Below are 288,358 nucleotides of genomic sequence, written 5' to 3' on the forward strand. Positions count from 1 at the left end.
TATAATGCAAGAGGACTTCCATCTTGCCATTATAATGCTGTTCCTCCATATTATCCTTCAGGAGCTCTCTTTCTACCATAAACCCCCAGAGTCCATTGCTGAGCTCCAAGAAGTTATCAGAGACCTTTGGCTACAAAGGGACCTACAGGATTTTAACTCCCAGGAAATACAATTTAATACTTTCATCCTTACCCTGCTTCTTGCCAACCTCCTACACTAATCTCAATTTGAAAACCAATCTCCTACTCCTTCTCCCTCTCATCACTCCTGCCCTGTCCTTTAAACATCCATCACCTCTATAATTCAACACATAGTCAACATTACTCATAAAAGCATTTACTGGATATGCCCCAAATCCTCCTCCACTATGGGCATTAAACTCATTGTTTTCCCAGCAACCATATCTGAGTTATTAACACTCCAACCCCAACTATTCTGACTAGGGACAAAAAATCTAACCAACCCCAGTAGTGGGGAAAGCACAGGACAGGCACCCACTCTATGACAAAGCTGGTTTCTGCTTCCAAAACTTCAACAGTACAGGGAGTAAGGCAATCCACTTAGGCGCCTTTAATCACACACAACTACACTTATGTCTTTTGGCACAACAAGGCAATCTTCTCACCACCACCCCCACAAACCCACCAGGGATACGTCTCAATACCACCTACCACAACTCCACTTTCAAAGAACAGTTGCATGCTTTTACCCACAGCACCTGGGGAATAGGGGACAGAACAGGTGTAGTATATACCCAAATAAATGAAACTTCTAAAAATCCCACAAAAAGGAACTCCTCATACACCTCCTCTACTAGACTTATTCTTAATGGAATTTGCCAACACCCACATAACCTCTCAACAGCTCCTCCGTCCAATAGCAACTGTACCAAGAAGAACAGGGGCATCCCCTCTGCTCCCCAGTGTAGCTCCATTATTCCTGATCTCAGAAAATGAAAACATAGATGATATTGGACAACTGCCCTGACACTAAGAGAAACAGGATTTTATTTCATGTATAGAACCAAAGTATATCTAGTCCTCTCTAGGTACTAGTCCAGAACCTGCACCATCCATGGTAAAACTTGTCCCCAATGCAGACATACTCACTCAGCAGGAAATAGCCTCTTCTGAAGGTATCCCCAACCTTGGCTCTTTTAAAAATATTTCTCTCCAGTCACAGCCCAAACCATTAACTAGGCTGAAGAGATCTTTAGCAGATCCTAACTGGAGCTATCATGCACATGATAATCCAGTCCTAGAAAGACTTTGAGGTCACTCCATCGCTCATGGTGTTTTTTGGTTTGAAGGAATACCAGTAGTAGAAAGATCCATCTTAAACATATCCGTTACCCTCCAACAAAACTGGAATGCCACTGTCAACATGATAGAAAGGCAGCAAGAGTCACTCAATAGCTTACCTGACATAGTCCTGAAGAACAGACAGGCCTTAGATATCTTGAAGGCTGAAGTAGGAGGCATCTGTGCTATGCTTAATGAGACCCGCTGCTTCTATATAAATAATATGGGTGTAGTTTAGGAAGACTTAGAGGTACTGAAGAAAAATATTGACATAATACAAAGAGCCTAGGAAGGGGCCTACACTAGTGGAAGCTGGCTCTCAATGCTTTTCTATCTCTCCCAGTCACTGCTGTTGCCCCTAATTACGCCTTTCCTCATTTTATTACTATTTCTCTTAGTAGCACCCTGTTTAATTAAGCTGCTAATCAATTTCATAAGAACAGTTGAAGCCACTATGGCAGAAACCTTGAAGGCCATTCAGCTACTAAGAGGGTATCATCCTCTACACCATAATCCAGCTCAAGAAGAGGAAGTCCCCTTGCCCTGAGTTTATAAGATCTGCGTCCACTCTCAGCAGGAAGCAGCCAGAAGACCTTCAATGCCCCCATTCCACTCACCCCTCTTCTCTTTTTATATAAAGAAAAAGGCAGAAATGACAGTCTGATCTGACCTTGCATAGAGGCTCCCAAGTCAGCAAAACAGGATATTGGAACAAACAGACCAGGGTGGGACAATACCCAAATAAATGATTAGGGAACAATTTCCAAGAACTAGATAGCATGGTTTAGAGACACCCAATAAGAGGACAAGACTGCACTTCCCCATAGTTCATTGTTTTTTCTTTAAAAACCCTACACAGAACCACTCAGGTAGGAACTAGTCTCAGCTCAACTACTTCCCTTCTCTCACTCCTGAGAGACCCCTCTCTCAATCAGAGGGGCCTCTTAGGTTAGACTCCTCTTGCTTTGCTATTAGCTCACTGTCTTCTCAGGGTATCTCGGCAGCTCCAATCTCACAATCAACAATTGAATCTTAGAAAAAAACCTAAGCCAACAAAAAGAACAGAGAGAGAATTATGGGTACAGAGGGCATTTTGATGGTTGCCAGATGGGAGGGTGGGTATGTGAGAATGGATGAGGAGGTTAGGTGATTAAGAAGTACAAATAGGTAGTTATAGAATAGCCACAGGGATGTAAAGTAAATGGAGTAGCCAAAGAACTTATACACATGACCCATGGACATGAACAAAGGTGTGGGGATTGCCTGAGGGAGTGGGGGTTGCTTCCTGGAGAGGAAGCTAAAGGGGGAAATTGGGACAACTGAATAGCATACCAATAAAATGTAATTAAAAATTTAAAAAATAATTAGCAAAATCACAATATACATTCACAAGTAAAATGTATAGTATATAAAGGGCTCTCTAATTGATAATGATCCCTACCCTCACCCTCATATTAAGAACTACTGCTCCAGCTTCAAATGACCAGAAAACATTTTAACAGGTATATTGAAAACATTTTTACAAAATGATTTTTACAATTTCATCACATTATGTCAGAGTTCTCCTCTTCTCTCACTTCTAGTCTGTCACCAGGTACAAGATGCTTTCTTGGGACCACCAGGGGTGCTCTATGTCATTGGTCTGGGGGACTTAGTTCAGACTTTTGGATTTTAAAAAACTCCTCTAGGTCATTTTAATGTGCAGTTAGAATTGGTAACCCCTGGTTTAGAAAGTGCTTCCTAGTCTTGACCACTAAACCACCACTCTCCTATCTGCTTTGGGACCTTTGCACTCCTCTGCCTAGAATACTCTCTCTGCATTCCTGATAGCTTCTCTGACCCCTTATTTGGACACTTAACTCATTTTTAAGGTGTTGCTTTCTCTGGAGAACTCTCCTGACCTTTTACCTAGAGCAAGATGTCTGGTATATACTTTTCAAAACTTAGGTACCCACCAGACTTAGAGCCAGGAAGTGAAGAGTTCCCTTCTCTTTTTTCCTTAGGGTTCCATGTGAAAAGAGAATTCCCTGAAAGATATGGTGTTCTGCCTAGATGGGGTAGAGCCACAGTCTTTCTATGTGGTGTCCTAATTTCCCTTCAAACCCAGCCCAGACTTTTGAAAATTCTGCCCTGTTTCCTTTATGCAAAAAGGAGAAGCAGCAAGAATCACAATGAAAGGCCTCAGATGAAAAGAGAAATTTAGAAGAATACATTCAAGGGCCCTTGATCAGACATACTTCTTAACCAGAGGGTCATCCTTCTTGTATTAAATTATAGAGACTCAGAGTGTGATGTTCTTTAATAATAATGGTATAACACTACTGTGCTGCCCTTAGTGACCATTTACTAGGTAACACTGTGCTATGCATTACCTGCTGTCTCACTAATCCTCACATCAGCTCCAGGAGTGAACCACCATTCCTCTCTGTGGAAGAGACAGAGGCACAGGGAAAAAGTAATTTGCCCAGGATCATACCTGTAATTAGTGACAGAGCTGAGTTGTTTGATGACAGAACTCCCAGGCCTCTTTGATGCTGGAGCCACTTGAAGCTGTGGGGGTGAGGGGAGGTGGGGGACTGGAGCCCTGGGTTTTCTGCAGCTCCTGTAGCCCCAGGCTCTGCTGCTGGTTCTTTTCCCCATCCCATTCCCCCCACCCTGTGTCCTCAACAGCCCAGCTTCTCCAGTCCCAGTGTACCTCAGACTGCAGCCTGGCTGAGTTATGACATAACTCACCTGAAAATTCTTCTGTAAAGGGAAAGGGGCCAATCAAATGTGAGTTATTCTTATTGTAAGCTCCCCAAATCCAGGGACCTTATATGATTGATCTCAGTATAACCCACAGCACTGGGAACAGGGCCTAGCACACAGCACACAATAAATGTTTACAGAGTCAACTATAGTTTTCAGAATTAAGGGGGACAAACACACACACATTGTACACACACACACACACTACAGCTACACAATCTCCATGTATAAACACCTACCTTCTACCCACAGAGATACACTCTGTACACACACACACCTTGACACATACACATTGTCCACACACAAATAGACATACACATTGCAGTTACACATCCTCTATGCACACATACCCACTTTCTCTACCTACACAGATAGTCTTTGCACATCCACTCTACACATATGTGTACATACACACACACACATTTTATTTTTGTAATCTTTGCATCTGTAATCTTTGTCTCCCTGTGACATGTTAGGTGTATAACTTGATCACTTACTTTAATTACATTATTATGGGCTCTATTTGGCCTTTGGCTATTTTTGAGACCAAATCAGGGAATTTAAAAATAGCTACTTTGCTGCCCCCAAGAAATTTATAACAGGAAACTGATAACGGGGTTGAGAATGTGGACACAGGTTGGAGCAGGGAACTAACTTTTCATGGGAATCCCTTTTGTTCTGTTTGGATTTCTTTTTTAACCCATGTGCCTGTATTATCTTTTCAAAGCCTAGAAATACAGACATTTAGGAAAAGAAAAATTAGATAACTTCCTTCAAAAACAACCATTGATTTATCTGCTCTGGACAGTTCACAGGCCTCCAGGAACATGTTGCCACTGCCCCGAGGGTGGAGGCAGCTGGTACAGGACCACAGCCCTCTGGGGCCTGGGCTCAGGCCATTCCCCTGGAGGAGCCAGAGGAAGGTCTTCTCCCAAAGGCTGCCTGCCAGGAGCTCCTCTGCAGAGGCCCCACATGTTCATTTAGCTATTCTCTTTGCTGGGTCAGTAACAGATCTGTAAAGATTAGGCTGTTAAACTCTGAAATCTATTCAGTAAGATGAAAATCTGTCCCTTCATTATCAGGCTAAAGTGGAATGATTAAATTCAAGGATCAGCTCAGGGGGCAGGGGCTGGCTGCAGCCTTTGAATTCAAAGTTCTGTTGCATCCTTTCCTGTGATTTGAAAAACTCTTGGTCTCTGATCCCCAGACTCCATGGCAAGGAGGACTGGGGCCTCCAAGGTGGACAAGGACTTCCAACCAGCTAATGAGAGAACTGTACGTTTCTTCTAAGTCTAACATAATCCTGGAGGGATTAATTTTTATCAAATGACTTCTTAATGAGAGTCCACTTACCTCCAAATTTGGAAACTTTAAACCTAATCAGCAAGCTGGTCTGCTTGGAATGTGAGGAGTTCACACATCAGAAATTCAAAAGAAAAGGGAACAAGTTCAGCTGCAGACAGGTGCTAGCAGAGTAGAAAATATTAGCTTGGAATTCAGCAAATGGCCTTCCTTTGCGTCCCTGCCAAAGGCACCGAGATGCCAGGTGGGGTCTGAAATTGGGGTTGCCGGGGCTGGCTCTGACTTGCAGATGTGTTTTGTTTAGTTCACAAAATAATTTTAAAATTTTGGAAACTTCATATACAAATGTGGCTTGGGGACTCCTTTGTAAAATCTGAAGCTCTAGCAAGAACAGGCCCACACTCCTGTGTTGACAACAATCTCCTTGAGCTGCCTGGTGGCCGTGCCTTTGTGATGGGCTGTGTGCTTATCTGCCATTGCCCCCACATTTTCCTATTACCCTTCCAGCTGTGCTTATCATGTTTTCTGCCTGACCCTGTGGGTGTTTGAGTTTGCGTTTGAGTTTCCTGCTTCAGATAAATCACAAACATGCTTAGAAAAACCCATGGGATAGACCATTTTGCAATTGTGGGACCATTTAATAGACAGATGAGGCCAAGACTACTCCCTTGAGCTTGGTTGGGGGATTTCCTTTATTCTCCCCCACACTGTTGCTATGACTTGGCTGCCCCTGCAACTCAGCTTCAGTGACCTAATGTTTCTCTTCTTGTATCCTGTAGTGGACAGACTCTAAGAGGATTCCAAATTATCCCAGCCTCCTGGTACACATGCCATTGTGTAATCTGCTCTTGACTGTGGGTAGAGCCTGTGACGTACTTCTAACCAACAGAATACAGCAAAAGTAACAGGATGGCACTCCCATGATTACATTACATAAGACTACAGTGTCTGTCTTGGTAGCTTTGGTGAAGCAAGTGGAAATGTTAAGGAGCCCCATATGCAAGGATCTGAAAGTAGCTACTGGCAAACAAACAGCTGGCAACTGAGGGTGACTTCTGGACAACAACCAGCAGGAAACGAAGCCCTCAGTCTGATAGCCCATAAGAATCTCAATTCTGCCAACAACCACATGAATTTGGAAACTTGCTCTGCTCCAAGTTGAGCCTTCAGATAAAACCATGGACCTGGCCAATGTTATATCCACCGGACAGGAGAATAATTTTTGAAGACCTTTCAGGGTTTTGATCTTATTTTATTGGCCAAGCTTAACCTGAGCAGGGGTGAACTCTCAGAGTGTCCTGAGACACGGTGCCCAGAGGGCTGCAGACGAGAGTCCCGCCGAGCGCTTACAGCTAAGTCCTTACATAGGGGCGCACAAGCAAGCCTTGAATAGAAGCAGACATGGCAGTTAGCTGTTTGCTGACAGAGACGGTGTGCGGAAACAGGGTGGGGCTTCAAAATTCAAAGCTAAGCAGATTACAATCAGCCTGTTTTGCTGTGGTCAGGCTATGTTCTCAACTTCCCAGATCTCAACAGCCAACACTTTGATTGCAGTGTTCAAAGACCCAGAGTGGAAGATTCAGCTAAGCCATGCCCAGACTCCTGAGCCACAGAAACTCTGACATAATAAACATGAATTGATTTAAAATGCTAAGTTCCTAGTAACATTGTTTTGTAGCCACTAATACACACTCCTCTTGGGCTTAAAGTTTCAAAAACTACATTTCATCTCAGTTTGATCTTATCTCTATCTCTAGTGATTTTACTCATGGTGTAGAACTACTAAATGCTGCTGTAGATGCTCCCAAATCTGGGTCATTTGCCAGAATCAACTTTTGTTGAGGCAGAGTGGGTAAGAGTGTGGCCACACTCAGTTCACACCTTTTGTATCATTCATCAAATGCATCTCACACTTAAAAAGTGTATTCCTTGATGGTAGGAACTCTGTCTTGTTCATCTTGACATCACTGGTACTAAACATACTGACATGTGTCCAGTAAATAGTTGTTGAACAAATGGGCATAGCTGAATGGCTGAATTATCCATCACAGGCAGTTTTTTTCCTCCACTTCTATTCTTCATGACTAGGTCATCTCCTGTCCTTCAAAAGGCCCATAGTTTAAAGAATTAGACTCCTTTGGCATCATCCCATTTCCTGTTTGTTTTTTTTTGTTAATATAACTAATGCTTCAATTAAGCACTTTAATAGCCAAATATTTGTGCCCATTTTTTATTATTGCTGGGTTAAATTATATGCACGGTATTATAGTTAATACTTACTAGCAATGTATTTATCTGCCTGAAAAGTGTAGTATGGAAATGTTCACTTTCCTGAGCACCTGTCAATACTAGATACTATTTTTCTGGATAATCTTTTCCACTGTAATAGCTGGGAATGATATCTTGTTTTTACTTGTATTTATTTGTTTATGAATGAGGTAGAATATTTTACTAAATGTTTCTATTTCTTTTATAAATGTATATTTCATGTCCATTAACCACTTTTCTATTGGAACAGTTGATCTTTATCTCACTGATTTGTAAGAGCTCTTTATATATTAGATATAAATGATTCACACCAGTTTTCAAAATTTTGTTTTTTACAAAAATGTTTTGGAACACATTAAGAAGTTTTTATTTGGTGAAAAAAATGTTTAAGATTTTATTTACTTACTTTTAGAGTGGAGAAGGGAGGGAGAGAGGGAGAGAAACATCAGTGTCTGGTTGCCTCTTGCACATCCCAACTGGAGACCTAGCCCACAACCCAGGCATGTGCCCTAGACTGGGAATCGAACCAGTAACACTTTAGTTTGTAGGCCAGTGCTCAATCCACTGAGTCACACCAGCCAGGGCAGTTTCACGAAATTTTTTAAATTGAATTTATTGGGGTGACACTAGCAGGTGCACGTCATATGTGCACTGTATTGTGTGTTCCTCACCCCAAGTCATGTCTTCATCCATCATCATTCATCCCCTTCTCTACCTCCCCCTCCCCTTGGCAATCACCACACTATTGTCCCTGAAATCCGCCAGTTCTCATTTTGTAGTTTCTGTCTATTTCATGTAGAAAGTTCTGTTCGACCTTCAACATTATACATTCATTCTCCAACCTTTTCTCTACATAGGACTTTTGATTAAGTTTGGCAGCTGATATATGGACTTTCTCTGTGTTAGTAATGTTTTCTGGTCAAGCATAATTGAAACCTAGTCATGTAGAATCAGACGTGGTCCAGGCTTGGCACACCAGCAGATCCATCCACACTGATAGATTTTTTAATTAAACCTGTCTTCTCTACTGGAGACTCTAGAGACATTTTTCCTCTTCTAATGGTGGAAACCACTTCATATCTCCCACTAAGCCCTGGTAATTGAGAGTTTCCTTGGAAGAAAGACTCAGCTGTGAGTGTGAGTGGGTGCCTCTGGGAGGCACCAGTAGACACATTTCTGTGAGAAGCAGAAATGGGTCCATGGCATCATTAGACATCATTAGATAACAGGTGGCAGACTGTATAAATAATCAACATTGGGAGTCCTACAGAAAACTCAAGTGTCCTTATAGGGGACCAGAAACATAAAATGGGATCAGGCATTGATTGGGTATTGGTCCAGTGCCATGTGCTGTGCTAGAGTCTTAACATCCACTATGTAATTTAATTCTCTTACTAACTCTATGGTATAAATATTATCCACATTTTGAAAATGAGGGAACTAAGACTCAAGATCTTGATTCAGGCTTGTCTGACTTTGAAGCCCTTTCCAGTACCCAACACTGCTGCTTCTTGTTTTTCCACATGAATACAAGTGATATTCAAGGATAAAGTCTGGCAGGACCAGAATGGCTCAGCTGAGGCTAGGTTTTTGGTGAGATGCCATTTGAACATTGGTTGGCTGTCAAGATGGACATATAATAGAGAAATTGGTGAGAACTTCACAAACTTGGCCTATGATAGAGATGGATAGTCAGTTGCCCTGGCCTATAACTACACATAGAGTTTCTTGCTAGAGGTTTCTAACACTGCATTTTCTTGCCTAGGGATGCTATCATCCTATGTTAAGCCATACTTCTTGTGGTGAGTTTGCTTTAAACCCCCTTCTTTTTGTCTGTAGATTTATGTCACTCTCTCATCTCTTAGGGGATGACCCGCAAGAGGACCCAGCATTCTCTTCAGCATCTGGTATTGGAAGTATTCTGCTATATCTGCCATTTTTCTGGCGCTCACAATCCCAAGGTTGCCGATGGATAAGAGCAATTCACCACCTGGATTCACAGAGGGCAAACATCTCTCAAACCACATTTCCACAATATGTATTCCACAGACACTGAGCATTTACTATGTGCCAAGAACCACTTAGATTCTTGGAACGCATTGTTGGGAGAAACCGATAGCTATTTTAAGACACAACACAGTGACTAGAGAGTGATTTGTTTTTGCAGCCCAGTGGCTTGTTTTGGCCTCTCTGGACTACTTATCCTCTACAGGCCAGAGATAACACTCTGCTTCTTCTGCTTCTGTAAACTGCCTCCTGCTTTTGCGCCAGAAGTAATGGTCCGAAGGATGGGCCCTTCCTTGCTCCCCCACTGCCCAGTGCCCAGAATTTGGAAACTGATTCCTCTGGGTCTGCGCGCATAAAATAAACTTCCACTCCCTACACCAGAAAGCTGTTGAGCTGTTTTCTGTAACATTTTGGTTCCCTGACCGGGATTTGCCTCCAGTGAGGGGACATGGGGGGAGTGACCCAGAGGGAGCTTGGCCACCGAAGGGAAGTGCGTGCCCCAGTGACTTCGGTCCCTGACACCCCGGGCTCCGTGGAAGTCATCCTCCTGACCACTCTTCAACCTGGGCAGGCAGGGTTCGGACTGGAACTATCCAAACCTAAGAAGGCACCGAGCAGTAAGTGCCCTGGGGACCAGAACCAGAGACCAGCCCCACCCCTTGCTGTGGAAGGAGAGACTGATCATCTCTCAGGCAGGCAATTAGCCATAAGACCTCTGGAGACCAATTAATTGGCCACCTGGAAGGGGAAATGTATCCCACCTGGGCAGTCCTACTCGGGCAGGACTGTATAAACTCTTGGATGTTTGTCTGTGTGTTTGTAGGAGTGACTGTGTTTGTGGCTCCAAGGATAAAAAATCTAGGGAGCAAGAGTGACCCCCGCCCCCGCGGACAGGAGGCACTGAGGCCACATGGCCCCCTGCACCTGCTCCTGCTAAACAGGTCACCAAGGAGACAAGCAGGGCTACCCCAGCCACGCCCCCTTGATTGAGCCAGGAGCAAGCTGTGAAGGCCTCCTGGGCCTGCGCTGGCAGCCCCAGCAGTGGGTCCTTTGGGAAACCAGATACCTCCTGGGAGCAGGGAGCCACCAGATTGCCTAAGCAGAGAAACCAAGAGTAAAAAAGAATGATAGATAAATCTAGATAAGTAGAAATATGTATAAAGGATGTGAAAGTTTTAAATCTGGAGTAAAGAAACCTCAACTACTTGTTTTCTGGTTTCCTGGGAAAAGAGCAAATTTCTCACATGTGGTTCTGTTTCTGATCAGAAACCTGTATTGTAAGACCTAGGAAAGGTCGCCTGTAGCTGGTTGGGGAGAATGCCTTTGCCACCCGGGACCCAGGAAGGGTTAATTGGGGCAGACAAGTTCTTCAGCCTGAGACAAAGCAGCATGTCTCTGCCATGAGACCAGGCCTGAAGGAGCATGTCTCTGCGAGGCACCAGTGGACACATTGGTGCAAGAGAATGCCTCTACCTGTGTATTATTTTGGAACTCTGTGTTTCAGATTTTGCTCTGTATCTGCTCAGAAAAGGAAAAAGAAAAGGTCCACTGGCAGGCGACAAAGACCAGGGTTACAGGCACCTATAGTCCTCAGCCTAGCTGGCTTAGACCCAGACCAGACTGCCACAGGGCTTCAGAAACTCTCCCACTCCCCTCCGAGAGGCCCTGGCCAGAGGTCTAAAATCATTCACCAAAAAGGAGACTGACCCAGTGTTACTGAGGTGTGTAGATGACCTTCTTTCAGCTGCACCAACCTGAGATGGGTGCTGGGAGGGCCCTTGCCAGCTGTTTGAACTGCTAACAAAGACAGGGTATCGGGTGTCCTTAAAGAAGGGGCACAAATCGAAACAGAGTGGGCAGACTGCATACTAACCCCAGAGCTCGGGAAAAGTAGAGTGCATGAACCAGACTCTCAAGGAAACTCTAGCTAAGTTCCACCAGGAGACTGGACTGCCTTGGTCTGATTTGTTGCCGCTGGCACTACTTAGAGTTAGGAATGCCCCTAACCCTTCAGGCTACATCCCATATGAGGTAGTCTTTGGGAGACCTCCTTCCATCCTCAGAATAGATAAAGGGGGACCCCAGACAGCAGGAACTCCTGTGGTGACACTGCCTTCTGGGGAGGTGAAGCCCACTATGGCTTCCCCTGCCCTCCAAGTGGGAGAAGTCTCCACCACAGATTTGCAGCCTCTGTGAGTGGGCTCTGTTCACCTCCTGCACTCCTGCACCGGGGGCTTCGGGGGCCTCTGGGGCCTCCTTCACTCTGGAGACTGGAGCCAGAGCCTCAGGGCTGCCAACACAGATGGGAAGAACCAGAGTCAGGGTGCTGCCATTTTGGGTAAAAGAGATGAGCCATGTGAATGCCACACCATGGAGGGCATGGAGGACAGAACATTCATGGGCGTCGCCATCTTAGAAGTGGCTAAGATGATGAGCTCATAATTATGAGCTGTATGCTGCTGCTGTGTGGATACTGCAGTAGTCAAGTTCTTTGTGTAACTGGTTCTGATAGGAATAGCTCTAGTTTTGAAGGTCACGAACTGAGATCCAAGGCTGACCATCTGATTTATTGGGTGTTTGCAAGGTCTAAGCTTCAGAAAGGTGCAAAATGTCCCTGCAAATCTAGGGACTTTTAGTAGAAGATGCCTATAGTGCTAGGGACTTTTAGCTGCCAGATATTGAGTTTAAGTACAGTCTTTCCCAGTGTGGGAAAGGAACAGGGATTAAAAATGAATAATGGATAAATCTGGATAGGTAAAAAGGCTATAGAAAGTTTGTGAATATTGCAGAAAGTCTGTGGGAAGTTATAAAAATAAATGGAAATATGAAAGTTTTGGAAAGAAATTATGTGGTGTTAGTAATAGAAGGTATAAGGCATGGAGATGCATCTTGATGGGTATTAGAAGGAGAAGGATTTTCCTTCAAGCTTTGTGGTTTTCTCCCTACCTGATCCCTCCAGAATTTGGCACTCTGATGAAATGAGTGATGACATAAGGTTTCTTTGCATAAAACCAGTAAGACAAGTCATTAATAGTGGTTTTGTTAACCAGGACTTTGACTGGAATGTCACACCTGAAGGAGGCATGTATAGGTTCTGGTCGTTACCAGAAAGCCCTGAGAAACTGGGATTGACCTGTGAAGCTAATGAAAGCCCACAAGAAAAGCCTGGTACTTTGGTTGGTTGTGAGGTTTCAGCCAGCCTTTCCAAGGAAGGAACGAAGGTTGCTTTCCTGAAAGATGGCTAAAAGGAACCTGTAGGCACAATGGAGGCTCAAGGATTTGAGTGAAATGACTAGTACAGGCGAAGCCAGATGGCAGATGTGTGGCTCTTCTTCTGTGCCCCAAGGGGCGGACTGAGAAGTCAATCCGAGGGTTCCGTGTGTGAGTTCCAGCAAGTAGACTTAAGGATCATAAGTGATCCAGGCTGCTCTTAGTGTGTTTATGCAAACGAACAGTCAAAATCAAAAGCGGGACCCAAAGTAGTCTCTGTAATAACAGTAAGGGTGATCTTAAGGAGAAAAATTATAGTTCAAGGAAAATCACTATGCTCAGTATTGGACATCAGAATGGCGCAGCTGTCTTGAAAGTTTATTTTCATTTATGGGTTGAAACCAGGTTTGTGATGTCACCAAAGATGTACAATTTACAGGTGCAAAGGACCTGTCAAATTGCCACTGTTAAATGTCATTGCAGGAAGGACCTTGCAATGGAATGTCATCCCAAAAGACAGTCTCACAGGCACAGTGACTGGTTTGGGGATTATTGCGTGAATTAACCTATGAGTTCTGTTTTCATAGGGTGTATGCCTATGACCTGCCTATGCCTATGAGTGATTAGTTACACTATAGGCCTCACTTAAGGAGCCCATCTTTGTCATTGCCCTCCTCCCCCCACCCGAGACTCAATGGTTTGACTGAACTAAGTAGTTAAGTTGATAAAGGGTTGGGGCAATCTGTGGGATTCACTTTAGAACTGATTTTCCCTTTTCTGTCTTGATAGCTTGGGCAGAAAGGGCTCAAAAATCTAAAAGGAGGGAAATCCTAATGTATTCCCCTCAGCTTGAGTGAAGTATAGTGGGTCACAAGAGTCTGGGATAGGTGTAGCATGCCTTGTACACCTTCCTCCAGATAAGCCATTCTTTACTGAAGTCCCTGCCTTTGTCATTTAATAGTTATGATTTAATTGTGCTTCCAATTTCTTGCCTAATCCGTCACCTCCAGAATACAACCTGACCAGGATGCCAATGGTCCGGTAATGCCAGCCTTTGGATGCCAAGCCTGTGACTTCCTGGTGACAGCCAACTGACCAGGACCCTGTGAGGTCCTTCCCCTTGCAGGAAGGACTCCCTCCGTGCTGCACCCTCCCCCTTTCAGGATACCCCTGACCCAAGGGTAGGTAGGACAATATCCATGTCCAGCTGGAAGCAGTTACAAGAAGATGAGACCTTCGTCCTGTATATCATTCCAGAAGGGAAAGAAACCTCATTAATACTCTGAATCCAGGGAAAGGGGGGACCTGTATGTTCCTAGGAGAGGAATATCGCTACTATGTAAATCAGTCAGGGATCATAGCTAAGAAAGTTAAAGAAATCAGAGAGAATATAAACTGCCACACCAAAGAAACAGAAAGTTAGAATTAGAGAACTGGGGAATAAACCCACAAGCCCAGCTCCAGTTTTTGGTCCCCTTCCTGGGAGCCCTAATAATCATTTTCTTAAGCCTGAGTTTTGGCCCCTGTGTACTATAGACCATAGTCCAGAGTCTAGAGGCCACAGTGACTTGCAGAACAATTGCCAAGGTCCTGTCCCTCCAGAGACATTATTATTAGAAGATACCCCAAGATTTATAGGCTAGCTTTATAGTGATGCTAGACCAGCTAACAGTGCTGTCAAGCATCAAAGGGAGGAATGTTGGGGGAAATTGATAGCTATTTAAGATACAGCACAGTGACTAGAGAGTGATTTGTTTTTGTAGCCCAGTTGTGTTTGCAGCCTGGCAGCTTGTTTTGGCCCAAAGAGGCCAAAAGCCTCTTTTGGTGTCTCTGGACTGCTTATCGTCTACATGCCAGAGATAACGCTCTGCTCCTTCTGCTTCTGTAAACTGCCTTCTGCTTTTGCGCCAGAAGTAATGGTCCAAAGGACAGGCCCTTCCTTGATCTATAAAAGTAACTGCTCCCCCACTGCCCAGTGCCCAGAATTTGGAAACCGACTCCTCTGGGTCTGCGTGCATAAAATAAACTTCCACTCCCTATACCCGAAAGCGGCTGAGTTGTTTTCCGTAACAGCATCTCGTGAATAGATGCTTGTAACACATTAAATGACCCAAGGTGAGAAAGAACTAGCCCCCAGAGAGCGAATACCCCAGCAGGGAGTGGGGGAATAAGGAAGAGGAGATGGGGTCAAAAAAGTATTGGGGGGAAGGGTATGCAGGACCATTTTGTTTTTCCTTTGAATGATAGGAGAGCTACTGTAGGGCTTTGAGCAGAGTAGTGACATGACCTGACACATTTTTATTAGGATCTCATGGCTGCTGTGTTGAGAATAGACCGTACTTATACAAAAATAGAGGTAGTGAAGTCGGTAAGTAAACTAATGGGAAAATTGTGAGATGATGGTGGCTTGAGCCAGGGTGATAGGAATAAAAGTGGCAAGTAGTTGGATTTAGGATATGTTCTGAAAGTAGAGCTAATGGGATCTCCAACATATTGGATGTGGGATGTAAAAGAAAGAGAGCAGTCAAGGTTGACATGAGCTGTCTTTAGCTAAGGTGAAGAAAGCTGTTGGGCATCTGGAGGGGGGAGATGGAGAGGTCAGTTTTGAACATTTGAAGGCTTACTATGCATCTTGTGACATCTCTCAGTTAATCATGGACTGTGGCTTGAGGTATCAGGAGCTGAGATGACTCAAAGAGAACTGGAGAAATGTACAGAGAAAGAGATGGGCTGTACCTACAAGATTCTTCTCTGAGAGTGCTCCAGGAGGAAGTTGTAAAGAATCCCACTTAATGCTGCTAGGTCTCATAAAGTCCACACGGAGTCTGTGTGCTCTCCACAGAGCCCTAGGAACGCTTTGCTACAAAGCTAAGGTATGTGGTCAGGTTGTAACTGGCAGAGAAAGTATAAATTGAATGTGTCTGGGGACTAATGACCAGGGCAGGGTCTCAGGTATAGGAACTAAGACTCAGATTCATGTATAAAAATGGTGGTCTTCTCTTGCAGGGGTGCTTCTAGTGCTCACTCTTATCTGCTCCTTAGCTTCTCCTGAGCACACCAGAGAATAACACAGCCCTCTTCCCATGAGGTTGGTCAGGGCCATGTGATTAGTTCTGAACAATAGGCTGGAAAGTGACATTTCTGGGCCAAAGCATTTAATTGTCATAATGACCCTGTCCCTTTGGCTTCCCCTGTGCTGGTGACTAAGGGGGCCCCATGTTGTAGATGGTGCACCAACAAGGTGTCACAGCCTCTGTCATCCAGGCCCCTACATGACTCCATGGAGTAGAACCCCTACTCACCTAACTGCATATGTACAAGGAGACAGAATTTGTTGTGCAGAGCCACTGAAAGTCCAGAGTTAATGTCACCACAGCAAAAACTAGGCTCTCTTAACTGAAACAGCTCTTAACAACAGAAGCAAATTACATCTAACTCCAGGTCCTCTTTCATCTTTTATCCTTTTAAGAAACATAAGAACTGCTCTGGCCATTGTGGCTCAATTTCCTGGATATCATCCTGCAAAGCAAAATGTCATCAGTTCGATTCCCAGTTAGGGCACATATCTAGGTTGTGGGTTTGGTCCTGGTCAAGGTGCATACCAGAGGCAATCAGCCAATGTTTCTCTTTCACATAGGTGTTTCTCTCCTTTTCTTTCTCCCTCCTTTCCTCTTTAAAAATAGAAAAAGAAACGTAAAAACTGTTAACGCTCTTCCAATGCTCCTGATAATACCTCAGTTTGTCAAAACCCCCAGCCATCCCAAGACTCAGCTCTGTGTGAAGCCTTCCCCACCCACCGTGCCCCAACCGATGATGCTTCAGCATACCTTCCTTATGGAACTTACCACATTGTGTTCAAAGTAATTGTTTCTGTCTGGCTCTCCAACTGGACTGTAAGTATCAGAAGCTTCCTCTTTTTCCCCTCTTAAGAATAGGGGGGAAATACACCAAAGGAAGGATCAATACCTATAAAAGTCAGTCGCACTGAGTCTCTCTTCCACCTTAATTGGCAGTGCTTTTAGTTAACTGCAGGTGATAGAAATCTACTCTTGCTAGTTTAAGTGAAAAAAAGAAATTTGTTGGAGACATATAGTAGTTTTTAGAATGTAAGGGAAAGATAAACAAGAAATTCAAGGAACTTTGGGAACGAGGGTGACCCTGAAGATCTCATTCAGTGATAAGATTTATCCACTGTCCATTTACTGCTCCACACAGCTCCCAAATCCTGGACACTGCATCCATGAGTTACATTATCCAGGAGAGAGAATCCAACTGGCCCAGCTTGGGTTAAATGTCTATCCCTGACCCCAACACGAATGACCAGGAGACGTGCTCCAAAGTAGAACCACAAAGCTGTAGCTTTGCAATGTGAGCCATTCTCAGCGATAAGAGGCTGGAAAATAATCTCACAGATGCTCATATCAAATGACATCTTGTCTAACCTTCAGAAAATGCATCTACTTGTCTCATGCCTCTGTAGACTCTCTCTCAACATGAAAATTCCTGATAAATCCCAACCAATCACATTCCTGGAGCCTGTCTTCAGTGTCCTAACTCACCCAGAACTTCTGCAGAAGTACCTGGATGCACATCTCTTTCTAGATAACGGACATGCCCTGAAGTTTGGATCATCTTATTTGCCCTTAGCTAGCTACTCTGTTTCTGCCAGTAACTTTCCTGCTTAATGATTCACATTGTCTAGGGCACCCAGCTCCTCTCATGGGCTTTATCAGCTCCTGCTCAGGCTGATGGCTCAGCCAAGCCCAACTGTTAGCTGGGGACTGACTATGAATTCCCCCATAATTGGCCCATAGGAAGCACTGGTTGAATGAAACTGAAACAGATGACAAAAACTAGATTGTGTCTACTCTGACCATCCTTTCCTGGAATGGGAAACCAGAAGAAAACTGGGCCTGCAGAGAAGAGGTTGTGCAGCATCAATTTTGGAAACAGTTCACTCCCATGTCCTGACCATCCCCATTTATGCGTTCATTCATTCATTCATTCAAAAACATTTCCAGGTACCTATTATGTCAAGGTTTTTCTAGGTATGGGGATAGTAAAATGAAAAAGATCTTGTCTTGCAATTAACTCAAGTCTTGTAGGGGGTGTGGAGATTTAAACAGATAAATGAAATTCTAGGAAATTAATTAGAAAGTAAAATCTTATTTAAAAAGTGTCGGTCGTGTAGATTGATATGAATCCTGCCTCCATAACTTCCTGGCTGCATGACCTTAGATGAGTTACTTGACCTTTCTGAGTTTTAGTTTCTTATAACAAAGGCAAAAGTAACATCAACTTCACAATGTTGTTGTATTGAATATAATATGTAAAGTATCTAGCAGTTAGTAGGTTGCCAGTAAATGGTAATTATTAATATCATTACAAAATACAGGTTTTTTTTACATACTTACAAGGTTTTTCCCGTGATTTCCAGGGCCTACAACACTAACACATAATAAGCTCTCAATAAATATTTTTTGAATCAATGAATGAACATCATTTTTTGTGCACTCACATTATCTTAGACATTCATATGTATATCTGGAAACAACTTAATTTATAAAAATACAGTACAATATAAGAGTTAAGGCCTTCATCTTCAGTGTTAGAAATATTGGGTTCTAAGCCTTACTATGAATTTGGGCTCTGTCTTAGGTGGGTCCCTAGAAACATAAGCTGAGAAGGGACTTCTGCAAATGATGAGGATGTTCTCCAGAGAGACTTGTAAGAAAGTAAAGGAGACCAGATAAAGCAGACTAAGAAGCTAAATAAAGATGTGGTGGTGTCTCATACCTCAGTCTGGCCTCAGTCTAATTCTGTAGAGAGTGCTGGAGTGTGAATTGCTCCAAAGTCAGTACTGTCTTGATGAAAGGTAATTAGCTTTTATACCCCCCACCTCAGTCAGCTATTGGCTGGGGATGGCCCTGTAAAGGAGCATCTCTCATAATGTCTGAAGAGTCTCCAGCAGGGTGGTTCCCACTGATTTCGAGAAGAATAAAAATGAGGCTCTACCTAGATGCTACAGAGGATCTGGGTGCTATAGAGGGGTCCTGATGGGAAATCAAGAGCATATGCTATAGACTTCTAAGTACTATCATTAAAAATGACAACCCATACAACTTATGGCACATGAGGGAACCAAGAGAGCAAGAGCTTAAATAATTAATCTGAGACTGTCTAGCTCTAAGTAGAAAGTGAATCCTAACAAATATCATGCGTTCATAAAAATAATGACCCATTATCGAGCAATTAAATGACTGTGTGCTAGATAGGGAAAGAAATGCTGTACACACACAATTTTGTTTACTACTCATTACAAACCTGCAGAGTAAGTAATTTATTATCCCCCAATCTAAATGAAGAAACAATGCTAGGAGGGATTATGTAACTCATCCCAAGTCGCATTAGTGGCAGAGGCATGGACAGGATTTAAAATTAGGCACGTCCAATTTCAAAGCCAAAGGATATTAACCACAACTCTAGAAAAGCATTATGAGGTAATAATGTGGTTTTTTGTTCCTCACAAATTTTCCTTCCATGTATTCAATGGGGAGCAGTCTTTCTTTCCTCATGGGACATTTGTAGTGGAGTAGAAGTCAGAGAAGAGTGTGTCCTTTTGGGATTTTGCCTTCAAAGCATAAGCCTTTAGGAAAAGGGCATCTAGGAATACAAAATGTAATTGTTTAAAGAAATGGGAAAATGTATTCCCTTATAATTAGGGTCTGCAGGAATGAGGGAGGGAGGGAAAGAATGAGCCACAGGGGGTAGAGGGCAGGGGGGAGAGAGAGAGAGGGGGAGGGAGAGAGTGAACACAACTTTTGGATCCCTAGGCAGCAGAGAGGAAGCTCATTTCTCAGTCACACAGAGAAGAAAAGCTGTGTGGTGCTTCTAGGTAGAAGAGACCACAACAAGACTCGTTAAAGCCTCTCACCCTCTTAGCACCCAAAGAATCACAGAGATGGAGTGGATAAAAAAAAGCCATTTAGACAGGAAAAATGAATACATCTGTGCAATTTGTATAGACATATGACTGAGATTCAAACACAGCCACTCTTTGGATGTGGCTGACCCTAGGAAGGACTAAAGTTAACTTTTCCTATACATCAAAGGGATAGAAAGCATGCACCATCAAATAATCAAGTTGAGCTGGAAAACAAAAGGAATATTACACACCTGAGTTTGAAGTTTGAAATGTATACCAACGACCAATGTGAAAAAAATTAACCTTAGGAGATACGGAGACAGTGGCCTGTGTTATGACGAGGGGAGAGAACTCTCCTATACTGAAGTTAGCATTGCTGGTCACTAAATAGCACACACTTACCTCTCTATTTGGGTTGCTCCACCCCACTGTCCCTACAAGGAGAGTGGGAGTTGTTGAATATAGAAGTCAAAGTAAACTAAAGCTAGAACTCAAATACAATTATTGCCTTAATGAAAAAGGATTGAAAAACTTGCGCCCATCAGCCCAGGGAAGTAAATTGGGGGATTTGTCATTAACCAAACTTAAAAACTACAAAACTGACTCACCTATAGAAAATAGAAGTACCAAATGTGCACCACATGTTGATATTGAAAATCAAATTACACTAACAGTAAGTGACGGATTTCTAAAGTGATAAATTCACATCAAAAATTTGTTCTAGACTGGTGGACCCCCCAGGGATGTCTGCACACATGAATGCAAAACCATTCTGTAATACCACTGATACAGGGTGCAGACAGGGGGGCCCCCCAAAACAGATTTGGAATGGTGTCCAGAATTCAAAGTGTATAGAAATATTGGAGAGACATATAAGATGTCCTCACCGCCCCCCCCCCAGGGGGAAGGGATAAATGGAGCCAGGCCATTGAGAGCTATTTTGCATAGCAACAGTTTTGGAGCTAACCTCGGGAGGAATGGTTATTTAACATATCTATAGCCTTTAACTGGTTTCATAGATATGTTAAATAGCAGTGGCCAAGTTTGGAGCCAGGAAGAAGGGAGGGGTGACTCGAGATGGAGCTAGAAGGGACTGAGGATGTAACTAGGGAGAGAGACTGGGTCTCAGGAGAAAGAAACTAAGGGCTGCACTCCTGAGAGAGAAGTTTGTGGCAGGGACTGAAGATGGGAACTAGGGGCTGCTCTCCTGAGGGAAAAGGGCTTGGACTCAGAATGTAACTAGGGTCGGCGCTCCTGAAGAAGGGAGAAAGTAGTGGACTGGGACTCAGGAGGATGTAACGAGGGGCTGCACTCCTGAGTGAGAAGGCCTGGGAGAGAGCCACGCGGTTTCAGCAGAGTGAGGACCCCCAGTTGGTGGGGTGAAAGAGGGAGCCACGTGGTTTTGGCGGAGTGTGGACCCCCTCTTTCCCAGGTGAAAGGGAAAAACCACGCAGCTTTGCCAGAATGGGGATCCCTGCAGCCAGGTGAAGAAGAAAGCCACATGCTTTTGGTGGAGTGCGGACTCCTGCAGCTTTGGTAGAAGAGGCCCACGCGGCTTTGGGGTGCCCCCTTTGGCCGCGGGGCCTGAAAAGCAAGAGAGACTTTGACTGGAACTGGGTACAAAGGACTCTTGCCAGTGGACCATGAGAGGGTACCACAGTACTTTGGATTAACTTGAGATCCTGCACAGTGACCCAGCTGACGGTGCCAGCAGCCTGCAATACAGACGTGTGCTCTTTTCCTGATTTACGGTACCCGGAGTTGGGACAGTGGGAGAAGGGAGCGCTGTGTGGGTGTAGGTGTACAGCCTAAAGGACTTTGATATTTTAGTGGTGGCATTAGGCCTGAATAGCATTAAATAAACATTTTGTTTCCTTTTCACAAATCTCTGGCATTAAGAGATGTCTTTCCAATTGGCGGCGGACAGAAGGGCCCAGTAGATTTTAGTATTTTGTTTTTGGGAGGGGCCCCTGTTGTGTAGCAGTTTTGGGCATCCCTAGGTGGGCCAAATATTGTATTGCCCCTCCCTCGGACCTCCTCTTGTTCGGTAACACCACTACTATAGCACTAGGATCCATGGGACTCCCCTGGTTATAAACAGTATCCCCTAGGATTTAGCAACCTTTTAAAAACTATAAAACATATCAAGAAATTGTCAACCATAAGGAAAAGTCAGCAGACACCACACACAGTAAAATTTTCTACTTTAAGAACTTTAGGTAACAGAATGGCAATCTAAAAGATACTGTAAGTCTATTTAAAACTTTTATTAAGATAAAGAAAAATACCAATTATTCTAAAATAACAAGCTAATGATGAGGACACCAGCCCACAGTGTCCAGGTCATTATGGATGAAGTGAGACATTCAAACAGACTACCAAGTCCAAGTCTGGGGGAGGAAAAGGGACAGCATGGCTTTTCACTCAAGGGGAGCAAAAGCTGCAGCCTCCACCATGACAAGTCTTTATTGGTTTTTTTGGCACATTACATGATGGTCCTCATTTACAATACACAGGTTGCTTTAGGCAATTACCTTTTACAGAAAACAAAGGGGCCAGTGATGCTAATCACATCACAGAAGAAGGATATTAGCAAATGAAAAGGCAAAAATTGCTGGACCTGTTACACTCATCCTTGGAAGGTTTAGCATGGATTAAATAGGAAGTTACTTTGCAGTAAGCGTTTGCCACTGGGGGCTGGGCCCATACCACGCAGAATGGTCTCCTACAAAATAATATAAAAATGATAACAAGTATATTTGAAAAAGAATCAAATGGAATGTCTGCCAACAAAAAATGTGGACACATAAGATAGAACCTCAATAAATGTGCTAGCAGACTAGTCACTGCTGTGAAGAGATAGACTAAAGTATAAGATGGAGCTAAGAATATTACCCAAAATAAAGGTCACAGAGAAGTGTCTGTGGACAAGATGAATAAACAATATGGAGGAGAGAATGAGCAGAGAGTTCTAGAAGGAAAGAATAGAGGCAATGGGAAACAGGCAATATTCAATGAGAATTTTCAGAATTTAGGAAGCATAGTGAGCTCTAAACAGGAGACATACGCATATATCTACCTATGGATCCATTAGGTTGAAACAGAAAAATAACAAAAATATTAACAACAATAAAATTATCTGCAAAGGAAAAACATATTGATAGTCCAGAATAATGGAATAGTCCCTTCAAACTCCTGGGGAAAAAATGTCAATCTAGAATTCCATACTCAATACAAATATCAACAGTGAAAGACACCTGTAGACAGAAGATAGAGACCACTTCCTTGATGATATAATAAAATTGGAAAAGGAGGAAAATACAGTCTAAACTTCTTTCCACTCCATTGGGAAACTATTACACTTTTAAGTAATTCATGTGTCAGTGAAGAAATTTGATGACGATTAGAAACTACAGAGTCTGGCAGAAGTAAGGCTTGCTTGAGTGTGGCACATGGTAGGGTACGTGAATGTCTTGCATTAGATGGACAATAATTTGAACATTTCACCTAAAATGTAATATGGTGTGCTTGAGTGTGATATTGTTATGTTACAGAATTACATGGTTATGATTTTGTAATAAAAAGGGACATTATTTGTGCCTCACCCTGTATTTAGACCATAAGCAAAAGTGAAAAAACACTTCCTATTAAAATATGTAGGTGCTAATTCTAAAAACTCATATGTAAGGGTAAAAGGTCAAGTTGAGCAAAGAAATTGGGGAAATGCAAATTGAAGTAGCAGTGAGATTCTTTACACCCAGCAGTATGGCAAAAATTTTCAAGAAATTCTCATAACGAAAAGCATTGGCAAAGGATAGAAATGATGGGACCCTCCCACACTGCTGCTGGAGCAGTTCTGAAAGGTGCTCATCAGCATCCAGATGAACTTGCACACAAATACCCTCCAACTCAAGCAATCTCCAGGCATATACCCCAGAGTGGCACATCCTGCAATCCCCCCTCCCACTGTAATGAGTTGTGAAATCAGAAAAGGTCCTAAACAGCCATAAAAGCGAAAGAAGTGAAGGGAAATATCAGCATGCATTACACATAGCAAGACCTGGTGTTGGCTTTTCTAAAAATTGTATATGTGTTGGTTGCAGTGTAAATGTATTCTGTCCCAGGGTCACAGTAAAAAAAAATAATGTAACAGTCACTGCCCTAAAGCAACTCTCACACTTGTCCAAAAGGAGGCAGAGGTAAGAGTGTTCACTGTGGTGTTCTGTGTAATAGTAAAAATTGAAAACAGCCTAGAGTTTAATGACAGTAAGTCATATTTATCTACAGGGCGAAATACTTGAATGCAGTTAAACTAGCCTAGCTATACATTTCTCAATGCTAATAAAACTCAAAATCATACTGCTGAAGATATGGCAAGCATGGTATCATCTCTCCAAATTGTAAAGCTACATCCAGATGTGGTAAAAATACGGGAACATTTGTGGGGGATACACACCAGCTTCCTAACTGTATTTGCACTTGAGGAGCAAGGTGGGGAGGAGCCTGGGATGGCATGTGCATGTTGGGGAGTGGGTGCTTTTTCTTTCCTTGAGACATTCTCTATGTAAACAAATCTGAAGCAAATATGAGGAAATCTAAACACCTGTACAATTTGGGTGCTGGGTACATAGCTGCCTGATATTTACTGTGTGTCTGACACAGTTCATAAAGAGAAATTTAAAAATTGAAATTATCTCAATACAATAGAGCACTGCTTATCCAGCAGAGGCCCCCAATCACAGGGCCAGCTGAATGGCCAATGTACTTGGCTGTCTGGAAGAAGAGATTGCTGGCATTCAGCTTGGGGGCAGGGAGACAAAATGTAAATTTATATCACACAATCCCACAAAATCAATAGAGGTAATTTCCTGATTCAAACCTGTAGATGTGCACAAAAGCAGCCAGATCTATAGAACACAACACAAAAAACAGAAAGGGAGCTCTGGGGCCTGAATTATTCTGTGTCGGTACCATGTCCCCGTCACTTTGGGCTTCAGATGGGGTACAGAGACAAAGCATGGCTTTGGCTGCTGGATGGGCCTCAGCCTGGCTACTCTCACAGTCACAGACCCATGATGAATGATAATTTTGCTTTCTCTACAACCATGGATGGAAATCTGTTTATAGATTGGGATTACAAATTCTTGAAGCTTTAAATGTTCAATGATTTTTCACTGGTCTTGAAGGGCTCTATACTATTTTAACATGACTCTGCCTAAATTCTGGACATTGTGAAATTAACTTTGGTGATTATGAAACACTTAAAATGTTGGTCATCCCACCCTCAATTTCCTTGTTTTGTTACAGAAAACAACTCAGCCGCTTTCGGGTGTACAGAGTGGAAGTTTATTTTCACACACGTGGACCCAAAGGAGTCAATCTCCAAATTCTGGGCCCCAAACAAAGGATTCTTGGGGTTTATATAGTCTTCAGGGTCTTCCTGTCTAGGTGGTAAAGCGTGATACAGAAGTGGAATATGAAAGTTAGTTCTGGCTACAAGGGGGGTGGGGAGGATAATCTTAGTCCTTGAGAACATCCTGTTGTTTGCTTTCCCAAACAGCCTTATCGCTCTTCCCTGGGTGCTTGGGGTTTGGGTGAACAAAAGGTTTTTCAAAGTTTACTGCATCATTCCCCCCCTTTTATGCTAAACAAGCACTATCTACATCTGAATGTTCACACTTGGAAAAAATCTATCCTTTGGTAATGATGCCTCTGTAAGGAGAGGATATTTGCTGTGGCTCTTCTGGTTACAGTAGCTTCTAGCTGCTGTACTATTGTCCACACTAAGCTTGGCCCTAAGGTTAAGGCTAGGAACAGGATAAAGAGAGGCCCTAGAATTGGGACTAGCATGGAAAATAAGGCAGATTGCCACCAGTTGCGGTCCTCAGTAAGATTATTGGTATTTCCTAATCTCCTATGGATTTCTTTTAATTTGTTAATGTTTTCTTCTACTGTCCCACTTTCATTTATTCTTCTTGTAGGAATAAACAAGTCCCCCCCTTTTGATGTTTGACAGTGCTGTTGACTGCTCTAGCATCACTTTATGGTTATTCTTGTACGTCAGGGGGCTGTTGTAATATCTGATAAGGGTATCACTGGAGGGACAGGATCCCGGCAGTTGCCCTGTGGGTAACTGTTGCTTCTAAGTTCTGGACTATGATCCGCAGGGTACAGGGGCCAAAGCTTAAATCTAAGAAGATAATAATTACGGGTCCTAGAAAGGGAAATAGCTACTGGAGCCAGGCTTGAGGACTTATTCCTCAATATTTCTGATTCTAACTTTCTGTTTCTTTGGTGTGGCAGTTTATATTCTCTCTGATTTCTTTAACTTTCTTAGCTATGATCCCTGACTGATTTACATAGTAGTGATATTCTTCTCCTAGGAACATACAGGTCCCCCCTTTCCCTGGATTCAGAGTATTAATGAGGTTTCTTTCCCTTCTGGAATGATATACAGGACAAAGGTCTCATCTTCTTGTAACTGCTTCCAGCTGGACATGGATGTCGTCCTACCTACCCTTGGGTCAGGGGTATCCTGAAAGGGGGAGGGTGCAGCACGGAGGGAGTCCTTCCTGCAAGGGGAAGGACCTCACAGGGTCCTGGTCAGTTGGCTGTCACCAGGAAGTCACAGGCTTGGCATCCAAAGGCTGGCATTACCGGACCATTGGCATCCTGGTCAGGTTGTATTCTGGAGGTGACGGATTAGGCAAGAAATTGGAAGCACAATTAAATCATAACTATTAAATGACAAAGGCAGGGACTTCAGTAAAGAATGGCTTATCTGGAGGAAGGTGTACAAGGCATGCTACACCTATCCCAGACTCTTCTGACCCACTATACTTCACTCAAGCTGAGGGGAATACATTAGGATTTCCCTCCTTTTAGATTTTTGAGCCCTTTCTGCCCAAGCTATCAAGACAGAAAAGGGAAAATCAGTTCTAAAGTGAATCCCACAGATTGCCCCAACCCTTTATCAACTTAACTACTTAGTTCAGTCAAACCATTGAGTCTCGGGTGGGGGGGGGGGGGGGGGCAATGACAAAGATGGGCTCCTTAAGTGAGGCCTATAGTGTAACTAATCACTCATAGGCATAGGCAGGTCATAGGCATACACCCTATGAAAACAGAAGAACACATAGGTTAATTCACACAATAATCCCCAAACCAGTCACTGTGCCTGTGAGACTGTCTTTTGGGATGACATTCCATTGCAAGGTCCTTCCTGCAATGACATTTAACAGTGGCAATTTGACAGGTCCTTTGCACCTGTAAATTGTACATCTTTGGTGACATCACAAACCTGGTTTCAACCCATAAATGAAAACAAACTTTCAAGACAGCTGCGCCATTCTGATGTCCAATACTGAGCATAGTGATTTTCCTTGAACTATAATTTTTCTCCTTAAGATCACCCTCACTGTTATTACAGAGACTACTTTGGGTCCCACTTTTGATTTTGACTGTTCGTTTGCATAAACACACTAAGAGCAGCCTGGATCACTTATGATCCTTAAGTCTACTTGCTGGAACTCACACACGGAACCCTCGGATTGACTTCTCAGTCCGCCCCTTGGGGCACAGAAGCAGAGCCACACGTGTGCCATCTGGCTTCGCCTGTACTAGTCATTTCACTCAAATCCTTGAGCCTCCATTGTGCCTACAGGTTCCTTTTAGCCATCTTTCAGGAAAGCAACCTTCGTTCCTTCCTTGGAAAGGCTGGCTGAAACCTCACAACCAACCAAAGTACCAGGCTTTTCTTGTGGGCTTTCATTAGCTTCACAGGTCAATCCCAGTTTCTCAGGGCTTTCTGGTAACGACCAGAACCTATACATGTCTCCTTCAGGCGTGACATTCCAGTCAAAGTCCTGGTTAACAAAACCACTATTAATGACTTGTCTTACTGGTTTTATGCAAAGAAACCTTATGTCATCACTCACTTCATCAGAGTGCCAAATTCTGGAGGGATCAGGTAGGGAGAAAATACAAAGTGTGATGGAAAAATCCTTTTCCTTCTGATACCCACTAAGATTGCATCTCCATGCCTTATACCTTCCATTACTAATCCCACATAATTTCTCTCCAAAATTTTCGCAAACTTCTATAACCTTTTACACACCCTCTTCTATCTGCACAGCTTTCCACAGACCTTCAGCAACATCCAAAAAACTTTTACATCCTTTCATATACTCTTTTATTTACAAATCTTATACTTTCTATTGTTCTTTTCTTACAGAGTATGAAGTTTCAAACTTTTCTGGAATCCTCAATTTCCCTTCTCATAGTAGATACAGAGCAAAACCCGAAACACACAGTTCTGAAACAATACACAGGCAGAGGCATTCTCTTGCACCAATGTGTCCACTGGTGCCTTGCAGAGACATGCTCCTTCAGGCCCAGTCTCATGGCAGAGACATGCTGCTTTGCCTCAGGCTGAAGCACTCGTCAGCCCTTAATGACCCTTCCTGGGTCCTGGGTGGCAAAGGCATCCTCTCCAACCAGCTACAGTGACCTTTTCTAGGTCTTCAGGTACACAGGGTTTCTGATCAGAAACAACCAATGGCAGAGAAATTTGCTCTTTTCCCACAAAACCAGAAAACAAGTAGTTGAGGTTTCCTTTACTCTAGGTTTAAGACTTTCATATCCTTTATACATATTTCTACTCGTCTAGATTTAATCATTATTCTCTTTTAATCTTGGTTCCTTTCCCACACTGGGAAGGACTATACTTAAACTCAGTACTTAAACTCAGTATGTGGCAGCTAAAAGTCCCTAGCACTATAGGTACCTTCCACTAAAAGTCCCTATATTTGCAGGGACATGTTGCACCTTTCTGAAGCTTAGACATTGTAAATACCCTATAAATCAGGTGGTCACTCTTGGACCTCAGTTCATGACCTTCAAAACCAGAGCCATTACTATTAGAACCAGTTACACAGAGAACCTGACTGCTGTAGTGCCCACACAGCAGTAGCATGCAACCTATAATCTGAAGAGAAGGCTTATCCAGGTCCAAGATGGCGACGCCCATGCATCCTCTGTCCTCCAGGTGGGGCACTCCTGTGGCTCATCTATTTTACCTACAATGCAGTACCCCAACTCTGGTTCTGCCCGCCTGCGAACGTCCCAGGACTCCAGTTTCAGGAACCCCAGAAGCCCCTGAGGCCCCTTCCACCTGTGGGTGTGGAGGCACCACAAAGCCACCCTCCACCCATTGGAGTGGTTTACTGAGGCTGTGGTCACCAGTGGAGGCGGGACAGAGGTCCCGCCCACCTCTGAAGGTGGGGGCCCTGCAGCTCTGTTTTCAGGAGTCAAGGAAGCCTCTGCCACCCCCTGGTTTGGCGAGTGAGCAGAGCCTACTTGCAGAGGCTGCAAATGTATGGTGGAGACTTCTCCCACTTGCAGGGCAGGAAAGGCCGTAGTGGGTCTCATCTCCCTAGAAGGCAGCATCACCACCGGAGTTCCCACTCTCTGGGGTCCCCCATTGTCTATTCTGAGGATGGGAGGAGGTCTCCCAAAGACTAACTCATACGGGGTGTAGCCTGAAGGGTTAGGGGCATTCCTAACTCTAAGTAGTGCCAGTGGCAGCAAGTCAGTCAAGGCAGTCCAGTCTCCTGGTGGAACTTTGTTAGAGTTTCCTTGAGAGTCTGGTTCATGCACTCTACTTTTCTCGAACTCTGGGGTCAGCACGCAGTGTGCCCACCCTGCCCGAACCTGCGCCCCTTCTTCATGGACATCTGGCACCCTGTCTTTGTTAGCAGTTCAAACAGCTGGCAAGGGCCCTCCCAGCACCAGTCTCAGGTTGATGTGGCTGAAAGGAGGTTATCTACACACTGATAACACTGGGTCAGTCTCTTTCTCAGTAAATGATTTTAGATTTCTGGCCAGGGGCCTCTCCTAGGGAGTGGGGGAGTTTCTGAAGCCCTGTGGCAGTCTGGTCTAGGTCTAAGCCAGCTAACCTGAGGACTGTAGGTGCCTGTAACCATGGTCTTTGTCACCCGCCAGTGGGCTTTTCTTCTTTCCTTTCTGGGCCACTCTCTTTTCTAGTACCCCTTCTCTCTGCAGTAGGCGCACTGGTCTCGTTCTGTGCTCCAGTGTGTCGGTCTATTTCTTTTCTTATGCAATCTGGTGGCTCCCTGCTCCCGGGAGGTATCTGGTTTCCTAAAGGACCCACTGCCAGGGCCACCAGCACAGGCCCAGGAGGTCTTCACAGCTTGCTCCTGGCTCAATCACAGGGTTTGGCTGGGACAGCCCTGCTTGTCTCCCTGGCAACCCCTTTAGCAGGACCAGGTGCAGGGGGCCATGTGGGCCTCAGCCACCTCCTGTCCCTCTAGCAGAGGGGGGGGCACTGCCTGCTGCCTCACTGCTCTGTTATACTGGGGCATATTTTAGAGAGGCCGACCCCTTTGAACAGGGTCTCTACCCTGCCGCCAGAGACCAGCAGGAGCCGGAATCTTGGTTGCAGATGAGGGTCTTTGCTTCCCCGAATCTGGCCAAGAGTTTCCAGTGCACATAGGGGAGGCAGACTGATAGGTGGCTCTTCCTCTGGCTCTCCTTTGAAAATGGGGGGCAGCATGTTCCTCTTGACCGGACGACTAAAACACTGGATTGTGTCACTTTTCGCCTACAGCCAGCCTTTCCCACTGTCTTAGGCTTCTGACCTGCACCCTGACAGCATGTCCTGCACTAATTCCTGCCAGCGGTCTATATAAACATACTGATTGGGGTGTCCTGGCTTGCTTGTTACTATGAGGTGGACTGCCCTAATTATACCTAAGTTCAGTGTTCCTTCAGGGGGCCAGCCTACTCCAAATGTTGGCTACTCAGAGGTGCAAAAGATCTCTAACTGATCGGCATCTATGCTCGGTTCCTGGCCCCGGAATCATTCAGAGTTTTGCAGCATGCAATCTAACACAGTGGAAGGTCCCCCACCTATGGTGATCCTCCCAGAACGACGCAGACAAACAAAGGGAAGGGGTTTCATTTCTCCCGCCTGGCCTCCCCACTCTTGGGGAGCTTGGGTCTGTCTTAGCTAAGGCTGCCCGAGTAGAATCCGGGTTAAACTCCCAGCCTTTATGCCATATGACAGACTGAGGAACCGCAGGCTGGGGCCCACTTTTGCTCCGTAGGTTTTTCACCCATGGAGCCACAAACACAGTCACTCCTACAAACACACAGACGAACATCCGAGAGTTTATACAGTCCCCCCCGAGTAGGACTGCTCAGGTGGGAATACGGTTCCCCTTCCAGATGGCCAGTTGGCCTCCAGAGGACTTACGGCTAATTGCCTGCCTGAGAGGTGATCAGTCTCTCTTTCCACTCCAAGGGGTGGATCTGATCTCCGGCTCTGGTCCCCAGGGCACTTACCAATCAGCGCCTTCTCAGGTTCAGATAGTTCCAGTCCGCACCCCACCTGCCTGGGTTGAAGAGTGGTCCGGAGGATGACTTCTATAGAGCCTGGGGTGTCCGGGACCCAAAATCACCGGGGTGCACGCTTCCCTTCAGCCGCAGGGCTCCCTCTCAGTCACTCCCCGGGGCCTTCACCAGAGGCAAAAAAAAAAACAAAAAAAAAAAAAAAAAAAAAAAACCTGCTCGCGTGAGTGTTTCCAGATCAGGGAACCAAAATGTTACAGAAAACAACTCAGCCACTTTCAGGTGTACAGAGTGGAAGTTTATTTTCACATGTGCGGACCTAGAGGAGTCAGTCTCCAAATTCTGGGCCCCGAACAAAGGGTTCTTGGGGTTTATATAGTCTTCAGGGTCTTCCTGTCTAGGTGGTAAAGCATGATACAGAAGTAGCATGCGAAAGTTAGTTCTGGCTACAAGGGTGGGGGGCTAATCTTAGTCCTTGAGAACATCCTGTTGTTTGCTTTCCCAAACGGCATTATCGCTCTTCCCTGGGTGCTTGGGGTTTGGGTGAACAAAAGGTTTTTCAAACTTTCCCGCCTCAGTTTTATTTTTGAAAAAGGTGGAAAAGGAAAAAGGAAGGCATTTGGGAAGAGACTGTTGTGAATGGTTGCTTTTCTCTCCTAGGCTAATAGGATAGCAGTCATTCCAAATGTTGTAAGTGAAGCCATGATTGGAGGACAGTCCAGAAGGTGACATCTGTTCCTCTCTAAGCCTAGAGAACTGGCCATGAACTTTATTTCTAAATGGATTAAAACATACTGCAGTTGGAAGATGGCTACAAAACCAAAGATTCTGAGTTACTCACACATTACAAAAAAAATGAATTAGCAGTGACATTTTTTGTCCTGAGGCACCCACCCCCCCCCTTTTTTTTTTTTTTGGCTATGGAAATAAGGACAAACTTTGATCTATTCCAGCCAGAACCTGATGAAGACATCAAGGCCAGAATATTGCCACTGATCTTATTTGTTATTTCCAGACTCTATCTCATGGACCCTTGGCTCCTTTAGGCTGGGGCTGTCCTGCTGCTGATACAACAACCCCATGAAAGAAGTTGTGCTGTGTGCTCAAATGGGCCTGTTCTCATGACTTGTGACAGGCAGTGCTGGTCTGGCCAAGGCTCCTCATTCATGCCATGTGCATGATTCTTCCTTGATGCAGACAAACCATAGCTGGTAGAAGTGAAATATAAAACAGGATGGGGAAATGACAGCACAATAAATAGAGAATTATAAAAGACAGAAAAAGCAAAAGCTTTCCTGTTCTTAAATTGAACATTTAATTATTTTTTAGGAGTGTGTCATTAGACACACTCTAAAAATGCCTTTTGTTGCAGACCACTCTGCCTGGTTTTAGGAATTGTATCTGGACTCCTTGTGGCTAAGGGCGAGGGACGACCTTTGGAGTGCCAGCCACAGGAGACAAAGCTTGTCTCTGGTAGCAAATGCTGCCTCAGTTTCCTTTCCCTGCCCCCAAAGCTTGGTTGGAAGTCAATTACGAATAAGACCCCTCACAGCAGGGGCCAACCTAAGCCAGATGCGATCACTTGGGAGGCCTTCATGGAAGGACTGGGGGGGGGGCTGCAACAAAGAGCAATGGACTCTGGCCCTCGCCCCCCCCCCCGCCCCCCGGCTTTGACAAAGCCTGAGTCCCCATGTTCTCTGGGAGAAGTGCTTCCTGGTTCTAATCCCCTTAAGCCTGAATACCTGATGGGGAGAGGTGCAGCTCCTTGCCTTGCTAGAGAGTATCCTGGGGAAAAATTTGGCATCACAAATACTTGCTGATAAACCTGTGAAATCTGCTCTGCTAAGAGTGCTTTCATTTATATGTTGAGGGCTCAAGCAGGAAATCCTAAAACTCTTCCTGACAGACTCTGACTCAGACTAAGCCCTCAGATTTTTTTTGAAATGTTATCTACTGTTTGATCCCTGCCACCCTGTATTTCTGTGTATTACAACCCAATAAAAGCCCTTGGAGGAAGTGGCTCAACGCCTTTTTCCCCTGAGAAACTAGCCATTGCTTAAGGCCTTTTTCCTCTGGGAAACTGGCCACCTCTCCTCTCCAAGCAGATCACATCATGTCTCTGCCATATTTACTCTCATCCGTGGCACACGGGGGGACTTGCAAGGAAAGTCACCCCCACAATTACTGTAGTGATTGAACCTAGGGTGTCAGCCCCTTTCTCCTTTCCCTGCCCTTTTGTTTCTACAGGAGTCTAGATAATGGTCTGTCTGACCTACTTTTCCTGTTTTTCTGTGAATTCTGTCCTTTGTGACTCATTTTAAAATTTAATAATTCTAAAATATATAAAAATGGGATTCCCAAACAACTGAAATTAAAAAGTAATTCAACTTCCTAAGGGGCAGGAACTGAGTCCTATTCATCTTTGTAACCTGGTAAAACAAGCAGACATAAATTTTATGAGAAGAAAATCCAGAAATTAGAAAAAGGCACTAATCACTGTTTCCCAAAAAGGCAATTTTCAAGATGCTAAAGAAGGTTAAATGGCAAAACCCTAAATGACTCCTTATAGTTTTGCTTTGTGAGAACTTGGGAAACTAATGACATGGTCACCAAGAAAGTTGTATCAAGTTAACCAATACACGATTTTGAAGGGATTAGTCTCACAGATATCTATAACATAGAATTTGTATATTTCAAATCTTTTTTTAAAACTACATAATGTATTAAAAGTTTTTTTTGTATTGTGGTAAAATATGTAATACAAAATTTACTATTTTAGCCATTTAAGTGTTAAGTACACTCAAGTTGTTATTCAAGCAACATTACCATCTATCCATCTCTAGAATTGTCCATTGTCTCAGACTGAAGCTATACCCAGTAGGCAGTAACTCCCCCAGGCCCTGGCAAAGTAGAAAGGCCCAGGCCATTCTACTTTCTAAAAATGTGTGTCTGCTACAGGTACCTCATATTAAAGAAAGCATACAATATCTGTCCTTTCGTGACTGGCTGATTTAACTTAATATCCTCAAGGTTCAGCCATGTTGCAGCCAGGATTTCTTTCCTTTTTTAAGCCTGAATAATAATGTATTTTAATTTTCACAAGACCAATTTTATCCCAAAACCTTGTGGATAAAAGGCAGGAATGTGGACTAAGGGAGGGGATACTAAAGCATTACCGAGTCCTTGTCATCTGGGGGAGAAGCTGTCTTGGGAAATCCCCTAATAGTCTTGTCCAGACTGTCCTGACAACATTTCTAACAATGACTTAACTGAAGAAGACACTGGAGGGCTGACAAACTATGTGACTGACATAAATTTTGGCATAACATCTCTTCTGTTATGTCCATAATATTCATTCTACTGTTGAATGATAAATATGGATCCAAAATCTCTAGTATACTAGAATGATATACTGAAACCAAGGAGGTGAAATTTAACAACAGTAAATGTAGTAGGCTAAAATTAGGTTAAAGTGCATATGTGAGTGCACACACACACACACCTGCAGCAATAGAGGATGGAATAAGACCAGTCTAAGAGCAGCATGACCAGGAGTTGTGGGTTTTAATTGACCACAAGCTCAGTTTGAGTCAACATTGGGATGTGGTTGCCAAAAAGCAACTAATGGGATCCAGAGATGCATTAACAGAAGCATGATGCTCAGAGTGAGGCAGGAAATAGCCTCTGTGGGCCTTGCTGTGTAGGCCACACCTGGAATGCTGAGCTCAGCTTGGTGCTACAATTAAGGAGGGAATTGAAAACCTGGAGGGCATTTGGCAAAGGACAAACAATCTGGAAAACATGTCTTGTGAGGAGAAGGAAACAAATCAAGGAACTTTGCAGGCTGAAGAGAAGACTTTGCAGGGGACACAGAAGATGACTTTAAAATTTGGAAGGCTTGCTTTTCCATTAGAAAATAGAATGGTTGGTCATGGATGGAAGTTATGGGAAGGGTACATTCTACTTAGAAAAATGGACAATCTTCTTATCATTGGACCTATCAAACAATAGAATGGGAGGATTCTGGAGTGAGTTCCTCATGATTGGAGTCAATTAGAGTTGTTTCAGAAAAATGATTCTTAAGGGCAACTTTGCCCTCCAGAAGATTCAGTCCTCATTAACTGTCACCATTGGGAAGGGCCAGAACTGCCACTGGCCTCTAGTGGGTGAGACCAAGGATGCTTCTAAACATCCTACAGTGAATGCACTGGACAGCCCCCAGAACAAAGAATTATCCGGCCCCAAATGTTAATCATGCTGAATTTGAGAAACCTGCTTCAGAGGAACTTGCTGTACTAAAATGTTTTGTGCAGAGGCCCAAGCCCACTGGCTGGATCTGGCCTTCAGGGTTTTCTTTTTCTTATATTACTTGCCATCATTCATGAATCCAGAGATTTCACAGGCAGATCTGAAATTCCATCCTTTCTTTCTAAAAACAATAAAGGTAAAAAAATAAAAATCTCTACATTTGACAGCTCATGGACCTACCTTCCTGAATGGCAGTAATTGCCTGGAGTTGAGTAGCTGATGTCCATTTTGGATAAAACCAGAGCTCATCACAGTCCTAGTGTCATTATCTGCTTGGTCACTGCAGACATTTGAATTTATGACTCCATGTGCTCTAAATTCATGGTTTCCCAACTTTGTCTCTGCTTTTAAATCACCTGGGAAGTTTTTAAAAAGCCCTAGTGCTAGGCTGCACCCCAGACCAGTACATCAAAGCCTCAGGGGCAGGGGGACCCAGGCAGCAGTGTTTCTTGCAGTGCCTCAGAGTGGTTCCCAGGTGCAACCAAGGACAAGAACCACAGCTTTGTGAAGGACCAGTAGCCCATGTGAGGAAGTTCTAAGACAAATCATATCCAGTAGATAGAACTTTCAGTCAAAGAATTTGAATAACCAATTAGCTGGCTTCAGAAGTGAGCTCCATATTTCTGAAGGTAACCAATAAGAGGATTTTCAAGAAGAAATCTCTACTTTGGAATACTTGAAAGGGAGGATGAAAATCACCTGAAGAGTATCACCAATCACACAGGTTCAGGTCCCACCCTAGATGATTACAGTCTGGACGAGTCAGGTGAGGGCTGCACAGGTGAAAACTGGAAAAGCTCCATGACAATGCTGGTACACTCTCAGGGAAGAACCACTGAGTCAGATGGATGACCTCTGTCTCCCAACCTCAACCTTAGCAACCACTCAGATCTTTGAAAAAATATCTGTATAAACATTCAAATACATGCTGAAGGAGAAACAAATAACATGACCCCCATGGGTTGAAAGTATTTTAACACCTAAAGATAAGGTTAAATTGATAGTGTAAGATTCTCTCATTGAGCTGAACACAGAGGCCTAAAGGATTCAAGAAAAGAGCTATTCTCTAGGTTCTAGCAATTTCTCTGATATACTTGACATATGATGTCTGCTTAAATAACCTCTCAGAAAGCAGCTCATATGTTTGTGTGGGAGTTCTTAGCTTCAAGCAACAGACACTGACACTGTCTGCTCTAAGCTAAGAAGAATTCCGTTCAACCCGCACCGGGACTGTGTGAGAAGGTTGTGAAGTATACCTACCTGCTTGATAAAGTATGATACATTGATGCAATGACTTGTTATTAGAAGCAGTTATGCAGTTTAAAATGTATTGGCATGTAAAAATGTTCACAATACAGAAGTTTGTGAGAAAATTAGGTTATAGAACAGAATTTAAGATATTATACAACTTATCTTTTAATAGTATATATTTACATTAATACTTATATACAAAATCTAGGGGGAAATATGAACCTCACATCTTATATACAAAATTAACTTAAAAAGGATCATGAAGTTAGTAAAAAATGTAAAATTATAAAACTTTTAGAAAAAACATAAGAGAATACCTTCAGGTTCAAGGGCTAAGGAGTTCCTAAGGACTTCCACCCAAAAGCACAATCTGTAAAAGGAAAGACCAATGAATTTGACTTCATCAAATTCAATATGTTTATTTTGTGAAAGAAGTGTTAAAAGAATGGAAAGGCAAGCTGCAGGTTGGAAAACTAGTCAATAGAATACTTTATTTTGCTGTGTATAAGGCACACCCATGTTTTTGGCCCAAACTTGCAGGAAAAAAAAATCTTTTGTTTAATTTTTTAATTCAATTATTTATTTATTTATATGTAGATACTTGTTTTTTCTATTATAAAAGAATTTTAGCACTTAATTTTGAACATATCATCATACAAGAAATTTTATGTAAAAATAATTATACAACACAAGAACAGGTACAAGTTACAAGAAATTTTAAGAAGAATTAAAAACATTTATATAGATATGGAATTAGTACTACCAATGTATAATGTGCATCCTTATTTTTCCCTCAAAAAGATGGACAAAAAATGCACATTATACAAAGAAAAATATGGTATATAAAAAACTCTCAAGACTCAACAGTAAAAAAAATAAATTCAAATTAGAAAATAAGCAAAAAGACATGAAGAGATTGTCCCCCCAAATAATATGTAGATGGAAAATAAGCACAGGAAAAGATGGTCAACATTGCTGACTACTAGAGAAACATATGTTAAAACCAAAAAAAAGGTAAGCATGCACACCTCTCAGAATGCCTAAAAGAAAAAACAGTGACAACACCAAATGCTGGTGAGGATGCAGAGAAACTGGATCAGTCATCCATTATAACATGGTACAGCTACACTGGAAAAGAGTTTCTCAATTTCTTACAAACTAAACATGCAATTTCATTTGATCCAGTGATTCAGCTCCTGGCCATTTATTCCAGAGAAATGAAACTTATGTCCACATAAAAATCTGTGCATGAATCTTCATAGCAGCTATATTTGTAATAGGCAAAAAATGGAAACAACCCAAATGTTCTTCAAAGGGCAAATGGTTAAAGAAATTGTGGTACATACATTCTATGAAACACTACTTATATAAATAAAAAGGGATGAACTTTTGATACAGCAACAACTTGGATAGATCTCTAGGGAATTATGCTGAGTGACAAAGTCAATTTTATAAGGTTACATACTCTATGATTCTATTTGTATAACATTCGTGAAAAGACACAGTTTTAGAAGTGAAGAGATAAGGGGCTGGGGTGGGTGCACTTATCAAAGGGCATCACGAAGGACCTCTCTAGTGATAGATTTGTTCTCCATGTTGACTGTGCTAGTGGATACATGAACATGTGATAATATTGTGTAGAACTAAACACCTACCCACACATATAAGTACAACTGGGGAAATTGGAACCAGTTCAGTGGATTGTATCAATATCAACATCTTTGTTGTGATGCTGTACTATAATTTTATGAGATGTTACCATTGGGAGAAACTGAGTACTTGATCTCTTATTAGTTCCTACAGCTGCATTTAAACCCACAATTATCTCAAAATTAAACATTTAATTCAAGAAAAAACATGTGTTGGCATGTAAAGATCTCTACAACATAGGGTTTCATGAGAAAATTAGGTTACAAAATAGAATAAAGATATAATTTATTTTGATAAATTTGTGTATTTATATTAATAGACATAATGACTGGAATGTATGTTGAAGTGATGCAAGGTACCATGGGTAACTTTATTTTTATCTTTCTTTTATTTCCGTGTGTGTTCTATTTATTTTTAACTGAATACATGGATCTGTGGGGTGAAAATAAACATTTCAAAAAATGTTTCCTGTTAAAGGTGAGAGAATACAAGGCTGTTGGGTAGTTCACTGAATCATTAAGATGTCTAGAGAGAGAGAAGGTGGAAACAGTCAGGAGTGGTTGAGCAGCAGCAGAGTCTAACCAGGTCTCCTCTGTCTGGGGCACCACTGCTGTTGCCCTGAGCTGCTGTGATAACATAGCTGCCCATCAGTATCACGAGTAATGAACTCTGAGTGTCCCCACTTCCCCTGCTACCACTTGCTTCCAGAACTTCAATGTTGCTGCAATCATTACCACTAGAGAGAGAGAGGGAGGGAGACAGGGAAGGACAGAGAGACTTTCCATGCCCTATGCTCCCAACTCAAAGCCACAGGCACATGCTGTCATTTTCAGGACCTGGAGCAAAGGCACAAATGGATGCCCACATACTATATGCTTAAACATTGAAGTTAAAACCTAGACCTATAATTATTTAAAATATATATGTTCTATTATCCAGTCCTGACATATATCTTCAAGAGCCTCCTGCAAGGCCAAGTTCAAATTTAGAATCAGACTATTCAGAATCCTTCACTTGAAGGTGATGATATGGAGATAGCCAGCCCTGGACTGCAGTCCACCCCTCTATTCTTTCCACTCCTGGCTCAACTTCCACTTTGAGCTGCCTCACAAACAAGCATGTGAACATTCAAGCTCCAGGCAACCCCAGCACCTGCAAAGAGACATTTCTATGCCACCCTTTGAGCCTCAGAGTATGCAACTGGTGGTACAGTCCACTCTCAGAAAGATGGACCTGGGGAAAAGATCTGTGTGATCTCAGAAATGGTTTGAGGCTATTTGGCCAAGTATTCCAGGATCCAGGATACCTGGAATGTGATGTGATATAGGGGTCATATGTGGGCACATATCCTTGGTCCTGTGGACTCCTCACTTCACAGGAAGGAACACAGCCAGAGTCTTGGTCTCCCTGGCTGCAAGAGAATCTAGGAAAGTGAGATCTGACACTTTTAGCTTCTTAGCGGAGAATAGGTTTTGCCTACCACCAACACTCATAGTGTGGGGAGTGCCATAAACATGGGAAAGGTGCTCAGAGCTGGAGAGCCTCAAAGAAAAAAAAGATGTCTACCATGATACTTCAGCTCCTAAATGCTATTCATTGTCAACTCAAAGATGCATAGAAGATGATGATTATTAATGGTAGTAATGATGGCGGTGGTGATGACACAAGCTAACATTTATTGAGTATTCACTTCTGTCAGGCACTGTGCATATATCTTCATCTACATTACCTTATTTAATCCTCACAACTCTAGGTTGTAGCCTTTTTTGTTACTGTCACTTCCAGCAGAGATAAGAAAACTTAAATGCTAAGATAATTTGGTCACAGTCAGTTGGGCAGTGAGTATGAAAGACAGGACTTAAACTCAAGATTCCTGGCTCCAGGGTTTACAAGCTTTACTAGTACCCCGGCATCCTCTACAGAACCAAGGGGCAGAGGTTATTTTGTTTTTTGGCTTTTTAAAATTTATTTAATTGTTGTTCAAGTACAGTTTTCTGTCTTTTACTCTCATCCCAGCCCACCCGCCCCCCGTGCTCCCCAGTGCTTGTTTGTTTTGGTGTTTAGCTTCCTGTTAAAGGTGAAATCCTACAGTATTTGTCTTTCAATGCCTGGCTTATTTCACTCAGCATAATGCTTTCCAGTTCCATCCATGCTGTTGCAAAGGGTAGGAGCTCCTTCTTTCTTTCTGCTGCATAGAATTCCACTGTGTATATGTACCATAGTTTTTTGATCCATTCATTTACTGATGGGCACCTAGGTTGCTTCCAACTCTTGGCTATGTACATTGTGCTGCTATAAACATTGGGGTGCATAGGTTCTTTTGTATTGGCATTTCAGGGTTCTTAGAATATAATTCTAGCAGTGGAATTGCTGGGTCAAAAGGCAGAGATACATTTTTAGTTTGGGGGGAGAATTCCATACTATTTTCCATAGTGGTTATACCAGTCTGCAATCCCACCAACAATGGATTAGGGTCCCCTTTTCTCCACAAACTCTCCAACACTTGTTATTTATTGCTTTGTTTACGATGGCTATTCTGACCAGTGTAAAGTGCTATCTCATTGTGGTTTTCATTTGCATCTCTCTGATAGCTAGTGATATTGAACATCTTTTGATCTGTCTCTGGATCTTCTGTACATCCTCCTTGGAGAAGTATCTGTTCAAGTCCTTTGCCCATTTTTTAATTGGGTTGATTGTCTTCTTAGAGTGGAGTGGTGTAAATTCTTTATGTATTTTGGAAATTAAACCTTTGTCTGAGGTATCATTGGCAAATACATTTTCCCATACAGTTAGTTCTCTTTTTATTTTAATACTGTTTTCTTTAGCCATGCAAAAGCTTTTAATTTTGATAAGATCCCATTTGTTGATTCTTTCCTTTATATCCCTTGCTTTAGTGGACATATCAGTAAAAATGTTGCTGCATGAAATATCTGAGATTTTCCTGCCACTGCTCTCCTCTAGGACTTTAATGGTGTCACAGCTTATATTTAAGTCTTTTATCCACCTTGAATTTATTTTGGTGTATGGTCTAAGTTGGTGCTTGAGTTTCTTTTTTTCTTTCTTTCTTTCTTTCTTTCTTTTTTTTTTTTTGCACATAGCTCTCCAGTTCTCCCAACACCATTTGTTGAAGAGGCTATTTTTAGTCCATTTTATGTTGCTGCCCCCTTGGTCAAATATTAACTGACTGTAGAGACTTAGTTTATCTCTGGGCTCTCTGTTCTGTTCCATTGGTCTCTATGCCTGTTTTTATGCCAGTACCAGGATGCTTTGATTACAGTGGCCTTGTAATACAATTTGGTATCATGTATTGTGATCCCTCTTACTTTGTTCTTCTTTCCAAAATTGCAGCCACTATTCAAGGTTATTTGTGGTTCCATATAAATTTTTGAAGTGTTTGTTCTATGTCTGTGAGGTATATCATTGGTACTTTAGTAGGTATTGCATTGAATCTATAAATTGCTTTGGGTAGTATGGACATTTTGATGATGCTAATTATTCCAATTCATGAACATAGTATATGCTTCCATTTGTTTATGTCTTTCTTAATTTCTTTCTTCAGTGTTGTTTCACTGTTGGTATACAATGTTTTGATTTCTGGATATTGACTTTATAACTAGTTGTTTTGCCAAACTCATCAATTAGTTTGAGGAGTTTTTGGTGAGTCTATAGATTTTCCATGTACACTATCATGTCATCTGCAAACAGTGACAGTTTTGTTTCCTCCTTTCCTATTTGGATGCCTTTATTTCCTTTTCTTGCCTTGATCGCTGTGGCTAAAACTTCCAATACTATATTAAATAGAAGTGGTGAAAGTGGACAACCTTGTCTTGTTCCTGATCTTAGTGGAATCCAGTAGTTTTCTGAATACAGGCTTTTTCACCTCCTTGGTTAGGTTTATTCCTAGGTATTTTATTTTTCTTTTTGCTATATCAAATGGGATTTTTCTTGATTTCTGCTTCTGCTGTTTCATTGTTGGTATACAAAAATGCCTTTGATTTCTGCATATTGACTTTGTATGCCACTGTTTTCCCATATTCATTTATTAAGTCAAGAAGTTTTGGGTAGAGTCTGTAGGATTTTCCATGTACACTAGCATGTCATCTGCAAACAGTGACAGTTTTGTTTCCTCCTTTCCAATTCGGATGCCTTTAATTTCCTTTTCTTATCTGATCACTGTGGCTAAAACTTCCAATACTATGTTGAATAGAAGTGCTGAAAGTGGACAACCTTGTCTTGTTCCTGATCTTAGTGGAATAGATTTTAGTTTTTGCCCATTGAATATTATGTTGGCTATAGGTCTCTCATATATGGCCTTTATTATATTGAGGAATGCTCCCTCTATTCCCACTCTGCTGAGTGTTTTTTATCATAAATAGGTGTTGTACCTTATCAAAAGCTTTTTCCACATCTATTGATATGATCATGTAATTTTTGTCTTTGCTTTTGTTTATGTGATGTATTACATTCACTGATTTGTGAATATTAAGCCATCCTTGCATCCCTGGAATGAATCCCACTTGGTCATGGTGTATGATCTTTTTAATGCATTGCTGGATGCGGTTTACCAATATTTTGTTGAGGATTTTAGCATCTATGTTCATCAGCGATATTGGCCTGAAGTTTTCTTTCTTTGTTGTGTCTTTATCTGGCTCTGGGATTATGATGATGCTGGCTTCATAAAAAGAGTTTGGGAGTCTTCCATCATTTTGAATTTTTGGAATAGCCTGTGAAGAATAGGGGTTAGCTCTTCCTTAAATGCTTTGTAGAATTCTCCTGTGAAACTATCTGGTCCAAGGATTTTATGCTTCGGGAGACTTTTGATTACTGCTTCAATTTCATTTGCTGTTATTGGTCTGTTCAGGCTTTCTGGTTCTTCTTCATTGAGTTTTGGAAGATTATATTTTTCTAGAAATTTGTCCACTTCGCATAAGTTTTCAAATTTCTTGGCATACAGTTCTTCATAGTAATTTCTTACAATCCTTTGTATTTCTGTGGTGTCAGTAGTAATCTCCCCTCTCTGATTTCTCATTGTATTTATTTAGGTCCTATCTCTTCTTTTCTTGAACAGCCTGCTTAAAGGCTTGTCGATTTTATTTATTTTTCCAAGAAACCAGCTCCCGAATTTATTGATCCTTAGAACTGTGCTTTTAGTCTCTATGTCATTTAATTCTGCTCTGATCTTAATTATTTCCTTCCACTTGCTCTGGGCTGTCTTTGTTGTTGTTCCTTGAATTCTTGTAGGTGTAGGGTTAGGTTGTTTGTTTGAAAAGTTTCTATCTTTTTTAGGTAGGCCTGTATTGCTATGAACTTCCCTCTCAGGACTGCCTTTGCTGTGTCCCATAAGTTTGGGGTTCTTTTGAGTTCATTTTCATTTGTTTTCATAAACTTTTTGATTTCTTTCCTAATTTCATTCTTGACCCATTTGTTGTTTAATAGCATGCTATTCAATCTCCATGATTTTGAGTGTTTTCGGTCTTTTTCCTTGCAGTTGGTTTCCAGTTTCAGTCCCTTGTGGTCAGAGAAAATGTTTGGGATGATTTCAATTTTCTTATATTTGTTGAGGCTCTTTCGTGTCCTGTCATGTAGTGTATCTTTGAAAGTGTTCCATGTGCATTTGAAAAGAATGTGTATTGAGCTTCTTTGAGATGAAAGGCTCTATATATAACAGTTAAGTTCATTTCATCTAGGGCATTGTTCAATGCCACAATATCTTTGTTGATATTTTCTTTGGAAGATCTGTCCATTTTTGACAGTGGGGTGTTAAAATTTCCTACTATAATTGTCTTGCTGTCAAAATCTTTCTTGAAGTCCTCTAACATTTTCCTTATATATTTGGGTGCTCCTATATTGGGTGCATATATATTTACAACGTTTATGTCTTCTTGGTGGATTCTTCCCTTGAGTATTATGAAGTGACCTTCTGGGTCTCTTTTTATGGCTTTTTTTTTTGAAGTTTATTTTGTCTGATATGAGTATTGCTTCCCCAGCTTTTTTTTTTCCTTGCCATTTCTCGGAAATTTTTTTTCCAGGTCTTCACTATCAGTCTGTGTAGGTCTTTTGTCCTGATGTGGGTCTCTTGTAGGCAGCAAATGTGAGGGTCATGGTTTCTTATCCATTCAGCTATCCTATGTCCTTTGATTGGAACATTTAGTTCATTTACATTTAAAGATATTATTGATAGGTACTTATTCACTGTCATTTTTATACCTGTGCTTCTCATTGTCCCTCTCTTTTCCTTTCTTTCCTTAAAGCAGTCCTTTTAGTATTTCTTGCAGAGCTGGTTTGGTGGAGGTGTATTCTTTTAAACTTCTTTTGTCCAGGAAGCTCCTTATTTGGCCTTCTATCTTGATTGAGAGCCTTGCTGGGTAAAGTAGCCTTGGCTGCAGGCCTCTGTTTCTCATTACTTGGAATATTTCTTGCCATTCTCTTCTTGCTTGGAGCATTTCCATTGAGAAGTCAGCAGGTGCTCCCTTCTTATTGGGGCTCCCTTATATGTTACTTCCTGTTTCTCCCTTGTTGCCTTTAATATTCTCTCTTTGTCTTGGAATTTTGCCATTTTAATGATGATATGTCTTGAAGTGGGCCTCTTCAGGTTCTTTTTGATTGGTACTCTCTGTAATTCCTGGATTTGTATGACTTTTTCTCTCATAAAATTAGGGAAGTTTTCCATCATTACTTTTTCAAATGAATTTCCTATTTTTTGCTCTTCTTCTTCTCATTCTGGTAACCCTATTATTCAGATATTATTACATTTCATAATGTTTTGCATTTCTCTTAATCTGTCTTCATTCTTTCTTAGCATCTTTTCCTTTTCTTGCTCTTTCTGGGAGTTTTTTTCTACTTTGTCCTCCAACTCGGTGATCCAATCTTCTGCTTCATTGATCCTACTTTTGATTTCTTCCACTGTGTTCTTCAGTTCTGAAATTGTATTCTTCATTTCCTCTTGACCCTTGCTCATATGCTCTATTTCCTTTTGCATGTTGATATAGTTTACAGTGAGTTCATTGTAGTTCCTCTGTAGTTTCTGGTAGCTCATTGTGAGCTCTTTGAACTTCCTGATAACCAGTGCTTTAAATTCAATATCTGATAGCTGACTTGCCTCTATTTCATCTAGCATCCTTTCTGAGGCTTCCTCCTTTCCTTTTGTTGAGGGATTATTCTTTGTCTTCCCACTGTTTGCGATATTCTTCTTGTTAGCTTCAGCTTCTTAAATTGATTTGTTCTCTCTTCCTGGGTTTATGGTGTGAATTTCTGTGGTATGATACCTGTGAGATTCAGTGCTGTAGTCTCCTTGATCTCCCCAGCTCACTGGTCTTGGCCTGTCCTTTATGTTGGCTCTGTGTTTGTCTTTGGGTTTTTGTTGTTTCTGGGTCTTTTTTTTTGTGGGTCCTTCCCACCAGCTGGTGTACTGATGGTCCCTCTGTCCACTACCCATTTTAGTTTGTTGTGCTGGTGAGGTCAGGTTGTGTTGAAGCTATTTCTTCTCTGTGTACAAGGTTTTGAGGATTCTCTTTTGCTGTTGTTCAGTTGTTTGCACTGGGTTGTTTCTCCACTGTTTAGTTTTATTTCAGATAGGTCTTGGATTGAGGTTTGTGTGGTTTCCACTCTCCTTCACCTTCTTCTCTTGTTATCTGTTGGTGGTTCATTTGCTGGGTTTTCTCTTCCAGTGGGTATCCCTGTGTTCACAGCTTCCACCTACTCTTTTTTGTGATAAGTTGAGGGGAAGGCAAAATGGTTTAGCAGGAGAGTAGCAGAAGACAGCAGGAGAGTATTCTATGATATGTACAGTAGCAGCTGGTAGAGAAGAGATAGGAGATCCTTTGGCCATGTATAGTGATAACCATAATCTTCAACTCAACTAGACATTTTTTAGAAAGGATGGAAAGAAGATAAAACTCTTGTTGGGAAGGAAAGGTTTGTGAGTTGGATATAGAAAGCAGTGAGGTTGAGGGAGGCCAGATTCTGAGGTAAGGTGAGAATAAAAAATAGTAAATAAGTGTAGTGTGAGAGAGAATAGAGTTAACCACTAAGTAATATAGATCAGGAAACAATAAAGTGGGCTAAGATCTGGGAGGGGTGTTGTGTAGTATTTACAATAGTATAGAACAGCTATTACTTACAATAATATTAGAGCTACAATCATATGACAGAATCTATGATATACCAAGATTAGGGAGTATTGGACCTTCAACAGTGTGCTAATGGAGCAAGGGGAAGTAAAGGACAGTAAATTAGCAATACAGTATGAATGAGAGGACGGGGAAACCTGTCAAATGATGCAATATAACCAGCCAAGGCAAAGAAGACTATACAGAAAGAGGAGGAATACAAAGATACTATTAATATAAAAGATTTAAGAATAATGAAAAAATAGCTGACTTCTGCCAAGATGGAGGCATAGGTGGAGACGCTATGCTTTCTCACACAACCAAGTTAATAGACAACAAAATATTCGCAAAAGAAAACACAGCCAGAACACAGAAAATTGAACTTTATGGAAGTCTGATAACAACGAATTCTTCAGCCTGACTGATAAGAGGGGCGAAGCCAGCAGCTGGCAGAGCAGGGCTGCACAGGAAAACTCAGTCAGACAGACTCAGGCATGTGGATCCCAGGCATGGGGTTGCAATGGGCAGACCCAGTGAGTGACCCAATGAGCCACCAGCAGATCCAGTGAGGACACAGGGCGGCGGGTTGACTGTGGTTGCACATTCCTGTGCAGATAGACTGGCGAAGGAGTGGGCAGTGAGACGGGACCGAGCAGGCCCCAGCGGCAGGAGGCAGCAGAGGAGGCCTCCATTTTCCCGCTCTGACCCCACCCCCACATACAGCGTCACAACCTAGCGACCTGGGAGGCTTCTCCCTGGTGAACACCTAAGGATCCGCTCCTCATACTTAACGGGCCTGAACAGACCAAAAATGGCTCAGGAAGATCTCAAAGCCCCAGAGCTCATAACTCTAAATGACAAAGAAATAGCAAAACTTTCAGATGCACAGTTCAAAACACTTGTGATCAGGATGCTCACAGAACTGGTTGATTTTAGTCACAAATTAGAGGAACATATGAAGGCTAAACTAATTGAAATGAAGGGAATTGCACAGGAAACCAATAGTGATGAAAAGGAAACTGGGACTCGAATCAAGGGAGTGAACCAGAAGGAAGGAAAAAATGACCAAACAGGAAAATATGAAGAAACAAAAATTCAAAAAACTGAGGAGAGACTTAGGAACCTCCAGGACATCTTTAAATGCTCCAACATTCGAATTATAGGGGTACCAGAAGGGGGAAAGGAATAGCCACCAGTGGACAACTTATTTGAACAAATAATAAAGGAGAATTTCCCCAATATGGCAAAGGCAATAGACTTCCAGGAAATCCAGGAAGCTTAGAGAGTCCCAAAGAAGTTAGACCCAAGAAGAAATACACCAATGCACATCATTACACTAGCCAAGATAAAAATGAAGGAGAGAATCCTAGAAGCAGCAAGAGCTAAGGAGACAGTCACCTACAAAGAAGTTCCCATCAGACTGTCAGCAGATTTCTCAAAAGAGACCTTACAGGACAGAAGGGGCTGGAAAGAAGTATTCGAAGTCATGAAATCCGAAGACCTACAAACAAGATTACTCCATCCAGCAAAACTTTCATTTAGAATGGAAGGACAGATAAAGTGCTTCTCAGATAAGATCAAATTCAAGGAGTTCATCATCACCAAGCCCTTATCATATGAACTGTTAAAGGGACTTATTTAAGAAAAAGAAGATAAAAAATATGAACAGTGAAAGGACAGCAAACTCACAGTTAGTAACAACCACACCTAAAACAAAAACAAACTAAAAGGACAGCTAGATCAGGAGTGGAACCATAGAAATGAAGATCTCATGGAGGGTTAGCAACAGTGGAGTGGGAGGAGGAGAAGGGGGGAGAAGGTAGAGAAAATAAATAGCATAGATAGTAGGTAGAAAATAGGTAGGGGGAGGGCAAGAATAGTATGGGGAAATATAGAATCTAAAGAACTTGAGACATGTGGTCATAAACTAAAGGGGGGAATGGTGGGGGTGGGGAGTGCAGGGTGGAGGGGAATGAAGGGTGGAATAGAACAACTGTAATGGCTTAATCAATAAAATAAAATTTTAAAAAAGAATAATGAAAATATAATAATACAAATATGCAGTAACTTGTAGTTCCTCTGCTATACCAAAGTGCAATTTGTGTCTCTATCCCTACTGTTGGGATGCCCCTCTTTGGGTCCAACTCTGGTCATTTCCAAGTTCCAAGTTTTTTGTCTCACTTGTGGGGAAAAAGAAAAAGCAGAAGAGAGGAAAAAGCAATAGGTCTGGAAAGAAAGGAAGAAGAAATAAAACAAGAAAGGAGGAAAGAGAGGAAAAAGATATTGAAAGATAAAACAATAATAAAGTTAAAAAATAAAAGATTACTTAAAAAAACACCTCTGGTTGGTTTCCAGGTGGTCAAACTGGTTTTTCTGGTCTCAGTGGCTGCAGCAGGCTGAGGCGGCCTTTCTCCCTTTTCGATGTACTCAGCCAGTCTCAGGAGCACTCTCCCAAGATCCAGACCAGCTCCTCTCCCCAGCGCCCCACTGAGGGAATCCAGATTCTCTTTAGAGCACTCTTTACCTGGGAGTCAGGGCCATGGGCTGGGGTGCCCGCACTGGAGCTCAGCCAGGCTTCCCTGGTCTTGCAGGATTGGGCGCAAACATTTCCCAGTGGTACAGGGGAAACATAAGGGTGACTCTCAATTCTCCCAAGCCAGTGACCACAGATTCCACGGGTCATCAAGGCCCCCTTGTTTGCTTCCTTGTGCCCATTTCTGTCTCTGACACTTCAAGCAAACAGGTCTCTCCCAGTGTTTTTCAAACTGTTCCCAGCTGGGTAGAGAAGGAGCTGATGACCCGGCTCTCTCCAAAGGACCCTGCTGCTGGCCCTCGGCTCCCAAACAGTTTGTGGCAGGACTGGCACTGGGCCCCTGGTGCCCAGCATGGTAGAGGCAGCAGCCTGGGCCTGCGGCCTCTGTGCTGGTCCCTTGGACCTTATTGACCTGCAGCCGTCTCCTCACCGTCTGGTCTTTCAGTGTCCACTACAATTTCTGGACTCCTATTCTCCTATATGCTGGGGCACCATTGGCTATTTGCTGTGTTCCTCCACAGATCGGCCAGGTTTTTCTCCTATGCGTGGCGGAAAGCGGAATCCTCTCTGTCCAACTCTGCCGCCATCTTCCCCAGATCCCCAGAGGTTATTTTGAACCTAAAAATTAAAGTGTGTGTTAGCAAGCATTTGTCTTGTTTACAGAAAACCTAAATAATACCCTCTACAAATGTTTGATTCTGAATGAGGATATCCACTAGGATGAATTTACTGTTCGATGTATCCCCTGCAGCAGGCCCTCAAGCAGAGTTGAAGTGCATTTTAACACTGTTGCTTTGACGCCCTTTCTTCTGACCAGTATTCTGTAGGACCAAGGATTACCAGGGGTCAAAGTTCTAGAGACAGGACTAAAGAACACCACAAGAAATAGAGAATAAATGGGAAGTGAAGTATATGTCATCCTGGTGGTGGAGAGCAGGCAGACTTCCTATTGCCTCTCTCCTCTCATCAGTGTCTGCCCCAGGTGTAAGGCTGGGTGTGGAGTGATTTGTGGGGCTACATTTGAAAAAAGGGTTTTTGATTTTGCAGAGTGGTTGTAAGGGATGAGAGGACTCTGCTTAGTAGAAGTGTTCTGGAGAGATTTAGACTGTGGGCTGAGTGGTGGAGTAAGGATGAGATATTCTAGATGCTTTGTGGGTATTAGGAACATCTGTAATTTCAGGAAAGCTGTTGGGAAGAATTTCCCAAACCTGTCTTTCCATTAGTCATCTGAAGCAGTTCTCAGAATTACAGCATTCAGTTGTAACCCAGTCCTATTAAATGGAGTCTCTTGAGCATTTATTGGTCAATAGATAGTTGGCCTGTTTCGAAGGAAAAAAGATCCCAAATCATGCTTTTGGAAAGGAGGCAGATAAAGGGTCTTACTGGAAATTTATTTAAGTTAACACTGGGTTAGAGCAGTGTTTGTCCCAAAGTGAGATATTTAGTAGTGATAGCACCAAGATAATTTCAGGTGTCATACACTCATCAACTCATAGAGAAAGTTATTCTTTTATGAACATCTCCCAATCTTTCTGATTACATCAAGAGGACTTTTCAGACCTGTGCTGAATGTCCTGTATACCTCTGATCCTTATTCAGCTTTTATATCAAGAAAAACTAGGTCTCAAACTCAGCCCCCCGGCAGGCAACAATAGCTGAAGAATGTAATAACAGCTTTTTCTTTATTGTGCATGTTTTTAAGGTTACCTTCAATTTTGGGAAATGATACTGGTTTTTTACTTTTAGTAATGATCAGAATCACCTTAAAATATCAATTTTGAAAATATCCATTTAAGCATACGTGAGATGATGTAAAGATATCTTATAAAAGTAATCATCTTTCCCTGACTGGTGTGGCTCAATTGGTTGGATTATCTCCCCACAAAGTGAAAGGTCACTGGTATGATTCCAGGTCAGGGCACATGCCTGGGTTTTGGGTTCGATCTCCAGTCAGGGAGTGTATGAGAAAAAACTGATCAATGTTTCTCTCTCACATTGATGTATCTCCCCTTTTCTTTCTCCCTTCTTTCCCCCCTCTCTCTAAAAAGAAGGGGAAAAAAGAAATAATCATATTATTGGTACTGAGTGGGCAGAAATCATGCAGGTGCCATGTAAATAACAAAATTTGGGAAATACTACCCTGAAAAATTCTTCTCTTGGGAATCTGAGCATGGTAGAAAGGGTGCAGAAAAATAAGGATTCCAGTAAGCACTGTCTCCATCTTTTCCCCTGCTTTTTTATTCTTTCTTCTTATTCTTAGAAGGGGTATTTCGGGTATTCATACATCACTTCCTTCACTATGTTAATAATGGACCTGAAATGAGCTGTGGTCCTTGCATTGGACAGAGGTTGAGGTGGGTGAGAGGCAGGGACAGGGTTGTGGGAGGGGTTAGAGAAGAAGAAATAGCTGATGAAAATAAAAAAGCATTTCCAGTTCAAGACAAGATAGAGGCATAGGTAGATATGCTTCACTTTCTCACACAACAACAACAAAAAAGGATAACAATAAATTAAAAAACAAAAAAAACAACCAAAACTGCCAGAAAATTGAACTGTATGGAAATCTGACAGCTAAGGAGTTAAAGAAGAAACATTCATCCAGACTAATAGGAGGGGTGGAAACAGGCAGGTGGGGCAGAGAAGATGCATGGCAAAGCTGTGGCTGGCAGTTGGGGTGGGTGAGGTGGCTGCTGGAAGACTGGGTGGTCCCAAATTTGAGTGAGGATAAACCAGAAGGAACAAATGGGGAGTGAGACAGACCACACAACCCAGGGTTCCAGTGCTGGGAAAGAAAGCTTCAAAACTTATTACTATAAAAATCTGTCGGGGATATAGTGACAGGAGAAACTGCTAGTCTCACAGAAGAGTCTGTTGGAGGGAACCATGGGGTCCTAGAATGTATGCAAGCCCACCCACCTGGGAATAAGCACTAGAAGGGTGCAACTCATTTGTGGGTAATGGGGGAAGTGACTAAAAGCCAGCTGAGAGCCAAACAAGTGGCATTATTCCCCCTCTGACCTCTCCCCCACAGACAGCACCACAACACAGCAAAGTGGGTTGCCTCACCCTCGTGAATACCTAAGGCTCCATCCCTTACAACATAACAGGTGCACCAAGACAAAGAAATATGGCCCAAATGAAAGAAAAAGTCAAAACTCCAGAAAAAAGACTTAAGTGGTGAGGAGATAGCCAACCTATCAGACACAGAGTTCAAAACATTGATAATCAGGATGCTTACAAAAATGATTGAATATGACTGCATAATAAAAGGAAGAAGTGAAGGCTATTAAAAGTGAAATAAAGGAAAATGTACAGGGAACCAACAGTGAAGGAAAGGAAAATGAGACTCAAATCAATGATTTGGAGCAGAAGGAAGAAATAAACATCCAACCAGAACAGAATGAAGAAACAAAAATTCAAAAAAATTAGGACAGACTTAGGAACCTCTGGGACAACTTTAAATGTTCCAACATCCAAATCATAGAGGTGCCAGAAGGAGAAGAGGAAGAGCGAGAAATTGAAAACTTATTTGAAAATATAATGAAGGAAAACTTCCCCAATCTGGTGAAGGAAATAGACATGCAAGACCAGGAAGCTCAGAGAATCCCCCACAAAAAAAAATGTACTCAAAGAAGAACATACAAAGACACATCATAATTATATTATCCAAGATTAAAGATAAGGAGAAAATCTTAAAAGCAGCAAGAGAAAAGGGGACAGTTACCTACAAAGGAGTTCCCATAAGACTGTCAGCTGATTTCTCAAAAGAAACCTTACAGGCAAGAAAGGGCTGGAAAGAAGTATTCCAAGTCATGAAAGGCAAGAACCTACATCCAAGATTACCCTATCCAGCAAAGCTATCATTTAGAATGCAAGGGCAGATAAAATGCTTCCCAGAGAAGGTCAAGTTAAAGGAGTTCATCATCACCAAGCCCTTATTACATAAAGTGTTAAAGGGACTTACCTAAGGAAAAGAAGATCAAAACTATGAACAGTAAAATGACAACAAAATCACAAGTATCAACAACTGAACCTAAAACAAAAACCAAAACATACTAAGCAAACAACTACAGTAGGAACCGAATCACAGAAATGGAGATTATATGAAGGGTTATCAGTGGCGGGGGGAGAAGGGGGAAAAATACAGGGAATAAGAAGCATAGTTGGTAGGTACCACATAGACAGAGGGAGGTTAAGAATAGTACAGGAAATGGAGAAGCCAAAGAACTTATATGTACAACCTATGGACATGGACTAATGGGGGGAGAATGCTGGAGGGAGGATGGGTGCAGGGCAAAGGGAGATAAAGGGGAGAAAATAATGGGACAACTATAATAGCATAATGAATAAAATGTACTTTTTAAAAAAGAACCATTTCCAAGTTGTGAGTAAGGAAGTACGAAGGAGTCGTGCAAACTGCAAACTTATTACTGGGGTGGAGGAGAAGGGAGCAGAAGTTGAGAGGTGGAGATAGAATGCATGAACAGGAGGAGGGGCCCACTAGGGAACATTAGCCCTCACTGCAAGGGGGAGTCTGTGGGGGAAGTCTGGCCATCCTAATTTGTACAAGACCAGAGAATGCTGTAGCTCACCTCCGTGTATCTGCTTCCATGTCTCCATCAGCAGATGGGGGTAATCAAGGAGTCTAAAAATGGAAACACAAGTTGGTGTGAAGCTTTGTCATGGCAGTTTGTCACAGAAGAGTCAAGAATCCCTCACCAGTAAATACAACTGTCAAGGTCATCTGTCATCTCCCTAATGTTAAATCTAACAGACACTTGTCTGGGTTGTCTGCAGCCAGACTAGGTAGGCCAGTCCCCTGGGGCATGAGGTTGGCCACTGCCCACTTTCAATCAGCCTGGCTTTAGCAATGGTTTGGTTTCCCTGGGGGTTCCTGGAGGCTGTTAGTTGCAACTTTGGTCAATAACCTATGTAATTAATCAGCTTAAAGGGAGTGCTGGTGAGCAACAGCTCTTGACCCTGGCTGCACACTACAATCACCTAGGGAGCTTTATAAAGATAATACCAGTCCTAGACTTCACTCAGGATCAATGGGTGAGGCCTCAGATATCAAGTTTTTCAAAAGCACCCTGGGGTGGGAACCACTGGGATAAATCATGAAGGGCCCAAGTTTGGACATATGTGGGATGCCAATCTTGCTCTTTCTCCAACCTGTGACCTCCTGTTAGCACACTCTGATTTGGAGTGGGGATTGTCATTGAGAGAGTAAGAGGCTGTAATCTATTTAGGCAAAAACCAATTGGTGCAATTTAAAGATTGTTTTCAATTTTATTTTAAAATGCTATAATGATCCAATCACTTTTTGCACCAAACTTTGTATGTGTCCATAATCTATTTTCTTGGTATAAATTTCTCTATAAAGTTTGTAATACACTTTATTGTCTTTTGCCAAATTGTCTTTTAGAACAATTTTTCCAGTTGATTTATTTAATAGTATTTAATTTTGCACTTTTTTAATGCTCAATTTTTCTATTTGTATCTTAGTTATTTGTATTTCTTCATTTCTGAAATAGATATTCATGTGCTTTCACCATTTTTCCATATTGGAGGTTTTTTCTTACTGATTTTTAAAGACTTTATATATTAAGGATATTAAATATTTTGCCATATATATTGTCAACATTTTTCTTGCTGTCATTTGCTTTTAATTTTGTGTGATGTTTTAGATATATAAGTGTAAGCTGTTTATGTAGCCAAATTTGCCCACTTTATCCTTTATGGTAAATTCCACTGCTTTTATGTTTAAAAATTCTTTCTACCTCAAAATGTTCTTATAATTATCTTCACCTAATTTCTAATATTAAATCCTTTGATTCATCTGGAATTTGTTTTGGCGAACAAATTACTTCAACTCCAATACCAAATGCCAATTCTATCACATACTGAACATGAGGGTGTGTGAGCTTTCTTTTTTGCCCTATTGATCAATGTGTCTATTTTGTCTTGACCTAATACCACACTGTTTCAGTTACTATAACTTTATTGTTTTTTAAGATCCCACAAAAGTACATAATTCTTATTTTTACTTTCAAAAGCATTTATGAATCTTACTTGAATATTTTGGAAAAGTCTTAGAAAATCATTACAAAACTAATGCATGTAAAGACAATATTGTTTGCAAATACTGACAAAGAGAACTATGGAACCAAAGAGAGAGTGCAAAGATGAGAAGCCTAGTATTTTATACCTGTGAGAAAGGAGAGGATTAGACAATGGACAATTTCTTTTTCACTTGGACAATATTAGGGTGCTATCTCAGATTATATACAAAAATAAATTCAGAAAATTTGGCAAAGTCTGTGAATAGTCAATTTACAGAGAAAGGATCCTAAATGGCCAAGAAATACATAAAAAGATTCTTACCCACAGTGATAATCAAGGAAGTACAAATAAAAACAATTAGATAACATTTTTCTGCCATATGATGGGGCAAATTATTTTAAAAATATAATGTCTAGCCCTTGTTAGTGTGGCTCAATGGATTGAGTCCTAGCCTGTGAACCAGTGAGTCGCTGGTTCAACTCCCAGTCAGGGCATATGCCTGGGTTGAGGGCCAGTTTCCCCAGTAGAGGGTGCACAAGAGGCAACCACACATCGATGTTTCTGTCCCTTCCATTCTCCCTTCCTTTCCCTTTCCCTAAAAATAAACAAATAAAATTTTTTTAATTAAAAAATAATAAAATGTAATTTCTTAATATGTAGAGTTGACAAATTTGGGGGCAATTGTTAGGAAGTATGGATTAGCAAAGTCATGTAGGGGAAACTGGAGAGGGTTTATTAAAATTTAAAACACCACATCTTATGACCTGTGAATACACTTAGAGAAACACTAGAACTCTTACACAGTATGGGCAACTCTAAACAGAGCTCTACCCATCACTGAACGACTGATCTACTCCTCTTTTGCTTGGGACATAGCCCCAGTCTCAAATCCTGCAAATGTCCCTCTCCCCACCTGCAAAGGTCACTTTAACCTTTCCCCCCTTAAACCTATACTGTCCTGTGATCCAGCAACTAAAGAGTTAGTGAGTCAATGACTAGCACAGATCACTCTGGGAATCCCCCTCCTCCTTTTTGCTCCATCCCTGGGCCCAAGGTCTGTTCTAGTTGGGTAGAGATATTTGACTGTGATCCCCGTGTTAGAAGATATTCATCAAAGCATTGTTGTGAGAACAACAGACTGGAAACAACTTGAGGCAGAGACTGCTAACTGCCTGCAAAGTATCAGATTTCTCTTTCACACCAACAGAACCTATTAACATTACTGTCCATCAAAAAAGTACATGCCCCAGCTTCCCTTGCACCCAGGTGTGGCTGTGTGATTAAATGCTAACCAATGAAAGCTGAGCAGATATTAGCATAGAGTTCTAGGACATCTTCTTAGGAGGGTCCTCCAAGCAGTCTCCCAGATTGAAGATGTGATTGCGGAAATGGCAGCACCCATCTTCATCCACAGAAAGGTGGGACACATGTAAGTTTTCCCGGAGCTAGAAGGCTGGGTGCCTGATAACTTACTGGAGGTGTCATACAGACCCAGATAGGCTTCTACTGGGCTTCCTTTAAATGAGAAAGGAATTGCTATCCTATTAAAACTGCTGTTGCTTTGGCTTTCTCAGTCTGATGCAGCCAAGTTTGATGACAATGGATGCAAAACTAAATGTCTATTGACAGAGAAATGGCTAATTCAACCACTATATATATATATATATATATATATATATATAATTGAAAACAACTTGAGGTGTTATATATGTGAAGAAAAACTTTGAAGACTGAGTTAAATATATAGGCATTACAAATATGGAAGCAACCTAATCATCAATAGATGATTGCACACTAATCAGACATAAAGAGAATGAAATCTTACTATTACAACAACATTGATGGACCCAGAGGGTATCATGCTAAGTGAATAAGTTAAACAAAGAAAGACAAGTACCATATGATTTCACTCACAGGCTGAATCTAAAGAACAAAATAAATGAACAAACAAAACAGAAATAGACGCATAGATACAGAGAATGGACTGATGGTTGCCAGAGGGGAGGAGGCTAGGGGGCTGGGTGAAAAAGGGGAAGGAACTGAGAAGTAAAGATTGGCAGTTACCAAACAGTTATGGGGATGTAAAGTACAACATAGGAAATATAGTTAACAATATTATAATGACAATGTATAGTGCCAGGAAGGTATTACACTTATTGGTGGGATCATTTCATAAATTATACAAATGTCTAACCACTATGCTGTATGCCTGAAACTAATATAATATTAAATGGCAATTGTAATTGAAAAAGAAAAAAATATGTTCTAGCCAAGATGGAGGCATAGGTAGAAACCCTTCGCTTCCTTGCATAACCAAAAAGAGTAGGATAACAACCAATCTGAAATCAATAGCAACCAGAAGCACCAGAAAATCAAACTGCATGAAGCTCCAACAACCAAGGAATTAAAGAAAAAATCAACCAGAACAACCAGATCACTAAGAACCCACAGCAGACTGTGCAGGCAGGACCAGCTGAAGGCGAAACTGAGACTCAGAGTTGACTGGGGACTATGGCAGGGGTTGCTGTGGTGAGAGAAACTCCCAGTCTCACACAAGAGTTCATGGAAAGTGGGCTAGAGACCAGCAGGTGAGCTGCACTGTTCCCTCTCTGGCCCCTCCCCAACAGGCATTACCTCAGTGCAGCAAAAAGTGTTGCCCCACCCTCGTGTATATCTAAGGCCCCGCCTCCTTAAAACCTATCAGTTGCCCCAAGACAAAGAAGTATGGCCCAAATGAAACTTTGAGCTTGGTCAAAAAATGAAAAAAACAAATGAAAGATACCCAAATGAAATAAAGCAAAATATTCAGGGAACCAACAGTGACAGCAAGGAAACCAGGACTCAGAGAAATGGTTTGCAAAAAAAAAAAAAAAACAAACCAAAAACCCAGAAAAATAAACATCCAACCAGAACGGAATGAAGAAATGAGAATTCACAAAAGTGAAGAGAAACTTACAAACCTCTGGGACAACATAAAACATTCCAATACCCAAATTATAGGGGTGCCAGAAGGACAACAACAGCAAGAAATGGAAAACTTATTTGAACAAATAATGAAGGAAAACTTCCCCAATTTGTCCCCAATTTGATGAAGGAAACAGACTTCTGGGAAGTCCAGGAAGCCCAGAGAATCCCTAAGTAGTTGGACCCAAAGAGGAACACACCAAGGCACATCATCACTAAATTACCCAAGATTAAAGATAAGGAGAGAACCTTAAAATCAGCAAGAGAAAAGGAGACAGTTACCTCTAAAGGAGTTCCCATAAGACCATCAGCTGATTTTTTAAGAGAAAACTTGCAGGCAAGAAGGGGCTAGAAAGAAGTATTAGAAGTCATGAAAGGCAAGGACCTGCATCCAAGATTGCTCTATCCAGCAAAGCTTTCATTTAGTATGGAAGGACAGATAAATAAAGTGCTTCCCACATAAGGTCAAGTTAAAGGAGTCCATCATCACCAAGCCTTTATTATATGAAATGTTAAAGGGACTTAGCTAAGAAAAAGAAGATTAAAAATATGAATGATAAAATGACTACAGGAAGATGGCGACGGAGTAAGATGGAGCTGATACTAGCTCCTGTACTCATGGGTGAAAATCCTGGCAGATCTATAGAGAAACAGCACAATAAACCATCGGTTACCCAGCATTTATGAAATTAAAAGACCAGAGATTGTGACCGACACTGAAACACCAGACGGCGGCAGAGTCAGCTACTGGAGCTGGGTCTCACGCGGCCCCTGTGCTGCCACCAGAGCAATAGGCCTGGGAGCCGGGGAGTCAGGTACAGAAGCCGGACACTCCAAGCCCCTGTGACGGTCCTGGGAGACAGAGGAGTCAGGAACCGGAGCGGGGACACCCTTGTGCCGATGCCATAGCTACCACCCTGGGCAACGGAAGGGTCAGTTGCAGGAGCTGGGACACCAAAGGCCCCTGTGACGCCACCATAGAGACAGGCCTGGACCCTGAGGAGCCAGCTACGGGAGCCCGGACGTTCGCGCACTGCCATAGCAACGCGACTGGACGCCAGGGAGTCAGGTACGGAAGCCTGGACACTCCAAACCCCTGAGACAGCCCTGGGTGGCAGAGGATCCCTCTACGGGAACTGGGACTGTCTCAGCCCCTGTTTTGCTGCCATAGCGACGGGACTGGACACTGGGGAATCAGGTACGGGAGTTGGGACTTTCTAAGCCTCTGTGCCACTGCCATAGAGACAGGACTAGACGCTGGGGAGTCAGGTACGGAAACCGGGACACTCCAAGCCACTGTGACGGCCCTGGGCGGCAGAGAGAGCCAGATACGGGAGCCGGGACATTCCCAGCCTCTGTGCCACTGCTGCAGTAACGGGCCTGGGTGCTTGAGGAGGCGGCTACTAGAGCCGGGACATTCAGCAGTGGTAGGGGACCAACGCAGGGACCAGCACGAGGACCAGCGTGAGTGTACGTGGACACTAAGAACATCAAGAAACTTCAAGGAGTCTGCACCACTGAACTTCACAAGGAACATATCACAGAAGTTTACACCATAAAACCAGTGTTTCAGAACAGATCAATTTTGGAAGCAGAGACTAACAAGAAGAGTCTCAAACAATGGGAAGACAAAGAAACAATCCCCAAATGAAAGAAAAAGCAGAAACTTCAGAAAGAATGTTAGATGAAATACACGCTGATCAACTATCAGACAGTGAATTCAAAGCACTGGTTATTACGAAGTTCAAAGAGCTCACAGTGAACTACCAGAAACTACAGGGGAACTATAATGATCTCTCTGCAAACTACAGCAACATCAAAAAGGAAATGGAAACTATCAGCAAGAGACAAGAGGAAATGAAGAATACAATTTCCGAATTGAAGTACACGGTAGAAAGTTTCCAAAGTAGGATAGATGAAGCGGAGGATAGGATTAGTGAGTTGGAGGACAAGGTAGAAAGCATCTCACAGAAAGAGCAAGAAAATGAAAAGAGGCTCAGAAAGAATGAAGAGGGATTAAGAGAAATGCAAGACAATATGAAACGTAATAATATCCGAATAATAGGAATACCAGAAGGAGAAGAAGAAGAACAAGGGATAGAAAACGTATTTGAACGAGTAATGAGAGAAAATTTTCCTAATTTGATAAGAGAAAAAGTCTCACAAATCCAGGAATCACAGAGAGTCCCAACCAAGAGGAACCCAAGGAGGCCCACTTCAAGACACATCATCATCAAAATGGCAAAATTCCAAGACCAACAGAGAATCTTAAAGGCAGCAAGGGAGAAAAAAGAAATAACATACAAGGGAGCCCCAATAAGGTTAGCTACCGAATTCTCAATGGAAACACTTCAAGCAAGAAGAGAATGGCAAGAAATATTTCAAGTAATGAGAACCAGAGGCCTACAACCAAGGCTACTTTACCCAGCAAGGCTCTCAATCAAGATAGATGGCCAAATAAAGAGCTTCCAAGACAAAAGAAGTCTAAAAGAATATGCCTCCACCAAACCAGCTCTACAAGAAATACTAAAAGGACTGCTTTAAGGGAAAGAAGGATAAGAGGGAGACAGAGAGGAGCACAGGTACAAAAATGGCAATGAATAAGTACCTATCAATAATAACCTTAAACGTAAATGGATTAAATTCTCCAATCAAAAGACACAGAATAGCTCAATGGATAAGAAAGCATGACCCACACATATGCTGCGTACAAGAGACCCACCTCAGGACCAACGACCATCACAGACTAAAAGTGAAAGGCTGGAAACAAGTTTTCCAAGCAAACGGACAAGAAAAAAAAGCTGGGGTAGCAATTCTCATATCAGACAAAATAGACTTCAAAAAAAAGGGCCATAAAGAGAGACCCAGAAGGTCATTTCATTATACTCAAGGGAAGAATCCACCAAGAAGACATTAACATTGTAAACATATATGCACCAAACATAGGGGCACCGAAATATATCAAGAAAATCTTAGAGGACTTCAAGAAAGATATTGACAGCAACACAATCATAGTAGGGGATTTGAACACCCCACTATCAAAAATGGACAGATCTTCCAAACAAATTATCAACAAAGATATTGTGGCATTAAACAGCACCCTAGATGAAATGGACTTAACTGATATATATAGAGCCCTTCATCCCAAAGAAGCTAAATACACATTCTTTTCAAATGCACATGGAACATTCTCAAAGATAGACCACATGATAGGACACAAAACGAGCCTCAAAAAATTCAAGAAAATTGAAATCATACCAAGCATCTTCTCTGACCACAAGGGACTGAAATTAGAAACCAACCCCAAAGAAAAAAACCCAAAGCACCCAAAAACATGGAGACTGAATGGTATATTATTAAACAACAAATGGGTCAAGAATCAAATTAGGGAAGAAATCAAAAAGTTTCTGGAAACAAATGAAAATGATCTCACAACAACCCAAAACTTATGGGACACAGCGAAGGCAGTCCTGAGAGGGAAGTTTATAGCAATACAGGCCTACCTAAAGAAAATAGAAACATTTCAAACAAACAACCTAACCCTACGCCTGCAAGAACTCAAGGAACAACAACAAAGACAGCCCAGAGCAAGCAGAAGGAAGGAAATAACCAAGATTAGAGCAGAATTAAATGACATAGAAACTAAAAGCACAATTTTAAGGATCAATGAATTCAGGAGTTGGTTCTTTGAGAAGATAAACAAAATAGACAAGCCTTTAAGTAGGCTCATCAAGAAAAGAAGAGAGAGGACACAAATAAACACAATCAGAAATGAAAAAGGAGAGATTACAACTTATACCACAGAAATAGAAGGGATAGTAAGAACTTACTATGAAGAACTGTATGCCAAGAAATTTGAGAACCTAGGGGAAATGGACACATTTCTAGAAAAATACAATCTTCCAAAACTCAGTGAAAAAGAAGCAGAAAATCTAAATACACCAATAACAGCAAAAGAAATTGAAGCAGTAATCAAAAAACTCCCATCACACAAAAGCCCTGGACCAGATGGATTCACAGGAGAATTCTATAAAGCATTTAAGGAAAAGCTAACCCCTATTCTCCACAGACTATTTCAAAAAATCCAGAAGGATGGAAACTCCCAAACTCCTTTTATGAAGCCAGCATCATCCTAATTCCAAAACCAGATAGAGACACAACAAAGAAAGAAAACTTCAGGCCAATATCGCTGATGAACATAGATGCTAAAATCCTCAACAAAATATTGGCAAATCGCATCCAACAATATATCAAAAAGATCATACACCATGATCAAGTAGGATTCATCCCAGGGATGCAAGGATGGTTCAATATTCGCAAATCAGTAAATGTAATACATCACATAAACAAAAGCAAAGACAAAAATCACATGATCATATCAATAGATGCGGAAAAGGCTTTCAATAAGGTACAACACCCATTTATGATAAAAACACTCAGCAAAGTGGGAATACAGGGAGCATTTCTCAAAATAATAAAGGCCATATATGAGAGACCTACAGCCAATATCATACTCAATGGGAAAAAACTAAAAGCTTTTCCACTAAGATCAGGAACAAGACAAGGTTGTCCACTTTCACCACTTCTATTCAATATAGTATTGGAAGTTTTAGCCACAGCGATCAGGCAAGAAAAGGAAATAAAAGGCATCCAAATAGGAAAGGAGGAAGCAAAACTGTCACTGTTTGCAGATGACATGATAGTGTACATGGAAAATCCTATAGACTCTACCCCAAAGCTGCTCAAACTAATTAATGAGTTTGGCAAAACAGCTGGTTACAAAGTCAATATCCAGAAATCAAAGGCATTTTTGTATACCAACAGTGAATCAGCAGAATCCGAAATAAAGAGAAAAATCCCATTTGATATAGCAAAAAGAAAAATAAAATATCCGGGAATAAACCTAACTAAGGAGGTAAAAAACCTGTATGCAGAAAACTACACAGCCCTGAAGAATGAAATCAAGGAAGACACAAACAAATGGAAACACATACCTTGTTCATGGATTGGAAGAATTAACATCATCAAAATGTCCATACTACCCAAAGCAATATACAGATTCAATGCAATACCTATTAAAGTACCAAGGGCATATTTCACAGACATAGAACAAACACTTCAAAAATTTATATGGAACCATAAACGAGCCGAATAGCAGCTGCTCTTTTGAGAAAGAAGAACAAAGTAGGGGGGATCACAATACCTGATATCAAACTGTATTACAAGGCCACTGTAATCAAAACAGCCTGGTACTGGCATAAAAACAGGCACATAGACCAATGGAACAGAACAGAGAGCCCAGAAATCAACCCAACCCTCTACAGTCAATTAATATTCGACAAAGGGGGCAGTAACATAAAATGGAGTAAAGATAGCCTCTTCAACAAATGGTGTTGGGAGAACTGGACAGCTACATGCAAAAAAATGAAACTTGAGCACAGACTTACACCATACACCAAAATAAATTCAAGGTGGATAAAAGACTTAAATGTAACTCATAACACCATTAAAGTCCTAGAGGAGAACATTGGCAAGAAAATCTCAGATATCTCACGCAGCAACTTCTTTACTGATATGTCCCCTAGAATAAGAAATGTAAAGGAAAGAATAAACAAATGGGATCTCATCAAAATAAAAAGCTTCTGCATGGCTAAAGAAAACAGTATTAAATTAGCAAGACAACCAACTGTATGGGAAAACATATTTGCCAATGATACCTCAGACAAAGGTTTAATCTCTAAAATATACAAAGAACTTACAGGACTCCACTCTAAGAAGACACCCAATCCAATTAGAAAATGGGAAAAGGACTTGAGCAAACACTTCTCCAAGGAGGACATACAGAACATTCAGAGACACATGAAGAGATGTCAATATCATTAGCTATCAGAGAGATGCAAACTAAAACCACAATGAGATACCACTTTACACCAGTCAGGATGGCTATCATAAACAAAGCAACAAACAACAAATGTTGGAGGGGTTGTGGGGAAAAGGGGTCCTTAGTTCACTGTTGGTGGGAGTGCAGACTGGTACAACCATTATGGAAAACAGTATGGAATTTTCTCAGAAAAATAAAAATCGACCTGCCTTTTGACCCAGCAATTCTACTGCTGGGATTATATCCTAAGAATCCTAAAACATCAATATCAAAGAACCTATGCACCACAATGTTCATAGCAGCACAATTTACAATAGCCAAGAGTTGGAAGCAACCTAGGTGCCCATCAGTAAACAAATGGATCCAAAAATTGTGGTACATATACACAATGGAATTCTATGCTGCAGAGAGAAAGAAGGAGCTACTACCCTTTGCAACAACATGAATGGAACTGGAAAGCATTATGCTGAGTGAAATAAGCCAGGGGTTGAAAGACAAATACCATATGATCTCACCTTTAACAGGAAGCTAAACAACAAAACAAACAAACAAGCAGAAAAACAAACAAACAAACAAAAAACAAAGACACTGAAATAGAGAACAAGGGATAGTGACCAGAGGGGAGAAGGAAGGGAAGTTAAGGGGAAAATGGGGGAGGGATTTGGAGGAACAAATAGGAAGGACACAGGGACGAGAACTAAGGGGGGTAGAAATGGGAGGGAGGTGGGGAGCAAGGGGCAGGGGAGGCTGGGATGGGAAAAATGGACAAAAAACTGTACTTGAAAAATAACTAAATAAAATTTAAAAAATAAAAATTAAAAAAAATGACTACAAACTCACAACTATCAAGAAATGAACCTGAAGGAAAAGAAAAACAATGAAAACAAAAACTAAGCAAACAACTACAAAGGGAACAGAATCAGAGAAATGAGTATCATATGGAGAGATTTCGGTGGAGAGAGGGAAGGGAGGAATGGGTGGGAAAGGTACATGGAAGAAGAGCATAATTAGTAGGAATAAAATATATTGGGAGAGATAAAAATGGTACAGGAAACAGAAAACTCAAAGAGCTTATATGTACAACCCATGGAAATGAACTACAGGGTGGGAATGCTGGAGGGTTGGGGATGCAGGGCAGAGGGGGAGATAAAGGGGGAAAATTTGGGAAAACTGTAATAGCATAATCAATAAAAATATTCAAAAAAGAAAATAACTATATGTATAGGCATTAACATGCTGAGTGAAAAAAACAAGTTGTAAAATACCATATATTTATGTATGTGAACTTCTCCTCAAACCCCCAATAAAAGTTTGCTGATTTTCCCTACATTTCTATACACAAAAGCATAGAAAAACAGACTGTAAGCATGCTATTTAAACTGATAATGTTAGTAACTTTGAGGGATTGAACAATAATTGCTGGGTGCTGACCAAAGGGCAGTTTATCTTTGGCTGCTCTATGCTATGTTTTCATAAAAGGAGTCATTCATGTACAATTTGTATGGTACAAATTATTTAGGCTTCCAATCGACCCACCAGAACACCTTCTTAAACTCTTTACTTGCTCACCGCTCACTGCCTGCAGGGTCTGCATTTGAGAGCTGTCAGGTTGAAGACACAGACTCAGAAGAACAACCTCCCTGGCTCACAGAGATTAGTTTGTGAGCCACCACATGAACGCTTTTTGTCAGAAAAGTTCAAGGTTCTTTCAGAACCTCTCTGTCACAAAGATTGTATTTTTTTATGACACCGCTGTGTCTAGAGCAAGAAAATAATGGTATTAATCTACAAGGATAAAGACAGTGAGAGGATGCAGCAGCAGATGAGAGATGACAATAAAATGTTAGAAGTAGTTCATGGCTCTCAGGGCTTGAGCACGGGCCTGCGAACCAGACAATCGCGGTTCGATTCCCAGTCAGGGCACATGCCTAGGTTGCAGGCCGGTTCCCTGCAGGCCAGTTCCCAGCAGGGGACGCACGAAAGGCAACCATACATTGATGTTTCTCTCCCTCTCTCCTTCCCTTCCCCTCTAAAGATAAATAAATAAAATTAAAAATAAAAAAAAATATTTAAACTCTAAAAAGGGTTTAAATATTAAAAAAAAAAAAATGTTAGAAGTAGTTCATGGCTCTCAGGGCTTAGACAGCAGCACCTAGCACCTGCCATAGGAAATACTGCTCCAAAGAACCTTAGAATGGCTGAATCCTCCATCAGGTGGGAAAAGAGGGAAGAGGTGTAAGGCTTGACCCGTATGTATTCCTTGCCATGCACACAACAAGAAAATTATGCTTCACACTCCAGTCACTCATTTTATACTAAAATGGACTAAGATGTGCTTCAGATAAGGAGGCCCCAAACTGAGCAGTGGGAAGGGAAGGAGTGTTAGTGTGAACCAAGGGAAATTAGGTTAAAGTCATCCTCTAATTCTGGGAGGGGCAAAAGTAGGTTTATAATTGTGAGTACGCAAAACAGAGTTTATTCTTGTACTATTATTTAGTAATTATTGTATTATTTTCCATACAAAGAACTGTAAACCTACTTTTGCCCCACCCTATATAATAAGTATGTATTCATGAGTCCCATTCCACATTCTTCTTGTTATTTCTCATGTTTGAATGAGGCCAGTTCCAAGGCTGCTAATTGCCTGAGGATAGTTTGGGCTCAGGGTAGAGGGGAAGAATTTGGCACCTGGCAGTTTTATTTTGGGTTTATTGTCTCAAAGAATTCTTACCAGGTTGACAGGTCTTTAGCTCCAGGGGTGGATATTCTCACTAGGTGAGATTAGAAGCCACAGAGGGCTTTAAACAAAAGGAGTCTTTTCAGTGTTGAGATGACTTTAGGAAGACCAACTGGGGTCTGTATCAATTAGGGCCTACTCAGGAAAATAGAACCACTCTAGATATTTCAACAAAGAATTTAATAAGGAGATTGGTTACAAAAATTATGGTAAGGTAGGAGAAGGATACAGTTACCTGGCAATTAGTAACTGCAGGAACTGCCCCTAGGCTGTAGGCACAAAAGGGAAGATGACAATGCCAGAACATGACTGTTATATCACTGTGATTACTGAAGCACCTGCTACTGTTACTGCTGGCTTAGGAACCACAGCCACACCAGCTTTTAGGAGGTCACACTCTCACTTACACTGCAGGATCCTATCTGAGAGGTTGGAGGATCTGTCACACCCATGAGTTCTGGGCTGCTGAGGCTATAGGAACACCCACTTCAACCTCCATGCTACATGAAGAAGAAATTAGAAACCTACACTTAACCAATATTGCTGTTGTTGCTAATGCCATGTAAGCTGCTTCTAGGAGCAGAACATGGTTTCTCCCTTCCTCTGTTTGCCAGTGTCCTGCCAGTGCCTTCCATTGGGTAAACCCAATTAAAAACCAGCTAGCCAAGAAACAAAACGAAAAATAGCTGGCCAGGGATGCTAGGAAATGTTATTTTCAGTTCCCTAGTATCTTGCAATACAAAGGGAACATGGAAGAATGAGAATAGAAATGGGGGGGGGGAGACTGAGTGGTACTATAGGAATTTAGGTGAGAAAGGAGGGCTGCCTGGACTGGGATGACAGCAATGGAGATATTGAGAGGCAGTCAAATTAAGTATACATTTTGAGGCGAGAATCCACCGGATTTGCTCACAGATCACACATAGGCTATGATAGACAGAGAGGAGTCAAGGCTAACTCTGTATTATTCTTGGCTTGAGCAAAGAAAAGATTAAAGCTCCTATAAACTAGGAGATGAAGACTATGATAAAAGCAGGTCTTAAAGAAGCAGTAAGTTCAGTTGGGGACATGTATAATTTGAGATGCCTATGAGACATGAGGTAGAGATGTTGAGTGGACAGTTCAGAGGAAAAGAGATACAAATTTGAGATGTAGTCATATATAAGTGGGAGATAAAGCCATGGGACTTATGATGTCACTGGAGTAGATAAAAAAGAGATGATGTCCAAGAACTAATACCCATAATACTCCAAGTAGAGGTCATGAAGGCAATAAAGAAACCATCAAAGGAGGTTTAAAAAGGGAAGCAGAGAACACTAGAAGAACATGTTATCTTGAAACCCCAATGAACAAAACCTTTCAAGAAAAGTGTTAATTGTGTCAAATGCTGCTTATAGGTCAAGTTCAATGAGGACTAAGAATTGACTTGAATTTAGCACTATGGAAGTCATTGGTGACCTTTAGAAGAACAGTTTTAGAGGAAAGGTGGGAACATAAATCTGATTGCAATGGACTCCAAAGTGAGTGGAGGAGAGAATTTGGAGTCAGTGAGTAGAGATCAGTCTTGAAGAGTTGAGCTGTAAAGACAGGAAATAAATAAAGCTCTACTGGGAGGAAGAGGCAAGGTCAACACAGGTAATTTCTCTCTTTTCTTCTTAAGATTAATACCAATTTATTTGTATGTTGATGGGAAGGACCCAGTGGAAAGGGGCAAAACTGGATGCAGGAGAAAAGGGGAAGGGTTACTGAGTCCATCCTTGAGTAGACAAGAGTGGACTGTACCTGGTACCCAAGTGGAAGGGTTAGACTTTTCTAAAAATATGGGCCATAAAGTCATATTAACAGGAGAGAAAATAAAGCATGTGAACATATCAGGTAGGTGGAGATGGTGGCATAAGTACCATTTGCTTCTATTTACCAGTGAAGTAGGAAGCAAGGTCATCAGCTAATGGGGATAGGAGAGGAGGTGTTAGAGGTTTGGGAAGAGGAGAGAAGAAACAAAATACTTATATAGGAAAATGGGAGAATGAATGGGCAGTAGGATGATTGCAAGGAAGTGTTAAGTGGTCCACTTGAGATCAGAAATGATGAATTTTAAATGATACCAGTCATCATGCTTGTGCATTTGCGGTGTTCAGTTTTGTGGGTGGAAGCGTTGGGCATTGAATGGGAAGAAAGCTGATTTTAAGCAGAAAATAAAGCACAGTAAGAGAGTGTTAAGGGAGTTGAAGATAAAAGCAAAAAAAGATAACCTTATTTCTAAATGGAATTTAGTCTGAGCAAAGAGGGAACAGAGGACACGAAGGCAGTGATCAGTAAACAGAGAAGTCAGTCCTATAAGATAAGTTGTACCATGTCCTTGTGACAAAAAAAATTGCTGTCCTCTAGGTGAATGGGGTGTTTGAGGGTCTTACCTATGTATTTATCCAATAAGCACTTGTTGACACTTGTCATGAGCTATGTCCAGAGAGGACATTTGGTTACTTCCCTAGAAACATTGAAAATATCAGGGAGATAAACTGGATCCAAAGCAGGAGGGGTCTTAGGTGATTATAGAGAATGTAATGATTTTATTTTATTGTCAATAAAATTCTCAAGTAAGTTAAAGGATGCAAATATAGTTGAAAAGTATACATCTGTATCAATCAAAATGGCTTAAGTCTAAAAGCAAATTTATTAATGGATGTAAAGGAAAAGTTTGCAGTATAATAACAGCTCATGTTTATTCAGGGCTTATTGTTAGCCAGGCTCTGTTCTAAGTTCATTACATTTATTATCTTGTTTAATCCTAGTGTCAGAGCCAGGATTTGAACTTATGCAGTCTGCTTCCAGACACTGTATTCCTAACCACAATGCTTTACTGTCTCTTGAAGAGATAGTTTCAAGCAAAGCTAAATCCAGAGATTCAAACATTATTCCCAGGACTCAGTGGTTTATTCATACTTTGCTTACTTCTGTGTTAAATCAATTCCATTCATGGTAGCTCAGGCTCACAAGACCTTTACATCAAGCATTTCCGGTAGAAAGTTATTTTCCCCTTCTGAAAGTGCTAGATCTTCATCAGTCTGTTTATAATGATATAAAATAGATTCACAATATTGTTAAGTAAAAAGAACTCACACTTTACAAAACAATAAGTAAGGACTGATCCATAAACAACAACAACAAAATATATATGTATACACACACACACACATATATATATACATACATACATATTTGGAAGTATATAAATAAAACACTAACAATAGTTATTTGTGAGTGTTACAATTTGGGGGATTATTTTTATTTTTCTCAGTATTTTCAGTTGTTTTTTACATTAAGAATATATTATCTGTATGATAAAACTTTTGAAGGTAAACAAAAATACAACAGAAGCAAACAAATAAATCTCTCTGTATTGTTCTCTGTAGCTAAGTGCTTTTCCACTCATCCCACCCTATACCACTAAGATCCATATCTCAGGGAGTGTATAAATGGCAGGTGGCAACACCAGTGGTGACATTCTTATCTGCTTCCATTTGGCTAAAGACAAGAAGAGTGAGGACTCCAGGCCATTTCTACCTATTATTGAATAAATGAACAGGTTTAGTATCTTCCCCAACATGATAAATAATCCACTCTGGGTCTATTTTGAAATGGATTATTAGTTCTTCCTCGGAAGCTCTCACAAGGTAACATTTCATGATCCATCAAGAGGGAGAGAAGAGATAAAAGAACCAGTGGGGTCTCAACATGAATATGCAGCCCAAATTCCAAGTACCAGGCTGATTTTGAAGTAACTGTTCAATCTCTGCCTCCAGGGAGTTTCCATCTTATTAGAAAAGCAAGATGGTAAAACAGGGCGAGTACAAGACACTGTGGGTTAAATAATGCAGGATGGGAGGTGGGGGCTGAAAACAATGCTGGCCCAAAGGAATTATAGGAAAACTGGTCATCAATCTCCCATTCAAGCTTCTAGATACTGTTCCTATTCTCCAGCCCACAACATCTGTGAGAACATGGAAAACTCACCTATTTCACACTGTTTCCTAGTTTATAAAGTAGAGATCATAATAATACTTATCTTACTGTTTTGTTGAGAAGATTAATTTTGGTAATACATCTAAATAATTGGCCACATACTTAGGGCTGAGAAAATGCTCAATAAGTAGAACCTATCATTATTTTTATTATAATTGCCGATAGCAGAAGTAAACTAACACAGAAGGTTTGGAATCTTAAAACAAACTTGAACTCGACCGTGGTTTCTGATTTTGTAGATCTGGTTCCTTGAACCTTTGCCCTCTGATCTTATTCAGGGCACTAAGTGTGCATAAAATCTCATCTTCGCTCCTGAACTCCTTCCTAAATGTAGAATATTTATTCACATTTATTCTTGGCTCAGATGGGAACTTTGAACCTCATACAATCTGAAGACCATGTGACTCCATTTCACAGTCCTTTGCTTCATAAAAACCACCCTTTTTGGTACATTTTCTCACATTTTACAAAACTCAGCTCTTGGCCAAGTTTTTGCAACTTGCATTGAATTAAAACTGAAGAATTGGGCTTTATTGGTCCAAAGACTTTAGGGAAAGAAAATATCCTTGTTTTATAATTTTCAAATTCAAAGTCTTAAATACTGAGTATCAGAGTGAGAAAGGAGATTCATGGTAATACTGATACAAAAGAGGCAGAGAACACTCAGAAAGGGAAGAGAAGAAATGCATTCCATGGTTGCCATTTTGTGATCCGCTCAGTTCCCCAACTTCTTGTTAATTCTGTGAGCTCTCTCAAAGTTCTTTTTTCTGAGTTATTCTGAATTCTGCTTTTTGTTTATATTAGCCAAAATCCATTTCTGTTGCTTACTACTCAATAAACTTACCAATTCATAAATAAAGTGTGGGTGGGTGGGTGGGTGAGGGGAAGGCAGTTATAAATGAGAAGAAAATAAATAAGGAAAAAAGAGCAGTAAAGAAGATAGAGAAAACAGCTGGATCCTATGATTGCTTCAAGTTTTCAGTGATTCCAGGCATAGTCTGTGCATATCCTTCAAAATGAGTTTTTACCCCACCTCCACCATTTTTTATTAAAATGGACTTCCATTATTTGTAACTGAGGTAGCAAGTGTTTTTGCATCGGTCAGCACTCTTTCAATTGCAAGCAGCAGAAGATAACTAATCAGTTGAAACAAAGAAGTCCAGGAGTAATGCTTCCAGCATGGTTAGAATCAGAGGTTCAAAGGATACTATCTGAGTCTCCATCTTTCAGTCCTGCTTTCCCTTGTGTTTGCTCAACCCCTGATTTTCCCCTCCTGATGACAGAGGTGACCACTCAAAGCTTCAGGCTTATTTTGTACTAGTTCATCATCTTAGAAAAAAAAGTTTCTCTTTTCTAATAATTTCAACAAAAGTCTTGTGGTTGATCCTCACTGGAAAGATCTGACTTGCTTTCAGTGAAGTATGATTAGAAAGTTATAGATTTCAGGGCTTGGTCACATGCCTGTCCTTGAACTAGGATCAGCCCACACAAACCACACAGGAAAAGAATAAGGGAACACCTTTCTCCAAGGATAGTAGAGATTACTAGTTGTCCTGTATAACTTTTATTCAGTTCTTTCTGGGTAACAAACGCACAAATATTAGCCAGGCATCTATCAACCCAAGTGAAGACTACAGTTCAAAGGATCTCTTGGAGCTCAAAGTCTCCTGACAACACTCTCACCAACTGAACATAAGTGACAGTAATGAAGGCAACTTCCAGGAAGTGTCATCAAAGGGCATGTCGCTGTCATTTCTTCCTTATCTTTGTCCACAAAGTTAGTCATCTTGGGCCACACAGCCATTTAGGAGTGGAGGAGACTCATGGTGAAGCCTGGGTCCTTAACACTGAGGAGCCATACCAGTCCTGAGTCATTTTCATCTTCTTCCAGCTGATAGAAAAAGGAATATATCTAGTTTAAGTGGGTGCCTTTGACAAACCATATAACCCAACATAATCATCCCTGATTCCCCAAAGGAAAATCATGGTACTACTGTAAAAAGAGGAGCAGGAGGAAATGAGTAGGCATGTCTCCTGTCTCACTCCCTGAAAAATTCTACCTAAGTCATGGGCATAACTCTGCATGGAAATTTGAAGAGACAAATCTGCCTAATTCTGATGTTTCTGAATACCCAAGAATTTCAAATTTTATAAATTCTAAGATAAAAATAAATTTTAAATGGAGCCAAGCAGACACTCAAGAGGAAGAACTATATTCATGTTTTGTCCCACCAATAATACTGTGCTTGTCATAATGGATTAATCTACACTTAACTTTGTAATTTTAACAACGAAGGACAGAAATAGCAGGTTCACGATGTGAAAGTTGTATTAGAATTTCTTTCGGGAGGAGAAACCAGCAAGCCAGCAGTTGCCAAGCATATATGAAAATAAGGGACCAGAAACCTCATCGGTCATGGAGGAACCAGACAGTAGGGAGACAGCAGCGGTACAGTAGTCTCTGGGATGGAGCAAAAAGAAACGGCGGAGATCTCTGCTGGTGCATGGTAGGGGAACCAGTGCCCAGTGGCGAGAGCCCAACGGCGCCTGGGACAGTGTTCAGTGCCCAGACGGCTCCCTCCCTGGGATTTTTCAGCCGGGCAAGCCAAGCGGCCCATGCAAAGAGGTATGGAAGGGATTTCAGCCTGCCCGATTGGCAGAGTATCTGGGTGAGTGCCTGATGGCAACTAGGCCAACATTCAGCGCTCGGAAAGCTCCCTCACTAGGATTTTTGGGCCGGGATCTGCCAAGTGGCCCAACCAGAGGGGAGCAGAGGAGATTTCAGCCTGCACACAGTTCTGGGTCCAGCGCCCTATGTGGTGCTGCTCCATCCCTAGTTTTTTTCAGCAGAGGTTGGCCAGGGGACCCAGACAAACACAGGAGCAGAAGGGAAAGACAGCACGCAGCGTACCATGACATTAGCACAGAGTTTCTAGGTCGGCCCCCAGTCCTCAGATTGGCTCCCAGCTTCCAGTCCACTGCCCTCAGACTATCTGGAAGCCCGCGGGCACTGAGGGGTCCTGGGTAAAGAGCTGAGACCCTCAACCCCCTCCCTTTCTGGCCAAGCAAGGTGGGGGGCCAGGAGAGACTTGTTTGATAGAGTTTGCAGAGAGGGTGCTGAGGACAAAGGGCCCCAACCAAGGACTCTGTGGTTGCCAGTCCAGGAGAACTGAGAGGTACAGAGTGGGGCTCTGCATTCAATAGACACAACAGCCTGGTCTGCTTCACACCCAGCTTGGCAGCGAACCCAAGATTGGGCAGAGGGCCTAGAGCTTCCCAACAGAACGGGGGCAGGTCTATGCTCAAACCCGAGGGAATCAGGCAACGAGACCGAGACCGGTGCAGGTGCCCGCAAACACAGCAAACCAGCCCATGGCAGTAACCCCTGGGAGGGGAGCTCTGTGAGGAAGTCCTAGTTCCCCATTGTAGGGAGCTGGGGAGAGGCACCAAGTGTCTGGATCCTGAGAGGGGCTGGCTGAAAAAAATCACAACAATCCACCCTCAGCCAACTGCAACCAGAAAAACCGGTTCGGCTAGTTTGAAGCCAACAAGTGACATTTCCTTTTTTGATGTTGTTTTGGGGGGATTCTTTTTGTTTGTGTGTTTTTTGTTTCTTGTTTTTTTTAATTTTACTTTATTTTACTTTTATTCTTTCTTTTCTTTTTTTTTACTTCTCTTCCTCCTCCATTTCTTTCCTTTATCTTTTTGCTTTTTTAAAGTAATCTGTTATTTCTTTTAAATTTTATTACTGTTTCATCTTTCCATACTTTTGTCTTCTTTTCCTGGATTTTCTGTTTTATTTCTTCTTATTTTCTTTCTAAACTTATTGCTCTTTCTTCCATTCCCCTATCCTTTTTTTTCTTTCTTCCTTTTATTTCTTTCCTTGTCATTTCTTTCTTTTACCCACAAGAGTCACAATCTACTTGAAAATATGAAAAGACCAGAGCTGGACCCATAGAACAGGCCTCCCAATAGAGTCAGAGAGACAAATTGCACATTGCTGTAGGAGAGAAGGCAAAAGTTGCTGCATATTGGAGTAGGTGGAATCAGAGAATGACAAGATAACCAAAAGAGACTGCACCACTGAAATTCACAGGAATTCCACCACAAAAGTTCACACCATAAACCCAGGGTGTAAAAACAGATTAATCTAAGGAGCTGAGGCTAACAAGAAGAGGCTCACAAACAATGGGAAGACAAAGAAACAATCCCCAAATGAAAGGAAAGGAGGAACCCTCAGAAATAATATTGGATGAAATAGAGGCAAGTCAACTATCAGATACTGAATTCAAAGCACTGGTTATCAGAAAGTTCAAAGAGCTCACAATAAGCTACCAGAAACTACAGGGAAGCTATAATGATCTCACTGCGAACTATATCAACATGAAAAAGGAAATGGAAATTATTAGCAAGGGCCAAGAGGAAATGAAGAATACAATTTCTGAATTAAAAGACACAGTAGAAAGCATTAAAAATAGGATAGATGAAACAGACGATCGGATTAGTGAATTGGAGGACAAAGTAGAAAGCATCTCACAGAAAGAACAGGAAAGGAAAAAGAGGCTCAGAAAGAATGAAGAGGCATTAAGAGAAATGCAAGACAATATGAAACGTAGTAATATCCGAATAATAGAAATACCAGAAGGAGAAGAAGAAGAACAAAAGATAGAAAACGTATTCTAAAGAGTAATGAGAGAAAATTTCCCTAATTTGATGAGAGAAAAAGTCACACAAATCCAGGAATCACACAGAGTCCCATTCAAGAGGAACCCAAGGAGGCCCACTTCAAGACACATCATCATTAAAATGGCAAAATTCCAAGACAAACAGAGAATCTTAAAGGAAGCAAGGGAGAAAAAAGAAGTAACATACAAGGAAGCCCCAATAAGGTTAGCCACTGACTTCTCAATGGAAACACTCCAAGCAAGAAGAGAATGGCAAGAAATATTTCAAGTAATGAGAACCAGAGGCCTACAACCAAGGCTACTTTACCCAGAAAGGCTCTCAATCAAGATAGATGGCCAAATAAAGAGCTTCCAAGACAAAAGAAGTCTAAAAGAATTTGCTGCCACCAAACCAGTCCTATAAGAAATACTAAAAGGACTGCTTTAAGGAAAGGAAGGAAAAGAGACAGACAGAGAGGAACATAGGTACAAAAATGGCAATGAATAAGTACCTATCAATAATAACCTTAAATGTAAATGGATTAAAAGGACACAGAATAGCTGCATGGATAAGAAAGCATGACCCACACATATGCTGCGTACAAGAGACCCACCTCAGGACAAAAGACCATCACAGACTAAAAGTAAAAGGCTGGAAACAAATTTTCCAAGCAAATGGACAAGAAAAAAAAGCTGGGGTAGCAATTCTCATATCAGACAAAATAGACTTCAAAAAAAGAGCCATAAAAAGAGACCCAGAAGGTCACTTCCTAATACTCAAGGGAAGAATCCACCAAGAAGACATTAACATCATAAATATATGTGCACCCAACATAGGAGCACCCAAATATATAAAGAAAATCTTAGAGGAATTCAAGAAAGATATAGACAGCAACACAATTATAGTGGGGGATTTTAACAGCCCACTACCAAAAATGGACACATCTTCCAAACAAAATATCAACAAAGACATTGTGGCATTGAACAACACCCTTTATGAAATGGACCTAACTGATATATACAGAGCTCTTCACCCTAAAGAAGCTAAATACACATTCCTTTCAAATGCACATGGAACATTCTCAAAGATAGACCACATGATAGGACACAAAAAAAGCCTCAACAAATTCAAGAAAATTGAAATCATACCAAGCATTTTCTCTGACCACAAGGGACTGAAACTAGAAACCAACCTCAAAGGAAAAAGTCCAAAACACCCAAAATCATGGAGACTGAATGGTATACTATTAAACAACAAATGGGTCAAGAATCAAATTAGGGAAGAAATCAAAAAGTTTCTGGAAACAAATGAAAATGATCTCACAACAACCCAAAACTTATGGGACACAGCAAAGGCAGTCCTGAGAGGGAAGTTTATAGCAATACAGGCCTACCTAAAGAAGATAGAAACATTTCAAACAAACAACCTTACTCTACGCCTGCAAGAACTTGAGGAACAACAACAAAAACAGCCCAAAGCAAGTAGAAGGAAGGAAATAACTAAGATCAGAGCAGAACTAAATGACATAGAGACTAAAAGCACAATTCTAAGGATCAATGAATCCAGGAGTTGGTTCTTTGAAAAGATAAACAAAATAGACAAGCCTTTAAGTAGGTTCATCAAGAAAAGAAGGGAATGGACACAAATAAACACAATCAGAAATGAAAAAGGATTACAACTGATACCACAGAAATAGAAAGGATTATAAGAAATTACTATGAAGAACTGTATGCCAAGAAATTTGAGAACCTAGGGGAAATGGACACATTTCTAGAAAAATATAATCTCCCAAAACTCAGTAAAAAAAGAAGTAGAACACCTGAATAGACCAATAACAGCAAAAGAAATTGAAGCAATAATCAAAAAACTCCCATTACACAAAAGCCCCGGACCAGATGGGTTCACAGGAGAATTCTACAAAGCATTTAAGGAAGAGCTAACCCCCATTCTTCACAGACTATTCCAAAAAAATCCAGAAGGATGGAAAACTCCCAAACTCCTTTTATGAAGCCAGCATCATCCTAATCCCAAAACCAGACAGAGATACAACAAAGAAAGAAAACTTCAGGCCAATATCACTGATGAACATAGATGCTAAAATCCTCAACAAAATATTGGCAAATCGCATCCAACAATATATCCAAAAGATTATACACCATGACCAAGTGGGATTCATCCCAGGGATGCAAGGATGGTTGGACATTCGCAAATGTAATTGTAATTTACTGTAATCAGTAAATGTAATTCATCACATAAACAAAAGCAAAGACAAAAATCACATGATCATATCAATAGACGCAGAAAAAGCTTTTGATAAGGTACAACACCCATTTATGATAAAAACACTCAGCAAAGTGGGAATAGAGGGAGCATTCCTCAATATAATAAAGGCCATATATGAGAGACCTACAGCCAATATCATACTCAATGGAAAAAAACTAAAAGCTTTTCCACTAAGATCAGGAACAAGACAAGGATGTCCACTTTCACCACTTCTATTCAATATAGTTTTGGAAGTTTTGGCCACAGCCATCAGTCAGGAAAAAGAAATAAAAGGCATCCAAATAGGAAAGGAGGAAACAAAACTGTCACTGTTTGCAGATGACATGATAGTGTACATTGAAAATCCTATAAACTCTACCAAAAAACTGCTCAAACTAATTAATGAATGTGGCAAAACAGCAGGATACAAAGTAAATATCCAGAAATCAAAGGCATTTTTGTATACCAACAATGAATCAGTGGAAGCAGAAATCAAGGAAAAAATCCCATTTGAAATAGCAAAAAGAAAAATTAAATATCTGGGAATAAACCTAACCAAGGAGGTAAAAGACCTGTATGCAGAAAACTACACAGCACTGAAGAAAGAAATAAGGGAAGATACAAACAAATGGAAACATATACCGTGTTCATGGATTGGAAGAATTAACATCATCAAAATGTCCATACTACCCAAAGCAATATGCAGATTCAATGTAATACCTATTAAAGTACCAATGGCATATTTCACAGACATAGAACAAACACTTCAAAAATTTATATGGAACCATAAACGACCCAGAATAGCAGCTGCACTTTTGAGAAAGAAAAACAAAGTAGGAGGGATCACAATACCTGATATCAAACTGTATTACAAAGCCACTGTAATCAAAATAGCCTGGTACTGGCATAAAAACAGGCACATAGACCAATGGAACAGAACAGAGAGCCCAGAAATCAACCCAACTCTCTACAGTCAATTAAATTCCCACAAAGGGGGCAATAACATAAAATGGAGTAAAGAAAGCCTCTTCAACAAATGGTGTTGGGAGAACTGGACAGCTACGTGCAAGAAAATGAAACTTGAGCACCCACTTATACCATACACCAAAATAAATTCAAGGTGAATAAAAGACTTAAGTATAAGCTGTGACAACATTAAAGTCCTAGAGGAGAACATTGGCAAGAAAATCTCGGATATTCCACACAGCAACATTTTTACCAATATGTCCCCTAGAGCAAGGGATATAAAGGAAAGAATAAACAAATGGGATCTCATCAAAATAAAAAGCTTCTGCATGGCTAAAGAAAACAGCATTAAATTAAAAAGACAACCAACTGTATGGGAAAACATATTTGCCAATGATACCTCAGACCAAGGTTTAATCTCCAAAATATACAAAGAACTTACAAGACTCCACTCTAAGAAGACATCTAACCCAATTAAAAAATGGGAAAAGGACTTGAACAGACAATTCTCCAAAGAGGACATACAGAACATCCAGAGACACATGAAGAGATGCTCAATATCGTTAGCTATCAGAGATGCCAATTAAAACCACAATGAGATACCACTTTACACCAGTCAGGATGGCTATCATAAACAAAGCAACAAACAACAAATGTTGGAGAGGTTGTAGGGAAAAGGGGTCCTTAGTTCACTGTTGGTGGGATTGCAGTCTGATACAACCATTATGGAAAACAGTATGGAATTTTCTCAGAAAAATAAAATCGACCTGCCTTTTGACCCAGCAATTCCACTGCTAGGATTATACCCCAAGAATCCTAAAACATCAATTTCAAAGAACATATGCACCACAATGTTCATAGCAGCACAACTTACAATAGCCAAGAGTTGGAAGCAACCTAGGTGCCCGTCAGTAAATGAATGGATCAAAAAATTGTGGAATACGAAAAATTGTACATATACACAATGGAATTCTATGCAGCAGAGAGAAAGAAGGAGCTACTACCCTTTGCAACAACATGGATGGAACTGGAAAGCATTATGCTGAGTGAAATAGGCCAGGCATTGAAAGACAAATACCATATGATCTCACCTTTAACAGGAAGCTAAACAACAAAACAAACAAGCAAACAGAATAAAAACAAAGACACTGAAATAGAGAACAAGTGGGCAGTGACCAGAGGGGAGAGGGAAAAGAATTTAAGGGGGAAAAAGGGGAGGGATTTTGAGGAGCAAGTGTGAAAGACACAGGGATGAGAACTAGGGGGGAGGAAGTGGGAGGGAGATGGGGAGACGCGGCAGGGCGGGGGCTGGGATGGGAGAAATAGACAAAAAACTGTTCTTGAAAAATAACTAAATAAAATTTTTTAAAAAAGAAAGCCAATAAAAACCTGTCAAGGCAAGGGTCACGGTGCACTCCCCTTGAGAGAGTGGCCAGGCCATCCCTTTTCCTCCACTGAAAAAAAAAAAGAATTTCTTTCAACATATTTGTTTTGACATTTCTATTAACAATTTAATTGAGGAATTATTTAAATTATAATCAAATGTGGAGATGACATGATGCCAATAAAGTGGTTCAGACCTTGAATAATACAACCATAGGATTACACAACATCAGAACCCGAAGAGGTTTTTGAAGTTAATCACAACTCCCCAGTTTGGTGAGAAAACTGAGGATCAGGGACATCAATCCACTTCTCCCAGGTACACCTGGAATCAAGGGTAAAGTTGTTGGGGTTCAGTCTTTCTACTTTCTCTTTTTGAATACATATGAGCTACATCACAATTCAAGATTTAAGTAGACATTTTTTTTTTAAGTAGAAGCAGTGAACTGATGAGACCAGAAACAATTCATTCAGGTGAAATGTGTAAGGACCTACATGTTCAGTCCACAAAAGTCCACTATACAAGCACAGTGTGGCGCTGATGTACTTTAATCAGCAGCAAGTTCATGAAGCATTTAGAAATGTGAATTGTCTGCAAACTTGAGGTATCAGCAGTGTGATGAAGCTACAAGAAAAAAAGATAACACAGTCACAGGTGGCATCACTAGAAATAGTTTACAGAAGAGAGATGTGAGTCCTGTGTAACCTTTCCATCTATACCTGCAATTCCCCCTTCAGTTCCAGGTGTCATATTTTAGATGAAGAATCTAAATTAAGTAGTTCAGCTCTAGGATGGAATCACATGAAGAATGGTCAATAGAAGTTAGGGAACTGCAAAGCACTGTAATGAAGAGCTTGAATCTTGTAGTCAGATGGCCTGGGTTTAATCCCAGCTCTGTCAATTCCTGAGGATATGTTCATTAAGCCTTAATTGCACTGTCTGTAAATGAGGAATTACAGCAGTACTTCTCTCTCTTTGGAGATAAATGAGGCGGTGCATGTCACGTGATTTGCACACTACTGGCACAAAACAAATACTCCACAAAGGTTAGCTCCTACTAGGATTAAGGAAGCAAAGTGATCTGGGGATAATGGTAACAACATAATAGGTTGTGGTGAATATGCAATGAGTTAACACATGCTGAGTGCTTGAAACAAACTTGACAGTCATTATTATCTGCAGTAGAGGGAATAGCCTAAGGCAGGGGGTGTTAAATTCACTTTCACCGGGGGCCACATCAGCCTCTCGGTTTCCTTCAAAGGGATGAAATAATTTTAGGACTGTAAAAATGTAACTACTCTTTAATTGTTAAGGAGTTGAAATTACATTTGACACCCCTGGCCTAAGGTTTCCATGAATGGGCGTGGTTTAGGCATGAACTATACCCTGCCTTGGGCTAAGGTCCACAGAGCCTGATCGGTTATTCCTTGGAGGATGCTCAGCTGCGTGTGTGTGCATGTAGAGGGAGGATTGGGGAGTGATGGTGGTCACTCAGACATTCTATGGTGGTACTCACTTGGTGACCACTTGGGCACCGCGACTTGGCCCTATCATGGACTGACAACTTAGCTGCTTTCTGGGCCATGGTCATTTAGGCCTGTTCTGATGACCACTAACTAATGTGATCACTTAGGGAAGTACTGGGTTGGTCAGTCAAGCTTGCTCTGATCATGGTCACAGAGAATTGTCCTGTGGACAGTCACTTAGCAATCATTCGAAGTGGAAATGTTCCTAAGTCCTCTCTGCCCTCCCTTTCCTCTTCATTGTGCTACTGCGTGAAGAAGTCGTGGACCTTAGGGATCATATGGGAGCCTGAATAGCTCCCCAGGGAACAGTCTGACGCTAGGGAGCCGCTGCTAAGAGGGAACCCATTTGCGCTGAGTCCGCTCCTTTGGGGTTGGCTCTCCCTCAGGTCTAGTGAGAGATGGAATGACAGTAGGATGGGGGCGCACGCGTCATGGGTGTGAGACGGAGCAAGCTGCCTGGGTGTGAGTCAGCAAGGGGCGGGGGGAGGGGGCGAGGCTAAGGAGCTCCCTCAATAGTCACGGAATCTCACTCACGCTTGGCTCTTCCGTGCAGCCGCTCTAGAACGTGTGTCCCCCATCTCGCAGCGGTGTCCCCTGTCCCGCGCGTGTATTCGCGCAAGGCACGGGTGACGGATTCCAGGCTCTGTGTCTGTTTGGTGAGATGGGAGCAGAGGCGGCGGGCAGAGGGGAGTGTCCCTGTCCGTGTTTCTATGCCAGGGTTAGGAGATTTCTCCCTCCCCACCTCACGTGGGTGTGGCGGTGTGTCCGGGTCAGGGTACGTATATACCTGTGTTTGTGCTTGCGTATGTCAGTGAGGTGGGACCGTTTATCAGTGAGGAGTGCTTGGGTCTGTGCCCAATCCAATTTCGACCTGGGCTCCCGCCCCTCGGTGTCGGAAGGCCAGCGTGGTGTGGGTGTCCAGCCTCCTGAAGTAGATGCTTCCACGCCCTGTCCCCACCGCACCACAAACTGGCCAGAGCTCCCTGGAGTACGACCTTGTTGGGGAGGGGTAAGAAGATGCGGGGCGGGGCGGGCCGGGACCCGGGTCGGGGCGCGGGCTCCGGGGACCCGCGCGGCTGACGTCAGGCGACTCCTTAAATAGAGCCCGCAGCGCGCTCGCCTCGCATTCCCGGGGAGCCCCAAGCGGCCCTCACCGGCGCCACCTTGCGGCCTGCCGCCGGTCCGCACGCCGGGCTGCAGCCGGGGCTCGGAAATGGGGCTTCGGGCGCTGGGTGCGCTCCGAATCCAGTGCGTCCAAGAGGGGAGAAGCGCCGGGAGCCGCCCCACCGCCTGGAGCCCCGTCGTCTAGGACTGGGCGATGTTGGAGGCGCTGCCGCCAGTCCCCAGAGGAGCCGCCGTCCCCCGGCCCCCAAGGCAAGGTGCACGTCCCTAGCCGGCAGTTCCTGGAAAAGACCGCGCCCCCCACATCGGACCCCTCCTGGCCTGGGCAGAGCTGCTCCAGCCTTTTAGGCGGCCGCAGGGCCCCAGGAGCTCCGCCGCCCGCGCCCCCTCGGAAACCATGCCCCCGGGCGCGGGCCCAGGGAGCCATGGCCTATAGGGTCCTGGGCCGCACGGGGCCACCTCAGCCGCGAAGGGCGCGCAGGCTGCTGTTCGCCTTCACGCTGTCGCTCTCCTGCACTTACCTGTGTTACAACCTCTTGTGCTGCTGCAACGACCTCGGTCGGAGTCGCCGCCTCGGCGCGCCCCGCTGCCTTCGAGGCCCCAGCGCGGACGGCCAGAAACTTCACAAGTCCCGCCCCTGCGATCCTCCGGGGCCGACTCCGAGCGCACCTGCAGCCGCCGTACCCGGCCCGCGCCTCCCGGCTTCCAATCTCTCGGGCTCGCCCAGGCTGGGCACCAAGCGGCTGCCCCAGGCCCTCATTGTGGGCGTGAAGAAGGGAGGCACCAGAGCCGTGCTGGAGTTTATCCGAGTGCACCCGGACGTTCGGGCCTTGGGCACGGAGCCCCACTTCTTCGACAGGAACTACGGACGCGGGCTGGACTGGTACAGGTAAGGAGGGGAGCCCCACGCCGCGCCCGGTTCCCAACCGGCTCTATTCTTAGAGCCACCCTTCCGTTTTCTCTTCCCCTTTATGCGGCTTGTTGTGTGGGTTCAGGCTGACACGTGAGGGGGGGGGGTGTTAGAGGATGAATTTACCCAGAATTTTCTGTTTTTTCCCTCTGGACAAGCTTTTTCTTGACTGGCAAAGGGCCACTATCACCGGAGTCGCCTGGAGGGACGGGAGGGCTGGAGCCCACCTCAAAATGAGCCGAGGGAGATGACTCCGGGTCCAGCCTTTGGAGGAGCAAGGTGCTCAGGGAAGGGTCAGGAAGAACACGCACTATCTACCTACACACAGCTCTCTCCCGACTGTCCTCAGGTCTTTTCTGGCATCTGAAGGACCCTGAGAAGGATGGAAAATTAGAACAGGACGACCCCCTTGCGACAGGGCTTAGTGTTTGGGCGAAGTCGCCGTAGTTCAGGCCGAATGAGAGGGCGTCCACAGAAGTGCCAGAATGAGAAAGTTCTCCTCTACAGGCTCATTTGCAGCTCCAGATGTTTGCTCTGGTAACCGGACTGAGACCCTATCCCTCTGAGCCTGAGTTAGTGGTCTTAGAATAGTGAAAGGAAGCCTGCATGTGAGGTTCTGTCACTTAGCTTGAGCAAATTCCTAAAACTCTTTGAGCCTCGGTTTTTCCATTCATCACATTGGATAGGGAAGCAGTCCCTGCCCTGTTTGCCTCACTAAGCCTTTCTCAAGTGCTTTAAAAGTGCAACGCTGGGTGATGCTTCTAGACCATCCACCAGGGTGGGGAGTTTGGGATACTGGTGGGCACTCTGAAGACTGGCCAGAGTTGTGGGGCAGCCAATCATATGTACACTTCTCCCACTCCTCCCCTGCACTGTTGGGGATGAGAGTCACCGGCTGTGGTGTCTGGGCATAGTCTGAAGCTTCTGGAAGGTGACAGTCTCTGCTGTTCAATGTCCATTTACCTCCCAATGTCTGTAGGGGCTGATCAAGGCATCCCGGGGGCTGGTGTAATATATGGGTTTCCCGTAACACATGGTTCACAGAATTCTTCTGACCATTCCCCTGGCCCTATGAAGACTTTCTAGAAATGTCTGCATAGTAATGGAACTGGGAAAGGGGTAGGTAACATGGTAGCTGCACAGTAGCTGAGCAGCTAAAAAATTAAATTTTTTTAATAAATTAAAAAAAGAAATGATAAAAGTAAACCTTTAGGAAGTGGAAAGTCCTAAGTATATTGGGCAAAGGACAACTTCACTAGAAGGACCCCACTGGGCTCATAATAGAGGGTCCTGGATTTGCAAGAATGGAGGCAACAGGGCTGACTTGTCACCTTTGCCAGTTAGCTTTCACTGGTCATGGTTGTGGGGGCAAGGGGTGGAGCGTGGGCCTCTGTCAGGAGGTAGACAGGCATAGTCTGCCTCCAGTGGAGCCCAGCCAGGGTAGCTGGCTTAAGGGTGGTCGTGGCACCATTATGTTGGCTCAGTGAAATAAGGTGGCCCAGAATGGCAGTTCCTGTGCTTCCAAGCTGGCATCCCATCTGGGCATATGAGGTGATCAAGGACAGAGTGGGACCCAGACCCCGGGATTGGGGAGGCCAGTGGGTCAGACAGCAGAGTCCTGGGCATATCAGCCATGGTCATACTCTAATGAATGGCAGGGTTTCCTTGCGGGGAGTTCTGGAGATCATTATGAAACCCTTAGCCAATGTAAAGTGCTTTTTAAGTATAAAATAACAAAATTATGAGTATCTGGCTGTTAGATATTGTGCCCTCCAATAAACACCTGCACCCTGTGTGGTCTCTGCACTCCCCTCTCCCCATTCCACCATAAGCATCATACCTCAGGCTTCCTGCCCAGAGCTCATGTCACTCAGGGATGGCTGCTTTTTATTTTTAACTATGGCATGTGTGATTCTAAGCCAGCTTAGCTGTGAACCTTAGAGATGGGAGCCATGCTTTTTTTTATAGCACATTTAGATTCTGCTAAAATTCTCAGCTGAGTCTTGGTAGGTTTTATATAATATCAAACACACTGACAACTCTACTTCTCAGGGTCTGACTTATCCTCCCTTTCCCCCTTCATATTTCTAAGAGAACAATTAGCTCAGGGGTCTGGTTGTGAATTGCCAGCTATGCTAAGGTAATACTTCCCCATTTGAATCCTGTCCCCATAATTTCCAGAACATTTCTCTCTGTGTGTTTTATCCTTGATTATCATTCAAATAATATACATTAATTGCAGAAATGGTGAGAATTTCCGAGGTCCTTAAAAACCCATGTTCTCACTCTATTCCTGAGTTCCACAAGTTGAGTGGCAGGTGATATGATGCCTCCTCCCTGCCTGCTGCCCCCACTCTTTAACAGATGTGAACACTGGAGCCCCAAAAGGAGAGAGCATGTGAATTGGGGTCACAAAGCAAGCTGATGAAAGCTAGGACCAGAAGTCCCTGGCACACATGTGTGCATTTCCAGCCAAGTGCTCCAACCCTGCTCTGCACAGCTTGCCACCAGAAAGCCAGTGTCCACTGGGTAGACCTGGCCAAAGAGCCTCTGTACCCATTGTGGTGGACTGTGTTTTCCAAAAGTGGAGTTGCACAGTTGATGGTGGTGCATCTCATGTGACCTGTCCTGCTAAGCCCATAGGGATGACTTCCTGGGCCCAGAGGCCCAGACTGATGGACAGTGGAAAATTAATAGCTTTACCCTCAACCCAAAGGAGATACTTCTTTCTGTGGGTGGACGAAGATGACCCAGGATTTGACAAACAGTGCCCGAAGGCAGGGTGATTCAACCAGAGTTTCACCATTGGCCAGAGAGACCAAGAAACAGAGCCTGCACCCCCCGTGACCCCAACTGGAGCCCCTCTTGGGAACCAGCCCAGGTCAGGCCACCCAAGGAGAGCCTAGCCCTCCGTGGCAGGATCCTCCCTGCATGTATTTACTAAGATCCTTTCACAGAAGCTTGTCTCATCTGTCCGTCTTGCCTGATTACCTTCTCCCAATTTCCTCCCCACAGTAGCAGCTGGGCTTGCTTACAGGATGGGGTCAGCTAGCTGCTTGGCCAGGTAGGCAAAGTGAGACCACACTGACAAAGCAACTGGGATGGGACCTGCTAGAGGCTAGAAATGGTCACATGGATGCTGGGTGATTCGAAGTCGAGTGATCTTTCTGAATCTCGGTTTCCTCGACATAGAAGGGCACCTGCAGTAACTGTCATAGGAGGTTCTTTCGGAGAGTGAATGAAACACTGTATATGAAAGTGCCTGGAACTTTTATGGTACCTAAAGATAAGGCAGTGATGTTACTACTGTTGCCACTGTTACCCCTACTGTTTCACTACCAACACGCCTGTTATTACTATCAGTACTATTAATATTGACATGATTGGTTTCTGGCCCCACTGCTGTCACCCAGTGGGGCTGAGGAGTTAATTAACTGCTGCAAAAGTAGTCCCATGAGACAAGGTTCTTGGCCTTAAATTCTCCTTTCAGCTCTGTTTTGATTTTATCTTCACTTTTGCTCTCTCCCCATTGATAAAAAGTCATTCACGGTTCTGGCTGTAAGTTTGTTCACCTTTAACAAGGGAATGATGCCTGACCTGTTTTACAATCTTGTAAAAATCAATTACGACAGTATATGTGAGAATGCTTCCCCTGATCTAAGATTATATTTAGGGTGCTATCATCCACTAAGGGTTGGGAGTGAGACAATATTCAGGGTCTTCATCTTTTGTAAAGAGATACAAGCTGTGACTTTTCTGATAGTTTTTAGAGTCTTGGGGGAAGCTGAATTTTGTATAAAGTGTTCTCTGTTTTGCTAGTTTTCAGTGATGGGTGGGGGGCATGGGAGCATTGTGAAGAGGAAGTGAATCTTCTTTAAATGCACTGAAATGCCAACAAGAGCAAGTTAATATGTGATAATCGACTCTGCTCTGGTGTCAGCGTTTTGACAGATGAGCACATTCTTTAAATTTTAGGCTCCACTCCACTGCTTATTTATTTGTTCAGTGTGGATGATGTTCTGGGGATGGTATAAGACAAAGAAGACACAGTGTTTGCCTCAGAGACAACCGTCTAAATAAGAACGAATAAAAAAACACAGAATAATGTCTATCACTGTATCCAGCTCATTTCAGTTTAGAAATTAATCTGCAAGGACAAACTTTGGAAAGAAATAACACCAAAAGCAGAGGTGAGGGAAGTAGTTCATGCAGAAGGCTTGAATTGTCTTTAACAAAGTGGTCAATGTGTGACACACCCAGATCCATGCTTGTCGAGTGCACACAGGTCACTGTCCATGTAGATTTGTCTTCATAAGGAGTTTCCTGCCTCAGTCCAGGAGGATGTCACACGTCCTGATTAAGTGGAACCATCTAGTCCATAAATCCCCACTCACCTTGCAGCTTTCTGTCAGCCCCCAGCACTCTGGAAATACACTAGTTCCTGCACATGTGCAGTTCTTGTCAGGCACTGAAGAACACAGAATGGGCCAGCAGAACTGTCTTTTTGAAGAGCTGGCTTTGCTCCCTCTGGAGCTTAGAAAGATGGTGGAAGAGCTTCAGTGAAATTTTTTTTTAAAGAATGGGCTTACCCTTAGGTTAAAAATGTGAAACTATCACTTACCATAGATTCTAAGGAGCATATTTCCCCCCACATTATAGAAATTAGGATGTATCTGATGATGGATGGGGTCTTAGCTTCAATGAGATACAACGCTTCCATATTGGATGAAAATCTCCCCAAGATGACTTCTGTGCTGGGGATCCACTGAACCAGTGGTGAATGCCTGGCTCAGCAGGGGCCCTCACACCCTGCTTTTCTCTGCAACCAGCAGCATCTCTTCTGGTCAAGGAACTATACCCATTTTTGGTGTTTGATTGTCACCTATGCCATCTCTCTCAAAGCATCTGTCCTGAAATGAGGGAACATGTGGGCTGACACTCACCAGCAGATAAGATGCTATGGTAGGCATGTTCTTCAGGGGCTGCTAGACTGCCCAGCTATCTAGAGGCACATCCCAGGTCTCTAACAGGTTCTGGGCGGAGCCACTGTCCAACAGGTGCTGTTTACCTGCATGCTTGCTGATCCTCCATGCACAGGCATGCAGGACTGTAGAATAATTTCCTTGCCTTTGGTTAGACCCCACAAATCATTTCTGAATGGTTGCATGATAGAGTGGGTGGGAAGGGGTGGAAGTACATGTCTCTCTGTTCTTCAGGGTCCACTGGAGGACCTGGAGGGAGGCCGCCTGGACAAGCAAGGGCTCAGCCGTAGGGGCAGTGGGTAGGTAAGCTCTTGGGCTGAGTCCAGCTGGAGGGTCTGAAAGGTCACATAGTCAATCTACCACTGTGGGACTCACTGTCTTCCAGAACTTGCCCCTGGACACATTAATCCGTTTATTTGTCACATGTCTGCCATTGCCAGGCTCAGCGCCCAGCTGCTGTGGGCCAGCTCTGCTATTTCTTTGTTCTCCTAATGGGCTGTGCTGATGGGCTCAAGTGTTTTATAGTCCATGAGCAGCTTCACAAGGTGGGTAAAAGCCACCTGTGAGTGGAAATAACTTAGCATTTCAGAGGCAATTGCTACCTGTCAAGTTACACAGCTGGTCTATTGGTCCAGGGCGGCAGTCCCAGGGACTTTCTCCAAAGGATAATGGCATAGGGAGAGGGGCAAGGGGAAGTTACTGACCATGTTTTTCCAAGGAACATGGACCAGAGGACTGGTTGTGTTAAACAGGGCTTGAGTGTCACATGGATTTCCTGGGCACAAATCCATTCATTGGGAGTCTCCTCCTAAGCTTTGAAATCAGAGATTCCATCTCGGTGCCAACAGCTTCCATGTGTAAGGAAACTAGGGGTGTCTGTTCTGGGTACAGGCCTGAGGACCTCTCCCTGCCATTTTCTGGGGGTTAGCATCACGCTCCCATTCTCTGAGGGTAGGATTTTCCAGGCTTCAGATGTTTTTGTACTGCCTTCCTGATATATGGCCAAACCCAGCATGTCCTCTGCTATTATTCTTTTACTATTTTTGGTTAACACGCTTAAAAATGATAATTTTTTCATAAAGAACTGGGCTTATTTGTATTCCCTTCAGTGTATATTTTAGAATAGATAATATGTTCACATAATGCAAACTTCAAATTGACAAAGGATATTTAATGAAATTATTCTCTTCTTTCCCAGCCTGTGACCCTGCCATACACTTCCCTCCCCAGAGTAATCACAGATGTCTGTTTTCGTGTACCCTTCTAGAGGCACACTGTGCATTTGTAAACCTAACACACATTATGCAGATATAGTTAAAATACATATTTGTAAAAACCAACTTACTTGAAAACCACCCTAAATGGAAAACCAGCATTAGTTGCCATAATTAGAAAGTATCATAAAACTAAATAGATTGACAACATAACAGTGCTGTTGAGTTTTGTTCCCTAAGGTGACTAGAATGTTCCAAGCCTGCCCCATCTTTGTTTAAAAGAGAATAGTTGGGCTTGCTACTAGTAAAAGCAGTTAAAGACATACTAGTATCAATATGAAACTTTTCCCCTGGTGTAATCAGAAGGCTTGAAAGTGAAGTGGAAAAGATAAGGCATTTTCTCCCTGTGAGATTCAGTGATATTTAGTATGTCTATGTCATACCTAAAATTACTGAGATGGGGTACACACCAACACCATGGGGAACACTGCTGGGGTTTACAGAAAACCCAGCTTCAGTAAATCTAGCCATTTTTCTCACTTTCAGTTCCTTTGATGTGTTAATGATAGGAAGAGAAAAGCCAAAGGAAAAATCCAAACAAATATGAGCATTTTAGCCCTGGCTGGTGTAGCTCAGTGGATTGAGCACGGGCCTGCGAACTACACGATTGTGGTTGGATTCCCAGTCAGGGCACATGCCTGGGTTGCAGACCAGTTCCCAGCAGGGGACTAATGAGAGGCAACCATACATTGATATTTCTCTCCTTCTCTCCTTCCCTTCCTCTCTAAAGATAAATAAATAAAATCTTTAAAAAATATGAGCATTTTGACTTGCAGTATTTGCAAGATAGTCTAGCCTTCAGAATAGCAGGGTTCCCCGAATAAAGTGTACTGCAGGTATTTAAAGAATACCCCACAGGTTTCTTCACTACTGTCACTGATAGAAAATCAGTAGTGTCCCCATGATTATATCTACCTGGATCATTATATACCTGCAGGCGTCAGTGTCATAAAAGTAAGACAGCAACTTAGGGGTGAGGGCCACCCCTTGATTTTTAAAAATTATAAGGCTCATAAAAAATAATGAAATATTACCATTTGTGATAACATGCGTGGACCTAGAGGGTATTATGTTCAGTGAAATAAGTCAGACAGAGAAAGACAAAGACCATATGATTTCACTTCTATGTGGAATCTAAAGAATGAAATCAACAAAACAGAAACAGACTCATAGATACAGAGGAAGGTTGCCAGATGAAAGGTGGGTTGAGGTACTGTGTGAAAAAGGGGAAGGGATTAGGAAGTACAGATTGGGACTTCTGGCCAAGATGATGGTGTAGGTAGACACACTGTGCCTCCTCACACAACCAAAAGAAGGACAACAACAAATTTAAAAACAAAAAACAAGCAGAACTGCCAGAAAATCAAACTGTATGGAAGTCCGACCGCCAAGGAGTTAAAGAAGAAACATTCATTCAGACCTGTAGGGGGGCAGAGACAGGCAGCTGGGCAGAGAGGACTCGCATCAAGTAGTAACTATGTGTGGTGTCAGGTGGTACTAGAAATATTGGAGGAACACTTTGTAAAGTATGTGATTGTCTAATCACTATGCTGTACACCTGAAACTAATGCAAAGTACCAGTAATACTGAATGTCAACTGTAACTGAAAGATAAAACTGTTAAATCGAGTATTTAAAGTTACGAAACAACAAATTTATGAGGCTCATGTAGGACAGGGTGTCTTTAAAGTGTCAGGATGCAAAGTTCCTTTTCTTCCACTCTACAATGCATGGCATGAGGCTTAAACATAGTGGCAGGGCAAGGTATCACTTTGCTTTCTCAGACAGTTTCAGGTTGGTACTGTCCAATGGGAAGACAATGTTGTTTCTCTGTACATACATTTTTAGCTGCACAAGCAGGAACTCCACTGTAGAAAATTGTCCCTGGGACTTCCCATATATTGTCAACAGAAGCAACTTAGAGAGTGTCCATGAGAGTGGAGCTTCCTAAGCTTGCCTTTTGTTGAGCTGATAGCCATCAGCACAAATGAGGAAGGGGCTTTGCACTCACTCAGGGTTCCCTTGCCTCAGTGCTTACTGCTGGGTGCAAGAGTCCCAGTCCCACCCTGAGGCTGGTGGGGAGATGCACAGGCTTGGGTGGCACCATGCTCCTCAGGGAGCATTTGTGGAGGGAGGGAGAGCAGCCCAGAGTCAAAGGCATGGATGAGATGGATTCAAATGCATGTAAGGACAGCAAAGTGTCAGGGGAGGCCATCTTAGCAGTGATTCAAAGTTCAGGCTCTTGAACCAGAATGAACAAATTGGAATCTCAGTTCCACCATCTGCCATTTAAGTGTCCACCAGCCAATGGCTTCTCTGTGCCCCAGTTTCACCTGCATACTGGGACAGATCATAATGCCTATTAAGTAGGGCTGCTGTAAGGAGCAAGTGATTAAGAACATGTGAAAGTGCTCAGATTCTTTCTGGAATGTAGAAGGTGTCCAATGAGTGTTAGCTGTCATTATTAGTCATTGTTTTTGTTTTTGTTTTGTTTCATCATGCTTTTACTGAGCTAAGTACTAAGGACCTAGAGTTGAATGGGCTACAGATCCTGCCACTTCATTGTTTGATAGGGTCACTAGATGTTCTTCGATATTTTGCCATAAGTCAGATGGTGACAGGTATCATAATAGAGATACCTATTGGTTTCTCTATAGTAGCAGGAAGAGTAGACATAAGCCAATCAGGGGAATTTGGGGACCCTTCCTGGAGGAGGTGGCAGATTATTTCAGTCTCAATGGGCATATAGAACTTTTGCAAGGGACAGGTGGTCTTATAAGGATGTTTTTTTTTTAAATATATTCATCCCAGGACCTCACCTTTGCTTACAGTCAAATCACAAAGTAAAGTTGGTTCCGATTACTTAAGTTCTGCACGCATTTATTGACCACCTACTCTATGCCAGGCACTGTGCTAAGCCCTGGAAATGAAGATGAGAAAGATCTCTTTGTTAATGGGCTGAAGGGGCAGGCAAGTCCAATAGCAAGACTTACTGAGAAAGAGAACACTCCTAGCATTGTGGGGTCATGGGGCAGGGGCCATCGCCCAGGGTGGGTCAGAGAGGCTGTGTGGGAGTTTAGGCTTAGGCTTTAGCACTCTTGCATTTGCTGTAGCCCATATCTGACTGCTTCTCATCATGCAGGTTCCAGTTCAAATATTACCTCCTTAAAGACAACTTCCTGAGCCACCCAGTCCGAACTAGCTTACCTTTCCCATCACCACCTCGTTTGATTTACTTCATACTTCTTATTGCAGTCTGAAATGATCTTGTTCATTTTTCCTTTCATTGACTGTCTCCCTCTATTGTGCTGAAAAGTCCTTGAGAGCAGAGATCTTCTCTGTCTGTTCATGCCTGTTTCTCCAGAGCCCAGAATGATTGGTGCATGATACACAGTAGGTGCTCAATCAATAGTTGTTGGGTATATACAGTTAAGTGTGAGGGATAGTTAGGAATTGGTGGTTCTGTTCCAAGGCCACAAACTGGCCCCAGCTTTTTATTAGGCTTTCTACATGTGGGTCTCGAGAGACTAGGTGAGAGAATACAGGATACAGATGCTGGTGACTCAGCCATTGCTTCCATAGTTACCATACTTATTGGATACCTACTCTGTGCTGGGCACTGTTACAGTCACTGGGGAGAGAGCAGGGGGAAAAACAGATAAAAATTTCTGTGGTGCTCACTTACTATGAGGTGGGGAGGAGATGATCAATAAATGAATAAGTATATCACATCTATGGCAGGTGGTGAAAAGCAAATGCTGTAGAGAAAGTGTAGGGAGAGAGGTAGGCAGGGAGGGTGCAATTTTAATAGGTGGGTAGGGAAGGACTCACAGAGAAGGTGATGTTGCAGCCAAGACCTTACATTTTAAAAGGATCTCTCAGGCTTTTGCAATGGTAATGGTTGCATGGGGTCAAAGGTGGTGGTGATGAAGACAGCTATCAAAGGCTTGCTGTCTTTCTGGCCCCTTTCGGTGACAGGCTGGGGTTTGAGTCTAACATACTACCCAGTACAGACCCTGACATGACTGGCCAAACATCTATCTGTAGGCGTCTTTGACCTAACCAAAAATGGAGTCATGTTCTACTGTAACTTAAAGGCTTCAGATCCACCCCCAAATAGGTGGTAGATGTTATAGACGCTCTTTCTAGCAGTGTTTGAGGTCTTTTTTAAAGGTGGGGTTCTTAGGTAACTTCTTGAGGTCCTAGGAAGGTTGAATTAACTTTGCTCCTAACTCAACTGAGTATGCCTCACTTAGTGTGTGTGTCCTCTGGTTTCTCATTCTTTTTTTTAAAAAATTAAATTATTTTATTGTTGTTCAATTACAGTTGTCTGTATTTTCTCCCCACCCCTCCCCCCACCCCTCTAAACCCACCTCCTTCCCTTGCTTCCACCCTCCCCCTTGGTTTTGTCCCTGTGTCCTTCATAGTAGTTCCTGAAATCCCTTCTCCCCACTGTCCCCTCCCCTCTGGCTATTGTTAGGTTTCTCATTCTTGTTCCAGCCTCAGCAACATCCATGGCAACGTGGCTGCCTTGATGGTGATGCTAGAATTAGGGGGCTTATGTGTGTGGTTTCCTTCACCGTGATGGCTTTCTGCAAGCTAATCAGGACCCAAATCTCCTGACTTCCCCAAAGCTGCCAGAGTGTGGGGAATGTTCTCTGCTTTGGCAGCCTCTTTGCATTATGTTTCTGCTTTGATGGTTTTAATGAAGATATGAAATCATCTCTGAGCTTTCATTTTGCTGGAGTGAGATGGCTTAAAGTGGAGATAGCATTTCCCAGGATCAATCTCCATTTTCAGAAGTGGTTGGTTAAACTCTCTGCAGTTTATGGCCACTTCCAGCAGAAATAGTGTACAATCTGAATTATTAATTCTGTGAAAAATGAGTTAAGTCATTGCAAAGCTCTGTGGTGGCAAAATTTTAACTTCAAGCCCCCTTTCTTATTTTTTCTCTAGCACTAACATCTCTGTTAACCAGTCACTCTTGGGTAACATGGCCAAATCTCTGCCTGTCAGTCATTTCTCCAGGAGCAAAGGAACCTGACATAATTCAATTGTTCTTTCCTGACAAGAATGAAGAGGAGGAAATAGGCATAAATGACCTTGGGAAGTACTTATGTCAAAGCCACTTTTATAGGTACTACAATCTGGACGTGATTCATATGACAACTGTGCAGGCAAGGTCTTCTGTACCACGTGAACCACTGAGCACCTCTAACCACTCTGGTGGCTGATGCCCAGGGAAGTGTGCAGGAGGATGGACACTCTGATCTGTTCTGAATATGACATTGGGAGCTGATGACAGTAACCCAGCTGCAGAGGGCTCCTATCCTGTGTAGAAACAGTTTGGAGCAGTGATGGCATCACAAACTCAGCATCCTCAGGGACTCTGAGGGCACAGCCATGAATGAATGAAGTTGGCTGTGGGACAATGAGGAGAGGGAGGGAATTGTTCTACTTACACAAGTCCCATTTAGAGAGGATGCTGGTCCAGTTGGAGGGAAATTGTCCCATTTAGAAAAGACGACCACAAGTCAGTTCCAATAGGCATTTTGTGATCCCTGTATTGCCAGATCTTTTAAGTTTTGCTGTTTTGTAAGAAAAAAACTTGAAATGGCATTTTAAATATATGAACTGTCCATTTATAATTGTGTTTTACTGATTTATGATGGTTATAGAACACTTATGGACCAGGAAGGACATGTTTGTGGGCTAGATGTTAGCTGTAAGATGTCCTCCCATGACTTGGAGAGGGTGGGCCTTAGAAACAGGCTTTACCACTTTGTCATCCTGCTTCTGGCACTTATTTGCTGCAGGGTAAGCTGAATCACCTTTCTAATATCTGGTTTCTTCTTTATAGACAAGGATATCGAGCACTCTTACCTCCTAAGTTAAGTTGTTGTAGTGATTCAATGTCATAAGTATGTTGGATCATATTACTATTGTGGGTCCCCCTTCCTGGGTTGTGTCTGGAAGAGGTATGACCATCACTCAGCTGATGGGAGTGCCTGGAAGACAAGAGGCATAACTTGGACCTTTGTCAAGATGAGGAAAGCTGGGGTCTTCTCAGGCCAATGGAGAGGTGCAGAAGCTGGAGCCAGGATGACCCACAGTTGGAGGAACCCATTTGGTTGTAGAACTGACCCTGAGAGTGGAAGTCAGCAATCTCTATGGCTCCTCATCACCTTTCATGTTCACGCCCTTAAGGTCCCTGAGAATGTTGAGTTTGTAATGCCATCTCTGCTCCAAGCTGTTCTCCACAGGATAGAAGCCCTGTGCAGCTGGGTCACTGGCCTCAGCTCCCAGTGCCATATCCTGAACAGCTCAGAGCTGTCCATCCTTCTTCACATTTCTTTTGGCTTCAGTTATTGGATAGGGTAGAGGTGTTCAGAGATGCACATTTTAGAGATGAACCTGCGCAGAAGGCAAACACCTCTTTGATTTGGTGATTTGGCATAAAAAGAAGTCCAGCCTGGAGAGAGGGGTCTTGCTAACAAGGAGAGGTTAAGGGTTGACCACAAGGGTCAGCCTGGGGGAATTTCTGTTCAGCCTTGATCAAAAGTTGGCACCTGCAGAATGACAGAAGAACCTTGGGACAGTGGTGCAGAGGAGTATAAAGGAAGAATATGATGGGGAAAAGAAGGCATTCAGCCCACAGGAGAACAAATTGTGTCAGCGCTGACGGAATTCCTTTTGAAGCCAAGCCAAGCTTTGAGGTGAAGGGAGGCCCACTGGGATTAGTTGCATAATCAGCACCGATAGCCTGGAGGCATGCACCATCATAGAAGAGCTGAGTGACCATCCAGCTTTGTCTTGGCCCTGGGGCAGTCTTTCTAGGCCTCCACAATCACAGCATCATCAAATTCTACCTAAAATCTGACACATGGTTCTCCAACCTTCAGTCATTTGGGTGCCATCTTCATGATTTATTTTTGGATGTATCCATGCATATTGAAATCTTTGTTTACTTTACATGGTATTGAAGCCCATTCATAACTTTTGAGTTAACTTATTTACTTAAACATGAAATTTTCTATCATTATCCTAAAGGAAAACCATCACTTGTTGGAAATAAAAAATATCCATAAAGACCAAATGGTGCAATTAAATTGCCTGTACCATGTTCTGCCTCTTTTTTTTTTTCTGTTAAAGAGAATCAAAACTATTAGAGAGGTGTTAACAACATCTTAGCACTTCAGACTTTCTCCATGATGTAATCAAAAGATTTGATTAGAATGAAAATGGAAAGATAATTATTTTCTTGTGATGTGATTAAGTGGCATTTAAAGTCATGTACATGTGAGATCTAAATGTTTTTTTTAACCACAAGTGGTTTGTACCCCCTAGTTGAGGAAATGCTGACCTGCCCACCTAGGTCCCTCTCTCTTTGATGTCACTGTATTATTTTTATCATACTTGCATGTCTTGGTCCATCAACAGCTTGGGAGGGGGACTGGCTGACGTTACAAAGTCTGGGTGGTTTACCAAGCTGTGATTCTAATTTAAATTGCAAATTGGTGGGGCATCACGGAGAAAGCGAATGCCTTCAGGAAGAACTGGGGGAACTGATCCAGCCATGCAGTAATTTTTAGATCTTCTCCCTGGATCAGTTTTGTATAATTTTATCTGGACTCTGGGTTTGATAAGTTTCAATACGTGCTTTTTAAGATATTATCTGAGGCTTAACCCAAAGTTTCCTCGCAATTCCAACTTAAATGACCCAGGTTAAACTTTTGTTTCTTTAAAAAATGGTGACTTGAATGAATCTCAAAGGTGTTATGCTAAGTGAAAGAAAGGTTATGTATTGTATGATTCAATTTATATGACACCCTCACACAAACAAAACTAAAACTACAGAGAACAATCTATTGCTCCCCAAGTTGGGGCAGGGGGAGGGTGTGACTGTCAAGAGGCTGATGAAGGAGTGTTGGGGCCGTGGAATCATTCTTTACCCTGACTGTGGTGGTCACATGAATCTATACATGTTAGAATTCATAGAGCTGAACACCAATAAAAAGTCTGCCCTACTTTAATATACTTTTAAATATAAAATAAAAAGTAAAACTTTATTTTATAAATATCCATGATTATACAACTCAGCTACTAAAGGGCATCCCCCCCTCAAAAGAGAGTGATTCTGATTATCAGAGAGACCTAGCTCCCAAATTTTTTGAGTTCACAACCCTTCCCAACTTCCATTCTTATTATGAGTCAGAATCCAAGATATGAGTGGTGCTCAAAGCTACCCTGTCTCACAACCATGTTCCTAAATGATGCTATGGTCTGAAGCAAAGGTGGAAAATATTGCATTGTGGTCTGGGGCCCTGGTGGCCAGCATAGCTGTCCTGCCAGGCTATTTACAACCTTCTGACAGCATGTCTGTCCTCCTGACCACTTCTGGTTGTAACCAGCCTCGGGACTGAGCTAGAAGCATCCCCCTGCTGACCCCACCCTTCACCCTGAGCCAACTCAGCCGGGACAAGAAGGTCCTGAAATGTATTCTTTCCAGCCAGAGCTGGGGAAGAATTGCCACCCTGGACTGGAGATGTCCAGAGTCATCCTCCCCAGTCCTTGGTAAAGAACCCATGGTTTGCACAGCCCCCATGCCACAGACTGTACTCTAGCTGCTGCTAAAGATGGGCCACCAGTTGTGTTCTCTCTTTCCGTGGCATCTGAAATTGGACACAGAGACCATGTGGGCAAAAGTAGCCATTGAAGCCTAGCTGTAGTGGTTGCACCTGATACCACAAGGCAACCCTGTGACCTTTCACAAGCCTTGTGTTTTACTGGGTTAGTATGAATGGGTTTATTTTCCTTGGGTGACTAAGACACTACTCGCATGATTGTGCGGAAGCCACGTGGGCTGGAGGCAAAAATGTGTGTGTTGCCAGTCTGTGTGTTATGATTTAATTTATGGAAGTGGCTGTAGTAAGTCAGGAGCCTGTACAGCTAGGGAGCAAGGTCACAAGGTGGGGTGTGACCAGGAAATAATTTAACACAGTGATGGGGACACAGTGATGGGGAGGGATGGAAGGTGGGACTGTTCAAGTCCTAAACCACAGTAGAGCAGAGGGTATGTGCACAGACACGTTTGAGGTGCCCACCCTCCAACACCTCTAACTCTGTGTGAGCTTGTGAGGGAAACATGGTCTGTGTTGCTTAGCATTGCCCTTTTCCTGTAGATTGGTCTATTGGATATTCATGGTAACCCATTTAAAAAATGATGATCATACTGCATATCCAGACGTCTGACATCTGTTATGGTTACTGTTATCCCCAATATATAAATACTTGTACTTTTTCTGAATATAATTCATCTCTAAGTAAATAAATAAGCAAACAAGCAAATAGAGGTATATGCACATGATGCAACACAGTATAGCAGATAAACATACATACTGAAATATATATATGTATATATATAAATATCAGATATATACTGATATATACAGTTCTCAAAATACATTACTTAGTTAAAATAACAAGGCAAAGAATGTATGTTATATTTTGTGGAGAAGGGTGGAACAGAATAAAATATATTCAAATTTTGTAATTTATGCATAACTTAATTCTGAAAGGATACATATGAAATTAATAACAACAGTTTCCTGGAGATGAGATTGGGTGGACAGGGACTGAGTAGCAGGGGAACTCTTTACTACATACCTGTTATACATTTTTTAGCTACATCAGTATATTCTTTGAAAAATTAAAACAGAAATTGTGCATTGTGGAAAAATTAGGAAATTGGTAAAAGAATTAGAAAGTTACACACAATTTTACTTCTGGTTGTAACCACTGTTAGTATTTTGCCTTTTATGACTACAGACAAATCATGTGTAAACTTTTATACCATTTTATACCTAAATACATACATGTGTATGTTACCATGTTTTATATACTATTTTATAATTTGCAATTCATTTAACCAGAAAACATGGATATATTTCCATGACAGTAAGTATGGATCTACAGAATCATTTTAAATGCTTATATAGCATTTAGTTCTATAGCTATACCATTGTCTATTTAACCAAATCTCCTACTGATGGATATTAGGATTGTCCCCACATTTTATTATTTAAAAATAAAAATGACAGCAGCAAGGAATTTTATCTGTTTTCCTACCCAGGATGAATCTCTTGCAGAAGAATTTTTAGGTTTGAAAATAAGCATGCTTAAAAAACAAACATTTTTTGACACAAATTGCCAGTGATCCTCATACCATGACAATATAGCTGAGGCATTTATACTTCACAACCTTGTCAGCACTATTAACGATCTATTTGATCTGTGCAATTTAACACATGAAAATAATCTCCTTTGCATTTGGAATTTTTTGATAGGTATTTTAAAGTGTTTATTGCCCATTTGCACTTCTTTTCTAAAATTTTAGTCACTTGTTTTTCCTGCTGGAGATTTTTCTTTTAAAAAAACAATGCTTAATGACTAAAGATGCTTACCTGGGTTGCCTTTTACTTTCATATCATTTCAGAAATATTTCTAGTGGGTGAATAGCATTGGGTTTTATATTTTCATCTCGTCTGATATAATCATCTCTCAATAAGAGTTTACATTTTAATTTTTCTTTTTTTGTTGAGATCCTTTGCCAATTTTTTTGGTATTTTAAAAATATTTTTATTGATTATGCTATTACAGTTGTCCCATTCCCCCCTTTAGTCCTTTCTGCCCCCTCACACCCGCATTCCCCACCTTGCCCCCAATTCATGTCTATGGGTTGTACAAATAAGTTCTTTGGCTTCTGCATTTCCTATGCTATTCTTAACTTCCCCTGTCTATTTTGTACCTACCAATATGATTTTTATTCCCTGTACCTTTTCCCCCATCTCCTCCCCACTGATAACCCTCCATGTGATCTCCATTTCTGTGATTCTTTTGCAGTTCTATTGTTTGCTTAGTTTGTTTTTTTCCTTTTTCTTTATTTTTTTATTGTTGTTCAAGTATAGTTGTCTGTACTTTCCCCTCACCACTCCCCCCACCCCAGCCATCCCCACCTCCCTCCCCTGATTCCACCCACCTTGGTTTTGTCCATGTGTCCTTTATAGTTATTCCTAAAACCCCTTCCCCTTTTCCCCCATTATCCCCTCCCACCTCCCTTCTGGTTACTGTCAGTTTTTGTTTTTGTTTTTTCTTAAGTTTGGTTGTTGACAGTTGTGATTTTGTTGTCACTTTACTGTTCATATTCTTGATCTTCTTTTTCTTAGATAAGTCCCTTTAACATTTCATATAATAAGGGCTTGGTGATGATGAACTCCTTGACCTTAACCTCCTTGACCTTAACTTGACCTTATCTGGGAAGCACTTTATCTGCCCTTCCATTCTAAGTGATAGCTTTGCTGGATAGGGTAATCTTGGATGTAGGTCCTTGCCTTTCATGATTTGGAATACTTCTTTACAGCTCCTTCTTCCCTATAGAATTTCTTTTGAGAAATCAGCTTATAGTCTTATGGGAACTCCTTTTTAGGTAACTGTCTCTTTTTTTGTGTGTGTGTGGCTTTTAAGATTCTCTCCTTATCTTTAATTTTGGCTAATGTAATTATGACGTGCCTTGGTGTGTGCTCCCTTGGGTCTAACTTCTTTGAGACTCTGTGAGCTTCCTGGACTTCCTGGAAGTCTATTTCCTTTGCCAGATTGAGGAAGTTCTTCTTCATTATGTTTTCAAATAAGTTTTCAATCCTTCCTTTTCTTCTTCTCCTTCTGGCACCTCTATGATTGGTTGTTGGAATGTTTAAAGTTGTCCCAGAGGTTCCTGAGACTTTCCTTGTTTTTCTGAATTCTCATTTCTTCATTCCATCCTGGTTGAATGTTTATTTCTTCCTTCTATTCCAAACTATTGATTTGAGTCCTGGTTTCCTTCCCATCACTGTTGGTTCCCTGTATATTTTCCTTTATTTCACTTTTCATAGCTTTTGCTTTTTCCTCTATTTTGTGACCATACTCAACCAATTCTGTGAGCATCCTGATTACCAGTGTTTTGAACTGTGCATCTGATAGGCTGGCTATCTCTTCGTCACTTAGTTGTATTTTTTCTGAAGCTTTGATCTCTTCTTTCATTTGGGCCTTGTTTTTTTTTTTTTTTTTTTTTGTCTCTGTGGGGCTGTTCCGTACTAAGGGGTGGAGCCTTAGGTGTTCACCAGGGCTGGGCAATTCATGTGACTGTGCTGTGGTACTATCTGTAGAGTAGGGGTCCAAGAGGGAACATGCCACTTGTTCAGCTGTTTGCAGGCTTGTAGTCACTTCTGCTGCCACACACAAACAAATTGAGCCCTTCTAGTGCTGATTCCCAGGTGGGTTGTTTTTGTATGTTCTAAGACCCTGTGGGTCTCTCCAACCAACTTTCCTGTGAGGCTGGGAGTTTCTCACTGCAACCCTGATAGGTTTCTTCAGTCAGAGGTTTTGAGGCTTTATTTCCCCACAGTGGAACCCTGAGTTGTGCAGCCTATCTCACTCCCCACTTGTTCCTCCCAGTTTATCTGCATGCAAATGTGGGACCACTTGCTCTACCAGCTGCCACCTCAACCAGTCCACCTACCACTGCCTTGGATACCTAGGTCCTTCAACTGCCACCTTGCCACAAGTCTTCTCCACCTCAGCTACCTGTCTCTGCCCCTCCTACAGGTCTGGATGAATGTTTTCTCTTTAACTGCTTGGTTGTCAGACTTCCATACAGTTCAGTTTTCTGGCAGTTCTGGTTGTTTTTGTTTTTAAATTTGTTGTTATCCTTCTTTTGGTTGTGGGAGAAAGCACAGTGTATCTTCCTATGCCTCCATCTTGGCTGGAAGTAAAGAGTTTACATTTTTATGTAAACTTTGATGTGTCCTGATTTTCAGCATAGTTGGACATTTTCTTGTCATTTCTTTTCTTCATTTTCATTGTTTATTACCTCCTCCCCTGACTCTCTGTTATTAGACTAGTAAAGAATTCTTTTCTTTTTTCCTTTTCTTCATTGAGGTAACACTGATTGACAACATTATGTAAGGTTCAGGTGTGCAATATAATTTCACATCTGTATATAATACATCCTGCTCATTGCCAAAAGTCTCGTTTCATTGTTACGATACAGTTGACTCCTTTTACTCATTTCCCCCTTTGCTTTCTGCCATACACCAATCTATTGTCAGCCTTTGTGAGTTACTTGGTTTTTCTATTTTTTTAAATATTCCACATATAAGTAAAATCATATAGCATTTGTCCTTTTGCAACTTATTTTACTTAGCATAATACTGTCAAAATTCATTCACATTATCAAAAATGGCAGGATTTTAAAAAATGTATTGTTGTTCACTTAAAGTTGTCCTGCCATTTTCCCCATTGTTCACTCCTACTCCTTCCTGCCCCACTCCCACAGTCAGTACCCCCCAATTGTCCATACCCATGACTCCTCTATTCGTACTGCTTTGTTTTCCACTTCCCCTTCTTTCCACCTTCTCACCTTGGCCCCCTTCTCTGCCCTCTGATCACTGTCAGTTTCTTCTTTATTTCCAAGTCTCTGGTTCTGTTATGCTTGCTTGTTTGTTTGTTGATTAGATTCCACTTATAGGTGAGATCATACAGTATTTGCCTTTCACCACCTGGCTTATTTCACTCAGCATGATGCTCTCCAGTTTCATCCACGCTGTTGTGAAAGATAGGAGCTTCTTTTTCCTTTCTGCTGTGCAGTATTCCATTGTGTAAATGTACCACAGTTTTTTATCCACCCATTTACTAATCAGCACTTGCATTGCTTCCAGCACTTGGCTATTGTAAATTGTGCTGCTTTGAACATTGGAATGCATAGGTTGTTTTGAAATGGTGTTACAGGATTACTAGGAGATAATCCCAGCAGTGGAATTGCTGGGTCAAAAGGCAGTTCCATTTTTAGTTTTCCCAGGAAATTCCAAACTGTTTTCCATAGCAGCTGCACCAGTCTGCTTTCCCACCCATAATGTACTAGGTTCCCTTTTCTCCACAACCTCACCAGCACTTCTTTGTTGACTTGGTTATGATGGCCATTCTGAACAATGTGGAGTAGTGTCTCATTGTGGTTTTAAGTTGCATCTCTCTGATGGCTAGTGATGCTGAGAATCCTTTCATATGTCTCTGGGCCTCTGTATGTCCTCCTTGGAGAAGTGTCCGTTCAGGTCCTTGGTCCATTTTTTCAGTTGGGTTGTTTGATTTCCTGGAGTGGAGTCATGTAAAGTTCTTTATATATTTTGGAGATCACACTCTTGTCTGAGGTATCATTGGTAAATATATTTTTCCATAAGGTTGGTTCCCTTCTCATTTTGCTGGTGTTTTCTTTAGTCATGCAGAAGCTTTTTATTTTGATGAAGTCCCATAGTTTATTCTCTCCTTTATGCCCCTTGCTCTAGGGGACATGTTGGTGAAAATATTGCTGTGTGGAATATCTGAGGTTTTTCTCTGCCTATGTTCTCCTCTAGGGCTTTTTTATGGTATCGTGACTTATATTTAACTCTTTTCCTTATCTACCTTGAATTTATTTTTGTGTATGGTGTAAGTTGATGATCAAGTTTTATTTTTTTTACGTATAGCTGTCCATCTCTCACAACACCATCTGTTGAAGAGACTATTTTTACTTCATTTAATATGCCTGCCCTTTTGTAAAATATTAACTGACTGTACTGACATGGGTTTATTTCTGGGCTCTCTGTTCTGTTCCATTGGTCTATGTGTCTGTCCTTATGCCAGTACCAGGCTGTTTTGATTACAGTGGCCTTATAATGCAGTTTGACATCAGGTATTGTGATCCCTTTAACTTTGTTCTTCTTTCTCAAAACTGCTGAGGCTATTTGGGGTCGTTTATGGTTCCATATAAATTTTTGAAATGTTTGCTCTATATCTGTGAAATATGCCATCGGTATTTTAATAGGTATTGCATTGACTTCATAAATTGCTTTGGGTAGTATGGACATTTTGATGATGTTAATTCTTCCGATCCATGAACACAGTATATGCTTCCATTTATTTGTGTCTTTCTTAATTTCTTTCTTCATTGTTGTGTAGTGTTCTGAGTGAAGGTCTTTTACGTCCTTGGTTAAGTTTATTGCTAAGTATTTTATTTTTCTTGCTGTTACAGTAAATGGGATTTTTTTTCTGATTTCTGTTTCTGATATTTTATTGTTGGTGTACAAAAGTGCCTTCAATTTCTGAGTGTTGATTTTGTATCCTGGTGTTTTGACAAATTCACTTATTAGGTCCAGTAGTTTTTTGGTGGAGTCTATAGGATTTTCTATGTACACAGTCATGTCATCTGCAAACAGCGACAGCTTTACTTCCTTCTTTCCAGTTTGGATGCCTTTTACTTCTTTTTCTTGTCTGATCACTGTGGCTAGAACTTCCAATGCTATGTTGAACAGAAGTGGTGAAAGTGGACATCTTGTCTTGTACCTGATCTTATGGGGAAAGCTTTTAGTTTTTGCCCATTGGATATGTTGTTGGTTGTAGGTCTCTCATATATGACCATTATTATGTTGAGGAATGCTCTCTCTGTTCCCACTTTGCAGAGTGTTTTTGTCATAAATGGGTGCTGTACCTTATCAAATGCTTCTCCGACATCTATTGATATGATCATGTGGTTTTTACCTTCCCTTTTGTTTATGTGATGTATTATGTTTATTGACTTGTGGCTATTGTACCATCCTTGCATCCCTGGGATGAATCACACTTGATCATGGCATATGATATTTTTAATGTATTGCTGGTTGTGGTTTGCCAATATTTGTTGAGGATTTTATCATCTATATTCATCAGTGATATTGGCCTGTAGTTTTCTTTCTTTGTTGTGTCTTTATCTGGTTTGGGTATTAGGATAATACTAGCCTCATAAAAAGAAGTTTTGGAGTCTTCCCTCTTCTTGGATTTTCAGGAATAGTTTGAAAACAGTCAGGGTTAGGTCTGTGTAAATTGTCTGGTAAAGCTGTCCTGTGAATCCAGCCAGCACAAGGCTGTTGTGTGCCAGGAGTTTTTTGATTACTGCTTTGATTTTTCCAGCTATTATTGGTCTATTCAGGCTTTCTGATCCTTCTTGACTCTGTTTTAGAACATTATATGTTTCTGGAAATTTGTCCATTTCACCCAGGTGTTCAAATTTCTTGGCATATAGTTTTCATAGTAATTTCATACAATCCTTTGTATTTCTGTGGCGTCAGTTGTAATTTCACCCCTGTCATTTCTGATTTTATTTATCTGGATCGCCTCTCTTTTTTTCTTAATGAGTCTGCTTAAAGGCTTGTTTATTTTGTTTAACATTTCAAAGAACTAGTTCCTGGATTTATTGATCCTTTGGGTTGTTCTTTTAGTCTCTAAATCATTTAATTCTGCTCTTATTGTCTTCCTTGTACTTTTCTGGGCTTTATTCATTGTTGTTCCTCTAGTTTTTGTAGATGCAGGGTTAGGTTGTATATTTGAAAAGTTTGTATCTTTTTTAGGTAGGCTTGTATTGCTATGAACTTCCCTCTCAGGACTGCCTTCTCTGTGTCATGTAAGTTTTGGACTGTTGTGTGTGCATTTTCATTTGTTTCCAGAAACTTTCTGATTTCTCCCTTGATCTCATTATTAATTCATTCATTGTTTAATAACATGTTATCATTCTCCATGGATTTGAGTATTTTTAGTTTTTTTTCCTGGAGGTTGGTTTTAGTTTCAAGCCATTTTGGTCTGAGAAAATGCTGGATATGATTTCAATTTTCTTGAAGTTGTTGGGGCTTGTTTTATGGTCTGTCTTTGGAAATGTTCCATGTGTTTACTTATAAAGAATGCGTATGTTGGTTCTTTGGGGGTAAAATGTTTTCTATATTTCAGTTAAGACCATTTGACCTAGCATGTTGTTCAAAGCCACAATGTGCTTGTTGATATATTGTTTGGGAGATCTATCCATTTTTGACAGTGGGGTGTTAAAATCCCCTACTGTAAGTGTGTTGCTATGTCTACCTTTCTTGAAGTCCTCAAAATTTTCCTGATATATTTGGGTGCTACTATGTTGGGCGCATATATATTTACAATGTTTATAGCTTCCTGGTGGATTCTTCTCTTTAGAATTATAAAACAACCTTCTTTTTCTCTTTTTATAGACTTTGTTTTAAAGTCTATTTTGTGAGATATAAGTATTGCTACCCCAACTCTTTTTTTCCTATCCATTTTCTTGGAATATTTTTTCCAACCCTTCACTTTCAGTCTGTGTAGGTCTTTTGTTCTGAGGTGGGTCTCTTGTAGGCAGCATATGTGCTGGTCATGTTTTATTATCCATGAGCTAACCTATATCTTTTGTTTGAAGCATTTAATCTCTTAACATTTATGGTTACTATTGATAAGTATGTATTCAGTGCCATTTTTTTCTTTTTGTTCCTGTGTCTTTCACTCTATACTTTCATGTTCTTAAAGCAGTTCCTTTAGCAACTCTTGCAGAGCTGGTTTGGAGGAGGTGTATTCTTTGAGGCTTCTTTCATCTAGGAAACTTTTTATTTCACCTTCCATTTTAATTGAGAGCCTTGTTGGGTAGAGTAATCTTGGTGGCAGGCATTTGATTTTTATTAATTGGAATATTTCTTGCTATTCCCTACTGGCTTAGAGTGTTTCTGTTGGGAAATCATCTGCTAGCCTTATCAGAGTTCCCTTGTATGGTACTTCCTATTTCTCCCTTGCTGCCTTTAAGATTCTTTGTCTTTAAAATTTGGCATTTTAATTATGATATGTCTTGGAGTAGACCTCTTTGGGTTCATCTTGATTGGGACCCTCTGTGCTTCCTGAACTTGTGTGGTTTTTCCCCTCTCCATGTTAGGAAAGTTTTCTGTCATTATTTTTTTTCAAACAGATTTTGTGTCCCTTGCTCCTTTTCTTCTTCTGGTATTTCTATGATGCGACTGCTGTTACATTTTATGTTGTCCTTTAGTTCCCTTAAAGTATCCTCATACTTTTTGAGTATTTTTCATTTTGTTGCTCTATCTTGGTATTTCTTTCTACCTTGTCTTCCAGCTTGCTGATTCAGCCCTCTGCCTCATCCAGCCTGCTTATAATTCCTTGTAGTGTGTTTTTTTTAATTTCAGATATTGTATTCTTAATTTCTTTCTGGTTCTTATTTATAGTTTCTGTTTCCTTTTTCATGCTCTTGTAGTTCCAACTCAGTTCCCTGCAGTTGTCACTGAGTTCCTTGAACATTCTTATAACCATTTTTCTGTATTCCGTGTCTGATAGATTGCTTGCCTCCATTTCATTGAGCTCTTTTACTGGGGAGTCTTCCATCCCTTTTGATTGGGGCTTCTGTCTTTCTCTCCACATTTTAGGTGACTCTTTTTGTTTGTTTTTGTGTCTGAGCCTGCTCTGCTTTGCCTGCCTGTCTTTGTGGGGTGAATTTCTGTGGTAGGAGTTCTGTGGGACTCAGTGGTAGTCTCTTTGATCTCCTTGTCTGGATGCTATAGGGTTGCCCTTTCTTACATTTGTGTGGGCTGTCTAGTTTTACTTGGGTTTTACCTGTTGGTGGCCTCTTTGCTAGTATGTTTTCCCCTCCAGCAGGCTTATTGGTAGTGACAACTCCCACCTTATCATCTATGCTGTTGTATAGGTGTTATTTAACAAAGCAGAATTACTAGACAACCAAATGTATGCCAACAAAAAGAACCCCCCAAACTCATCGGCAGTATCAACTGTAATTCATCAAATATTAATAAAGGTGAAGGGAGATTATGAACATTATAAGATATGTCAAAGGGAATATGAGATGACTGAAAGAGGGGAAAGTGTTGTTGAGTAGTAAGAGGGAGGAGAATTGATGAGAGTTGGGACAGAACTGAGGTGAAGAAAGGGAGAAAACAAAATTTACAAGGTAAGGAAAACACAGAAAGGCATTGGGAACAATGGGGTAAGAAGAGGGAAGAGCATACTATGATATTTGAAGTAAAATTGAAAAGGTACGGGACCAACGGGCACAAAATTGCAGAAATACCACAGCAGACTCTATAGCAACAACAGCTAAATGGAGTTTAATAAAGGTGGAATGGGAATAGGAATTTTGTAGAAAAGTAAAAATGAATATGAATGTTTGAAGTAAAGAAAAAGGATTTTCAGAGGTTGAGGGAAGCAAACTAATAACAGTAAGGAGTAAAGTCCAGGTTGAGAGGCAGGGAATGACATAAAATTCCTCACTCAACTGATCATGGGCAGAAGAACAGTGAAATTGAGTAAGACAAGGGGATAGTATTCTGTGGGATTTAAAGTACAGCAAAAAGTAAACAATTCCATTGGAGAAGTACAGGTATAACTGTGATATTTCACCCAACTAGCCACTGTTTATTAAAGGTGGAAAAGAAGTAAGACTCTTATAAGAGGGGAAAAAGAATGTGAGCTTACTTAAGAAAGGAGAGCACTTATGCAAGTTGGATGGAGGATAAATAGTGAGAGTAAGGGATAGGAACATGGTGTAGTGTGAGAGAAAATATAGTTTACAAGAACAGTAATAAAATTCAGGAAGATGGTGAAATGGATTAAGGGCAGGAAAAGGTGCTGTGTGGGATTTGGAATAACAATACTATTGTTACCGAACAACAAGAGGTCCAAGGGAGGGGCAATACAATATTTGGCCCACCTAGGGATGCCCAAAACTGCTATACAACAGGGGCCCCTCCCAAAAACAAAATACTAAAATCTACTGGGCCCTTCTGTCCGCTGCCAATTGGAAAGACATCTCTTAATGCCAGAGATTTGTGAAAAGGAAACAAAATGTTTATTTAATGCTATTCAGGCCTAATGCCTCCAATAAAATATCAAAGTCCTTTAGGTTGTACACCTACACCCACACAGCGCTCCCTTTTCCCACTGTCCCAACTCCAGGTACCGTAAATCAGGAAAAGAGCACACGTCTGTGTTGCAGGTTGCTGGCACCATCAGCTGTGTCACTGTGCAGAATCTCGAGTTAATCCAAAGTACTGTGGTACCCTCTCATGGTCCACTGGCAAGAGTCCTTTGTACCCAGTTCCAATCAAAGTCTCTCTTGCTTTTCAGGCCCCGCGGCCAAAGGGGGCACCCCAAAGCCCCACGGGCCTCCTCCACCAAAGCTGTAGGAGTCCGCACTCCACCAAAAGCATGTGGCTGTCCTCTTCACCTGGCTGCAGGGATCTCCATTCTGGCAAAGCTGCGTGGTTTTCCCTTTCACCTGGGCAGTTATTCCCTCATGTCCTGGAGCCAGTCTTTTCCAAGCTCCCACCCAGGCCTTCTCACTCAGGAGCGCAGCCCCTAGTTCCCATCTTGAGTCCTCCTAGTTCCATCCTGAGTCCCTGCTCACTACCTTCTCCCTGGCTCCTAACTTGGCCACTGCTATTTAACATATCTATGAAACCAGTTAAAGGTTATAGAAATGTTAAATAATCATTCCAGAGGTTAGCTCCAAAACTGTTGCTATGCAAAATAGCTCTCAATGGCCTTGCTCCATTCGTTTCTTCCCCCTGGGGGGAGGTGTGAGGACATCTTATATGTCTCTCTAATATTCTTATACACTTTGAATTCCGGACACCATTCCAAATCTTTTTTTGGGGGGCCCCCCTGGCTGCACCCTGTATCACTATGATAAGAAATATATAACTCAAATAAAAAGAATAAAATGTAAAAGACCAAGAGTAGTGGGTTATTTGGAACAGGAGTGAAGTGAAAGAAGAAAAATTAAAATGCAATATGAACGGGAGCAGAACCCTCCCCCAAACAAACAAAACCAAACGAACAAACACTAAAAAAAAAGAAAAGAAAAGAAGAAATTTAAAAAAACATGCAAGTTCTGATGATGAACAAGGTGAACTTTGTCTCAGCTGTTGTCATTTACTTTCTGACTTCTTTCTAAATCTAACTGGTTTTCTCTCAGCTCCAGGTCTTACTATCTTACTCTTAGAAAAAATAACAAAGCTCCCTGCTGATTGTTAACCTTGCCAGGCTGGTTTTGCATATCTTCCCCCTCCTGCAAGCAGTTGGAGATTGGGCTCTGTTTTTACTTTCCTGCAGTTCTGAAAGGATGGGGGCTCAGTCTGTGCTACAATAATCACAGATTGCCTTCAGAGCAGTCCACGTGCACTCTCCTCTCTGCACAGTTGCACCAGGCTGATCCTGATAAACCACCTCACTTTGTACCCCTCTGATCAATCCATGAAGTACACTGAGTGGGAGCAAATGATGCCCACAGTCTTCCTTCCTTGTTAGCCAGGCAGCTGGGTACACAAGGTCCATGCCCAATGCATCTCAGTTCCCCTTTTGAGAAAAGTCTCTGTGAGCACTGCTGCTGCTCCAAGCCACTGCTCCAGCTTTCCACACATTCCAATTCTCTGGAAAGTCTGGAGTCTATATCAGTCACAGCCAGATGTGGCCCACCTCTTCTTCCAGCTCCAGGTGCCGCCAAGATATCCCCATTCTCTTGCACTGTCCTGGCCAGTAACTGCTGGCCCAGTTTGGGTGCACTGCCACCTGTTTGCATGTGTGCTGCCTCTTTTCCCCCAGTGACTTTACGTGTTCAAGTCTCTCCTGGCATGGGCCTGAGATTTCCTCACCCTGGGAGGGAAGGGAGCCACTAGGCTGCTATCACTGACTTGGCTCTCCTTCAGTGTTGTCCCCACAGCAGCTGTGGTTTCTGGTATCACGCCTGGGGACTTTCCTCACCCACCTATAAAACCCCCTTACCACCTGTTTTAAGCATTGTTTGTATACCTTGGCTTCCAAACTTCATATCAGCTAAGATTCTGTTGGCTGTTCACTTTGTTTTTTGGGAGATCAGCCAAGTGTCCCAGTTGAGTACATGAGCAAGTGGGCTTACCTCCTACCTACTTGGCTCCCATCTTCCCCTACCAAATGTCAGGATTTTTAAATTATTTCAGCCATTATTCTAATGGTTGAATAATATTTCATGCTATATACATAGCACAGCCTCTTTACACATTCATCATCAGTGGACACTTAGGTTGTTTTATGTCTTGGCCACTGTGATCTTATATTTATTACATCTTGTAAAAAGTCTTGGAATTCCTGGCATGTGTTAAACACATCCCCAGTTCCCAATGCCAGCACAAATTTCTTCTATTTTTGTCATTAACATAAAGATCTGTTAGTGGGGTGGGGAAGTTGAAACCAGCATTATAATCATTCTTTACATACTGGAACTACTGGATTTATTTGCAGTGTTTCTCACTGGAGACTGGATTTAAAATTTATTTTTTCTCTTTCCTCTGTCACATCATTGAAATTTCAGTGCCCTCTCTTCTCCAGAAAGAGTACCCTCATCAAGTAGGACAGGAGTGGTCTCATCTACCCAGAGCTCTGGAGGGTCATCACTTTTTCCCAGCATGACACACACTGGCCCCCTATCAGGATTTCATGGGACATTGATACTCTTGACCTTCTCATGTGTCTGCGTTTGGGTTTTCCTGAAACCAGAGATGGAGACAGGAATGTGAGTGCAAATAGTTTATTTAGGAGGTGATTCCTGAAGGCAGGAATGATGGAGGGGTAGAGAGATAGAGGGGTAGAGGGATAGAGGGAATTGACATTGTGGAGACTGGGACCCAACCCTGCTGGGGAATCTAAGGAATGCTAGGGAATCCTCTAGAATACAAGTGGAAAATACAAGGCCTGTGGGCCTAATTCAGCCCTCTACCTTGTTTTACCCAGCCTGGCACCTTGTTTCTACCCTGCAGCAGCTCCAAGCTCTTTGCCCCTTGTTAAGGAGTAGTTACATTTATACAGTCCTAAAATCACATTCAGCCCTTTGAAGGCAACCACGGGATTGATTTGGCCCCTGGTGAAAATGAGTTTGACACCCCTGCTCTAGAAAATGTCTCAGAGTTGTCCCTCCAAATGAGTCATTGGCTTAGAGTTTTTCCAAAGAATGTTTTCCTGGTGCTCCTGGTCTGCCCTGTGAGAGAAAAGCAGGAACCCACAGCATTGGGTAAAATCCTGGGACAAAGTATTAAAAAGACCAGACAGGTCCTTTAGCAGGGGCGCTGTCCACCACAGCTGCTGCTGAAATCCAAGGTGAGCTAAAGGAACAGAAATGGGGCACATCCAGATGTATCTGACACATAGTATATCAGCACACTCTTACTCACGAGCTCCAAAAGAAGTCAAGCTCTCTGGCTTAAAGGACTCCCAAAGACCAGAAACTAAGCATCCCTCCCAAGGGTCTAATTTGCTGCTCAGTATTGATAACTTAACACTGACCTTTAAGTTCCCAGTTTTCAGGTTGAGCTTCTTCTGGATGGAAGATCAGATTCTCAAACCTATCTTGGTCTCCTGCTTAAAGGTACCCATCAGCCCTTTGTTTGCTCTGACTCTTTCAGACCATGTTTTCTCCCCCAGAATTGGTGCCTCAAGGGGCAGTACCAGAACAGCCAGCCATTTCCAGGGCTCTGCCACCCACCTGGCCACTCAGTGGTGATCTCAGATGGGTGGGAGAGAGGCGAGCCTTCATAGGCCAATGACACTAGCCTGGTTTTCCTAAGGGGATGTAAGTGATGCTCAATGGTCCTGCCCATGAGGGAAGGAAATCTTAGTCCAAAGCAAATTTGCTCTTCATCAGGAAACCCATGTTTTAGTTCCAGTAAGTTCATCAACTTGCCTCTGACTTGGATGAGTGACTTGTATGCTCTTACTATTTCCACTTGTAGAAGCAGAATTAGGCTGAATTTGTGTATTCTGGGTGGATTTTAAAGAAAAATATAAAGTAATAGTTCAAGAATATGACCAGAATGGGGTTGTATGTAAGTGATTGAGTTTGGAGTAAAAGGACTTTAAGATCTGTTATCAACTTCTAGAATCTCTGAGCAAAACTCTGCTGCACTGCCAGAACTCAGGGTGCACTGTTCCACGGCCCCAGGTTATGTTCCCATCAGAACCACTGAACACTGCCTTTCTGATGTAAGGTCTGCAACATAGAATCAGAGTAATTTTTTAAAGTTGGTGGAGGCTTCTATTTTCTTCAGTAGCCGCAGAATGAGTTCTTAAAAATCGTAGAGCACCCAGTGCCTCTTTGGCTGTTTTGACATCCTTGTTTCATTCAATCCAGGTGGTTTGAACAGCTTGGGCCAGAGTCCTGGCTGGGGAGAAAATCGTTAGGAAAAGCTATTGATTAGGTGTCCACAGCTGCTAAAACCCAGCAGCAGAAGCTCCTGGGGCTGCATTTATGAAAAGGCAGGGGTCACAGAAAAGGGCAAGAATGTGAATGAGAGAGGAGGTCATTTGTTTAGATAACAGAGGCATGCAGAGGCAGGTGGCCCCTGAAAATTTGGTTTTTCCTAATGTCGGTTGGTAGGGTGGGTGGGACAGGTGTCTTCGAGGTGCCCAGTACTGTTTGCAACCTGGAAAAGAGTCCAGGGAATGCTGTTTCTTCCTAGGAAGTCCTGCCTTAGTCTCATTACCCTAGACTTGAGAATGGTAATGCTGACCTTGTGTTTGCATCACACAGTTTCTCTACTGCCCAGTGTCACTCTTCACTGCCCAGGCACAAATGCCCCAACCAATACTTCACTGCACACCAGCCAACACTCATCTATGTGCTGCACTCAATGTGATGACCACCGTGCATCCTATGGGCCTTCAGTGACCCTGTAAATTCTCTCCTCATGACACTGAACATCCTTATGCACCTGTGCATCCCTGTGAAATGATGCACAGACCTGTCCCTGGCTATCGCCTCTGTGCCTATGAAAGTACTGGTCCCCAGTGACACCAAAAACTGTTTGTGGAGTGAGCAAACAACTGTATGGCATGGGCAGGGCAGAGGACTCAGCACAGCTCCAGGTACCCACTGAAGATATGAGGCACTGTTGACTCACAGCTGCAAATAAAGGAAGGAGTGGAAACCTTCTCAGGCAACCTGGAAGGAGCTATTGAAAAGAACAAAATTCTAAGTAATGAAGGAGGAGTGTGACCATATTCCTTTTTGCCTATAGCTTTATAATAGTTGCAATTCTGAATGCTCTGTCAATAACATTTGATAAATTAAATCATACCTTAGAGCAGCATTTCTCAACCCTGTATTTTTCTTGGTAGAGCATTGAGAATTGCAACTATTACAAAGCTATACAAAGGTGAATTTCCTTTCTAAGGTAGAAGCCACTCCACATTTTTCTTCAACTCAAGGCAGCATATTCTATGCTTCTTAAAGATGACGCACAGCCCTGGCTGGTGTGGCTCAGTGGATTGAGTGTTGGCCTGTGAACCAAAGGGTTGCCGCTTGGATTCCCAGTCTAGGGCACATACCTGAGTTGTGGGCCAGTCCTCAGAAGGGGGCACAAAAGAGGCAACTACACACCGATGTTTCTCTCCCTCTCTCCCACCCTTCCCCTCTGTCTAAAAATAAGTAAATAAGTAAATAAAATCTTTAAAAATATATAGATGGCACATGGTTTTTCTCCCCTTACCCCAAAGATTCTGATACGCCTCACTCCAGTGATTTAGAACTAATGTTGTTAGATGCTTCTAACTTTACTTTGTTCATAAATTTCTCTGAGAATGTGAAGAAAGCTATGTTTCTATGCACCTCAAACTGACAAATATGTACATGCAACATTTATTCAGAGAATTCATCTTATGATGGCAATTGATTGACTTAAGATCCGTGCAGTGAAAGATCTTTGGAATGCCGTCTTTGGAAAGAGTTACATCTTTTTACCGTAGGTTTTTGATGTAAAGGAAGTGGTCACTTTCTGGGGGAAAAACCCCCTCAAAATTGTGAAAAATAAGACAAAAAGTATCCTTTAACTTTACTCAAAGATCAGTTTCCATGGTAATGTTGCAGGTGCATAGAAGCAGAGGCGATGGTGCAGGCACACATGGTCTTTGACTTCCAAGGATCCCCTGGTAGTTCTGCCGACTGAGGTGGGCCCCTGTCACAGGGCATGGGGTTTCCTCCTCACTTTGAATTCATGTCTCTTCATCTCCTCTACATGCGTGTGAGGGAGCCCAGCCCAGTCCAGCCCTCGCTTATTTCAGAGCTGTCACTTGCTTTTTGCAAATACCTGGAGCTCACAAAACAGGAACTGTTCGATGGTGTCGGGTGCATGTGAGGCAAAAATGGGTTGCTGTCTGCACCAAGAGGTGATACAGTTTCATTTAGTTCCCACTTCCTCTGTGACCTGCCAAACATCAGTGACTTAGAGGATGGCAGTGTTCCGTTGGAGGTGCTGCTGGCAGTCCTTCCTCTGCTCCCAGGTGTAAGCCACTTCAGAAGCCACACTCACTCTCCTTCAACCACTTTGGAAGTTACCTGTTTCACTTATATTCTCTTAGGGGTTATCCTTACAATCGCAACAGTCTGGAATTTATCCACTTTCTTCCCAAAACGTACAAGAACCGTAGCATACTAAGTCCTATCAACAACCTTCACCTACAACGTTTTTGTCTAGGATTTTACTTACAACTTGTTTTTACTGACCATGATCCCATTATCATTATTACTTCCTTTTTATTTTTATCTTTATTTATTTTTTACTTCTTACCCAATGGTATATATTTATTGATTTTAGAGAAACAGAGACAGACAGACAGACAGAAAGATTGAAGTGAGAGAGACTTTGACCATTTACTTTCTGTGGGCATCCTAACCAGAGAATGAACCTGCAACATTTTGGTGTATGGGTTGTAAACATCTATGTAGATTTATATAGTATCTGAATTCCTTTTCTCACTGTGGCTTCACTCACTCATTTCCTCCTCCTGAGTCCCATTGCTGTCCACTAAAGTACATCCTTTAGTACTTTCTTCACTGGTACATTCTGTATCTTTTTCTAAATGTGTCTCTATTTTCCTTTCATTCTTGAGTGTTAATTTTCTCGTTATGGAATTCTAGGTTGTTGACAGTTACTCTCCCTAAGACCCTGGAAAATGTAATTCCAGTGTCTTCTGAACTTTTGTATAGTTGTTGAGGAATCTGAATGTAGCTCTTATTTTTTTATAGACAAATTTGTATTTAATCTCTGCTTTTGACTGTATCTTTGGTGTTCTATAATTTCACTACAATTGATTTAAAGTATGGATTTGCTTTATTTTTATTTTGATCTGAACACATTTTGCTTCCCAAATCTGAGGAGTAATGTTTTTTAATCAATTTTAGAAAATTCTAACTTGTTATTTCTTTGTGTATTTTCTGTTCCTCTCTTCTATTTCGTCCTTCCAGAACCTCCTTTTAGATGTATGTTGCACCTTCTAATGCATTTCTAGCATTTCTTCCATTCTTCCCTGATTCTTTCCTTCAATTTCTTCGTGTTAAACTATATAAAATTTCCAAAAAGCTAGTGTAGCACTACTTACATCAGACAAAATAGACTTCAAAACAAAGGCAATAAAATGAGACACAGAAGGACACTTCATAATACTCAAGGGAAGAATCCATCAGCAAGACATAAACATTATAAACATTTATGCACCCAACATTGGAGCACCCAAATATATAAGGAAAATCTTGGAGGACCTCAAGAAAGATTTAAACAGCAGCACACTTATACTAGGATATTTTAACTTCCCACTGTCAAAAATGGATAGATCTTCCAAACAAAATATCAACAAAGATACTGCAGTACTGAACAATGTCCTAGATCAAATGGACTTAACTGATATATGTAGAGCCTTTCATCCCAAAGAAGCAAAATACAAATTCTTTTCAAATGTAGACCACATGATAGGGCACAAAACAAGCCTCAACAAATTCAAGAAAATTGAAATCATATCTAGCATTTTCTCAGACCACAGGGCCTGAAAATAGAAACCAATCTCAAAATAAAAAAACCTCAAAAACAATGAAATTCACAGAGGCTAAATAGCATGCTATTAAACAGTAAATGGGTTAATAATGAGATTAAGGAAGAAATCAAAAAGTTTCTGAAAACAAATGAAAATGAACTCACATTAGTCCAAAACTTATGGGGCACAGTCCCCATAAGCAAAGACAGTCCTCAAAGGTAAGTTCCTAGTAATACAGGACTAACTAAAACAGGTAGAAACATTTCAAATAAACAACCTAACCCTACATCTATAAGAACTGGAGGAACAACATAAAAAACAAAGCTAAGAGCGAGCAGAAGGAAGGAAATAACCAAGATCAGAGCAGAATTAAACAGCATAGAGACTAAAAGAACAATGCAAAGGATCAATAAATTCAGAAGCTGGTTCTTTGAAATGTTAAACAAAATAAACAAGCCTTTAAGCAGACTCATTAAGAAAAAACAGAGGGGATCCAAATAAATAAAATCAGAAATGACAAGGGTGAAATTACAACTGACACCACAGAAATACAAAGGATTGTATGAAATTACTATGAAAACTATATGCCAAGAAATTTGAACACCTGGGTGAAATGGACAAATTTCCAGAAACATATAATGTTCTAAAACAGAGTCAAGAAGGATCAGAAAGCCTGAATAGACCAATAATAGCTGGAAAAATCAAAGCAGTAATCAAAAAACTCCTGGCACACAACAGCCTTGTGCTGGCTGGATTCACAGGACAGCTTTACCAGACAATTTACACAGACCTAACCCTGACTGTTTTCAAACTATTCCTGAAAATCCAAGAAGAGGGAAGACTCCAAAACTTCTTTTTATGAGGCTAGTATTATCCTAATACCCAAACCAGATAAAGACACAACAAAGAAAGAAAACTACAGGCCAATATCACTGATGAATATAGATGATAAAATCCTCAACAAATATTGGCAAACCACAACCAGCAATACATTAAAAATATCATATGCCATGATCAAGTGTGATTCATCCCAGGGATGCAAGGATGGTACAATAGCCACAAGTCAATAAACATAATACATCACATAAACAAAAGGGAAGGTAAAAACCACATGATCATATCAATAGATGTCAGAGAAGCATTTGATAAGGTACAGCACCCATTTATGACAAAAACACTCTGCAAAGTGGGAACAGAGAGAGCATTCCTCAACATAATAATGGTCATATATGAGAGACCTACAACCAACAACATATCCAATGGGCAAAAACTAAAAGCTTTCCCCATAAGATCAGGTACAAGACAAGATGTCCACTTTCACCACTTCTGTTCAACATAGCATTGGAAGTTCTAGCCACAGTGATCAGACAAGAAAAAGAAGTAAAAGGCATCCAAACTGGAAAGAAGGAAGTAAAGCTGTCGCTGTTTGCAGATGACATGACTGTGTACATAGAAAATCCTATAGACTCCACCAAAAAACTACTGGACCTAATAAGTGAATTTGTCAAAACACCAGGATACAAAATCAACACTCAGAAATTGAAGGCACTTTTGTACACCAACAATAAAATATCAGAAACAGAAATCAGAAAAAAATCCCATTTACTGTAACAGCAAGAAAAATAAAATACTTAGCAATAAACTTAACCAAGGACGTAAAAGACCTTCACTCAGAACACTACACAACAATGAAGAAAGAAATTAAGAAAGACACAAATAAATGGAAGCATATACTGTGTTCATGGATCGGAAGAATTAACATCATCAAAATGTCCATACTACCCAAAGCAATTTATGAAGTCAATGCAATACCTATTAAAATACCGATGGCATATTTCACAGATATAGAGCAAACATTTCAAAAATTTATATGGAACCATAAACGACCCCAAATAGCCTCAGCAGTTTTGAGAAAGAAGAACAAAGTTAAAGGGATCACAATACCTGATGTCAAACTGCATTATAAGGCCACTGTAATCAAAACAGCCTGGTACTGGCATAAGGACAGACACATAGACCAATGGAACAGAACAGAGAGCCCAGAAATAAACCCATGTCAGTACAGTCAGTTAATATTTTACAAAAGGGCAGGCATATTAAATGAAGTAAAAATAGTCTCTTCAACAGATGGTGTTGTGAGAGATGGACAGCTATACGTAAAAAAAATAAAACTTGATCATCAACTTACACCATACACAAAAATAAATTCAAGGTAGATAAGGAAAAGAGTTAAATATAAGTCACGATACCATAAAAAAGCCCTAGAGGAAAACATAGGCAGAGAAAAACCTCAGATATTCCACACAGCAATATTTTCACCAACATGTCCCCTAGAGCAAGGGGCATAAAGGAGAGAATAAACTATGGGACTTCATCAAAATAAAAAGCTTCTGCATGACTAAAGAAAACACCAGCAAAATGAGAAGGGAACCAACCTTATGGAAAAATATATTTACCAATGATACCTCAGACAAGAGTGTGATCTCCAAAATATATAAAGAACTTTACATGACTCCACTCCAGGAAATCAAACAACCCAACTGAAAAAATGGACCAAGGACCTGAACGGACACTTCTCCAAGGAGGACATACAGAGGCCCAGAGACATATGAAAGGATTCTCAGCATCACTAGCCATCAGAGAGATGCAACTTAAAACCACAATGAGACACTACTCCACATTGTTCAGAATGGCCATCATAACCAAGTCAACAAAGAAGTGCTGGTGAGGTTGTGGAGAAAAGGGAACCTAGTACATTATGGGTGGGAAAGCAGACTGGTGCAGCTGCTATGGAAAACAGTTTGGAATTTCCTGGGAAAACTAAAAATGGAACTGCCTTTTGACCCAGCAATTCCACTGCTGGGATTATCTCCTAGTAATCCTGTAACACCATTTCAAAACAACCTATGCATTCCAATGTTCATAGCAGCACAATTTACAATGGTCAAGTGCTGGAAGCAACGCAAGTGCCGATTGGTAAATGGGTGGATAAAAAACTGTGGTACATTTACACAATGGAATACTGCACAGCAGAAAGGAAAAAGAAGCTCCTATCTTTCACAACAGCGTGGATGAAACTGGAGAGTATCATGCTGAGTGAAATAAGCCAGGTGGTGAAAGGCAAATACCATATGATCTCACCTATAAGTGGAACCTAATCAACAAAACAAACAAGTAACCAAATATAATCAGATACACTGAAATAAAGAACACACTCAGAGTAACCTTAGGGAAAGGGGGAGAGAGGTAATGGGGGGAGGGGAAGAGTCATCAAGGAACATATATAAAGGACACATGGACAAGCCAAATGGAATAGGATTGAGGGTGGGGTGGGGGGATGTGATGGGGTGAAAATGGAGATCCGTGTACTTGAACAACCATTTAAAAAATGTTAAAAACAAACTATATAAAATTTTCTTTGTATTTTTTTATTTGTGTAGGAGAATTTGTTTTTAATAAGAAAAAGGCTCAATTTGGAAAGACTAGAACTTTTGCCAAACTTGGATTTCCCATTCCCCCGTAATGTGTTATCCTTTCATTAGTGTTACTATTTTTATAATTTCTGCAATTATGTTAAACATTTATTTTATATTTTTTTAACTTGCTTTATTATGTCATTTTTTTAAATTTTTTAAAAATTTTTATTTAGTTATTTTTCAAGTACATTTTTGTCTATTTCTCTCATCCCAGCCCTGCCCCCCGCCCTGTATCCCCCCTCTCTCCTATTCCCTTCCCCCAGTCCTCATCCCTGTGTCTTTCATACTTGTTCCTCAAAATCCCTCCCCATTTTTCCCCTTAAATTCCCTTCTCTCTCCCCTCTGATCGCTGCCCCCTTGTTCTCTATTTCAGTGTCTTTGTTTTTATTCTGCTTGCTTGTTTGTTTTATTGTTTAGCTTCCTGTCAAAGGTGAGATCATATGGTATTTGTCCTTCAATGCCTGGCCTATTTCACTCAGCATAATGCTTTCCAGTTCCATCCATGTTGTTGCAAAGGGTAGTAGCTCCTTCTTCCTCTCTGCTGCATAGAATTCCATTGTGTATATGTACCACAATTTTTTGATCCATTCGTTTACTGATGGACACCTAGGTTGCTTCCAACTCTTGGCTATTGTAAATTGTGCTGCTATGAACATTGGGATGCATAGGTTCTTTGAAATTGATGTTTTAGGATTCTTGGGATATAATCCTAGCAGTGGAATTGCTGGGTCAAAAGACAGGTCAATTTTTATTTTTCTGAGAAAATTTCATACTGTTTTCCATAATGGTTGTACCAGTCTGCAATCCCACCAACAGTGAACTAAGGTCCCCTTTTCCCCACAACCTCTCCAACATTTGTTGTTTGTTGCTTTCTTTATTATAGCCATCCTGACTGGTGTAAAGTGGTATCTCATTGTGGTTTTAATTTTCATCTCTCTGATAGCTAACCATATTGAGCATCTCTTCATGTGTCTCTGGATATTCTGTATGTCCTCTTTGGAGAAGTGTCTGTTCAAGTCCTTTTCCCATTTTTTAATTGGGTTAAATGTCTTCCTAGAGTGGAGTCGTGTAAGTTCTTTGTATATTTTGGAGATTAAACCTTTGTCTGAGGTATCATTGGCAAATATGTTTTCCCATACAGTTGGTTGTCTTTTTAATTTAATACTGTTTTCTGTAGCCATGCAGAAACTTTTTCTTTTGATGAGATCCCATTTGTTTACTCTTTCCTTTATATTCCTTGCTCTAGGGGACATATCGGTAAAAATGTTGCTGCGTGGAATATCTGAGATTTTCTTGCCAATGTTCTCCTCTAGGACTTTAATGGTTTCAAGGCTTATATTTAAGTCTTTTATCCACCTTGAATTTATTTTGGTGTATGGTGTAAGTTGGTGCTCAAGTTTCATTTTTTTGCACGTAGCTGTCCAGTTCTCCCAACACCATTTGCTGAAGAGGCTATCTTTACTCCATTTTATGTTACTGCCCCCTTTGTCAAATGTTAATTAACTGTAGAGAGTTGGGTTGATTTCTGGGCTCTCTGTTCTGTTCCATTGGTCTATGTGCCTGTTTTTATGCCAGTACCAGGCTGTTTTGATTACAGTGGCTTTGTAATACAGTTTGATATCAGGCATTGTGATCTCTCCTACTTTGTTCTTCTTTCTCAAAAGAGCAGCTGCTATTCAGGCTCATTGATAATTCCATATAAATTTTTGAAGTGTTTGTTCTATGTCTATGAAATATGCCATTGGTACTTTAATGGGTATTGCATTGAATCTGTATATTGCTTTGGGTAGTATGGACATTTTGATGATGTTAATTCTTCCAATCCATGAACAAGCTATATGTTTCCATTTGTTTGTGTCTTCCCTGATTTCTTTCTTCAGTGCCTGTAGTTTTCTGCATACAGGTCTTTTACCTCCTTGGTTAGGTTTATTCCCAGATATTTTATTTTTCTTTTTGCTATATCAAATGGGATTTTTTCCTTGATTTCTGCTTCTGCTGATTTATTGTTTGTATACAAAAATGTCTTTGATTTCTGGATATTGACTTTGTATCCTGCTGTTTTGCCAAATTCATTAATTAGTTTGGGCAGTTTTTGAGTAGAGTCTATTGGATTTTCCATGTACACTATCATGTCATCTTCAAACAGTGACAGTTTTGTTTCCTCCTTTCCTATTTGGATGCCTTTTATTTCCTTTTCCTGCCTGATCGCTGTGGCCAAAACTTCCAATACTATATTGAATAGAAGTGGTGAAAGTGGACATCCTTGTCTTGTTCCTGATCTTAGTGGAAAAGCTTTTAGTTTTTGCCCATTGAGTATGATATTGGCTGTAAGTCTCTCATAAATGGCCTTTATTATATTGAGGAATGCTCCCTCTATTCCCACTTTGCTGAGTGTTTTTATCATAAATGGGTGCTGTACCTTATCAAAAGCTTTTTCCGCATCTATTGATATGATCATGTGATTTTTGTCCTTGCTTTTGTTTATGTGATGAATTACATTTACTGATTTGCGAATGTTGAACATCCTTGCATCCCTGGGATGGATCCCACTTGGTCATGATGTATAGTCTTTTGGATATATTGTTGGATGCGATTTGCCAATATTTTGTTGAGGATTTTAGCATCTATGTTCATCAGTGATATTGGCCTGAAGTTTTCTTTCTTTGTTGTATCTCTATCTGGTTTTGCAGGATGATGCTGGCTTCATAAAAGGAGTTTGGGAGTTTTCCATCCTTTTGGATTTTTTGGAATAGTCTGTGAAGAATGGGGGTTAGCTCTTCCTTAAATGCTTTGTAGAATTCTCCTGTGAACCTATCTGGTCTGGGGCTTTTGTGTGATGGGAGTTTTTTGATTACTGCTTCAATTTCTTTTGCTGTTATTGGTCTATTCAGGTGTTCTACTTCTTTTTCATTGAGTTTTGGGAGATTATATTTTTCTAGAAATGTGTCCATTTCCCCTAGGTTCTCAAATTTCTTGGCATACAGTTCTTCATAGTAATTTCTTACAATCCTTTCTATTTCTGTGGTATCAGTTGTAATCTCTCCTCTTTCATTTCTGATTGTGTTTATTTGTGTCTGTTCCCATCTTTTCTTGATGAGCCTACTTAAAGGCTTGTCTATTTTGTTTATTTTTTCAAAGAACCAACTCCTGGATTCATTGATCCTTACAATTTCACTTTTAGTCTCTATGTCATTTAGTTCTGCTCTGATCTTAGTTATTTCCTTCCTTCTACTTGCTTTGGGCTGTTTTTGTTGTTGTTCCTTGAGTTCTTGCAGGCGTAGAGTAAGGTTGTTTGTTTGAAATGTTTCTATCTTCTTTAGGTAGGCCTGTATTGCTATAAACTTCCCTCTCAGGACTGCCTTCACTGTGTCCGATAAGTTTTGGGTTGTTGTGAGATCATTTTCATTTGGTTCCAGAAACTTTTTTATTTCTTTCCTAATTTCATTCTTGACCCATTCATTGTTTAATAGCATACCATTCAGTCTCCATGATTTTGGGTGTTTTGGGTTTTTTCCTTTGGGGTTGGTTTCCAGTTTCAGTCCCTTGTGGTCAGAGAAAATGCTTGGTATGATTTCAATATTCTTGAATTTGTTGAGGCTTGTTTTGTGTCCTATCATGTCGTCTATCTTTGAGAATGTTCCATGTGCATTTGAAAAGAATGTGTATTTAGCTTGTTTGGGGTGAAGAGCTCTGTATCTATCAGTTAGGTCCATTTCATCAAGGGTGTTGTTTAATGCCACAATGTCTTTGTTGATATTTTGTTTGGAAGATCTGTCCATTTTTGATAGTGGGGTGTTAAAATCCCCCACTATAATTGTGTTGCTGTCTATATCTTTCTTGAATTCCTCTAAGACTTTCTTTATATATTTTGGTGCTCCTATGTTGGGTGCATATATATTTATGATGTTAATGTCTTCTTGGTGGATTCTTCCCTTGAGTATTATGAAGTGACCTTCTGGGTCACTCTTTATGGCTCTTTTTTTGAAGTCTATTTTGTCTGATATGAGAATTGCTACCCCAGCTTTTTTTCTTGTCCATTTGCTTGGAAAATTTGTTTCCAGCCTTTTACTTTTAGTCTGTGATGGTCTTTTGTCCTGAGGTGGGTTTCTTGTAGGCAGCATATGTGCGGGTCATGGTTTCTTATCCATGCAGCTATTCTGTGTCTTTTGATTGGAGCATTTAATCCATTTACATTTAAGGTTATTATTGATAGGTACTTATTCATTGCCATTTTTGTACCTGTGTTTCTCTCTGTCTCTCGCTTTTCCTTCCTTTCCTTAAAGCAGACCTTTTAGTATTTCTTGTAGAGCTGGCTTGGTGGCAGCAAATTCTTTTAGACTTCTTTTGTCTTGGAAGCTCTTTATTTGGCCTTCTATCTTGATTGAGAGCCTTGCTGGGTAAAGTAGCCTTGGTTGTAGGCCTCTGGTTCTCATTACTTGGAATATTTCTTGCCATTCTCTTCTGGCTTGTAGTGTTTCCATTTACAAGTCAGTGGTTAACCTTATTGGGACTCCCTTGTATGTTATTTCTTTTTTCTCCCTTGCTGCCTTTAAGATTCTTTCTTTGTCTTGGAATTTTGCCATTTTAATGATGATGTGTCTTGAAGTGGGCCTCCTTGGGTTCCTCTTGAATGGGACTCTGTGTGATTCCTGGATTTGTGTGACTTTTTCTTTTATCAAATTAGGGAAATTTTCTCTCATTACTTTTTCAAATATGTTTTCTATCCCTTGTTCTTCTTCTTCTCCTTCTGGTATTCCTATTATTCAGATATTATTACGTTTCATATTGTCTTGCATTTCTCTTAATGCCTCTTCATTCTTTCTGAGCCTCTTTTCCCTTTCCTGTTCTTTCTGTGAGATGCTTTCTACTTTGTCCTCTAATTCACTAATCCTATCTTCTGTTTCATCTACCCTATTTTTAATGCTTTCTACTGTGTTTTTCAATTCAGAAATTGTATTCTTCATTTCCTCTTGGCCCTTGCTAATAATTTCCATTTCCTTTTTCCTGTTGATGTAGTTCAAGGTGAGATCATTGTAGCTCCCCTGTAGTTTCTGGTAGCTGATTGTGAGCTCTTCGAACTTCCTGATAACCAGAGCTTTGAATTCAGTATCTGATAGTTGACTTGCCTCTATTTCATCTAACATTCTTTCTGAGGATTCCTCCTTTCCTTTCATTTGGGGATTGTTTCTTTGTCTTCCCATTGCTTGTGAGACTCTTCTTGTTAGCCTCAGCTTCTTAGATTGATCTGTTTTGAATTCCTGGGTTTATGGTGTGAACTTTTGTGGTGGAATGCCAGTGAAATTCAGTGGTGCAGTCTTTTTCGGTTATCCTGTCATTCTCTGCTTTCTCCTACTCAAATATGCAGCAACTTGTGGCTTCTTTCCTGCAGCAAAGTGCAACTTGTCTCTCTGACTCTACTGTTGGGAGGACTTTTCTATGGGTCCAGCTCTGGTCTGTTCATATTTTTAAGTTGATTGTGACTCTTGTGGGTAAAAGAAAGAAATGACAAGGAAAGAAGTAAAAGGAAGAAAGAAGAAAAATGGTAGGGGAATGGAAGAAAGAGCATAAGTTTAGAAAGAAAAGAAAAAGAAATAAAACAGAAAATCCGGGAAAAGAGGACAAAAGTATGGAAAGATGAAACAGTAATAAAATTTAAAAGAAATAACAGATTACTTTAAAAAAGCAAAAAGATAAAGAAAAGGAATGGAGAAGGAAGAAAAGTAAAAAAAAAAGAAAGAATAAAAATAAAATAAAGTAAAGTAAAAAAAAAAACCCAAGAAACAAAAAACAAAAAATGCACAAACAAAAATAATCTCTCAAAAACAACATCAGAACAGGAAATGTCACTTGTTAGCTTCAAACTAGCCGAACCAGTTTTTCTGGTTGCAGTTGGCTGAGAGTCAATTGTTGTGATTTTTTCAGCCAGCCCCTCTCAGGATCCAGACACTTGGCGCCTCTCCCCAGCTCCCTACAATGGGGAACTAGGACTTCCTCACAGTGCTCCCCTCCCAGGGGTTACCGCCATGGGCTGGTTTGCTGTGTTTGCAGGCACCTGCACCGGCCTAGTTGCCTGGTTCCCTCAGGATTGAGCACAGGCCTGCCCCCGTTCAGTTGGGAAGCCCCAGACCCTCTGCCCAATCCTGGGCTTGCTGCCAAGGTGGGTGTGAAGCAGACCAGGCTGCTGTGTCTACTGGATTCAGAGCCCCAGGCTGCACCTCTGAGTTCTCCTGGGCTGGCAACCACAGAGTCCTTGGTTGGGGCTCTTTGTCCTCCGCACCCTCTCTGTAAACTCTATCAAACAAGTCTCTCCTGGCACCCCACCTTGCTTGGCCAGAAAGGGAGGGGGTTGAGGGTCTCAGCTCTTTCCCCAGGACCCCTCAGCGCCCGGGGCTTCCAGATAGTCTGAGGGGGGTGGACTGGGAGCTGGGAGCCGATGTGAGGACTGGGCGCCAACCTAGAAACTCTGTGCCCACGTCGAAGCATGCTGCGTGGTATGTTTTCCTTCTGCTCCTGTGTTTGTCTGGGTCCCCTGGCCAACCTCTGCCAAAAAAAAAACCTAGGGATGGAGCAGCACCACGTTGGGCGCTGGACCCAGAGCTGTGTGCAGGCTGAAATCTCCTCTGCTCCCCTCTGGTTGGGTCCCTTGGCAGGTCCGGGCCCAAAAATCCTAGGGAGGGAGCTTTCTGGGCACTGAACGTTGGCCTAGGCGCCCTCAGGCACTCTCCCAGATACACTGCGTGTGGAGCGACTAGTTCCCCAATTTGCGCGCAGGCTGAAATTTCTTCCACACCTCTTTGCCTGGGCCACTTGGCCTGCCCGGTGGAAAAATCCCAGGGAGGGAGCGGTCTGTGCACTGCACGCAGTCCCAAGTGCCGTTGGGCTCTCGCCACTGGGCGCTGGTTCCCCTACCCTGCACTGGCTGTTTCCCTCTGCTTTGTCCCAGAGACTACTGTATCGCTGCTGTCTCCCTACCATCTGGTTCCTCCGTGACCGATGAGGTTTCTGGTCTCTTATTTTCATACATGCTTGGCAACTGCTGGCTTGCTGGTCTCACCTCCTCCGATCGGACAGGTCTCCCTCTCTTTTGTACTAGGAACTGGTATCTGCTCTCTCCTAGTCCACCGCCATCTTGAACCTCCCTATTATGTCATTATTTTTTAAAATTTTGAAATATTTACCCAAAGATATGTTTTTTATTGATTTAGAGAGAGAAGAATGGGGGGAGAGAAACATAAATGTGAGAGGGAAATATTGAACAGTTGCCTCCTGTACATGCCTCGACCAAGGATCAAACTTACAACCTAGGTCTGTGCTCTGATTGGGGATTGAACCCACAACTGCTTGGTATATGGGACAATGCTCTAATCAACTAAGCTACCATCAAGGGCATATCCCAGCATGTTCATGTTTTATAATTTTTTAAAAAATCTTCACTCAAAGACATTTTTCATTGCTTTTTAGAGAGAGAGCAAGGGTGAGAGAGAAACACTGATGCAAGAGAGAAGCATCGATTGGTTGCCTCCATGTGCCTGGACTGGGGATTGAACCTGCAACCTAGGTACATGCCCTGACCAGGAATTGAACCTGCAACCTTTTGGTGTATGAGACAATGCTTCAACCAACTGAGCCACCAGCCAGGGCATATCCTGGCATGTTCTGTGATTTTTTAAAAATATTGGGCTCATATAAGTGCGATGTGGGAATGTTTCTACTGAGTGGCTTTGCATTTGCTTGTGCTGTGCTGGGACAAATTTTTGTGTAATTTCTTGCTTTGAGATTCCTGCCCCATGCTAGACACAGGCTCACTGTTTCGATTCCTCAAGACATAGTTTTTCCTCCCAGAGCCTTGAGTAAAGACAAAGGTCCTTACAATTCTCCTGGGCCACTGAGAAGAGTTTCTTAGTCTTCTGTCCCAAAGATGGGAACCCTTATAAGATTCCCAGCTCTGTGCAGGGTCTCTCTTCCTGGTATCCACTTCATATGAGCTTAGGCTCACACCTTCAGTCCTTCTGGGGTATAACAACTTTATCAACTAAAGCCTGTATATGAACTGTTATGTCTGTGGGCCACTGTGGCATCATTTGAACATCAGTGCTTTCTTCATTTCTGGCAGTTGGGGATCTCTCTTTCTTGTGAACTCATTTATGTATTCTCTATTGTAATATTTCATCTAGTATTTCTAACTAACAGGAAAATTTATGTTGGCTTAGGCTAGTTTGCTCAGGGCCTCATGATGGCTCTTTAATCGTGGCTACATTTGCTTAGCAATACAATAAACAACTTAGTAGGATACTGAAAATAAGGCTTTCTGTTAAAGCAGATTCAACTTTTGGTAAAGCTCCAGTCTCTCTCTCTTTCTTTCTTTCTTTCTTTCTTTCTTTCTTTCTTTCTTTCTTTCTTTCTTTCTTTCAATATTGTATTTATTTATTTAGTTTTAGAGAAAGAGAAAGGAAAGGGAAAAAGAGAGGGAGAGAAACATTGATGTGTGAGACCAACATCGACTTGTTGTCTCTTGCACTCCCCCAACTGGGGACCAGGCTGGCAACCAAGGCATGTGCCCTGACTAGGAATCACATCAGCAACCAGCAGGCTTTTGGTCCACAGGGTGATGCCCAACCCACTGAGCCACACCAGTCAGGGCTCAAGTCTTTTCAAATTGAGTTTTGTCAATCAGATTTATTGTCTGGTGTTGTTTCAGCAAGGACAGACATGAGTTGGGCCTTCAGATTGGTTAATGCATTGGACCAAGAGGCCCAGTCAACACTTACTAATATATTATGACTGGCTTTGGACAGTCATTTCCCCAGCACATCTCATTGCACATCCTTTCTGTCTTCCCCCTTTCAGTGCTTCCCTGTTATATGCTTTGTCTTATTTTCTACCCTTATGTAAGTGTGCTGAGATCCTGGACCTTGTCCCATTCTTATTTCATATCACCCATGGTGTCAAGCACATAGTAGGCAGTTTTAAAAACTATGTTTTCTAAGAACTCATTTGTATTAACAACTTGAGATACATTTCACACCTATTAGACTAGCAAAATTTAGAAAAATGCCACATGTTGGAGTGGATGAGAGGATATAAGAATTCTTGTGCACTACTGGTGGAAAGATAGATTGATGCATTCTGAAGAGAAATCGGACATTGCTGTCAAATTAAACATATCACACTGTAGAGTTCCACTCCTGGGCAGGTAGCCCAAAGACATTCTCACAGAGACCCAATGAAAGACATGTGCAAAGAGAGGATAGCAACATAGCTATGGTGATGAGGAGTTGAACCCAGTCTTGAGGACCATCCCTGGGAAGATGGATAGGCAAAGGTGGAGACACACAGCATGGGATCCTGTGTACCACACATTGTAGAATCAGCACATTAGATGAACACAGAGCAACATGGATAGACCTTAAACAATAGCACTGGGTAAAAATTTAAGAAAGGAAATGAGCTACTCAGCACAATACCATTTATGTAAAATTTTTAAAGCCCATATATGGAATGATATACATTTTGCAAGAACAGATTCAAGAAAAAATGCACATTAAATATATGAGAATGGATTGCTTGTGAGAGAGAGGGGTATGAGAAGAAAAGTGACACAGTAATTAATAAACAGATAAGAAGGGAGCCATGCACAGACCAACAATGATGATAAACCACAGAGCAAAGTGTGATTGACTATCAACACATGACGATTAAAAAATAATTTTAAAACATTTGTTCATTTGGCAGTCTCATTTCCTCTTTGAAATCTTGCCTGATTAGGCCAGTCTCATGTGGTTTGTAGAACTCTGTAATTCTTACTGTGATATGTGTCCTTTCCTTCCAACTTGTTGGTAATCTCTTTAATTGTAGAAATTCTATCTTATTCCTTGTTACATGGCTGCACCAAGGTGTAGTTGAGAGAGGATGGGTTCCAGGGTCTGGTTGTGTCATCTCTCTGAACTGCAGTCTCCTCATTTGGAAAATGGGTGAAAAGACCTCTGAGGGCTGTTACAAGGACTAACTGAGATGTTTATGGACTGTTGTCCCCAGTCCAGTGCCTATGGTAGCTCTTCAGTAATGCTGGCATCCTCTCCTTGGATGGTAGGTGTTCCATACAGATATTTTTAACAGATATGAACTGATGTTTCCCACAGACTGACTGGACCAAAAGGTAGTAAGTAGCTTTAGGTCTGGCTAAAACAGGACTTCTGGGCAGCATTTTTTTAAAGCATCAGGATTGCTTCTGAGTATACTTGTGAAATGTTACTCTTTTAGTACCTTTAGAGAAGAATTCTCTATATTCACACCTGCCTCTGCCATCCCACTCCCTAGCCCTGTTGGTCTGCATTCAGGACTCCATGACTTCTCACTCTCCTTCCTCCCTGCTGGTCTCAGAGAGAGACCCTCTGTGTATTCACATTGCTTTCCCTCTCCTTTTGTTCTCGCTGTCTGTGAGAGAGACCATAACTTACCATGGGCTGGGTGATTGCCCTGTGCTTGCTGTAAAGAGGAGAAAGCCTGACACTGGCCATGGACCGTGGTGACTTCTCAAGGCCTCGAGGCTGATTGCATTCATCTTCGCAGCAGGTTACACATGCTATAAAATTACCCAGCTGCTTTCCAAAGTCTTGCTTTCAACCTGAGATGTCTTTAAAAGCCTTCACATTTTGAACATTTTCAATCTAGCAGCTTTGAAAAATGCCCTGGCTCACTGTGATTTGGGTAGGTGTTTTTACCCTCTGTGTCTTGTTTTTCTCATCTAGGAAACAGGAATGATGGCATATTTAAACACCCAAAAAAACGTGAAGCATGCCATGTGCCCTGTGTCACATGCAAATGTAACTAGAGTTAGTCCCATTTTATGGAAGTGATCACTCTCAATCCATGTCACTTCAGCAGTGACAGCCAGCAAAGCTCATAACATGCAGTTACTTCTCTAAGATAATCCCTTCTCTGCTTTTAAAATAATCCAGCCACCCAGAGACTAAGAGTATAAATTAAGGGGTTGGGGGACTTTTATTCAAACATTTGCATTATGGCGATGTTCCAGTTCATCTTCTGTGTATAAAAATAGCACCCAGGTGATTGTCTAATTCTCACTCTGATTTGATTCAGAGAGACTGACAAGGCTTTGCTGTGCTGCAGTAACAAACAACCCATACATCAATGGCTCGCACAGCAGAGGTTTATTCCTTGCTTGTGCTACATGTCCTTCAAGTGTGGGATCTGTGCTCAGTGTTGTCTTGCAGGGACCCAACTCATGGAAGCTTCACCTCAACATGGCTTCCAAGGTCACCCCAGAAGTAGAAAGGGAATGTGGTAGATAGTGTGTGCTGGCTCTTAATGTTTCTGCCTGGAAGCAGCTTCAAGAAAAGCTTGATTCAGGCACAAGCAATGCCATTATACTTCATTTTCTTGATCTGCTTCCTCTGGGTTATCTTGCTGTTCAGGCTCTGACAGTTCCAGGCCTCCCATCAGCACAGCACCCAGTTTAGTAAAATAGACGCCTCTGAAATAGTTTCCATACAAATCATGGGCATCCCTTTCTTTCCCCTGGGTATAGGATTATAACCATCCTGAAGTCATTGGATAACCATGGTGAGGGTGATACAGTACAATTACCATCAGCTTAATGGATATTGTACCCACTGCTGGGGCTTGGTATGGGAGTAAGATTGCTCCAATGAAATAAAGTGCAGGATGCCCAGTTAAACTTAAGTGTCAGATAAACAACAGATTTGATTTTTTTTAGTGTAAGTAAGTCCCAAATATTGCAGAGGACATACTTATACTAAAAAATTATTCATTGTTTATCTGAAATTCAAATTTGACTGGACATCCTGTATTTTTATTTGCTAAAACTGGAAACCCCATACGGATGCCCTTTCCCAAACCACATGCAAGGACAGAATGGTTCCTCCAAAGCAAAATCAGATTCTGTGTTATCAGAATAAGAGACAATGTCTACTGAGTGGCATAAACCACAGTTGTTTGCAATAATGACTGTGCTGGGTTGAATGAGTGTGATCTCCCTGAGGTATGTATGTGTGATCTGGTCCTAAAAGAATATCTTCCAAAGGCATGAAACTATGTAACAAACAATCCCAAAATGTAGTCACTTAAACCAGTAGCTTATCATTACATCTCATGGCTCCATGGGTTGATGGGCTCTGCTGGGCAGTTCTTATTGATGCAGTTGCTGTCAAATGTCAGCTGGAGCTGTAATCATTTGAACTGTCTACTAGGACAAATGTCCAAGATGGCTCACTCACATGATTGGCAGTTGATGCTGGCTGTTGACTCTGAGCTCAGCTGGGATTGTCAACCAATGTGATGACAGGTTGTCTCTCCACATGGCTTGGGCTTATTCTGAGAAGAAGCATTGCAAGAGCAAGTGTCCCAGGAGGTCCAAGCAAAAGCCTCAGGACTTTGTGTGACCTAGCCTCAGAAGTCCCAGAACATCACTTCTGCTGTGTTCTAATAGTCGAGCAAGACACTGAGGCCAGTCTGTATTCAAGAGCAGAGGAATTAGATTAATCTCACATGAGAGGAGTAGCAAGTATGTACAGGAAGGAAGGAATGAATGGGGTTGTTTTGCAGATGACCAACCACGTGTATTTTATATGCATTATGTAATTTACCCTCACATCTACTCTGTTGGGTAGAAACTGATGTAGCCCCATTTTAAAAATAGAAAGCCAAAGTCTTAGTGGTCAAGGGACTCACCTTAAGTCAAACAGCCAGGAAGTGGCAAAGCAAGCACTAGAACTCAGGTCTTCTGGTTCCAAATCAACATTATTTTTTTCTCCTTTGCAGCCCCACTTCTCTTGGAGTGTCAGAGCCATTGCGCATGGTTTAAGAATAAAGGTGAAATTCCATCCTCCTGAAGGAGGATGCTCTCCAGTATGATCCATATCGGAGTTTCCACCCCCTACTAGTATCCTGGGTCTCCTCTAGCATAATTTTTGACAAAAGGTGACTTACTAGACTAAGGTAATTTTAAGCCAGTTATGGCAGCAGTGGCTGGGATAATTTGGATCATTGGTCCATGAATATTCACTCCTCTCTCCCCTCCTTACCTCATCAGTGGTGTGATAGGCTTCCTTACCCCATCAGTGTTGGCCTTGACTATATGACATGGTTTGTCCAAGAGGGATATTGCTGGTGTACCATGATCAAAGGTTGGAAATGTGCTGTGTCACTGAGCTTCCTCTGCAATTGCCATGAGAATATGCCCCAGGGAACCAGCTGGCCCAATAAGGATGGAACACACATGGAGCATCCCTGGGCTGAAGCTTAGACCCAGTCCCAGGTGAGCCCAGCCCAAGCTCAGCCTGGACCAGTGGTTTGCAACTGAAAGTGATTTTTTTCCCACCAGGGGACATTTGGCAATGTCTGGAGACATTTTTGGTTGTCACAAGTAGGAGGAGGGTGCTATGGGCATCTAGTGGGTAAAGGTCAGGGGTGCTGCTAAGCATCGTAAAGGCACAAAACAACCCCTGTGACAAAGAACTATCTGGCACCAAATGTCAGCAGTGCTGAGGCTGAGAAACTCTGAGCTAGACTAACAGACTCCCAGCTGACTGTAGACATGAGAACCAGTAAGTGACTGATTTAAAACCTCTGAGTTTGGAGTAGGTTTGCAATGAGGTGTTATTGGTAATGGCAGATATAATGGCAAATGTGAGAACTATGCTTTGTGAGGCAGGCTCATAAATGGTTTCTCCCAGCTAAACTTTGTCATCTCCTTACTGGCTCTGGGTCCCAGTCATGTCCTCTGGCAGAGTGAGTGGCCCTGCTGATCAGCTCAGATCCTGACTATTTCTTAGGCTGCCACCTCCTGCACTCCCATCACAGGGGAAGGAGGGCACCACCTTCAGCCCCAACGAGTCTTTCTTCAAGCTTCAGGTCATCCTCTTTCTTGCTTCTGGAAGCACTTAATGACTGTCTGCCTCCCAAGATCTGCCCCTTCCCTTCTCTGTCACATTCAGTTTGTCTAAATGATTCTCCAGCTGGTTGTGAACATATTTTTTGTTATTATTTTTTCCTTTTGTTTCATTTTGTTTTGTTTCCTGTAAAAAAGCTCAGCCTTTTCTCTTGTCATTCCAGGATAGTCTTTCCAGCCCTAATGCCTACATGCTTGGTGGTGACTCATGTCCCCAAGGAAATGAATTCGTTCTGTACTCATTAAGAAAAGACAGAAACTGTTCCTTTTGGTCCTTTATAAAAATCTCTTAGGATCTTTTTACATAGTCTTGGTTTCCAAACTGAGAAAAGGATTAGGTTCTGACTAATCTGCACAAAAGAAATTACAGAAATGGTTTTCACCAAATCCTTGAACATGTGATCCTATTTCATATTCACTTAGCTTTTCCATTCACTTTGAAGGACTTTTAGAAAATTGAGGTATAATGTGCATACAGCAAAATAGACAAGTCTGAAGGGTCTGATTAATTTTCACTTCTGTGTATACATCTGTAACTACCCCCCAGATCTAGATCTTGAACATCACCTCACCTCAGCAAGTCCCCTTGTGCCTCTTTCCGGGCACTCACCACCCCCACAGGGGTCATCTTCATTCTTTCTTCTGTCACCGAAGATTCATTCTGCCTGTTCTCAAACTTCACATAGGTCGAATCAAACAGTGTATCATACAGTAGTTGCTCATTTTTGTCTGTCTTCTTTCTGTCTACATAATGTTTTTCAAACTCATCTATACTGTTGGGTGTGTATCATTCAGAAGGTTCTTTTTAAAAATTATTTTTAATTTTTGAATTACCATTCACACTTAATATTATATTAGTTTTAGGTATATAGCATAGCAATTAGACATTTATAGAACTTAGGTAGTGAGTGATCCCCCCAATAAGCCTAGTTCCTATTTGGCATCATGAGACATAGTTATGAGAATATTATTAACTATATTTCCTATGCTGTACTTCACATCCCCATGATTATTCTGTAACTACAAATTTGTACTTCTCAATCCCTTCACTTTTTTACCCATTTCTCCAACCCCATTCCCATCTGGTAACCATCAGTTTGTTCTCTGTGTTTATTAGTTTGTTTCTGTTTTGTATGTTTATTTACTGTATTTTTCAGATTTTCCACAGAAGTGAAATCAGATGATATTTGTCTTTCTCTGACTGACTTATTTCATTTAGCATAGTGACCTCAATGTGTATCCATGCTGTTGCAAATGGTAAGATTTCATTCTTTTTATGGCCTAGTAATATTCCATTGTGTATATGCACCACATCTTCTTTATCCCCTTGTCTATCAATAGATGCTTAGGTTGCTTCCATATTTTGGCTAGTGTATCATTTGGAGGATTCTAAATGGCATCTTCCATTGGGAAGAGGAAGGGTTTGGTAAAATTTCTACCACTGACTGCTCTTTCAGGGGTAAAAGAGAATTAAGGACTTCTGGACAAGATGGGCATCTAAGCCTTTTTGCCTCCCCACCATCCCATACCTATGACAATGATTGATACAACAGGAGGAAAATCGACACTGGTTTTAGATAGTAGGAATAGCTTCACCTGTTTAGCAGAAACCGCAAGGAATTTTCTGCTAGACCGGTACAGATGGAGCTGGTCTGCAGGCAAATGAAAGGCAGTCTCACTTCTTCCACCTCCCCACCACTTCCCCAGGGAGGAGTGACATGGGTAGGCAGAGATCCCTAATGTAGAAGAGTGCATGGTGGCTGGGCTTCCTCCAATCCTGGAAGGCTGCCATGAACAGAAAAGCTCCATGGAAGGCACATCCCCAGCGCTGGCAGCCAAAGCAAATACAGACCTATGGAGACTGGGCATCCTCTGAAGCCGGTCGTCTGGCCAAGCAAGAAGCCTAGTGCATTTATTGGCCTAAGCAAGTTGCCTTTTCTGCAGTCAATTTTGATTATCTATCTTTCCTAGAAAAGCACCCATTTCATTCAATTTTTCAGTTTATAATTACACACACACATGATCTCACCATTGTATTTTGAATCAGCTAATAATTGGCTGGAGTATTACTTCAATAGTGTGGAATGTGGGTCTTTAACTTTCTGAGCCTTGAACAGCTGAGAGTACCTTCCTGTTGCTGCACACACAGACAGCAGCTTGGATGTACGTGCTGGCTTCCCAAATCTTCAAAACTAGACATTCTCTTTTATCTTATGCTGTAGAGATAAGGTCTGAGACCAGGCTGAATTTTCCCCTTTATAGGTAAGCTTCTTCCCCAAATATTTGTACAGTTCTTTTATTTACAATTACAACTTTACCAAGAGACATGCCTAAATTTTAGGGTCTTTTTATCTTTTTTTATGATACAATTTTTACTCTTTCAAAACACAGATTTGGTTTGTCAGTAACTTAGGAAACTTTTTATCTCATGTCAAACATTGGTTTTGGCATCTTGTTCATGTATGAACATTTTCTACGTGCTCCATCCCTTTTCCTGTCTTTAGTACCTGCTATCTCTCACCACTTCCCCTCCATCCTTCTCTGAATCCTGGGCAACTTCCCAAGCTTGTCCTCATTATCACTTAGTTGCTTTTCTGTTTTGTTCATTTAGCCATTCTACAGTATCAAATGCACTTTTAAATGCTTAATTTATTTCTGACTGTAAACCATAATCATTTCGACCTTTTCCTTTCATCTCTTCTATGTTTTTGTTCCATGAAGTCTGCATTTTGTTTGATTTTATTGAAATACAAAGCAAATGCTATTGCAATTTACTTCTATTGCCTGAAGAAAATAATTTTCAAAAGCACTCATTTGCCTCTGCCCCATTTAATGACATAGGAAGTTTTCGTAGGCTTCACATTTTTAAATTATTTTTAGTTGATGAGAGCTGTGTCCAGGCTTGGCAGGTCCTCCCAGGCAGAGGGAATAGGGTTCTTCTGGCAGCTCTCCATGTGGATCCCAAGCTGAAAGACTGTACAGGTTCAGGGACTGAGCATCTGGGGGGCAGAGAAGGAAGGAAGGCCACAGATGATCCCAGCGCCGTGACTTCACGTTTGACAAGGGCCACCATGGCAGATTTCAAACACCCCAGGTGTCCAGACCCCTCAAAATCAGGGCTTTTTGTGAGGCTCAGGACTCTTTTGGGTACAGTGACATTAAAAATCTGGCTTAATTCGTGCTCACTTTGGCAGTACATATACTAAAAAAATTTGGCTTAATTAAAAGAGAAACTATTATTTTGCTTAATTGAAAAAGTTCAAGGGTCATTCTGGCTCCTGGTATGACTGGATTCAAGGGCATCAGAAATAATGCATGTCTCTCTCTCTCTCCCCCCACCCTCCTCTTCCTCCCCCTCCACTCCATTTGCTGGCCTCATGCTCAGGCTGTTTATGGCATGATGCCTGTTACAGCTTCAATCCTCAGAGCTTCACAATTCCAAGTTCATCAGAAGGAATGTTTCCTTCCCTCCCAGCATCTCAGGAAGAGTGTAGTTGTAAACATGTTAGTTCTGATTAGATGACATGCTCACCTTTGAGCCTGTTACCACATCCTGGAGTTGGGGTATTCTACTTGGTTTAGACATGGGTCAAATGCCCACTTCTCAAGCTGGGATTAGAATCTGCCCCGTGCAAACTTGAAAAGAACTATCGGGGTACCGTTCCTATAAGATAAATGGTTGGTACTGGCACAAACAATAGATGTCCATTATAGAAGTTTTCGTACTTAACTCTGTAAAAGCACTCCACTTTCTTAAAGTGGTAAGTTGTGAGTGGGCCCAGCAGGGCTGCAGCGCACAGCTGGGCAGGTCCTGCACTACACCGTCATGCCACATGTAGGGGAGCCCCTGTCACATCATGAACCATACACTTGTAGCACTTTTACAGCAGATGGAAGTGTCACATGGGATGTCTTTGCTAAATGCATAGAGGTGCCTCATAGACTGTACCAAGTGGCAGGGATCTTGGGTGTCATTGCCCAGTCATTCCCTCTACGGGCTGCAGCTCCCTTCCCTGAGCTGCCTACCCTGACACAGTTTCTTTGGCATTTTTTTTTGCATGTTTAAGTATATAAATCCTCAATCTTGTATCATTTCCCAGAAATAGAATTTTCACTACTGTGATAGGATTTTTCTTTCCGCTGGCCTCACGCCTGTTCTCAAAACATATACCTTCCCTAAGGAAGCAGGCTTTCCCATCCCTTACTGCCTAGGTGTGGAGCCTTAATGAATGTGAGGAGTAGTGGGAAGTCCATTCTAGGGTAGGTAGATTAGGCTCTGAAAGAGAATAAAAATGTATGCAGAGATGTTATGTAATCTCAGTAACAACCCTTTTTCCCATTAGATGCTAATATCTAAAACAACACATGCCCTAGGTTTTTTATACACACTAGGTCATTAATCCTTACAACAACCCCACAGATGTTTATTACCATCACCTCCCCAAGGTAGAGAAAGTGAGGCTTAGAGCAGCTAAATGACTTGTTTGTTAAACTTGTTTGTTAAAAAAATATATTTTCAATGAGGTCTCAAACCCATAACTACATGTGAGATTACGTGATGCCAAGTATGGTGACAAAAATAATATTAATTTTAATGACATATATTTGTATGGCAAATGTGGATGGAAGGGTGATGTGGGTTCAGACAGGGCTGAGTTTAGATTTGGCCTTGGATGCTTAATACCTTTTTGATCTTGTGCCTTTATATGCTCTTCTGTAAAATGGGTAATAATACTTCCTTTATAAGGCAGATGGTCAGAAGGATGACATGAGTGAATATGACCACTTGGCAATGGTATAAGTGCTCAGCAAATGTTCCTCCTCAATTTGTTGCATTTATTTACTTGTTACCCTTGGCTTTTTCCATAATCAATGTATTTTTAAATGAGAAAATATGGACTCTTTTTCATAAGACATTTGTATCTTTCCACACTTATGTTCTCTAAGGACCAGTGTTCTTCCTATAAGCTTTGCTTGTTGCCTTTAAGAAAGCCCCTCGCTTTTATTTCCAATGTAGCCTCTTGACAGGTATTTGAGATACTTTTTAAGCATAAACACTAGAAGGTGTGTTACTATCATTTCCTTTCTAGCCCCATGTTAAAGTGAAAGGGAAATGTGTTTGAGGAAAAATTCACTTACAACTTTGACCAAATACCCAAACTCTCAAAAAATAAAAAATAAAAAGAGCAAAGTTTAACTCTCTAAATAAAACCCCATCTCCCTGTCTCTGTCCCTGGCTGCATAGCTTAGTTGGTTAGAGCATCATCCTGACACTTCAGGGTTGCAGGTTCAATCCCTCATCAGGGCACATACAATGAATCAATGTTTCTCTCTCTCTAAAATCAATCAATTAAAAAATCTTTTAAAAATTTCATGTCTCTGATGCTGCACCAAGGAAATCTCCTCAGTGGCCCATCTACTAATGAGAGCCAGGACATCAATAATGGAATGTGAGAGACAAGCTTCTAATCAAAAAAAATTTTTTTGCCCAGGTTAGATTAAGCACAAAATATGTCCAAATGCTCCATCTACTTCCTCTAAGATTTCTGGTAGGCTGGAGTCCAATTATGGCCACCTTATCTATTTTTAATAATCTACTTATGATCTCTCAAACACAGGGAGAGTGTGATTATACCCACATCAGCTTCCGTTTTAAAGCTTTCATTTCCATCCATAATTAATAAACTATTCAGTGCTTTGGAGGGGAAAGGAAGGAGAGATGGGAGGGATTCTTTAGCAGGATAGTTTCTTCTGTTGTTCATTCACTCACACTACAAGCCTTTCCTGATGTTTGCAGCAGGGCACCATGCTGAGCACCCATGGCAATAGGAAAGCTCTCGTGTTGGTCCTCACGGGCAGCTCCGAACTCTCCAGGAACAGGCTTAAACACATATGTCAAACCAGAAAATTATTCGGCCAAGACAACCAAAAATGCTTTATGTTCTCAAGTTATAAAGTGTAGGATAATCACATGCTATATTATTACCAAGATAATTCTAGGAAGGCCTTTTGGAACCAATTTTTTCGAGAGGATTTGAGACTAGGGCAGTTGGAGCAGTAAACTCACAGTCAGACAGCCTAGCTTCAAGTACCTACTTGGTATTGTGTGTCGTTAGACAGGTCCCTTCACCTCTCTGAACCTGTTTCTGCATATAACGGGAGGCGCATGCCTCCTTTGCTGGGCTTCTCTGAAATAGTTTGCAATAGTTTGTTGTGTGGACTGCAAAGTGCTACAACAGTATAATAAAGAAAACTCAGTCTTGCCAATCAGACATATGAGAAAACCATCCTGACTTTGTTTTCTGATCCTGTCCCCCTACCCACTTCTGGTCACATGTTACCTGTGCTTTGAAAAGACCCAAGCCCTCACATCAGAGACTAGTATGAAGTAGTTTGTAACACTCATAGTACAAGTTATTGCTCTTACTGGAAAGCAATGCAACTGTCTCTAATAATTCTTAGCACAAAGAGGACTGTGGGGGAAAGTTTGCCCACAAGTCCCCTCATCCGCCATGGATGAAAATAATACTACTAAGACATGATCTGCTTGGGGAGGAAAGGTGGTCAATGTCTCACAGGAGAAAGACCAAGAAACCCTTCCTAAACAGCTTTTATCAGGTTCATAATACACAGGAATACAGGTAAAGCTCATCAATCAATGTCAGGTGTCAGGGATTAAACAGTAGATAACATTTCAAAGAAATCTGAGGACTTAGTCTGAGTCCTTGTCTGTCAGGTAAGAGAGTTGCAAAAACTTTGGGAGACATACTTACTTCTTGCTTGGACCCTTACCATATGAATGATAGTACTCTTAGCAAAGCAGGCTTTACAGGACTTTACAAATTCTTTCTTATGCCCGATCACCCCAGAACCCTCTCTAGCCGGCAAAGGGCTGCACCGCACTCCTCATCATAGGTTTTTAGGCCTAGATAGATTAGAGCCAGGAAACCCTTCTCCCAGATGGTAATGGGGACTCAGGCTATGTCAGAATAGCCAGGGTGAGGGTCCATCACCCCCTCTTTGCTACAGCCCCCTGAGTCCTTCCTTGAGGGCCTCCCAAGTGATTGTGTTTGGCTTAGGTTACCCCTCTCTGAGGGGTCTAACCCATCATTGACTAACCGACCAAGCGTTGGGGGCAGAGCTGGATGAAGCAGAAGCAGCGCTGCTGCCAGAGACAAGCTTTGTCTCCTTAGTGGCTTGCATTCCAAAGGTCGCTCACTCAGCCTTATCCACAGTGGGTGGTTACAACTCCTGAAACCAGGCAGAGTGGTTCCCAACAGAGGATACTGAGGGAAAGATATCAGTAAGTTGCAAATTTGCAAAAGGCTAGATAATGGAATTGAGTACAGTTGTTATCATTTGCTGACAATGTCACTGAATAATAATTTACTGCTCATTCTCACATTCAGTGCTATGGCTACCAGACCTCCTTCCAGCCTTTCTGGGGTGGGCTTCAAGGATCTACATGCTCATCCTGCCTTAAAGCTCCTGGTTGGGCCAGAGTGTTCCTCTCCTGCCAGAGTTGGCTTCTGCCTTCCAAATTCCTACTGCCAGTCTTGATGCAAAATTCCAGCAATCTGGGATCTGTAACCCAGAGCTGAATAAAACCTGAAACATTCATCTCTGGCAAAAGTTGAGTTTAGATTTGCTGCCACCCCCACTACCAGATGGGGGTGGCAGCAACTGAAGCCTGTATTTCTGAAGGAGAGTCACTTCCATCTGGTCTGGTCCCAGAGGGTTTCTTGCAGGAAGTGGTGGCTGACCTGAAATTGATGTAGAGGCAGGATCTGGGCAGGTTCTGATGTGCACCTTAGCTGCACCTGACTCCTCACCTGACGTCCAGCCACCTCACTTGTCCTCGAGCATGTCCAACACACCCTGCCCTAAGTCTCTGTACCTGCTCTTCTCCCTAGAATTTTCTTCCCCCGGGCAGCCACCTGGCTAGTTCCCCTATTTCACTCAAACCTTTGCATAAATGTGAGTGGAACTCTCCCTCTCCCCAATCACCCCAGCACACACCAGAACTTCCCATTCCACTCTGTGCTTCATTTATTTTTCATAGCAGCTCTTGCTTGATACTCTGTAATTGACTTTTGGGGATGGGTCTCTCTCCCCCTCTAAGCAGGACTTTCTGCAGTGCTCTGTACCTAGAACCATTCTGATACATTGTATGTTCCCAGTAAACATCTCTGGGAGGAACAAATGAAACATCCACAGTCCAGTCACAGGCTTTGGTTCTGTACATTGTTTTTCTGGCCTCCAGAGTCCCAGTCCTCTCTGGATCCCTCAGGGACTCTAGGCTGGTGGGCCCCAGCCTCCTACCCTTGTCTCTGATTGTGGCCTGGTGGTGGCCACCCCAGCTACAAGCTCAAGCAGAACAGGACCCAGCTGGCTGTTAGTGAAAACAGGTGCTGATACCATGTGCTTGCTGGGGAGGTGGCTTCTGTTGAAGACAGGCCTGGAAGATCTGTGGGGAGGCAAGGCGACAGGGGAGCTGGAGGAGCTGCGGTCCCCAGGACCAGTCTTTGTTGTCTCTTATAGGAAGGATTCTGTACATTCATCAGAATACTAACAGATTTTTAATCCAGAGTTGGGTGGGAGCCTTCTTCCAGGAGCCATGGGCAATGGAACTTAAAATAATAAAATACAAACCTCTTACCATAGCCTCTGAGATCTGGGCCACTGCCAGCCTCTGCACCTGGTCTCCTCCTCCCTCCTTGCTCACCACACTTCCACCATGGGGCCCATTCTCTGTCTTAAACCTGGGAGCTATCTTCCCACCTCAGAGCCTTTGCACTTGTTTCCTAGGTGTTCTGCTTCCCAGTTCTGGCACCCTTTCTTTGTTTAGACCTGAGCCCAGCATATCCCCCTGGGGAGACGTTCCCTGTTTTAAGTACTCTCCCATCCTGTTTAATTTATTTGTAACATCTTGCTTACTTTTTTAATTTTCACTGCTTGTCTTCCTGCCCCCCAACCTGTCCCCCACCTTGGGAATGTGAGCTTTGTGGGAGTGGGGTTCCATTTACCACTGTGGCCTTAACGCCTAGGACAGTACCCTTCACATCATAGGTACTGAATAAACATTTGTAGAACAAATAAATGAGTGGATGCACCAACAAGCAATTAGGCATACTTGTGTTGGGATGTAAAGGCAACTGGCGTGGTGTGTGTCTCATGCACAAAGCAGAATTGGCAGCAGAGGTTGCTAGCTGGTAGACTGTGAAACAAAACAGAACCTTTGGGTTTGTTGAAATGGTTTGATTGGCCTCCTATAGTAGTTTAAAGGCAAACTAACCAGGCCTTGTTTATTTTTGCAGTGCCAGCTGGTTAGCATCAATCACCTTAGACTCTTTCATCTCACACTTTTCTGTTACCTGCCTGGCTTCTGCAGCATTTGGGCTACCTTCCCTGGACTGTTGGATCATTTGAACTCAGAACATTCAGACACCTTCTGTGGCTTCTACTGTTGTCCCCATGGATTAGAGTATGTTCTCAGGAATCTGGCCCAGAAACCAGTCTTCTCACATATCTGTGATGGTCCCAGGCTCAGGGGTTAGCAAGGTATGCTGATGTTTTTTATATTTGTAGACAGGTTGAGCAAGGTTGACAACCAAGAAGAAAGAGAAATGGATGAAAAGCAAAGATTTGGGATGTCTCCTGTGGGAATACAGGAGACCCGCCTGAGAGCAGCAACCAGATCTGTTTTGTCCAGTGCTAATATTCTCAGCACCCAGCGCAGCTTGGTCTTCTCCTCTGTGTGTGTCAGATCTCTCTGCTTCCCTCTTATAATACACGGAACTGCATTTAGAGTCTACCCTGATAATACAGAAATATTAGGTCTGTCCAGAAATCATCCAGCCATGTAATATGGAAAATAGAGACATTTATTGAAGAAGATACCAGATGCAACAAACACTGTATATAAGACACCCCGGTCCCTTTCAAAGCATGCACTTTGGGACCTCACACAGTTCTCCCAATCACCACCAGCTTCCCTGTCTTATTTTCCTGAATCTCGTTAAGTCTGAAATCCCTTCCCTTTTAAAGGTGATTTCAGTTTTGGGAAAAGTCACAAGTCACAGGGTGCCAAATTTGGGCTGTAGGAGGACTGAATCACCTGGGTAATTTGATGTTTCACATAAAAACTCTGCACGAGACATGATGCATGAACACACATGTTGTCATGATGAAGCTGCCAGTCACCAGTTGCCTGCAGCTGCCACCTTCTGAATCATCTGAATAGTTTCTATGGAGAAATATTCAAGCTTAATGTGAAATTTAATGCAGATCTGTTGCTCTACTTGCTCAGTCATTTTGAATGCAATGGCCACGCAGTACACATGCTCACTCAATGGCTTCTACCACTCCCACTGACTAGTGCAGTGAAGTCATCTTGTTCACACATGTGCATTCCAATTCACTCTTCTTGGCTGTCAGGTTATATCAATGTTGCAAAAACTATTCTCATTTTATTAACAACAATTGGACTTTTTCCAGACAGACCTCCTGTCTTCCCAGCTTAAGTCCTTAACCTCATCACATCTGCGAAGACTGCTTTTCTAAATGCAGTAAGGTTTACTGGCTCCTGGGGTTAGGCCTTGATGTCTTTGGTGCCACTACTCCCTCAATTACACACAAACTTCCCAGTTGTGAAACATGAGAAGTTTCCAAGGGCCTTCTGTAAGATCTTATGGGGTTCCTGGTAGCCCCACTAGTACCTCCAAAAGAACAGTACTCATGGCACATGTTTGAGAATGACATGCCTCCTGAATCCTACCTTTTGCAATATCCCACAAGGACATGTTACCACTGATTTGTGCCCACCTTGGGGCCACAATGGTGTTCTTCTTGCAGATGTCATCATGAAAATGGCCATGACAATTGCTGTTGTCTTTCCGCACTTGTGTCCCCTGACTCTGAAAAGTGTCAGAAATCTCTGATCTCCCAGGCTCAGACCTTTCTGAAGGACCCATCTGTGGGACACCCTTAAAATCATCATCTCCTACCATAGCATCTCATCCAGAAAGCAGCTTTTGCTTGCTGCAAGACTCACACTCAAGGAAGTGCCTGGAAGTTCCATCGATGAGACAGCCATTTTGGCCCCTTTAGTACAATCCATATTCTCTGGACAAGAAGCTCAGTGGCAAATACCTACTCCCTCTCCTCTCATCCTCTTCAGCTCTTAGCACTCATGACAGGGCCCCACTATTCCCTCCTATGTTAAGTTTCCTCCACATTCCACATGAAGCCCCTGTCATGGCGCTCATGTGACCAGGTGTTATGACTTTGTTAATTCAGATTTGTTAAGTGGAGTACAGGGTGCCAGATGGTGAGGAGGTTCAACAAAACAGCACAAGGGAAATGAAAATAGAGATGTTAATTATTTACAGGTCCTGGAGGAAGTACATGGCACCTGTCAAGGGGCCACACGGAGGTCAGGATAGGTAGAAGAAGAGGGAGAGGGTGGACCTGAGGCCCATGCCTTTTTAGGGTCTGTGTGGGGAGTGCTTCGGAGTTCTAGGCTAAGGCTGGATTAGTCAATTCAAACCCAAAAGAGCAGGATTTGAGTAAGCTCCATGGGGTCTTATCAAAGGGAAGGCCCTGAGAGGCAGGGAGACTTGATCAGAAGGGCTGAGGGGGAAGTCATATCAGAAACTTACATTTGCTGTGACTCTGCCACATGTTATCTAGGTGTACACTTGTCCGATGGAGCTAATGTCAGTTTAAGGCCCCTTTGGGCCATTTGGCCAAACAAATGGATGTCAAGGCAGCAATAGCATGGAGTAGCTGAGCTAAATGCCCAACACCAGGATAACCTCAAATGTATAGAACACGTGTTCTCTTAGTAAGTGGGGTGAAAATTGAAGTCTTAGGTGATCAACTTAAGAACTATCAACTTAAGAACTGAAAACATGGAGGGACTGTCAGAGTCATCCAGTCCACACTGTTCCTTTAGCCAAGGGCACACCCTCATGGATAGCACATAATTTCTCTACTTTTGGAGGTAACGATGTGATGGATTTTGAACCCTCAGTGGCTGTGTTAGTCAAGTATCATCTGTTTACAAATAGCAGAAACATATTCAAATTAGGTAAATTAGAAAGAGGGGATTTATTATAAAGTTACAGGAATATGTCATGGAACCCAGTATGGGAAATGTGATAGAACCTCTAAAGCACTGTAGCCAGGAACCAAGGCAGTCATTGTCTGTTTGAACAAATGGTAAAGTTTAACCAGCATTTCTGGTTCTTAGTTCCAAGCTCCCAGGAGAGATCGTTTGACTGCTGTAGTTTGAACCAAGACTACAACTTGTCCAGTTCAGTTCAGCACAAATATGGCTGAAGGGGCCACTCCTACAGGTGAAAAGGTTGTGTGCAAAAAGAAAGATGTAGATGTGGAAGTCCACAATATATCTATTTAGTGATTGAATACATATCACATATTTACTACTTCTGGGAATATGGCTCTCAACACACGGTAATTAATAAATAAACCCAAGTGCTGCTCTTTTCAAAAGACAAAATAGATGTCTTTATAAGTAAATCAAGAGAAAAGGGAGCTCAAATATACAACATTAGAAAAACAAAGTAGAGTTCTAGCCAAGGTGGAGGCACAGATAGATATGCTTTGCTGTCTTGCACAACCAAGAAAGAAGGAAAACAACCAACTTAAAGACAAAAAACAACCAAAACAGCGAGATAATCAAGTTGTATGGAAGTCTGAAAACCAAGGAGCTAAGGGAAAAACATTCATTCAGACTGGTAGGAGGGGCAGAGATGGGAAGCTGGGGTGGAGAGGACATGTGACAAGGTGGCAGCTGGCATTCAGCTGATGTGAATGTGGTCCCACATTCACGTGTGGATAAGATGGAAAGAATTGGGGAGCGAGACAAACCACACAACTCAGGGTTCCAGTGCAGGGAAATAAAGCCATGAAACCTTTGACTGTAAAAACCTGTGGAGTTTATGGTGGTAGGAGAAACTCCAAGCCTCATAGGAGAGTCTGTTGGAGAGACCCAAGGAATCCTACAATGCACACAAGCCCACACACCCAGGAATCAGCACATGAAAGGGCACAATCTGCTTGTGGAAAGCAAGGGAAGTGACAGAAAGTGGGGAGTCGAGCAAGCTGCATTGATCCCTCTCTGGCCTCTCCCTCACATATAGCACCACAACATAACAAAGTGGGTTCCCCCACCCTGGTGAATATCTAAGGCTCCACCACTTATAATGTAACAGGTACACTGAGACAAAGAAATATGGCTCAAATGAAACACAGGTCACAACACCAGAAAAAGAACTAAGTGACAGGGAGATAGCCAACCAATCAGATGCACAGTTCAAAGCACTGGCAATCAGGATGATCACAGAAATGATTGAGTATGGTCACAAAATAAAGGAAGAAGTGAATTCTCTACAAAGTGAAGTAAAGAAATATGTACATGGAACCAACAGTGATAGGAAGGAAACTGGAACTCAAATAAATGATTTGGAGCAGAAGGAAGAAATAAACATCTAACCAGAACAGAATGAAAAAAAAAACAGAATTCAAAAAACAACGAGGAGAGGCTTAGGAACCTCTGGGAAAACTTTAAATGTTCCAACATAAAAATCATTGGGGTGCCAGGAGGAGAAGAGGAAAAGCAAGGAACAAATAATGAAGGAAAACTTCCCCAATCTGGAGCAGGAAATAGACATGCAAGTCCAGGAAACTCAGAGAGTCCCCCAAAAGTTAGACCTATGGAAGCACACACCAAAGCACATCATAATTACATTACCCAAGATTAAAGATAAGGAGAGAGTCTGAAAAGCAGCAAGAGAAAAGGAGAGAGTTATCTACAAAGGAGTTCCCATAAGACCATCAGCTGATTTCTCAAAAGAAACCTTACAGGCAATAAGGGGCTGGAAAGAAGTATTCCAAGTAATGAAAGGCAAGAACCTACATCCAAGATTGCTCTATCCAACAAAGCTATCATTTAGAATGGAAGGGCAGATACAGTGCTTCCCAGATAAGGTCAAGTTAAAGGAGTTCATTATCACCAAGGCCTTATTATATAAAATTTTAAAGGGCCTTATCTAAGAAAGAAAAAATAATAAACTATGAACACTGAAATGACAACAACCTCACAACTATCAACAACTGGACCTAAAAAACAAAAACAAAAACTGAGCAAACAACTAGAACAGGAATAGAATCACAGAAATAAAGATCACATGAAGGGTTAGCAGTAGGGAGGAGGAGGAGAATGGGGAAAAAAGGTACAGGCAATAAGAAGCATAATTGGTAGATACAATAAAGACAGGAGAAGGTTAAGAATAGGATAGGAAATGGAGAAGCCAAAGAAGTTACATGTACAACCCATGCACATGAACTAAGGGGGCGGAATGTGAAGGAAGGGGTGAGTGCAGGGCAGAGGTAGATAAAGGGGAGAAAAAAGACAACCGTTATAGTATAATCAGTAAAATATACTTAAAATAGTAGATTTTTACTATATATATTGCATTTATTAAAAGGTAAAATGTCATTTAAATAAATGGTTTTCTAGGGAAAAATATTGACTCAAGAAGATATAGAAAAACAAAGTATGCTAACAACCTTGCATGTATTTGAAAATAATGTCAAAAAAAAACCCCAGCAAGACGAAAAAGGTTCCATGTATGAGTTCAATCAAATATTCAAAGAACAAAGTTAGTTACACTGTTGAAACACATAAAAATGTTCTCCTGTTTATTTTACTAGCAAGTAACAAGATTGCCCTGATACCTAACTTTGAATACAGATGCATAAAACCTGAATGACATAGCAGTAAATAGTGTTCAGCTAAATTAACAAAAGGAAATATTTATCTGGGGAATTTGGAGGGGGTGTATTGTATCCAAGTAAGATTTCTTCCAAAAATGCTAAGAACGGTGTGTTTTTCGGGTGCCCAATGGCACAAGTAGAGCACTATAGTGGCTCAAAAGAAAGAAATAATGTACAGTCAATTGGATGGCTTTTTAATTAGGCATTGATGGAAGACAGTGGTCATTTATGAAGACAAAACTAAAGGACTAGAGGATATCTGTTTTATTTTTCTGACCAGGACCCCACATTATGTTTAAGCAACATTTAAATTTAAAGCCCAGGACCACACCATAATGACTGCAACTATTTATTATTGTTCTGGAAGGTATGGTATGGCCAATTGTAATAAGACAAGAAAAAGGAGAAAATAGTCATAAATCCTGAAGGCATTTTTCTTTTTCATCATTAACAGATGATGGTATAGTCTGCCCACAAAACCAAAGACAATCAACCCACAGTCTATTAGAACCAATAAGAGTTTGGCAGAGGGGAAAATACATATGAAATCTCTCTCTCACACACACACACACACACACACACACACACACACCAATTTGACAATATTGTGCATGTTAAGGGAGCAGTATTGTTTACAATGGAAATTAAAATGTTAAATAAATAAATGCACAGAGAGACTTCCGCCAAGATGGAGGCATAGGTGGAGACGCCGCGCTTTCTCACACAATCAAGTTTAGAGACAACTTAATATTAGCAATAGAAAACACAGCCGGAACACAGGAAAATTGAACTTTTCGGAGTCTGATAACAGCAAATTCTTCGGCCTGACCGGTAAGAGGGGCAAAGCCAGCAGCTGGCGAAGCGGGTTACACAGGAAAATTTAGTCAGACGGACTCAGGGGCGCAGATTCCAGGCATGGGGTTGCAATGGGTGGACCTAGTGAGCGAGTCAGCGAGTGACCGCGGGGAACCAGCGAGGGAGCAGGGCCGAGATTTGACTGTGGTCTCGCAGATAGATCAGCGAGGGAGTGGGTGGTTAGACAGGACCCAGCAGGCCCCAGCAAGAGGCAGCAGAGGGCGCCGCCATTTCCCCGCTCTGACCCCAACTCCACATAAGTGTCATAACCCAGCCACCTAAGTGGACCTGCCCTGGTGAACCACCTAAGGCTCTGCTCCTCACCCAGGGGTGAGAAACAGCAGAGGGGTTTGCCATTTCCCCGCTCTGACCACGCCCCCACATACAGTGTCACAACCCGGCCACCTGGGAGTCCAAGGCTCCACTCATACTTAACAGGCACGAACAGACCAAAAATGGCTCAAGAAGATCTCAAAGCCCCAGAGCCTATAAATCTAAGTGATGAAGAAATAGCAAAACTCTCAGACACACAGTTTAAAACACTGATGATCAGGATGCTCACAGATCTGGTTGATTATAGCCACAAATTAGAAGAACATATGAAGGCAAAACTAATGGAAATTAGTGGAATTGCACAGAAAACCAATAGTAATGGAAAGGAAACTGGGACTCAAATCAATGGAGTGGACCAGAAGAAAGCAAATAATGGCCAAACAGAAAAGAGTCAAGAAGCAAGAATTCAAAAAAAAATTAGAAGAGACTTAGGAACCTCCAGGACATCTTTAAATGCTCCAACATCCGAATTATAGGGGTACCAGAAGGGGGAAAGGAGCAGCCACCAGTGGAAAACTTATTTGAACAAATAATAAAGGAGAATTTCCCCAATCTGGCAAAGGAAATAGACTTCCAGGAAATCCAGGAAGCTCAGAGAGTCCCAAAGAAGTTGGACCCAAGAAGGAACACACCAAGGCACATCATCATTACATTAGCCAAGATTAAAATGAAGGAGAGAATCCTAGAAGCAGCAAGAGCTAAGGAGACAGTCACCTACAAAGGAGTGTTCATCAGACTGTCAGCAGATTTCTCAAAATAGACCTTACAGGTAAGAAGGGGCTGGAAAGAGGTATTCCAAGTCATGAAATCCAAAGACCTACAACCAAGATTGCTCTATCCAGCAAAGCTTTCATTTAGGATGGAAGGACAGATAAAGTGCTTCTCAGATAAGATCAAATTCAAGGAGTTCATCATTACCAAGCCCTTATCATATGAACTGTTAAAGGGACTTATCTAAGAAAAAGAAGTTAAAAAATATGAACAGTGAAAGGACAGCAAACTCACAGTTGTTAACAACCACACCTAAAACAAAAGCAAACTAAAAGGACAGCTAGATCAGGAGTGGAAACATAGAAATGAAGATCTCAAGGAGGGTTAGCAACAGGGAAGTGGGAGGAGGAGAAGGGGGGAGAAGGTACAGAAAATAAGCAGCATAGATGGTAGATAGAAAATAGATGGGGGGGGCAAGAATAGTGTGGGAAATATAGAATCTAAAGAACTTGAGACACATGGTCATAAACTAAAGGGGGGGTAATGGTGAGGACGGGGGGTAATGGTGAGGACGGGGGGTAGGGTGGAGGGGAATGAAGGGGGGAATAGAACAACTGTAATGGCATAATCAATAAAACAATAAATAAATGCACAGAAAATATCTATATCAAGAAAACAACAAAACTGTACTTTTACAAAAGATCTGTGTACACAAAAGATCTGAATAAGTGGAGGGTGTGGCATGTACCTGGAGGTCAGTTCTTCTCAAACTCATTTATTCCTTTTATTTGATTAAAAGGAAAACCTTGACTTTCAAAGTATCATGAAATATTTCTGGATATCAGTGAGAATGCTGGACAAAGTTTTTAATATGGATAATAAGATTATTATATTAAAACACAAGTTTATAATAACTAAAATATAGTACTATCATATAAGAAAGATCAGTGGAATAGAATAGAAAATCCACTTAAAATTTTTTAAAGATTTTATTTATTCAGTTTTAGAGACAGGGGAAGGGAGGGAGAAAGAGAGGGAGAGAAACATGAATGTGTGGTTATCTCTTGCACACTCCCCACTGGGGACCTGCCCCACAACCCAGACATGTGTCCTGACTGGGAATCAAACCAGCGACCCTTTGGTTCACAGTCTGTTGCTAAATCCACTGAACCCCACCAGTCAGGAACCATTTTAAAATTTTAATTTAATATATGATAAGGTGACATTTGAATCAGTGGGAAAGACTTATTCAACAAATGGTGTTGGAAATGACATTGGGACAACTAGCTAGGCATTTGGCATTTATCATCATGTCTCAATGTGGTTACATATTTAAATGTTAAACATAGAGCAGTGCCAGGTATTTGCATACGGCTTGCCATGATTGCAGGTACCAGATTGAAATTATTTTTTAATCAATAAACCCTTTTTCTGAGGAATACCTGGGCGACTTTCTTGTTTACCATCATCACATTTAGAGGCTCCAGAGAATACCCCCCAATAGCTCTGGGGCTGGTGAGCAAACAGGTGTGGTGCCTACAGAGCCATTTGAGCTTGCTGGTTTTCACCCCAACTCAGAAGCTTGAAGGTGTCCTCAGAGGAAGATAGCTGTTAAAACTTTTGGCCATAAAGGGACATAAATTCTCTGAGGAAAAGTTGCAGTTTCCCAAAACCCAGTTCTTCACAATTGCTGAATACTGACAGATCATCTCCTAACCCCTCATGAAGATCTGCAGGAAATTCCTCTGGGTAATGCTGACTTCTCATGGTTTACAGATGGTTCTGATTTAAAGTGTGAACATGTGTGTTCTAAAGAGATGAAAACTCCAAGCACCACACTTTTCAACCTGGAGATTTTTTTTACTAGAAAAGACACCTCCAAAAGGACTCTCTCCAGCCTGGTTGCAAGGCCCCCTTGTCCCTGTTGCTTGTCAACCTTGAGGAGAGTGGTTTTGGGGCCATGTGCCTTTCCTTTGACATGGGACAGACACCTGGAAGAGGTCCTTTCCGGCTCTGAGAGACAAAAGGCCACTGAAATCAGAAGACCTCACTGCTAACCAATGATGCTTTCAGAGAAAAACCTCAAGTGAAAGGGGAAAATGTTCAAGTCAATGATAAAAACCTTAACTGAGACAGGAATTAGGCGAGCCTGTGAGAGAAGCTCTCATGGCCTCTGTCAGTTGCGAAAGCCCTGTAGGCAGAACTCTATGGTTATAACAGCCCCCTCCACTTCCTCTTCCCTTCTGTATAAAAACTGCCTCTCCTTTGTTTTCCTGGAGACTTACACATGGCTCACCATGATTGTACGCACCCAAATGCAATGATTTTTCACCAAATAAACCCTTTTTTGCTGGGGGAAAAAAAGCAATAGTGTTCCCTTATCCATAGGTGATACATTCTAAGACCCACAGTGGATGCCTACAAGCACAGATAGTACCAAACCCTGTATGTGCTATTTTTTCCCTATATATGTGTACCTATGATAAAGTTTAATTTATAACTTAGTCTCAGTAAGAGACTAACAACTACTAATAAAACAGGACAATAATAACACACTACAGTAAAAGTTATATAATTAGATTTGGGGCCATTATTAAGTAAAATTAGGGCAACTTGTACATAAGCACTGGGATACCTGGACAGTGGGTCTGATAACTGAGGCAGCTACTAAATGACTAACAGGCAGGCAGCATCTACAACATGGACATGCTAGACAAAGGATGATTCATGTTCCGACCAGAACAGAGTAGGACTACATGAGATTTCATCATGCTACTCAGAATGAGGTACAATTTAAATCTTACGAATTGCTTATTTCTGGATTTTCTGTTCAATATTTTTACATGTGGTTGACCAGGGCAACTGAAACCATGGAAAGCAAGGCATGGATAAGGAAACCAGTTTATTGTTGTGGAATAGTAAAAAAAATTTCTAAGAATGACACCCACAACAAAGCATGAAGGAAAAAACTAAGAAATTTGACTCCACAGATAGGTAAAAACATTTTTACATTAAAAAAGTTACAAAGGGAAAGCAGAACAGGTAGTGGTATATGCAACACATGGTCGAGAATTAAATATCCTTAAGTTGTACAGGTTGATAACATACAAGTAAGAGACAGATATTCTAATAGCAAATTGAGCAATGAACATGAATAGCAATGTGTAAGAGCAGAAATTCAAATGAACAATCTACAAATGAAGGAAAAATGCTCAATTTTGTAGTCACAAAGAAAGGACATAAAATAATGACAGTGTTTTCTCACATGTGAGGTGGGGAAATGTGAAAATTTTCTCTTGTTATGCTATTGTGAATGTCAACTGGCCCAACTGTTCTAGAAGGGAAAAGCCATGGACTCAATCAGTCAAACCCAGAAATTCTGATTTTAGAAAATAATTTCATGGAAATAAAGAGTAGATGGGTGTTTCACCCCAAGAATGTTTAATAAGTTTTGTTTGAATATTTAAAAAGGTAGACAAATTTCCAGTGCAGGAGGTTGGTGTGGAATACTGTACAACTGTTTTAAAGAGAAGTACATGGATGTAAACTACTAACGTGGAATATCATCCATTATATATTAACACATCGTAAAAACTTATTTTAGTGCACCCTGACTGGTGTGGCTCAGTTGGTTGGGCATTATTCTGTAAAGAAAAAGGTTGCCTGTTTGATTCCTGGTCAGGGCTCATGCCTGGGTTGAGGGTTCAGTACTCAGTTGGGGCATGTACCAGAGAAAACTGATGGATGTATCTCTCCCACATCGATGTTTCTCATCCTCTCTCTCTCCCTCCCTTCCCCTCTCTCTAAAAATAAATAAATGAAATATTTATTAAAAACATTCTGTTAGTGGAATTCTATTTACTTTTTGATAAAATGCTACATGCGCACAAAATCCTACAAATAGAACCATAAAATGTCTGGGAGAATATAAAACATACTTAATAGTGTTCATCTCTACATGGTGGGATTATACAGGATCTTATTTTTTTTCCTTTTTATTTATCTGATGTGCTATTTCCATGTAAACCATCAGAGAATGCAAAGTCAGGAAGTATTTTCAGGTCAGTAAAAGTTAAGTTTCAGATCTGTTTCTGAGCCCAGGCCCTGCCCAGGGCTGGTGTTAATCTGAAGATGAATCCACCCACCACTGGGCCCCATCATATAATTCCACAACATCCTGGCATCTCCTGAACAGGGATGTCTGTCTAAATACCAGTCCTTTGTGTCCCTTACCAGATTTACTCAGTAGTTTAGTGCTTTTCCTAATTGAATAAAACCCATGATTTCATTTTTAAAATACATGGGCTCATTAGTGTTAGTAATTAGACATTAGCAAATATGAAGATGGCCCATTAATGAATCAGCCATTTTAGGAGGCTCCATGGGTAGAGTCCATGGGGGAACTCACTTACAAATGCTGCCCCCTGAGGATTTTGATGGACCTGTTTATCATCAGAACAGCAGTGGCACACCCTTTTCCTGGCATGTATTAAACAGTGAGACCTGCCACTGGACTTACATTGTTGGAAAAGGAGACCCAGTGAAGGCAGAGTTGGGGGTCTGTAAGACTAGCCCTCCAAGGCAGGCCCGACTGTGCCATCTGATGGAGGCCTCCTGCCTCGGCCCCACTGGACAAGTCTTTGAGCAAGAGGTCTGTCCTTACGTTGAGGGGCAGTGTGGTATTGCAAAGGTGTGGCCTTAACATCAGCCAGCTGTGGGTTCAAAGCCAACTCTGCCACTTTCTAGCTCTGTAACCATGGACAGGTTATTCCAAATTATTTGGCCCACTCAAGACTCAGTTTCCTGGTTCAAGATTATAGGGTGGGTCGAAGCTAAAACTCTAGATCTTAAAACTCCTTTTTATTTAGCTGAGGGGAACAAAAGGATCCCTTTTTTTTTTTAATCATCTGTGATCCAGCTTAGGTTGAAGGCTTGGAGTGTCCAATCTTTTGGCATCTCTGGCCTTACTGGAAGAAAAGTTCCTTGGGCTTCACATTAAATGCACAAACACTAACAAAAACGGATAAGCAAAAAAAGAGTTTTAGGTAAGTCTATGATTTTTTTGTTGGGCTGCATTCATAGACATCCTGGGTCACATGTGGCCCACAGCCCATGGGTTGGACACCCGAGCTAGAGTCTCAGCCTTATGTGGGCCACTGATCCATTGAGAAAATTTGACAAAAATAGCTAATGTGTATTGAACACTTAGTATGAAGTATTTTACAAATTTTCACATTAAATCTATAAGGCAGATTTATTAATATCCTTGAATTTACAGGTGAGGATACTGAGACTTATAGAGAGGTTTAAAGCTTGTGTAGGATTATATAGAGAGGAGGTGTCTCACATGGAATTTGAATTCAGGCTATTTGACTGCAGAGCACAATTTACAACCTCTAGGATGTACTGCCCTATGCTGACCCTCCCAGGTATTTACCATACACAAAGCAGCATTTTTTTAGACAATCCAGGGGATCCATGGACCACCACTGAAACCCACCAGGAATATTCAATAAGCTGTGGTAGCAGTAACTGAGGATTTGGGGATTTGGGTGTATCTATGAACTGACCACTTTTACTCACTCTAGGCTAAGCCAGCATCATTTCTTTTGTGGCTGGCTCTCAACAGTCTCCTAACTGATCCTTGCTTCTGTTATCTTCTCTCCTGTCTGTCCTCAGCGCTGCAGTCCAGGAGATGTGCTGAAACAAGTTAGATCAGGTCACTCCTCTGCCTCTTGTTTCATTCAGAGGGAACTCAGAAGTCTTTCTATGACTTCCCACATGCCACATCCCTGCCTCTTCCACTGTCTCTCTGACCTCTTCTCCTGCTATCCCCACTCCCAGCCCATTCTAGTAACCCTGGCTTCCTCACTGTCTCTAGCATACACCAGGCACAGTCCCACCTTGGGTACTGTGCACCTCTGTTTGCCCCACCTGGAATGTGTGCTCCTCTGGAAGTCTCACGTGCAGCTCTCTCACTTCCTGTAAGTCCCTGCTCAAACACTCCTCTGGGTAAAGCCTCCCCTGGGCAGCCTTTGTAAAATGTCAGCCTCCCTCACCCTCCTTCCTCTCCGTCCCTGCTTCATTTTTCTCCTTAGCATGTGTCTAGCGTGCTGTATATTTTGTTTATTCGTCCTGTTTCTTGTCCATCTCCTAAGAGCAACACGATCTCCATGAAGACAAGGATCTTTGTCTCTTGTACAGTCCACCTCTGGACTCTGGAACAGTGGACTCATACTATGGACTCTTAGCACATAGTATAAGATCAGTAAATATTTGATGAATGAACCCGGGCCAATATATTTCTCCCACAGGGCCCTGATATTTGGATGCAAAGTCCCAGGAAAGCTAGCAAGGTTCCCACACTAGACGCAGGCACTTTGAGAAAAATTTCCTGGGCTGGAGAGCCACGTGGCTCAGACTCCAATGTTGGCAGGGTCAGAGTGGCTGACCTGGCAGGAGCAGACATTCGCTGGTGCCAGTGGGACGACTGCAGATGGTGGCTGTGCCTCTCCAGGCAGTCTGCTGTTGTTGATAGAAATGTGGGTTGTGTATTGCAGATGCCCTGAGAGTCCCAGCACACAGACATTCAGATGGAAATTTCAGAACTTGGCTTGTAAATACGCTCTCCACACGAAAGTGGGACAGTCTTCCAATTTGTCAACTGAACATTAGGGTGTCAAGTGGTGGTGCTGGAGATAAAACCAAGTGAGAGACTGTTTAATAATCCACCCCTCATTTCTCATATTGACCTTAAAGATGATTATTCCACTTACTTTCCAAAAGATAAGTCCCCCCTTGAATTCATCTTGATTTTTATTGTCATTTATCCTGAGTTTTATGTCCTGTACCAAATATAGCAAATGTTGCTCTTGGGCAATATTTGGCCCAGACAAGTTTTGTTTTGCTCACATGGTATTTGAGGGGAAAAATTTTATTGGGTGCCAACCTAAAAATAAAAACATACCACAAAATTGAATCTCTGGCTTGTCTTAAAAAATGGGGAAATGGGACAGCAGTGGACCTCTATTCCTGCTTGCTAACAATCAGCTGGAAAGAAGGGGTTTCCTTATTAGATAAGGTGTGCAGCTTAGGGTTCCTGTGCAGCCTAGAGTTCCCCCACCGGGACTACCCAGCTCACTCCACTGTCACCTGCCTGACCCATAGAAGTGTCTGAACTGGCAGTTCTAGCATTCTCCCTGGGTGGTGGGCTGCTCTGCTGAGGATAGAAAAGGGGGCAGCTCTGGACCCCAGAATAGAAGGTTCTCCCAAAATTTATCCCAAAGAATCTAAAATATGAACCTATTAGGCAACCTACATCCCTGCCTAGGGCCCTCGCATTGGTTTATAAGAGGCAAAATGAGAAGTAGCTATTTATATGATTTCCAGACATTTAGCCACTTACACTGAACAATATGGCTAACATGGGCTCTCCAAGAAGAAGGCCTGGCTCAACCACTCATTACACACGTGACTGTGCACATACTTCTTCACCTCTCCATGCCTCAGTTTCCTCATCTGTAAAAAGGCAATAACAGCAGTTCCTATGTCAGCAGGTTAGAGTTCAGGATTAAAGTATTCATGGAAAGCATGAATGATGGTCAACAAGTGATTGCCAGAAGAAGGATTCTGTGTTGTCATAAAAACACTTGAACTTTGAGTTTTCAGAGCAGACTTCAAAGCCTGGCTCCTCCACTCCTAGGGAGAACAACACCACTTCCCTGAGCCTGGGCTTTAGAACCTATGGACACAGAATCTATTTCATAGGTTACAAAATGAGGCTGGTGAAGGCAAATGAAATCTAGTAGGTTCAAACTACCAAGTTCAAAGCCTGGCACATAGTGGACATTTAAATTTCCATTAAGTTTCATCTCACTTTAATGACAAGTTTCTTGGACCATTTTCCCTTGACTTCTACTTATATGGTTATTTGACTAAAACTTTTGGGTAACAGATAACCTAAACCAGAAAACAAGGTAAGATGGAAAATGGTTTTTGTTCCTGGTACAAGTAGTTTTGAATACATAACCACTCCCTTCTTTAAATCTTGTAGATGACCATTCTGAAGTGTCCTGGATGGATGTGCCAGAGTCTAGCTGGATTAAACCATGTCTACTCTGGCAGTCTCTGACAACACAAAATCTATGTGCTTTCTTGTTTTTGTTGTGTGATCAACCACACCAAGACTTTGTGGCTTAAAAGACCATCATTTATTAAACTCAACTACTGTCCAGGTTGATAGTTTGGCCTGAGCTCACCTGGTCAGTTCTTTCATGCCTGAGATGATAGAGGCCCATGTTTATGTGGTTTTCCATCTTCCAGCAGGTTAGCCTGGGCATACTCAGTGGTGGCCATGGGGTTCAGGAGCAGCAAGAGGGCAAGCTTTGATACACAAGAACTTTTCAAGTGTCTGCATGTGTCACGTTTGATACTCCTGTTGGCCAAAGCAAGTCATGTAGCCAAGTTTGGAGTCATGTGGGAGGGTTCTGTCAAAGGGGGTTAACATAGGAAGGGGAATTACTATAGCCAGTTTTGCAATAATCAACCCTACCATGACTGATAGCACAAGCTGCAAAACTGCTCCCTCAACTTGTATTGAGTAGAAACCCCTGAAGGTGAGTGTTCCTCCCCAACATCCCATCTCCAGGTTCTTGAACCTATTGGGAATTTGTTCCTTGGTAACTGCACAACCAGCCTTCCACTGGGCCCTGTACTCTGCTCTCCTCAAACCTGTTCCACAGCAATACCCATTCCAGCCCTTCAACCCTCCAGGCCATGCTTCCCTGAGTGGCTGAACTTAGCCAGAGTCGCTTAGGTAGTGGGCCCATATGGCTGAATCTGTGCTGCTTAAATGCCAAACTGCCAAGGCCATATGCTGTCTGGGAAAAGGCATTATTCACTGGAAACATCATTGCTGAGAAGTGACAGAGGCAGCTGCTGGGGAAGGGACCTGTCATAGTCAGGACAAGTACTGGACCTGTGTACCTACAGGCCCCCAGAAGCTGAACCACCTGGAACAACGAAAGATCTCCTAGTTCTCCTCAGATCTCTGGATCCCATATCCTCAGGCCATTGGCACCAAAAGAGGCTATTCAGAGTCTTCAAAATCCCCTGAAGAGATTCACCAGGGTTTACACCCCCAGGAATGTTGCTAGTATCTGGAAAATCTGAGGCTTGCCTGATCCTTCTAGAAACCCAGTGGAGAGGCAACATGGGCAAACCCTCCAGTCTGTTTCTCCCGGGGCAAGATTCTCACCTACAGCTGGAGTGTGAGGGTCAATACCAAGGACAGGAAAAGGTGTCAGAGAAAAGGCTGCAGAAGCATGTCCAAGTGGGGCCCTCATAACAGCAGCCAGCATTGACAGAGCATTGACCATGTACCAGGTATTGTGATAAGCATGTACCCTGCAAGGTTGGTATTGTTGCTGTTGCTATTTTAAAGAAGGGGAAACTGAGACACCAGAGATGCAGCCTTTGTGCTGGCTCAGCCAGGTGTCAGTGGAGGGAATGAGGATCATGCCCTAGTTCAGAGGTCCCCAACCTCCCTTCTCCCCTCTGTGGACACTGCTGGCATTGCAGCCTGAGCTTTGCCTCCTGTCTCCCCACCCCACACCCTGGTCTGTGGAAAAAAATTGTTTTCCATGAAACCAGTCCCTGGTGCCAAAAACGTTGAGGAACTGCTGCCCTAGTCTGTCTGTCTGACTCCAGGATTCTTAATCACCGCACCTGCTGCTGCCAGAGTTGGAAGAATGAGATCATGAGGTTGGAGTTGGAGCAGGAAAGGCAAAAGTAGAAAACGGAGATGAGATAATCCAGAATTGGCAGACTCTCACTATGGTGGGATTGTCACACAAATCAGATTCCTTTAAACAGGCTGTGACTCTGGAGCTTTGACCTGGGACAGTCTTCCAACAGCACCCCAGTTGGGTCCTGAGTACAGGGTCCCTTTAGAAGCAACTCACATCTTCTGCCTGAGCATGATTTCTGGCCTCTGCAGGCTTCCAAGATTTTATACTCTGTTGAAAGTTGGGGTGGGGAGGAGGGTAATACATAGGATTGCATTCTCTCTTCCCTTCTCAAGTTCAGAACTGATCAAGTTGAGTTAGACAGATGATGATCAGAATGTCAGCTCTGTCAATGATAAAGGTGGCTTCCAAATATAGTCAGAAGAGCATGCTAATCATCCTGCTGAACTAGATTTACCCACCTGGTCACCAGCATATCTGGGTGGCTGTGGGCATCCCCCACAGTCTGCCCCTCAGCGTGGCATTGATGGTCCAAAGGAATGGAGACTACCTTTGCTTGAGAATAGCTTGTTCTGGAAGGGCTCAGGGAAGGTGGCAGACCATAGCATGGTTGGTGACTTCTCCCAAACTTACCAGCTAGGTAAGTCCACATGAGGAGTGACTGAGGGTGGGAAGAGAGACTAGGAGTGTTGGTCTAACTGAAGCCTTTGCACATGGTTATAAGCAGGCATGGAAATGGAAGTCCCTTCTAACATGTTTTGTTGGCCAGGTGACTCAGTGTACAGGGGAGAAGGCATATACCTTTGTGGCAGGTAGGGATTTTTCTCACCTGGATAGAGAAGAGGATATGAAAACCTCAGGGAGTCCTAGGGTCATGATGTACACTGTTCAGGCCAGCATCAGTGTGGGTTTCATCCCAGACCCATTCCAGACCCGAAAATACCAGGCAATCAGATTACCCTAGAGAGTGTCCATGTGGTAATGGCTCACTCAGCATTCCTTAGCCTCTCGTATGTGCCAGGTGCAGAGCTTGGCATGGTAGATGTGAAGAGGAATAGGGCAGTATCTGCCCTCAAGGAACTGCTGCCTAAACAAGGAAGACAGGATCTTGGTGCAATATAAAAACTATAAGCAAGATAGGCACACAGAGAAGCAAAGACTGAATGTTGTCTTACATAGAAAAATAGTGAGGGCTTCTCAGAGGAGGTGATGCTGCTGCTGGCTTCTGAAGCATGAGCAGGAGTTCACTCAGAAGATGACGCTGGAGCACTCATTCTCGGTAGAGCTGCAGAAAACTGCACAAAGGGCTGGAGAACCTTAATATTTCTGAGTTTTTTTAGTTAAGGGCTCATGAACAAAAGTAAGAGGCCAGAGGTACCATTCATGAAAGGTCAAGTGCATTCTTGAAGGTTATTTAGAATTTGTTGTATAAATTATGATTTCTTAACTTCTTCATTCTTATAGCCCTTTCATAATTTTTTTACTTTAATTAGTAAGTGAAATTTTACCACTACAGTAAATGGAAAACTGGTATCTTTTGTCAAAGAAATAAATACAACGAAAACAAAATGAAGCTATTTAATTCTGATTGGGCATAGTTGCCTACTCATGGCTTAGAGCCTAATACTTGCTGTCTTTTTTTTTAAATAGAGAATATGTGTTAGAGACACACTAACACCTAAATGAGACCTTGTCCTTAACTAAACAGGAGCAATTGGAAATGAATGAACTGTTCTGGTCTGTCAGTCAGTGTTAATGCTGAGCCCAAGGACCACCCAAATCACTCCACCCTGTGGGAGATCCATAAGCCATGGTGAACCACTGTAGGACATTAAGCATCACCTGATATGAACAAAAGAAATAAATCATAGGTATATTAAAAGTTGGTAAGTGATGCAAAGGAATAAAACAAGAAATGAGGATAAAGAGTGCTGGGGGAGGGCATTTCTATTTTAAATATGTTGGTCAGGGGTGTTTTTCTTGAAAAGGTATATTTGAGTACAGTCTTAAAGGAGAGGGAGGCATGGAGGTCTGAAGGAAGAGCTTTTCACCCACTGAGAATAGCAAGTGCAAAGGCCCTGTGGTAGGAATGTGCCTGGCATGTTCAACTGCAAAATAGGCAGTGAGGCCAGAGGAAAGCATGGGAGGTGGGAAATGGTAGAGATGAAGTCAGAAATAAGGAGAGTACAAATAGTCTGTTGGCATTTGTCCAAAGCTCTATGTACATATTCCTGCAACAGTTTTAGGGGAGAAAGTAAAAATTTAGTCAATCATTTTGCACTTTATTTTCACAATATGAGCACCAGCCTTCACCAGCCAGTCCCAGGATCACCAAAGCCGATGTCTGGGCTCTGACTACACACTCAACATTAGTACAATGTCATCACCAGCCTGGTGTCTGTGTCTATCTAGACAGCTCCAAACTTATTCTCTGCTTTCTGAGCAAGTAACCAGATTGACTGATTGTTTGGGGGGGATTACAACAGAAGCCACCAAGAGTTTCAGCATCTTATAGACCACCACAGGAAGCTGAATGCCTAAAGCCCTTCAGGATGGGACTGTGGAGTCAGGAACTGTACTGTCCTCTGAACTGTCACTGAGTTCTCAGGGGGAAGGGAATTGAGCTCTTCTATGGAGTATGTTCTTGCCAGGTATCTGCATGTCCTGCACCATGCCCTTGGGAGGATGATGGCAGACAGTGGATGGAATAGGGGTTCAGTACTCTCTGCTGTGTTGGTAGCCCAGTTAGGAATCTGCCCCAGGGGTGTGCCATGAGTGCACATGGCTCTAGTGAGCTGGCCCCATTTTACATGAGATTAACTTTGTCTCATGGCGAGGGAAGAAGAGGCACTCAGAGCTAATGAGCTGAGTTCATGGCAGCATTAATGAGGCTGCACACCTGCAGGTATTACCACCCATCAGTGTGTCAGCTGGAGTATAAATTAATCCAAAGGTGGCAACTCCACTGCTGAATTCTCCAACTATGCGTGAGTTTGAAATCTTTTCCTTAGCTACCACAGTGGGTAAGGCAGTCACTTTTATCTTATGCCACCAAATCATGGGATTTTCCATGGCCAACCACTCAAGACAGAGCTTAGGGACCACTATCCTGGGAGGGAGACCATGACTGCCAGCCACATACTGGGTAGATCTGGGTGAGAGAGAACCAGGAACCTCCCAGCCCCACAGAGCTCCATATAGCCCAGAGCCCAGCCTCTGGAACTAACTAGGGATATCCTGCCAAAGTATGGTAGGTATTAGAAAGTAATCAAAGAACTGAGGGAACCCTGTCTCCTGTCTTGATTTGTCTTCTGTCCAATAAAGGTATGGAAGAAAGCTTTGATGTCAGAAACAGTAGACCTGTCTGTTAGTTTTGCCTTCCCAGCATCCATTCCCCTCTCTGACTGGCATCAGATCTTGATTTTTCCTTTGGGGAACCGTGCTTTGTACCATGTGGTCCTGGCTGAAGGGTTATAAGACAACACCCTATTCACTAAGGTAAAAACATGACCTAAGATGGTCAGAGAAATACCTCCATTGGCCATTGTGATTTGTTCAGGGATTGCATGTGACTCAGAATAAGCCAATCAAAATTTTCCTAAGATATTACACATGAACCCTGATAGAAATAAGTTCATTTTCCCATAGGATCTCAATCTGTGCTTTACCAGGTACATCCAGAGAGTGGTCTGCAAAAGTGAAGCTCTGAGAGGTGCTGTCAGGCTCTGCCTCTTGCACTGCCTCTCCCCCTTCCTCTGTTTCCCCTCTGCTCTCAGTCACCAGACTGAGATGCTCTAAGGAGGGCACCAGAATGCAGTCTGGTCATGACAAAATGGTAAGATCAAAGGAAATCATGCTGAGAGAAAGTAGAGCATGCAGCAAGCTGATGGGAGAAACAGAGGTTTACATGGAGACAGTGTGACTGCCATGGCAGAATCCTAACTTCTCACCAAAATGAGGACAGAAAGGTTTCCTGTGAACTTGGGAAGCTGGAGAGGACACTTCATAGCATCCCAGAAACGAGGGCCAAAGGTTCTTTGCCTAATTTAAAAGTCTGCAAGATCCTCAAGTTCTTGGCATTTAATTGGTGCTTAATACACATCTGGTAGAAGGAGGAAGAAAGCAGGGGCATACAGGTTGCAAAGCCAGCAGGTTGTAGCTTCAGGGAACATGTTTGAGTTGGTTCTTATTATGTTTTTTGTCACTGTTGATTTTATGTAAAACCACTCACCAAAATTTTATAATGGAGAAATTGCCTATGAAAATCTTTATTTCTGACTTAACTTAAAAAATAATAGCATATGTGAGATTTGCAAAGGGCATCCTGGGATCAGCAAGGGAGGCAAACCTTGCTGTGTTCAGATTCTCATACCATAGCAACATTCCTGCTAACCATATGCTCCATTTGGGGCTGATTCAGATCACTTTACAGCACTTGCAGAATGTTATAACCTGCAAACAGATGTCAGTTCCTGAGTATGATGACCATTTGTGCTTGCCACTCTGAGAGTCACGGATAAAAGGAAGATATTGTAAAGCTCAGGGCACATTTCCCACACAGTGTGTCAGGCAGGTGTGTCCAGGACAGCAGCCCAGCAATGACAAGACTTCTACATCCTTTAAGAGTAAGTCAGAAAATTGAAAAGGCCAGAGAAAACAAACAAACAAAAAACCTATCTAATGAGCTGTAATTGAAGGAATAGAAACTATTTTGCTAGGACAATAGAGTTCTAAAACAGAAGTATTTGAAAAGCTGTTTCTTGGAGACCTGTTCATGGAGGGCCCACCCATGCTATAGAAGATGGATGGGAAGTTCAAGGCATCACAATCAGCAGTATAAAAAAAAACACAAAGTGAGCTTGGGAAGTCATTAGAGTGGCTGGAATAACCACTTAACTGTTTTTTGGGGGGTGGTTCTATTTTTGTTTTGTTTTGTGGCTTGATGATAAAATATTAGATGTGGGGGTGACTTCCTCCCTATAGTCCCCCAACTTGCCATGGACGAAAGTGAATATGGCCGAGACATGATGTAATCTGTGTGGGGAGGAGGAGTGGGCTGTGGCCAGTTTCTTAGGGAAAAAAAGCCAGCAGTGTTCAGTTTCTCTGAGGAGAAAAAGGCCCCGAGTGTTCTCCTCCATAGCCTTTTATTGGGTTGTAATACACAGGAATACAGGGTGGCAAGGATCAAACAGTTGATAACACTTCAAAGAGATCTGAGGGCTTCAGAGTCTGAGTCAGTGTCTGTCAGGAAGAGAGTTGCAGAAACTTTGGGAGAGATACTCATTTCCTCTCAGACCCTTATCATATGAATGAAAGCACTCTTAGCAGAGCAGATTTCACAGGTTTATCAGCTCTTTGTGATGCCAGATTTTTCCCCAGGATAATCTCTAGCAAGGCAAGGAGCCTGCACCTCTCCCCAACAGGTATTCAGGCTTAAGGGGATTAAAGCCAGGAAGCACTTCTCCCAGAGAACATGGGGACTCAGGCTTTGTCAAAGCCAGGGGGCGAGAGTCCATTGCTCTTTGTTGCAGCCCCCGGAGTCCTTCCATGAAGGCCTCCCATGTGATGGCATCTGGCTTAGGTTGGCCCCTGCTGTGAGGGGTCTTACCCATCATTGACTTCCGACCAAGCTTTGGGGACAGGGAAAAGAAACTGAGGTAGCATTTTCATCAGAGACAAGCTTTGTCTCCTGTGGCTCGCACTCCAAAGGTTGTCCCTCTCACCCTTAGCCACAAGAAGTCGAGATACAATTCCTAAAACCATGCAGAGCGGTCTACAACAATTAGATGATAGTTGAACTGTATACTTTCTTCTGTTCCAGTTTGAAGTTAGCAATTAATCACACCCCTCACACCCCTCCTTACTTTTTAGTTCCAAAAATAAAATAAAATAAAATAAAATAAAATAAAATAAAATAGTAAAATAAACCGATGCAGGTGGAAATGAAAATATAATTTCTACTTGTACTCCTGATCAAGGCCAAGATTAGTCACTCTACAACTGACCACCGTCACTTACACCTGACTTTGGGGCCAGCCTTCAGGAAAACTTGGGGTGCCTGCCACACCAGCCACAGAAAGGATCTGGACTTGCTTCAGCCTCATTTGGGTCTATTGGACAAAAGCCAGAGGGGTGGTTTTCAAGCCTGATTCTAGAAATCACAACAGATACTGCCCCCAGTGCACTCAGGCGCCATTTCTAGGTAACGAGAGATGGAGGAGGGAAAAAAAAACAGGATTGAGAAAGAAGCAAACCATAGTTGACCCAAATGTCACCATATAAACGTCAATTCTGACATTTAACAAGGTACTTATGTCTCAGAGGCTGTTCTATAGGCTTCTCATGATCTGATTTATTTCACTTTATTATCTTGTTTAATCCTTGTACCAACCCTATGAAGGATTACTAGTATTGTCACCATTTCATAGATAAGAACCTCAAGGAACAAAGAAGTAAAGTAACTTGCCTAGGAACACACCAGTGAGAGTTGAGCTGTGCTTCAAACCCAGGTTCATCTGACTCCAAACTAGAGCTCCTGCCAAGATACAAGGAACAGCAGAAGCTTCACTTATTATATACTTTAACAAGAGGATGCAAGTTCAGGCAGAAGTCTCTGCAGGCCTTTGGCACACAGGACTTCATAATAGGAGATTGGCCACCATTGGCTCTTATTCTGCTGTCTGTAACCTGGTAGAATTCAGTCCATGGCTGGGCCTGAGAACAAGAAGAGCCAATGGTACAAGTTCCAGGGGCCTTGATGTCTGGTGGCAGGAAAAGTTGATGTTTCAGCTCAAGAAGAGAGAGCAAATTTTCCCTTCCTTTGCCTTTTCTATTGGGGCCCTCAGTGGAGTGGGTGATACCCACTCAAGATGGTAAGGGGATTTTCTTTACTCAGTCCACAAAATCAACCTTCACAGCCGCATCCAGAAACAGTGTTTTACCAGCTACCTGGGCATCCCTTTGCCCAGTCAAGTTAACCCATAAAATTATCCATTGCAGAAATAGATTACTTTCTCCATTGTATACATGTGGAAACTGAGTAGAAGTGACTTGCTCAGTGTGCCCCATTGGATCCCCGCTCAGGCCTAAGTATTTCACTGCCCTGCAACAGTTCTTTGTGGGTCGTGCTTTACAAACACGACAGGTTTTTACCACAACTAAAATGTGGGATAAGACCTGAGATTCTTGGAATTGCTTATAACCCATTTTTTTTTTTTGGAAAATAGTGAACTTTGGACAGAAATATTTATTTTTTAAAAAATATTTTATTACATTTATTGAGGTAACATTAGTCATAAAACAACATAGGTTTCAAGTATACGATTCTATAATACAGTAAATACATAGATATCTGAGGGCATCAGAGTCTGAGTCAGTGTCTGTCAGGAAGAGAGTTGCAGAAACTTTGAGAGACATACTCATTTCCTCTCGGACCCTTATATGAAAGAAAGCACTCTTAGCAGAGCAGATTTTACAGGTTTATCAGCAAGTCTTTGTGATGCCAGATTTTTCCCCAGGATACTCTCTAGCAAGGCAAGGAGCTGCACCTCTCCCCAACAGGTATTCAGGCTTAAGGGGATTAGAGCCAGGAAGCACTTCTCCCAGAGAACATGGGGACTTGAGCTATGTCAGAGCTGGGGGGGGGGGCGAGGGGGGCGCGAGAGTCCATTGCTCTTTGTTGCAGCCTCCCCCCCCAAGTCCTTCCATGAAGGCCTCCCAAGTGATGGCATCTGGCTTAGGTTGGCCCCTGCTGTGAGGGGTCTTACCCATCATTGACTTCCGACCAAGCTTTGGGAGCAGAGAGAGGAGCTGAGGCAGTGTTTGCTACCAGAGACAGGCTTTGTCTCCTGCCGCTCGCATTCCAGAGGTCAGGGATTGAGATATAATTACTAAAACTAGGCAGAGTGGTCTACAACACACCACCCAAGGTCAAGTCTTCTTCCATCACCACAAATTTGACCCCTTTTATCCCCCATCACGTCCATCAACCTCCTTCCTTCTGGTAACCATCATACTGTTGTCTGTGTCTATGAGTTTTTGTTTGTTCGTTTGCCTTGTTCGATCATTTGTAGTCTTCGGTTTTATATCCCACACGTGAGTGAAATCATATGGTTCTTGATTTTTTCTGTTTGACACATTTTACTTGGCATAATATTCTCAAGATCCATCCATTTTGTTGCAAATGGCAGTATTTCATCTTTTTTTTTTTACAACAGAGTAATATTCCATATGTATCTATCAGAAAAATTTGAAAACACTTATTCGTAAAGGAATATGTACCCTTTTGCTCACTGCAGCATTATTCAGAGATCAAGATATGGAAAAAACTGAAGTGTCCTTTGGTAAATGATTGGATAAAGAAGATGTGGTACAAGAATATTTCTTTTAACTTCTGCCAAGATGGAGGCATAGGTGGAGATGCCGTGCTTTCTCACACAACCAAGTTTAGAGACAACTAAATATTAGCAACAGAAAACACAGCCAGAACACAGAAAATTGAACTTTTCGGAAGTCTGTTAACAACAAATTCTTCAGCCTGACCAGTAAGAGGGGTGAAACCAGCAGCTGGTGGAGAGGGGTAGCACAGAAAAACTCGGTCAGACAGACTCAGGCATGCAAAATCCAGGCGCAGGATTGGACCTAGTGAGAGACCCAGTGACCTCAGGGAAACAGCGAGGGAGCAGGGCTGCGGGTTGACTGTGGTCGTGTATTCTTGCGCAGATAGACAAGCGAGGGAGTGGGCGGTTAGACTACAGGACTGAGCAAGCCCCAGCAGCATGCAGCAGCAGAGAACGCCGCCATTTCCCCGCTCTGACCCTGCCTCCACATACAGCGTCATAACCCAGCGACTCTGAGTGGCCCCACCCTGGTGAACCACCTAAGGCTCTGCTCCTCACCCAGCGGCGCAGCAGCAGAGGGGACCGCCATTTCCCCGCTCTGACCACGCCCCCACACACAGCCTCACAACCCAGCCACCTGGGAGTCCAAGGCTCCACTCCTCATACTTAATGGGCGCGAACAGACCAAAAATGGCTCAAGAAGATCTCAAAGCCCCAGAGCCTATAAATCTAAGTGATGAAGAAATAGCCAAACTCTCAGACGCACAGTTTAAAACACTGGTGTTCAGGATCCTCACAGATCTGGTTGATTATAGCCACAAATTACAGAAACATATGAAGGCAAAACTAATTGAAATAAATGGAATTGCACAGGAAACCAATAGCGATGAAAAGGAAACTGGGACTCAAATCAATGGAGTGGACCAGAAGAAAGCAAATAATGGCCAAACAGAAAAGAGTCAAGAAGCAAGAATTCAAAAAAAAATTAGGAGAGTCTTAGGAACCTCCAGGACATCTTTAAATGCATTCCCAACATCCGAATTATAGGGGTACCAGAAGGGGGAAAGGAGCAGCCACCAGTGAAAAACTTATTTGAACAAATAATAAAGGAGAATTTCCCCAATCTGGCAAAGGAAATAGACTTCCAGGAAGTCCAGGAAGCTCAGAGAGTCCCAAAGAAGTTGGACCCAAGAAGAAACACACCAAGGCACATCATCATTACATTAGCCAAAATTAAAATGAAGGAGAGAATCCTAGAAGCAGCAAGAGCTAAGGAGACAGTCACCTACAAAGGAGTGTTCATCAGACTGTCAGTGGATTTCTCAAAAGAGACCTTACAGGCAAGAAGGGGCTGGAAAGAAATATTCCAAGTCATGAAATCTAAAGACCTACAACCAAGATTGCTCTATCCAGCAAAACTTTCATTTAGAATGGAAGGACAGATAAAGTGCTTCTCAGATAAGATCAAATTCAGAAAGTTCATCATCACCAAGCCCTTATTATATGAACTGTTAAAGGGACTTATCTAAGAAAAAGAAGTTAAAAAATATGAACAGTGAAAGGACAGCAAACTCACAGTTATTAACAACCACACCTAAAACAAAAGCAAACTAAAAGGACAGCTAGATCAGGAGTGGAAACATAGAAATGAAGATCTCAAGGCGGGCTAGCAACAGGGGAGTGGGAGGAGGAGAAGGGGGGAGAAGGTACAGAAAATAAGTAGCATAGACAGTAGATAGAAAATAGATGGGGGGCAAGAATAGTATGGGAAATATAGAATCTAAAGAACTTGAGACACATGGTCATAAACTAAAGGGGGGGTAATAGTGGGGACGGGGGGGTAGGGTGGAGGGGAATGAAGGGGGGAATAGAACAACTGTAATGGCATAATCAATAAAAAATAAATTAAAAAAAGAACGTTTCTTTTAAAAATAAAAACAAAACAGACTAAAGAGCTACCTTTGGAGCAACGACTATTCTTAGATTTGATTTCAAGATACAACAGTTAAATAGTGTCTACCTTCTTCCATGCCACAATTCTTGGTATAATAAGGAAACACCCACATACCCTCCATTACAATCCTGTATAATCAGAAAGATAAAAAGCCCCGACATCTATTTTTGTCCTCCTTGATAATCACAGGATTACTTTTCTAACTAGTACATAGAGTTAAATATTAATTAATTACATTTGAAACTTCTGAGCAAGATGGAGACATAGGTAGACACACTTTGACTCCTTGCACAACCAAAGGAAGGACAAGAAATTTAAAAACAAAAAATAACCACAACTGCCAGAAAACGAAACTGTATGGAGGTCCAACAATGAAGAAATTAAAGAAGAAACATTCATTCAGACTGGTACGAGGGGTGGAGACAGGCAGCTAGGTCAGTGAGGACTTGAAGCAAGGTGGTGGTTGGAGGACTGGTCCCACATTTGCATGCAAATAAACTGGGATGAACAACTGGAAAGCAAGACAGATTACATAACCCAGGGTTCCAACATGGGGAAATAAAGCCTCAAAATCTCTGACTGGAAAGTCCTGTGGGGGTTGCAGTAGCAGGAGAAACTCCCAGACCCACAGGAGAGTTTGTTGGAGAGAACTACAGAATCCTGGAATGTACACAAACCCACCCACCCAGAAATCATCACCAGAAGGACCGGATTTACTTGTGGGTAATAGAGGAAGTGACTGAAAACCGGCCAACAACCAAGCAAGTAGCATTGTTCCCTCTCTGGCTCCTCCCCCCCATACAGAGCCACAACCCAGCAATGCGGGTTGCCCTGCCCAGCAAATACCTAAGGCTCTGCCCCTTACTACATAACAGGTGCACCAAGACCAAAAAAATTGCCCAAATGAAAGAACAAATCAAAGCTCCAGAAAAAAATACAACTAAGCAATGAAGAGATAGACAGCCTATGAGATGTACAGCTCAAAACACTGGTAATCAAGATGCTCACAGAATTAGTTGAGTATGGTCGCAAAATAGAGGAAGTGAAAGCTATGAGAAGTGAAATAAAGGAAAATGTACAGAACACCAACATTTATTGATACAGTGAAGGGAATAAAATCAGGACTCAGATAAACAGTTTGGACCAGAAGGAAGAAATAAACATTCATCAAAAACAGAATGAATAAAAAAGAATTCAAAAAAATGAGGAGAGACTTAGAAACCTCTAAGACAACTTTAAATATTCCAACATCTGATCTATAGGGTGCCAGAAAGAGAAGAGGAAGAGCAAGAAATTGAACACCTATTTGAACAAATAAATAAGGAGAACTTTCTCGATATGGCAAAAAAAAAAAAAGACTTCCAGAAAGTCCAGGAAGCTCAGAGAGTCCCAAAGAAGTTGGACCCAAAGAACACACCAAGGTACATCATAATCACATTAGTCAAAATTAAAGATAAGGAGAGAATCCTAGAAGCAGCAAGAGAAAAGGAGAGAGTTACCTACAAAGGAGTTCCCATAATACTGTCAGCTGATTTCTCAAAAGAAACCTTATAGTCAAGAAGGGGCTGGAAAGAAGTATTCCAAGTCATGAAAGGCAAGGACCTACATCCAAGATTACCCTATCCAGCAAAGCTATCATTTAGAATGGAAGGGCAGATAAAGTGCTTCCCAGATAAGGTCAGGTTAAAAAGTTCATCATCACCAAGCCCTTATTATATGAAGTGTTAAAGGGACTTATCTAAGGAAAGGAATATCAAAACTATGAACAGTAAAATGACAACAAACTCACAACTATCAACAACTGGACCTAAAAGAACAGAAACAGAAACAAAAACAAAAATAAACTAAGCAAACAACTAGAACAGGAACAGATTCACAGAACTGGAGATCACATGGAGGGTTATCAGTGGTGAGGGAGAGGGAGGAGAATGGGGGGAAGGTACAGGAAATAACAAACATAAATGGTAAGTACAAAATAGACAGGGGGAGATTAAGAATAGTATAAGAAATGAAGAAGCCAAAGAACTTATATATATGACACATGGACATGAACTAAGGTGGGGGAATGCTGGTGGGAGGGGGGTACAGGGCAGAAGGGAATAAAGGGGAGAAAATGAGACAACTGTAATAGCATAATCAATAAAATATATTTTTTAAATAATTAATTACATTTATATAACAGCCCACCCCTTGATAAAATGTTGACATGAGAGATCTCATTGTACAATCACAGTAATAACCTGACTTGGGGTTTTCTCTTTTTTTAAGTATAATTTATTGATTATGTTATCATAGTCTCAATTTTTCTCCCTTTGTTCCATTCCCCCCAGTAACACTCCCCCCTTTCCCTCCAGCAATGCTCCCCCCTCAGTTCATGTCCATGGGTTGTACATATAAGTTCTTTGGCCTCTCCATTTCCTATATTATTATTAACATTCCCCTGTCTATTTTCTACCTACTAATTATGCTTTTTAATTTCTGAATCTTTTTTTCGCCATTTTCCCCCTTCTCCCTCCCAGCTGGTAACTCTCCAAATGATCTCCATACTTATGATTCTGTTTCTGTTCTGGTGGTTCACCTTGTTTGTTTGTTTTTAGGTTCAGTTGTTCATAATTGCGAATTTGCCTTTTTAATGTTCGTAGTTTTCATCTTCTTTTTCTTAAATAAGTCTCTTTAACATTTCATGTACTCATGGAAAAAAAACATTTCATGTACTCATGGCTTGGTGGTGATGAACTCCTTTAGCATTATCTTGTCTGGGAAGCACATTATGTGTCTTTTTGTTCTAAATGATAGCTTTGCTGGGTAGAGTACTCCAGGTTGTAGGTCCTTGCTTTTCATCACTTTGAATACTTTTTGCCAGTCCCTTCTTGCCTGCAAAGTTTCTTTTGAGAAATCATCTGATATACTTATGGAAGCTCCCTTGTAGATAACTGCTTTACTCTTGCTGCCTTTAAGATTCTCTCTTTATCTTTTACCTTTGAGATTTTAATTATGATGTGTCTTGGTGTAGTCCTCTTTGGGTCCAACTTGTTTGGGATTCTCTCTGCTTTCTGTACTTGTATGACTATTTCCTATGCCCAATTAGGGAAGTTTTTCTTTTGTCATTTTTTCAAATAAATTTTCAATTTCTTGCTCTTCTCTTCTCCTTCTGGCATCCCTATGATTTTGATGTTGGCATATTTGGAGATGTCCCAGAGTCTTCTTATACTCCTCATTTTTTTTTTTTTTGGGGGGGGGGGGGGGTTGTATGTGTTTTGTTTTATTTTGGTTTGAATTCTTGTTTCTTCGTTCTGTTCTGGTTGAATGCTTATTTCTTCCTTATGTTCCAAATCATTGATTTGAATCCTGGTTTCCTTCCCTTGACTGTTGTGTCCCTGTAGATTTTTCTTTATTTCAGTCAGTGTAATCTTCATTTCTTCCTTTATGTTGTTCCTGTACTCAGTGAATTCTTTGAGCCACCCGATTATCATTGTTTTGAACTCTGCATCTGATGATTAGGCTGTCTCCATTTTCTTTTTCTTTTTCCAGAGTTTTGTTCTGTTGTTTCATTTAGGACATATTTCTCTGTCCCCTCAATTTGGTGGCCTTCTTATTTCTGTGTATTAGTTAGAGCTACTTTTGTTTGTTTCTGTGTATTAGTTAGAGCTACTTTTACTCCCTGTCTTAGCATGGCCTATTGTCAAAGAGGCACCCATCTGGATGACTGTGGCTTCTTTAAATCCTTGGTTGTCAGACTTCCATACAGCTCACTTTTCTGACAATTCTGGTTGTTATTCATTTTGAGGTTTAGTTGTAATTCTTTTTGTGGTTGTGTGAGGAGGCAAAGTGTGTCTACCTACACCTCTGTCTTGACTAGAAGTCTCAACTAGGGGTTTTCTAAAGGAGTTTTGTTGAAGGAGCGTCGCTATATTTTTTAAACCACTGAAATGTTTCAACCATAATGGAATCGTACTTTAAACAGTTTTCCACACATTTTTCTTTTGAGGATATTTAATTATAAGCCTAACACAGTGGACAATGTGAATGTTCTTTGCAACTCTTTTTCTCTGGTCACTACAGGGTTCATCCACATATGTAGTTCTGCAATAAGTGACTCCTCCACTACCTTCATGAAAGTGTTATCCTCCTCCCTTTGGATCTGCTAATGAAAAAACACACCTGTTTTTGTTTTGTTATCAGTTTTTTAGGCCTTGCAGAGCACCAGACACTGTGCAAAGTACATTTAATTCTCATCCTCACCTTCAACCCTAATTATTGCACTAATCCTGTGAAGTAGACACCATAATTAGTTCCATTTAACAGATGAGAAAACTGGGCTTTGGAAGGTTAAATAACTTACCTGTTACTTCCCAGTTAACAGGGGATCAGTTAGTTAGAAGCCAGGCCAAGCTGACTCTGGAGTTTGTGGGTTGAATCAATAAGTTACTGTGCCTTCCTAATTTTAAAAATCTCTCCAACTGACCTAACTGTTTGAGAAGAGCCTTTCAGCAGGTTAAGTGAAAGTGAGACTTTGCTGTTCCACTCCTCATGTACCCAGCTTCTTGCTGGAGGCATCAGTGGGTAGAAGAAATCACCTGTGTTTAACAGAAAACGGCCAGGGTTTGCTGACATGTTTAGTTAATCCACATGGAGATCGCTAATGAGGATTCTGATTAACCGGTTTGGGAATTTTAAAAAACACACATGTGCTGTGGTGAAGTGCATTTTACCTCCCAAGCCCTGGGGGAAAGCCCTGAGCATGTTCTGCAGCTGCTTGTACTTACATATCTTGCCTGAACATTCAACAGCATGTGTTGTGAGACTTGGGTATCCTGGCTTTGTCCCAGCATGGGTAATTTCATTCTGCCCTGGTCCTCCCTACTGTCTCAGGCAGGTACAAGCTCAGTGATCCTAGATACAGCTTGCAAGCACCTGCTGTGCAAGAGCCAACATACTGGGAAATTTCCACATATCATCTACAGTGCTTCCCACAACCCTACAAAGTAAGTTTTATTTTATCCACTTGAGTGTGCAAACTGGGGCTCAGAGAGAGGTTCATGACTTTCCAACCTGAGTGACAAAACAGGGATTCAAACTTAGACATGACTGGCTCCAAACCTTGTATTTTTCTCCCTCTTTTGCACTCTCATTAATAAAAAAATGCAGTCCAAGGATACAAAAAGGCCATGTAATGGAAAACAAATTTCCTTCCAGCTCTCCCCACGGTTTCCCTTCCCCAGGCCCAAGTTCTGTGTGTCTCTTGCTTATTACTTCTTTGAAGTGGTTGTTACAAGCTGTTTGGCTGAAATGAACTGTGTGGCTCTGTACTGAGGTTTCCTATTTAGAATTTATAAATGTTTAGAAGCTAAGTGGGGAGGATATTTTTTGTAGGATTACCAATAAGCCCAGGCTGTTCTACACACTTTTGAGGAAAAGTCACCATGCATGGCAGGTCACATATTTTATATACTTGTACAGGGTGAGCAAAGTAGGTTTACAATTTGTATGGAAAGTAATACAATAAATAATAAATAATAAAACAAGAATATACTTGGTGTTTTGTTGGTTTTACACAGCTGTAAACCAACTTTTTTAAATTTTTATTTTATTGATTATGCCATTACAGTTGTTCTATTCCCCCCTTCATTCCCCTCCACCCTGCACACCCCCACTATTCCCCCCCTTTAGTTTATTACCATGTGTCTCAACTTCTTTGGATTCTATATTTCCCATACTATTCTTGCCCTCCCCCCTATCTATTTTCTACCTACCATCTATGCTACTTATTTTCTGTACCTTCTCCCCCCTTCTCCTCCTCCCACTCCCCTGTTGCTAACCCTCCATGAGATCTTCATTTCTATGGTTCTGCTCCTGATCTAGCTGTCCTTTTAGCTTGCTTTTGTTTTAGGTGTGGTTGTTAATAACTGTGAGTTTGCTGTCCTTTCACTGTTCATATTTTTTATCTTCTTTTTCTTAAATAAGTCCCTTTAACAGTTCATATGATAAGGGCTTGTGATGATGAACTCCTTGAATTGGATCTTATCTGCGAAGCACTTTATCTGCCCTTCCATTCTAAATGAAAGTTTTGCTGGATAGAGCAATCTTGGTTGTAGGTCTTTGGATTTCATGACTTGGAATACCTCTTTCCAGCCCCTTCTTGCCTGTAAGGTCTCTTTTGAGAAATCTGCTGACAGTCTGATGGGAACTCCTTTGTAGGTGACTGTCTCCTTAGCTCTTGCTGCTTCTAGGATTCTCTCCTTCATTTTCATCTTGGCTAATGTAATGATGATGTGCCTTGGTGTGTTTCTTCTTGGGTCCAACTTCTTTGGGACTCTCTGAGCTTCCTGGATTTCCTGGAAGTCTATTTCCTTTGCCAGATTGGGGAAACTCTCCTTTATTATTTGTTCAAATAAGTTTTTCACTGGTGGCTGCTCCTTTCCCCCTTCTGGTACCCCTATAATTCGGATGTTGGGAATGCATTTAAAGATGTCCTGGAGGTACCTAAGTCTCTCCTCATTTTTTTGAATTCTTGTTTCTTCATTTTTTTCTGGTTGGTCATTTTTATCCTCCTTCTGGTCCACTCCTTTGATTTGAGTCCCAGTTTCCTTTCCATTACTATTGGTTTCCTGTGCATTGCCATTCATTTCAATTAGTTTAGCTTTCATATGTTCCTCTAATTTGCGACTAAAATCAACCAGTTCTGTGAGGATCCTGAACACCAGTTTTTTGAACTGTGCATCTGAAAGTTTTGCTATTTCTTCGTCACCTAGATTTATAGGCTCTGGGGCTTTGAGATCTTCTTGAGCCATTTTTGGTCTGTTCGCACCCATTAAGTATGAGGAGCGGAGCCTTAGGAATGGGGTGGGGCCTCCAGGGCGGGGTGGCTGGGTTGTGACACTGTATGTGGTGGCATGGTCAGAGTGGGGAAATGGTGTCCCCCTCTCCTGCTTCCCACAGCTGGGTGAGGAGCAAAGCCTGAGGTGTTCACCAGGGTAGGGTCGCTCAGGTGGTTGGGTTGTGACGCTGTATGTGGGGGCGGGGTCAGAGCCGGGAAACAGCAGCCATCTCCGCTGCCTCCCGTCACTGGAACCCACTCAGTCCTGTCTCACTGCCCACTCCCTTGCTGGTCTATCTGCACAGGAATGCGCCAGCACAGTCAACCCGCTGCCCTTCACCCTCGCTGGATCCGCCGGTCGCTCACTGGGTTGCACTCACTAGATCGCTCACTGGGTCAGCCCTTTGCAACCCCCAGCCTGGGATCCACACACCTGCGTCCGTCTGACTGAGTTTCCCTGTGCAAGCCCGCTGCTGGTTTCACCCCTCTTACTGGTCAGGCTGAAGAATTTGTTGTTATCAGACTTCTGAAAAGTTCAATTTTCTGTGTTTTGGCTATGTTTTCTGTTGCTAATATTTAGTTGTCTCTAAACTTGGTTGTGTGAGAAAGCAAGGTGTCTCCACCTATGCCTCCATCTTGGCGGCAGTTGTAAACCAACTTTTGCCCACCCTGTATAGTAAGGCGAGTGAGAAGATACTAGAATATAGTGGGGGACTGTGTACTTCCTTGTGATACCCAGGTGAAGACACACTTGAACACAGGGAGACCGGTTATTATGTGTGCGTAATATTTTCTGCTGACAATTTAATACCAGTGTTTTCCCCAGGCCTTAAGTGTTCTCTAAAATGGTTTTTATTATCACAACATTAGAATCTTTTTTTAAAGATTTTATTTATTTATTTTTAGACAGAGGAGAAGGATGAAGAGCAAAAGAGGGAAACATCAATGTGTGGTTGCCTCTCACATGCCCCCTACTGGGGACCTGGCCCACAACCCTAGGCATGTGCCCTGACTGGGAACAGAATGGGCTACACTTTGGTTCACATGCCAGCACTCAATCCACTGAACCACACCAGCCAGGGCACAGCATTAGAATTTCACTAAATGCATCAACCGCCATGTACTCTATATAGTATTGTATACATTGAGGTTGTTTCTGTGAGTTCACTACTCTAAATAAATAATACTGTGTTGATCATCTTTCTATAATATATATCTTTCTGCAAATATCAACATTTCAACAAGATAAATTCTAAAGAGTACCTTCCATAAAACATAAATTTACTTGTATAAGAGTGCCTATTCTGTGTGATGGAGAGAACAAAATAACTTTGTGATAGGTCAAAATGCTATCTTATTTGGATTTAATTTGTGTTTCTTTGAAATCTAGTGAATGTGGATATGTTGCCAATTTTATGTCTTCTTTCGGGAATTGATCATGTCCCTTCTTCAGTTTTCTATTGCTGTGCTTTTCTTATTGATTTATAAAAACTCCACTTATTAAAGATATTAAATAGTTGTCTATTATATATGGAACACAGGTTTTGGGTTTGGGTTTTTTATTCTTTTGCATTTTATTTTTCCCTTGTGATTTTTTTATCTTCCCAAACTTTCAACTATTTATATGGTCACATGTAAAGTCTTTGCTTTCTTCCTTTGGCATCATGGTTATAAAACCTTCCCAATTCTCAAGAAAACACACATATTTACTCACACTTTAATCTTGTACTCCATTGTGTTCTTAACATTGAAAGAAGTTGTTTCATCTTAAACTTATATTTTTGGAGGTGTGAATAAGGAAACTGGATTTCATAATTTCCCAACTGTTTTGTTGATAGTCATGCTTATTTCTGGTTTTGTATTCTTTTCTATTAGTCTGCTCACCTCTTCCTGAGCTATACTGTTCAAATGACTACAGTTTTTCAATATATACTGTGACATCAGTTTCCTTCCCATGATTCTTCCTTCTAACACAATCTTATTTTTAATTTGTTTATTCAGAAGAAACTTTATCATTACAATGTCCAATTGAATTTTTAAATCTTCTTGGGATTTGATTGGAATTACAGTTTTTATAGATTAATTCGAGAATAGATGTCTTTCTAATACTGTATTATGACACTTTTCATCTCATTTATTAACATTTTAATTGAACTGTGTGTAAATTATGGAACAATAATAAATATTAATTGTGTTAGCAGGCATCTTTGTCTTGCCAAACTTTAATGGGACTCGTAGCCTGGAAGTTATCTGCACAGGTGCTGGAACCAAAACAACTGGGTTTCTATCCTGGCTTCCCCATCAGTTCTTTGGGACTTTGGCAGGTTTCTTCTCTGTGCCTAAATTCCTAATGTGAATAATAAGACTAATAATACAATACCTACCTGATACTGGCTACTATCACAAGGTTTAAATGAGCTCTTAAGGTTATTTTTCTAACTAGCAGTGAATGTTGAATTTACTGAGTGCCTTTTCAGAATCTGTTGAGAATGATCATTTTTTTCATTTGACCCATTTCTGTGCTGAATTATGATTCTGTATTAGATGTAATGATATAGATTTCAATGGGACATGACAGCTTTTCCTTTAATAAATGTGTTTTGGTGGCCTTTACTTAAAATCTTGACTGGTCAGTTTCTCCAAGAGAAGGATTATGCACATGCCATCTTGTGGTAGGTAAGCTGCGTGCAGCACTCTGCCGGTGTGTTGCCCTCCAGCTCAGCAGCTCTGAAGCGACATCTCTCCTCCTCTGCAGGCAGTGACCTGGCTGTAGGGTTAGGGGAAGCTCTGTAGATCTAGCTGCTCTTTCTAGAGACCTCTAACATTGACTATGCTTCTGCTCACACCTCTCCAGATGGCACTTCTCACTCCACCAGGTGGCACCCTGGTGGGGTGCCTCCAATTCCAGAGCTATTGGGAGATTCTGTGACAAGAATACATTTTCTTCTCATTAGTGACAACCCCTTGACCCCACAGCCACTTAATTTTCAGTATACTAAGTCCAATATCATTCATATGTCTGCCCACCTTCTCCCAAAAATATGACTCCATTTGTTGGCCACCACCCACTCTTCACACTTTCTCTCAATATACCTTTTATCGATCAATTGAGTGCTGACCCCAGCGGGAGTAGAGATTAACACTGATTGACCATGTTGTATGGAAGTATTGCTATGAATTGAGCCCTTTATCATTATTAATGATTCACTTTGTTCCATTTAATTTTTTTTCCCTTAAATTCTAGTTCATTTGTCATTGATGTCATGACTCTAGGTTTCTTTAAACTGGCATTTTCCTGATGTATCTAAACCTCTCCATTTGCATATAGCATGCTTCTGTCCCCATGTTATGGGGTGGCCTCATGAACACAAATATGACCAGGTTTTATTTATTTATTGTCACCAGTTAAAAATTATGGTGTTTAGCCTATTTCCAGTCATTTTTAATATTAATACAATCAGTTCTGCTTCTATACTTCTACAATTTTTTCTATTTTTTTCTTGTTTTCCTTTCCCCATCTCTTTTATTACATAAGCTATATTTTCTGGGGGTTTTTTCTAGTGTTTTGGAAAGTATGTGTCCAGTTTTTAATTCCTCATTTTACATTTCTATGGCAGAGAAAATGAGTACCTTTTGGTAAATCATCTCATATACCTTGCGTCCCTATTGCCCACCTGTCAGTTTTTATCAGTTCAAGCTTGGATTTCAGATTTGATTTATCAACTTATCGATATTTTTTCAACTATATTGAGGTATAAATTACTAATTTTCATATCTTATTTTAAAGGAAATCCTGATGATAGAAGTTAACTTCTTTGTTGTCTGGACTCAGAGCTTTCTTTGGTCCCAATCACTACCCTTTAATGCACGACTTGCTCATTCTTGAGTTCTTCCATCATCTCTTAGATCATTGCCTTTTATTTCTAAGGAACTTTTTGGAGAGAAAGGTGGAATGCTTTTCAACCCGTTGCATGTATTATAATCCTTTGCTTTGCCTTCAGAAGCAAATTGTCTAAGTACTAGATACTAGGAGTCACAAACTTTTTTCTCCAAAACTCTATGGATAATCTATGTTTTTCTAGCATCTAATTATACTACAAAGTCCTCATCTGGCTTGTATTTGTAGAAAAGTTATTTTGTTTGCTTTATCCAATCTGGATAAAGGATATAACACTTACAAGAACTTTTGCATTTTATGTATGTTATAAAATGTTTGCCCTTATGCATGTTTGTATAGCTAGATGATGAGTGGATGGATGGATGGATCCTCATGGATGTGGGTTTTATTTTGTTCTGACTAAGCTGGGGTTTTGGTCTACCCAATAGCCATCTTCTGTCTCTGGAAATGTCTATTTAATGAAATCTTTGCCTGTACCTCTATCCAGTTGGTTTCAGGTTTTTTCTTCAATAACACTGCACACTGCCCATTGCCTGTGACTACCCTGTCTTCCATGTCACCTTCTGTCCCATTCAGTTCCATCTTACAGACTTTTACTTGAGAAGCACAAGATCAGGCTCAAGTTTGTTCTGGTTAGTACTTTCTACAACTGATTTTACTCTTTACTGCTCTCTGTGTAGTTTGCTATGCATTTTTTATTACTTTCTGAAGGAAAATTTAAACCTTACTTACTTTTTAAAACCAGACCACTAGGAAAATATCTCATAGTCCTGAAACAGCAGACAGAAAGGCTATATTACCATTTCAAGTACCATATTTTACCATGTATAATGTGCACCCATGTTTTTCACCCAAACTTTCAGGAAAAAAATTTTTGTTTTAATTTTTAATTCAATTATTTATTCATATTTAGAAACAAAACCAATGATCATATTCCAGGGCATTATTTGCATACAGATATCATTATTGCTTTCTAGAGTTACATTTTAATGCATAAGCATAAATAAAAGAATTTTAAAATTTACAGAATTATAAATACAGAATTAGTAGTACCATGTATAATACACATCTTTATTTTTCCCTCAAAAATTCGGGCAAAAAAAGTGCACATTATACATGGCAAAATATGTAGTAAGTTGGTAAAAAAATAAAACAACAAGGTCCTTATCAAAATGGTAAGGTGCTAGAGCTGGGGTTGGAACACTACATATTGCAAAGCCCCCAGGCAAAAGTGGTATTTGGTAATGTCAGGGAGCAGGAGGCAGCTCCTCTTTTGCTCTAAAGGAGCCACAGCTCCCTGAGTGGCTTACGTGTTCTACCTTAACTTTCCTATTGCCAAATGATTGTTTTAGTAGGGCTCTGTTATTTCAGTAAGCTAAGTAAGCAATACTGGGTTTAGGTTTCATTCCTGAAAACCAGGTTTTTTCCAAACCCAGTACTTCATAGCTCTCTTAATTAAGCAGCCTACAGTTTCTCTTTCATCGTTCATTCCTGGATATTTATATATAGCACAATCAAAACTCCCTTTTCTTTCGAGCGAGAATACCATGGCAAGATTGTCCTCTCACTCTGCTGCAGAAAGCCTCAGGGCCCACCCCAGTAACCAATGAGAGAGAAGGTCTGCTTCCCATACCCAGTATGACATTGCCTCTCATGTTTTTGGAGGATCTCCAAGCTGAAAGATGTAATGTGTAAGAATTTAGGAAGTGTGCATCTACATCTTGATGGACAAAAACAGATATCCAAAGGAACCATTCAAAGTTCTTATCCATACTACCTCTTCCAACTCCACATCTTCAATCAACTTCTTGCCCTTTGTACATAAAACAAATACCCAGAAACCATTTTTCCCTTTCTAAATTAGTGACCTCATGGATTTTGTTTTACAGCTTATGAAAAATGGTGTGATGATGCTTCTGGTAAACAGGAGGTCAACAACAGAAAGAAACACCTCTCCTCACATTCCACCAGATCCCTGGCAGGTGAGAGAAAACTGTGAGCCTGTTGACAGGCTCAAAAAGCTCTGGCTTGGTTTGAGGGAAATATCTGCTGCCAGGATAAGCATTTGACACATAAAATTTATGCTCTCAAAAATTCTCTGACCCAAATTTTAGCACCAGTTTTTTTCCATTTAACTTTCTAGAATTAAAACATAAAAGTATCCAGAGGCAAGTGACACATGTCTAAACCTTGTTGCCATCCTTACTTTCTTCATTCATAAATGTTGATTAAAAGACCAAAATTCTCATTATTCATTTTAAATCAATTCCTGCCCTCAGCCTCAATGGCCAGTGGCAAAGCCTTCTATTTCTGAATGAGAGAGGCTCCTTAATCTTCTTGGTTATGGTTGGAATGAGGTTCACATGGTATCCACAATGAGTATCTACATACTTGGTCACACAATTCTCCAGCTGCTGTTTCACATGAAGCTCTTTATTCCCTGTATCTGTTGAATAGTTGGCTTTGTCATTGCAATGCATTGTGCACTAGGCCAGGCAGTCCTGGAACTTCTTCAGCTCACTGGTAATCATGGCCTGGGCTTGAACCAGGGGCATGTGGCAGGGCTCAATGCACTGGTGCACATGTTGCATGATTGCCTCACAACCCACCTACTGCATGGAGGCCTCATAACAGCCAGCACTGCATCAGAACATGAGGCCCTGCATCTTCTGCATATTCCCTCTCTCCAGACTTTTCACCATGGAGTCCACTGCCTCCTGCACCCAAAGCTGCTGCAGGTCTACCATGGGCACCCCATGGTGTACCATGCCACAATGGCACCCACATAGACTCTGCACCCAGGCACTAATGCATTTTTAGATTTTCTGCTGTAGCATCTTACCTCATCCATACCTGGTTACATCTCATCTTGTTGTCTTCTCATGCAAGCTTATGTTCACCTCTTAACCTGCTGCTCAAATGTCCCCTCAAATGTTCCTCTGAGCCTGTGGCTCCCTTGTGACACTTGCTTTCCTCTTCTTTCACACAAGCTGTAATTGTACATTTGTGCATTTGTCTATTATGTCCTTTACAAGATGAGAGGCGTCATGAGGACAAGTGCTTCATCTGTTTTATTTAGAGCCACAACTTCAGTGCCTAGCACAATGGCTGGAAAACAGTCGGTGCCTAATAATTATTTGAGTACAAATATTATGAATGTACAATTATTATGAATGAGTACATGTTCACAATACTGTGGCTTGGATTCCCTTTGGATGTACCCACACTGTTTTGAGCCAGAGTTTCTCAAACTTTCATCATTGAAGGATTACCTTTTTACCACATCACATGTAGCATTTTACCGTCATTTACTTAATATTTGTCTTTAGATCACTTCACAATTTCTGCACTCACTATGTCTCTAAGCCTCAACCTAAGCAACAAAATCTGGAAATAAAAGTGATGTCCTAGTTCCAATTTTCTAAAATGCATTCAAATGAAGACATAACTGTAAAAATATGTAAGTATGGTCCGTGCATCCCTTGCACCCCAGATGCTGTGTGACCGCACTTCCTTCGGTCACACAGCATCTGGGGAGCAAGGGAAAACCATTTCTGAAGAGCTCAGGCTGCTGCATTTCCTGAAGAAGCCCAGGTCTTCCAGTTTAAGGCTTTGGTTCCTTCCCATGTTATTCATTTGATCAGCATGAATCATTCCCTGGGGCTGCCTGTAATGGGATGGCACAGTGACAAGGACTGCAGATACCATAGTCAGCAAAGAAGACACCGTTCCTTCCTGATGAGTTTGCGGACTACTGGGTGGAAGCCAATGGATTAAATAAATATATGTGCAAGATAATTATAGACTGTGCTTTGAGCTATGAGGGGAATAAACCATGGGTTTACAGTTACATTTAAAAGTGGTGACATATGAAGAGAGCCAAGGATGAGAAAGACTGGGCTGTGGAAAAAGCCAGGGGAAAGTTCTCAGACAGAGAGAATAGCAAAGGCCTGGAGACAGAAAGGGTAGGACTGGGAGATTCAAGAGGATCTGCTCATCTTGCCAGGTGTCCTGAATGCCTTCCAGAATGGAAATCCAGTGTGGAGTTATCTCACATCATAGCCTGGACACTACTTCACATTTGTATAGTTTAAATGGGCCTTGGACCCTAAAGAAGTATCATTGACTCAACAAGCATACATGTAGGTTTAGCACAGCAGAGGCCTGGATGGTATGTGAGCACCTGACTTCTGGTGCTTTGCACAGCCCACTGCTCTTCTTGCTCCCTGCATGATCAACAAGCCAACTCCTGCTAACTCTTTGCAACCATGGAGCTTAATGTATTCTGCTACACCTGAATCTGTGGGAGACACAAGGGGAAAGACTCCAGTCAGTGACTGATTTCTCTCAGGTAGGCAACAGGGAATGGCAGAGGGGCAAGGCGGTGTTCACTCCCACAGCTGCAGTTGAATCACCTCCCACTAGAGGGCACTGTTATGCAGGAAGTGGAACAAGTTTGCAGACTGCCTCCCGGCACAACCTCCCAGCACAGGGGACTGGGGAATGTGAGGTTGAAAAGCTTGGTATTAAAAATAAACTCATCCAGCCATGGCTGATGTGACTCAGTGGACTGAGCATCAGACCGCAAACCAAAGGGTCACCCATTCGATTCCCAGTCAGAGCAGATGCCTGGGTTGCAGGCCAGGTCCCCAGCTGGGGGCGCATGAGAGGCAACCACACATTGATGTTTCTCTCCTTCTCTTTAACCCTCCCTTCCCCTTGCTCTAAAAATAAACAAACAAATAAATAAAATCTTTAAAAAAGGGAAGTTTGCTGATGCCTGGGAAGCATTCAGAACTGGGATGGAGGAGGGGACTGGCAGGTCCTTAGAGTAGGTAAAATCTGCTGCAGGTGGGCAGTGCAGGCAGGGAGCCCTGAAGGTGGGGGAGGTCCACAGGCTGGAAGAATGGCCTCAGGAAGCCGCTGGATTGGCCAGCTCCATCCCCCACCTAGGGCTGGTCCATGTGGAAAACTCTAGGTGTTGATAGCATGATATTGAATGGTTTTACATTCTCTATGAAGTATGATGTGAGCTCATCTGTTCAGAGGGATAGGAAAGGGCAGGCTTTGATCATTTGCAGAGAGTAGAGAAGATCTGAAATAGTGCACAGTGGAAGAGGGAGTTGGCAGGAGGAACACAGAAGAATTGCTGGCTGTGCTAAGGCCCCTGGTATTGGTGATTGGGTGTTGGTAGAGGACAACCTGCCAATTTCAGATGGTCTCCAGCATCACCAGATCCCCTAAGGCTCCATTGGGTACCATCACCAGTAGCCTTGGCACCACCTGATAGTCCCCAGGTACCATCTTGCTTTCTTGACATTGATGTCACTGGGGAGTGTCACACAAGAGCTAGAAGGGCTTAGAATGGATGCCAGAAAGTAGAGCCTAGTGAGAGAAAAGCATTGACCTGCTCCCTACAGCTGACCATGAGTGAGGGATCTCAGTGGGTCCTGAGTGGGCTGGGATGGATGTCAGGTGAGACTGGGTAAGAGGATACCAGTTGGATTTGGTTACAGATGAGATGTGGCTGTTTCTGGGCAGGTGGTGGGTGGCGAGGCCATTCGCCGACACATGAGATGAATTGGAATTGGGCTAATGCCTCAGATGCCACAAAAAGGTGAGGTATTTGGAGATGTACTCAGAGAGCTGATTCTGAGGATGATGGAATGGGAGGCAGATTAGACAAGTTGAGAATGAATGAAGAAAACGAAGTGGAGCCTCTGAGAACTTTGGAAAGAAAATGGGGCATATAGGTCTGTAGCAGGGGAAGATGAAGGGTTGGATGAATGGCTTTTTGAAAATCAAAAAGACTTAAACTGTACAGCATGGTGACTATAGACAATAATCTATATTATATATTTGAAAGTTTCTAGGAGCAGAAATCTTAAAAGTTTTGATCACAAGGAAAAGAAATTTTAACTGTGTAGTGATGGAGGTTAACTAGACTTATTGTGGTGATTATTTTGCAATATATTCAAATACCAAATCATGTTACTCATGTACTTTATATGTCGATTATATTTAATAAATAAGTAAATAAACCAAAAAGAAAAAAAGAACTAAATATGGTAGAGAAAGAGGAACCCATAAATGGCTGGGTACAGTGCTTCCTGGTTTACATGGGACTTGCCCACGGTTAGCCGGCCCAAAACTCACAACAGCCAGGTGAAGTCTGCATCATCATCATCCACTCGGTGCAATGAAGAAATTACTATGAAAATTACAAGGCCAAGAAATGGAAAAGCTGGACTCAACTCTGGGCTTTCTGAATTCAGACCATCCACAGTTCCCCACTCAACATCAATTAACCAATTCCATTTAAAGCAATAAACACCCACAGACAAGGCCATCTGTGCCAATGTTGCCGGGATGACCTAGGAATGCCTTGTGACTCCAACTGTGGTCCACAGACCAGCAGGTCAGCCACAGTGAACCTGTTAGAACTGCAGAACCTCAGGCCTTCTCTCAACAAATGCAGAATTTGCATTAAAAAAGACCCAGGCATTTAAATGCATGTTAAAATGTGAGATGCTCTGACTTAAGGGACCCACTCCAGAGAAAGGGAAGATAAGCTTACATGTGGGGAAGGAGCTCAGCCCAGACTGAGAAAGAAGGCAAGTAATGCATTTACCCCCAGAAGATGCCCTGATAGTGTCCCCATGTTTGACACGTGCACTGACCAGCAGTACCCATGGCATCATGGATGAGACATGAGACAAATTCACATGGACTACTGAGTCCTGTGGAGGAAAAGGGCTGGCAAGGCTACTCCCTCAAGGGGGGAGAGCCTCAGAATGGCCTCGCCACCCTCTCAAGGGGAGAGTGGCTTGAAGCAGCCAGGCAACTCTCTCACCAGGGGACAGAGAGAGTACCCTGACCCTTGCCTAGTCAGGCTTTTATTAGGATTTTTGCACAGGCATTCAGGTACAAGCTTATTAATTATGGATAAACAGTAAACAGCAGATAGTATACAAAAAACCATTAGGGCTTGTCCTTAAATCAAGGTCTATCAACTAAAAGGCTATAAAATATGGGAAAATAGAAACATTTAACTAAAAGCATTCTTAGCACAGCAGATCTCACAGGTTTGTTAAGAATTCTTTATCTTGCCAGATTACCTGGGCCTGCGCTAGCTGGTGAAAGGTTGCATGGTTTTTCCATCACAGATATTCAGGCTTAAGTGGATTAGAGCCAGGAAGTGCTTCCCCAGAGGACATGGGGACTGGGCTATGTTATAGTAGTGGGGGGGGGAGGCGGTGAGGGCCTATCACTCGCTCCTTGTCACAGCCCCCCCACCAGGCCTGCCATGATGGCCTCCCAAGAGATCGAATCTGGCTTAGGTTGCCCCCCAGAAGGTCTTACTTTGGGGGCAGGGGGATAGAGCAGGGGCAGTATCTGCTGCCAGAGACCAGCCTTGTCTCCTCGGTGGCTTGCATTCCGAAGGTAGCACATTCAGCCTTAAGGTTGCAATTCCTGAAACCAGACAGAGCAGTTCCCAACACATGTCAGGCTAGGCTAGCCACACATGGCACCTGAGAAACTGAAGTCCATTGCCTGGAAACGTATCAGAGCTGTTTGTGCAGCAGCAAAAACCATTCACTCAACACCCATGACAATTTCTCCTCCCTCCTCCCTGCTTTCCAAACCTGGCTTTCTGAGAAAGGAGCCATATTTTTCCATCTCCCACATCCTTGCTTCCCACCTGCACTGCAGCCCTTCTAAAATGGTACCAATAGGGACTTTTAAACCGTTTTTCATTAGCTCATTTTTTTTAAGAGAGAGGGGAAGAGAGGGAGAAAGAGGAGAGAAACATCAATGTGTGGTTGCCTCTCATATGCCCCAACTGGGGACCTGGCCCACAACCCAGACATGTGCCCTGACTGGAAATTGAACCAGCTACCCTTTGGTTCTCAGGCCCATGTTCAATCCACTGAACTACACCAGCCAGGGCTCATTGGCTCATTTTTTGTAACTACAAAAAATAAGCTCATGGCAAAAAAAGTCTAATGAGTGCATGAACATAAAGATAGAAATTAAGTTCCACTCTACTCTATAGTCCAACCCAGGTCTCCCAAGATCATTCTCCAGAGGTAATCACTGGTAACAGTTTACTGTGTATCCATTTAGATCTTATATCTATACTAATACATGTATGCATATTATATATGCAAATGGCACGTGTGGAACTCTCTGTTATACAACATTCTTTTTATACTAAATAATACATTTAGCATTCCTTTCTGCGAAAATAAGTATCTGTCAATCCACTTCATTTTTTAACATCCTTGTACTCATCTTTCATCTAGCCTCCCTATAAATTTATTTAACCAACCTCCTGCTAATAGACATGTAGGTTGTTTCTGGTCTGCTTTGTTTTAAAGATTTTATTTATTTATCTTTAGAGGGGAAGGGAAGGAGAAAGGGAGAGAAATATCAATGTATGGTTGCTTCTCATGAGTCCCCTGCTGGGAACTGGCCTGCAACCCAGGCATGTGCCCTGACTGGGAATCGAACCGAGATACTCTGGTTCGCAGGCCCCCACTCAATCCACTGAGCTACACCAGCCAGGGCTCTGGTTTCCTTCTAATACAAATATCGTTTCACTAGTTAGCTCAATGTCAGTTGCTGTAACAAACTTGGAGATAAAAAGTGTATTTCTCAAGAGGGAAGACAAGAGGGCAGTGAGGCAGGAGGGATCGGATTCCACTTCCCCCTACACAAGTGAGAAAAAACTAGCCGATCTATGGAGAAACAGAGCAAACAGCCAACAGTACCCCAGCATATATGAAGATAGAAGACCAAAAATTGTAGCAGACATTGAAAAAACAGTCAGGAGAGTGTTTCAGGACAATAAGGTCCCAGAGACCAGCAGGGGGACCAGGGTGGCTGCAGACCCAGGCCCAGCACCCACCGGGTCTGCCACAGGGTTCTTGGGAGAGAGCCAGGTCAATGGCTCCCCACACTGCCAAACAAGGACTGAGCAGCACTGGGAGAGACCTGGTTGCTTCAAGTCACAGTGAGGGGAATAAGAACAAAGTGGCAAACACACAGAGGTTGTGAGCACCCATGGAGTCTGTTGATGCTGGCTGGGGAGAGCTGAGTTGAGCTGGAATGAGCCCTGACCCGGACAGTCCCAGGTCTGGTTGGAGAATTGGGTTGTGTGAGAGGCCAGGCCTCTGTACAGAGTGGCAAGCTTGAGTAGGGGGAATTTCTCAAAAAGAAAAAGTGAAAAAAGAGACACTGTTTGGGGGAATTCTCTTGCAGCAGCTGCTCCAGCCTCCTCCCCACCCAGCCGGGCAGTGCTTCTGAGGTGGAGAGGAAGGTCCAACACACCCCCATAGCCCTGGGAAGGGTACAAGCCTGAACCCCTGGGGCTAGAGACGGCCTGGTCAAGCACCGGGGCCCACAAACCAGGGAGAGTGCACTCTTTGCAAGTCCCTGAGGCAACAGTGGTAACCCTGGGAGAGGGCCCTCTAAGGAAAGCCTGGATCCCACACCCAGGGCCCTGTGGAGAGGTGCCAGGCTTGCTCTGGGGAGGGTACACCAGAGGGTGACTGAGTGCTAATTGAGAAGGGAGAAAAGACCCTCAGCCTGCTTCAGCCAACAAAACCAGAAAAACTGGTATGGCCAGTTTGAAATGAGCAAGAAGTTTTGTTTTGGGGGGGAAGGGGTTTAAAGTAATTTTTAAAAAATTTTTATTATTTTTAATATATTTTATTAATTATGCCATTACAGTTCTATTCCCCCTTCCTTCCCCTCCACCCTGCACACCCCCGCCCTCACCATCCCCCCTTTAGTTTATGACCACGTATCTCAAGTTCTTTAGATTCTATATTTCCCATACTATTCTTGCCCCCCCTATCTATTTTCTATCTACTATCCATGCTACTTATTTTCTACACCTTCTCCCCCCTTCTCCTTCTCCCACTCCCCTGTTGCTAACCCTCCATGTGATCTTCATTTCTATGTTTCCACTCCTGATCTAGCTGTTCTCTTAGTTTGCTTTTGTTTTAGGTGTGGTTGTTAATAACTGTGAGTTTTCTGTCCTTTCACTGTTCACATTTTTTATCTTCTTTTTCTTAGGTAAGTTCCTTTAACAGTTCATATAATAAGGGCTTGGTGATGATGAACTCCTTGAATTTGATCTTATCTGAGAAGCACTTTATCTGCCCTTCCATTCTAAATGAAAGCTTTGCTGGATAGAGCAATCTTGGTTGTAGGTCTTTGGATTTCATGACTTGGAATACCTCTTTCCAGCCCCTTCTTGCCTGTAAGGCCTCTTTTGAGAAATCTGCTGACAGTCTGATGGGGACTCCTTTGTAGGTGACTGTCCCCTTATCTCTTGCTGCTTCTAGGATTCTCTCCTTCATTTTAATCTTGGCTAATGTAACGATGATGTGCCTTGGTGTGTTCCTTCTTGGGTCCAACTTCTTTGGGACTCTCTGAGCTTCCTGGATTTCCTGGAAGTCTATTTCCTTTGCCAGATTGGGGAAGTTCTCCTTTATTATTTGTTCAAATAAGTTTTCCACTCATGGCTGTTCCTCTTCCCCTTCTGGTACCCCTATAATTCAGATGTTGCAATGTTTAAAGATGTCCTGAAGGTTCCTAAGCCTCTCCTCATTTTTTTGAATTCTTGTTTCTACATTCTTTTCTGTTTGGTCATTTTTGTCCTCCTTCTGGTGCACTCCCTTGATTTGAGTCCCAGTTTCCTTTCCATTACTATTGGTTTCCTGTGTATTTCCCTTCATTTCAATTAGTTTAGTCTTCATATGTTCCTCTAATTTGTGACTAAAATCAACCAGTTCTGTGAGCATCCTGATCACCAGTGTTTTGAACTGTGCATCTGAAAGTTTGGCTATTTCTTCATCACTTAGATTTATCGGCTCTGGGGCTCTGAGTTGTTCTTGAGCCATGTTTTGATCTGATCATGCCTGTTATGTATGAGGAGCACAGCCTTTGGTGTTCACCAGTGCAAGGCCACCCAGGTCACTGTTTTGTGACGCTGTGTGTGGGGGCAGGATCAGAGAGGGACAATAGAGGTTCCCTCTGCCACTTCCTGCTGCTGGGGCCTGCACTGGCCCTCTCACTGCTAGCTCCTTCACCAGTTTATTTGCGAGCAAATGTGTGACCGCAATCAGCCCTCAGTGGGTCCACCGCCTTGCACCCTCAATGGGTCTGCCCACTTCTCCACACCTGGGATCTGCCCACAGCTGCTGGCGCACCTGGGTCGCACCTCCAGGTAGATCTGGTGGATCTTTTCTGCCCGACCCTGCTCTGCTGCCGGCTCTTACCGGTTTGACTGAAGGGTTCGTTGTTGTCAGACTTCCATATATTTCAATTTTCTGTGGTTTGGCTGCCTATTTGTTGCTAAAATTTTGTTGTTTTTAAACTTGGTTGTGCGAGAAGGCACAGTGCTTCCACCTATGCCTCCATCTTGGTGGAAGTCTAAAATTTTATTTTTTTTATCACTCAACTTCTTTTTCCTCTCTCTCTTTCTTTCTTGTTTTATTTCTTCTTCTTTTCTTTCCAATTTTATCTCTTCTTCCTTCCTTAGTTACCTTTTTTAAAAAAATACCCACAAGTAAGACAAAAAAAACTTGGAACTTTGAAAAGACCAGAGTTGGACATCCCAACAGCTGAAAGAGTGAGACAAATTTCACTTTGCTATTACAGAGAAACCTGCAAGTTGTGGGGGAGACTACTTTCGTGAGGTCCCCCTGGTGCCACAGACACGCGTGAGTGAATAAATATGGCTGAGACAAGATGAGATCTGTTTGGGGATAGTGGCATGGGCTGTGGCCAGTTTCTCTGGGGAGAATGAGGCCAGCAGCAGCCAGTTTCTCCAAGGAAAAAAAGACATTGAACGCCTTCTTCCATAGCCTTTTATTGGGTTTTAATACACAGAAATACAGGGCAGCAAGGATCAAACAGTAGATAACATTACAAAGAGATCTGAGTGAGTGTCTGTCAGGAAGAGAGTTGCAGAAACTTTGGGAGATATACTCATTTCCTCTCGGACCCTTATCATATGAATGAAAGCACTCTTAGCAGAGCATATTTCACAGGTTTATCAGCAAGTCTTTGCAGTGCCAGATTTTTCCCCAGGGCCACACTCTGGCCAGACAAGGAGCTGCACCTCTCCCCATCAGGTATTCAGGCTTAAGGGGATTAGAGCCAGGAAGCACTTCTCCCAGAGTACATGGGGACTCAGGCTTTGACAAAGCTGGGGGAGATGAGAGTCCATTGCTCTCTGTTGCAGCCCCCTGAGTCCTTCCATGAAGGCCTCCCAGGTGATTGAGTCTGGCTTAGGTTGTCCCCCCCCCTGCTGTGAGGGATCTTACCTGTCATTGACTTCCAACCAAGCTCTGGGGGCAGGGAGAGGAACTGAGGCAGCATTTGCTACCAGAGACAGGCTTTGTCTCCTGCAGGTGGCATTCCAGAGGTCGTCTCTTGCCCTTAGCTACAAGAGGTAGAGATACAATGCCTAAAACTAGGCAGAGCGGTCTACAACAGCAAGTTATTGCATATTTGTATTATTATTTTTCATTATTCTTATACCTTTTACTTTAATAGTATTTTTGCATTTCTGTTCTTTCTGTTTAGTCTCCTTTGCTTGGCTGGTTATATTGTATCATTTAACAGAATTCCTGTGTTCTCTCTTTCATAGGTATTGCTAAGTTACTGTCCTTCACTTCACTTGTGTTCCTTTAGCAGAGCATGCAAAGTCCTATACCCCCTATTCTTGTTATCCAGATCACATAGATTCTGTCATATGCTTGTGGCTGTAATGTTATTGTAAATAATAGCAGTTCCATACAATGGTAAATACTACACAACACCCATCTCAGATCTTAGCCCACTTCACGGTTTCCTGAACTCTATTACTGTAGTGGTTAACTCTATTCTCTCACGCACTACACCTATTTACTATCCTTTACTCTCACCTTACCTCAGAATCTGACCTCCCACAACCTCACTGCTTTCTAGACCCAGCTCACAAACCTTCCCTCCCCAACAAGAGTTTTATCTTCTTTCCATCCTTTCTTAAAAGTGGCTAGTTGGGTGGAATATCACGGTTATCACGATACATAGCCAAAGGATCTCCTATCTCTTCTCTACCAGCTGCTACTGTAAATATCATGGAATACTCTCTTGCTGTCTTAAACCATTTTGCCTTTCCCTCCAACTTATCACAAAAAAAGAGTAGGTAGAAGCTGTGAACACAGGGATACCCACTGGAAGAGAAAACCCAGCAACAAAGGAACCACCAACAGATAATAACAGAAGAAGGTGAAGAAGGGAGTGGAAGCCTCACAAATGTCAATCCAAGACCTATCTGGAAATACAACTAAATAGTGGAGAAATTACCCAGAACAAACAACTGAACAAGAACAAAAGAGAATCCTCAAAATCTTGTACACATGGCAGAACCAGCTTCAACACAACCTGCCCTCACCAACACAACAAACTACAAGAGGTGGTGAATAGAGTGACCCTCCATTAACCAGCTGGTGGGAAGGACCCACAAAAGAAAGATCCAGATATGATCAAAACCCAAAGACAAACACAGAGCCAACTTAAATGACAGCCCAAGACCAGTGAGCTCGGGAGATCGAGAAGACTGCACCACTGAATCTCACAGGTATTCCACCACAGAAGTTCACACCATGAAACCAGAGAGCCAGAAAAGATCAATTTAAGAAGCTGAGGCTAACAAGAAGAGTCTCACAAATAATGGGAAGACAAAGAAATAATCCCCAAATGAAAGAAAAGGAGGAAGCCTCAGAAAGAATGCTAAATAAGAAAGAGACAACTCAACTATCAGATATTGAGTTCAAAGCAATGGTTATCAGGAAGCTCAATGAACTAACAGAGAATCACCAAAAACTACAGGGAAACGATAATGAACTCACTGCAACCTATATCAACATGAAAAATGAAATAGAAACTATCAACAAGAGCCAAGAGGAAATGAAGTATACAGTTTCTGAACTGAGGAACACAACGGAAGGAATCAAAACCAGGACAGATGACGCAGAAGACTGGATCAGTGAGCTGGAGGACAAAGTAGGAAAAAAACACGCAGAAAGAACAAGAAAAGGAAAAGAGGCTCAGAAAGAATGAAGAGGGATTAAGAAAAATGCATGACAATATGAAACATAATAATATCCATATAATAGGGATACCAGAAGGAGAAGAGCAAGGGATAGAAAACCTGTTTGAAAACATAATGAACGAGAGCTTCCCTAATTTGATGAAAGAAAAAGTCATACAAATCCAGGAAACACAGAGAATCCCAATCAAGAGGAACTCAAAGAGGCCCATTTCAAGACACATCATTATTAAAATGGCAAAATTTTAAGACAAAGAGAAAATCTTAAAGGCAGCAAGGGAGAAACAGGAAGTAACATACAAGGGAGCTCCAGTAAGGTTAGCTACTAACTTCTCAATGGAACACTCCAAGTCAGAAGAGAATGGCAAGAAATATTCCAAGTAATGAAAACCAGAGGCAAGCCACCAAACCTACTTTACCCAGCAAGGCTCTCAATCAATATAGAAGACCAAATAAGGAGCTTCCCAGACAAAAGAAGTCTAAAAGAATACACCTCCACCAAACCATCTCTGCAAGAAATACTAAAAGGACTGCTTTAAGGAAAGGAAGGAAAAGAGGGAGAAAAAGAGAAACACAGGTATAAAAATGGCAATGAATGAGTACCTATCAATAATTACATTAAATGTAAATAGATTAAATGCTCCAATCAAAAAACATAGAATAGCTGAATGGATAAGAAACCATGACCCACATATATGCTGCTTACAAGAGACCCACCTAAGGACAAAAGACCTACACAGACTAAAAGTGAGGGGCTGAAAACAAATTTTCCAAGCAAATGGCCAGGAGAAAAAAGCCGGGGTAGCAAGATTTGTATCAGACAAAGTAGACTTCAAAAAAAGGGCCATAAAGAGAGACCAAGAAGTTCACTTCATAATACTCAAGGGAAGAATCCACCAAGAAGACATAAACATTGTAAATACATATGCACCCAAAATATGGGAGCACCCAATTACATAAAGAAAATCTTGGAAGGCTTCAAGAAAGATATTGACAGCAACACAATTATAGTAGGGGATTTTAACACCCCACTGTCAAAAATGGACAGATCTTCCAAACAAATTATCAACAAAGATATTGTGGCATTGAACAATGCCCTAGATGAAATGGACTTAACTGATATATAGATAGAGAGCTCTTCATCCCAAAGAAGCTAAATACACATTGTTTTCAAATGCACATGGGACATTTTCAAAGAGAGACCACATGATAGGGCACAAAAAAAAAAGCCTCAACAAATATAAGAAAATTGAAATCATCCCAAGCATTTTCTCTTACCACAAGGGACTGAAACTGGAAACCAACCCCAAGAGAAAAGACCCAAAAAACTCAAAATCATGGAGATTGAATGGCATACTATTAAACAAGAATGGGCCAAGAATGAAATTAGGGAAGAAATCAAAAAGTTTCTGGAAACAAATGAAAATGAACTCACAGCAACCCAAAACTTATGGGACACAGCAAAGTCAGTCCTGAGAGGGAAGTTCATAGCAATACAGGCCTATCTAAAAAAGATAGAAACATTTCAAACAAACAACCTAACCCTACACCTACAAGAACTCGAGGAACAACCACAAAGACAGCCCAGAGCAAGTAGAAGGAAGGAAATAACCAAGATCAAAGCAGAATTCAATGACATAGAGACTAAAAGCACAATTCTAAGGATCAATGAATCCAGGACCTGTTTGTTTTTTTTAAAGATAAACAAAACGGACAAGCCTTTAAGCAGGCTCATCAAGAAAAGAGAGAGGACCCAAATAAACACAATCAGAAATGAAAGTGGAAACATTACAACTGACCCAACAGAAATAGAAGGAATTGTAAGAAATTACTATGAATTGTATGCCAAGAAATTTGAAAACCTAGGGGAAATAGACAAATTTCTAGAAACATATAATCTTCCAAAACTCAATGAAGAAGAAGCAGAAAGACTGAACAGACCAACAGCAGCAGATGAAATTGAAGCAGTAATAAAAAGTCTCCCGAAGCATAAAATCCCTGGACCAGATAGTTTCACAGGAGAATTCTACAAAGCATTTAAGGAAGAGCTAACCCCTATTCTTCACAGGCTATTCCAAAAATTCAAAATGATGGAAGACTCCCAAACTCTTTTTATGAAGCCAGCATCATCCTAATACCAGAACCAGATAAAGACACAAAGAAAGAAAACTTCAGGCCAATATCACTGATGAACATAGATGCTAAAATCCTCAACAAAATATTGGCAAACCTCATCCAACAATATATTAAAAAGGTCATATACCAGGACCAAGTGGGATTCATCCCAGGGATGCAAGGATGGTTCAATATTCACAAATCAGTAAATGTAATACATCACATAAACAAAAGCAAAGACAAAAATCACATGATCATATCAATAGATGCAGAAAAAGCATTTGATAAGGTACAGTACCCATTTATGATAAAAAAAAACACTCAGCAAACTGGGAATAGAGAGAACATTCCTCAACATAACAAAGGCCACATATGAGAGACCTACAGCCAACATCATACACAATGGGCAAAAACTAAAATTCTTTCCACTAAGATCAGGAACAAGACAAGGTTGTCCACTTTTACCACTTCTATTCAACATAGTATTGGAAGTTTTAGCCACAGTGATCAGACAAGTAAAAGAAATATAAGGCATCCAAATTGGAAAGGAGGAAACAAAACTGTCACTGCTTGCAGATGACATGATAGTGTACATAAAAAATCCTATAAACTCCACCAAAAAAATGTCAACCTAATAAATTAATTTGGCAAAACAGGGGAATACAAAGTCAATATGCAGACATCAAAGGCATTTTTGTATACGAACAATGAAACAGCAGAAGCAGAAATCAATTTAAAAAAATCCCATTTGATACAGCAAAAAGAAAAATAAAATACCTAGGAATAAAACTAATGAAGGAGGTAAAAGAGCTGTATTCAGAAAACTACACAATACTGAAGAAGAAAATCAAGGAAGACACAAACAAATGGAAACATACACTGTGTTCATGGATCAAAAGAATTAACATCATCAAAATGTCCATACTACCCAAAGCAATATACAGATTCAATGCAATACCTATTAAAGTACCAATGGCATGTTTCACAGACATAGAACAAACATTTCAAAAATTTATATGGAACCATAAACGACCCCGAATAGCTGCTGCAATTTTGAGAAAAAAGAACAAAGTAGGAAAGATCACAATACTTGATACCAAGCTGTATTACAAGGCCACTGTAATCAAAACAGCCTGGTACTGGCATAAAAAATGGACACATGGACCAATGGAACAGGACAGAGAGCCCAGAAATAAACCCAAGTCTCTATGGTAAACTAATATTTGACAAACGGGGCAACAACATTAAATGGAGTAAAAATAGCCTCTTCAACAAATAGTGTTGGGAGAGCTGAACAGCTACATGCAAAAAAAATAAAATAAAATAAAACTGAAGCACCAACTTACACCATACACCAAAATAAATTCAAGGTGGATAAAAGACTTAAATATAAGTGGTGACACCATTAAAATCCTAGAGGAGAACATTGGCAGGAAAATCTCAGATATTTCATGCAGCAATATTTTCACTGATATGTCCCCTAGAGCAAGGAATATAAAGGAAAGAATAAACAAATGGGATTTCATCAAAATTAAAAGCTTCTGCATGGCTAAAGAAATCAGTATAAAATAAAAAGACAACCAACTGTATGGAAAAACATATTTACCAATGATACCTCAGACAAGGATTTAATCTCCAAAATATACAAAGAATTCACATGACTCCACTTTAAGAAGACAAGCATCCCAATTTAAAAAAATAGGCAAAGGACTTAAACAGACATATCTCCAAGGAGGACATACAGAGGGTCCAGAGACACATGAAAAAGTACTCAATATCGCTAGCCATCAGGGAGATGCAAATTAAAACCACAATGAGATACCACCTCACACCAGTGATAATGGCCATGATAAACAAAGCAGCAAACAACAAGTGTTGGAGAGGTTGTGGAGAAAAGGGAACCCTAGTGAACTGTTGGTGGGATTGCAGACCGGTACAACCACTGTGGAAAACAGTATGGAAATCCTCAGAAAACTAAAATGGATCTGTCTTTCAGCCCAGCAATTCCACTGCTAGGATTATATCCTAAGAACCTTGAAACACCAATACAAAAGAACCTATGCACCCCAATGTTCATAGCAGCACAATTTATAATAGCCAAGTGCTGGAAGCAATCTAGGTGCCCATCAATAAATGAATGGATCCAAAAACTATGGTACATTTACACAATGGAATTCTATGCAGCAGAAAGAAAGAAGGAGCTCCTACCCTTTGCAACAGCATGGATGGAACTGCAGATCATTATGCTAAGCGAAATAAACCAAGTGGTGAAAGACAAATACCATATGATCTCACCTTTAACAGGAATCTAATCAACAAAACAAACAAACAAAATATAACCAAAGACACTGAAATTGAGAACAGGCTGACAGTGACCAGAGGGGAGAGGGGAGGGAATTTCAGCAGAATGGGGGAAGGGTTTGAAGGAACTATTTATTATAAAGGACACATAGACAGTAACACTGGGTGGGGTGGGGCAGTGGAGACAGGATAGAGGAGGGGAGGGCTGCAGGGGTGGGCTGGGATAGGGGTAAAGTGCAGAAAACTATACTTGAACAACAATTTAAATTTTTTAATTTCAAATAAAATAAGTCCTAAATTCGAAAAAAAAAAGCGTATTTCTTTCTCATCATAGTCCAAGGGGTGTTTTCTTCCTTGTAAGTGGTCATCATGTCCCTTCTACCTTTTGGACCCACTCTCTTCTAGGACCACAAAGTTCTCTGCATTCAGCTTGTGCAGCGATTTTCAAGAGGTGTGCCAGAAGAATTCTAAAACATGCATTTGACTATTTATTCAGGGGTGCTGATCTCTTTTCCCTTACATTGTCAATTTTTTTTAAAAATGACAACAGCCCACACAATAGCTGTCCAGTGCGAATGAATCAAAATTATACTTTTTTTGTAAAATTGACAAAAAATACATTTTTTTTGGTGTGCTGCAGAATTTTAGTGGTTAGTTTATGTGTCATCAAGTGAGAAAGTTTGAAAATCGCTGAGCTAGTGGACAGAAAAGACAGTGAAGCGGCCCTCCTAGTCTGTGAGCTCATTGGCCTGGAGGTAACACACCTTTACTACTCCCTGTTCCTGGTACCAACCAACCACATCACCCCACATGGATACAGGGGTTGCTGGGAAATGCAGTCCTTGGCTGGGCAGCTGCCTTCTAGAACAGCTATACCCAGCAGGGAGGAGCAGAAGTCCTTGGTGGATGTCTCCCCATTTCTGCCACAAATGCTGCAACAAACATCCTCACACACAGTCTTTATGTGCCTATACAAATGAATTTCCAGAAATAAAATTGTGGGGTTGAAGGGTACATGCATTTTACATGTGGGTAGATACTATCTAATTATCTTACTTAGAGACTGCATTGATATATACTGCTACTGATATTAAAGAGTAAGTTCTACACACACTTACCAGCAACGACTGTTATTACAGGTGAATCATATTATTCATGATAGGTTTTAATTTGTATTTCTTTAGTTTTAAGAGAGAGGGAGTACCTTTTCATATATTTATATTCCACTCATAATTCTTTTCTATTAACTCTTCTTATAGCCTGTGTTTCTATTCTACCAGATCTCTTTTTCTTACTGATTTGCAAGAATTTTGAAAAATATATTTAAGTATGTGTGTGCATGGATGTAAAATTATCCTTTGTTTCTCTATCATATATTCTGCAAACACTTTTCCAACTAGTCATTTTCTTTTTATTTTGTTTACCATATTCTTCCATCCCAGAGACTTATGTCTGTCTGTTATGCGGTCTAACTTTTTGGTCTTTTCTCCATGATTTTTGTCCTATGCATAGGAAGTCTGTCCTTGTACCAAAACTCATTTTACATTTTCACGTTACCTTCTAGTGCAAGAGTCATACTTGAATCCAGATTCTGCATCTTGCTGTGTTGCTTTGGTGACTGGCTTTCATTCTACATGTCCCAGTTTCCTGAGTACACACATGGGACTGGTGACAGTGCTTGCTTCACTGAGTTGGTGTGAAGACAGCAAGGTGGTTCTGGCCCAGCCACTATTAGCTGGTATCTTGTTTATGTCCAGGACATCAATGCCATGTCAGCTTTGAGCTGCTATTAAAGAAATGCCATAGACTGAGTGGTTTAAACGAGGAAAATTTATTTCTTACAGTCTGGAGGCTGAAAGTCCAAGATCAAAATGCCAGCTGACATGGTTCCTGGTGAGAGCTCTCTTCTTGGTTTCCAGGCAGCTGCCTTCTTGCTGTGTCCTCACATGGCAGAGAGGGAGAGGTTGTATCTCTTGTGTCTCTTCTTATAAGGTCACTAAGCCCATTCCTGAGGGCTCCATCCTCATGATTGCTCCTAATACCATCACACTGAAGTGTGAATATCTGGAGGATTATAAACATTCAGTCCATAGCAGACTGTGTGGATGGTTGATATATGCTGTGTGCCCATTTTCTGTAAAGATACATACCATAATGATGTAATGTACTACACATTGTAAAATTATTACCACAATTAAGTTAATGAGTATATTCACCACATCACATAGTTACCATTTTTAAGACTTAGTGTGTTAGCAACTTTCAAGTGTATAACACAGTATTCTTAATGATAGGCACTAATGCTGTATATCAGACCCCAGTGATAAGATTATTCATCTCATAACTGCAAGTTTGTACTCTGTGACCAACATCCCCATTTGCCCCATTCCTCGTCCCCTGGCAACCACCACTGTACTCTCTAGTTGAGTTTGACATGCAGATTCCACATGCAAATGAAATCACATAGTACACATATATGTGTATCTGTGTCTGCCTTATTTCACTCAGCCCTAAAAAGAAGGAAATCCTGCTGTTTGTAGCAGTATGGGTGAGCCTGGAGGACATGATGCTCTGTAAAGTAAGCTATGTGCCCATTTCTTATGGTTAGCAAGTGACAGAACTCAAACTCAGATCTCTTTTATTCTAAATCCCTTACTCACCACTAGCCTCTGAAGTAGCCCACTACCCTGACCATCTCTGTGTGGCTCTGTCATGCAAGGAGGATCCTTTTCTAGTCTCCCTCTGTCACAAGACAGGACTCAGTACCAATCCTATAATGCACAAGATATGGGAAAAAGAAATAGGTGTTCCTAGTGGGAACTTGCAAGCCAAGGGCCTCAACAGAAGAGGCAGGCATGGGTTACTCTGTCTTCTCACCATCATCCTGAGGGACGTGCATGGGCCTGGACAAACTGGGCTCATACTCCAGGAAAGGGACTCTTCCGTCACACCTCCATCAACTTCCCTCTTACACAACAGAGCTGAGAGCAGCCTTACCAGGTGGGAATGATCAAACAACTGGAACATCAGGCAGACTGGGCTTAGGTCCCAGCTGTTTTCAGAACTTCTCTGGAAAAGCCAGCCTCCCAGCACCTGGGGACCCTGGAAACCTCTCAGAAACAGTTCAGGCATAGTTCCTGCTGCCAGAGGATGGAAGCCCCCAGCCTTGTGGGAAGATAAATTCAGGTGCTGCCCCTCACACTGGGAAAAGAGAACCCACTCACCCCTGTGGTTTAGACATCATTAACTCCTTGAGAACAGAGACTACACCTTGGTTACCTTCTTATCCCTGGCACACAGGAGGTTTTCACTGAATGCATACCAGGCCCAAGACAGGCATTGTCAGTACAGAGGTATGATAGTCATGGCCCTTGCCTTCTGTGACCTTGCACTTCAGGGTGATGCTAGATGCAGGTAATGTGTCAAAAATGAGAGATGTCTGTAGCACATACCATGGGATCACTGGGTTAACAAAAAGAGTTATTTTCCCCTAATTCTTCTGGGAAGGGGAAAATAATTAAGATGAGGTAAGGAAAGGCTCCCTGGTGGAGGCGATAATGAGCTAAGAGCTGAGAGAAGTCTTGTCTGACAGGCTACAGAGCACTTCATCCTAAAAGCACAACATGTCAAAGGTTCCTCAGCCTGAAAAATGAAGAATTTGGGAACTCTTAATAGTCCATTATGGCCAGCACCTTGGGTGGCCATGGCCAAATTAAGCCACATAAATCCTTTTAAGGCCTGTATCTTGTGAGCAGTGATGAGTAACAGATGTAATAGTTCAAGCTGGGACCTATTGTTTTGCTCCTAGGTCACATAAGTCCAAGAGTTTGGGGGCTGTGGACTCTCAGCCTGAGGGGGATAGACAGCCGCACTGCTGTGCCTGCACTTGGCTCCATACATGGAGAATGAGTGGGGTTTGTTTTCACAGCCAGTTTCTTGCAATAAAGCCTTTCCCCTCCCTTTTGGCTCCTAATTATCCCTCTGGAGACTGATGTTTTTTTAATGAGCCTGGTTGCCCAGTTAAGAGCTAATAAGTCACCAAAGACCCCAATGCAGCCAGGTCTTCCAAACACCTACATGGGTGCACAGATTTAGCAGAAACTAAAATATTCCAAAGAATCCTACTGGCAATAATCAAAGGTGTGTTTGTTCTGTAGGGTCCCTGGAGGCCCCACTTACAAGGGCTCCTGCATGCTGACACATGCAGGATGTCCCTTGTATGCAGTGGGGTGGCCATGGGAATACTTTCTGCCCCACTGGATGAGTCAAAACTACCCTTTCCTAGCCAACAAGAAAGCACTGGGTTGTTTCTTTTTCTTTAGAGGCCACAGGAAGTCTGTGATTTGTGGACCTCTAGGGTCTTGGGACAAGGTGCAGTCTCCTCTGGCTCACACCAATGTGCTTCTCCTTCATTATGCCCAAGTTAAACCCTTGCCTTTGTGTCTTCCCTTCAACAAATATTTACTATAGCCCTAGTAAGTCTGCATCATCACCTTGGTGCTGAGAATACAGCCATGTCCAAGACAGACACCAAACTTGTTCTCCTGGAGCTTATAGCCTCCTGTAACAGACCCTATCCAGCAGAGTCTGCCTGTTGTGGCTGGCGATAAGAATCAATGCACAGACAACAACAATCCTATGTGGAAAAAGGGAACAGGCACAGCTGCTCTCTCAAGCGGAGAGTGCCTATGGTGCCTTGGCCACTCCCTCAAGAGAGGAGCGCCCTGACCCTTGCCTAGACAGGCTTTTATTATTTTCCTAGGGTCTTACATCAAAGAAAGATTTATTATCTATCACATAGAACATTATTGTCTACATTCTACATACAATCAAGGAAATAAAAATAACATGCAGAGGGGGATGGCAATGAGCTGATTAGCTCTGTCCTTGGGAGAGTTCACACAGGCTTTGGAAATTACCTTGAAGATAAATAATACACATTTGTTGCTTTAGACCAGGGTGAGGGAGTTTTAACAAGAGCAAGCCATAACAGTCTGTAAGCATTTTCTAGGCCTGATTCCCACAGGAAAACTCGGTTTGCAAGTCTGGCTCTGGCCCACCACTTTGCATCTGTAAGTTTTCCATACAGAGCTGAGTCACATTTGCCAGGCCAAGACAAACCAGTCCCCTACAGCTGGGGTCAGGATGGGCAGAGACAGAAACATACAAATACACTTACGATCTAGTAGATAGTGATGTGTGCCATCATGTTACTAGTGAGAGTGCATTTATTCAGGCCGCACTTCCCAAGCTTCTCCAATTATAAGAATCATGGCAGGGGTGGAGGTATTAAAAGTAGAAGTTCCTGGACTGGACCCCAAAGCCATCGAGTGAGAATGTACAGGGAATGGTCCTGGGACTCCTTTTCTCCAAGGCACGCCTTCGGTTGATACTTAACTGTTTCAAAAGCTGAGTAGCTAAAGGAACACTCAGTATGCCACAGAGTTTCTTAGTCCTGGTCGCCCATTGGGATCACCTGAGGAGCTTTAAAATTACAGGTGCCTGGCTCTCTCCCCTGCCTGGAGTTTCTGATGAAAGGATTTACTTATCTCCAAAGGCCCTCCACATGGCCCCAGTGTGCAGCTTGATTTGGCCACCACCTCCCCTTCCAGACACACTGCAGAGCAACCACATCTCTGTCCTCCCCGAACACCAGGGGGAACCTTAGATGAAGGACAGTGTGCAGAGAGCCAAGAAAAAATGGCACAAGATGTATTTCTTTCCATCTCATTTGACTTCTTATATTTGGAGCTTGGACTACCCTTGGTCTGTAAGCCTGAGTGCCTGTGGACATGATAAAATCTTAACAATGGCACAGTGATTCCCCCACCCCAGGACTACCTGCTGAATCCTTCCTCTGCCCAGGTCAGAATGCCAAGAAAAGCCTGGGCTTCATAAACTAACACTGGCTATTTCTGAGAACTCAAGCTAACCTCTCAATACCTTTGACACTGGATCTCTGATCAATTCATTGAGTATCTATGGTGTGCCAGGTATTGTACTAGGAAGGCAAAAATGAATAAGAAACATGCCCAAGTTACTGAAAACCTGTTAATATAAATGGATGCATATCTAATAAGTTCCACACAGGGGATGAGGGTCCTAGTCATTGGAGGCACAGAGTGCCATGAAACTACAAGAAAGGGTTCACAGAGGATGTGACTTTTGAATTAGACTTGGAACGATGAGTAAAAGTTCATCACAATGAGGGAGACCAAAAAAAAGATGATCCTGAGTCTCAACAGGTAAAAACAAAAAAACAGCAAGTGTACAAACCACATGAAAGTGCACAATTTTGTGTCCAGCATGGCATGAGATTTGGGTTTCCAGGAAAAGAGCGAGAGATTAGTTCTAGAAAGGTAGGCAGTGGCCTTGAGTGCCAAGTCAAGGAATACAGACTTTATCCAAAAGAATAATTGATAGTTGATATGATTGTATGTGCTTTAGAAAGATTTCTCTGATGGACACATGATGTGAATGGATTAAAAGGGTGAACAGAATGAAAGCCTAGAGGTCAGAGAGGCCTCTGTTTTCCAAGGAATAGATGACAAGAGCCCAAAGGGAAGACTTGAGAAGGTTGGGGAGGTAAAGCTTACAAGAATGAAAGACAGGTGTGAGGAGTCAAGAATGACATAAGTCGACGATGCTGGGAAGATAGCGTTAGAGTAGGACGGAGCTGATGCTAGCTCCTGTACTCATGGGTGAAAATCCTGGCAGATCTACAGAGAAACAGCACAATAAACCATCGGTTACCCAGCATTTATGAAATTAAAAGACCAGAGATTGTGACCGACGCTAAAACACCAAGCGGCAGAGTCAGCTACTGAAGCTGGGACACACATGGCCCCTGTGCCACCGCCATAGCAACAGGCCTGGGAGCCGGGGAGTCAGGTACGGGAGCCAGACACTCCAAGCCCCTGTGACGGTCCTGGGTGACAGAGGAGTCAGGAACCGGAGCTGGGACATTCTCGGCCCCTGGGCCAATGCCATAGCTACTGGCCTGGGCAACAGAAGAGTCAGTTGCAAGAGCAGGGACACTGGAGGCCCCCGTGACACCGCCCTAGAGACGGGACTGGACGCCTGGGAGTCAGGTACGGAAGCCGGGACACTCCAAACCCGTGACGGCCCTAGGCGGCAGAGGAGCCAGCTACGGGAGCCGGGACATTCCCAGCCCCTGTGCCACTGCCGTAGTAACGGGCCTGGGCACTTGAGGAGGCGGCTACTAGAGCCAGGACATTCAGCAGTGGTAGGTGACCAACGCAGGCAACAGCGTGAGGACCAGTGTGAGAGTAGGTAGAGACAGAGAAAATCAAGAAACTTCAAGGAGTCTGCACCACTGAACTTCACAAGGATCATACCACAGAAGTTCACACCATAGAACCAGGGTTTCAGAACAGATCAATTTTAGAAGCAGAGACTAACAAGAAGAGTCTCAAACAATGAGAAGACAAAGAAACAATCCCCAAATGAAAGGAAAGGAGGAACCCTCAGAATGTTGGATGAAATAGAGGCAAGTCAACTATCAGATACTGAATTCAAAGCACTGGTTATCAGGAAGTTCAAAGAGCCCACAATGAGCTACCAGAAACCACAGGGGAGCTACAATGATCTCACCGCAAACTATATCAACATGAAAAAGGAAATGGAAACTATCAGCAAGGGCCAAGAGGAAATGAAGAATACAATTTCCAAATTGAAGAACACAGTAGAAAGTTACAAAAGTAGGATAGATGAAGCGGAGGATAGGATTAGTGAGTTAGAGGACAAGGTAGAAAGCATCTCACAGAAAGAGCAAGAAAATGAAAAGAGGCTCAGAAAGAATGAAGAGGGATTAAGAGAAATGCAAGACAATATGCAACGTAATAATATCCAAATAATAGGAATACCAGAAGGAGAAGAAGAGGAACAAGGGATAGAAAACATATTTGAACGAGTAATGAGAGAAAATTTCCCTAATTTGATAAGAGATAAAGTCACACAAATCCAGGAATCACAGAGAGTCCCAATCAAGAGGAACCCAAGGAGGCCCACTTCAAGACACATCATCATCAAAATGGCAAAATTCCCAGACAAAGAGAGAATCTTAAAGGCAGCAAGGGATAAAAAAGAAATAACATACAAGGGAGCCCCAGTAAGGTTAGCTACTGACTTCTCAACAGAAACACTACAAGGGAGAAGAGAATGGCAAGAAATATTCCAAGTAATGAGAACCAGAGGCCTACAACCAAGGCTACTTTACCCAGCAAGGCTCTCAATCAAGATAGATGGCCAAATAAAGAGCTTCCAAGACAAAAGAAGCCTAAAAGAATACGCCTCCACCAAACTAGCTCTACAAGAAATACTAAAAGGACTGCTTTAAGAGAAGGAAGGATAAGAGGGAGACAGAGAGGAACACATGTACAAAAATGGCAATGAATAAGTACCTATCAATAATAACCTTAAACATAAATGGATTAAATGCTCCAATCAAAAGACACAGAATAGCTCAATGGATAAGAAAGCATGACCCACACATATGCTGCCTACAAGAGATCCACCTCAGGACAAAAGACCATCACAGAGTAAAAGTGAAAGGCTGGAAACAAGTTTTCCAAGCAAACGGACAAGAAAAAAAAGCTGGGGTAGCAATTCTCATATCAGACAAATTAGACTTCAAAAAAAGGGCCATAAAGAGAGACCCAGAGGTCACTTCATCATACTCAAGGGAAGAATCCACCAAGAAGACATTAACATTGTAAACATATATGCACCAAACATAGGGGCACCCGAATATATCTAGAAAATCTTAGAGGACTTCAAGAAAGATATTGACATCAACACAATTATAGTAGGGGATTTTAACACCCCACTATCAAAAATGCATAGATCTTCCAAACAAATTGTCAACAAAGATATTGTGGCATTAAACAACACCCTTGATGAAATGGACTTAACTGATATATATAGAGCCCTTCATCCCAAACAAGCTAAGTACACATTCTTTTCAAATGCACATGGAACATTTTCAAAGATAGACCACATGATAGGACACAAAACAAGCCTCAAAAAATTCAAGAAAATTGAAATCATACCAAGCATCTTCTCTGACCACAAGGGACTGAAATTAGAAACCAACCCCAAAGAAAAAAACCCAAAGCACCCAAAATCATGGGGACTGAATGGTATGCTATTAAACGATGAATGGGTCAAAAATGAAATTAGGGAAGAAATCAAAACCTTTCTGGAAACAAATGAAAATGAACTCACAACAACCCAAAACTTATGGGACACGGCGAAGGCAGTCCTGAGAGGGAAGTTTATAGCAATACAGGCCTACCTAAAGAAGATAGAAACATTTCAAACAAACAACCTAACCCTACGCCTGCAAGAACTCGAGGAACAACAACAAAGACAGCCCAGAGCAAGCAGAAGGAAGGAAATAACCAAGATTAGAGCAGAATTAAATGACATAGAAACTAAAAGCACAATTTTAAGGATCAATGAATCCAGGAGTTGGTTCTTTGAGAAGATAAACAAAATAGACAAGCCTTTAAGTAGGCTCATCAAGAAAAGAAGAGAGAGGACACAAATAAACACAATCAGAAATGAAAGAGGAGAGATTACAACTGATACCACAGAAATAGAAGGGATAGTAAGAAATTACTATGAAGAACTGTATGCCAAGAAATTTGAAAACCTAGGGGAAATGGACACATTTCTAGAAAAATACAGTCTTCCAAAACTCAGTGAAAAAGAAGCAGAAAATCTAAATACACCAACAACAGCTAAAGAAATTGAGGCAGTAATCAAAAAACTCCCATCACACAAAAGCCCTGGACCAGATAGTTTCACAGGAGAATTCTACAAAGCATTTAAGGAAGAGCTAACCCCTATTCTCCACAGGCTATTCCAAAAAATCCAGAAGGATGGAAAACTCCCAAATTCTTTTTATGAAGCCAGCATCATCCTAATTCCAAAACCAGATAGAGACACAACAAAGAAAGAAAACTTCAGGCCAATATCGCTGATGAACATAGATGCTAAAATTCTCAACAAAATATTGGCAAATCGCATCCAACAATATATCAAAAAGATCATACACCAATACCAAGTGGGATTCATCCCAGGGATGCAAGGATGGTTCAATATTCGCAAATCAGTAAATGTAATACATCACATAAACAAAAGCAAGGACAAAAATCACATGATCATATCAATAGATGCGGAAAAAGCTTTCGATAAGGCACAACACCCATTTATGATAAAAACACTCAGCAAAGTGGGAATAAAGGGAGCATTTCTCAAAATAATAAAGGCCATATATGAGAGACCTACAGCCCATATCATACTCAATGGGAAAAAACTAAAAGCTTTTCCACTAAGATCAGGAACAAGACAAGGATGTCCACTTTCACCACTTCTATTCAATATAGTATTGGAAGTTTTGGCCGCAGCAATCAGGCAAGAATAGGAAATAAAAGGCATCCAATAGGAAAGGAGGAAGCAAAACTGTCACTGTTTGCAGATGACATGATAGCGTACATGGAAAATCCTATAGACTGTACCCAAAAACTGCTCGAACTAATTAATGAATTTGGCAAAACAGCTGGATACAAAGTCAATATCCAGAAATCAAAGGCATTTTTGTATACCAACAATGAATCAGCAGAAGCAGAAATCAAGGAAAAAATTCCATTCGATATAGCAAAAAGAAAAATAAAATATCTGGGAATAAACCTAACTAAGGAGGTAAGAAACCTGTATGCACAAAACTACACAGCACTGAAGAAAGAAATCAAGGAAGACACAAACAAATGGAAACATATACCGTGTTCATGGATTGGAAGAATTAACATCATCAAAATGTCCATACTACCCAAAGCAATATACAGATTCAATGCAATACCTATTAAAGTACCAATGGCATATTTCACAGACATAGAACAAACATTTCAAAAATTTATATGGAACCATAAACGACCCAGAATAGCAGCTGCACTTTTGAGAAAGAAGAACAAAGTAGGGGGGATCACAATACCTGATATCAAACTGTATTACAAGGCCACTGTAATCAAAACAGCCTGGTACTGGCATAAAAACAGGCACATAGACCAATGGAACAGAACAGAGAGCCCAGAAATCAACCCAACTCTCTACAGTCAATTAATATTCGACAAAGGGGGGCAGTAACATAAAATGGAGTAAAGATAGCCTCTCCAACAAATGGTGCTGGGAGAACTGGACAGCTACATGCAAAAAAATGAAACTTGAGCACCAACTTACACCATATACCAAAATAAATTCAAGATGGATAAAAGACTTAAATATAAGTCGTGACACCACTAAAGTCCTAGAGTAGAACATTGGTAAGAAAATCTCAGATATTTCACGCAGCAACTTTTTTACTGATATGTCCCCTAGAGCAAGGAATGTAAAGGAAAGAATAAACAAATGGGATCTCATAAAAAGAAAAAGCTTCTGCGTGGCTAAAGAAAACAGTATTAAATTAGCAAGACAACCAACTGTATGGGAAAACATATTTGCCAATGATACCTCAGACAAAGGTTTAATCTCCAAAATATACAAAGAACTTACAGGACTCCACTCTAAGAAGACACCCAACCCAATTAAAAAATGGGAAAAGGACTTGAACAAACACTTCTCCAAGGAGGACATACAGAACATCCAGAGTCACATGAAGAGATGCTCAATATTGTTAGCTATCAGAGAGATGCAAATTAAAACCACAATGAGATACCACTTTATACCAGTTAGGATGGCAATCATAAACAAAGCAACGAACAACATATGTTGAAGAGGTTGTGGGGAAAAGGGGTCCTTAGTTCACTGTTGGTGGGATTGCAGACTGGTACAACCATTATGGAAAACAGTATGGAATTTTCTCAGAAAAATAAAAATTGACCTGCCTTTTGACCCAGCAATTCCACTGCTGGGATTATATCCTAAGAATCCTAAAACATCAATATCAAAGAACCTATGCACCACCATGTTCATAGCAGCACAATTTACAATAGCCAAGAGTTGGAAGCAACCTAGGTGCCCATCAGTAAATGCATGGATCCAAAAATTGTGGTACATATACACAATGGAATTCTATGATGCAGAGAGAAAGAAGGAGCTACTACCCTTTGCAACAACATGAATGGAACTGGAAAGCATTATGCTGAGTGAAATAGGCCAGGGGCTGAAAGACAAATACCATATGATCTCACCTTTAACAGGAAGCTAAACAACAAAACAAACAAGCAAGCAGAAAAAAAAAAAACCAAAGACACTGAAATAGAGAATAAGGGGACAGTGACCAGAGGGGGAGAGGGAAGGGAAGTTAAGGGGGAAAAAGGGGGAGGGATTTGGAGGAACAAATAGGAAGGACACAGGGACGAGAACTAAGGGGGGTGGAATTGGGAGGGAGGTGGGGAGCAAGGGGCGGGGGAGGCTGGGATGGGAGAAATAGACAAAAAAAACTGTACTTGAAAAATAACTAAATAAAATTAATTTAAAAAAAGAATGACATAAGTCTTTCTGCTCTGTGAATGGATGCATGGTGATATCATCTGTAAAAACAGGCAAAGGAGAGAAGTAAGTTTGGGGAGGATAATGGCAAGTTCAGTTACTGAGGCAAGGTGTCTAGTCCACAGACGGCTGGGCATTTCAGTTTAGAGCATGAGAAAGTTGGAGGTGCAGTTACAGACATGAGCCAGCAGCTCGCAGGTGGTGGTTAAAGACTAGGGAAAGAATGAGGTCATCCAGGAAGATCACATGAAAGTGTTACAAGAGAAACTTGGTTTTTGCTGATGCAGTAAAGAATAACAGATCAGCAAGTCTATTAGCGCGCAGTCAGGGTTTATTGGTGATACATTCTCATGAAAGAGAACAGGTCTTGCTGAGGTGGGGGAGAAAGGCAAGAGCCAGGGTGGCAAGGGCAGGGGTGGCAAGAACATCAGGTCCTTTGTTCTGAGGACTTACATAGTTGGCAGGATGAGGGTGAAGAATTTACATATTGTTTGGCAGGTAAAGATGGTGCCAGCTTTCCCAGGGGTAACATGAGCACACAAACCTAGGTATGTGTGGGGACTGAATCCTTATCTTGCTCCAGACCCCATTTGTTCATTTGTTGTAAAACAAGTACATGACAGGAGGCATTTAATTAAAGTTGGGGCAGTTACCCAAACTTATTTATGGGCTCTTTCTGTAAGCATTAGGTACTCTCTCATAAAGGATATAGTGTCTAGCAGTAGGCAGTTAACCAGAGTTGTTTTCTGGGCTTCTTCTTTGGGCACTGTGGATCCCCTCTTCTTCCTCCTTGTAGGCCTTGGAGTGAATACACAATTTCAAGGTTTTCTTTCCCAGTAGTGAAAATGATACCTAGAATTTCAAGGGCTTCCCTCCTCCCATGCTAACACAGTATTTCTTGTGATGTTGGAACACCTGGCAAAATTATCAGATCAGGTTTGGGACTGCTGAGTTAGTGCGTGAGACTTGTCTCCCTCCTCCTCCCTGCCTTGGTTTACTATCAATCCTGCCTAAGTGCTAAAAGGTGTTTCCTGACAAACAGGACACTAGACACTGCCCAGCAACAGCAGTGCAGTCTCAGAGTTCTTCCTATGCTATCTCCTGCCTCAACTCCCCCTTGAGAGACATGGCTATAGATTATAGCCCTCAAAAATTCCTTTTTGGGTTGCTGAGGGGTGACAGTCTGTCTTCTGTAGCTACTTCAGGTTTGAATGGGACAGTAGACCCTGCCTATTGTGAACCATGAAACTCTCACACTCTTCTATCTGGAATTTGGTGAATTCCTGAGACTGTTAGGTGTGGGGGCAATTTTGCCCTCAAGTCCCCCCAATCTGCCATGGATGAAAGTAAACAATACCAAGACATGATCTGCTTGGGGAGAAGAGGTGACCAGTTTTTCAGAGGAAAAATGTCAGCAGCCCCTTCCTCCAGGGGCTTTTATTGGGTTGTAATACACAGGAATACAGGGCAGCAAGGATCAAACAGTAGATAACATTTCAAAGAGATCTGAGGGCTTCAGAGTCTGAGTCAGTGTCTGTCAGGAAGAAGGGTTTGCAGAAACTTTGGGAGACACACTCATTTCGTGCTTGGACCCTTAACATATGAATGAAAACACTCTTAGCAAAGCAGGTTTCACAGAATATTTTGGGAATTCTTTCTTATGCCAGATTTCTCCCCAGATACTGCTCTAGTAAGGCAAGGAGTTGCACCCCTCCCCATCAGGTTTTCAAGCTTAAGTGAATTAGAGCCAGGAAGCGCTTCTCCCAGAGGACATGGGAAGTTGGGCTATGTCACATAGCCAGGGGGCAAGGGTCCATTGTTCCCTCTTTGTTGCAGCCCCCCAAGTCCTTCCATGATGGCCTCCCAAGTGACTGATTCTGGCTAACGTTGCCCCTCACTGTGAGGATTCATACCCATCATCAACATCAACCATGCTTTTGGGGGCAGGGGGGGAGCAGAGGCAGCATTTGCTACCAAAGACAAGCTTTTGTCTCCTGTGGCTCACATTCTGGTGGTCGCTCACTCATCCTTAGCCATGGGTTCCAATTCCTGAAACCAGGCGGAGTGGTTCCCAACAGTCAGGGGCACTACATGTTGGTCAGAGGAAGTTTGTCCTTCCACTGGCCCATGATAGATACCAGGAGCTACTGGTCCCAGAGTTCAGTAGTTGCTTGTGAAAATTATTTGTAGCTTTTTATCCTCTATTCTAGAAGAGATAAATTTAGTTAGTAAGTTGATTATCATGGGTCCAAATAGTAATATTACTAGTATAATTAATAATGGTGCTGAAAAGGGAAGAAGTAAAGAGATAAGCCATGAATTTGAGTCCCAAAAAGAGGTTGAAGTTGTAATCCTAGATGTTGATTCAAAGATGCTTTGGATGTTTTGCTGGACCTGTTCTTATCTGTTAACATAGAAGCAACACTCTTCCTTGAGGTACCAATGTGTTCTTCCTGCTAAGGCTGTGAGGAGGTCTAATGCCCTTGGATTTTGGAGGGCAACTCCAGCTAATGAGTCCAGTTGTTCTTGGAGTGCTGTAAGCAATTCCCCTGTTTTAGTTAATGATTCAGCTGTTTCCTGTGATAGTCAGTAGTGGATTTCTAATGAAGCTCCCCCTACCACTGCTCCCATGGCAGAGAGAATCCCAATAAGTGATATTAGAGAAAAAGGCACCAGCCCTTTTGAAAAGATGCCCTTGTCCTCATAACAGGAACAGGAGGGAGGTGTTTTCCCATACTATGGAAATATCAGGAAGAATATACCCAAGGAAGCAGATTCCCCTCTGCTCAGTATACCTGGGACCCACAAATCCAACAGACTTCTATTAAAGGGAGTATTTCTGCCATCAAAGCAATTTTTGCCAGTTTAACTGCCTGTGTTTCTACAAAGATGTATCTGCCATTAACTACTTGTTTGGTTCTTGGGTATTTAGTGCCTCCCCATTGTGATCTTTGTGCTGCCAGTGAGGCTGTGACCAGGGGGTCTATTATGTGGTTGTGGAAACTTGTGCTATTTATAAATTCAATAGAGAAAGAGCCCCTCTTCAGTTCAAAATGTATGGCAACTTGAGAGCTGCAGTACAGAGTTATACAGTCCTCTCTTTCTTGTAGGAGGAATTCATTAACTTGATAGGATGGCCTGCCTTGGCAGTAAGCTGTTTTTGGAAGGTTTTTGTGGTTTAAGAACAGCCTTCTGCTTTACAAATTTGTTTTATCCCCTGGCTTAGGAACTCCTCCAGAGATACAGAGTATTGCAGTGAGGAAAATTCCATGACTAGTGATTGTGAGAGGGGCGTCTGGGATTAGAAAATCTTGTCAGTATTGGCTGTTAGCAAGCCTTCCCACAGGTGTGCCCCTGGAACATTACTGACAATACAGAAGGGGTAGCTGACCTGTGGATGGTTAATTAAGTGAAAAAATAGAGGCCTTCTATGGGAGCACTGACTGCTAGTGGGGAGAGTTCTGGGCAATAGTTTAGCAAGGTTTTGAGTAGCTACATGATGCCCCATGGGCTGGAATGTAGTCTTTTCATCCAGGGTAATGGAGACGTTTCCCCATTGTTCCTGTGCCAATGGCTGGGCATAGGCCCAGCTATGGGTGGAAAGTCAAAGCCAATGGGAAGAATTTAATTTTAAAGATTGGGCCATATGATTGTCTAATTCATAGAAAGTTTTAGGTGGAGGTTTAGCGAAAGGGGTTGAGGGGTGAAGTAGGAAGGTACTTATCAGACTCGGGAGTAGTCCTGTGCAAAAGGAAGTTGACTTCCTGCCAGCTCACAGGAATATGCAGTGTCATCCTGATGTCTGAATTGTCTTCTTTTTGAACAGGAACTTGAAGGCCTCGAGGGATTCACAGGTGTAGGTGGAGTCCAGATTCCTTTGCTGGTCTGGGGAGTGATCTGGATCAACAGGAGCTGGCTTCACCCTGGAAATATGAACCCAACTATCAACCCCTAGTAGTTTCGCAGCCAAGACGGTACACAGAACAACCTGATAGGGTCCCTTCCATTTAGGGCTAAGTTGATCTGCAAGGGATCCTTCTCTCCAAGTTTTGAGAAGTACCCAGTCTCCTGGAGAGATAATAGCATGGAGTTCTCCTGTGGGAGAAACCAAGACTTTATTCCCATAGTCTTACAATGCTTTCTGTGCCTGCCCCAAGTTTATTTATTATACACTTCATGACTCGATGGGTCTAGACATCAAATATTAAATACAGAGTTAGGAATGGCCTGCTGTATAGCATTTCAAAAGGGCCGAGACTAGTATTAGCCTTAGGGGAGCTCCCAATTCCCATGAGGGCCATCTGCAGTCATTTAACCCAGTTCTCAGAAGAGTCCTGACAGAGCTTTGCTGATGTTCTTTTTAAAGTCTGATTCCCCCACTCTACCTTCCCAGAGGCCTGGGGTCTCCAAGCAGAGTGGAGGTAACACTTTATGCCTAGGGCCTCAGAGGATGATTGAGTGATCTTAGATGTAAAGGCCTGTCATCACTTTGCAGGGAGCATGGGAGACAAGACTGGGGTATTACTTCTTTTCGGAATGCCTTTGCTACTTCTGTGGCTTTCTCTGTTCTGATCACAAAAGCTTTAATCCACCCAGTGAAGGTGTCTATCAAAACTAGTAGACACTCATATCCTTTACAGGGGAGCATTTTGGTAAAATCAATTTGCCAGTCTTCTCCTGGATAAGTCCCTATTCGCTGCACAGGCTCTAGCAGTGGGGGAGAGGATGGCTTTTACCAGGGTTATTCTAAGTGCAAAGAGAGCAGGTTTGGCAAATGTTCTTTATAGTAGTTGTTAGTCCTTTGCCTGTAAATAATTTATTAACTACTGCTGTAGTGGTATCTCTTCCTATGTGGAAGGAGTCATATGGGGCCTTTAAAACCTTCCATTGAGAGACCTGAGGAATGAGAAGTTTCTGGCCGATGTAAATCCAGGGCCTTTCCTGAGTGCTCCCACCCTCTACATCCCAAGATTTCTCCTCAGACTAGTAATCAGACTTCAGGTTAGCATTGCCTATGGAAGGGAACAGTGCCAATTCTGCGACTGGCCTCTGAGCTGCCTTCTTAGCCTCTTGGTCTGCCTTGCTGTTCCCTTTGGTAATAGGAGATGTATGCTTCTGGTGACCCCTACAATGCATTACTGCTACCTGTTCAGAGAATCTAACTGCTTCTAACAGGTTAAAAATTTCCTGCCTGTGCTTAATGGGGGAATTCCTTGCAGTAAGGAGTCCCTGTTCTTTCCAGATGGCAGCATGATCATATAGAACAAGAAAGGCATATTTGAAATCTATGTAAACATTAATCTTTTTTCCTCGTACTAGAATGAGAGCTCCAGTAAGAGGTATAATCTCTGCCTTCTGGGCCGAGGTCGAGGGTGGAGGAGACTGTGCCTCAATGGTGTCATATAAACTAACCACTGCATATCCTGCCTTTCCCTGCCCATTCTGTACAAAACTTCTCTCATCAGTGAACCGCTCTTCATCAGGGTTATCTAAGGACTGGTCTAAAAAAAATCAACCCTTCTGAAATAGGTGAGATTAATAATCTCTGAGCAGGAATGAGCTAAAATGATCCATTAAGGAGGCTGGATTTAAGGTATTACAGGTTTTTATAGTTATTTTAGGATTGTCCAGGAGAAGGGCCCGATATTTGGTTAATCTATTTCCTATTAACCACAGGTACCCTTTCATTTCTAATACACCTTGGACTTGATATGGAGTTAGAACCTTTAATTAACTCTTGTCCAGGAGTTTGCTTAGTAGCCTCCTCCATTAATGTGGCTGTGGCTGCTACTGCTCTGAGGAGGGAGGCCATCCGGTTGCTACATTGTCCAGCTTTCTAAAGAAACATGCAACCCCCAGGCAAAGGTCATTTCCTAGTTGCTGGACTAAGACCCCTAATGCTATTCCCCTCTCTGCAATGTATAAAGAAAAGGAATTATTTGTCAGGGATGCCTAGGGCTGAGGCCTTGACTAGAGCCTGCCTGCTTTTATTAAAAGCCTGATTATGTTCCTTTCCCCATATAATGGGTTCAATTTCTAACCCCTTAGTAGCCTCATATAAAGGCTTTGCAATTAGCCCAAAGCTTGAGATCCAAATCCTGCAGAACCCAGCCATTCCTAGGAAAGAATGGAGCTGCCTTTTGGTAGCAGGTGGTGTTAGCTAGGCAATGGCCTTTATTCTCTCTGGTGACAGTTGCCTAGGTCCTGGAGTTAGGATGTATCCTAAATAGTTTACAATCTATTTGGAAATTTGGACCTTTTCCTTAGAGACCCAATATCCCCTGTGCTACTGGCAAAGGCAATGGCTTCGATTAAATTGGACACTTTCTGCAGATCTCAAGGCTTGTATAAATTCAGATCCTTGCCCGAAAGGAGTGGAAGAGAGAAATATACCACTAGTTGTTTGGTGTATTTCCGTCAAGGACTGGAGGCCAATATAATACTGTTTGACCCAGTAAGAAAGGTCCCTACTATGACGAAATACTTGCCACCTATGGGGCCCTGGTTTGCTCAGGTCTCAGGGGTCTATTGAATTAAAACACAGGAGGTGTCCAAGGAGGAGAAGCAAGGCTATCTATCTCTACTGTAAAATACTGGGTGGAGGGTGAGGAGTGAGCCAGAAACAGGCTCTTCTGCTGTAAGAATGCTTCCCCCACCCCCTCCTCTCCCTCCCCTTCTCAGCTCAGGGCAGAGGCTTGAGAAAAATCATCTGAGATGGCATGCTCAGACCTCAGGTGGTGGCGGAAAAGTGGCCACAGCCTAAAAGCATTACTTTTTTTTTTTTTTGCATTGAAGTAAGCTGGACCCCTACTGCTTCCACAACCAGTATTCAGTTTGACTACGGAGTTAGTTACCCTATCATTCCCAGGAAATATTAGCTTCTAGGTCTAGAATTTAGTGTTTCAAAGACTTACCTCCTTATTTTTCTTTCTGAGTTCTGTAGTCTGAGACAGGGTGAGATTTTTCCCTCTTTGTATCCTTTTTCCCACTCAAGGTGGGTACAGTGGGCCAAACCTAATTTGAAGCTGGAGTTGAATGTAGAGCTTGGGTTAGGCAGGTAAGGATTAGTCCTTAGAGGCTGGAATGTCACTCTTCTGGAAAACAAACAGCAATTACTTTGTAAAACAGATAGAGGAGGGAGTGGTAGAGATGTAAAGAGAACAGTCAGAGAAAGGGGGAAAAGACTTATGAATGAGGCAAATTTGAATGAAAAGTCCCAGTTACAAGAACAGGACCTAGAAAGGCCAGGGCTTTCCACTACAGGCTAAAATCTTACTTTCCTGAGAACTAAAACTAAGTAGGTAATGCACCTCAGGGGTGGGAGTGTGATTGTGTGTACCGTGTTCCTCTTATTGCCTGGACTTCTGCTTGCAGCTGGAGGGAAACCTAGGGTTCTGTCCCTGTCCACGTCCTAGATTTTCCTCTCATTTGTGTCTTTGTTGCAGTAAGTGTCCTTGTGGCTTTTAACTGCTTGACCATAGTCCTAGAATGTGGCAATTTCTCCAGAGGGAGAGAGCAAGACATTCACCTGGGAAAAGTAACATTGGTCCTCCTCACAGTTCCTGCAAGGGGTATTCAGATGCAAATTGAGTTGCTAGAAGACACCTGGGGGAGAGAGACGCTACAAGGTTAAACTGACTTTTCTCTTGGCCAGGTTTAGAGGCAGAAAAGGCTAAAGAATTTATGTGGGTCAAAATGTGCTGTTCCTGAGTAGGGCTCCCAAAGGCCATTACCCCTTTGGTCATCCCTCACTCTCAGCTAGAGGGGCTCACAGTGCTGGGTGATTTTGCAAGTTCCCAGATGAGCCAGTTATGAACTGATGGGAGTTCTTTATGAGGTCCCTGCACATCTTGGAATTGATGTTACAGAACAGAGGTGGGGGAGGCAATATTTGTCCCACCGAGGAATGCCAAAAACTGTTACAGAAAACAGGGGCCGCTCCCAAGGATGGTATACTAATACCTACTGGGCTCATCTGTCCGCTGCCAGAAGAAAGACATCTCTCAATGCCAGAGATTTGTGAAAAGGAAAGGAAGGTTTATTTAATGCTATACAGACTTAAAGTAGTGACCCAATGTCCCTATTAAAATATCAAAGCCCTTTTGGATACCCACAGATGCTCACAGTGCTTCCTTCTCCCCCAGCCCCTAATTCAGGGTACTGTAACTCCAGAAAAGAATCACACGTCTGTGTTTCAGGCCGCTGTCACTGTCAGCTGTGTCACCATCCATGCAGGATCTCTAATTACTCCAAAGCCATGTGGCACCTTCTCATGGTCTACTGGCAAAGAGTTCTTTCACCCTTCTTTTAAGCAAAGTCTCTCCTGCTTCCCAGGCCACTCGGCCAAAGGGAGCACCCCAAAGCCACGTGAGCCTTTTCTACCAAAGCTGCAGGGGTCCACACTCCACCAAAAGCGTATGGCTTTCTTCTTCACCTGGCTGCAGAGGTCCCCATTCTGGCAAAGTGCATTGTTCTCTTTCACCTGGGCAAGAGGGGGGTCCTCACTCTGCTAAAACCACATGACTTTCCCTCCAATGGCTGCTGCATCTGCGTTTAAATCCCCACTCCAGTCCTCCTTTGCAGCCCCATTTCCGACTCCTCCCACAATCGGTTACACCTGCCAGGACTTCTGTATCCTCCCAGCTTTACTGGGCTGCCATAGTGAATCTGGGCAGGTGTGGCCCCATGGCGTGGAACCAATCAACTCCAAGCTCTCACGCAGGCACTGTAACTCAGGGGACCAGCCCCCAGTTACATCCTGGGTAGAAGTCACTCCCTTTTCCCTGTCTCAAAGCATGGCCACAGCTATTTAACATATCTATGAAAACAGTTAAAGATTATAGATATGTTAAATGACTGTTCCAGAGGTTAGCTTCAAAACTGTTGCTATGCAAAACAGCTCTCAGTGGCCCTGGCTCCATATTTGTCCCTTCCTTCAACTGATACCTGTGGGGGGAGCAGTGAGGACATCTTAATATTTTCTGGACACCTTGAGTTCTGGACCCCATTCCAAATTCTTTTTTGTGCCCCCCTCTTGGCTACACCCTGTAACATTGACCCCAGGCACCTCTGTGTAGTCCTCACTCAGCTAGGGATGCCTCAGAACTCTGGCTGGAGGGAGGAAGTGCCTCTTTAGTCTTCGGAGCTGGAGCAGAATCTGAGTACTCATTTCAGATCTCATTGTTTCTACCTCCAAACAGTGGCCTCACCTTCCCCCCACAGCTCAGCATCTCCTTTATCCCCAAGGGTGAGAAAAACAAGAAAACCTTGCTGGTGAAACCATACTCAGTGCATTCCAAACTGGTGGAGACAAAGGGTGAGATCCTAGTCAGGATCCCAGTCGCAACACCACTTACATTAATGGGAGGAGGCAAAGGGTGGGATTCAAGGCAGGATCCCCGTTTCAGCATCACAAGGAGAGAAGTGCGGGATGTTACATTCCGCTCTCACAAGCAAGAAGGGTCGGAGACGGTTGGGCAGTCAAAGATGTTTTATTGGCCAAAGTTTCAAAGTTTTAACCTGCGCAGGAGCAAACTCTCGGGGTGTCCGGAGACACGGTGCCAAAATGACTGCAAATGAGAGTCGCACCTAACGCTTACAGTCTAGGGTTTTTATAGAAGCGGGCAAGCAAGCGGGTTTCCAGAAGCAAAGGTGGCAGTTAGCGATAGGCTGAACGAGCTCAGGTGTGAAGCACTTAACAAAAACTCCTGACACATGGAAGCCCTCTATACGTTTTGACCAATTCCTAACTCTCTGGAACACCTGCCTGGGGGTGGGTGCGGTTTCTACTCAGGCTTGAGTGAGCAAACAGCTTAGCACAAACAACTTATTTCCTCCTCGACTCTAACACGGGACATACCAATGGGCAGATCCAGAATGGTCTGAAGAGTGTGGAGAATTTGAAAAGGGACTGAGGGCTTCCATGCATAAGTGGATTAGAAAGGTCATTGGTTTCATTGTAACCTCAACAATATTAATGGAGACCTTACTTGTGCCATGGCTTGTGGAGGACTCAGAAGATACAGATGTAGGTATGGTGCATGCTGTAGGGATGTTGCAGAAAAATCTGCTTCATGGCTTGTCAAGTCAACTTCTTTGTGTTGAGAGAAACCAACACAATAACCCCCACAGAGTTTGAAAAGTCCTTAAGTTTAAATGTACTGTTACATTTATATGACTCTGTCTACTTTTGTCATAACAACCAACATCTAATTATAATGTATGCCAAGGTCATAGTCTAATATAGCCAGATTTCTAAGAAAAGCTAGCCAAAGAATTCTATTCTAGTGTATTGTAATTGTTTGCTAATAACGGCATCTAATTTTATAAAATGGCCTATTCCAATCATAAGAGATCATTATAAACATTGAACCTGGAAGCAAAATATCAGTTGTATCAGCTAATCAGTTTCACAGTGAATTTGAAAGTTCAAGGGGGTCCGGACAGGTTTGCAGGAAAGGCAGTAGAGAAAGAGATCTGAGAGCACAGGTGAGCCCCTGCCTGCCTTTTCCTCTGAGACTAGTGAGAGGGGCACAGCATGGATACAGATCATAGCCAGTTTCAGGATGAAGGAAAGAAAAGTTGAAGGTGTAACAGCTTTTTTCTTTCTAGTGTAGTGGGGGACTAACTGCATGTTAAGAGTGGGTATCAGGAATAGGGGTGGGAGCTTATGGTGAGAATTTGGAACACATACTATGAGGAATCTTAAGGAAGCCTGTAAAAACAAATATACCCAATTACAGAGCAGTATTGAGGCTCATTAGAAGACAGAATTAATAAATATCGGAAGGATCCAGTTGCCAGGGTTAGCAGTTTCCTCTCCTGCTGTTTGGCAGTGCAGAGAAAGAATTAGAAATGATGAAAGGTTCGGTATAGGTATTGTCAGAGACTGGAAGAGCAAGTAGTAGAAGGAAATTGATAATGATGGTAATGATGGTAACAACAATGATGATGATGATAAAGAAGAAGAACAGGAACCAGAAGAAGAAATGGAAACAATTGTTCATTTGATCTAGAGAAGGTATGGAAGAAAGTGAAATCAAGAGGGTCATAGATGAATTCGAAGATCAAGTACAATGAGTTTGAGACTGTGGTAAATGTATAAAGAAATAAGATTGTAGTCTGTATTCATTTCCTTGGCTTTTTTTTTTTTTGGCTTGTATATATATCACTCCACGCTCTGCCTTTGTCTTCACATTGCCTTCTTTTACATATGTCCCTTCTCCCCTTTTGTTGTCTTATAAGCATATTTCTCATCTGGACTTTGGGCCTATCCTAATCCAGGATATCATCTCAAGATCCTTAACTTATATCTACAAAGACTCTTTCCATATAAGTTTACATTCATGCGTTCTGGGCAGATACATCTTTGGAGTGTTACCGTTCAACCCAATACATAGTCCTAGAGTACAATTTCAGAGTGAACCATTTCTGAATTAGGGCAATTCCAATGACAAGACCCAAAGAGTGCAGGAGTAAGAATTATTTTAAAAAAGAAGAGAAAATTGAGATATTTGGTCAAAGAACTATGATGCCAGGTTATTGAATAGGGATGATACTAGGACTTGGGATGAAGAAAACTAGGAACCAGGAGTCTATAATCCAGAGGATAAAGATAGATGCTTGGGTGGTTAGTCAATCATAGTGTTAGGATTGAGGACCTGTTGGTGGTTCTTAACTCTGCCTTCAATTGGAATGATCTGAGGGTCTTTAAAAAAGTACCCAACCCCAAATATCTTTAATTAGCTGGTTCTGGATGGGGCTCAGACATCTGTATTTTTAGAATTCCTTGGATGGTCTCTTATGTAGCCAGATTTAGAAAAACTAGCTGAAGGTAAAACATGACCTTGAGAAAGAACTAATGACTCAGAGCCAGGGATATTTCCCTCCATCAGAGTCTGAAAGAGACACATCTGGGAAGGAGTTTCCACCATCATCCCCCAGAATCTCAAGCAGAGCCAAAAATTAAAAAGTGATGGAGTGCCCTGGCTGGCATAGTTCAGTGGATTGAGTGCAGGCCTGCGAACTAAAGGATTGTGGTTTGATTCCTAGTCAGGGCACATGCCTGGATTGCAAGCCAGTTCCCAGCAGGGGACACACGAGAGGCACCCATACATTGATTTTTCTCTCTCTCCATCCTTCCCTTCCCCTGTAAAGATAAATAAGTAAAATCTTTTTTTTTAAGATTTTATTTATTTATCTTTAGAGGGGAAGGGAAGGAGAGAGGGAGAGAAATATCAATGTATGGTTGCCTCTTGTGTGTCCCCTGCTGGGAACTGGCCTGCAACCCAGGTATGTGCCCTGACTGGGAATCAAACCATGGTTGCTTGATTCCCAGGCCCATGCTCAATCCACTGAGCTACACCAGCCAGGGCAAATCTTTTTTTTTTAAAGTAAGGGAGTGAGAGGTTGCAGTACCTAGCTTCTGCCTGAGGCCCACTGGGTTGTCCTTCTATGCTTTTCCAAGGATGTATTTCAGCATGAAAAGACACCAGGACTTTTTTTTCATTTTTCTTTTTCTTGTGGGGTGAAAGTGCCAAGAATTTCTGTTTTGTTCTCAGTTAATTCAGTAAAAAGGGATTCTTCTTTTTTATTTATTTTTTCAATTACAGTTGACATTCAATATTATTTTGCATTAGTTTCAGATGTACAGCATAGTGGTTAGAACTCATTTCTAAAATACTTGCTATTACTATAAAACAAGCCCTTCCCAGCCCCCAAAAGATTTTCTTTTTTTTTAAATATTTTTTTATTATTTATTTATCTTTAGAGGGGAAGGGGAGGAAGGAGAGAGGGAGAGAAACATCAATGTATGGTTGCCTTTTGTGCGTCCCCTGCTGGGAACTGGCCTGCAGGGAACCAGCCTGCAACCCAGGCATGTGCCCTGACTGGGAATCGAACCGCGATCGTGTGGTTCGCAGGCCCGCACTCAATCCACTGAGCTACACCAGCCAGGGCAAAAGATTTTCTAATATACTTGGATAAGTCCCTTTTGCCAGAACTATATTCAGTGCCTTCCTTCATATTTTTTAAATATGTAATAACTGCATTAACAGTTTCAAGCAGCTTGAAAGGTTATACAATAAAAAGTCATTCTCATCCATCCCTTACCTCCTCACTCTACTCCCACCCCTTCCCCAGAATTGACTTTATCAGTCTCTTGGTACCCTGCCCAAGATGAAGTTGCTGTGCCTTGTCCTTTTTCATTTAATGCTATATCTTGGAAATCATTCCATGTCACTACACTCAGATTTACCTAACTCTACTAAGTGGCTATTCCATCATTATTTAACCCACACTGATGGGCATGTCCTGTCTTAAAGAAAACCTGTTAAAAACTAAAAAATAAGATCAATGAGAGATAACATGGGTTTCTCACCAGGTGAGAGTAGGTGAGCCTCAGATGTCACAGAGGAGAGGAGGGGGACTCAACCAGGGAGCTGGCTGCAAAGAAATGATCCAAGGGCTCCCTGGGAAGCCCTGTCTGATGATGTGCTGCCTTTTCTCACAGGAACCTGATGCCCAGGACCCTGGAGAGCCAGATCACGCTGGAGAAGACCCCCAGCTATTTTGTCACTCAAGAGGCCCCTCGCCGGATCTTCAACATGTCCCGAGAAACCAAGCTGATCGTGGTGGTACGGAACCCCGTGACCCGTGCCATCTCTGATTACACTCAAACACTGTCCAAGAAGCCAGACATCCCCACCTTTGAGGGCCTGTCTTTCCGGAACCGCACACTAGGCCTTGTGGACGTGTCGTGGAATGCCATTCGCATAGGCCTGTACGTGCTGCACCTGCAGAGCTGGCTGCAGTACTTCCCCCTGGCTCAGATCCATTTTGTCAGTGGAGAGCGGCTCATCACCGACCCCGCTGGTGAGATGGGGCGGGTCCAGGACTTCCTGGGCATTAGGAGGTTCATCACGGACAAGCACTTCTATTTCAACAAGACCAAAGGGTTCCCTTGCTTGAAAAAGACAGAATCAAGCCTCCTGCCTCGATGTCTGGGCAAATCAAAGGGCAGAACTCATGTACAGATTGATCCTGAGGTGATAGACCAGCTCCGGGAATTTTATAGACCTTATAACATTAAGTTTTATGAAACCGTTGGGCAGGACTTCAGGTGGGAGTAAACCTCTGACATGAAAGGGCTCTTCTGTTGGTCTCTTCCATGAGGTTTGTTCTTAGAGCTTATCATCCCTTCATCCCAGCAAAGCCAGTCACCAATGCCCTCCCCATCTTGGATTCCATCATCCTGGAACAAGGAAGCCCAACCAAGGCCAAGAGACTGGGGATCCCTGCCACTAGCTCTCCCCAGTCTGTCCAGACAAAGTAGATCTGCCTCTGGAATGTATAGTCACTTCCAAATGCTTTCCCTTCGGCCCATAAACTGCCTTGGGAACTTGCTTTAAGAAGAGTGGATCTTCCCATTATGATAGCTATTGTAAAAGGTGATAGTTCTGTTGCTATGAACACAGCAGTCTGTCCCTGTCACTGTCCATTCCAGTGTGATCTTGTTAATTCCAAGTGTCATGTACTTCCCCCCTGTACCGAGCTCTCCTGAGCCACCTGGGTAGTGGCATGGGAGACCATCCTCACCCTCCTGCCCTCAGCAGTGCATCCAGAGATGCAGAGCAGAAGCACCCCCAGCCACCTCTAGGAGACAGACCCTTTGATGATGATACAAACCAGAGCTTTCTAAGGCTATGATCTCAGCTCTGCTTGAAAGGTGACTGTCTCTGAAAACCACTTTGTGACTCTCCCTGCTTCCAATGGAAAAAAGCACATAATTCTTTTACGGGTACTTGCCTCATGTGAGCTTTCATGTTCAGCATGTGACAGAATCATGCTTGTCCATGTGAAATAAATGTGGCTCTCTCATGTCCTGAATGTCGAATTTTCTCTGTAAGTCGGACTGGAGCATGACTCATTCATTCAGGGCCTCTATGCAAGGTGGAGCTGGTGCAGGGGACAGTCAGGGAAAGCAGTGAGGGTGCAAAGATGTGTGGGTGTAGCAAGTGTGTGGAGTGGATGGGGAAAAGAAGTTCTTGCTGGCAGAGGCTGGGACATAAACATCATGAATGGAGAGATCTGTAGGGACATCTTCTTTCTGGAATATAAGTCTGGATGTGTCAGCTCCCTGCTTAGGCTTTGCATCTCAAGTGCCAAACTAGAGGCCCAGGGGCTAAAAGGACATCAGATTTTTTTTGCTAGGCCTTCATGATGTTTTGAAATAATTTCCAACACTGAAAACTTGGGAAGGTTCATGTAAAAATATGCTGTCCAGATTTTTTTTAATGGAAACTTGCCTTCACTCCACCATGGCAACAATGGGTTTCACCTTTGGATGAGCCTGCACGCCCCCTTCTTCCATTCCCTACCTGACACCCCTAAATGATTTAATCATCTGCCTGTCCCCTGCAGGGATTTGAGTACACAGCTCTACTTTGGGTGTGTACTGTAACCTCAGAATAAAGTTCAGATGGTGCCCAAATGACCCCAATTCACAGTCTCTGGATCCTCTCCTGCTTCTCCTCCCTCACCTTCTGCTCCAAATGCAAAGAACTGCAGGCCTTTCCTTGACTCCTTCATGCATTTGTCTGGACAGTTGCCCCTACCCTGAATCCCCAGCTAATAGAAACCCCATGCTCCCATAAGACTTTAGTCAGGTGTACCTGGCTGGATATTTGTAAAGCCTTCCACAACCAAGCTGGGTGAACTGCTCATTCTTTTGTGTTCACTTGGTAGTGTGTACATAATTGTTATAGCTCTTATTACACTAGATAATCATTATTTGTTCAAATGTGTGTTTTACCATAGACCATGAACTTCTTGAGAGTCAAGCTTGTAGCTTGCTAACATGTAGTAGGCACACAGGAAATGTTTGCCAGATGAACATGTAAACAGTTGTATGGATGTTAGAGGCTGGGGGGCATGAACAGGAATGTCTCAAGAAACTGTACTTAGAGATACTTCCCAGATAGTACCTTCAAGTGGCTAGGAAAGATTGCTGAACCTCTAGGGCCACTTTGCCTTTGTCTTCCCCACCAGGCATCATGGAAGTTTCCTGAAAATGAGACTCTGGCTTATAAGACTGGAAGACACAAAACCCTAAGACATTAGTTCTGTGTTTTGGACTATCTTTTTGCCTTAAAAATTTTACAGGAGATCAAATGATGGTACCAGAAGCCAGTTCTTGGAGTTTGTCCCCTCTGTGCATCCCCTGTGGGCATGGCAAAAGGACACTAAACCTGTGAGAGCCACCACCTCCCGAAAGCAGGGGCCCTGAACCTATGGTAACCAGAAGAAGGATGGGTTGAGTGTGGACATTAGTGAATAGTTCTTACATTCTTTATCCAAAAGTATTTGGTATCCTGTGATCCTGGGCCATCTGGTAGCCAAAACTGTATCCAAAGGAAGACAGAATGACATTGGACACAAAGCAAAACCCCCAAGAAAGAGTTGGTAAGATTAGGTTGTTTATCCTGATTGAAAAGAATCCATTCAGAATAGATGGGAATTCTGAATTTTGTGTACATGAAGGCAGCCTCATTCTTTAAGCTTTCTCACTTTCTAAGAATGCTCACTATAAGCATTCTCAGACCACATACTAAGCAGCCTCCTAATATTAATGAATAGGTCAGGGTCTACTGTAATCAGCATAGGGATCATTATATACAAATGAAAGATACTCAGCTACCTTAAAAATCCTGGTTTAATTGATAACCACTTTACATGAATCTGCTCAGCAAACTCTAGTTTTTAATCCAGTACAAATGTACCCTTTACCCAGTACAAACTTGCACAAGTTCCAGATATTTGTGTGTGCATTTGAAGGTGTGTGTGCATGTGTGTTTCTCACTACCAGTACAGGGTGTACAGTGATTCCACAATACCAGGAATTCTGGCTCCTTCCATCCTAGTGCTCAGCCCATTCTGCCTTACATGCAGCAGGGAGTGCAGAAATGGATGAAGACTGGCCAAAAGAGAACAAGCAGAGCCTATGGACTCAGAGCTTGCTACAGGGAGGAGTCTGCATTGAGAAGGCTCCAGTTGTGCCCTGATGGGAGGTTATCTGCAGAGGCAATCTGGTTCGAGGGCATATATGACTTTCTCTGGTTGGTTCTGAGTTGGAAGGAGAGACACAAAATAATAGGAAAGCTGGTATCTTTGACTGAGTCCTGACCATTGTGGGCCAGTTGCTGCCGAGATTGCGGGTCAGAGTTCTGTTGTCATATGTGGTCTTGTTGTTCATTCAGCTTCTTGAGAGCAAGTGGCAGCTTGGGTACAATAAGCCTCTTCCATCTGAGATTGCAACATCCTTTCTACTCACAGCTTCTTCATTATGTGTGAATGGTACCTCCTAGGTTTGTGCAAAGGTGTGGGATTACTTCTGTTCATGTTTCCCTTGGGCAGAACTCAGTTTCTTGGTCTCATTAGTTGCAAGGGAGGCTGGATGCATGATTGTGTTAGACTTTGTTCTTGCTCCCAGTCTAGTGAGGATCAGAACCATATCAACAAATAATTACTCTCCAATGTAACAAACTGAAATCACATGATGAGGGGCACAGGGAAGAGAGCAGGAACTTTCCCAGAGAAAGTGAGAAGGGAGCCATGTCTTAAAGGATGACTAGGAACTCCTTTGTTGGAGAAGAGTCTGAAATGCTTGGGAACATGACTTTTCTAGATGGGGTCAACGAGACCAAGGATTAAGGGCACTGGGCTAAATTCTGGTCACTGGGTCAGACCCTGGGCCCATCTACACCACATCCAGTTCAGAAGAGATTGTCAGTTTTCCCCAGATTCAGAATGTACCTCATACCTCCCTACCTGGTACAAGGGCAGAAATGCAGACCCACTCTTTTTCCGGGATAATATGGGCCACTTCTCAGCTTAGACTCATTGAGACATACGTAATCTCATAATCTCATTTCACCTCACAGCACTCAGCACCAGACAGCTGAAGGACCCACTCAGATGTCTAAACAGGTGTCCCACTGGGGTGCCTCATACCGTGACAATGAACCTGGCTCTTGATAAACTTGGCTTCCTGTCAAGTAAAGAGAACATGTGCTTTTATCATTAAAAGGGGGGAGCATATATACCTCAACCCCCAAAAAAACTTAGAATAAATTTTATTCCATTTTCTAGTGAGAAACAAAATATGAATGTGCTATTTAGGAACTGCACTCCTTGTTGCTTTTTACTGACAATAATATCTTAAACAAATTAGGAATTTATTCTCTCAAATGAAGGAGGTCAGTTAAAGAAATCCTGAACTGGACAGTGTAAGTCTGGTACAGTTCCTCTATCATGTTATATTATCAGTGACTGAGGCTCCTTTGTCTTTCTGACACATCATCCTTAGTGCTTGGCTTTCATCCTCATGGTCTAAGACAGATGCTGGTGCTCCACCCACCACATCCATATTTCAATGAGAAAAAAAAGAGGGAAAGAAAAAAGTTAGGAAAATATTCCTCATGACAAAGTCAAACCCATCTGAGGAGATTTCCCAGGAAGTCTATCCAGTAATTTATACTTCCATCATATTGACCACCTCTAGCTGAAAGGGAGACCAGAAAACATAATCTCTTAGCTGTACACATTTCTCCCTAACAGCCAGGATTTTGATGTAAGGAAAAAGGAGTGAGTGGTTATTGAGAAGGCAATTAACAGTCTCTGTTATAATGAAGCTGTCTCTGAGATTACCAATATCTCCCAATCAATCTTCAAAATGGTGCCAGTACCTCCCACATTAGAGATCTCCAGCTTGTCTCCCTATTTCTTCCACTTCTCAAGGCAAATGCTCCCATCATCAAGTTCTACCTGTCAGCACTTGAATGTAGGCCAAGTCAAGCTATCTCAGTGTGATGTCCCTGATGGCAGAGTCAGCTCTCAGGAGTGAGCAGGAGCCAGCTCTGGCACACACCCTGCATCATCTCCTCCTCCCAGCTCCCCAGCATGGGCAACACCTGAGAGAAAGAGTCAGAGGCCCTGGAGCTCCTGATGTACTTATGCCTGGTGCTGGGATTGACCCTGCGTTCTGGGTGTGGGACCTAGAGATGTTCACAACTCTGCAACCAGTCAGATTGTGTTTCACCTGATGGTATGAAGGGGTCGGTCACATCACTAAGCATGTAGTTCATCTAAATTCAATTATATTCTATTAGAGAGCAGAGAGGGGTGATTGAAATCACATGAATAGTTTTATCTGACATTTTGCCCATAAAGGTATAACCCAGTGACCATGACAAGGTGTCATGGACCTTTTCTTCCTCAATCCCTGCTGCCCATCACCGTGTGACCATTTTGCTTCACTGATTATGGTTCTATTGTTGATTATCACTTATTTTACATACTCCACAGACCCTAAATGCAAGCCAGTTCCTTCCTCACATGCCCAGTGGGGTAAATAAACAAATCCATAGCAATAGCAGACAAAAGGTAGTGTTGAATCAAGGGGATTTCTCAAGGTGGTTTTGCCTTTGTCAGGAGGCCTGTTGACTCTACGACCCAATTTTTAAGAGGCAAGTCCACTTTATTTGCTTCCGTTACATGTTATCTGCATCCCTTGTGAACACACACACTCAGAATGCAACAGAAGTGACAACCATGAATGAAAAGTGACAAGAGAAAAGCAGGGATGAATGGAAAATCTTCTAGTGGCTTCTTAATTCCTTCATTGACCTTCCTCCTATTTGCTTCTGTGGGCATGTGGTTGACACCCCTACCTCACCCAGCAGAGTTTCCCATGGAAAGGCATGTGTGTGCCTCAAACAACTGGAGAGGAGCCTCTGCAACTGACATGTATTTGCTGAGCCTCATCTGGCCAGAACATGATTGACATGTAACTAATTGAATCACAGCCACCTGACTCTTGCTTTGTGGGTCTGGCCAACCCAGACACCTTGGCCTGGATGGAGCTTGTCTGAGAAGTATCAGTCTGATTGACACATGCTCAGTTTTGCAGTGGGGCTGGCATCTTGACACCTACCAATGGGTCTGCTGTCCTGCTCTCAGGCTTCTGGGAATGTGCTCTGTTATTCTCTAGGCCCAGAGCAAAGGGTGCCTCTATAGCTTGGCTGCAGCTGTTTCTCAGCCCCTAGCTTGACCTTTCTGCTACACTGGGCATTTGGCTACATTGGAGCCCATCATGTGCCCTGCTGTTCAGTCTACCCAGACAAACCTAGTTGTCATTGGGTTCAGTTCCAGGTTCCTCAAAGTGGTTTTAAGGCATTCATGCCACTTTCAGAGTTCAGAACCTTCTCTCCAGAGGCTGTATCCATTCAGAGCCTGTGGGCAGAGGCAGAGTAAGAAGACTATAGGTAACACAGAGACTCAGTAATAAACTGGCACAGGCAACATATTTGGGAGACATATAAATTATTTATATGGGACTCTGATCTTTCTCCTGACTTTTAATAATAATTACATTACTTGTAAACTGGTTTAAGGAGATAAAAGCTTTGCATATACTTCACACCATTTTCTCTTGGTAATAACTAAGATTTTTTTTCTCATTTTGCAGAGGGAAGGAATTGAAACTCAGAGATTTTTTGAAATCCATTTGTCAACCCTGGCTGGTATAGCTCAGTGGATTGAGTGCAGGCCTGTGAACCAAAGGGTCACTGGTTTGATTCCCAGTCAGGTACATTCCTGTGTTGCCAGCCAGCTCCTCAGTTAGGGGTGTGGGAGGGGCAACTACACATTGATATTTCTCTCCCTCTCTTTCTCTTTCCTTCCCCTCTCTAAGAAATAAATAAATAAAATCTTTTTAAAAATCTACTTGTCTAAATTAATAACACCAGGACTCAGATCTGTAACTCTGAGTTGTATTCATGTAACTCATGAAATTCCTTGTATTCATGAGGAAGAAACTAAAATTTAAGTTGTCTTCTTGGGAGAATTTGACAACAGAATTTGTTAGATCTGAGAATGAAGAACAGATATGTGTTGTCTTTTAGTCCTGTATATTAATATCTGAACATGGAGATAATAATAAGAAATTGGCTGTAAAATCCTGATATTTTTGTTTGTGGCAAAATGGATGCAGAAGGGGGTAAGAATTTGACCCAAGCATGTATCAGAAATTAAACTGACATTTGGAGAGCAGAATTGCTGCACAGATCAATGTAAAATTTCAGATCAAAGTTAAATTATCAAGAAAGAGATAGGATCATGTTGAGAAATGTTTGTGACACATGATGCAAGGTCATTGAGTTCAAACATAGCTCTGAGTTTCCTAAAGGCAACAGGAAAATCAGTGAGTAGCGCACCTCATTAATCCAATGATGTAATCTCAGAAGAGAGAGGACCAATTTCTGAGGAGACTCCTCACATAAGAGCTGCTGGTCAACATAATATATCCTTGATAATTATTTTCACAGGAAATCCTGGGATAATCTATGTGCTAGTCTTTCTTACATAAAATAGTGATAAACATGAAATAGTAAAAGTATGGAATAATGGGGCCAGGAAGGTAATTCTGTAGGAAATTCAAGTGACATTGTCCAGAATTATAAATGATGGCTGGTACAAATTGACAGAGGGATAAAGCTTGGAAATTCTGAGAGGTGATAATTATCTTATCCTTCCTAGAACATCAGCCATCTGATTCTGGCATTACCTGAAGGCTAATGGCTCCCCACTAATGATGTCACTAGTGAGCAACTAAAAGACAAGTATTCTATGACTTCATGTGAAATAAGTCTTTCTAACAAAGAAATTGGGCAAATTGTGAACAGAACTTACAACTTATAATAAAAACAATGAAAAGCTTGATTATTGTGAAAAGAGGATTGCTAGAGTTAACTACTGTCAGAGTCAGGACTGTGTCTCCCAAATGGTCCTCAATTAAAAAATTCAACACATGAGGACTTCCAGCCAAGAAGAAGGCATAGGTGGAAACACTGTACCTCCTTGCACAACCAAGTTTATGAACAACAAATATTTAAAAACCAGGACACAACCAAAACAGAGAGAAAATTAAACTGTACCGAAGTCCGACAATAATGAATCTTTCAGCCAGACCAGTAAGAGGGGCAGAGACAACGGGTAGCGGAGAGGGGTCATGCAAGAAAAAGCAGCCAGACTGACCCAGGCGTACAGGTGGCGGTTGGCAGATCCCAGGCAGAGGGTGGCAATGGGCAGACCCAGTGAGGGTGCGAAGTGGCTGGCTGACTGCGGTCACACATTCACACACAGAAAAACCAGGCAAAGGAGTGAGCAGTGAGATAGACCATACAAACCAGGCCACGGTGCCAGGAAATAAAGCCTAAAAGCACCAATTGGAAAAACTTCCAGGGGTCAAGGTGTCAGGAGAGGCTCCCAGGCTCACAGAGAGTTCATTGGAGAGACCCATAGGGTTCTGGAGGGTGCACAAGCCCACCCACCTGGGAACCAGCACCAGAAGCACCCAATTTGCTTGGGGGAAGCAGCAGAGGGGACCGAAAGCCGATATGTAACAGGCGCAAACAAACCAAAATATTATGGCTCAAGAGGAAGAACAGCTCAAAGCCCCAGAGCCAATACTTTTAAGCAACCAAGAGATAGCCAGCCTATCAGACACACAGTTCGAAACACTGGTGATTAGGACGCTCACAGAACTGGTTGATTTTAGTCACAAATTAGATGAAAAAATGAAGGCTTCACTAGGTGAAATGAAGCAACATGCACAGGGAACCAATAGTGATGGGAAGGAAACTGGGAATAAAATCTATTGAGTGGTCCAAGAAGGAAGAAAAAAATGACCAAACAGAAAACAATGAAGAGACAAGAATTCCAAAAAATGAGGAGAGGCTTAGGAACCTCCAGGACATCTTTAAATGTTCCAACATCCGAATTATAGGGGTACCAGAAGGGGAAGAGGAAGAGCAACAAGTGGAAAAGTTATTTGAACAAATAATAAAGGAGAACTTCTCCAATCTGGCAAAGGCAATAGACTTCCAGGAAGTCCAAGAAGCTCAGGGAGTCTCAAAGAAGGTGGACCCAAGGAGGAACACACCAAGGCACATCATCATTACATTAGCCAAGATTAAAATGAAGGAGAGAATCCTAGAAGCAGCAAGACCTAAGGGGACAGTCACCTACAAAGGAGTTTCCATCAGACTGTCAGCTGATTTCTCAAAAGAGACCTTACAGGTAAGAAGGGGCTGGAAACAAGTATTTCAAGTCATGAAATCCAAAGACCTACATCCAAGATTGCACTATCCAGCAAAGCTTTCATTTAGAATGGAAGGGCAGATAAAGTGCTTCTCAGATAAGGTCAACTTCAAGGACTTCATCATTACCAAGCCCTTATTATATGAAATGTTAAAAGAACTTATCTAAGAAAAGAATATAAAAATATGAACAGTGAAAGGACAGCAAACTCACAGTTACTAAGAACCACACCTAAAACAAAAGCAAACTAAGAGGACAGCTAGATCAGGAGCAGAACCATAGAAATGGAGATCACATGGAGGGTTAGCAACAGGGGAGTGGGAGGAGGGGGGAAGAAGGTACAGAGACTAAGTAGCATAGACAGTAGGTAGAAATTAGGGGGGAGGACAAGAATAGTATAGGAAATACAGAATCTAAAGAACTTGTGACACATGGACATGAACTAAAGGAGGGAAAATGGAGGGAGTGGATGTGCAGGGTAGAGGGGAATGAGGGGAAAATGGGACAACTGTAATGGCATAATCAATAAAACATATTTTAAAAGTTAAAATAAAATGTATGACAATGATAGCACAAAGGATAGAGTGGCATAAATAAAATTATACGGTGGCAAAAAAAAATTCAACACATGCCCCAGTCCAACTGGTGACCTATATCAACAACCCAAATTAGCACTGAGTTTCCTCCCAATAGTCCTTCATGGTTCAAAGTAATGTAAAAACTGTCATTTTATACAGAGACATTATAAGGACTCAACCATAGGATGACTCTATTTTTTCCAAGGGACTTTTTCATGGGGGGAGCTGTCACTCCATACATTTTCAGGGATCAGTTTTCAATTTTGAGCCCAAGTGCACAGCCATTAACCTTTTGGGGGAAATCTGGCAGCAAAATGACCCTTAGGTAACTGAATGAATGTAATTTCTGAATAGGACAACTTACTGTTTCCCATTAAGGAAAATATGGACCTTCCCATTCGAAGGCCAAGATTTTTTTTTCCAAATGCAGATTTTCTTTTTGGCATAATGCACATTTAGCTCATTCTACCTGGCACCATTTAGACAACAGGTTTGGCTGTTTCATGTTGTCCCCTGGAACATGTGACTATAACCTTGAAATGCAGTACATAAAGAATACTAGTTCACCCATTTCATGTAACAATAGAACATGTTTCTAATTCACCTAGTAATAACATCAAATTGTTGAAGGGCAGCCTCATTTTATGCCATTTAAAAAAATCAAATTCACTATCCTACCCACTCCGATTCTTGCTGAATTTAGAAAAATAAGAGAAAAAGAGGGAGGGAATTAAAACCCTTGCATCAACAATAGAATTTAGACCATATGCCTGGACCCATAAATAATTTATATATATGAAATGAAAGCCAATAATGTAGCCAATAACATATTAGGTTACTTGCTCTAACCACTCTCTATTGAGTGAAGCAGTTAAGCCATGATCACTGGTTAGATAAGTGAACTAAAGCTGCTGTCCTCTCAGAGATCATTAGGATGAAAGACCTTAATGTTTGTGAACATAACCATTTGAGCATCATCCTTACAATTTGGGTCATGTCCACATACCACTCATGCTATTTATTACCTTAATCTTTTCCTTTTCATCAACACCTTCTTATTTAGTTACACTTATTTAAAAAGGAAACCTTATATTTTTATCATACATGAAAAATCAGTCCCACTAACCCTGATTCATTAAAATACAAAAACCCAATTGTTATTATGAGGGGGTGTCTTTGCCCACCCCCATTTCTTTGGCTCTGAAGAGAAGAGATTTTCACAAACATTCCAAGATTCTTGTCTATTCTCTCTACTTTTCCCAGAGGTGGTGAGAATTTACCTAGTTGGTGGGGGCAGTCATTGGTCTACATTTTCCACTTAGTAGCAGCTAATTTATCAAAAATCCTTGGTTTTGTCTCTTTCTCCTTCCCTTTCCACCCAGATTGGAGTCAGGCAGTGATCTAGGTAAAAGGTCTGTTCCTCAGATTCACACATCCACTCAGGTGGTCAGGTGGGGCAAGGTGGGAAAGGTATCAGTAGGGTCCTCACTCTAATAAAACCAGGTCTCACTTCAGACTTTATCACGATAAGAAGAATATTGCAATCTCCTATCTGCCTGTGCTTTGTGGTTTTTCTCAGTTGGTTCAGAATTCAGAGGAAAATAATAATAGTACTTTACTGGATCCCTCAAATCCTAAAAAAAGGGAAGAAAAATTTAAAAATCATTAGTATGCTACCTAAAATCATCTCATGTACCAACAATGAGATATTCCTCCTATTTTGAAATATTACACAATGATTTGGGAACTTTATACATTTTTCCTAGCTAGACTAAACTATAGTTTGAGTTTAACCTGATGGACTTCATCCAAAGACTAATGATAATAATTTGTAATAATTGGAGCAATAAAAACTGAAACCTAAATCTAAAGCATTCTGGGGGCCAAATGTTTTCTCAGGAGCAAGGTAATATTCAGATTTCAAAACCAGTACAACAGAGGATCCAAGATGGCAGTGAAGAAGTGGGAAGCTACACCTACCTCCTCTCAGATTCAAACTGTTATTTCAACTAAAATATATAATAATCGGCCTGAATAAACAACTGAAGAACAGCTGAACAGAACTTTTATAACCAAGGATTTCAGAAGAAGCCACTTGGAGACTGGTATGAAGGGCCAAGAGGTGAAAAGGGCTGGCCCCGCATCCACATGTGATGGTTGAGATTTCTGAGGAATATCTCAGCTGCAAATGTCCCCCCTGAGAAACTTGGGCTCTCAACACCATGTTGGGCTCCCCAGCCTGTAGCATCAGAGCTGAGAAAAAGCACACACCAAACATCTGGCTGTAAAAATCTGCCTACCGCAGAGAGGTGGGAGTCTGCTAAAAACCTAGGCACTCTCTTAAAGGACCAAAGCACAAGATCTCATTCACAGCCACTCACCCTGGAGTCCCTCAAATCCTAATATGAAGAAGGGAGAGCAGGTGGGATCAACTGGAATCATGCTAGGACACACTGGGTTGTGTAGCTCTGGGAAAGAGCTGAAGGGATAGCCAGCAGGGTTCCTGTGTTAAGTCCCTCTCCCACACTGCAGTCAGACACCATCTTTCTTGGGTGTAGCACTCCCTTTCAAACTGCATCAGCCTGGGGAAATGTAATAACCTCATCCTCCCAACTCCCTGTCACCTGCTCGGTCTAGCTTAAGTCCTATAAAGGAATCAGCTGCCTGGGCCATGGTGTAGACTTTCTTAGAGGGCTCTTGAGGGCAAACTCAAGAGGTGTCAGAGACTGAGTTGTGTGACTCCAGTCTGGGAGCCATTTCTCCCACACCTGCTCCATGAAGACCAGAGTGGGCACTGCACACCAGAGAGGTACCAGACATACCCACCCCCCAAAAGGAGATCCACTAACCCCACCCTCCTGACTCCAAGTGGCCTGCCTTGGCACCATGAGACATAGTTATTAGAATATTATTGACTGTATTTCCTATGCTGTATTTTACACCCCCATAACTATTTTGTACTTCTCAATCACTTCACCTTTTTTACACAGACTCCCATGCCCCTCTCATCTCACAACTCAGTTTGTTGATTTCTTGATGATAGCCATTCTGGAAGGTGTGAGGTGATATCTCATTATGATTTTAATTTGTATGTTCTCTGATGATTAGTGACGTCGAGCATCTTTTCTTATGTCTATTGGCCATCTGTTTGTTCTCTTTAGAAAAGTGTCTATTCAGGTTCTCTGTCCCCCTTCTAATTGAATTGTTTGTTTTTCTCATGTTGAGATGTATGAATTCTTTATAAATTTTGGATATTAACCCTTTGTCAGATGTATTATTGGTGAATACCTCTTCCCATCCAATATGTTATCTTTTTATTTTGTTGATGGTTACCTTTGCTGTGCAAAATATTTTTAGTTTGATGTAGTCCCATTGGTTTATTTTTGTTGTTCCCCTTGTTTGGGGAGCTATATCAGAAAAAAATATTACTAAGAGAAATGTCTGAGATTGAGGATGGACCTGTGAACCAAAGGATTGCGGTTCGATTCCCAGTCAGGGCACATGCTTGGGTTGCATGCCAGTTCCCAGCAGGGGACACATGAGAGGCAATCATACATTAATATTTCCCTCCCTCTCTCCTTTCCTTCCTCTCTAAAGATAAATAAATAAAATTTAAAAATAAATAAAAATAAAAAAGAAATGTCTGAGATTTTACCACCCATGTTTTTTTAGAACTTTTATGGATTCAAATATACATTTAAGTCTTTAAACTATTTTGTTTATTATTGCATATAATATATGAGGGTAGTCAAGTTTTTAAAAATATTTTATTTATTTATCTTTAGAGGGGAAGGGAAGGAGAGAAATATCAATGTGTGGTTGCTTCTCGTGGGTCCCCTGTTGGGGACTGGCTTGCAACCCAGGCATGTGTCCTGACTGGGAATCGAACTGCGATCCTTAGGTTCACAGGCCCGTGCTCAATCTACTGAGCTACACCAGCCAGGGCAAGTTTTATTTTTTTTTTAATGTATCAGTCCAATTTCCCCAGCACCATTTATCAAATAGATTGTCTTTACCCAATTGTATGTTCTTGTCTTCTTTGTCAAATATTAACTGACCATATAAATGTGGGTTTGTTTCTGGCTTTCTATTCTATTCCATTGATCTGTATGCCTGTTTGTATACCAGTATCATGCTCTTTTGATTACTGTGACCTTGTAGGATAGTTTAGTTTGATATCAGGTAGAGTGATTCCTCTAACTTTGTTTTTCTTTTTTTTTAAATTTTTTATTGATTATGCTGTTACAGTTGTTCTATTCCCCCCCTTCATTCCTCTCTACCCTACCCCCCCGTCCCCACTATTACCCCCTCTTTAGTTTATGACCATGTGTCTCAAGTTCTTTAGATTCTATATTTCCCATGCTATTCTTGCCCCCCATCTATTTTCTATCTACTGTCTATGCTACTTACTTTCTGTACCTTCTCCCCTCTTCTCCTCCTCCCACTCCCCTGTTGCTAACCCTCCTTGAGATCTTCATTTCTATGTTTCCACTCCTGATCTAGCTGTCCTTTTAGTTTGCTTTTGTTTTAGGTGTGGTTGTTAATAACTGAGTTTGTTGTCCTTTCACTGTTCATCTTTTTTATCTTCTTTTTCTTAGGTAAGTCCCTTTAACAGTTCATATAATAAGGGCTTGTGATGATGAACTCCTTGAATTTGATCTTATCTGAGAAGTACTTTATCTGTCCTTCCATTCTAAATGAAAACTTTGCTGGATAGAGCAATCTTGGTTGTAGGTCTTTGGATTTCATGACTTGGAATACCTCTTTCCAGCCCCTTCTTACCTGTAAGGTCTCTTTTGAGAAATCAGCTGACAGTCTGATGGGGACTCCTTTGTAGGTGACTGTCCCCTTAGCTCTTGCTGCTTCTAGGATTCTCTCCTTCATTTTAATTTTGGCTAATATAATTATGATGTGCCTTGGTGTGTTCCTTCTTGGATCCAACTTCTTTGGGACTCTCTGAGCTTCCTGGACTTCCTGGAAGTCTATTTCCTTTGCCAGATTGGGGAAATTCTCCTTTATTATTTGTTCAAATAAGTTTTCCACTGGTGGCTGTGCCTTTCCCCCTTCTGGTACCCCTATAATTCAGATATTGGAGTGTTTAAAGATGTCCTGAAGGTTCCTAAGCCTCTCCTCATTTCTTTGAATTCTTGCTTCTTGACTCTTTTCTGTTTGGCCATTATTTGCTTTCTTCTGGTCCACTCCATTGATTTGAGTCCCAGTTTCCTTTTCATTGCTATTGGTTTCCTGTGCAATTCCATTCATTTCCACTAGTTTCACCTTCATATATTTTGTTACATTCCGCTCTCACAAGCAAGAAGGGTCGGAGATGGTCGGGCAGTCAAAGATGTTTTATTGGCCAAAGTTTCAAAGTTTTACCTGCGCAGGGGCGAACTCTCGGGGTGTCCGGAGACACGGTGCCAAAATGACTGCAAATGAGAGTTGCGCCTAACGCTTACAGGCTAGGGTTTTTATAGAAGCAGGCAAGCAAGCGGGTTTCCAGAAGCAAAGGTTAGCGATAAACGAGCTCAGGTGTGAAGCACTTAACAACAACTCCTGACACATGGAAGCCCTCTATACGTTTTGACCAATTCCTAACTCTCTGGAACACCTGCCTGGGGGTGGATGCAGTTTCTACTCAGGCTTGAGCAAGCAGTCTTGGGTTGAGCAAACAGCTTAGCACAAACAACTTATTTCCTCCTCGACTCTAACATATTTGTCTAATTTGTGGCTATAATCAACCAGTTCTGTGAGGATCCTGATCACCAGTGTTTTAAACTGTGCGTCTGAGAGTTTTGTTATTTCTTCATCGCTTAGATTTATAGGCTCTGGGGCTTTGAGATCTTCTTGAGCCATTTTTGGTCTGTTCGCACCCTTTAAGTGTGAGGAGCAGAGCCTTGGACTCCCAGGTCGCTGGGTTGTGATACTGTAAGTGGGGCCGTGGTCAGAGCGGGGAAATGGCGGCACCCTCTGCTGTTTTGCACTGCTGGGTAGGAGCAGAGCCTTAGGTGGTTCACCAGAGACCACTCGAGTCGCTGGGTTATGACGCTGTACGTGGAGGTGTGGTCAGAGCAGGGAAATGGCAGCGCTCTCCTTCCCGCTAGCCGCGAGGACCCGCTGGGTCCCAGTCCAATTGCCCACTCTCTCGCTTGTCTGTCCAAGCACAAATGCGCGACCACAGTCAACCTGCAGCCCTGCTCCCTCGCTGTTTCCCTGCGGTCGCTGGCTTGGTTGCTCTCGCTCGGTCACTCGCTCACTCGGTAGCTCACTAGGTCCAACCCTGGGCCTGGATTCTGCGCTCCTGAGTCAGTCTGACCGAGTTTTCCTGAGCAACCCTGCTCCACCAGCTGCTGGTTTCGCCCCTTACCGGTCAGACTGAAGAATTTGTTGTTAACAGACTTCTGAAAAGTTCAATTTTTTTGTGTTCTGACTATGTTTTCTGTTGCTAATATTTAGTTGTCTCTAAACTTGGTTGTGTGAAAAGGCACGGCATATCCACCTATGCCTCCATCTTGGCGGAAGTCTAACTTTGTTTTTCTTTCTCAAGATTGCTGTGGCTATTTAGGGTCTTCGTGGTTCCATAAAACTTTGGATTATTTATGTAAATATTTACTAACACTTACATAAATAAATTCATCCCCTTTCTTTTAAAAAAAAACAAACTTTGGGTTATTTGTCCTAGTTCTGTGAAAAATAGCATTGGCATTTTAATAGGGATTGTTTTGAATCTTTAGATTGCTTTGGGTAGTATGAACTTTAATGATATTAACTATTTCTATCCCTGAGCATGGCATATGCTTCCATTTATTTGCATATCTTTAGCATCTCATAATTTTTCAAATTAAGCTTTCTTACCTGATTTGTTAATTTTTATAGCTTTCTTTTTTCATGCAATTATAAATGGTTTTCTTAGTTTCTTTTTCTGATAGTTCATTATTGGTGTATAAAAATTCAACTGATTTTTGAATATTTGTTTTATATCCTGCTATTTTACTGAATTTCTTTATCAGTTCTAGTAGGGGTTTTTTTTGGTGGAATCTTTTAGTATATACATACAATCTTTATTATGTTTAATATTAGTCTATTTTATTTTATTTTTCTCTTTTTCATTGTTGTTCAAGTACAGTCATCTCCATTGCCCCACCACCACTCCCAACCCCTCCAGCCATACCCCACCTCCCACCCTCAATTCTACCCACCTTTGGCTTTGTCCATGTGTCCTTTATACATGTTCCTTGATGACCCTTCCCCCTTTCACACCCATTATTTTTTTCCACTTTTCCTCTGGTTACTATCAGTTTGTTCTTTATTTCAATGTCTCTGGTTATATTTTGCTTGGTTATTTTGCTGTCTCCCATAGATTTTTGGGTTGCTGTGTTTTCATTTTCATTTGTCTCAAGATAGTTTTTGATTTTTACTTTTGATCTTGTCGATAACCCACTCATTGCTTAGACACATGTTATTTAGCCTCCATGTGTCTGTGTGATTTTCAGTTTTTTGTGATTGATTTCTGGTTTCACACAATCATGGCCAGAGAAGACATTTGATATAATTTTAATCTTATTAGATTTATTCAGACTTGTGTTTAAATTTATTCAGACTTGGCCTAAGAGGACATCTATCCTGGAGAATGTTCCATGTACACTTGAAAAGAATGTATGTTCTGCTGCTTCATGGTGAAATGCTCTAAAAACATCAATTAAATGCACTTGTTATAATGCATCTTTTAAAGCTGCTATTTCCTTATAGATTTTGTGTCTGGAAGAACTATCTATTGATGCCAATGGATTGTTAATGTCCCCTACCAAAATTGTATTACTGGGGATCCCTGCCTTTACATGCATCAATATTTGCTTTATGCATGTAGGTGTTTCTATGTTGGGCACATAAATCTTTACAAACTTTATTCCTCATTTGGGATACTCCCTTTATCATTACGTAGTGTCCTTCTTTGTTTCTTATAATAGTCTTTGCTTTAAAGTCTATTTTGTGTGGTATAAGTATTACTACCCCATTTTTTAATTTTGATTTTCATGAAATATATGTTCCATTCCTTTACTTTCAGTCTGTGTGTGTGTCTTTCATCTGCACTGAGTTGATGACAGCATATATATGGGTCTTATTTTCCTATCCATTCAGCTAACCTATGTGTTTTGATTTATTTATCTATTGTCATTTGATTAAATGGAGCATTTAATCCATTTACATTTAAAGTAATTATTGATATGTATATAGTTATTGCCACTTTATTAGTCATATTTACATCCTTTTTTATTTTTCTTTCTTCTTAAAGAAGTTCCTTCAATATTTCTTATAATGCTGGTTTGGTGATGATGAATAATGGATTCCTTTAGTTTTCTCATGCCTGGAAAGTTCTTTACTTTCCTTCTATTTTATTCATTTTTTTAAAGATTTTATTTATTTATTTCTAGAGAGAGAGGAAGAGAGGGAGAAAGAGAGAAAAATAAACATCAATGTGTGGTTGCCTCTCTCATTCCTCCAGGGACCTAGACCACTACCCAGGCATGTGCCCTGACTAGGAATCAAACCAGCAACCCTTTGTTTTACAAACCAGCACTTAATCTACAGAGCCACACCAGCCAGGGCATTTATTCTAAATGATATCCATGCTGGGTAGAATAGTCATGGGTATAGGTCCTTTTTATTTATCACTTTGAATATTTTGTTCCAATCCCTTCTGCCCTGAAAAATTTCTGTTGAGAAATTGGCTGACAGTTTTATAGGATCGCTCTTGTAGGTAACTAACTGTTTTTCTCTTGCTGCTTTTAAGATTCTGTCTTTGTCTTTAACCCTTTTCATTTTATTTTTTTAAGATTCTATTCACTTATTTTTAGGGAGGGGGAAGAGAGAGAGAAAGGGAGAGAAACATCAACATGTGGTTGCCTCTCACACTCCCCCTACTAGGGACCTGGCCCACAACCCAGGCATGTGCCCTCACTGGGAATTGAACCAGTTACCTTTGGGTTCACAGGCTGGCTCTCAGTCCACTGAGCCATACCAGCCAGGGCTAACCTTTGCCATTTTAATTATGATGTGTATTGATGTGGGCTTCTTTGGATTCATTTGTTTGGGACTCTCTGAAATTCCTGGACTTGTGTGTCTTTTTCCTTCACTGGGTTAGAGAAGTTTTCAGCCATTATTTCTTTTTCTTTTTTTTTTCTTTTATTTTAATTGTTGTTCAAGTACAGTTTTCTGTCTTTTACTCCCATCCCAGCCCCACCCCCGCCTCAGCCATTATTTCTTTAAATAGATTCTCAATATCTTGATCTCTCTCTTCTCTTTCTGGTAACTCAGTAATGCAGGTGTTGTTATGCTTGGTGTTGTCCCAGAAGACCCTTAAACTATTCTCATTTTTTAAGTCTCTTCTCTTTATTCTGATCTGATTGGGTGTTTTCTGCTACCTTGTCTTCCAAATCACTGATTCAGTCCTCTACTTCATCTAATCTATTGTTGATTCCTTCTATTGTATTCTCTATTTCAGTTACTGTATTTGTCATTTCTGACTTATTTTTTATGGTTTCTATACCTTTTTTAATGCTATTGAAGTCTTCACTAAGTTCCAGAGCATCCTTATAACCATTGCTTTGAACTCTATATCTGGTAGATTGCACACCTCCATTTCATTTAGTTCATTTTTTAGAGTTTTGTTCTGTTTTTCCATTTTAGACACGTTTATCTCCTCATTTTGGCTGTCTCTCTTTGTTTCTGTGTGTTAGGTAGATCTGCTTTGCCTCCTAATCTTGGCACTGGGGCCTTACGTAGTAAGTGTCCCATGGGGTCCAATGGCAGTCTCCCTGATCATTTGAGCTGGGTGCTCCATGAGTGTCCCTTTATGAGTTATGTGTGCCTTCTTGTTCTGGTTGAGCCTTGATTTCTGTTGGCCTATCTATGGGTAGGGTTGACTGGCAGGCTGGCTAGCTGTGAGGATTGGCCATGACCACGATGTATGAGATTCTGTTCATGAGCTGATCTCATGAAGTAGAATCTGCCCCAGCAGCTTTTGGTGCCTGCTGAGACTTCTTTCTGCATGGGCCATTTACAGAGCTAATTGGGTTGTGCTTTGTTTGGTCTAAAGCCAACCACTGGGTGTGTTGGTTCTGAGGCCTCTTGAAAGGGACTCTGACGCAGTTCAATGTCAGACACTGCCTGTGACTTATCCTGGGTTACTTGTTAGGAGGTACAAAGCAATCCAGTTTGGTAGATTCTTGTGCTGGGCCTGGATGCACATGGAGGGGACCAAGCTGCATACCAATCCTAGCTGCCACCAGTTCCAGGCCTGGAGCAAGTCAGTACAAGGCCCAATACACCCTGAGAATGGCTGCTGTCTGCGAGCTTCCCATCTGGTTCAACCATTGAAAGGGCTTCAGGCAGTACATAAGTTGAAAAAGGCAGGTTCACAAGGAGTCATCAGGTAAGGGTAACTGGTGTTCACCAGGTTAATAGAGACTCAAAGTTAGTGTCAGCACTGGGTTTGAGACCACTCAGCAAAAGTCTCAGGGTACACTAAGGCCATCCCCATCATGGATCTTCCCAGGGCCCATGGACCTTTGATTGAGGTGATGTCTCAGGGAGTCCTTAGGGTAGAACCAGTAGAGATAATCAGATTAAAGACAATTAAAATTTTGCTGTGTGGAGGGGGAGTCCAGTGCAGGAATAATGGTATTGGTCAGGAACATGGTAAAATGGTCCTCACCCTAAAGAAATATAACTCAGTATCTCCCTGTGTGTCTTTGACTCCCCCTGCCCATCTAGAATTATTCAAGTGTTTTTCAAGAAAGATTACAATACAGGCCCAAGCTAGTAACTTCTGACAGAGCTTAAAAAACCATGTATGCAAGATGGGAAGGGTGAGGCCTTGGGAGTCACCAGGTTGGGGCTAGTGTAGTCTCAGGCTAATGCTGTATGGGAAGAGTGCTTAACCCAGGAAAGACGGCATCAGTGGGTAGTACAAGAAAGGACTAACTAAAAACATGGACATTGTTGACTATCCCTCTAACCTTCTCCCCAAAACCACATAACTCAGTCTCTCCCTGTATGACTCTAATTCACTCTGAGCCACTGTCTCTCCTGTGGAGCCCAGTGTGAATGCCTGTGAGCAAGATTTTGTGTGCCATGCCTTTAAGAAGACACCTGGGTTTCCAGCAGCCTTCCATTTCTCCTAGGCAGAGAGATTGAATTTTACAGCAAGATGTTAGGTGGACTCCTCTTCCCAACATTGTTGCTCCAAGCTAGGCAGCTCAGCTTAGAGTCGAAACTCCTTGCCCCCCAAAGGAGAACACTTACAGCTGAGTTATCCATCCAGATTCTCAACCACCACACGTGAGTACAGAACCCCCTCCTACCTATCTCAACATACCTTCTTCTATATATCCTTAGTATATGTGCTGTCCAAGTAAACACTTCTGAATATTATTTTTTATATATAATTAATTTTATTTAGTTATTTTTCAAGTACAGTTTTTTGTCTATTTTTCCCATCCCAGCCACCCCCCGCCCCTTGCTCCCCACCTCCCTCCCATTTCCACCCCCCTTAGTTCTCGTCCCTCTGTCCTTCCTATTTGTTCCTCCAAATCCCTCCCCCTTTTTCCCCCTTAACTTCCCTTCCCTCTCCCCTCTGGTCACTGTCCCCTTATTCTCTATTTCAGTGTCTTTGTTTTTTTTTTCAGCTTGCTTGTTTGTTTTGTTGTTTAGCTTCCTGTTAAAGGTGAGATCATATGGTATTTGTCCTTCAATACCCGGCCTATTTCACTCAGCATAATGCTTTCCAGTTCCATCCATGTTGTTGCAAAGGGTAGTAGCTCCTTCTTTCTCTCTGCTGCATAGAATTCCATCGTGTAAATGTACCACAATTTTTTTGATCCATTCGTTTACTGACGGGCACCAAGGTTGCTTCCAACTCTTGGCTATTGTAAATTGTGCTGCTATGAACATTGCGGTGCATAGGTTCTTTGAAATTGATGTTTTAGGATTCTTAGGATATAATCCTAGCAGTGGAATTGCTGGGTCAAAAGGCAGGTCAATTTTTATTTTTCTGAGAAAATTCCATACTGTTTTCCATAATGGTTGTACCAGTCTGCAATCCCACCAACAGTGAACTAAGGACCCCTTTTCCCCACAACCTCTCCAACATTTGTTGTTTGTTGCTTTGTTTATGATAGCCATCCTGACTGGTGTAAAGTGGTATCTCATTGTGGCTTTAATTTGCATCTCTCTGATAGCTAACAATATTGAGCATCTCTTCATGTGTCTCTGGATGTTCTGTATGTCCTCCTTGGAGAAGTGTTTGTTCAAGTCCTTTTCCCATTTTTTAATTGGGTTGGGTGTCTTCTTAGAGTGGAGTCCTGTAAGTTCTTTGTATATTTTGGAGATTAAACCTTTGTCTGAGGTATCATTGGCAAATATGTTTTCCCATACAGTTGGTTGTCTTGCTAATTTAATACTGTTTTCTTTAGCCACGCAGAAGCTTTTTATTTGATGAGATCCCATTTGTTTATTCTTTCCTTTATATTCCTTGCCCTAGGGGACATATCAGTAAAGAAGTTGCTGCGTGAAATATCTGAGATTTTCTTGCCAATGTTCTCCTCTAGGACTTTAATGGTTTCACGACTTACATTTAAGTCTTTTATCCATCTTGAATTTATTTTGGTGTATGGTGTAAGTCTGTGCTCAAGTTTCATTTTTTTGCATGTAGCTGTCCAGTTCTCCCAACACCATTTGTTGAAGAGGATATCTTTACTCCATTTTATGTTACTGCCCCCTTTGTCGAATATTAATTGACTGTAGAGAGTTGGGTTGATTTCTGGGCTCTCTGTTCTGTTCCATTGGTCTATGTGCCTTTTTTTATGGCAGTACCAGACTGTTTTGATTACAGTGGCTTTGTAATACAGTTTGATATCAGGTATTGTGATCCCCCATACTTTGTTCTTCTTCCTCAAAAGAGAAGCTGCTATTCGGGCTCGTTTATGGTTCCATATAAATTTTCGAAGTGTTTGTTCTATGTCTGTGAAATATGCCATTGGTACTTTAATAGGTATTGCATTGAATCTGTATATTGCTTTGGGTAGTATGGACATTTTGATGATGTTAATTCTTCCAATCCATGAACAAGGTATATGTTTCCATTTGTTTGTGTCTTCCTTGATTTCGTTCTTCAGGGCTGTGTAGTTTTCTGCATACAGGTTTTTTACCTCCTTGGTTAGGTTTATTCCCAGATATTTTATTTTTCTTTTTGCTATATCGAATGGGATTTTTTTTTATTGATTTCTGCTTCTGCTGTTTCATTGTTCGTATACAAAAATGCCTTTGATTTCTGGATATTGACTTTGTATCCAGCTGTTTTGCCAAGCTCATTAATTAGTTCGAGCAGTTTTTGGGTAGAGTCTATAGGATTTTCCATCTACACTATCATGTCATCTGCAAACAGTGACAGTTTTGTTTCCTCCTTTCCTATTTGGATGCCTTTTATTTCCTTTTCTTGCCTGATTGCTGTGGCCAAAACTTCCAGTACTATATTGAATAGAAGTGGTGAAAGTGGGCAACCTTGTCTTGTTCCTGATCTTAGTGGAAAAGCTTTTAGTTTTTTTCCCATTGAGTATGATATTGGCTGTAGGTCTCTCATATATGGCCTTTATTATTTTGAGAAATGCTCCCTGTATTCCTACTTTGCTGAGTGTTTTTATCATAAATGGGTGTTGTACCTTATCGAAAGCTTTTTCCGCATCTATTGATATGATCATGTGATTTTTGTCTTTGCTTTTGTTTATGTGATGTATTACATTTACTGATTTGCGAATATTGAACCATCCTTGCATCCCTGGGATGAATCCCACTTGATCATGGTGTATGATCTTTTTGATATATTGTTGGATGCGATTTGCCAATATTTTGTTGAGGATTTTAGCATCTATGTTCATCAGTGATATTGGCCTGAAGTTTTCTTTCTTTGTTGTGTCTCTATCTGGTTTTGGAATTAAGATGATGCTGGCTTCATAAAAAGAATTTGGGAGTTTTCCATCCTTCTGGATGTTTTGGGATAGCCTGTGGAGAATAGGGGTTAGCTCTTCCTTAAATGCTTTGTAGAATTCTCCTGTGAAACCACCTGGTCCGGGGCTTTTGTGTGCTGGGAGTTTTTTGATTATTGCTTCAATTTCTTTTGCTGTTATTGGTGTATTTAGATTTTCTGCTTCTTTTTCACTGAGTTTTGGAAGATTGTATTTTTCTAGAAATGTGTCCATTTCCCCTAGGTTTTCAAATTTCTTGGCATACAGTTCTTCATAGTAATTTCTTACAATCCCTTCTATTTCTGTGGTATCAGTTGTAATCTCTCCTTTTTCATTTCTGATTGTGTATATTTGAGTCCTCTCTCTTCTTTTCTTGATGAGCCTACTTAAAGGCTTGTCTATTTTGTTTATCTTCTCAAAGAACCAACTCCTGGGTTCAATGATCCTTAAAATTGTGCTTTTAGTTTCTATGTCATTTAATTCTGCTCTAATCTTGGTTATTTCCTTCCTTCTGCTTGCTCTGGGCTGTCTTTGTTTTTATTCCTCGAGTTCTTGCAGGTGTAGGGTTAGGTTGTTTGTTTGAAATGTTTCTATCTTCTTTAGGTAGGCCTGTATTGCTATGAACTTTCCTCTCAGGACTGCCTTCGCTGTGTCCCATAAGTTTTGGGTTGTTGTGAGATCATTTTCATTTGTTTCCAGAAACGTTTTGATTTCTTCCCTAATTTCATTCTTGACCCATTCATCGTTTAATAGCATACCATTCAGTCTCCATGATTTTGGGTGCTTTGGGTTTTTTTGGGGGGGGTTGGTTTCCAATTTCAGTCTCTTGTGGTCAGAGAAGATGCTTGGTATGATTTCAATTTTCTTGAATTTTTTGAGGCTCGTTTTGTGTCCTATCATGTGGTCTATCTTTGAGAATGTTCCATGTGCATTTGAAAAGAATGTGTATTTAGCTTCTTTGGGATGAAGGGCTCTATATATATCAGTTAAATCCATTTCATCTAGGGTGTTGTTTAATGCCACAATATCTTTGTTGATAATTTGTTTGGAAGATATGTCCATTTTTGATAGTGGGGTGTTCAAATCCCCTACTATAATTGTGTTGCTGTCAATATCTTTCTTGAAGTCCTCTAAGATTTTCTTTATATATTTTGGTGCTCCTATGTTTGGTGCATATATGTTTACAATGGTAATGTCTTCTTGGTGGATTCTTCCCTTGAGTATAATGAAGTGACCTTCTGGGTCTCTCTTTATGGCCTTTTTTTTTTTAAGTCTAATTTGTCTGATATGAGAATTGCTACCCCAGCTTTTTTTTCTTGTCCGTTTGCTTGGAAAACTTGTTTCCAGCCTTTCACTTTTACTCTGTGATGGTCTTTTGTCCTGAGGGGGGTCTCTTGTAGGCAGCATATGTGTGGGTCATACTTTCTTATCCATGCAGCTATTCAGTGTCTTTCGATTGGAGCATTTAATCCATTTACTTTTAAGGTTATTATTGATAGGTACTTATTCATTGCCATTTTTGTACCTGTGTTCCTCTCTGTCTCCCTCTTATCCTTCCTTCCCTTAAAGCAGTCCTTTTAATATTTCTTGTAGAGCTGGTTTGGTGGAGGCGTATTCTTTTAGGCTTCTTTTGTCTTGGAAGCTCTTTATTTGGCCATCTATCTTGATTGAGAGCCTTGCTGGGTAAAGTAGCCTTGGTTGTAGGCCTCTGGTTCTCATTACTTGGAATATTTCTTGCCATTCTCTTCTTGCTTGAAGTTTTTCCATTGAGAAATCAGTAGCTAACCTTATTGGGGCTCCCTTGTATGTTATTTCTTTTTTCTCCCTAGCTGCCTTTAAGATTCTCTCTTTGTCTGGGAATTTTGCCATTTTGATGATGATGTATCTTGAAGTGGGCCTCCTTGGGTTCCTCTTGATTGGAACTCTGTGATTCCTGGATTTGTGAGACTTTTTCTCTTATCAAATTAGGGAAATTTTCTCTCATTACTCTTTCAAATACGTTTTCTATCCCTTGTTCTTCTTCTTCTCCTTCTGGTATTCCTATTATTCGGATATTATTACATTTCATATTGTCTTGCATTTCTCTTAATCTCTCTTCATTCTTTCTGAGCCTCTTTTCATTTTCTTGCTCTTTCTGTGAGATGCTTTGTACCTTGTTCTCCAACTCACTAATCCTATCCTCCGCTTCATCTATCCTACTTTTGAAACTTTCTACTGTGTTCTTCAATTCGGAAATTGTATTCTCCATTTCCTCTTGTCTCTTGCTGATAGTTTCCATTTCCTTATTCATGTTGCTGTAGTTTGCAGAGAGATCATTGTAGTTCCCCTGTAGTTTCTGGTAGTTCACTGTGAGCTCTTTGAACTTCGTAATAACCAGTGCTTTGAATTCACTATCTGATAGTTGATCAGCCTCTATTTCATCTAACATTCTTTCTGAAGTTTCTGCTTTTTCTTTCATTTGGGGATTATTTCTTTGTCTTCCCATTGTTTGAGACTCTTCTTGTTAGTCTCTGCTTCTAAAATTGATCTGTTCTGAAACCCGGGTTTTATGGTGTAAACTTCTGTGGTATGATCCTTATGAAGTTCAGTGGTGCAGACTCCTTGAACTTTCTTGATGTTCTTCATCTCCACCTACACTCACACTGGTCCTCGCGCTGCTCCCTGTGTTGGTCGCCTACCACTGCTGAATGTCCTGGCTCTAGTAGCCGCCTCCTCAACCACCCAGGCCCGTTACTACAGCAGCGGCACAGAGGCTGGGAATGTCCCGGCTCCCCTGGCTCCTCTGCCGCCCAGGGCCATCACAGGGGTTTGGAGTGTCCCGGTTTCCGTACCTGACTCCCCGGAGTCTAGTCCTGTCTCTATGGCAGTGGCACAGAGGCTTAGAAAGTCCCAACTCCCATACCTGATTCCCCAGTGTCCAGTCCCGTCTCTATGTCAGCGGCACAGGGGCTGAGAACGTCCCAGTTCCCGTAGCTGACTCCTCTGCCGCCCACAGCCGTCACAGGGTTTTGGAGTGTCCCGGCTCCCGTACCTGACTCTCTGGCGTTTAGTCCAGTCGCTATGGCAGTGGCACAGGGGCTGAGAATGTCCTGGCTCCCATAGCTGGCTCCTCTGCCGCCCAGGGCCGTCACAGGGGTTTGGAGTGTCCCAGCTTCCGTACCTGACTCCCAGGAGTCCAGTCCCGTTGCTATGGCTGCGGCACAGGTGCTGAGAACGTTGCGGCTCCCGTAGCTGGCTCCTCAGGGCCCAGGCCTGTCTCTATGGCAGCATCACAGGGGCCTTTGGTGTCCCAGCTCCTGCAACTGACCCTTCTGTTGCCCAAGCCGGTAGCTATGGCATCGGCACAAGGGCCGAGAATGTCCCCGCTCCGGTTCCTGACTCCTCTGTCTCCCAGGACCATCACAGGGGCTTGGAGTGTCCGGCTCCCATACCTGACTCCTCGGCTCCCAGGCCTGTTGCTCTGTTGGCAGCACAGGGGCCGCGTGAGACCCAGCTCCAGTAGCTGACTCTGCCGCCATCTGGTGTTTCAGCGTCAGTCACAATCTCTGGTCTTTTAATTTCATAAATGCTGGGTAACCGATGGTTTATTGTGCTGTTTCTCTATAGATCTGCCAGGATTTTCACCCATGAGTACAGGAGCTAGCATCAGCTCCATCTTACTCCGTCGCCATCTCCCCAGCATCCTCTGAATATTCTTAGTTATAAGACTGTTCAGCTAGTCTTCAGTTGGTTATTCCAGTTGATTGTTCTATAATTTAGTTGTAATTTAGATGGGGTCATGGGAGGAGGTGAGTGAAGCTTACACCTACTCTACATCTTTGAAAAAACTCACAATAATATTTTTAAAAATCACAAAAGGACACGGGAACTTTTGGAGATAATGGATATATTTATTACCTTGATGGTAGTGATGGTGTCATGGGTAAATGCATAGGCTAAAACATATCAAATTCTGTACATTAAACGTTTTCAAGGATTTTGTACACAATTATACTTCAATAAAGCTGTAAAATAACAGCCATATGCAAAGACTCTCCCCCCCAAAAAAATCTGCCAGTGGATACTACAGACCCCACTTTGAGTAGCAAGGGCATGGATATCACTAAACTCTGGGACTGAGAGACAGCTCCCAGGCATCAGAGCTGGGCATACACCCCCAACTTCCCTCCTTCCTGAGAGCTGTGACAACAGGAGCAGTGTCCCAAATCTGATTTGTGTCTCTGAGCAGCTAGGTACCAGCCTCCCATTGACAGTGTCAGCGTCCTGTTCCACTGTCAGGAAATGAGTCTTTCCAGAAGGACTTTAGCAAGTCCCTGAGTTCTCTAAGTATTGAAGCCTTTCATTATAAAAGGTATCGATGACTTTAAAAAGATTCAGCATTAGTTAAACTTTCTGTGGTAGGTATGTGAGTGTCTGTCATATTATTTCCTATATGTTCCAAAATTTGAAATTAAAAGATAAAAAACCTATTTAAAAAAAATGTTACCCTCACCTAAGGACATTTTTTCATTACTTTTTATTGAGAGAGGAAAGGAGAAAGAAAAACATTGATATGAAAGAGAAGCAAGTGTTGGTTGGATGCCTTCTGTATGTGCCAGGGATTATATGCTCCTGGACTGAGGATTGAACCCACAGCCTAGGTATGTACCCTCACCCGGAATCAAACCCACAACCCTTCAGTTACAGGACAGCTCTCCAATCAACTGAGCCACACCAGCCAGGGTGATTAAAAAAAATCTATTAAGTAAAAATAATAGGTGCCCAATGAAAATGAGAAAACTATAAAGAAAAGGATAAAATGATCTATAATTTTGCTACCCAGATAGCTATACCTTTTGGGTATTTATCCTTTCAGTCTCTTTTCTTGTTAAACACTTCTTTACTTCTGACTGAAATTATATTATTTCAGTGTGGTAACACCAACATCCTATGTTTGTCTGACATACCGATTAGCAGTTATTTGTCTGATTGATAAAAGAAATAATTACTTCGTATTGAATAAGGATTTTACACAGAGGTAGAAGTAAAATAACCCTTAGTACTCAAAAAAGGAAACAAAAAATTTGTACTTGTATTATAATTATTGAAATACATACTTTTAATTTCTCTTCTTCATAAATTCCAATAGAAATAGTCACAGGAAAGTAAATAGAAATGGCTAGGTGGGAGGAGACCTTCATCAACATTTACAAACAGGGAAGTTTGCCAAGCAACAAACCTAATGCAGGATTTCCACAAAGAAGCCCAAGCTCTGGGTCATGGAGACAAGGCAGGACACATAGAGTTGCTGGCCCTGGCACATCCCCAGACATATGCCAAGCCAAGCAGAGGCCCTTCCTCAGCAAGCTCCTTAGTGGAGCGGGCAGTACCCTACTAGCATGTCTGCCAAAATAAACTCAGAAAGGAAATGCTTTGCCTAGCATGAACTCCTCTCCTTCAATGCTCACTCCTCTGGAAATTTGTTTCCTACTCATCAGAGGTAACCAAAGCCCCAATCCAGGGAAAAAATGCAAAAATATGTTTTTCCATTTCCCCTTTGCCTGAAACAAAAAGGTTGACCCAGGACCTGCAGGGTCTCTGACTTCTTTTTTTTAAACAAAGGAATAGACAAGAAGATCCCCCTCTGTAAAGATACCCGAGGAGAGAAAAATTACAGGAGGAGAGGCCAAGGAACTAAGAAGATTCAGAAATTTAAAGAAAGATTTTGCAAGAAGATTCTTCTTAGACTTAAGCAAAGAAAAGTGGAAAAGCATTTGATAGCCATTCCTATTTCACATTTTTCTTGATATTCAAAGGCATATTACATTTTATTAAAAGATGGAATTAAGAAATATTGTCTTTAGCCAAAAGAAGGCTATAGGGTAGGTTAAAAAGATAGGCTTTGGATTTAGACAACCCAGTTCAAATCTTGACTTTGCCATTTATGAATTGTGTGAGCTTGACCTCCTTGTGCCTTAGTTTATTGATCTGTAGAAAGGGCTAATAATGATAATTCCTATGTCACAATATTCTCTAGAAGATGGCTGTGTTGATATTTGCCAAATGTTTGGCAAAGCAGTCACTAACATTACATACTTGTACTCTTTTTGCTTAAGAAAAGAAAAAAACTTACCAAAATTTTTCCATTTAATTTTATTTTTTAATATACTTTATTGATTATGCTATTAGAGTTGTCCCACTTTTCCCCTTCACTCACCTCCCACCTACACACCCACATCCCCCCCTCTTTAGTTCATGTCCATGTGTCATAGTTATTAGTTCTTTAGCTTCTACATTTCCCATACTATTCTTACCCTCCCCCTGTCTATTTTCTACCTGCCGTCTATGCTACTTATTCTCTGTACCTTTTCTCTCTTTCTCCTCCTTCCACACCCCTGTTGCTAACCGTCCATGTGATCTCCATTTCTGTGGTTCTGTTCCTGTTCTAGTTGTTTGCTTAGTTTGTTTTTGTTTTTATTTTAGATGTCGTTGTTAATAACTGTAAGTCTTCTGTCATTTTACTGTTCATATTTTTTATCTTCTTTTTCTTAGATAAGTCCCTTTGACATTTCATATAATAAGGGCTTGGTGATGATGAACTCCTTGAAGTTGACCCTATCTGAGAAGCACTTTATCTGCCCTTCCATTCTCAATGAAAGCTTTGCTAGATAGAGCAATCTTGGCTATAGGTTCTTGCTTTTCATGACTTCAAATACTTCTTTCTAGCTCGTTCTTGCCTGCAAGGTCTCTTTTGAGAAATCAGCTAACAGTTTGATGGGAACTCCTTTGTAGGTAACTGTCTCCTTTTCTCTTGCTGCTTCTAGAATTCTCTCCTTCATTTTAATCTTGGCTAATGTAATTATGATGAACCTTGGTGTTATCCTCCTTGAGTCCAACTTCTTTGGGACTCTCTGAGCTTCCTGGACTTCCTGGACTTCTATTTCCTTTGCCAAATTGGGGAAGTTCTCCTTTATTATTTGTTCAAATAACTTTTCCACTTGTAGCTCTTCCTCTTTCCTTTCTTGTACCCCTATAATTTGGATGTTGGAGCATTTAACGATGTCCTGGAGGTTCCTAAGCCTCTCCTCATTTTTTTGAATTATTGTTTCTTCATTCTTTTCTGATTGGATGTCTTTCTTCCTTCTGGTCCACTCCATTGATCTGAGTCCCAGTTTTCTTCCCATCATTATTGGTTCCCTGTACATTTTCCTTCATTTCATTTAGCATAGCCTTCATTTTTTCATCTAATTTGCCACCAAATTCAATCAATTCTGTGAGCATCCTGATCACCAGTGCTTTGAACTGTGCATCTGATAGGTCGGCTATCTCTTTGTCACTTAGTTGTATTTTTTCTGGAGCTTTGATCTATTCTTTCATTGGGCCATTCTTTTTGTCTTAATGGGCCTGTTACATTATGAGTGGCAGAGCCTTAGGTGTTCACCAGGGTGGGGCAACCCACAACGCTGTGTTATGAGGCTGTATGTGGGGCAGAGGTCCAAGAGGGCACAATGGTGCTTGCTCTGCTCTCTGCCAGCTTTCAGTCACTTCCTCCACTTTCCCCAAGCAAATTGGGCCCTTCTGGTGCTGATTCCCAGATGGGTGGGTTTGTGCACATTCTAGGACCCTGTGGGTCTTCCCAGCAAACTCTCCTGTGAGGCTGGGAGTCCCTCCCTCCACCTAAACCCCCACAGATGTTTTCAATTGATGTTTTGAGGCTTTATTTCCCCATGCTGGGACTCTGGGTTGTGCGGTCTGTCTCACTCCCCAGTTTCACCTGGTTTATCTGCGCATGAATGTGGGACCACCCAGTTTGCCAGCTGCCTCTGTGCTGCTCCCCTTCACAATACACGACCTCACTGGGTCTGCCAGCTGCGGCCTGCACACCCAGGATTTGCCAGCCACCACTTTCCCATAACCCCTCTCCATCTGGCCACTCGACTCCACCCCTCTTACCAGTTTGGATGAATATGTCTACTTTAATTCCTTGGTTGTTGGACTTCTATACAGTTCAATTTTCTGTCAGTACTTGTTGTTTTTTGTTTCTAAATTGTTGTCCTTATTTTGGTTGTGTGAAGAGGCACAGCATGTCCCAAATTTTAAAATGCAATACACAGCTTCTATTTTCTAGAGGCGAATTTAGCCTACATGTTTACCCTATTCTCTTTCCAAATATCAATGAGATGGTAAGCAAAAATCTTCATCATTCTGGAAGAGAGAAAATGCCATGACCAATAGATGTGAGACTGTGGGGAATTCCTGAGAGATGTGAAATGGATACAGAGGGCCTAACAGAAAACTCCCTCAGGCTGAGCATTGTGCTCTGCAGAGGGGGCAGAGGAATGGGGTGGAGCAGTGAGGTGGGGGGTGTTGCCAGAAGCCTTCGCCACTGGCCCTCCCCTTCCAGGAAGGAGCACTGTCTGAAAGAGGAATAGGGAGAGAGAGGAACCTGCTGGCCCTGGAATAGATAAAGGATTAAATAAACTCTTACAGAGTTTTTAAAAATGTTTCCTTGGATTCAATGATGTATGTTGGTTTTTCCTTCAGAAAGTAGGAGCAGGAGTTACAGAGTCTGTGTGTGTGTGTATGTGTGTGTGTTCCCAGTCCTTGGATACAACCATGTAGCTCCTGTCTATGGAAGGTAACCAGAGGGACATTTGAGGACTACTGGAGAAAGAAGCCCTCCCTCCATCAAATACAAAGACAGCTGTACATGTGGCAGGACATGTAGTTCCAGACTCTTTGGCAGCTGTACTCATTCCCCCAGGGTCCATACATCTTCCTCAGAGCAAGAGGACTCAGAGAGACACTTGCTTGTTAATAATTTTTGTAATCCTCAATATCAGCTACTAAACCAGCAGCCTACTCCACATAAGCAATAGTAATTTATACTTGTAGTTAATGAGCTGTTTTATAGAAACCCACTATTATAATTGGATGTCAAGTGTTGTGAATCTCAGTGGATGGAAAGCAACAACCACTGGAACCTGGCATTTAATTTTTTAATGTGATTATTAAGTTTTCCCTCTCCTTGCCCCTCTATCTTCTCTCAGTGTAGTTTCCAACTGAGGCCCTATATCTGCCCATACTGTCTTCTCCAGTCCCGAATCTAGGCATTTAATTCTGTAAACCTGTTACTGGTCCTATGGCTTTTTACTGAGCATAGGTAGACAGCCACCAACTGGCCTAGACCCTACAGAAATAGGACAGCTACCAACTCTTCTGTTTGGGAAACCCTTCCCCACCAAAAAAAAAATCCAGTGAATAAAGTATCCCAAGTCTCCAGGTTTGCTCAGCTCACTTGGCACAAACAGAACCCCACAGCATTTGGCCTGACAACCATTGCCCATTCAGGTGACCTTTGACCCAGAGGATATAGGCTCTTGGAAAGGACTGCCTTAGCAGTCTGCAGTCAGAACCTGTCCTTAGAGTTCTCCTGCTCTAGATTCTAGGACATAGATTGATACAGGATTCACCAATAGCAAGTATCAGGGAAGTGGTATAATGCTGTTTGGGGAAGTGGCAAATCAATTGAGGCACCATGTAAAGCATGCTTTTATATGTCCACTCCAGGGTGAAAGGGAAAGTGTTTCCTTCTTCTAATGAACGTGAGTAAGACCTCCTAGGAGATGAGATGTTAGGGGTTGGCTGTGCAAGAAATGGAAAGGACAATCAAAGAGGGGGTATCACTATCTGGTGGCTGTCCTGAGCCCACATGCCTTATCCATCTCTGATACTAGCTCAGCCAGCACCCTAGTGTCCAAAGCCAAATATAGAACCTAAACAAACAAAAAAATTAACTAGGAAACAAACCAGCAATTCCCAGGAAATTCAGACACAAGCCAAAGTTTAATCTAAGTATAACCCTAGAGCCCTCTCCATAACCCATTCTAAAATGTGACCAAACCCAGAACTTAGTGGAATAATAGCCCTGAATCAAGTCTTGCCTAAGATCCATAACCAGGGCTCAAGTTCCAAGCCCATGTCAGGATAAGGAATAAGGAGGAGTCAAAGTCATCCAAGTTATTGGAAACCATCATGTAAAATTATTAATCACCTCAATCAGAATCCTCTGACCCAGTATTTCTCTACTGAAAAGAAGCTGAACTCTAAGTAGACTTGTCTCATAACACCCCAAAACACCTTATTTCTCATGGACTTCCCATTGTCTGGGGAAAGAGATTATCTTGCATTCAACTAGGAAATCCCAAGACTGGCAAAGGACCCAGCATAACAAAAGCTCACTCCACAACTAGATGGAAAACTCAGAGCTGATTAAGGATAAAGTGGTCTTTGGAGTCCACCAGACCTGGTGGAGAATCCATACTCTGCCACTTCTTAGCTGTGTGACCTTGAACAAAAAAAACTTTCGTTACTCAGCGGCAAAACAGTGTGCACGGGGTAGCTGTGAGAGGGAAAAGGGAACAGTGAGTCTCAATGACCTGGTGCAGAATGTTGGTTTCCTTTTTCTTTCTCCAAGGGCAACATCTCTGAGGATGGTAATAGATAATATCTATTTTTTTTTCTATCTACCTCTGAGTGCAGAATCCTCAGAGGGTTTCAGATTCCTGGAGTCTTTGAGACCAGCCTGCTGCCCTATATTCTATAGTTTGTCTTTCCACAGCTTTCTGTGTTAGTTATCTATTGCCACAATAGGGCTGTGTGACGAACAATCACAGGGCTTCAATGGTGTTTGACAATAAACATTGACTGGCTGAGCTGCTCTGCTGATCTGGGCCATTATCAGTTGATCTAGTGCATCCCCAGCCAGCTGGGGACCTCAGCTTGCTCCACAGGGTTCTTCACCCTCCAGCCCTCCCATGGCAGTGACAGGGTTCTAAGAAATGCATGGAAACCTGCAAGAACCTAGGGAATAATGAGGCCAGCTTGGGTTCTCTTAATGGGAAAAACTTCAAAATCACCTTGCAAAAAAAAATGGATTCAGAGAAGGGAAGGATTGTGACCATTTTCTGTACTCAGTTCATTATAACCGTCTTTGTCTTCCTTCAGTCTATTTGATTTTGAGAAGCTACATAAAAGGCTAAAAGAAACAATATTCTTGAACTAGATTCAGAAACATTTGGGTTCTAGCATCAGCTCTAGTGTGGCGTGGCCTTTCTGGACTTCAATTTCCTCATTTAGGCAGTGATTTCAATAGCAAGGACTTCTGATGCATTGGCCTAGTCCCATTACTCCTTTGGGACATGCCCAACCCTGTGGTAGTAAGAACAGGAAGAAAAATCTAAGCAGCAGATTGCCAGAATCACTGGTAGTGGCCCTGAGCTTACCTGCCCTGCAGAAGCATGCCAAGTTCACTCAGGGCAATTCTTGTACATGACACAAGCATTTTCCTTCCTACCCTCTGTTGCCTGACTTCCCCTAAGGTAGTGTTAACTGAGACACACATGGTTCTTTCTCTAGTTACTACTTATTTCATTTTCATTTTCTCATTATAATGTTGTTATCCTAAAGTGAGAGTCCTATTACTCAGCCACCAGGAATGGTGTCTGTGCAGGTTCAGTCTCTACTGACACCTAAATTCCATTTAATTAAAATTCATGCTTGGGGTCAAAGGACAGAAAACATCCTGTACTTCCACATGCCTTAGTTCCTCACTCTATCTTTCTCCAGACAAGACTTAGCTGACTTCATGGTTTCTCCTGAATGTATTCCCATAATTTATTTTAATTCTACTCAGAAGCCACAGTATCTTGACTCCTCTTCTAAATGAATTCTCTGCAGAATAATATTGCCTACTCAGGACCCACCTCATGGGGCTGGGATGAGGTTAAATGGATGATGCATTTCAGTTCTTAGTATGGTGCTCAGTACACTGCAAACAACTCAATAAAGATTAACAGCCAGTCTTACTGTTAGAATTAATATTATCTCAGTATTGGTCTGTCACCAGCCCCTTAGAGTCACTTCACTGCAATCTCTGTTATTTCCTTAGTTATTTCCACACCCTAAGTTCCTCTTTTCAAGGCAAGAAATACCCTCCTACCCCAGGTTCTCTAGTACTGTCTTCTTCAGTTACCCCTCACTTTCACAGGCTTCTACACCAGCAGGTAAACCCAGGTCAGGGAACTGTTACTGTCTCACTTGGCAAAGGAGCTCTGGGGCCAGTCCAGGGAGGAGGAGACCAGCATTTTCCACATTGACTCCTGACCAGGTGAAAGCTAGTGGTGCTATGGGGAGTGGCTGGTCCTGGAGAGGCACCTGAGGCTTTCCCTTCTGGATTTAGACAAGGAGACCAGCAGCTGGCAGGAACCAAGGAAGTTTTAGACTCTGTGCTGGAATAGCTCTAAATAAAGAAAGTCAATGGTGTCCAGAGGAGAGCATTTCACAGTGAAATGTTCTTTGTAACAGCTGCTCGTACCTCATTTCTATCAGACATTATTTACACAAAGGAAGGTGTAATGGTACTTCTGGCACTATTGGGAATGAATCATCTCCTTACTGTAAATACAAGAGCATAGGGGAAGCCACTTCCCTGGAACTCCTCAAGGACACCCTAGAGACAAAGTACAGACTCTTCCATCCCCTTAATCAACCAGAAACATTGCTATCCTCCTGGCAGTCTTCTCCCTTACTCAGTGCTTAGCCCACCAAAAATTATCAGAGTGGATATGAATCCCTGTCTCAAAAGTCAAGGATGGTTACTTCTCTCTACTATCCATAAGTGTCCTAGTTTACCATTCTGAACCTCATGGTGCTAGCAGAATCCTCCACCTCAGCGTCTCAGGGGCTCCTTCCGCTCAACACAGGCTGTAGTGTCAAGGGATCTTATGCAGCCAAAACATGGGGCACTGGGTATTTAGTCATCAACTTCCCTGAGAGTTCCATCATTCCATCTGAGTGGCGGCTTCAGCTCTGGGTTCTCTCTGCTGTTTCCATCCCTGTAGAGCACCGGGATGTAGGACCATGTAGCAAGACTGAGAACCCACATTCCTCCAGTCTCTATCTATGGACATATACCAGGTGCCAATTTCTCCCTGGGATTGTTCTACCTTTCCACTGTTCTGGGACCCACTGGCCTCTAGCATCATCCCCAGCCAGCAAATATCTCTTTTCCTTAGTCTGAGAGAAGCACCTCTCTTGCCTTCCTGAGCCTTCCAAACCACTCTGCTCCTCCCACAAACCTACCCTCAATATGTTTAGGTTTTCAGCAACAACAACAGAAATCTCGAAGGATACTTTTGCCCTGAGCCCTGACACATTCCTCACCAAGGCAATCCAATACCAGGCCTGCATGGGATAAAGGGAAAGGAAGAAAGTCCTTTCGCAACACTATCCAAACTCTAGCTTTTAAACAAGTCTGACTACATGTTACATCCACCCAGATGGTCTGTCCTCTTAGCAGCTCACCTATACATCCAGAGCGTTGATGGACTGTTGAATCAGACCTTGAAGACACTCACTTGCTTACCCACTCCTTGCTGGATCAGACATCTATACTGGAGAGTGTGCAGTTGTCCATGGAGGAGGTAGGTGGAAGAGTTTTAGGAAGTGCAAGACAGAGCTAAGCAGGAGCCCTCCTGGGCTGACCCCATCCTGCAGTTTCCCACATCATTCTTTCTTGGATTTCAGAGACCCTTCTGAAGAATAAAATCACCATGCTGCATGTATCCACAATTTAAATGACAATGTGAAGCCACAGCCAATTTTCCCATCCATTCAGTCAATGGTTTTCCCCCACAAAGTCAATGGTTGTCCATTCTATGCCAAAGGCAGGGAGAGCTCCAAATATCCTTTCATTTCCCCATGAGTTTCATTGATTTCTTGAATGCTTGCTATGTTCCAGGCACTGTTCTGGGCTCTAATGATTCAACAGCTGATGTGAGATGGCCAAGGTGTCTCATGGAAATAATACTTTATGAGGGAAGACAAAAAGATAAGCAAGTAAGCAAATAAATTGATAACAGAAAATGAAATATAGCAGAGGGATGGAGAATGATGGGGGTCTCTATTTTACTTAGGCTGATCAGGGAAGGTCCCCTGATGAGGTGACTCTGAGTGGAAATAAAGAAGACAATTTGATAGGGACAATAGCATGCCATCAGCATAGGAAGCAGTGGGATTGTGCAAAGCGTGTTCCAGTGTGGCTAAAAATAAGTCCTGAGGACGAGGGTAGGAGATGAAGCCAATGAGACATGAAAGAGTCAGAGCCTGTGAAGCTACTAGCCACAACGGGAATTGTAACTCTCTTCCAAGTGCCACAAGAAATTGTTGGAGAGTTTGAATCAAGAAAATACATGATTCATGTCAAACTGATCTCTCAGGCTCAAATGTACAGAATGGGAAAATGACTATTCACTCTCCCTAGTTTCCTACCTGGTATGATCCAGAGCTTAGATTTCTAACCAGGTGGTCTCCTGGAATAAAAAAATTTTCCATCAAACTTGTATCTCCCTAGTTTTGAGTAAAACTAGTCTTGGGAATGGAAGTAATGATGACTGGAATTCCTTTACAACATCCCAGTGACACTAGGCAGTGCTCCCCAGGGGTGGAAAGCTCATTATTTCAAGACAGTCCACTCTGGCTAGAAATCATTTTTACTATCAGCTTGATTTCCCTAATAACCCCTGTTCTTTGAATCAAATATGAGTCTATATATCACTTGCTTGAACTTATTTTCCTTTAATGCAAAAAAAAAGTTGGAAATCAGAAAACTAGGGCCTTTACAAGAACCAAAGATTATTCTCTGTGTAGTGTCTTCCATTGTTTCTCACTATTGCTTCATTTATTAGATGCTTCTTGTGGAAGGGACTTCTTTTGAGGTAAGATGCAATAAGCCCTCCACAAGAGTTGTGACAGGGTGTATTAGTTATCACAGACCAGCTGCTATAACAAACAACCCCAACATCCTAGTAGCTTAACTATAAAACTTTATATTTTCTTTCATCATATAGTCCATGGCAGAGTAAATCTTGGTCAACCCCCCACCTAAAACTCCATGGTCCTTTTCCCCCTCCCCTCAAATCTGGGTTAACCACTGTGACTGGCTTGACCCATGGAGTTTAGCAGTATTGATGCTGTGCCAAATCTAGGCTTGGCCTTTAGGGGGTGCACAGCCTATGCTTGCACTCTTGGGTGGAAGCCTGCCATCATATCAGAAGTCAGACTACCACGAAACTTCCATGCTGTGATAAAGGCCAAGCTAGCCATGAAAAGAGGTCATATTAAAAGAGAAAGAGACAAACAGAGAGAGAGAGACAGAGAAAGAGAGAGGTGCTGGCCAGCATCCCACTGTGTCAGCCATACAGCCATCATGAGAATAAAGATGCCATCTCGAAAATTCTAGTCCCCTGCCTTACATTCTGTGCCTCCCTTACCTTAGCTCCAGCTTCCAGTGACACCCCCAACACCATTGCTCTATGCCATCACCTCAATGAGATGACCTCAGCTTCTGTGAGGAGGAACCAGACAATAAGGGCCCCATGGGAGCAGCTTGGGCCTTTTTAGTTTTCTTAAGATGGCACCTCCAGCCTTTCAGTGTGTGTGTGGGGAGGGAGCATTACATGTGTACTCACCTGCCACCCAGGTCTTCAGGCAGGAGGCCCTACAGGAACTATTTCTGGTTTGGATTATAAGACCCTAAAGATTGGATATCCACAGGCAGAGGCACCCCCAATCAAGGACCAGCAAGGCCTCAGGAAAACATTACACACAAACTTGTATTTTTTTTCAAAAATCGCTCACTTTTAAAATTTTATTTTTGCTAGCCTTATCAAAAATTTCTTCTCATAGACATTTTGGTTGCTTTTCCAACCAAATTATTTTATTAGCATTGGATAATTCACTTCCCAACTGATCTTTTGCTTACACAAACAACTCATGCCATTCAGTTACTGAGTCTTCTTGAGTGTCTGGTAGTGATGAGCTATAGATGTTCCATTAAGACCCAGATGTTAAGAACCAAACTGCTTTGGATTGAATTCAGGCTCTGCCACTGACCAGCTGTAAGACTTTGACCTGCAAGTCATTGACCTCTTTGGTTCTCAGTTTCTTCATCTAGAAATGCAGATGATAGGAGTATCAATTTCATAGAGTTACTGTGAGGATTCAATCAATTAATCTATGTCCAGAACATATGTTGCATCCTAGTGATATGAGAAGGCCAGGAGGGATGAGGAGGCTGCTGAATTCTGATTGGTTGAGCTGGCTTGGTATCAAACTGATTCCAGAATTAGTAATGGCATTGTCCCATGCTAGGTTCCTCAGAAGCAGGCCTCAAACAAGGATTCATGGATACCAGGAAAGTAGGATGGGAACAGGGGGTAAATTATGGGCATGACACCAAGCAGAGTAGTTTCTATTTACGCAGCAAAACCTAATCCTAACTAAACAATTATTTATGTTCACACCCTGTGGGATGCAGTCACTGATATCTTGCTATTAGTGATAACTGACTCTTACCAAGCAATGCCATCTTGTAGGTACTGTGCTAAGTACTTTACATACATTATTTCACCTAGTTGTCAAAACCTGATGAGCTCTCACATCATCATAATAGGTCTGAACAGGCAAATGATACACCAAAGTTTGTTCCCAGATAAATTATCTTCCTCTAAATGACTTTGCACATTAATTTGTAAGTATATTACCTGATGCAACTTCTCCAGTGCAATAAAAGCTGGAATGTGCTTACCTGAAATAATTGCAGGTTATTCAGTCTTAAGTGAGGTGAAGAGGGTGCCATTGTGATGTAGCTTAAAACCCTTGGCCTGGAAAGGCCCCAAGTGTGTGATGGCCTGTAGATTTCATCCTGAACATCAGCCCTCATTGATTAACAGGCACTAGGGACAATAGCTGAGGCTCTCTGAGCTCAGCAGGAAAGATACTGCCATTGATTAATCATGTCTGCAGGGCTGTAGTGTGTTCTAGGCCTTCAGCTGCTGTAACAAAAATCATGAGTAGGGTGGTTTATAAACAACAGAAATTTATTTCTCACAGTTCTGGAAGCAGGTTAGTCCAAGGTCCAAGCACCACCAGCAGATTTGGTGTCTGGCAAAGATGTTAGTGAGAGTTTGCTTCAAGTCTCACAGACAGCCCTCACCTACCTGTGACCCCACAGAGCAGAAGGAGTGAGAGAACTCTCTGGGGTCCCTAAAAGAGCACTAGTCCCATTCATCAGGGCCCCATTCTCATCAGCGAAGCACCTTCCAAAGGCCTTACCTCCTAAGGTCATCACATTGGGCATTAGATATCAACATATGGATACTGGGGGGCAGGGAGGGAGGAGGGCACAATCATTCATACTACACACATTGAGAGTGAACTGAATATACCAAGCCTATAAGAGCACATCAACTTGAGGAAGCTACTTTAACAATTCCATTTTTCAGATGAAGGAACTGAGGTCCAAATAAATTATTTCCCCAGAGTCACAGTTAGCAAGAGGCAAAGCTTGAATCACACACCTAAGTTTGTTGAGCTCGGGGCTGATGCTGTCAATCACTATCTTTTTATGACAGCCACCAAATAGGATACTAGGCAGAAAGAGGGTAATGGGGGCTACTGGGCTACAGCATCACTTCAGATCCTGGATCCAATTCCACCACTGCCAATCCCACTCCCTACATACTCCCACCAACATCCAGGATTCCTAGTATTCAAAAGATCCTACAGGACAATGCCTGGTGGTTGTCTGGTTGGGTCCTGCCTGCCCAGTCTAGCAGTCCAGAGCCCATCTTGGCCTTGACCCACTCCCCAGGCTGCCCACCCCACAGCAGACTGGGCAAGCAGGCCAGAGTAGAGCAGAACAACTCCAGGAAAGGCTCTGCTATTGACCCAGGCACTCTCTGCAGCCATCTCTGCTAAGAGGTACAATCTATCACCACTCTGAGGTCAAGGGAGGGGCCCTGCTGCTGCTGGTGGCACTTTCAGCTGCTGCAAAAGCCATTTTTGAAAGGGTTACTTTGTGAGTTGAAAAGCTGCTTTCACCAGAGGGAGAGAGAAGTAGCAGAAGTCAAGGGACCACAAGACCTGGAGCCTCCTTTCCAGCCCCTAATCAGGCTGAAACCCTCAGAACCTCTACTGCCCCTCCTGGCCTTCAGGAGAGGTTATGGGAGCTATGTGCAGTGGTCCAGGCCAGGCAAGTACCACCATGCTGCCTGGGAGTGCTGGAAGGGAGCAAGATGCCCCCAAATTCCCTGGAACTCAGTTCATAAAGCCCACACCAGCTCATACGAATCGCCTGCTGACAGCCTGTGCTCTGCCCTGTGCCAGGCAGCCCTGAGTACCCCATTCTCTCTCCCATCTTTGCAGTACCTCTTGGAGAGGGTAGCTATTATCAACATGCCCATTTCTCAGATGCTTGGGGAAGTTAAGCAACTTACTTGAATGAATTTCACAGCTGGTAAGTAGTAAAGCGGGACTGAAACTCAGATACTCCAATTCCAAAGCCAACAGCTTCAATCAGGGGATGACTCTTCAGCACCCACATTTTGATAAAGGTGAGGCCATCACGTCAGCCTCAAAAGCCAGCTGCATAAGTACAACATGGTTTTCAAGCAACAGAGGTGAAAGGACTTTCAGCCCTAACCTAAGTAAGGAACTATTACCAGCCCCGGCCCCTGCTCCCCCACTGTTTCTTTCCCCTACCTCTCTTGTCCCCTAAATGCTCCTTCCACTCTCCACATGCAAATGGATGAGTAGAAATTATAATTATGTTGCAGGCAGAGGGAAGACCCAGGGGCAAGCACAGGCACAGCACAGGATCTCCACCATCAGTCACCACAACACAGCTTCTGTATTTTCTGTAGTCCCACCGCCTCCAGTCTTTGAGATGGTCACATCTCAATGGAGGTGGGAGCATCTTAGGCAAAGTGTTATAAGTTTTGTTTTGTTTTTTTTTAATTAATTTTAGTGTTATAAGTTTTTATGCTACTATAAAAGCTTGTACAGCCTTCTACACAAGAACACATGTGGAACTTTTGGGGAGAGGATGGGTGGTGAGGTGTGGTAGAAGAAAGGAGCAGGGCCAGATCATAAAGGGCCTTGTAAACAGGTTAACTTGTTTGGCCCTTGTTAGGCAAAAGAAAAATGACTAGTCATTGAAGGACTCAGAGACAGGGATGTCACCAGATTCTTCTTCCTACACTGTCCCTGAGGGCAGTGACAACCTGGCTGCTTTTAAATTCCTAGAAAACCTGGAGCCAAAAAGAAAAAATGCATGCTTTTCTGATTGAAAATTTATGGGTTCTTTTAAATATTTTTTAAAGGAATGAAGGTACTCAGTTTTTAAAAAGCCAGGGAAGGAGAGGATGTTTCTGCCCAGTGTCATCCCATTGGTCTCCCAGCACTTGGTGAGCCCTGGGGCACGACCAGCAGGAAGGGTCTGAAGACACTGGGTCTTCAGAACTACCCTTATTTGCCAACTTTTCCCAACTGCTTCCAGCTGCCTCATCAGTGTCCTCCTCCCTGCAGAGACCCCTAGCTGAGAGCTCTCCACCTTGCTTCCCTCCTTCAGGAGTCTTGGGCATCTCCATGCTCTCATTCCAAGCTTTGTTGCTACCTCGCAAGAAGTGGTTTCACCTCTCTGGGTTGAGTCTAATTTCTCTGTCTCAGATTCCATACCAGTCTAGGTTTTCCAAGGCTTAGTTTCACCTATTGCCCACCTCTGGAGTCATCTATATTTTTTCACTCTCCCTCTGCCAATAAGCACACTTAGGTGTCTTGAGCTAAACGAATGACCTTTCCCCTCAGTTCTGCCACCATCTTTCTTTCCCCACTGCTACACTTTTCTCCAAAAAAGTAACCTCTGTTGATAAACCTTGAATCCCCACTTTAGAATATATGTCTAAGGTCAGCAAGACTACCACTCCATGAACATTTGCTTTTGACTATCTTTGTGTCACTTTATAGACATGAATTTATTCATTTCTCATATAACCATGTGAATTATGACCATCTGCATTTTAGAGATGAAGAAACTGAGGTTCTGGGGAGGGGGAGGTAGTGAAGTGACTTGCTCATCCATGCCACTGCCCCTAATAACCACTGATTCCTCTAACCATCTAGTCTTTTTTAAAATTCTTGTTTATTGTATTAAAGTTATCCCATTTTTCCCCTTGCCCTGCTTCATCTCGTACCACTCCTCATTCCCACAGTCCATTCCCACACTGTTGTCCACATTCATGGGTCATTCATACACGTTCTTTGACTAATCCCTTCCCTTTCTTTCCACCATTCCCCCCTACACCCTTCCTATGGCGCTGTCGTCTGACCCCTGTTTCCATGTCTCTGGCTCTATTTTGCTTGTTAGTTTATTTTGTTCAGTAGAGTCCTCTTATACATGAGATCATATGGTATTTGTCTTTCACCAACTGGCTTATTTCACTTAGCATAATAGTCTCCAGTTCCATCCATGCTGTCACAAAGGGTAGGAATTCCTTCTTTCTAACAATCTAATCTTAATGAACCCTCTCCAAGGGCAGCTGCCCACCATTCCCTGATGTCCCCTGGTAGACCAGAGAGAGACATTAGATAAATATTTTTGAATGAATGAATTTTCAACACTTTAATGACTTTTTTCCAGCTTTTATAGAGATCTTTTCTGCTAATTTTTATAATTTAGTAATAAATGTACTTGGTAGTAATGTTATATGTATCACTGTATCTCATAATTCAAGAATGCCTTTAGAATTAACTATCTTGAAAAATGAGTCAAATTCAATACAATTTTGAATCTTCTCCTTCCTGTCAAACTGCCAAACACCTTCTTAAACAGGAGAGAATTACATATTAATTTGTTTGAGTTCATGAAGTACACTCAGGCATTCACAGTACAGAACAAAAAAATCAAGAAAGAGACAAAAATAATCAAAAGCAATGAATTTGGTAAATCCTGTACAAAATGCTGCAGGTCTCAAAATATTTATTGGGGTAAACATACACATTAAAAGAAGGTTATTCAGCAGACAGAAGATAAAAAAAGACATCCACAAGAATAAAAATAGTACACATTTAGGAAATGTTTCAAAGAAATTAAGCAAAAAATTTCCTTATATATATTAAAGAAAATAATATTTATAGTTAGGTACACAGGCAACTAGGTGAATTAGCGTTGGATAACTTAGCTGCTATCAGTCAGAATGGGTTAGGTTCTGCTGCAATAACAACCTTCAAATCTCAGTGGCTTAACATGAAAAGTTATATGCAGCACAGGTGGAGAGAGGCTCTTTCCATGTTATCTCATACAAGGACCCATGCTGACAGGATAGCATCTACTTGTAATATTACTGAGCCATGGTAAAACGTCCTAGTATTAAGAGGTTCTGCTTAGAAAAGACACTGCCACTTCTGCTTACACTTGATTGACTAAAGCAAATCTCATTGCTTCACCTCAGTTCCTCAAGACAGAGATGTATAACTCTCCTGCAAGGAAGGCACCACATAACAATCCCCCTCTTCAGACAAATAAGATTTAGATAAATGGTCAATAGCCTACTTCTTTCTCTACACCTTAAACATTCTTTCTTTACTTTAGATCATAAGCTTTAATGTGCATAAAACTACTGAAGAACAAGTTATAATTCAGCTTCTAAGATCTACCTCCACAGAGGCTGATTTAGAAGATTTTGGGTGGCTGGTTCCCTATCCACATGGTCACCACAGGGCAACCTTGATGTCTGGTTGGAAGAAGGAGCATTTTGAGAAGTACTGATTTAATCTCAGATGGGACTTGCTATCTGGATCCTTTCACACTAAATAACCTTTCCTCATTTCTTGCACAAGGTACATGCAACCCAGCTCTTCAACATATCAATGATCTAAATAATAGAGAAATTAATTTTTCTCTTGCAATAATAAGCCTTGAGATAGAGAGTCCAGGACTGCTCAAATAACTCCATGGTTACCAGGGACCCAGACTCCTTCTGTCCTGATGTTCCACTATCACCTCATGATCCAAGATGGTTGCTTGTGCATAGCCATTGTATCGATATTCCAAGCAACCAAAAGAAAGGAAGAAAACAGGGTGTGCTCCTTCTCTCAAGAAGATTTTCTGAAAACCCTACACAGTTATTTTTACATTTCAATGGCCATACTTACTTAAGAGAGAATAGAAGATAGCCTTTTATTCCAAGTGGCAATGAGCCCCAATAGTATCAGTATTTTGTTATTCAGAAGGAATGGGCCTCTGGCAGTCTCTGCCATACTGTTCTTTGCCTTTGTGCAGCATTCCTTAGTGTTGGTATCCCTACCTTCTCCTAACCCCCCTTAATTGCCCTTTGGGGTGCTGCCCTCACCTGCTGCATAGGCCATCAGACCAAGACTTCTAGGTCTTGGAAGCTGCTTCTTTCCCCCTCTTTCACCTCAAAGATCATCTCTAAGCTTTCTGCTTTCCTTGCCCAGAGTGATATGTAAACCATGCCCAGCAAAAAGATGTGATTTGTTTGGCTCTTATAAGGTTGCTCTTATGATTTTTAAATTAATACATTTACATCAAACTTAAAAGTCTTTGCACAACAAAAGCAACAATCAATATAATGAAGAAGCAACCTACAGAGTGAGAGGAAATATTTGCAAACCTCATATCAGATAAGGGGTCAATATCCAAAATATATAAGGAACTCATACAACTCAATAGCAAATAATTAAGAATTGGCAGAGGACTCAAATAGACATTTTTCCAAAGAGGACATACAAATGGCCATTAAATACATGCAAAGATGTTCAACATAACTAATCATCAGAGAAATGCAAATCAGAACCACAATGAGATACCACCTCACACCTGTTAGAGTGGATATCATCGAAAAGAGAAGAGATAGTTAGTGCTGATGAAGATATGGAGAAAAGGGAACCCTCATGCATTGATGGTAGAAATGTAAATTGGTACAGCCACTATGGAAAATACTACAGAGGCCTCATAAATAACTATCTGGAAGAGATATTTGCACCCTCATGTTCACTGCAGCACTATTCACAATAACCAAGACATGGAAATAACCTAAATGTCTGTCAACCAATGAATGGACTTTTAAAATGTGCTATATATGCACAATAGAATATTATTCAGCCATAAACAGAAGAAAACACTGCCATTTGCAACAACATTGATGGATCTGAAGGGCATTATGCCAAGTGAAAGAAGTCAGTAAAAGACAAATACTGTATGATCTCACATATATGTGGAATCTAAAACAAAAGCCAAACCATATAGAAACAGAGAGTAAAATGATGGTTGCCAGGGTTGGTGGTGGGGTAAATGGGAAGACGTTGATTAATGGATACAAACTTCAAACTCTACAAATAAGTCCTGGAGACCTAATATTCAGCATGGTGACTATAGTTAACAAGACTGTATGATATTCTTGAAAACTGCTAAGAGAGGAGATCTCTAATGTTCTCACCACACACCAAAAAATTGTAATTATGTGAGGTGATGAATGTGTTAACTAGCCTTACTGTGGTAATCATTTTGCAATAGATACATATACCAAATCATCATGTTGTACACCTTAAACTCACACAATTTTATATGTGAGTTATATCTCAATAAAACTGGAGGAAGTATTAAAAACCAGGCTATTTCATGTGGGAATCAGATTGCTGGATGCTCTTTAAAAACTGGAAGACCTGACGGCACTGGGCCTGCATTCCTTTGTGGCCACAGCCAGCTCCGCTGAGCAGAGCCGCCCCTGGAGCTGATTCACCAACTCCAATTGTGTCCACCTGCCCTCTTAAAGTTACTGACTTCTGATCAATCAGTTGGTGATCCCAGACCTCTCCGTTTTTTTCCTGGGCGGGGGTCATAGTTTAGTTCACACCTACAGGCAAATGACAACTTAAGTCCCAGTGCAGCCCCACTCTCTTTCCTACACATCTAACATTTGTAAACCCTTCCTGCTCCCAAGACCATTTTTATGTAGCCTGGGATTCTGCTTGGTTCAAAACTGTGGGCCTCAGGTAAGTTATTAAATCTCCATACTTGGACTTACCTGTTTTTTTTTTTAAGTTATTAGAAGACACCATGACATCATGATCACACTGGTAGGGTGCACTGAAAACGCAGTATCACTTCCATGATATTCTTGCCCGAAATGCATAATAGACTATTTTAACTTAATCCTGAGAAAACATCAGAGAAAATCATATTGAGAGACATTCTGCAGAATGACTGACATGTGCTCATTAGAAGTATAGAGATTATAAAAGACAAAAAGATGTCATAGCCTGGAAGAAACTATAATTTGTTTGTAATTTAATTGTTAGGGCTAAAGACCCAACAATTAAACATAACATAGGTCCTGGAACAGAAAAAGGGCATTAGGGACAACACTGCTGAAATCCAAGTAAGGTCTGTAGTTCACTTAGCACACCTGCTCCAGTGTTAACAACCTGGTGTTAAAAATGGGACTATGGTTATGTAAGGTGGTAACATCAGGACAAGCTGGGTGAAAGGTACATAGGAACTCTCCATACTGTTTTTGCAACTTTTTTGTGAGTCTAAAATTATTTCAAAATGTAAAATTAAAAGATGAAGTTATTATAAATTATTCATTTCCTGGGGTGAAGGTGATGTCAAAATACAGCACCAAATACAGAATATGGCACTGTATTTAACCCCCTGTCTACCACAGTGGCCCACCTTCTGCTGATCTCTATAAGGGCTTAACATACTGACTTTTTTTTTTAAAGGGAAACTAACTTTCTTTAAAGTCAAACAATTGTATTTCTATGATAACCCTGTGAAAAAAGTATTATCCTCATTTTACAGAATAGGAGAGTGGAATATGAAAAGATTTGTAGTTTACACACTTGACTATAATCTACTGCTGCCAAGGCTGTAGTGAAACCCCCCCTTGCCCACACCACTTCCAGCGACAGGAAGCACCTAACCACTCCCTCCAATACCCCAACCCACCCTTTCCAGCATTCCTGGTTTGTGGTTTCAGAACACAAGGCTGTTTCTGCTGTTTCTGCTGTTTCTGCTGTTTCTGGTTCCAACACTTAGATTTCATTAGTGCAATTCTAAGTGAACTTGTACTCACTAGCCCCGGCTTGACAATTAATAAAGCTTCTCCCAGGCTTCAAGCCGATGATCACTCCCCTCACCGAGAGAGAGAAAGCAAGCAAACCTCAACCCTCATTGCTAGAGCAGTGTACTCTGCTCTCGAGCCAGCTTCTCATCTACCTGTGTCCCTAGGACACTGTGCACTTAGTTACTTCTAAAGGAGGCTGTTAGATTCAGAGGGTAATCACATTCCCTGGGCTCCTGGCCTCATTAGAAATCCTCCAGTTGCCTGTTTCCAACCACTTGCCTGCAGGAAATACTGGCCTCTCTCTCCTACCTGCCAAATATGAAAACATCTCACCTACTGTTTTCCTGATGTAACATTTATTGTCATTTTCTTCCTTCTCTGACTAAAGAAGTAATATGTGTTCATTGCAGAAAAATAAGACAATGTAAAAAAATCACAGAAAGAATAAAATATAATTATAATGCCACCAGCCACAAAGAAGCAGTGCTAATATATGGAGATAGGAGGGGGTCTTGACTTTTTAAAATATAACTTGGGCACAAACTACACATTATATGTTAAAATTCCTAATTCAGAGATCCAAAATACAAGTAAAACAGGGGCAGGGCCACCACATTTCATACTTCCAGGGATACCATTCCTACTAGCTAACAGAATGACTCTGAACTTGTGCAGTGCACAGTCTGTGCTGCTGTGCTTGGCAGCTGTGTCCAGTTCCTGGGAAGACAACATGAAGAAAATTATAGGTAAACTAAAGGGCCAGGGCAGCTCCTGAAAATTGTTACATGCATGGATGTGGGTACCAGTAGTGTCAAAATCTTCTGATTTCTCAAAACAGGCTAGAAATCTGAATTTTTAAATAAAATCACCCAATTTTTAAATGTTAGCAACTAATTCAATTTTTAAAAACCCACTGTGCAAAACAAACTGGCTTCATCTGGACCATTGGGTGTCTAGTGACTGAAATGATTAAATGATTTTGGGTCATCCCAGGGCGGTCCTCTCTCCTGGCTAAGATGCTCCCCCCTCAGCTCTTGCCCCACCTTCTCTACTTTTTCTGGGGAGTGACCTGGAAGCCTTCCTCTGATTGGTCTGTGCTTGGGCAGTGGAGGGTGGGGAGCAGTCAGCAAAGGTGCTGCTCATCCTCTGCCACTAAGATAACTAGGGAAGACTGTCATCTTCTTCTTCTCTGACATTTCATCATTCTTCTACAAATGGTTCAGCAACATATCACTTCCAACCATACGAGAACCATTCTTTGAAAAGAATTTTGAATACGGTGTTGAGTACATTTGAGTCTCCCAGCAATGCTTTGATTAATGCCTCAGATAAGTGGTTAGCTAGAAGATTTAAGGCAGGAGGCTCCCATCTATGAGCCCTGGCTCCCGGTTAGGGGGGAAGGATCAGCAGGGCCTGGGTCAGGCTGTTACAGTGTGCAGAGAGGGGTACCCTGAAAATAGGAGAAAACCCCATAGCCCTCAGTTGGGGGAAAGGGGAAGTGGATGATACAGAGTTTAAGATACTTTGCATTACAATAGAAAGCTAGTAGCTGTACATCTTTCTTGAAGGAAGAGGACTGCCACCCAGGGCAAAAGGTGTACTTACTCTAAAACTATATAGTTACTTGTGACATAGCTAGGTGAGGCAGATGTCCCTGTGTCATAGGGAACTCTTGCCCTGACTAAAGATGGCAACCAAAAGAAGATAAAAGATACAAGGAAACTGGTGAAAATGGCACATCATAGGAGGGGCCAGATATGAGGTCACATAGGAAGTTCTGGGCCAAGAATTTAAAATAAGGGCAGACTAAGAGAGAAGGAAAAAGAAGCCATATGGGCTGGAGGAGAAACAGCAGCCATGTGGTCTAAAAGAGTATAGGACAGGGCCCAGTAAACCATGAGGTCTGGTGTGTAAGGAGAAAGATGAAGGGCTGTATGGGGACCTGCCTAACCAGGCACAGATTTGTGGCAGATGCTTGGAGCTGAACTGTGACTGGGAATGTTGAGCTGCAGATTTCTGCTTCTCTGAAGGATGGTACAGAGAGTCACTCTCTTGGGATGTGCGCCTTCCTGGACTTCACCACAATCCAGTGTAACACGGCACATGTTTCCCTGAACCACTACATTGGAGGCTAAAGACTACATACCCCAGATCCTGAAGGAGAGAGCTGCTGGGAGAGGATGGTGACTCTGAAACCCACCAGGGCACCTTCCAGAGAGGATGGACACCTGCTTGTGCAGCCAGCTTAAGAGCATAGAATGATATGACAGACTACTGGGCATGGTTTCCATAGCCTGGTAGGGAGCAAGGCAAGTGCTGGGTCTTATGAAAGAACAGAGCTCCAAGCAAGAGTGCTTTCAGCCCCCTGCCTCCAAAGTTGGAATCCTGTTAATAAAAACTTGTTTTTTTCAACATTAACTATTGTGTCATGAGTCAAGGTGCCATATGGCCGAGCCCCAGTTTGTTCAGTTACAAAGGGAGTAGCTCAAAGCCATTTTATCAGTTGTTCCTGCTAGCGGAACAGTTGACATGTTCTATTCTTTGTGGGAACTTCATCAATATGATTACTTCATTAAGATGTGTTGCACCCACTGGACCGCAAACTACATGAGAATAAGAAATGTGTCTTACTTCACAAATACCATATGATCTCACCTTTAACAGAAAGCTAAACAACAAAACAAACAAGCAAGCAGAATAAAAACAAAGACACTGAAATAGAGAACAAGGGGACAGTGACCAGAGGGGAGAGGGAAGGGAATTTAAGGGGAAAAAAAGGGGAGGGATTTGGAGGAACAAGTATAAAGGACTCAGGGACAATAACTAAGGGGGGTGGAAATGGGAGGGAGGTGGGGAGCACAGGGCAGGGTGGGCTGGGATGGGGGAAATAGACAGAGAACTGTACTTGAAAGATAACTAAATAAAATTTTTTAAAAAAGATGAACACTGAAAAAAAAAAAAGAAATGTGTCTTACTTCATTTCCTGATATGTCTCCAATGCCCATCAGAGGCACTGGCACATCATATGTACTCAGTAAACACCACTGAGTAAATTTAGGAGGGGCAGCATCCATACTGTCAATATCTCCTATCTTTGACTAAGCCAGAGCCCCTCTGTAGAACACTCCCAGCCACATGAGATTTGTAGCAACCATAAGTCAGGATGTTTATTATTTCTAGTTCCCCAGGAATAGAAATCCTTTGTAATATGTGAGCCTACTTTTCCACTTTCAGAGAGCCAACTTCCAAAAATATTTCTAGCAAAACATTAGGTATAAAAGTGAGGAACTCTATAAATACTCTTTCCATATCTTATCTATGTGTGTGAGTGTATATGTATAATAATATTTCAAAATCTTTTCTTTCATGCAACCACACATTATAACTATTTTCCTGGGATAATAAATTTTTATAACATTATTTTTAACAACCATATAGAACTGCATTTCATGAATGTGCCATAATTATATTTCCTATTGATGAGCATTGAGGTGGTTTCTGATTTTTTGACATTGTGAATACAATCTGTGGTAAACATCCTTGCCCAGAAGACCTTACCCACAACTCTGATTATCTTATTTATATTATAAGTGTATCTATTTTATATTATTTTATGTTAAACTATGAGGTCGAACAGTATACCAATTTTAATGCACAAATTACCCTACATAAATACTGTACCAAATTTCCACATACTACTTATGAGTGTTCATTTCCTACCCCTTCATTCACAGATTTAGACCTAGATTACAAGGCAAGACATCTAAACAATTACCTGAGGTATCAATGGAAGCACCACATATTACTGAACATTGTATTCACCAAAACTCCTCTCAAAAAGAGGTTCTTACACAGTTGAAGGAATATGCTGAAATAAGAAAGTGGTCAGATCACATCACTGGGAACAAAGGAAAGGCATCCGCAAATTAACCTGCACTTCCCCGTAGGGACCCCAGGGGAGTGGAGGAGCAGGGAAATGCCAAGGGCTATGGATTAAAGCAGCAGTCTGCCAGAGCTCTTGCCTTCCTGGACAGGGAAGGGACTGCAGGAAGAAGTTTTTGCCTGAGGCAACGGTAAAAGGTGTGCATGGCCCCAGCAGCTGAGCAGCTCCTGACCCATCCAGAGGGAGCTTGTACTAAGGCTGCAAGGGGCTGAAAAGGTCAAAACACATGTGTATAGTGGAAGTCAGCAAGCCACAGCAGGGCATGTGACACCCTTCACCAGGCTGAGACCCAGTGCTCCTACACATGACCTTGACCCCATGCAGAAATGGCGGCTGGAAGAGAATTAAAGAAAACTTACAAATGTGGCTGACATTGGCCCACAGTGGTTGAAAAGCTGGACACTCCCACAGTACATGGGGTTTGGGCAGAGGACTTTAAAACAGAACACTCAAAGAAGCCTCTCTCTCCTCCTAGCCTTGTGCCCTCTGTTGGCGAGCACTTGTTGGGACCAGCAGATGCTAGGCAGCTTGGGGTTTAGGCTTCACATGGGTAGGAGCCAGCTCTCAGAGGTGGAGTCCATGCTGTGATGTACCTTGACATGTACCAGCCTTTGGGATGCCACAACGTTGTGAAGTACAGGGCACAGGTCCTAGACTGCTTCCATTCTCTCTCCCTGAGAGCAGCACACAGAGGAGCAAGCCGGGGAATGTTCCTTGACCCCAGGGGCACAGGCAACCTCAGACACCAGGGCCCCATGGATGGAGCTTCTCCTGAAAGACCATCTGGAGCAATCAGACAGCACATCACAGACCCCCAGGAAAGAGAGCTGCATAAGGAGATGGCAACACTAAAAGGCACAAGTGTGTACCAGAGAGAGAGAGAGAAAGAGAGAGAGAGCCTGAGGGTGGAGACCTGTTTGTGTAGCCATCTTGAGCTCCAAAAGGACAGACAATCAATAATGAGGAACTTCTGGGCATGAGTTTGCATTTCAGTCTTTCTGGAAGCATGGGAATGTCTGTGCTTTGTGAAAGAGCTTGACTTGGAGCAGATATGGTCTCAGCACCCCCAAAATTGGGTACCCTGTTAATAAAAACCTTTTTCCTCCCCACAAATCTTTGTGCTATGCTTATACATGGTGGCAAGCAGCTGGACTCCACCCTGCTCCGTTACACTGAGGCATTTGTAGAGGCGAAGTAGGCCACTCAAGAGGATTACTTGAGGAAAAAATAGGTGGTCATTAAACTACTCTCTGAGGAGAGTGAGTCCAAATAACTAGAGGATATTATTTTGCTTAACAGAGCATGCAAGTTCAGGGCCAAAGCTAAATTATTAGGGCATAGATGGAGAGGCTGAAACTACTATAAATCATGCTTCTTCGTTCTTCCCCACTCAGCATACAGCCACTCTGCCTTTCAACTGCTGAACAAATGTTTAATGAACATTGGTTTTAATCATGAAGAGTATTTTGCATCAACTAGAAGGATATCCATGGTTAATTGGTAACTGATAAAAGCAAGCCAAAGAAGAGTATCTTTTGTGTTCCCTACTTTTGTTAAAGGGAACCTCCATAAGCATTTACATGTTTCCATATGTTTATATAAACAAAGGAAAATATGGAAGATGACATATGACATTTTAACAATGCCTATCATATATTAGTTTGTAAAGTAAATGCTTGAATTGCAGCTATTATTTCAATTGTTTCAAATAGCACATACAACTTGTATAATTTAAGCATTTAATTTGTAAAAAATTAGATTTGATGAGGCACCAAACTATAGCATGCTCAGAGGAGAGCACCTCTCAGATCATCTGACTAGATATTATCTTTGAAAATCTTTGCTTAAAAAATTGGCAGTGTAAATATTGATAATATGGTAATTATAATAGGCATCTTTTTTATCCTTGACCATATAAGATTATACCTAGTATTTTTCTTTTAAGTTCATGCAGATGTTTTAAAATAGAAATTTTTTAGCACATTGAGGAACTATACTTTATTCTAATTTTTTCAATTTGATCTTTATCATATTTTTTTATTACCATTTGGTCCCCTTATACCCCTCGCCCCAGCAATCACAACACTAATGCCACCCCTAATGCCACCCTACCAGCTGTCATCTTTATTCCAATTTTTCCTGGAGTTGTTAAGAAAAATGAATATTAATGATTATCAAAAATTTTAAACAAAATCTACAGAGTTGGTCATTTGGCTTCCCTCTTTATACTCATTGATGTAATCTAATAAGTTTTTAACTTTCCTGATGTTAAACCTTCCTTGCATTACAAGACTAAGCTTCATTGGGTCATCCTTTATTGTACTTTTAGGATAATGTTCAAATCAGTTTTATTACAATTAATTTGATGATAGCTTTATTTAGGATTTTCACATCAATATTCACAAAGAAATTTGTACGGTGATACTGTTTTGTGATGTTTTTATCAGATGTTACTATCAGTTATACTAGCTTCATAAAACAATTTGAGGAACTTTTCCTTTTATCTGCTCTACTTATTCAAGTGGTCTAGAAATGATGTATTCTTTGTGTGTCTAAAAGAACTTGCCAATAAAATTAGCTGAGCTTGGGATCTTTTGAAGAAGTGGGGTTTTGTGTGTTTGCTTACTACTTTTACTATTTCTTTCTTCCAGAACTACTGGTACATCTACATTTTTCCCTTTTTCCTTTAGCCAATTTTATTCATTTGTATTTTCCTTAAAATAAATATTTCATCCAGATTTTCAAATTCATTTGTATTGTATTGTAGTATATCCTTTGCTAATTCTTTAAAAACATCCTCTAATTCCATATTTCTTATTCCCTTTCTTTTCTGAATATTGCTTGTTTTCATAAATTTTCCAGAGGCTGGTCAGTTCACCGGTCTCTTTAGAGAACCAGGTCTTGGATGTAGCTATCAATTTTTATTGGTTTTAGATTTTCTAGCTCAATTTAAAACATTTTAAATTGTTCTTTTTTTAAGTGCTATTTCTTGTTTTCCTTGTGTTTATTTCGTTGACCTCTATTCCTAATTCTTTTCTTTTTTAAATTTTAATATATTTTATTGGTTATGCTATTACAGTTGTCTAATTTTTTTCTCCCCTTTATTCTTCTCTGCCCTGTACCCACCCTCCCACCATCATTCACCACCTTAGTTCATGTCCATGAATTGTATATATAAGTTCTTTGGCTTCTACATTTCCTATACTATTCGTAACCTCCCCCTATTCTGTACCTACTACTTATGCTTCTTCTTCCCTGTACCTTTTCCCCCATTCTCACCTTCTCCCTCCCTGCCGATAACCCTCCATATGATCTCCATTTCTGTGGTTCTTTTCCTGTTCTAGTTTTTTGCTTATTTTTTTTAGGTTTGATTGTTGATAGTTGTAAATTTATTGCCATTTTACTGTTCCTATTTTTTATCTTCTTTTTTCTAGCCAAATCCCTTTAACATTTCATATAGTAATGGCTTTAACTCCTTTAAAGCCAACTGGATGAACTCCTTTAACTTGACCTTATCGGAGAACCACTTTATCTGACCTTCCATTCTAAATGAGAGGTTTGCTGGATAGAGTAATCTTGGATGTAAGTTCTTGCTTTTCATTACTTCAAATACTTCTTTTATTTCCCTCCTTGCCTGCAAGGTTTCTTTTGAGATATCAGTTTATAGTCTTATGGGAACTCCTCTGTAGGTAACTCTCTCCTTTTCTTTTGCTACTTTTCAGACTTTCTCCTTATCTTTAATCTTGGGTAATGTAATTGTGATATGTCTTGGTGTGTGCTTCCTTGGGTCCAACTTTTTGGGGACTCTGTGAGCTTCCTGGACTTCCTGGAAGTTTATTTCCTTTGCCAGATTGGGGGAGTTCTCTTTTATTATGTTTTCAAATAAGTTTTAATTTATTGCTCTTCCTCTTCTCCTTCTGGCACCCCAATGATTCAAATGTTGAAACATTTAGAACTATTCTGGAGGTTCCTAGGCCTCTCCTCATTATTTTTGAATTCTTGTTTCTTCATTCTGTTCTGGCTGAAAGTTTATTTCTTCCTTCTGCTCCAAATCATTGATTTGAGTCTCAGTCTCCTTCCCATCGCTGTTGGTTCCCTGTACTTTTTTCTTTATTTCACTTTTCATAGCCTTCCTTTTTCCTCTATTTTGGAACCATACTCAACCATTTCTGTGAGCATCTTGATTACCAATGTTTTGAACTCTGCATCTTATAGGTTTTCTATCTCTTCATCACTTAGTTGTATTTTTTTCTGAAGCTTTGATCTCTTCTTTCATTTGGGGCATATTTTTTCATCTTGGTGGTTCACCCGTTATATAGTAAGGGGCAAAGCCTTAGGCATTCACCAGGGCACAGCAACCCATGTTGCTGGGTTGTGGCTCTATATGTGGGGGAGGGGTCTGAGAGAGAACAATGTTGCTTGTTCAGCTCTCTGCTGGCTTCAGTCACTTCCTATGTTACCCACAGACAAATTGGGTGCTGCTTCCTGGGTGGGTGGTTTTGTTTATGTTCTAGGACCCTGCGGGTCTCTCTAGCAAATTCTCCTGTGAGGCTAGGAGTTTCTCCTGCCACCTCAATCCCCACAGGTTTCTTCAGACAGAGGTTTTGAGGTTTTATTTCCCCATACTGGAACCTGGGTTGTGTGGCCTATCTGGCTCCCCAGTTGTTTTTCCCAGTTTATCCACATGCAAATGTGGGGCCATCTGCTAGCCACCTCACCTGCTGGAGTCCTCCAGCTGCCACTTCTCCCTGAGTACTCTCCACCCAGCTGCCCATGTCTGCCACTCTTACCTGTTGGATGCATGTTTCTTCTTTAACTCGTTGGTTGTCAGACTTCCCATAGAATTCAATTTTCTGGCAGTTCTGCTTATTTTTTGTTTTTAAATTTGTTGGTATCTTTCTTTTTTGTTCTGCAGGGAGGCAAAGTGTATCTACCCATGCCTCCATCTTGGCTGGAAAAAAACTCTATTCCTAGTTCTTGAGGTCAATATTCATTTATTTTCACTTTTTACTTGTCTAATGGCTAAAGCATTTAGGACAATATTTTTTCCTGAATTCAGTTTTAGCTTACCTCATAAAATCAAAAATATTGCCTTTCATTTCCACTCTCTTTGAAATAGTTTATATCCACAGCTGGGCTTTTAGAAGAGAATTATTATGGTTTTTTTAATAACTGTTTCAGAGATTATTTTATATTGAAAATAGGTTTATTATAAAAAATCATCTAAAATTCTACCATCTTTCCAATCTTTGGTGCATATTATCATTTCTTGCTTTCCCTTTCAAAAATTGTATCATCTATTTCATCTTAAAAGTCACTTTCTTTCCCAGATATTGTACGTGTGGTTATTAGGACCTCTTGTCACTCTTGAGGACTGTGAACTTTTGGGGTCTTGCCCCAAAAGTAAATTACATGAACACAAAGTTTTTTGACATGTTAGGAGATTTTATTGAGGTCTTCTTCCTTCTCTGAGACAGAGGAACTATGACAAAAATTTCATATATGAAAATATTGCTTTGCCTTTATCTCCTTGAAATAGCCACCTTCTTATCAAACCTAAGGACAAGGAAACAACAAGAAAAAGTTATTCGTGCCCTCCTGTCTAGAACCCCTGCCCCCTCCCCAGCATCCCCAAATGGACAACCAGTTCTATCCTTAACCAACCAGGTAAACGACATCACTCTTTTAGAACCTTACTTTTTTCATCTGTAAAATGGCAATGAGTGGCCTCTAGCTGAAAGGGTAGTGGTGAGAGTTAAACAAAACAAAGTACTTGGCTCAGAGCCTGGCACCCAGTAACTGAGAGCTAATCCCTCTCCTTTCCAAACATGCAAAATAATCAAGACTTTAGGGACCTCAATGCTGCTACTCCTCTGCAGTTTTACAAAAGCAATTAAAGTTTGCCTGTAAACCAGTCTCTCCATAGTCCTTAAAGCACGAGTTCCCCTACTACGAGAGGAAACCAGTGCCTTTGTGCCCATCCCAGTGGGCAGAGAGGCCACTCAGACTCCTTACTCTTGCAGAATACAGGCCCCCAGGGCTAAAGTGACGCCCACTAATTACTAACAGATCCCTGTTAGGTATGGACTCAGTGGAAATGAGTCAATCGGGAATGCGGCATTTGTGTCTAAGCTATTCCAATCCCCACTCAGGGCACCAGAGACTGCTAATGATAGCTGCCACACTCCTGACCACCAGCTCCACTGTTGAAAGCCCCAGGCCTGGGAGACTTTTTGATACCTGCTCCTCTCTGGACTACCCATCAGCTCACTTTCTGAAAATCTAAGAGGCAAGCAGGTCTGGTTTCACATGAGAATCTTCTCTGTCTTGATGGCCTGGCCCTGCCCTCTCTAGTAAAAGATCTGGTTCTCTCCAAAACTCCACCTTCAAAACAGATCTCTTGTAGTGTTCTTCCCTTTCTGCTTGTCTTTCCTTTGGTTTCTGCTCAGCTAGACTCCTTCATTTTGATCGCAGGTAACATCAATTTGAAAGCAAGCAGTTACTTCTGAAAGCTACCTCACCTCTGCTCACCAATCTCAGAGCCACAGTGTTGCTTTGAGGTAACATGGCTTTATTGCTAACCTTTGCTATTAGGATGTGCATGCGTGCAATCTCAGTCCACGAATTAGGGACACAAGAAATTGAGCTTTCTGGATGGTTCTAGAGCCAATTTTTATTGCTCTCCCAAGCCTCATTTTCTGAGGGTGGTGGAAACACAATCTCAATAATTCAGAGAGCACCTCCACTTGTTTTCTGGATGGGAAGGGCACGTACATTCTTGGGGCAGAAAGGCCAAGTGCCAGAAGGTGAATCCAGTCCTAGGTCAGTGTCCACTGCCCATGCTGGCATCTGCCAGGCTACCCTGCTCCTGTCCTGTCTTGGCCACCCTCCACTGTCCATGCAGGGCAGACGTACTGCTCTGTCATTCAGCTATTTCCAAACCTTTCTCCCCAGGTAGCACACACTCACATGCTTGTCTGCCATACAATTCCTCCTTTGAAGCACACTAAAAGACACTGACTTAATGATCAAGTATGGACAGAAAATCCCTGGTTAATATCCAAAATAACGATTCCCCACAAGTGTTTCAAAGTAAAAATGATGGGTGGTTACAAGAGGGTCAAGAGTCCACAAGGAAGACCCTCACCATTCAGGAAACATCTGTAAGCATAATTTTGGACACAGCTGATACATCTGAAAGGAATGAGATAGGTAGTGCTTATACCTAGAAGAACCTGAGATAAAGGTAAAACCAACCACTGCCTCTGACCTGAACAGCAACAAAGTTTTGTTTTAATAGAGTCTGTGGGTTATGACACTGTTACCATTGCCTCAAGGATCATTTTAGAGACTTCTGGAATTAGTTTCTCACCACCATGCAGGAGAGCCTGGAATCCATTCTTCACAGACCCTCATTAATCACTGTGCCCTTGCAAAATGACCTAAGAAGCAAGGAGTTGTGCCTACTCAGAGGCAATGCTGGCTCACATGTCCAGAGGCATTCTTAACTCTTTGACACTAGATCTTCCATCTTTAGGAACTAAGAGCATACCAACATCTTTGCTTATGGGCAAGACTTACTCACCTGGTCCATGGAAGTGAGGTTTAAAGAGGTGAAGAAGAGACGAGCTTCTTCCACCAGTATAAACACATATGAATGTTCTTATTATATGCATATAATATGTTACACTTGAATTCCTTAAACAGTGATACAGCTACACTATCTAGATCCATCTGAGCTGTAGCCATCAGGCCATAGATCATTCCAAGACTCAGCCCACATGACTGCCTTGAGAAACGCTGAGCCATGTCACACCCTGGTGGCCTGAGTGATGGGGCAAACTTGACTTGTCTGTATTTAGTACTCACATTGTGATATGATCACTCATGCCCTCCCCCAGACAGCAAATTCCAGGTACAGGCAATAGGAAACAAAGATATGAGAGGCAAACTGATGCAATTAGTAGGAATTATACACACTGTGGGATCCCAGAGCTGACTTCCAGCCATATTCCTCATTTGTTACAAACTGAGATAACAAAGGACTAAAAACAGGGCCTGAGACATAGTAGGTGCTGAATTATGACTAGTTGGGCAATAATGTTAGGTAGTGTAAAGTAGTGGCATAAACTCTAGAGCTAGATGCCCTTTTTTAAGGCCCAGCTCTATTGCTCACATGCTCTGTGACCTTACCTATTTACTTGGAGTCTCTGTGGCTCAGTCTCCCTCATCAAATGGTGATAAGAATAGTCATAGTCTCCATTGGATTGTTGTCTAGAGCCTTTAGCACATATGAAGCATTCAATAAGTGTTAGTTAATTTTATTAAGCAG

The 288,358-nt window shown here is 42.0% G+C and overlaps 1 protein-coding gene and 1 pseudogene across 1 annotated transcript; one reads left to right on the top strand and one right to left on the bottom strand.

The window, feature by feature from the left end:
- The first annotated feature begins 82,595 nt into the window (after window positions 1–82,595).
- Window positions 82,596–228,239, top strand: HS3ST2 (heparan sulfate-glucosamine 3-sulfotransferase 2). Its single transcript, XM_053671472.1, has 2 exons — window positions 82,596–83,463; window positions 226,873–228,239. Exons 1-2 carry the CDS (start codon window positions 83,000–83,002, stop codon window positions 227,489–227,491), a joined length of 1,083 nt encoding a protein of 360 aa, XP_053527447.1. The 5' UTR covers window positions 82,596–82,999; the 3' UTR covers window positions 227,492–228,239.
- On the bottom strand, window positions 184,573–185,067 carry LOC119051801 (protein FAM136A-like; annotated as a pseudogene).
- Window positions 228,240–288,358: the final 60,119 nt, after the last annotated feature.

This window comes from Artibeus jamaicensis, unplaced genomic scaffold (genome assembly GCF_021234435.1).
Source record: "Artibeus jamaicensis isolate MK-2021 breed Jamaican fruit bat unplaced genomic scaffold, CSHL_Jam_final contig_700, whole genome shotgun sequence".
In the NCBI taxonomy this organism is placed as follows: Eukaryota; Metazoa; Chordata; class Mammalia; order Chiroptera; family Phyllostomidae; genus Artibeus; species Artibeus jamaicensis.

What these genes read in the sequence shown, in the direction of transcription:
- HS3ST2 (XM_053671472.1), top strand. Translation starts at nt 83,000, where the DNA reads ATGGCCTATAGGGTCCTGGGCCGCACGGGGCCACCTCAGCCGCGAAGG. An exon ending in CGCGGGCTGGACTGGTACAG is followed by an intron (nt 83,464 to 226,872) that starts GTAAGGAGGGGA and finishes CTTTTCTCACAG; the next exon opens with GAACCTGATGCCCAGGACCC.